We start from the raw sequence: 223,124 nt of genomic DNA on the forward strand, positions 1-223,124 counted from the left end.
GTATGCCGCGTATACGTGCATCGCTCTTTTCGCGACCTCCACACCCATACCCACGGGAAAAGATACCCGCCCCACGCTTGCGGGGATGCCCGACGACGGTGTTAGTCCCCATCTCGCAATTTCCTACACACAACTTCCACAGTTCGTTCCAACTTCCGGGACACTTATAATTGGTTTCCTGATACCGCGGTGCCGAGAGAATGAGGGAGTACGAGATGTGCAGATTACGGACGGGAAAAGAGACAAATTGCGCGCGCGTGCGCGCATACCTGCGGGGTAATGGAAGCTCGACAAGCGAGATCTTACGTGTGTCCCGACTCTGGCTAATGTAAAGCGTCTGCGAGCGCTTTTGAAGAATTTTACATCGTGAAAATGAAATGAAATTTTTTACACACAACAAGTATACTTTATGTAAATTAAGAAAACTCGTAATCTTAATTAATCTTTTATTAAGTTCTCTATTATTTTTGTTATATGTACGCAGTTGCTCCACTTGGATATCTTCTTGACTTATTTTTCCTCATGCAGTTTATTTTTACGACATTGTTTATCGATTTGCAATTTTTTTGCCTTTAGCTAGACTATCGTTAATAATTAAGTAAAGCATATAAATGTTGTCTACAACGGTAATGCTTAGATTGATTTTTGTTTTTATTTTTCAAGTATTTGTGTGTATAATAATGTCGAACAAGTCTATTTACTTGGATTTTTCACAATAACGTATATTCTACTGTGACGTTTTTTGAATCATAAATCCGGATTTTACACCAAATGCACAGCAGAGTGACAGGAAAGGAAGAAAGCGAAATCAATGATCTGGCATTGTTGATCTCCTATAATACTTTATGATTAAATATGGACGTTTCATCTAGTATAATATATCTATTTTTCAAATTTATGTGATAAATTATGTCAAAATTCGACCTTTCACATTAAAACATATTTATTAGTTTTAAAAAAATATTTTATTAATGGCGATGCGAAAAGCAACAGAATTTTATGAAATAAAATATAATTTGTAACAATCCAGTAATGAATATATAAATTCTGAATTATGAATATATAAATTCTTCTTAATAACCCGACTTCAAATAACAGACATAATTGCATAATATTGCAGGTAAAATATGATTGAATTATTATCTGGAACGTACAGCCATTATAAACGTATATGCGAATAAAAACACGTATTATGTTATACAAATTTTAATTAAAATTACTGAAAGAATTTAATAGCAATTTAATAGTATTAAATTGGCAATAACACGCGAGTTAGAAAATGCATGTGTTTATCAATTCTGGAATACTCATAATGATATTCACAGTGGCATATGACAGTCAACTATCTATATCAATATTGTAAGATCAAAATGCAGTTTGCAGAAGGAAACAATGAGTTGGGAAGCAAAAGCAATGGAAGGTGAGGTTGGTTTTTAAATCTATTTGTTTCATGAAGTATCTTCAATAATTTCTCGTGTATGTATAAGTTTCATATCTAATGTGTATAAACTTGGTTAAACAACAATCATGAATTCAGGCAAGTATATATTGGCGCTATGTGTATCACGAGCAATCGAAATAGAATACTGTAGATTATCGCATAAACTATCAAGTGACTGAAGTCACAATCGGAAACTTTGCGGTCTCGAATAGAGGTGTCGGATTAATAGTCCGAGAAACACTACGTTGCGATTGAATTCGATTGAATTGATTGCACTCACTCTAAACTGTCGCAAGAAGTAAATTGCATGTCGCACGATTGTCCTCTTCAGCCTCCTCCAAGTTTCTTCGAATTCCGCACCGTTCCCGTTGCGGTCCTCGCATATCCGTACAGTTAAGTCTCTCGATTGCCGTGGAGAACGGAATGTTCCGTCTTTCCCTTTGAGAAGACGACATTTAATCATTTCACTGGCACTAGGTAGATTGGTAAATCAATAAAGTCGCAAAGTCAATACATTGTTAGCAGTGTTTGATAGCCGTGCGAATACGACACGAAGAGAGCGTTCTGGAGCAAAATTTTGAAGCGTCATCCTGTGTTTGCGAACACTGAGTTTTCTTGAAAGTAGAGGAAGCGCATAAAATGCAGCAAAAATCTATAAGTAAAATATGTACGCGAAAGGAAAAACGCAGATTATTTATATCTTTGAAAACTCCATTAAATTTTGTTTGAAGGTGCACGAGAAAAATGATAAATAAGATAAATATTATATAGTAAAATATAATAAAATTATTAAAATTAATATTAAAATATTAAAATTAAATAATAATAATATTAAAAAATAAAATTAATATTAAAATATAATAATCAAATTTGAAAAATAATAAAAATAGTAAAATTAATATTAAGTAAAAAGAAAGAGAGATGAAAATATTTGATAATTTGTTAGCTGTTTAATATTTTATTATTTTCTTAATATTATTTTCAGATATCACGCTGTCATGATAAAGTAAAAGAATTTTTTCTCACAATCTTAGAGATATCTTTGCATGTTTTGCGAGACGTTTTACCATAATTCCCAATGTAAATTGCACGTTAATAGTCAGTGCCGCTGTTAGACGTTGATAAGACAATATAAGATTTCCATTCTCATCTCTTGCCGTCTCTCACCTTGTTTTGTCGCTCGTTTATACCCCGGCATCTATCTTTTCTAAGCCCGGTCGACATTTCCCATCAGTGCTACTTCCGGAGGAAGCCGGTGGAAGTACCTCGTCGGCGACGAAAACGACATGCACGTCACGGTGCAGTTAATCGACCACATCCTGCGATTGTCGGCAAGACAATTTTCGCTTCCACCTACGAACACAGAGCGGCACGACGAAGCCGCAATGTCGTCTCGTTTGTAATAGCGGTACGTTGCATGTAATGAGACTCGTCTCGACGTCAGTCGATAAATGACGAAAGCTAACCCATCATTTTTAAGCGAATGGCAGCGTCTCTGCATTTCAACCTTCCTTGTAAAACCAATCGTTTGTTTCAAATGACGTTTCAATCTCATTCGCAAATCTATATCAATACTCAAGCATCGAAACAATCAATGTTACGTTGCGGTTAAGAAGAGATAAAGAAAGAGATATTACATATACGAACGGGTATGACATTTCCTTTCTTGGATTCCCAAGTTAGAAAATCATATCAACTGTCCCAGTTTCGAAATATCCATATCCCTGTGTTTTTAAAAGATTTGGTCAGACTTGAGCTAAAACTTCAAGGAGAAAATAAATTTATATAGACGTATGTGTATAGAAATGTTTTCTATTCAAGTTATAATGCTCGTTTCTTTGAAATGTAATATATACGGTACATATTATATATCACACATTATATAGTAGCTATGTGAAAGAATGCGATCAATATAATATGCTTATATAGAAAAGGCGAGCAAACAAAATTTCCGCCGTTCAAGGAGGCCACTTGGAATAGTTTCTCTGATGCGCAAACATAAAATTTTGAAGTATTATAACTTGGATAGTGTATAAGTATTTCCGGAACTAAGTGTATAAGTATTTCCATCTTATTCTTTTTTTTATTTTAAAAGTTATGATGCTCCAAACTTTGATCACATTTCTTAAAGGAATTAATCGTATAAAAAAATGAAGAGCGAAAAATTGTCACTCATTTAAATATTCATATAATATAAATTTCTTATTTCTTTATTTGTTAAGTATATTAACTATTATCAATACAGATATATCTTATTAGTATTAGTAGCAGAAATAAAATCCTTTAAATATCATTTACTTTTTCCTTAGAAAGATCTTGAAATCGAAAATCTTGATCAACATTAAATCAACATTTTAAAAAATCAAAATTTTCCAATTTTCTAATATATTATTTAACAATATTATATTATTTTCGATTTTATTAGTTATCGACTTAGTTATATTACAGTAATGAACAAGAAAACAATTGATTGAACTAATAATATCTCTGTTTCGTATTGTATTAATTTCATACCATATTGTATTGATTAATATTGAATTGAGCATTCTGTTGTCACATAAACTGCGGTTCGTAAACTGAACTTCGAGCTTGCAACTGCGTTGATAACCATTGTAAGATCTATAAGCGATTCAATATCGATCGGTATGAACCATGAGGTTCCATTAGATTTGAGTATGAACCACTGGACTTTGCTGACGCACTTAATTAGGCGTTGATTAACGGATGTCCGTGGTGCCAAGGGGTAGCAGAGCCGGCAGGTGTATAGATGCAATTGGTGGGTCCAGCAACGGGAGAGATCGCAGAGATTGCTTGATCGGATTAGTATGTTCGCTAAACCGACTAGTCGCTATCGATCGACAAACGATTAATTTCCGTTTAGACGATGGTCTCAGGTGTACGAGTACTCGTTATAGATACCAAATATTCACCGTCTGTCGTTGTCCGTTTGACAGTGGACACTAAGTATCATTTATTCGACAACGCTAGCTCCCATTCGTATAACGTATATACACCTTTGCGGTTGATTTATTCCGATAATAATTTCCACATAGAATTGGCTTGAATCGATAAACAAAATTACAAAATTATATTGATAAGTTTAAGACTCAAGAATAAATTTTTTTACGACATAGAAAAGAACGACTTTAGTATTTTTGATGAAATATTAATCGAGAATATTTAACATAATAACGAAACAATGCGAAAACAAAAGAATAGCAGCTACCTGCCGCTACTGATTTCAAAGGATTAAAACGCAATCTTTCACGAAAATATTGTTCGAACGTGCCCATACGGAATTTCATAAAAATTCCGTCCTCTCCTCTTCTTTTCGGCAAAAGCTACATGTATATATGTATGGCCCGAAAATAATATCTTACTTGTACTCGACTGATCAAAAGCCGGATCTCGGTAGTGTAATCTAGAAAAAGCGTACAACTAAAGGGAACTAAAGAGAAATATGCAGCGAGAAAGAAGGATAAGTATCAAAGGGAATGATAAAATTGCTGAGACGCAGATCGGAAGTAGATCCCATGCGGATTCCAGAATTCTTTTTGAAAGGATATAAAGATCTCTGTTTGAACGGAAAGCGAATGGAATATGTATTTATACATATCGGAAATATTTAGTTCCGATATGCGCTTTATAATACTCGGTATTTAAACGCTTTTCAACCGACCGTGCATATATATAACAGTTTTTATATTAGTCAACAATGAAACGAGCTAGAGAAAAAACTGTAAGGATACATATTCATATACGAGGTAAAAGCTATTGTTTTTAAAACTCAAAGAGTTCTGATTTGTCCTAAAATATAGTGTTTTCTAAAACTTGGCAACGACGCAAACAAAACTGTCAGCTGTCGAAGAGTTGATTGCGAACGATAAGAGATTAAAAATAAAAACTGATCAAAAATTGCGAGCCTTTTTTTTTACTATGAGCGCTGCGACTGGGCTCGCAGATTGATAAACCGCTTTGATTGAAACGCGTATTTCAATCATGCGTGCGTATTACTGGAGAATCTTGTATATCTTGATATTCTGAAACGGCAGAAAAGATTTACATATAATCTCTGATAAAATGTACTCCTTTTATATCATTTATCATATGTATTACCCGATGCTAATCGTAACAGGTTAATGTTGTAGTTAAGTTTAAGCGAACTTGTTCTTCTATCGCATTATCGTAATAATCGGGCGCTTAAGTAGTTTCCATTGTTAGAGGCAACTAGTGTGGTGCTCGATCGGGACTATAGGATATTTGCATTTACGAAGCATCTCACTTAGGTACAAGTTTGCATCTCTAGTTTGTACTTGACCTGAATCGCTTACAGGCAAATAGCTCTGATTTCACGGGAGCGCAAATCGATGTATATATTATGCATAAACGATATATACATTATAGATTGTACTCTGTACATGGCATTCATCGTCTTTCAATATATTTCTATTACATCTCTGTTTTATCTCTTTCGATCGTTTGATTTTTATAATGATGTACTTGCCCTAGATTTTTACTTTATTCACAACATTACAACAGTCAAACAATTAACTTGTTCAATATGAAATTTAATTTTTATTTTTATTACGTTAATTTGATGACACAAGAATACTTCATAAAAATGTATCAGATGTTATTTTCTTTGTCATAAATTTATATACATAAAACATGGACATAATAGAATTATCGAACACGTAAATGAGATACAATGCAATATATAAATTAATAATCATTTCTCACAACATTAATTTTTACAGTGACAAGTTTTATAAAAATTTATTACATTAAATATATATTTATTTGATTTATAAATATATATAAATGAAGACACTAGAATATCTAGTAAATAAGATGTTTGCTGTGCATACAATATATCGCGCGTGTGGACCGCACGCGCATAAGAAAATTTCGACACAATCTCCTGACGCAAAATGAAGAAAAGCAAGCGCCGCCGCGCAATCTCCGTTCAGAATTTATGATTACCCTTCCCGACCGTGAGATGCTTTACGTGACCAGGATTTTCAATGGTCAGTACCTAATGGCTGTGAAACCTGCGTCCCTCGCGTCTCGTCCTTACGATTCATCGTTCGGCGCCGCACGCGGTCATAAGAGGAGAAAACGATCTTTCCACGCCCCCTTCCTTCCTTTCCCTTTCCGTGGCCGCTTTTTGCCGCGGTAAATTTGCCGAGGTTTTCCAATTTCGATATCTTCGCACTTGCATCGACGCCTTTGCCGCACGTATTCGCTCCATCCTCCCTTAACCGCGAGATCCTCGCCGAAAATATAACACGGACAAGGGTTGCGCCAATATCGTAGAATGGCGGAGGAGGTGATGGAGAGAAAGGGAGACACGAAGGGTTAAAACGAGAGAAGATAGGGAAGGGGGAGGAAACAGGACCAGGAGGGCGCGCGCGAGAAAAAAAATTCGATACACCGTGCATCGGGCTCCGCCGACTTTACCGCAACCGTGGATGGCGGGCCCGGGGACGAGCGGCTTTAAACCGCTTTAGAAGAGTTATTGCGATTCCTCCGTTACGATTTCACGCTACATTCGCCGCCACTTCCGCCGACTTACCCCTTTCTCTCGCTTTCTTTTCGCGATCGCGTTTCGTTGTCCACCTTTCGGGGTCTCATAAAATATTACAGCCTTTTAAAAAATGTACATACCTCGTGCACCTTTGCCGTTATCCGTTAATGATTTAGATTATAAGTGTGAGATAATAAATAATGTTCAGGCATTTTTTACGTATAAAATATACTTCACATCTCTCTCTCTTTTTCTGAGTATATGTCTTTCTAAGTATATAATCTTTTTGCAAGATTCTTTTGTATCAATATTTGACAATTAAACACGATGATTTCATTATAAATATTGAATTAAAGTTGCAATTTTCAGAATAACTTTGTTTTATCGTCGTTACAACGTTATGGAGTTTGAATAGTTTTCCGTGAATGTATAATCGTATTATTTTTAAGACGTTCTTATCACACAGATACGCGCGCATACTTCTTCCATTGTTCAACTCTGTTCTGAGCGGCAAAATTTCACTCGCAATCTATGAGTGTCTAATTGCCGCGAATTCCGCCAAACAATTCCGAATTCCGTTCAATTTACGATCTCTTAATTGCCGCGAGATTTACATGGTAATAGCGAATGGGGAAACGATGGATAACAATGGCGCTACGAACGAAACGAGGGTATAATGTTTAAGAGTTGGCGAAAAGCGACGCGTAATAACGGATTCGGCGAAAAACACCCGTTGGATGTACAATGGGAATACCGAGGCGGGGTGGAAGCAGGTCGTTGATTACAGCCCTAGCGTAGGGTGCTTAATAATTCGAATAATGCCAACGCCGATAAATGAACCGGATGGAAATACGAGATGACAGTGTGTGGGCGCGCGAGTCGGCGCGTCCTACGCGGCTACGCGCTGCACGGAACGGGGTAGATAGCCGGAAACTATTTCATGGCTAATGGCAGAGTTATGCACTTACGAATCATAAATTCCGTAATGGGCCGCATTTGCGGCCGGTTGCCTACCTACGTAACTCGCTACCTGGCCGCGTTCTCCGATCTGATCAACTCCGTCCTTTCCGATATCCGACATGATTAATGCGGTCGCGCGCGGCAATCTGCATACGCGCGTTACTGATGCGCATGAGCATTTAATCCTTCGGAGAGTGCTGTGAGACAATTTCGTCGTCGCGCCGAATGGAAACGACCAAGTTGGAAAATGAAAGCGTCGATTCATTCGGAAACAAAGCGAGAAAATTGCACGGATAAACCAATGTAACTTGCGTCATATGCGTGAATGAACACATCAAAGTCTCTCGCCTAATCGAATAGTCAGAAATTATTTTAAATCGCGAGAGGTTTTTTCAAATATAGAAGAAAATGATGACATTTACAAACAATTTAATGGATTAATTTAACCATTTAATCGATTAATTAAATTTAATCGATAATTAACTTAACATATTTTAATAAAAGAGATAAATATTTTTAATTGATGATTCCTGATAAAATATAACATTGAAAATATATACTATGTAAAAATATTAAAAATTTTTTTAAATACAATGGAAATTGCTGTTAATGTTGGGTCTGTTCTTTTTAGCTGCACTGCTGCACTAGTGGAAAGAGACAAACATACTTTCTTTCACTCTAACTAATTGCACTAGTGCAGCAGTGCAGCTAAAAAGAACAGGCCCATTATGTCTTTATGTTTTACTTCGAGAGATTATCAGAATTCAAGAAGAGGAAACTTCGCTTTCTATATTTTGACTAATGTATAAAACGAAAAATTGTTAACAGAAATAATCAATATATGTTTACGATATAAAAAAGCTTATAGGTAGATAAAAATGCAATTTTATCAGTTTTACTAGCCAGCTTTTCTACCAGATTACAGTTAAATCGAACAATTCTCGAAAATTTGTATCGTATCGCGTACACAGGAAGAATTGGATAGAGCCATCAAATCAATTTTATAGATTTACACAACAGTAAATCACATGTACTACATCGTATCTTTCTACTACGAAGAATGATTTATCTTTTCCTGTTTATATTGTTGCTGTGATTGCTAAAGTGTATATTTGATGTGTTTTATAAAATGATTTGTATAATTCTTTATTTCCTTTATTGTATCTAATATTTTTAACTAATTAAAAAAATTTCAAAAAGTATTTTAATAATAAAGGAACAATATAAATACATGTTATCTCAGCATAATAATTATTATTTAAACTAATTATTTTTTATCACTCTTTTTTCCGATATATATTAAATTCGTTCAATTATGTTACAATAAAGATTTTAATTAAGCAAATCATTAATGATATTAATTTTAGGCTTATTGCATGTTTTTTATAATTTTGTAATATATCAAATATGCAATATTATCAAAAGTATTAATCAAAATAAAAATATTCAATAAAAATCCTCATTTATTTTTTTCTGTTAATCCTTTTTTATTATTCTTTTTAAAAATATTATATTTTTATATATTTCTAGTATATTTTTAAATAAATATTATTTTTTTTATATTTAAATAGTAAATTATAATTATATGTCGAGAGAGAGAAAAAGAGACAATAAATTATATATTTAATATCTCAATAAAAAAATTGTTAAGCTTTTTGATATATGTCATATTTATGTATATTCACAAACATTAAATTAATAAATGCGCATATATATTTTTAGGTTGTTATATAATTATAAATATATTTTTTTTTAAACACACATATAATAAAACAGAGATAAATTTTAATATATTTTTGCAAGATCAATTATTGTGATCAATCAATTTTAAACGCAAAGCGTTAAAATTATCGTTCTACATATATAAAAGCCCGTGTACCTATATAAAAGCAGAAATTGATTCTTTGACGTTCAACAAAGGCCATTGACTATTTCAATGTTATAATAGAATACAATGTTATAATAGAATAGTGTTATAGGTTGAAAATATTTACAAAATTTATTGTGCAATTTGTAATAATGTTATACAAGCTGTTGACTAAAAATTTGTTATATAACGTCATTTATTATTTTTATGTTTAACTTATTGTGCCGTACAGAGAGAGAGAGAGAGAGAGAGAGGGAGAGAGAGAGATTTTGATTAGAAAGAAATATCACGAAGGCACAAATGTGAAGGTAAGATGAGAAAAATCTGCCTCGTAATATGTTGGTTCTACTATAATATAGCTTGACATTTTCTATGCGTTGCCGCGCGTTGGAAACAAGCATGCATTATCATTACAATTCCTCTTTTATTTATATGCTTATATACAATATATACATACATACATACGTACGTACAGTAAAAATATATAAATTTACCGTTATGCATTGGGTGCGACAACAATATTATTCACGGCATTCACACCGTTTCTTTGCAACTTTATTACGAATATTCATGTGCGAACACGTTTTGTATTATGTCACATTTTTCATATGTAGTAAACGATGTCAAGATAAAAATATACCTTCTGTTCTAACATTCAGATTCTTTTCAATTAAAAAAATAAAATTATATATAAAAATGATAACAGATATAATATCAAAATAGAGAAGAAAATAATTATAATTATAATTATGATAGGTTTTTTAATGATATTTTAGAGAATTCTGCGCAAGTTGCAGTTTTAAACTTATAAGTTTGCAAGCTTAAATTAAATTATATCATCGCACATCTTGTAGCTTAAGAAATTAGAAATCATTAGATTAATTTAAACTCTCAGCAATTATAACTATAGTAAATCAACTTACATTTATTAAGAAAAATTATGAAATCCAAAAAAGCTATACAATAAATAATAGTTAAGGTGTGTTAGTATTATTGCAATACTTTTAAAAGTTTTTGAAATATTTGTTCTGTGACATATTTTACCTCACCATCTGAAAATACTAAATCTTATTTAAAAAAAAAAATATATATATATATATATCATATTTTCTGCATAATTCTAATGCTTGAGAAGTAAACATCAAAGTAAAAAAAATTCCATTTCATAAGTACATAATCTTGTATCTTTCCTTTACGTCTTTAGAATACGATAGGTATCTCAAATAGACTAGAACTTTATCATAATAACGATAAATCTGCTTCATATCACTGATCCGTGACACGGAAAGCCCCGATTAAGAAGTAATAGATGCGAAACTATTTCCTAAGTTTCTCCGCAATCCATCTCATTACGTCCAATGACGGCGGGTATCCAATATCAGTCTCTGTGTTCATCCAAGTTTAATCGTAGCGATTACATTCGGCTTTGAATCCCCGTGCGGATATTACAGTGAATTACGAAGCAGCTGAACAGATGTACGCTTACGAAAACGTTCTATAAATATATGCAATGTCATCTTGGTAAGAATTATATACATATTTCTGGCATATGATGGTTATTTCTACTAACACGACAAAATATGCAAAATTATAAAAATTCTCAAGCATCAGATTTAGCGAATAATAATATCATAGCGTGCTGTTTAAAGCAATATATATACTAAATATAGCTAATAATAGTTGAAAAATTTATAAAAAGAAAGATTTGATTTTATTATTAATAATATATAAAGAAAAAGATTTGATATATTTTTACAACATATCAAATCTTTCTTTTTCTTGAAATACATTATATCAAATTTTTAAGGTTTATGCAAATATATTTCTTCTTGCGAGATAAAAGACGATGATAGTTTTTTTCAAAAAATGAAGCTAATAAGCAAGAAATTCTTGTGAGAAATAAATTAATGCGTATCTCATCCGAGAAGAACATCAACGGCACTTGGAGATATGTTATCGTCTCGTAACGATATGGCCAAATGGTGCTCGATCGTAATAATCTTTGCGCGATGTGCAATAACTAGATTTTACGATCCTCTTGTATTGCAACGTTCGCGTTAACTATCTCGCCAAAGTGTTAGATGGGTATGGTGGGTATGCAAAGATGGTAGCGTCAGACGCTAAGGCAAGAGAGGAAATTGCTTGTTCCACGACGGCAATCTCTGCTCTAATTTATTGACCGTCAAGTATATCCTCTATCTTATATACAAGAGAAAAAGATGCGACGCGTTAAGTTACTCAATAGCGATGAACGAGAAGCGCGAAAACAGATTGCAAAACGTAAAAGAAAAAAATATTTAATTAAAAAACTGGAAAAAACGTCGACTTTTTACAATCAAATTTGAGTAATGGCAGTAGTAGACAGGTAATTCCTAAGGGAAATAAAACTGTCATAGTTAGACATTGTGGTCTGGTACATTTTTTTCTTTTTTTTCGACGAAAATTTAATATTCGATGAATCAGCCCGCGGCCGCTATACATTCCAACGTAAAATTGCCAATATCCAAAATAATTTTCTGTAAATAAATTCTACACTGCAGAAATACGCTATATAAAGGGTGATGCAAATTTTGTGCAATTCAGATACGCAAAAAATCATTTTGTACGATGTTTTTGACACAATGGCGAGAAGTGCTATGTTCATTGCATAAATGAGAAATTATAGTTTTCCAATAATGGACTAATAGTCCAAAGATAGTCAAAAGATTAATCTATTTTTTCGTTTTATTTTATAATGTAATGAGAAAATTATCTTTTCCAATATAATCAGTGCAGATTTGCAAATTTAGTAATCAATTTAAGAAATAATAATAGCAATAAAAATAATTCAAGAGAGCCAGAAGCAGACAGTTAAAATTAGAAAACGAATCTTGAGGTCATGCAATATTAAACTAGTTTTACAAACGAATGTAATTATCGCAAAATTTTATCTATAAACGCACCGATTAATAAAAAAAAATCTTTCTTGCAGATAGATATATATGAATGCGATATTTTTCTTAATTATTGAGCCGAATGGAAAAAAAATTTCCTATTCCCTATTCCCTATTCCCTATTCCGCTGTTAACTCTCGCGTTATTCCGTTGCTCGCATACGTCACATCAAAACGTCGATATCGAAATATGGGTTGTACCAGAGCAATCAGGATCAAACGATGCTTTTGGGAAACGATGGACGAGCAAACGCTGGACCGAGCTGTATTTTGGCGACTCGCTGCCATTCGTCGACTTTTCATTTTTGCGTCGAGTGTTACTGGTACATCCGAATGTTGCCATTGAATAGGAAGAAAACAGCGTTCGTGATGCACGAATTTGGAATCTGAAATATCACTTGATTTTTCATCTTTAGTTAACAGCCTATCATCTTCATTGTTCCATTTTCCATTAAACCAATCAGGATCAGCGATATTCGAGTTAAAATTGTATTTAAGTTTTAAACATATTCACAAACGCTTTTGAAACAATCGCCAAACAGATAGTTGGAAAATTTGCATATTGAATGTGATTGAATTATAATTATTAAAGATGATTAATAGTGATTTTAGTCTTTCAATACGTATAATAAAATTTAGATATAATTTTTACGGCACGTTGACCTTGAATATTTCGCATCGTACACATATCGAATCGATCGAGACAGCAAAATTGCGATTTTATAGTCCATCAAAACTCGATCTCGCACGTCGCAGCCGTAGATTTCGAAATTCGGATTCGGTTGGCGATGGCACCAAAATCCATGCCTTGGCACATGTATGCAAACCCATTTGCCCGAAACGCAAAGTTATTGGTTTCATGCCTCTTCGATGCGCTTATCCACTTTTTCTCTTTGCTTTTTTCGTGTCTTCGTCCATTTTCTTACTTCCTCTCACCCTGTGAGATTTTTTCTCTTTTTTATTATTTTTTCCCATATTTTTACCCATCTTTCTTCTCCGTCTCTTCATCCACGTTATTCGCTGACATCGCGAATCCATTTTTGTTGCTTCACTTTTATCATCGAATCCTTCGCGCAGCCAGTTTGTCGGGCGTCAAATTCAACCCCGTCGTCGTACGCGGAAGGAAGCTCGCTTCGCTCTCGGGGAACAGCGTCGAAAAACGATTATAGCGAGATTAACAATAACGATATAACGGCGCGTCGTCGATCGATACGCGCCCGCGGAAATGGTTTTCGTCGGTTGACCTGGATTCTCCCGGTATGTGATGTTTGATGTCCGCATTGAAAATTACACAATAATAAATAAGGCCTGTTCCTTCATTTTAAAGACAGCTAATCTATGATGTTATTCTTTGCAACCGTGTCTTGCTTGTAAGCGAAAAAATATTGTATTTCGATTGATCAATTATCTTTATATTATTATAATTATCAATAAAAAAAATATATTTCATTAATGTTAAGAAACAGTATTTTAATAATTATATGCGAAATAATAAGTTTTCAATTAAATATTTATCTTTCTCTAATATAAATGTAATAACATATAACACATATAAAATTAAAAAATAATTACGCTTGCGTTCAATTGCACATTCATTTCAATTTATTTTCTCTCCTTTTTCACTTAAGAAAATCTTCCATTTAAAAATATATAATTTTTTTTTTATATTTCAGGTAAAAACTTAAATATAAAATAAAAAAGTATTATTTCTTAATAAAATAATAATAACATAAATATTTTAATTTTCAAATTTTATATAAGATAAAAGAAATTTAATATAAACATGACACTTTAAATTCGGTTTTACGTTAGAACATTATGTCCATGTAAAATTATACATAAATTAATCTAACAATCCATAATAAACGAACAGCTATTTAGCTAGTTTTAGCGAGTGACATAAGCGGATCAGCGAAAAGCTGCTGGCTTTCCATAAACGGCCTCTCGCTCTTGCTCTTTGTTGTCTCCTAAATTCTTAAAGGTACTCTCAAATCGTTCCGTAAGGTCGATCGATCGTAGCAGTCGGGTGCGAGGATTTCGTGGCCAGACAGAAATGCAACACCCCTTTTCGTATTCCCACGGAAGAAGCCATTGACCGTTCCTTCAGCCGTAAATCGTTTCTCGACCTCGATTCCCCTGTAATTACTGGTTCCTCCAGGCTCCATTATATTAAACCCCGGTGTGTCACGGTGTGTCGAGCACTGTCGAGATTCCTGGTTAGTGTTTAGTACGTTGCCGGCGAATCCTGATGTAAATTGTATTACTGGCTTGCCTGCCATCGCGCAAATGCAATACTAATGACTTTGGTGCAGATAATTAGCCGGAAGGGCGTAATATCGTAAGAAAATGAGAGCCCCGCGTAAATCTCTGTTTTCTGACTCTGTTCCTTCCAGTCGTTTACCACCGCTTCTCTGTAATGTAATCTTGGCTTTCTCGTTCCTAGAAAGGTATGTACCTTTATTTGCTCCAAGTAATTTTTATTGCAACGCATTATTTTTCATGCTCTTGCAATCTTGCAGCTTTAACGATATGTACGTATATGCTGTACAAAAGGAACACAACAATTTATTTTTTATTTTCTATTGCTTACAGAAGGAGCTTTAGAAAGTCCGATGTACGGAACCGATTCGAGTGTTCCTGATTTAATGCCGTCGGCTAATCCCAAATCGGCGACTCTCCAGCTCTGAGATCTCACGCCAGACGACGATAAAGCAAGCTACTTAATCCGCCGAGGTACCCAAGATTTATGGTTCACGGATTGGTGAAATCAGCCGGATACACCGAGAATATCCTTAAACTTAATCGGGTTGCACGAAAGCAACGTAAGATTTGAAATATATGTTTACTTTTTGCAGGGAGAAAGATAGATAAATAGATTGTCCAATCGACTGAAATCGATGCACTGAAATCGTACTGAATCGATTATCTCGTATTTTCAAGTAATAAATATAATTACGCGATTCTTCTTGTAATTTTATCGATTACAAACAATGACAACGAAGGTAATACGCCATTGAATTTTGCGCACTATTAACTTCGTTATTTATAATATAATTATTTATATTACAACTTTAAAAATAGATGTGGTATAAAATTTAACAGCAATTTAACAGCAGTTTCTTGATATCTTTACAATTAATTTTTTTTTTATTTGATTAAAGGAAGTTACGAAAATCAAATGAGATGGAATATAAAACAAGATAAATTTTTTTTTATCTTCAAATACGTATAGAATGTTGCAAATAAAATTCTTATCCTTTTAATAACAGTAAAATTTATTCCATGCGATCAATGTAAACGCGAAGAAAATGTACTTTTGAATCCTACTATCAGACTGTATCGACAATAAACGCATTTTTGAAAAAAGGACGTTACATCAATCCGAGAATATCACTGACGTTTAAATCGGACCACGTTTATCCGGGGCAAACGATATTACTTAACGCCTTAATGTACAAGCGATTTCTCCGATCGATAACGTGTTGGACGCAAAATTCTCTGAGGAAATCCCGGAGGCGACACACGTCTAACCAGCCGAAGTGACCCAGCCGCGCCGTCCACTTTTCTTCTACATTTTTACCAGCTGACGACCGTTTCTCAGCTATCCCTTCGGGAGATACAGCGCGCGGCTTCGGTTCCCGTTAAGTGTGTAACCCGCATTTCAAGGGGACGGTGCCGAGAGTGATAGATGGTGCAAAAGAACGGAAGAAAGGATATATAGAGGATAGGAAGGAAGGAAGGAATAAAGTCGGGCGAAAAGGACGCGAAGGGTGTAGCAGATGGATGACAAGACGGGAAACAAAAAGACGCGGAATGTTCGCGGCATCTCGTGCGCGAAGGCCTACCGTTCATTATTTATATCGCTTACGGGGAAACCCGAGGGGTCCAGGCAAATCGTCGAGTCAAACTGTGCCTAGAGCGGTCTGAAATACGGTCGAGATTCGGAAAAGCGGCAAACGGTTTCATTTTTCTGTCGCTTGTTTTCAACATCAGTGTCAACGTCGTGTGTGTGTATCTATGTATGTGTGTGTGTGTGTGCGCTCCGCTTCTCTACTTCGCCCTTTGATAAAAGAGAAAAAAGAAGGTACTCTTCTCTTCGCCCTTTGTTCGACTAGATTTTTACAAAAGGAGGGAAAGATGTCTCGTACTCTTGAAGCCTCGTGGTACTCTGTTCGAACATGTACTATCATTTTCGAGTATCTTTGTTGCGACAAGGAACAGCGACGACATACTGAAATAACGATTTTCAACAAGGATATATTTTCATCTAAAGTGCTTGTCGAAGATTATTCGACTATTCGATATCGATAGCAAGAATTTATCTAATTTTTTTTACATGTCCATTTTACTCGATTTGACGCATTTATCCATTTCAATTTCCAACTATCATGCTGCTGATGATTGTTAACATTATTTTTAATCTATATTAAAATTGATAAATAATTTTTTTAAAAATGAAAGTTTAATATCTGATGCAATAAAAAGTGTTGTCATCAATCAATATTTTTTTGTCACTAAAATGTTATTAAAGATATTCTCAATTGAAGATGATAATAGAAAATTATTCTACGGCGATCAAAGCTTAACGATCGATAATTTGCATGCGACACGCGTATATCAAGTTCATTAGTCTTCCGCGAAATATACAAAACCGTTTTATTTGTCTAGAAATGTCAGAATCATGACACCTCGCGCGTTCGCTCGTTAATCTCTTCTCACCTCTCCTTTCCGTTCATCTATCAAACAATCCGTTTTTCCTTTGCGTCATCGCGAGTCCGTCGCGACGATTGTCGTGGACCGAGAGTTAGCTGTCATTATCCTGCTTTTCCCGAAACTAACGGATACAATTCTACCGTTGTCAGTCCAATTTCATTCTACTGAAAAGCTCTCACGCTTGGCTGGCGTTAAGTCCGGCGCCGTATAACGTACGAAAAGGTTTTGCAATTAATCCCCGAATCTCGTTGTCGGTGGTTTCGCACAGATATACAGGCGCGCGCCCACATAAAGCGGTTTCGTCTGCTCGGGAATATCTTACGCCAGCGACAAACGGCAGAAGAGAGAGCGAGAGAGAGAAAGAGAGAGAGAGTGCGAGAGAGATAGAGAGAATCCCTGGTAATTCCAGCAGGAACGTTAGCTCCTGGATGAGGCGGGGTCGTCTCGTGTTACGTCTTCGCTTCTCCAGCACGGGGCACAGGGAGAAACGCGGATGGCTCGTGGAAAAGTGGAAAGGAATTCTGTCAGGCGCGAGGAGAGGAATTCTCATGTGACTTGTAGGTCGCGACGCCGGCTCCTTACGGGGCTATAAGGTGCGCCGTGTACACGCGCGATTCCCTTAGAGATTTTACACGCTCTTTTCTCGAGACAGTCCACACGAACGGACAGACGGACGCGTGGGTACATCGTATACGTATAAGGCGTTCCACACGCACTTGCTCGTCTCGCCCATTTATATTCGCTTTCTTTCGTTGCTGCTCTCGTGAGCACAGGAGAATTCACGTTTAGAACGTTCCGCTGTTTTTTTATAACTACCACTCTATCTCGAGACGAAACCTTGCGTTGAGATTTTTTATTATGAGGCTACGGAAATCTTGAAATTTTGATAAAATGTGAATCGTTAAACAACATAATGGTACTAATCGATAATAAAATGTTACAGCATATCTTTTAATAGATATAATCACATTTGTTTTGCACGAGAAGAATTTTTCAGATTTTTCTCTCTTATAATTTATGGCTGTCTTTTCATACTATTTAATATTAATTACAAGAAAAAATTGGTCGCACGTGATAATAAAATAGCATCAAAGAAATATTTTTCTTACGCGGAGTTTTCCAACATCCAATATGCTACCATCTTGCCATATCGATTTTAATCTTTTTAACTTAGAAGTCTTCAAGAGAGCGAGAACGTCTCATTTCTATCTAGCACAAAGGCAACCAATTATGTCCGGAACGTCTCCTAGAAGAAGATTCGCCAGGCAGGCAATTATTGGTGTGTCTACCGAAAGAAGAGCCCTCCTTCTCCTGCCAAGTACTTTCGTGCACTTCATTGGCCAATGTTCGCTTCGATTCGCAAGACAATAAGCTGTCTTTCAAGAAATGCATGCAGATAATAATATCATTGTAATGATAAATGAATTGCAGTCGGTCGGCAATAAAATAATATTTTTCTAAATTATCTTCTCGTAATATTTATATACGAAAGTACTTTTTCTTCATATCTCATGACAATATAAAATTTTAAATTAGAAAATGTCATAAAATAGGAAAAGATGGATAACTATAGTAATGTTAATAAACACAAATTATATATGTATTTAACGTTATTCATAAATTGTAAATTATAAATAACATTTCTCGAGGTTTTAATATAACAACATATGCAATGTTCAATATCACTGAGCTACTACTCGAACTTCGTCACGCTAATCCGTACGATCTGCGGGTTAATCTCGTTTAGAAACTCACCTCGACATTTTATACGATCCTTCCAGCTAGCAAAGTATAACGAGATTACGATATCCAATTACTTCAGCAGCAGCGGTAGCAGGAGCTACAAAATTTCACGTCGTTCATCGCGGCTGTAAAAGGGGTGGACGGTATACGTGAAATTGAAAAATTGCAAAGGCAACAATATGTTCCGAACAATGCAGAACAAAAAAACTATTCGACAAAGTATGACATGGTATCGATCACGTTAAAATTGTTTAAATACAACTTTGTGTTGTGTTAAACAATTTCTTGTTTATACTGTGCATGCACGTGCAATAATTTGATGGTTAAGGTAAACAAAAAATTAAAAACGCAATGCTACATAATCTTTATTTGCCAGACAAATCAAATTTTTCTCTTATAATTTAGAAACTTTCAATTATTATTAAATTTATGGATAAATTAAAAACTTTAATAATAAATAAAAGTTTTTTGTTTTTAATAAATTATATTATTCATTATATATTATTAGTATAATTTTTTGTGTGCAAAAAACACGCTGAGACTCTTCTTGTCTTTATTTATGTTATTGTATATAAAATTTTGTATTTCCTAGAAGAAATAATATCTAAGTATAAAGATATAGCTTTATTTTATTATAATATTTATTTGTTAATACATATTGGGATAGGAATTTGCAACAAAAAAGTTTTGCATATAAATTATTTATCAAATTACATATAGAAGGACATTTACTAAATATTATATACTTTATTTAAATATAAAATTATTTAAATGTGAGTAATAATTTGCAATTTGTATACTTTAATAATTTGATATTTATATTATTTGCAAAGCAGAAATTTTCTGCAATATCTGACATCTCTCATTAAATTTATATCCCTTAAATTATATTTCTTTTTTCTTTTATTATTTCTTTTTTAAGACGTAGATAAAATATAATACCTGTGTAATATAATAAATATAATAAAATAAAAATTAAAAACTGTGAAATTTATTTGTGTTGTGAAATTTTATCCGTTTTTGTTTTTGCCGCGGCTGTATTATTTTATAGCAGCTATTAATCGGTGATACCATAATAAGCGGTACATCGAGGATTGTTTGACCTATTATGGAAACCTGTATTTATGTCAGCAAGTTAGCAAGAAACAAGAAGCAAATTTATACTGTCTCCCTTCGTGGATTCTAGGCGAACAAGATTTCAAAAAAGGAACGAACAGACAGACATGAGAAAGAAGATACCGACATGTTATTTGCGCCAACAATTTTCTCTATACGGTCAATACACACGCGCGTGATACCGCAAGCGATAAAACGAAGGAAAAATGAGGACGGACGGTGGTAATATGCGTGAAGCTGGACTAAAATGGGGGCTTGATGAGAGAACTTCGCTTAGAAGTCGCGAGTACGGTCAACGAGGCGTACGGGTGACCCGAAGTAAATTTAAGTTTAAAGCTGCGAAAGTTACGGCACTTGATGAGGACATAAAGGTAAGGTGAAGAGAGGTCGAAGAAAAGGATGCAGGAGAGGACTAAAGGTCAAGTTAGGCAGAAGTTAGGGGTGGATTTCATGCGAGTTCGACGATGGCAGACCACATTTTTCTAAGTTAATTATCGGAACGAGGGCGACATAAGGGTCGAGGAAGTTTGCCCCATCAACCGGCGACTCCCAAAACTTTCGAATCAGTCCTCCGGTTTATACGGAGGATCTCATCTTTGTGGTACGATCGCGTGTATTTCCCATCGCTTCTTTTCTCCATTAAATGCTTTCCTTTGAAACGGAGAAACGAGAGAAGTTTTCCCTTTGTCAAATTATACCCGAGCACCTCTTTTCTTAACACGACTACGACACTTTAGTTCTTTCTCTCTTTCCCTGTCTTTTCACACCATACAAAAACTTTACGTAAACGCGATACAAATAGATTAAATATAAAAAAATAAAATATATATATACAAGTTTTTATCTTATGTTATATTAAAGGATATCATGAATGATTTTTTTCTTTTAAATATAAAGTTGCACTAATATTATCGCCTTTGCAGAAGTAAGTTGCATAAAAAAAACAAATAAATATATCATTTTTCATATTCTTCCTACACCATGTTAATATTGTTCTTCTTATAATTCTTTTTCGCAAAATGACAAAATCCGCAGTTTAATACATGAATTTTAATAAATGTAATTTTATATTTTCCCAACAGATATGCAATACCGCGACTGGATCGTACATGCTGACAAAATTTGAAGATACGACCTGATCTCATCTCGATCCAATTCAGCGCAGAAAAGTCTCGACTATGATCCGTAGCTTTATAAACTTTTTACAAGGATCCCCCCCTCTCTCTTTCTCTTTCTCTCTCTCCCTCCCTCCCTCCCACCCCCCTCTCTCTATCTCCTCCCCTCTCTCTCCTCCCCTCTCACCCCCTCTTCCCCATCCCCCCTCTCTCTTCCTCTTTCTCTCTCCCCCCCCTCTCTCTCTCTTTCTCTTTTCTCTCCCTTTCTCTCTCTCCTACCATACATTCGATATATGTTTTATTATCGAAACATATAACATAGTGTGCGATTCATCTCGAAGTTGTACTTTGAATCTCTTGGCAGAAAACATATCCGATAGACGTGACATCCTACAGATAAACTCGACGAGTGGGATTTTCACGAAGCAGATTTCGAGATTGCTTTGTATATTCGATAGCATGCGTCGTCTTGATAGGTTCATGTCTCTACTGCCGTGATGCTTTTCGAATGTATCCAAAGAAAAAGACGGATGTAACGTGGATGCAGCTATAACGGGCTCTCTCGCTTTGCTTGCTATTCGAAATTTTGTAGGTACATACATGTAAATATCTAGACCAACGAACGAGACTCCTTTGGATCTTGTTATTCCCTCGTCCCTTTAAATACGCTTACAATGTTGCTCACCGAATTCCACCGAGATACGAACGATGCGCCGGCATATTCAATTATCTCGACCGTCGCTGTCTACTTTGCACAATTATTTACATAATTTAAGCGATCTCGAGTTGTAATTTTCATCAGCCAGGCCATTGTCTATTTTACTATCGCGGAACGTTATTGCGATCAATCCTTGCATACCGAACAATGATAGTTCATCGGCGCTGTTATATTTGGCAATAAATTTGATAATAAATTTCGCCAGCATTTATCGGAGCAACGTAGCCATTCACAAGCTCTTCTTTAGCTGCAGTTACCGTGGTGAATTATAATGAATATAAGCATAAATAAATAAAACAACGCAATCTTTTCGATTTTACATTCTGTATTTGTAGCCTTTTTCTATTTTTCCTCATGAAACTATAGACAACGAAGAAAGATCCATAAAAGTAAGAAGACGACACGCTATGCGTCATTAAAATTCAAATATAATTTTTATTAAAATGATGAGTTTTACCTATCTGACGATCAGATTTGCAAGATTACGCGAAGAGAAAACCAATGAGCTTCATCGAACATGGAATTGCTCAGGGAATTCGTCGCTCGAATATTACGAACATTGACGACTCCCGTATTTTTCTCATTTTCCGCACATCGCAAGAACATGCATCGACATCGAAGATCTATGCAGCGCAATCGACATGCATATAAAATATGCTTCTTTATGAATATATTCGGTACTTCAGGCCTCGCATACTTCTTAAACTTCAGGAATGAAAATTTAATTTACAGAATTTAATTTAATTTAAAATTTTAATTTAATTTGCTAATTTGTTATAATATATATTTAATGTAGGAAATTATATTAAATAAATTAATATTCGTCAATAAATTTTTGCCAAGCAAACATTGAATAAAGAAAATAATTTATAGATGAATAAAAATGCAAGGGATTGTAGCATCGCGCGTGTTATGGATCGATTGCGCGCAATATTAAAAGTTTGAATAAGTGGATAAATAATTAAGAATTTTATTTTATATTTTATAGAAATAAATCTCTTAAGATTATTATAAGAATAAGCTTTTCTCTACAACGAGAATAAAATGCTCAAAAAAAATTGTTGAAAGAAAAGTCCAGAGATGGGAGTTTAAGGTCGCCACCATCGAATTTTGACAGACTACCCGGTCGTATATTTCCACGCACTTTTGAAGCCAAGCGTGAAGTCCAATTTCGCTTGCTGGTCCCATGGGAATACACATCACTGATGTACTCGGTTACCGCAGTCGCATACCTTGAAAATCACTGTTGACTGATGCCCCTGGCGTAAGAAAAAAAATCTTCGAACGAAGAAAATCAACTCAATTCCTCGTTTCTGCCTCTTGACAGATTTTCTACGGAGTTTCGCCTTCGAATGCGACGAGTAAATCCTATCGAATTTCGTGAAATGCGAAAAATGACGGGCTTTCTATCAGACAAAGGGGTCGATCTATCGATTATTGTTACACAGCTGACGGTCGTGTCGGCCGATCTTCTGTCAAGATAATCTTCTCTGTGTTGAACTCTCGGATACTTCGTAAAGCATGTGATAGTGCTGATCGTATACGTCTTCGTTTTCTTGTGTTTGATATAGCTATCTTCTTCCTTGGATCGGAAGCACGATAACTGTCGTATGTTCCTATCGTGTTGTGTTTCACAGAAGGTGTATTTCTATCTGTCATCTCCACACGAGATGGATTAAATAAAAGTATTGCTTTTATGTTCTACAAATATGTATTTAAATATTATGTATTTACATATTAAAAATATTATTTAATATATATATCTATGATATTAATATATGCGACTGTAATTTTGACGTGAAAGACATGACGTTAATTACATCTAAATTACGAGAATACTACGAAATCCTTAACACGAACTGTCTAAATCATTCGCTGGAAATGTCAGGAATAGTATGTTAGATGTCTGTACTAAGTAGAACGCTTTGTCTGATATATAACAAGAGTTTACACAGAGAATACAGACATAACTTGCGTTCCTAGGAAAGGCAGCTTTCAAGCTTAAGTCGCATATCAAGGTCTATTACATATTAATCAGAATATTGACGAGTTTAGCGACAATAGCGCAAATACACATATAAATTTGTCATATTAAACACAATCATTGTTTCAGATTAAAACCAGCAGAAATATTGCGTTAAAAAATAGATGAAATTTTACATTAAAATCATATAACTATGTGTGTGTGATATATAATATAAAAATAATAAATTGAATAAAAAATTTTATGGGGCCATAAAACGTTCCAGAAAAGTGCTCTAAAAAAGTGTTCTAGAAAATATTTCATTTCACATGGAATAAATTCATTGTTAAAAAAAATGCATAGTAAGCGAGGTAAAATTCATTACTCGAACAAAATGAAACACTTTGCGCAGACAGCTTTCGATTACTCCCGACAATCTGGTTTGATTGAAAGCAATATGATTCGTAATTACAGGGCGTAAAATTTCGTTCCCAGGCAACTAAGAATATGATAGAATCTCTTTTTTTTTTGCAGACCAAAAGAAACACGAGTTAAGTTTAATGCCGATCACGGACATTTCTCGGATTATCAGATATCGGAAACTCTTTAGGATTAGACTCGATCAAGAAGGCTGTTACCAAGTCGTCGGAGTGACTTAACTCGCAGACAAGGAGAAGTCGCCTGATGCGTTTTCGATCGTCTATCGACGCGCACGTGACGGCAATTCCATAATAATACGTCAAGCCGAGCTAATACCGAGGATATAGAACGACTTTTCGATTTTATGGTCGAGCTCCGTCGCGAAAACGATTACTTTTCCGGCCTAGATCTTCTGTCGTAACCGCTGAAGTCCCCCGTTTGTGTAGGCAAGCAGAAATGAATGGAAGCATCTTTTGAATTTCTACGAAAGCGGTCGTGCAAACTGTAAGTCATATTCCTATCTTTAATCTTCATTAATAGTCAATAATAATTTTCAAGCATCATTTTTGACGAATAATAAAAATCTTGCTATGTTCTTTAACAGCGAAATATTCTAATAAACATCGTCTTCGGAACTTTAAGCGGATTATCTGAGAGGAAAAAGAACGAGGCGAAGAGAGTTTCGCCGGTAAAATGCATCGTTCCGTTCTCGCGCAGGATAAGTACGAGAGTACAATGGTCGCTGGCAGGACCCTGATTCATGGCGACGAACTTTTTCAGCAAACAACACATCCGGGATGTAATAAACAATGGGGCCGAGGCACGTGGACTGAACAGCGCGCGCGCACACGGCTTGGGAATATTTTAGCGCTACATTGCCGCCCCGTAACTTTGCTTCGCGTATTATAGTGAAGCCAATGGTATGCGCTCCGTTCATACTCTGTATCGCCTGTTTACATCGCGATGCTGTAGCGGGAATTCTGGAGAAATGAAGCTGAAAATGTCGTGTAAACGGTGATTTATTACCGACAAATCGCTAGATGAGCGAATGTTTATATATCGTGGCGCCCTGCGTCGCATTAACAATAAATCACAGCTGTAAAATAACGGGAATAACATAATCACATTGACGTTGCAACATGATTCGCTCAATTTATCAAAAATCCGCATTTTCTAGTGATAACGCTACGTCATATCAAACGATCGAGCCGAAAAATATATGCGAAATTAAATGTGAATAAAATTATATCCCCGAGTAAAACGAGCGGATTATAAATTTACCAGCGTGCGTTCTGATAATGATTACCGAGAAAATTCTATTTCAATGTGAATGTGCTGCTGTTTATATCATAAACTAAATGTTGAATATTTTGAAAAAATAAATAATACAGTGAAAGTTTTGCGATCATTTACATTTACATAATAAATATTCAAATATATGCACACATACAAATCGCATCAATATTACTGAAGCTTTAGATAATCGAATTCATAAAAACCCATTGAAAAAGTGAAAAAAAAATTTAATTTCAATAACAGATTAAAGTTAACTTTCAATTTTTCCAAATTTCATTAACTTATAATGTTCATTATTCTATATAAGAATAATTCTTTACTATAAGAATATTTTATATATTTTAGTTATCTTGCATTAGTTTGTCTCGTTTTTTTATTATTCGACATATGTAATTAATTATATATGTAATTAATTATTTATGTGCGCAATAATTCTACAAGTGAGAGAAAACAAACAATTACTTGCTGATTAAAATAAGTAAAAGAAAGGATAGATTATATTATATAATGAGATAATATATATACATAATTAAATGCAATTACTAGCTGAATATACAGTAATTTATTATTATATCCTTATATCTCTTAAAGAAAAAAACAGAGAAAGAGAAACATGTATTAGCGACAAAGTTATTTTTTCAGTATTTATACTATTTAGAATAGAATAGAAAAAGATGAATAGAAGACTTTAAAATAGAAAGAGATTTTTTTTCTTAACGGAAATTTTCGGAATAATTATTTTACCTTCGCAGAATGAATGATAATTTTATTAGATAAGTTAAAGGACATGTCTGATCTTGATAACTTTGTGTAAAATCATACAGTACTTATTTTGAAATTGTAAGAGAAAACGTTCTTCACACATATGTTTAATATATACGTATAGAAATATTATCTATGTAATATATTTCAAAATTGTTTCACGTAATGCAAACTTTTGGTCGAAATATCAATGAATTGAATTAAGAAAACCGATTCTTAGTTAAGAGCTCGGCAGACCGCATTAACCACTTGCTTTTAGGAAGTTATAGAGTCGAGTTCATAAATCGCGACCTGACGTTTCACACGTTAGAATAGATATGTCACGTCTTCGATAATAAAACGTAAATCTAACGGAATAGAAATCAATATTTACTCAAAGAGGGTTTGAAAATCGTATGGCGCTGTGCTCAGACGTAGCTGGACCCACAAGCGAAACGTTCATTTTAAGCTAGTTCCGATTCGCACGGCTACCATCGGTACACACTAGTGCTTTCAACAGAAATTTGATTTTGTCCAAGCCTGCAGACCGCAATCTCATATAATCTCATTTAATGCTACGGCAAGGTGTTAGGTTCATTACTGACGTTTCGTGAAATTTACAACTGCAGTAAATTGAGAGAAAGAACTAGAAATTCAAAATAACTGAAATTGATTGTAGTACGACTACAAAAACATCTGTCTATCTAAAGGAGCAAAATATCTGAAGTAAAAATTCACTATTTTGTAACGTACATTTAACAATTTAATCCTTATTCTTATCATGCGAATCCTATAAAATTATAAACGATACAGACAATCAAAAAATTTTTCTTTCTTATAACAATATTTATGTATATATTTTTAACATTTTATTACATTTTATAATATTTTATTTCTATGGTCTCTCTAGATATTATCTCTACAAATAGCAATTCAGTTTAACACAAAGTCGGTTTTAATTAAAACTATTTATCATAAATGTCGTTTAACATTTAAATATTAATTTCCGTAAAATGCTGACATAAATTAACTTTTGTCATCTTGCGTGTGCAAAAATTATTATTAGTCAGTTGTCTTTTTCGACGAACAAGTAATTGAAATTAGTGATACCGAGATAATAGAAAATGAGAGATATAGCAAGAAAGAAAAAAATAACAAAAGTCCTGCGTTCTTCTGGTATTTTGCGGTAAAAGCTTATATACGAATACGGAACAAGAAGTGGCCAATAGATTTTTATTTGCATTCTAGACGGCGTATATGTGTGCATGTGTATTTTTATGTATGTGTATTTTTATGTATGTGAAAAGAGAAGATGTGCTTTTCTTGTGATAGAATTGTTTCTGCAGATGGACCTTCCCCTGTAAATTGCTCGCGGCGTTCCCGTATATCTTTTTAAAGCAATTGTATTAAAAAAGATAAAATATATAAATATGTCACCAGGAATATAAATAAATAAATTTATGAATATTATTCTATTTTATAGAGGAAAGCGCATTTCTCTCTATATTATTTACACACATTAAACTTATCTTACATTGACATATTTTCCCATCCTTATAATTATTTTTTAATGTATGATAATTCATGAGAAAAGAAAATGTTTTCTTTATTAAATATAAAAAAAATTGCATTGACAATAAAAATTGCATTGGCATATTGAAAAAAATATTTTTTATTAATAATCATAAAATTAAAATCGATAAATATTTAATATATAGCTTATGTGAAGGGTTTTTTAAAAACTTACATGCATTTTGAGGCGTAGAAATTGAATATTCCCAAAAGATTGTCATTGTGGTCTTACTTGTTGTATCGTGTTTGAACAGCGATTGTAGATTGTATTTTTCTATAAATTCAAAAATAGGAAATAATTGGTATGTATAATAATATATAGCAAGATATATTTATATATATTTATATATATAAAAGCATATGTAGAGAGAGAGAAACAATAAATATAGCGAGATAATAATGTAATACCTGCGAATAATACAGTTGTCAGATATTTTTCCGACTCTCGCGATAAAATACTTTTATTTATAGAACGATAACCTCATTTAAAATCGTAATTCGTGATTTTTATGCTCATCATACCGGATTATGATATAATTTTAATTATAGTGAGATATTAATTAGCGATCAATTTCATTTTTTAAACACTCACAATGACGATTAAATACACAAAACACACAAATATCCCGAGGCGATCGCGCGCGACGCATAATTTACTTGTGACGTTAGAACTAGTCCAATTCCGAAGTTCCGACGTGACGTCATAGCAGCCATGTTTGATTCGCCTAGAAAGAATCGCGGAATCGGATCGCAATAGCCTCTTCGACTTGACGTCAAATCAGTGATTTTTTCATTAAGTATCGTGCGCGGTTCGTTTGTAAAACGTTTGTGATACAATTTTAATATCGCGATTGAACGAAAGAAACGATATTCCTCTCTGTGCAATTAATATCGCGATCGTTACGATTATAATTACGGTATGAATTATGATACGAACTCTCGACAATCGTGCGTCTCGTCGCATCCGAGTTACGATTCTAGGTAAACGAGAATAAATATTCAATAACCTCAAATTTCGCACGCCAACTTGCACACCCTATGCGAGGGGAAATTACACAGAAGTTACACGGTGTACTATCTTTTACGATTTAACATTTGCCATTCCCCGCGAAATATCGCTCTCCCGTAAGCGCGGTCAGTCCGAATATTAAAACGCATAAATTAAAATCTATGTTTCCGCGCTCGCTATTGCAATGGCAATCCAGTAATGAAAGCAGCTTTTAACGATCTCGCGGATCTTATTGACCCCGCATTCTCCTTTACAGATTCATACTCGGGGAGCATCGGCGCATCGACCGAGGTATTAATTCTGAATTAACGAAGTCTACGTGGCAACCTTCTTGGCATTAGACGCCGCGGACCGAGGTTGCGGCCGGTGCTCTGTACCACTACACCGGAAACTCTCACGCACTCGCGGCCCTCTCGTATATGGACCAAGTTTCTGCAAAGTGTCTTCCCCGGTAAGTTTGACCAGCTTGCGAGCTTGCGAGCAGCGATAATTGGATATTAACGCAGCGAGAAAGTCGGAGTAGCTGCTGCGCGTACATCAAAGCGATTTAAAATTAAGAAGAGGCGCGCGTTATTACACACTCGACGCGCGCGTCTTTTTTTACTATGCTAATTTCGATTACCAAGATAATAACGGCGCAGTTGATTAATGTTAGAAACTGTACGCAATGTTACGGCCTCTTTTTAACGGAATAATTAATACACAGGATATATTAATACACAGTAAAAAATTGTGCGTCCATATGTTAAATTTTTTTTTGTGTTATCACGTTTTGATTAGTACTTTATTATAAAATTAACATACAACATATATGTTATTATGTTTATAACGTTGTGTTACATTTATGTCAACTTTATAACTTAACACTTTGTATATGTCTCTTAGAAATGGAATATTATTTTGAGTATTTTTAACATAATCATTTTAAACAATCAACATGTCTCAAAATCAGTTTAGCATTCTAAGAAAAGTTAAAGTAAATCTTTAAATAATCTTGAACTTTGACATACAAATATAATCAAGTTTACTAAAATCAAATGTTTCTATTACAAATAATTTAAGTTAAAATAATTACTACTATATGTTAATGTCCTCAACATTTCTTACAAATTATAACTATTGTAACTATTTTTTCATTAATTTGTATGTTTTTACACTTAAAGTCACAATAACAAAAATAAATGTAAAGTATTGTGTCAATTATTTAACATTTTTAATTTGTCAATAAGTAACATACGACAAATGAGTTATTTTAACTTAAAATTTAGAATGGACTTTCTGGGACATGTGAAAAATGTTATGATTAACATTTTATTTTTTACTGTGTTATACGCACGAGTCTTGTAGAAATTTCGATTCTCTGAAATATATCGCGAACGTCAATTTATAAATTCTTAATTTATTTTTACAAATTTTATTTTTAATAATATAATGCTTTTATTTATATTGATTTACAGATATATATTTATTTCGGAATTTACTTGGTAATCTATTATGGAAGGCCATTTATATTAAATGCGCATGCAATATATCATCTATTTGTTTCGAAAATGACAATTTATTTGAACCCAAGATTGCATAAATCGGAGCATACTCGTTAAGAATCGAATAATGTTTAAATAAATAGATAATCAGCATGAAATTCGTGCAATTATAATGATTGGATAATCGTATGCAATCTATGCTTTAACTTTAGATTTAATTTATCTTTATTATGTGATATGTATGTATTCGTATCTCTATTTCGTTTATTTCCAAATAGCTTTAATCAATAATGACATCACGTTTGAATAATTATTGACATAATATTAATATTATCCAAAGAATGTAACATAATTAATGCGGATTGCATTCGACTTTATATTGACCGGAATAATAACACGCGCTGAATAATTATTAATAATTATTCCTATAACGTAATCATTGTTTGTATCATTGTTTGTCAATCTGATAACAATATTCTGCGTAAGAAACGTACAATTGTCTGTATTTATCGAGTCGTTAGTATTACTCTTTGGAATAAACTCCTGCATTTATTGTCTGGGTTTTCAACCGTCTTCTGCTAATCGTTTTGCTAAATTGGAGCGAATGTGTGAACGTTTTCGGTAAAAGGAGCGGAATGTGGAACGGTAGACGGTTGTTGTAGAATAAATGAGAGAATGGGACGATAGAGAAAGCGCGGTGGTATATACAAAATGTTTGCAAGTTGTGGAACTAATTCGAGGAGATATTAATTGGCGTAAAGTAATTATAAGTGCTGGGAGCAGTTGCTCGGTAGTTTAAGTATAGCTTCGACAACGACGGTCTATGAGAAGTAACGGGGAAGAAGCAGTTTTCGAGGAGAAAATATACGTAAACTCCGTAATAGTACGTAATAGCGTAACACTGTTTCCCAAGAAAATAAATTATTTAATCAAATCAACGAATATAAAGATCATTTTCTTTAAGCTTGTGATCGTAGAATTTTTTCTTGTAAAATATATTGTGAATAATATATAAACTTAAAAAAGAAATGCCACATGAAATATTAAAAATTGTGTAACATGATTTTACCGGAAAATAAATTTTTAATCAAATTAAGAAGGAGTAAACTTATATTATAATTTAGAAATATCTCTCTTCTTCTCTCCATAAAGTCTGTTTATATATTAAAGAAAAAAAGAATATAATAAAGGAATGTAAAAGAATATATAGCTGGCTTAAACTTAATACAAAATTTTATTTCTTTTCAAAAGCATTGCATAATTTTAATTTTAAAAGTGCAATTGCGAAATCGTTACGTACGAATTACATTAAACGTATTACGTTGTTGCGTTTTGCACTCAAATTATCATCGACTAAAGTCGCGAAGCGCATATATACACCACGAAAATGCATTTAATAAACATTAGGTATCTGATGGCGAAACTCCTAAATACGCATAATACAATTTGCCTAGAATGCACGGTCGAACCTTTCCCGTCGTAATTGAAACACGGTACATCGACGGTGTCTCTCAAAGGCCGGCATTGGAAGTTAATAACAAACATAACAACCCTCAATGGTTCGCGAGCGGCAAACGGGGTACGAGCGCGAATGTATATGGTACTTTGAAAAAATTTCCCAGGAGAACGGGATACGTTAATATCCCTGTGAAAGCACGAGGGTTGCACGCACGCGCGCAACGAATCTCTGTAACAAGCATTAATACAATAAATTCTCAAAGCTTGCAATTTACAACGTACAGAGTTTTGAACGGTAAATCAAATATCATCCCTGGAAAGAAAGAAACAGACAGATAACGCAATTTTTGCTTGTCGTAGTAGACCGCGTTTGCAACACGCGTATTCTGTGAAATTATTTTCTCTCTTTCTCTCTCTCTCTCTCTCTCTCTCTCTCTCTCTCTCATATATATACATATATATATATATATATATATATATATATATATATATTATACACTAATATATTTCATTTCTTTAATTTTATTTTAACTTTCAAGAATTTCTCTAACAGATTAACACCGCTTTTTATATAAATGGATAATGGATTAATTCTGTCGAGAATTTTTTAAAAGTATAAAAAATATCAAAGATTAAATAACTAAAATGCAGAGATACAGATTTACAAAATAATAACAATAATTCCATATCTAATAATTTGAAGCGAGTATTGACGTAGCAGGATTTTAATTTGCATTTTAGCTAAAATATCTATAGGAATGTATTACGTTAAAGATTTTGAGACATCAAAAAATAACATCTAATTAGATGTCGTTAAGAGAAAGACAAAATCTGCAAATCTATCAAGGAGTCACAGAGGAACACAAGTACGTGATGTATCCTCGGATATCCTGCGTATCACATTTCTTTTGCGCGGCGCTTTGTCGCGCGACAAGCCTCGTTGGAATTTATTATCCAGCTCTTTGAATTATTTGCATGTGTCCCGTAATCCCGCATGTGTCGTGTAATCCCTTAAGTCACTGAAGCCCGTTGTCCTGGCGCGATCGGACATAACGGCGGCAGGACGTCGGACTTTTCGCGCTTAGCGCACATACGACGCGACGCGCGCGAGCGATCGCACGGAATTTATATTCCAGCAGCTGCCGTGGCTTGTGCACGGAGGGAAGCGGGCTTTCGTCGCTCGAAATTTCATCACGGACGCACCTGTCGCACTCTTCGCGCCGATTCGACTCGGGACGAATTAAATGAAACGGTTTAGATTGTCTTTTTCGACGTTCAACGCGAAAGCGCATTAACGATCGAAAATATATCAAAAAAAGCTGCATTTACACATGTCTTGAATTTGCTTTTTTAAAATATGCGATTATAATAAAATTTGTAACACGTTCAACAGAATAGATGGTTTTTTTCTCAACAATACGTGTTTTATTGAAATAATTTTTTCAATTGAGAAAATTGGGTTAGATTGAATTTTTAACATCTATGGTGGAAGTTTTGGAATTTGCTCTTTTATATAGAGCTAAAAACAAATTGCTAATAAGCAAAAATGATAGTAAATTATAAGCGAGGCGATGATATTTTCATCATGTGAAAAGAAAATATTGCATTTAGGAAATATAATTGTCCGCAACATCCTATAGCCTTTTCATTCAATAATTTTTTCAATCTTGTGTATTCGCGAATTTGTATGCAACTCGCACTTTCGTTTTCTGATATTTCGTCGCAAATCTGACGTACATATTTCGCTCCTAACAAATTAAATGAAACGGATCAGTTAATTTTCCAATATTCAGCACGGAAACGACTATAGATAGAAAATCTATAGATCTATAGAAATCTATAGATAGAAAATATAAAGCGAATGTAGTCCTCATCAATCTGCGTTTTCTGTTTTGCTGCGAGAATTCCATTGTATTATACATTTCTCTCTTGTTAGGGGGTATGACACGAATCCCAAATGTGTAAGTACCATGCATGTGTTATTATTGCAATGTACGCGCATAATGGCAGACCACTTGAACACATTATTGATTTCCTCCTATATAACATAATTTACCGTTTCATAACATGTTGTATAATTTCAAAATTTTATTAAGATTTTGGAGAAGTTTTAAAACACGAATTTACAATTAATGACCATATATGAAAACATAAAATAAAATCGAAAATATATCGAGAAATCTTAATTATATAGTTAATATTATATACTAGATATTTATTAAATATAAATTGAAAAATATCTACTTTGACAAATAATTGCAACTTTTATACGCTTACGAATCAAGTATTGCGGGTGTTAATTACTCTTAAATGATTAAATTAAATAATATTATGTATATCGCAATATGCATATTATATGGAGCAAGAGTGTCAAACACTTTGTGACAATTAATTCTATGTGTGTTTGTCACAATGTATTGCAAAATAAATCTATACAGACTGTTCTTCTAACTTCAAATTAATTATTAATAATTAATTGATATATTACACATTTTTGTTACTTTAATTACTCTATAATTTGTATTATATTAATATTATTACGCGTCCATAATTCAAAAGTGATTAGCAAATTTTACTGAAAAATTTAAAGCGCAAAGTGAAAGAAATTAAATATTTAAATTTCCAAACATTTTTAAAGGAATATTTAAAGGGGAAAATCATTTTTACATAAATATCATAATAATGCAAGTTATTTTAAAGTTTTTATTCTCTATTTGTATTTCACATAAATATATCGCACGAAATATGTGTCTCGATGAATAACGATCGTCGCGGTTTTATTCATTTATGAATGAATTATTTTATTTATTAGAAATCAAAATTTTTGACGATCTTTACAATTAACAATTCCCAGGAGTTGTGGTTGATTCATTTAGCATTTCGCGAGATATATTAATTTAAAATTGGATAATTATAACGATAAATATATTGGAAAAATCATAAATTACTATTTTATTATATATTTATTAATATTTATAGGCGATAATTATTTCTTTAAATATCGGATTCAATTACATTTTATGTCACGTTTCGTTCTGTTTTATTTAAGCACAATGTGCTCGTTTTTTTTCGAATTGCGAGCATGATGTAATACAAGAAGCAAAATCGAGTGAAATAAAGCAAATCCATAATATATCAATCTTTGATTTAATATCTTAAATCGCTAATAAGCAATTTGTAATTCAAGAAATATAATGTACTTCGCATTTATTTATTTTATATCGCGTTAAATATTTTGTAGCGAATTATAAGTATCACAGAGTATGTGTTTGTTTTTGCGGCGTATAGAGCGTTGTTATGTAGCCTCGACGAAGTCACCTTGTCATTTGTTCAGTGAGACTCGAGTAAGTAGGTAGCATTGAGAGCCGCTCCATATATTATTGTATTATTTCTCATAATCGCAATAATTAAAATTATATCGCGATATTATTTTCCAACAATTAAAATTTATCCGATCGCACGATTAATTAACTACATTGTAGTTGACGATTCTCTACAGCGCGACTCATACATTTCGAGAAAAAGTCGAAACGAAAATAATATTAAATATTAGAAATAACCATGCGAACAATCGGCAAGTTATATTTTTGTTGGAGTATTTTTCTTTAAATTCATTTGTGATATATTGTTTTCATATTTATATTATAATGATACGCAAAATACAATCAATCTAAAACATGGACGTTAATAATAAATAATTATTTATCAACAAATATAACATCGAAAAACCGAATAATTCAAAGTCACGAAAGACAGTAGTATATATCTTTGTTAATAATTAATTTATAATTTTCCAGAAACAAAGTATTTCACATTCATTTATTTTATATCGCGTTAAATATTTCGTAAAGATAAGGAATTATTAGAATATATTCGATATATACGGCGTACGCCTGTTGTTTACATTCCGTGGCCTTGCCGTCATTCGCTCGGCGAGACTCGAATAGATAGCATTGAGAATCGCTCCGGTCGTCGTATTATTTATAATACAATCGCAATAAGAGTATTACGATATCGCGATAATATTTTCTAATTTTAATTAGAGTTCATTACATCTACGATTAATTAATTATTGAATTAATTAGTTAAATATTGACTTTCATTTTTTATTGCGTATTGTTAAATATTGATGATTCGTACCGAGGCGATCAAAGTTAACTATCAAAGCAGATATTTCACACAATTTATACATTTCGAGAAAGAAACGAAAATCATAAGGATAGGAATTAAAAATTATCGTTATTGTTTCAGAGATATAATTATTTTTTTAATGCTTGAATTCTAATATATCTCGTATCACGAATACATTATTATAATTTGTTGTATTCTATGAAATTCAGTCAATGGAAATCTATCGTGCGAACAATAAATTCGATAAATTACATTTCTGATTGCAATTCGCGAATATTTTTTTTTTTAATTCAACTAATATACTTATTTTTATTAATATTTATATTATAATATAAAATAATAAAGTCCTAAAATGAGAATTTTAATAATTATTACTATTTATTCTCAACAGATCAACAGTGTCACAGTGGCAAATAATGTGAATCGCGAGTCGTACATAATTAATGTCGGGAGTGCCGTACAAAGTATCGCGCGACCATTATATTGTGATTAGTTCGATTGTTAAATTTTCGCGAGTGTAAGTGGAAAGAACAATAATGGACAAGGAAGGAGGATGAGATGCAGAAAAGCAGCGAGCGATGACAGAGCAACTATGAGGTGAGCACACACACACATTTTATAAATTTAATTTATTACTTATTACTTCTATTAAAAAATCTAATTTATTACTTATTTATTAATTCTATTAAAAATTCAATTTTTTATTTAAATAATCTAAATAATTTTAGTAAATCTTCTAAATATTAAAGTATTAAAAATTTTTTACACGTTTCTTTATATATAACAATATTAATATAATACAAATATATTTAAAAGAATTTTAAAATATAAAATTTAAAATATATACGTTATTTTAGATTTAAAAAAATTGGATTTTTTTATTTATCATATTATATAGATAGAAGTTTAAAGAAAATTTTTTAGAAATTCTTTTTAAATATTGTACTTGTTTAAAGGGCACGAATAAAACATTTAATAACGATAATCTCAAATATGCCTAAATGTATGCTTAATAAACATTTCTGATCGCCTTTTGTATTTTATACAAAAATATTTATTGAAGAATTTTATTTTTCATTCAAAAATTAAAAAAAGGAGAATTTTATTTTTCATTTAAAAAACGGGAATTTAATTAGACGCGTATTTATATATATTTATATATATTTTTCATATTATTCCTTTTACTTTTAATTATATACGTAGTTTTCTTACGCAGTCTTTTTAAAACAAATTTTAGTTTTACTTCCCAAGAGCTTCAAACTTTAACGAGATATTTCAAGTTTAGTTTTTAATTTTTGCCAAGAGTTTAGATTTTTGAAATGTTTGACATTGAAAAGAAGCTTCTTAGAAAATATAACAGCATAAACGAACACTTCGACGACGTGCCATTATATATGTTACCAGAACCGGATGTCACGACTTATTGTTAGTACCACAACAATAACGTCAGCGACAAACTCGGTACGATTGGTCCCGATGGTAAAAGTCGGCCAGCTTTGCACTGCGCAAACTTTATACTTAGAAGCACTGGGCAGCTCTCAGGTAGGATTTGCTGGGTCCTTTTGTGGCGTTCTCTCGCTCTCTCTCTCCTTTTCTCTCTCTTTCTGCGCAGCGTTCTTTTATTATGTAAATCTATGTCGTCGGTGGAGCACGGAACGTTCGCGGACATATAAAGGGTTTTAATATTAAGCGCCAGCGCGCGAGAGAGCGCGGACCAGCAACGGACCCGGGCGCTCTCCTTCGCGAATCCTTCGTCGTATCCTTCCTGAAGGAGACGACGGCGGATGAGAAGGATGGGGAACGCCGGTGTGGTCCATGGTACGAGATACTGCGGGAGCTCGTTGGTATGCCACCCTTCCCCTTCCCCAGCATCTTCCACGCTCCGTGCCGAACATGACGAGACTTCGTAGTAGAACGCTCGACGATACAGGATTCATACCGATCGCTTTCGCTCGACTCCTTTGCGACGAGACGCGAGTTTTCTTTTTTTTTCTCTTTTACCATCGCGACTATCCCCTCGCGACCTTTCTCTTTTCTCTCTCTCGTTCCTCTTTTACGTTTGCGCCGCGCATTCGCGCGTGCGTTCCTTATTTGTAAGATGCAGTATGCAGTTACATCCCGAGAAGAGATGCACATGTAAATTATGCTCGTCACGTAAAGAAATATTGGCTATTAATTTTCTTATTTCGACAGAATGTATAAAACATTATCTTGAAGCCATATGTATATTTGAGATGTATCATCATTACATTTCTTAATTAAAACTCAGGCTTTAGAAACGCGTTAATTTTACAGTAAACGTTTGCCGTTATTTTTTAAACCTTCGGTCAAGCTATAAAAATCTCCTTTTAATTTAGAAATCTTCAGTTTTGAATTTAACATTTAATCACGCTCTAAAAATCTCATATTGCATGTACTTTAAACAACCTGCCGATTTTTTCTGCTAGAATTTTTAAAGAAAGAATTCAAAGATTCTTTTTCATTAATAACAGTTATTCTTTATTTCAATCGTATATAATAACCATAAATTTTATTGTAATACTACACTTTCTATTTTTGGCAATTTTTATCGTCAATAAAACTATCATAGTTTTTATGGTATTTAATCCTAATTTATCGTTGTACCAAAAATATTTCTGGCAAAAGTTGCCTCCAGAAAACGTTTCTGCGAAACGTTTTTCCATTATGGTAATGATCCTCTTTATATTATGTCCATCGTGAAGAGATACAAAGCTTGCGCAAATCGTCAGAGAAACATTTTTATCCAAGATAACGTACATTCACTCGACTCTCTCCCAAGAGAGCGTATTGAGAGTAGTAGTGATTTTTTTCAGCCACAGAGCTAACTCTCTCCGGCTCTCGATATTTCGCAAGTCGATATACGTTTCGCACGGAAAAGAGCTCATAAATTTTCTCGGTTAATCCCCACAACTCTTGATGTGTTTGTCGGGTTTGCAGCTCGACACCGGGCATCGCTCATCCGCCGTTCTCGTACGCTAGTGTAACTTGGTTATTGTTGTCCATAGGAAGCGCGAACACAGGAGCATTAGAATCCGCGGGCGTTTCTCTTGCGCGTGCATCGAAAAATATACGCGATCGAGGATACTGCGATCACAAATCATGGAACATTTCCATGCTAATGCGCGATGGAATTGGCGACCGGCCAGGTTGGTCAAGCGTCGATCGTTGCTGCTCTGTTCCCCGTTGTCTTATCCGCATATATCCTCCTCTCATCTTCTTTTCTCCGCGTGATTGTGATTTCGCGCCTTATCAATCGCGAAAGTCGAAGTAAACATTTGCTTTTTTGCTCGCGAAAATAAATTTTTTTTTCAGATTTAATTTTTAGAAATCTTTCGCATTATCCCCCACGTGATTTTTGACAAAAATTCCGTTTTGCATACTTAATCGCGGATCTAATACTGTTCTTTCTTTACAAAGTTTTCGGAAAAAGCTTTGACGTTTTCGCAGAACATTCTTTAATTTTTTTGATGAATTTAGCTATAATCAAATTGCACATTTTCAATAAACAACGTAAAAAATATATCTAAAGGATTAAGGCATATACAGGGTGTTCGGAAATTCAATCGACAAATTTTCAGAGATTGTCGGGGGCACCATAAGAATCATTTTTTGCAAATAAACCTGGGGTCGGAAACGTGTCATTACATCGCTACGGCATACGGAGTGTTTGAAAGAGTCGGGACCTCGAAATATCACAAAAAATAGAAGTTTTACAAAAAATTGTTTCAAACAAAATTTGTAGGATATAAAAAGGTCTATTTACTGGCGCCATGTGTTTGACCTTGAATGGCGTCGCCAAGGTAACGACAAGGCCACCTTGAATTTTTAAAGTGGAACCCTCCACTTTTTATTGCATATTCTTGTAACCCTTCTTCAGATCTTTTCAAAACACTATAATTAAGTTAGTTTTCATTAAGTACTTTCCGAGTTATGAGACTTGAAATCATTTCTTAATTTTACACAAACCGTAAAATATCTTGTAAAATATTCATTTTTCGATTACTTTATCTTAATACTTTTATAATATTAATAATAAGTAATAATATTTATAATATTAATACTTTTAAAATATGTAATTTGCAATTAACAATTACATATTTTTTCTTCGAAACAACTATGTGTTTTCTTTACACCAATTGATTCCTCTCATTATTTTGTACATAAAAGTATTAAGGTAAGATAATCGAAAAATGAATATTTTACAAGATATTTTACGGTTTATATAAAATTAAGAAATGATTTCAAGCCTTATAACTCGGAAAGTACTTAATGAAAACTAACTTAATTATAGTGTTTCGAAAAGGTCTGAAGAAGGGCTACAAGAATATGCAATAAAAAGTGGAGGGTTCCATTTCAAAAATTCAAGGTGACCTTGTCGTGACCTTGGCGACGCCATCCAAGATCAAACACATGGCGCCAGTAAATAGAACTTTTTACACCCTACAACTTTTGTTTGAAACAATTTTTTGTAAAACTTCTATTTTTTGTGATATTTCGAGGTCCCGACTCTTTCGAACACTCCGTATGCCGCAGCGATGTAATGACACGTTTCCGACCCCAGGTTCATTTGCAAAAAATGATTCTTATGGTGCCCCGACAATCTCTTAAAATTTGTCGGTTGAATTTCCGAACACCCTGTATATCGCGAATTATCATGAATACGTTCCACACACTCGATATTTCGAATATTTCGCTTGACGTTGAGATGTGCCATCGAGTCGAATTTATCGAGTCTGTTTCGACCATCCGCCATACCACAGAAAAGATGTTGAGTCGATAAGCAATTTAACGAAAGCCGTAGAAAAGTTGGACTTGACTTAGTAGTTGAAAGCGCACACGCGTCTTTGAGAGAGAAGACGTGGGACAACGCGGGATAAGAGAGCTTTAGCCTCGTATGGACCAAATTGATTAGGAGCTTCGACATTTACGATCGTCCGATCACGAGACGTATAAGAAGTTTGAACGACTTGATCTTCGGCAAAGATGAAACGCCAACGGGATACAACGAGTATCGCGACGAAACGCGTAGGAGGGGCTCTATTTCGCTTTAGCATCGTCGCTCGATCACCGTTTCCCCGCTATAAGCATATTTCCCTCGAGTTTCGAGATATCGCTGAACTTCTTACCCTGCGGATTCAAAGGGATTGAGCAGTAATGCAAACGGCCCACCAGCGGCAGTTCCCTCGGAATTGTTTGCCGGCTACGTAGTTGCGGCTTATGTTTGCCTTTAGCCCGTGAAACTTTTTCATGAGTGTTTTCTCTTCTTTTTCATGTCGGGCAAATAACGGTCGAGAGATGCATCGCATCGTTTCTCGGCTTAACCCTCTCTCTGATGGGGAATTTCGAGTGTAGAGGGGTCACGTCGCACGAACATCATTAAATTGTTTATTGACTCTTGTGGAGTAAACTCATCTTTCTTACTCATTAAGAGTTTCAGGCGAGAAAGACAAGACGAACAAAAAATTATGATGCGTACTTTTATGCATGCATACATACATACATGTTTAAAATATCTTTCTAAAAATATTCCCCAGTTATATAAAAGTTTTTTTTTTTTAAACTGTCACATTTTTGTCTAAAATTGACTAAATGCTGTTCATACGTTGAGATGAAAATAAAGCTATCAAAATAATGGTATCAAAAAGCGGGTGTGTTTAAATCGAAATATATATTTATGGCTACAATATATATAAATATATATATGTGTGACATACGTGAAAAAGAAGAATCAATTGCTTTTTTCATCATAAAGATATTATTGTTCGATCCGTATCGGCAATATTATGTGCTGCACCATACATGTTATAAATGCACGCGCAATCGATGTTTCGCGCTGTGCAAATATTTGATCACCAAACGATATGGTTTCCGTCGAAAATATGTCGAGCACATCGTCGGGTACGTTTATTGCGTGATTCTTAATCGGTGACGTTATCGCAACTCGCGATATATTCAAAACGTATTCGTTTTTTTCGTTTCTCGCGCAATCCGTACATATATGCTAATGATACTTTCATAAACAATAGCTTTCGATTTGAATATTTTTTACATGAACGAGTATTTTACAGCGAAACGTTTTGCAAATTGCGTAGCGAAATCTTCTTCATATTCACAGTTTTATATTCCCTATATATGAGTAGCAATAATAGAGTATTACTAGAATTGCGATTTTTATACAATCGATTATTTTACAAGTTTCACCATTGCTTCTACGACGTTAATTTTCGAAATCATTGATACAATTTTCGCAGGACAATTTTTGACTAAAATCTCTGATTAAAATCTAAAATATTATTTTTTATTACACTCTGTTTTATAATAGTTTGTATATCAATAATATTGATACATGTTTGCGAGAAAATAGCGTAATTTCGAGCGCGCTCATTGTTTCTAATTTTCGAGAGACACGTTGTTTATTTAATTAGGGATACTCACATGGGGTGCGTGCGTCACGCTATGCCAATTTGATCATATCCCCGTAGCCGTGGACCATTCGAAGGTAACTGTAATGATTGTGGGATTAATTTATGACATTGTTACATGATACCAGTGGATTATTAGCGCGAACTCGATAAAATGAGTCCTAGTAGGATCAATTTCGTACTGTTGAATGCGTCTTGTGATGAATATTTTGAATCTATCAATTGAATTAATTATAATTACGAAAGAACGTGCGAGAAAAGAAGAAATGGCAATTGATAGGTCGCTTAGTTAATTAAATAGCCGACATTGGCGCTTAACCAAATATTTATAGTATCGGGAAAAAGAGAGAGAAAGAGAGAGGTTTTAGAAAAGCTTTGATGGTGATTGAACGTGAGAGGAACATTTAATTGCAGTAACGTCGAGTTTTAGAATTATTGCACCTGACGTTTAAAATAACGTTGGGAGTTACAATGCGGTTTCGTACGCGAATCATAATTCGTAACAAAATAACATGTTGCTTTGTAAAATTTATCCTATTTAGTTTAATAACACATATGCGGTATGTAAATTTCATCTGTTTAGCATAATATGACATACGTCATGTTTCATATTTACGATAGAATTACCCTATCACGTGGCGAGATGTAAACACATTACATTTAATCAGGTGCAACCTTACGTTTAATCAATAACAATCTTAGTATACAATTTTAAATAGAATATATTCATAAGTATTATTTTATAGAGAATATATTCTCGATTAAATATGTATTTGCAAATAGATATATCGTTCTCGACCCGGCATATTTTATCAAGATAGGAAATCCGCTCTTAAAATGTTTCAATGCCCCTCGGAGGGTACGTAAGCCGGGGACCGATTTGCATACTTTTCTTGTGCCCGGATTTTAAAACAATTTTGTATGTTCTTTTGCAATTCCCCAACAATGGACCGTAAAGCGCCCTTGTCGTTTAAACTTTTTACTACCGACATTTGGATAATACATCGATACGCAATGTTTTCGGAAGAGGAAAAATCCGTGCTCCTTTTTTATAACTTTATCTTAAAATATTTAAATACACATATTTAAATACACATACACATTGAAACTTTTATTGGCAAGCTTATTTGATAATATCATAAATTCGATACAGAAATGATTTATCTGTCAATAATTTGCATAATACTTATACTTCAATAACAGATTTGTAACGGTTAAAGTAAATCTCTTTTGTTTCGAGTATATTTTTCTACGCTATCTTAACATATAATAAGTCTTTTATCAATCTGTGATGGAAACTTCTTTTTATGATTTCAAGAATCACTTCCGAGTATTCGTTTCGCAAAAGTCCATCTTGACGATCTTAGCATAAACTCATGAATGGAGAAACGCGGAAAATGGAAGAATTTTATTTCCTTCAATACCAGACGGGCAGGATAACTCGTTACCTGCACCCGGCAGCACTATTACCTTGCTAAAGTTACTAGCTACTTGGACGGGGCTTAATCAAGCTGACAAGGAAAAGTAACTTGTAGAAAGAAAGGTCAAGATATGCAAATTAAGAAAGATATATGCGCATAACAAAGATGTGTAACATGTTCGTAAGAAATTTGTATGAAATGTGCTCAAAATTTGTTACATGTATATATGTATATGTATATATATATATATATATATATATATATATATATATATGTATATATATATATATATATATATATATATATATATATGTATTGCAAAATTGAAGTACAATATATATATATTACGATTCTTTTAAATATTAAGAAACGAGATAGATATGTATTGATTATTCACTTTAATCTTGAAAAATGATAAAACATCTACATACATTCCTCTTTTTCCACTTTACATAGTATAAATTAATTAGAATAAAAAATTTCTTGAAAAACATTTTCCGTATTTTATTGTTTACAATATACAATAATATAAATTTACTAATAGAGATACTAATAAATTTATTAATTCCCTTGAATGTAAGGATTTTTTGAGAAATTTACAAATTTTCACTTTATTATTCTGTATTGAAATAAATAATATTCTAATAAATTTTAATACTAAATGAGTGAAATACGATAAGTTAACAAAATTAACATTTCGTAAATTTATTACAGGAAATATAACATGATACGAAACTCTCTCTACTTGCTACTAATCTTATAGTTCTCTCTAATCAACACATATCTCTGATTTACTTGTATAGAAAATTTCACTTTGTATAATTATGCACAATGAAATAATATCATGTTATCAGAATATTTTAAATCTTTAATTGACAAATATTCTCTTTTCTATCAGTGCTATAATACGCATACATGATAAATATAATACTTTATGTAATTTTGTTTTGTAGTGACAATTAGATAAATTCAATTATGTGTATAAGCAAATTTAAAGTAAATTCTTTGCACCACAATTATTTTTTGTAGCGATTTATCAAATTAATTAATTTCTCGTTATTCGCTAAGTTGATTATCCAATCGTTCACCAATATACGCGCTTTCTCTTTTTGGTGAAGAAATCACCGAAGCGAAATACATCGGAAAAGCATACGCTTGATTGTAACCGTAATCAAGTTTAGACAATTAAATGCAATAAATGAACTAGTGAGAGATAAATGGAAAAAAGTATCGTGGCTTTTTATAAATTCTTGTGCCATTTATGCCAATGTCCTATCAAGTGATTATGTGGAACAATTGCTTAATTACTCATCAATTGTTTCATAATTGACGGCTCGACAAATTGGCTCTCACGGTACGAACAATCGGTGATAAATTAGACAACGTAGCTTCGACCGACGTTTCGAAATTTCAATATTACGATGAATACATTCATCTAATTCATATATATATGATATGTCATTTACATTGAACATTAATATTACGCCTCTCTTTGTTTTATTTTTCACTTTAAAAAGATAAACAAATATATTTCATTAATTTGCTCAAATTTTTTCATCCTTTCTCTTTTTCTCTCATTATTATAGAAAAAAGAGATATTAAATTTATGCAAAGCTACGTGCTTTTGATACATCTGTTCAAAGAATAACAATATGGCATAATTTGTTCATTTATAACGTCATCTGATGTACTTTTTCACCTTGCGCTCTTTACCTGTTATTTCATTAAAAGAGTACATTTGAGTGCATAATAATATATATAATAATTACGCCACCAGTACTATGTTCATATTTTTCTAATTGCTTTTTCTAACCCCGACATCATTATGAGTCAAATAAAATATAAGAGAGAGAGAGAGAAATGGCAGCACATTTATTGTGTAAAGCATTCGTTATTATATTCCACAGTAATACACATGGGTATACATTCGCTTTATTAGAAAAGTAAAAGCGGATTCATCATTTTATAGCAATGCTACAGTATCTGCAAGTCGCGATTAATTTAAATATGTTTTTCGCTTCTTATTTGAACAGCGTATTAAGAAATATAGACAAAAAGAGAACAATTTCTTGATTGCTTCCTCTGCAATCTATATTTGTTAAAAATAAAACATAATAAAGGAAATCGACACACACATAATATCATCATAGATAATATATATTTGTTCATTATATCACATCAATTCTCCTTGATATTAAGTCTTTCAAATAAAAATCGAAAATCATCCTTATTCAATTAGCTCGTCAATTTTTGTTCTTCGTCGTAAGACCTTTCTTAACATCGTAACATTTCATACTTTGCTTAACTATATTAAATTAATTATTCTCGTCGCGAAGCATCCAAGTATATCACTGACCGCGAATTAACAATCTCGATAATTATCTAGATCAACGATAACTTGCGTGATGAAAAATGAAAGAAAATGACATTCCGAGAAGAGGATCTTAATATTTTGCGGATTAAAGAGGAAAAAGAAATTATCCAAATGCGCTGTTTCTTTCAGCGGTGGACGTTAACAAATGAAAGAATTGTAGATTCAAAGTTTCCTCCGCGGTAAGAATTTTCCGAGGGTGACATGCATCGGAAGGGAGAAGGATCGAAAAAGGTTGAGCTTCGCGGGAGAAAGAGCGGCCGTAAAATCGAGCCCTGTGGGAGATGAGAAGACGAATGGAAGCGGGCCGGTAAGAAATCGTGTAAGAAACGCGACCTTCCCTTCATTCTCTCGCTCCATGACGCGAGAACTCGGCAATCCTTCGATCGTTGTCTATTCGGGCGACATTGCAACGTCTACATCTTGCGAGAACAATCGGAATCGAGGAGCGGGAGATTGACAGGCTTTAAATGTCAACTACGGTATTTGGAAAAGAAAATCTTTTTTTTGCGTTACACAGTACGCTGGTTCTCTCGCTCGCAAGTGACTCGCAACGAATCTGCATTGATAAACGCGAATAATAGAAATGTTTTTCTTCGGCGGTGATTTTATTAAGTGAGGGAAAAAATGTGAAAAATGAATTTTGATGAGATTCAAATATTATTGTTTGTTTGTGCAATAATAACATTATACGAATGACTGATCAAACACAAAAACACGCAATAATATATTTATATATTACAATATATAATATTACATTATATAATTTTTATATATTATAAATTGTAATAATTATATAATTATGCATAATTTTTCAAAATATACATATATAAATGAAGATTTAATTTAATTTTATAATTTTAAATACTATAATTTTTTTTTATAATTGTTATAGGTTACACGGGTTACAAATAGAAATCGATTATCAACATATCAAGCTAAAATACATCCATTTTTACAAAATGCGATATGCGTCTACGATAAATTACGTGAATATAGCCATGCAATTGATTTATTGCTCGACCTCAATTACTTGTATCGATATGGTATTTTCTCGCAATCTTCAATGTACAATGTATGTTATGCTTTTTCAAACCAATCACACGTTTTTCATATAAAATATCATTCAATCGCGCTCTTATTCATATTTTTATCAAACAAATTCCATTTTTCATAAGCTATACATTGACAGTGTCATAACATGCATTCTGCGTATCGAAGTAGTCAGCTCTGTTTGACATAATCAGGACATGTTTTTAATCAAGAAAATGTTGCTGTATTTTTTAATACATCGCAGGAAGCTAAGAATGTCTTTATATCGATCGCGACTTGCATCCCATCGTTGAAGATTGCTATCCGAAGTGGAAAATTAAAAGTCACGCGCAACACTGCATTTTTTGGCGCGCAACTAGTTGTATATTTCACTTTGATCTGTTCAGCGAGCGATACTTGTTCTTTTTTTGCTATTTCTCTAGTGAGCACTCGGTTCCATTTCGCCGATCCATCCACGGAGTCGGAATGTATTGTTTCTCGGAAAACACATACAATGTGTGTTTTTCTCTCTCTCCTAGCGAGCTATCCGTTCGACCGGCAAATTAAAACCTGCGTACTGAGAATTTTGCGGGTTTTAATGCGAATCATTTATCAGCCGCGCCGTGTCTTTTGCCCCGCGAGAATTTCCGAATTCGCCGCAACAAGCATCGGCTAGAACGTTCGTATTCGTTGGGATATACCACGTCGTTAGTCAGATCGCATCCCACGGTAATCCGACTGTTCCTGCGGTGGCGTAAAGAATTAAAAGCGCTTTACAACGTGTCGCGGACCATTAAGCCCGTACCGTTTAATTTAGTATTCGCGCGCAGACATTGCGCGAAGCGAATAAAAGCGGCGAACGATCCTCGAAGAATCGCGATGAGTTTTATCGCGGGATTATTTTAGCGGGGGTATGCTAACAGCGGGAACAAATAGCGCGGCCACAGCAACAAGTGCACAATAAGGTAATCGACTGTAGTAAGTAGAAATTACGGTCCATTACGCGCCTGCATCTCAAACGTTGCAAGAATTTTTAAGTTCGCTTCGTACGCCACGGGCGATGTACCGTGTTTAGACCAAGCGCAACTGTAACTTGCGAGCAATTTCTCCGAGGTTATCGAGCGTACAAGAGATATTTGTGCATTAATGTAAACAATACATCAATGATGCGTCCATTTATTTGTCGCGACTCTCAATCTTGAGAGTATTGATACGACACAAAATATACCAACGTTGCGCTTCTGCGTTTTGAGATATTTTCAACATTCGGGGATTTATTGCAAAAAGAGAGTAAGAGAAATTTTAAATAAATAATATGTGAAAAGAGGATTATACAAGCTAAAAATTAGTTTGATGAAAAATATGTTCCGGATTTATAAATTTGCCTGGAATTTCGAAGAGAATAAAGCGCTATGCACATTTTAAATTATTCCTCGTAATAAAGATATATCGTTTTTCAATATTAAATTATTACATTAAAAATTAACTGCTTTTCTCTGACACAAAAATGCTGAAAATTGTTCCCTCGAATTGCAATTGATAGAAGATAGATTGAATTATGATTTTAATTTTGTTCAAATCTTCATTCTCTTTATATCTGTGTAAAATCATTTTATTTAAAAACCACTGACTTTTTTTTAACTCACGAAATTGAAACTGGCGCGTACTTAAATTTTTATTTTTACAAAATTTTTAATACTGTAAATCGCAAGCTCTTGGTATCTTTTTTTCATTTTACAATCATCTGTCTAAGTGCTGCTAAAATCGATGGAATTTTTATAACGCCTTAAAAATTTACGAGTATGTAAGTACTACGTCTGTATAATCATCGCAGAAAGCAATCTGCGTCGTTCTTTGATTTTAAAAGTCCGTATCGGGTCCTGCGAAAAACGGCGTCGTTAACGGTGCCGTTCTTGAAAGGGTCCGACTACAATGGTCCGCGTAACGAAGTACTTTCTTTTCTAAACAACTCTTTTATAACGAATCAGGTGGCGCGAGTCCTGCGCGGGCTGCTTTTATCGTCGCACTAACCTCGTGAGATAAAGGCGCCATCCTTGAAGAGGCGTAAAAAGAAACGGACGTTCCGTGAACTTAATGAGATGGCTCGAGGCTCGATGGTTCCCCTTTCATCGCGGTTGAGACTAAAATTGTACGAATGGTGCGTGACTTCTTTCTCTGCTTCATAGAATAGGTAAATGCCCATCATGGCTGTTATATAATATACTCACCTAAAGTGGATCCTTATCGAACATTTAGATTCCATGTCTCTTTGCAGAAATCCTTGCAATAATAAATCAAAATTAAATTAATTAAAAGCAAAATTTTAAAAAAGTAATAAAGTTAAATAGAAAAGTAACGAATGAAACAGTTTCAATAAGTACTCGAAACAATTAGGTCAACATCTGTTTTTCTCTATCTAAATAAAAGAAGCAACTATATTTTCTTGAAAACTGTTTTAAATGTTATGTGTTCGATTACATTTATCTTTTTAAAAATATGAAAAATAAAGATACTGCATTAATGTGAATACGATCACATGTTCCAATTGTTATAGAAAGCAAACATGCCAGATATGATTGATTCTTCCGGTCAAACTTTTGCATCGGTAGATCAATTTTGCTTTTTCTACTATACATGCTCTATCTAGACTGTTTGCATCAATCAAAAAATTACTATTCACTGAACGTTAAAATATATATTTGTCGACAAAAGTCAATATTTGCTTGTAACCGGAAAAGTATGGAAGAATATATTATTGTGTGTGTGTGTGTGTGTGTGTTTATAAATTTCAAGATAAAATTATATGCATCGAATCAAAATCATCGTATCAGTCATAAAGAACAAGTAAAAAAACATTGACTGTTATTTTAAGCAAAAAATACCACTGTAAAATAAATTTTAAAAATATATAAAATATTTTCGGAATATTTTCACTGTTTTTATAAATATATATATTTATATATAAGTGACGTTTCAAATATATATAATTATATATAATATATATATAATTAATATATATATAATAATTATATATAATTATATATATATATAAATATATATAATTATATCACTTATAAGAATGTGATATAAAAAATCTTGAGTCGATAAAAATGATACAGTTTAGAATATCGAAATTACATTTACAAAGAGAGACCTAACAGTATTCAAACATATCCTGATATCGCGCATTGAGGTGAAAATCTTATCGAATTTCATCCGCAGGATCATGAACAGCGACCAGAGAAGCACTTTAGCTGAGGCAATTATGCGAAGCCCAGAGGCGTTCCTATTTGCAGCTGTATATCTCAATATTATCCGCTTCGCGATTATTAATTTCGCGTACAATGCCGAAACGATTTCACGAACGCTTGTGACCCCAAGTACAAGCTCTCGAACTGTAGAAACCGGAACTCGGGGTTGTTGTCTTCGTCTTAATAGCGCCGCAGGGTAGTTTGCAGCCAACGGAGCGTCAGTAACGGTCGACCCTTCGTTCTAAAATCTGCGTATCGGTGGGATACGACGAAACGCCACAATGATATGCCATTCTCCGTTGTACTATAACGTCCAATGTTAGATAAGAAATTAGTCCTTGGAAATCGATAATATTAACGAAAATGCTCTGATTTTGTACCCATCGAAATAACGATCGGTTTTCACAAAACCGATTCGATTAACACTTTAAATCACTATCTCTTTGCAAAATTGCAAGAAAGTGGTATCGGAAGAAAATAAGAAAATCGATTAATCGGCGTTTAAATGGAACATTTTCTCCAGAATATTTGCACTTTTGCAACATTGTAGCCTGTTGCGTCTACACATATAATCACATTCGTATTTACAGAGTGTACGTGGTGAGAACTGATAATTTAATCGAGATGCGCCAAGTTATATCCATGGTCGATTGGTGTCGTCTTTAATCCCTCCAGAGACCCAACTTTCTACACGTTTTCTCATTACCGACAACGTCGTATTTCTAGCGGGATCTCTTCTGTAAGATATTTATTTGTAACTCACGCGATCTTTCTCCTCCTCCTCCACCCACTGAAGGCCATATCTTCGAGAAAATTACTTGTCTCCCGCAGACTAAATGTCGTCGTTCAAGCGGCAAACTTTAACCGCATTATGAAATTCACTTAAAACTTTGAATAAGTTCCCCAATTGATACCTGAATGTCCGCGGTATTGATATAACGCTCGTCTTCACCCCCATATCCCGGGAATAAATACCACCGATGGCCGTTATTGATCGGCAACATAAAGTCCACTGTAGATTATTATCTCGCCGGCGCGCATCCATTTCTCCATTGTAGATTATAGATTCTCCGGTCCGTGTTCAATTTTCTCGAATGGCCATCATAAATCTCGCTTGAAAATTGAAGGCTCCCTCCTTTCTCGTCCGACTGGGCCGAAAGGGGTATATTCGCAGATTTTCGCAGTCGATTTTTTGCCGCTCGTCAGCAATTCTTGAATCTTTTTTCTGTTCGATTCGTTACCGCCGTTCTCCGCTCGCATTTCCCGTCGAATAATTACTTCGCATGCCAAATCTCCATCTCGATCATTCCTCTTCGACCCGCGTGACGGATAACATCGCGTAAATTAAAGCATCATCCGCATGCCTTCCCCCACGCATCTTCGCGCAACGCGATCCTGAAACGAAATACCAATATTGATAGCCTCACTTGCTCGCAAAAGTGCAATTCACGTCGGGGCATTTTTCGGTTTCCTTTACCGTGGAAAAAGCCCGGAGGAAGTTGTTTCGCGAAATCTACACGCTGCCACCGACAGAATTCAAGAACCCTTCTTTCTCGTAGGTTCCCGGAGAACATCGAAACACGAATAGCTTCGAAACTGTCGATTCAGGATGGCTTATCGAGGCAATTAAACTTTCCTCGCTGCGACGAGAAAAGCTTCGCGTAAATACGTATGTACACACATATGCACCTGTATTGCACACGTATATTGAGCGATTAAAGAAAGATGCATTTATTTTTGTAACACGTTGCGACTTTTTTTCTCTTGGAAAATATGCAATACAACGATTTATAATATGAAATCTTAAATAATTAAATAAGAAAAGAACGCATTTTGGGAGAAATAATAACAGAATTACAATATAATTTTTTTATTTATTAATTTAAATTTAATTTTAATTTTAATTAATTTAATATTAGCGTGTCAATTAATATTAATTTGTTAATTCAAGATTAAGAGTAATATCGCATTTAATTAATTTTTTCTAATTACTATTAATACACATCTAATTAATATTAACCCTTATAATTAATATTAACGCACATATTTTGTTCGATTCATTTGCATGAATGCGAACTGCGGGTTTCTTATCGCTCAGGGTAGTAATAATGAATGATTCAGAGAGCGGTAGATAATGTCAGATTAGAGGAAACTGCTTGGCGGTCCAGATTCGCGGACGACTGAGTCGTGTTGATTGCGAATCGATGATCGAACGCGCGTGTTGAATCAATTATAAGGCCGCGGCCACGGTGATTATTGGCCGACCGGCCGCGGGTTCATATCGGATGCGGACGAAGCTGCATATGTCACACGTGCATCACGTCCACGTCCCCAGGCCCCGGCCGGTTACATCCTCTCGACCGTCACCCTCCACTCGACGGAGGTCAAGTCGTGTTTGACAGCGACACGTTTCGAGGGTCATTACACGCCGGACGTGCGTGTTAAGCGTGCGCCGTGCCGCGCGAGACTCACTATCAAAATTCTGACGTACGGTCGGAATATCTGAATTCGTTAACCGCGCATATCACGCGGCTGTGGTCAAGATTTTGTATGCCGTTTTTAGTCATTAGACATATTCCGACTCATATTTCGCTTTCAACATTTAAATGAAAAAATCATTAGTTCTCTCAGAAACATGCACACGTGTGACTCATTTCGTGAATTTTGTACGAATAGATGATATACATGAAATTCCGTCGGCATGTATGATATACATATTGCAATATTTATATTTACAATGTTATAATGTAAGTGCGTTAATTCAGTAAAATGTAGAATAATATATTTTAAAGAAGTCATGTGTATGTATGTATCCTATTAAAATTATAATATTTTATTACAAATTCTCAAGTATTATAAAATACAATCACATCAATAATTTAAAAATATTTATTAAATAATTTAATTCTTATAATTATTAAATATTTAAATTATAACATATAATATCATGTATATAATATTATTTGCGTACGCGCAAATATAAATGCATAGCTATAACATAAATTACTATAACATTAATTCTTGTATACTATAATAATAATATTAAAAATTAAATCGAAATTGACACATAAGAGCCACAGCGCGGTAGTTGGAGCACAGGGAAGAAACAACACTTCCTTCTTTTATATTATTGGTCAAAATTAAAACTACAAAAATAAAGGGCAAATGTTTCGGATCATCTTTCGATCCTTCCTCAGCGCGATTAACAATATATTACGAATTATGACGCATTACATTATAAAAATTTTTTTCTCGACGCGCAGGTGACGCCAAACTGCATCACGCGGAGATCTAGCAAGCGCGCTGCTTCCAATAGTCTATCAAATATATTATAATTTTGCTGTGCAAAGTCGCAGCAAATCTAACAAATCGAGTAAAAATAAATAGAGAGATATTATACGTGAATTCACTTTTATGTTTAAATTAATAATCAGAAACATGACTCACACCAAATTCCGCACTTTTTTCAATTAGTAACAATATGCCGTTGTGTATCTGTCATACCGGTTTGAGATTCGATGATGAAATGTATAAGCATGTTCTCGATTGTTAGGATGTAAACATAAACTCAACCGAGGACAAACCCAGTTGACTCAATACATCGAATCGGAATATATTTATATATACGGTTATACACGATATTTATATCATATGTTTCAACTAGTTTATTTAATAAAGTACGCATTAATTATTAATTATATTTATTACATAATAAATAAATTTTATTCCATTTTATCTTAATCTTTTTATAGTTAATTTAATTTTATTTTATTTAAAATAAATGAAATGACATGATATTATCCATAAATATTTTATCCATAAATGACATGATATTAATCCATAAATATTTTATTACAGAATAAAAAAATTCTTTATATGAATTATTTCGGAATTGATCAATTATATATAAATGTTAAAATAAAATGTGATATTTTTTGAGAGAAAAAAATTATTCTCTCTCTTAATAAATTTTAGTAAATTTCGCGATGAGAAAGAGTAGCTGATGCTCAATACTTGTTTTTTTTTGGAGCATCTTTTTTCGGCAACGAAACCCTCCCATTGGGTACACCTTGACGTTGGTGGGAGGGCTCAGTACCTGGAAGATTCAGCCTGAAGGGGAAGCCAAGTACCCAAACGTGGTTAATGATTTTTTGAAACTCTATAAAGCTCGTTTTATCAATATTTTTTTTAAATAATTGTCGCACTTTTAATGTCAATAAAAAAACATTCTTATTGAGATATCGTTGGACAACGCTTAATAAGATTGTGTTGTGCTCCTGTAAACGGTTCGGCCTGGATCGATTAGAGTTCGATTGATGCCAAGTGTTTATCGATTCCGTCTTCTGTTTCAAGCTTAAATCTTGTCTGAAACTATTTTATTGAAGTGCGATCCTTGCGCAAAACAGAATATTATGTTGCGTTCGCGGAATTCGGAAGTGCAAAGTGTCGCGCGTTTAATATAAGTACGGGAGTACTATTTAGTGTCGCGCGTCCAAAGTGCGGGAGTTTCGTATAAAGTATCGTGCGTTCAAGTGCGGGAGTGCCGTTTAAAGTGTCGCGCGTGTGAATCAATGGATCTTAATGACCCTGACAACTTGAGGAAGAGGAAGGCCCATCGAGCGATGGCGTAGGTGGATAATAGCCTTGGGTGAATAATTTATTTGTACATTATCTTTTTTTTCTTTTAATTGCGTACGCGCATCTATTCCTATTTATTCAATTTATTAATTTGAAACGAAAATTACAGAAAAAATATTTTTACATTTTATAATTTTAGCTTATATTTAAAAAGTATAATCCTTTCTAGAAATTATATATAATTATTTTATTAAATATCTGCTTATATTATATTCTACGCATCAAGTTTTATATTTGTATAATAATAATTTCTTGAAATATTAATTTATTTCAACATTATTTTATTTTGTATCTTATATTTGTATGTTACAGATGAACGTAGTAATCTCAGAGTCAACTCCACTATCGCGCATCGTCCGGTGAGTGAGAAACTTTTATTTTATGATAAAAAACGCCAATTACAATACATATAAATATGTTTTAATTTTTTATTTCTATAAACTTTCATTTCTCGCAAATGTGTAAGTGTGAACAATTTTTATGTATTTGGCGTTTTTTATTTTCTTCAAAAACATTTTTCTATAATTAAATTATTTTTTTAAATTATATGTGATGCGCGGATAAATGGAATATTTCATATTTTTCTCAAGTCTTGTCGGGCGCAAACCATGTACCCTAGATCGGGATAATTATAGTTCGATCGCGAGATGCAAGCGACGCGCGCTAAACTCAATTTAGTCCAGACACAAAGGCGCGACATAGCGAGAATTTATAGCCTCGAGGAAGTTCCGCACGGATTCGTGGCCTATAGAAATTAATATTATAATAAGCTAACATAAATTCATTTCGACAAAATAATAATCAAGAGCAGTGTTTAATCGATATTTCGTAGTGTGGCGATAGTAGGTCATAGCACACCAGAGTGCGTTTGTTTATTCAACGAACGAGCTGTCGCGTTTTATGACGACGCTCTACACTCGTTTGGAAAATTGCCTATGCAATCAATAAATTTGACATGCGGCGGTTACGGCAACGCCATGAACGATTTACGGAAAAATTATACGCGACGAATAATTAGAGTGCAATCAAACGTACATTGCTCGTATATTATATCGAAGTTCTCACTGATTTTATAAAAATATTTTTTTATGCGATTGTAAAAGTGTTTCATATAATAGAGAACGTAACTTTTTTTACATTTATTTGCAGTTATTATTTCGCACTAAATTAATATACGCACGAATCAAAATCAAAATTGGAGGCAGCGTGTATCACGTAACTGTTATGAATGGCATGAAAATGGAGCGGCTATCACAATCGGCCGTAACGATACGTTCAAAAACGTGTACGCGATACATAATCTTTATATATTTCAGAGTCATCGAATATACTCACCACACGCAAGAAAATTATATTTTATTGTTAGTCGACAACGCGAAGATATAATAATGTTACTTAAATTATTTAATTTGCATATATGTCTAACAAAATCATTTTTTTTTAATTATTTCACATAAATTTTGATTTTTAAGAAAGTTATAATAAGCAAATCTAATAAATAAATGATATGGAAGATTTAGTTTAATTTAATTTTATATTATCTATTTCTAATAATTATTTAAAAATTAATATTAATTTAAGACATATTAGTAAAAAATTGATGTGTTCTATCAACCAGAAAGTAATTATAGTAATTAATATGTCCTTGCAAAGAATACGACATATCGACGAAGTCATTACTTTACTAGCTGCACTTCATTTACGAGTAAGGATACGACGTGATGACAATAGATTCGCCTCAGTGAGATATTTTCCGACTGCCTTCAGAAAAATGTGGTAAGTCAGGAGAGAATTATGCGAGCACGTGAAAGAGCAAGTCACTAGGTACGCTAAGAAGAAAGACACGAAGGAAAAGATGAAAACAGACTGAACGTTATTCAAATGGAATGTCAATCCGTTGAAACTGCACCGTCCGCGAACCAACAAAAGACATTCCTTTGGACCACGTTTGAATATATGATTCTTACTTCCTTTTTATCTCATCGTAATGTACAGCATTGCCTCTGACACCATCATCTTTTATTTGTCTATTTCATCTTTTTCGCGCTTCTTTTACCAGATTCGCTGGTGTTTTCTCGATTATTTCATGAATTACGATAACTCTGCAAAAATCAAAACAAAAATCTTATAGCGAATATGTAAACGAGATTTCCCATAAATTTTTTATAGCAATAATAATTTAACGATAAAGAGCGCATAAATGTATGCTAGTTGAATCTTTTTTAAGTTGCTTTGCGAGAGCAAAAGTAATTCAAAATTGCATGTTCAGAATATCTCAGAAATATTTTTTTAAAATAATTTTTTTAAAAGAGTTTTTATATCACTATTTAGTTAAATAGAGTTATTTTTTCTTTAACTTACTGCTAAAACAAATATTACTGATGAACTTTGGACGGATTCACTAATTACACATTGTTTTAAAAAATGCAATTTGTTCATCGTTTATTGAATTATATTCTTTTATTCTCACAATTTTATGCGGTTTATTCGTATGCAAATGTTTTATTGATTGCGCTTTCTCTTCGCAACAGCGAGATTCCGAAGATTTCTATCATTTTTCTTTCTCACGCATTTGTTTCTCGACATAAATTCATTCGATCCGAGCTGGATTCAAATGCCTAAAGTTCATGAATATTGAAGTTACTCGTTACTTTACACATTCAGCGTAAATGCGGGGGATTTTTAAATATGCATCAAAAGGATTCTTCCTCACTACTCTTTCGCAACCACGCGACGACGACGTATCGAAGACAAATCATTAATATGACATTATATCGTTAAAATATCAGACAAAATCTCGTAAATTATTTCTATTTTTTTAATGATACGATTATTTTCCGAATCACATACTAAGATGTAGAAATTATAGGGAATTTATGTAGAGACATTTTTTACGTAGAATCGTTCATATATAAAAGCGCACAGAACTCTTATCTGAGAACGTTATATTCCTGTTCGCGTACTGCATTCACGCCACGAAAAGCGCATAAACTCACCTCCTACTCCTCCTTTTCACAAATGTTTCTTATCCAGACTTATCCTGGCGAATTATCACTTTGTCATCATCCTTTCTATTTCGAGCATTTAATCGATTTGTGCAGACTTATACATATTATTTAATCTAACTGATAAAAATAATCTTTCTTGATTATTTTCTCTCTCAATTATACACAGGAAAATAAAGAATTTAGTTTGCCTCTTTTGACGAAAGAAATATCATAAAAAATTAAGAGCATTTATGGTAGCCAAGAAATTTTGCTGTCGTAAAACACAGAGATTTTGTACCGTCCTATAAAGTCATTTTCGCTGGCGGCCAGCTTGAGGGATGAATAATAATTCGTGATTAGTAACGTTCGTGGAACAGAGAAACTGCAAATGGCAGTGACGAGTTTGAAATCCTGGTTTGAAATTCTGACACGGATGAGAATTTTTAATATGACCTGGAATTGAAGAGTAGTGCAACTTTTGAATAATGCTTGGTAGGAAATCTCATGTCTTTAATGTGTACATGTCAAGAAAATAATTTATGCGTCTGTAATTTAATTAAGACTTGTCTTGCCAAAGACACATGCAAAAAATATTTTAAATTATTTCGACATAATATAAAATTGATATTTATTTATTTAAGAAGAAAATGTAGTAATTTACGATATTATTGTTACTATTATTACTATTATATATAAAAATTTTAATAGTAACAACAAATACGATTACTTAATTTAATTAATTGGCTTTAATGATACATGTTTCGTATAAGCAAATAAATTTTGAAAAATTAAAAAATATCTCAAAATTTGTGTACAGTTGAAATTTGCAAAATGTTACCAACAATTTTGATCATAATATTATTTCATATTTCGAGATATTTAACCAAGACAATTATCAGTTACCTAGAAAAATAATTCTCCATTTTATACAGAAAACAAAGTAAGATTTGATTTTTAATCGATAAAAAAGCAGTGTGCTTTCACAATTTGCATGAATATTAAGTATTTAAAAATAAGTGATTATATTATAAAATACTTGTTAAAATTGTCTGTTATATCAAGTTCCCGCTAAGTAAAGATAATCTATTAAATATCGATTTACGGGCTAATGCACACATTAATCGATAAAACAGCCGCCGTTATCGGCGCAAACGACCGTTCTATTTTTCCTAAAACCATCTTAACCGCACGACGGCCGACATCCCCTTAATCCCAATACACCCGTCGTCTCCCTCCTGGGAACGAAATCCGGACGCGTTGAAGCATACTTCGTTTATCGTCCGTGGAAACGAGATCTTCGCTTCCACGTCCCCTGGTTCTCTCGCTCGTAACGGACGTTAATCTCCCCGCTAATGTCCGCAGCTCGTACGGCGGTGCCCGCGGAAGGATCTTAATCGCGATTGTTAACTGGAGCGGTGCCGAATTTTCGCGCACTCGCCCGACGAGGCTTTCGGTAACGACGACGACGACGAGGATGACGATGCTGAAAGAGGATGGCGGATGTTCTAGGAGGGCACCAGCTCGCGCGCGCTTTCCTTTCCGTCTTACAAAAACCTCCAACTGACTATTTCTGGTCGAAAGTTTCCGGAGTGGCGCGTTGCGTCCATCTCTTGCTCGCATTATCCTCTTCTTCTTCGTCGCCACATGCCCCTTTTCTTCGTCGCCCTTGCCCAGCTAGAGCGCACATCAACGAGATGAACGACGAGACGAAGTTCGCGGTAGTGGATGGCGAAGAAGAGAAGGTACATTGGCGAGCGATGCGGGGAAGAATGGGTTTGCTCCCTGAAAACTGCACGCGGGTTAAAACGTAGAGACTTGGAAGAAGTAATAGTAACGACTCTGCGGTAGAGCCATCTCGGTTAACCTTTATATCTGTGACTTATATCGGCCCTATTTTCTATCCAAAATCTCGCGTAAATTCCGTCCTGGGACTAGCTTTATCTCTGCCCCTTCTTCACTCCGGAGCTTTTATTGTCCGCGAAACGGACGCGCATATATAACTCGGTTAGAACGATATCTTGGGCTAGAGATATTTGCGACTAAAGGCGACGGACATTTGCATGAAAGTTAAATAGTCAACTGGCTCGACTCGCTCGGTTCCGAGCTCGACGCTGACCCTTCTAAACGGACGGCAACGAGTAATGATGGTAACATTGCGTCTAGTTTAATGCACTTTTGCTATGAAAGTTATATACGCTGCTCGGACAAACAATACGTTACGTTATACATGCTTAAGTGCAGCATAGAGCACACATCCTATATGAACAATGCGAAAGCATAAAATCCTATATTCGAATGAAACGTTTGTACATCATTTATGTCTTTAAGTTTATTTTATTTTGATTTTCATCTGAGAGAGAGATTTTTAATTTTCCGCTTGTAAATTATTTAATTTAAAAACAATATCGAGAATATATTGTGTATATTTTTTTATATTATTAACAATATTTCTTGATTCTTCACGAAGCAATTAGTCAGAGATCTTCCAATTTTGAGATAAATTCTTTCATATATTCGGCATATTTGCAGATCAATCTGCGAAATGAGACGATTCAGATTTGAGAACGACGACAGTTCGTCGTCATATTGCTGGATTGGCATCGAATCCTCGACGATCCGTCACGGTCAGACGCATCGACGTATCATTCTCTTCGTTTTCATCGTACACGTATTGATTCCCATAGACGGTTGTAAAAAAAAATTTATCGGCATCGTATATAGCGTTACGAGGCCATTGTGTCACTGGATCGAGAGTTCCTCGAGCGTGCGTGTTTCTCTATTTCATACACGTACAAAGACAGGGATATTGTCGAGACAAAGATAAAGAGAAAAGATGTTCTTTATCCGACGTGCTTTTCGTTGTTTGAATGGTGAATTGAATTCAGACTGACTTCTATCTTTGAAAAACCGTGGTTTCTCACCTGGATTTCGACATCTTCCTTACTAAAAGAGAGAGAGAAAGAGAGAACGCGAAAGGTTCTGTCGCGGGAAAATAGGTTTTTCGTCGAGAGAAGAAGGCGTAGAAGAAATGAGAAGGAATCATTTCGAAAAGTCGTCGACACGCTCGGCAGAAAAAGCTCTCGTCGACTAAGTCGAAGTATACTTTACAGAATTCAAGTACACCATCCAACTTTCTCCGGCAAAGTAACGTCGCCGCGATCGGTTAATACGGTTACGCACTTGATAAATATTTTTACTCCGACTGACCCTACGCGAAGACCGTCGATCGTTGTGGTTCACGTTCGGCGAGAGCGAAGTAGGGCTCCCAAGATGACAAGACGACGACAGGGGAGGCGGATAACGAGGATGAGAGTAGGGGTGGTTTTCTTGCGCGCGGCACACGTTTTCCAATGGAGATCCCAGCTGTGTGATAAAGTTCATTTCGCTCGCCCGACCGGATGGTGACGACAGTCTCTTCCTTCTTTCTACCCCGTAGGAGATAGCGCAGACATCCAATCTCATAACGGCACGGTACGAAGACGACAACGATTATCGCGGGTGTGAAAATTGAACCGCTGCTGATGATCCAGTGGACTTTGCAACGGGATTGCTTCGAAGGTTGTGTAACATAGATAATACATGGTTCGTTGAACCTCGTTTCATTTTGGAAAATCAGAAAAAGATGGAGAACCAACGTTAACAAAATTACGTCAACAAAGAAGTTATATGTCAATTCCGACTTAACTAAGATCTTTTAAAAATTCAGCGATTAGCATTTTAATCGAGAATCTGAATACAAGAATGGAGAAAGAACTATATTATGCAGTTATGATAAATGATACGTTTATTAAAAGAATTTATTTTATTTTCACAAGCGCTGGGAAAATGTATTTCTAAATATTCCCTGCAAATGCCATACGTCATCTCTGATTTTATAGCACGAATAATCCGTAATTGGAGATACAAACGCGAGGAATTATTTTCGATTCAATTCTCGCGCAGCATGTCGGTTAAGCGATATTATTCCGATAGATCGCCGTGTATCGTGCCGGCTGCACCGAAATACGATGCGCATTCGTAAAAACGGCGCTGCACTTTCAAGTTTTACCATTCGGTCGGATTCGGTTCGGGACGAGCGTGCCAATATCTTCCGGCGAGAGCGAGAGTTGCCGTTGCTTTACCGTCTTCCGTCAGGCGCGAGATAAGGGTGCAGAAATCCGACGAGGCGTGAAAATATCGCGCACGGCGAAATCGTAAATTCGCAAAGGTATTTCAGGAGATGCGGGAAAGGGACGTACACCTGATCCGTCTATGCTTTTCGCAACGCTCGACACCTTTCGCGCCGCTCGCAAAGCAAAACTTAAACTGCCGGCGTTCCCGGGCTTCCCTTCCTTTACCACGTATTCACTCGTAAAGTAAGCACGGAGCTTTCGCAAGCCCTCTTCGTTTCTGCAACAACGTCGAGACGCGTTGCCAAATTGAATGTCGTAAATAGAGAGGCGATCGCTACGCCAGACGGCGCGTCTGAACGCGCGAGATAGCTTTGTCCGCGATATTTCCTCGATTGAGCTTCGAATGTAATGTATCTTTTCTCGATTGATGAATGTTCACGATCCCGGTTTATCTTTTTCGCAGGAAAGACGGAAACTTGTGTTTCCGATTAACAGGGTGCTTGTCATTTTATGATCAAGTCCGCTTACGTGGAAAAAAATTGATATGAAAAGCAGTGAATAGATTTTCGAATCGCTTTATAAAATTAGCATTAAATAATTATTTTGTGTCTCGAGAGGTTGTAAAAAGGAATACATATTTTTTTTATTACATTTGATTTTTAAATACTCAAGCATCTTTACAATTTTCGATGAAACAGCATCGTGCGCGGTATCAAATCATATTCATTCATTATAATAGCAGCGGAAAGATCGCGTCAACCCAAAACAGCCGCGAGACGTGCTTTACGACGATGACTGCTTCGTCTATGCGGATTACCGTATACTCTTTAGAAGAATAGAAATACAGCATCCGAGAGATTTAAGGGCAGTCCACGATCTTTGCTCGCGCAATCATTCATTCCGGAAGAAGAAACGTGAGATACTCGGGATCACGATGATTGTTTCTGGGACGATTTTCTCCGCAGTCTCATTATTTTCTACTCCGCGGTGGGTGACGTTCGGATAAAAAGGAGATTTCGAGACAACGGGAGAAGATCCATCTCGTAATCGCGAGCACGATAAATACGTGAGTTTTGAACAATCGAGTATTTCCAATATTGCATCCACCAAAAAAGATTGCAATTGTTGATTGATAAATAGAAAGATTTAGATCGGCAATCTTATTCGAAGACAGAGAAATAAGGAAACAAAAGAGATAGAGGACGATATGTTCTTTAAACAAATCGAATATATCTTTTAAAAAATCTGTATAAAATAATTAAGTTCAATTTAATATAATTTGAATGATTTTTTATTATTTGTTTGTCAGTTGCCAGTCAATGTTTTAACATTATATTCCTTCTAAGTCAAAAGCCATCGTTGTTTCGACGTTAAAGTAACTAACCATTCGTCTTACTTTGTATCGCTGTATCTGCAGTTGAGAGGAGTGGCAATATTTTTGCGACGGCCCGTAGGTTAGATGATATAATACAGCATAAATAGAATGGATCAAGGAAAGGAGAGAGATATGTGTCGCTATGCATTACGAGCCTTTTAAGAGAATCGCAGCAGGCATGAGATTTTTGTAAGCACGTGTGTGATATAAATCAGAGTTAAAACGAAAGAAAATGAGATTAAGACAAGAAACGAGAGGGTGTTACAAAAAGTAAAACGGGATGGGAAAGGTAACTGTCGGCGGAAGAGTCGGGAGGAGAGTATAAAAATGACCTCCTTCACCCCGCCCTCACTTCTCACTTATTTACGGTAGTAAAGCAGGCGCCCCTCCATAATTTTCGCGGTAATTATTATTAAGTGTCCTAGCCTCTTGCCCTTCTAAGTGATTGTAATTCATACGCAATCTCGCATTTAGCACGAAATAAAGCCAAATTAGGATGAAATGCGTATTAATCGCTACGTGTATAAGTAAAGAGAAATTCTTAATCATTTACAGTAACGGCTCATTCAAAGTAATTTATCACCTCGAATATCTCGCAACTCTCATTGCGAATACTTGAGAATGATGATAGTAATAAAAAAGCGAACTTTGCCCATAGCAATGTACACTTTATCGAATCAATTGCCTTTGCCGGAATTCCCAATCGGATTCGGCCCGTCACGAATTGACCATCGTAAATCCGCTTGTGTCATGTCGGGTTGCAATGTGCTCGAGCGAATTGCGCGAACACCGTTGGCGTTTTCTCTCGCGAACGATACCATAAAATCTTGACACGTACTCTCATAATTATTTCCTCATTACTTGACGCCAAGGGGCCTCTCGGTTCCCGCGGGTGGTGAGTCAGTTAACGTTGGCGCCAGCTAACTGGCAAACGTATTCCTCGTACGTAAGCCACGTACCTGCTACAACGTACGATGCCAACGCCCCTCGGGCGGTGGATCGCCACCATCCTTTTATCACCTCCTCACCCCTCTCCCCATCTACATCAATTCGTCGTCTTACTTTTGCTCGTTTAATCCCCTTGGCTCAGCCTGCGAGAGGTCGACGAAAACGGAACATGCCTCGAGCATGGAACCCTCCTCCTCGGCAGAGTGCAGCGTTTTATGAAGCATTTGCAGACGTGCTCAGCGTGCAAGCAACCGGGACTAACCACTAATTGTAGGCGCCGAAAGAGTTATTACGAAGAAACCGACGAGGGTCAACTTCTCGACTTTGCGATATTCAGAGCGAGTATCTGCGCGCCATCCTTTACCCTCTTTGTCGCGTTTTTTTCTGTCTGATAGGTTTTCGTGGGGTAGTTATAGAGGTAGCTGATTATCCGTATGGATCTCTGTATTAAATTGAAAATGAAAGAAAGTCTTTTTAGATCTCTTATATTGAATAAATTACATGATAACGAAAAGTAATTCTTGAGCTTATAATTAGAACGAATGTCTTATACGGAGTTAAAAGTATGAAATAAAGATAGGTAATGAACACCAATGAAGTGGAAAATCAAACAGAATATATAATATACATAAAAAAGCCTTATCAGAATGCAATCAATCGCGAATATATTTGTAGGAAATTATTAATATATATATTTGCTTGTGATAATTAATGTCTGATATATCTCTCACATTTAGTATTCATTCGTATACAATATATCATATTTATTTAATTATTTATTTAATATTACTTTTATACATTATTTCTTGCATTCGAGAAAATATTTTCGTGCTTATCTTTTTTTGCAAACTATAAGACAATAGTGTAGACCACTAATTTCGCTTTTCTGCAAATAGAACAAAAAGTTTTATGCGGTAGGAGTGTGTATACTACTACAAAACTTTTATCATAAATCTCTTCTGCCAGACAGAAAAAAAAAGCTAAAAAAATAATCGTCGGCGCACTATTTCAGTGAATCAATTTTTTTTTTTTTTCAAAAACAGATATTATATAACAAAGATAATATAACATTTTATGAGAGATTTATGTAATACAGAGGAAACAATTATAATAACAGAAAATTGTGAAAATTTAATTCTATATTACAATCTCATAAATTTTTTCATATTTTGTAATTATTTTTATAATTTTTTTTATTTTTTTATATTTTTATTCAATATTTCACCGCTATTTTATACCGGTATATTCGGTATATTTTACAATTAATTTTTTATCATCTAAAATTCTGTAAAAAGCTATTAAAAATTACAAAAAAGCACTCTTATTATTAATTTGTATTCAGTTTGAAATCATTAATATTTAATCGTTTATAATTCAAAAACTATGCGTGTATACGAAAAAGGTATTCGAAATCCATGATTAAAAGCTCTATAAAAATGAACAAGCCTCACATCTATGTATCAAAACGTCGATACGTATAACCAAAGTGACGCAAAAACACGAAATACGTTGTGAATGCTTCAATTAACTTATCAAAGTAGCTCGGTAACGGGGCGGTTCGTAAAAACCTGCAGTCACAGTCGCGTTGCTCCTTTTTCTCCGTTTTACAGCCATTCACTGTCATTCATCCCGGACCTTCTCCCTGCTTCGCGTATCCCGCTCGTCCTGTCAGGACGAGTCCGAACCGCCGCGCGTCGATTCTCGCAGCGAGGCTCGAACGATCGCGCCGCGGAACGGAAGCGCGTAACCGTGACAGAACAGAAACCACCGGAACCGCGTCAACCATCGGCCGTGCGGAGTGAAATTCGCGTTTACAAAGCGATCGTTTGTCCTGGCTCCGCGTGCACGCATGAACGGCCGAAGGCCGCGAACGGATAGACGAGTATAACGCAGTTTCGCTCAGTTCGCACGCTATCCAGGCACGACGACTATCGAACCGGGGCCGATTCGAAGCGACGCGCATCCGTAACTTCGTAATACACAAACGGAATTGCAAAACGGCAGAGAAATCCGAGCGATCGTTTGTGACAATGCATCGCGCAAAACGGGCAATTCACTGAGTACTATGAACGTGCGTAGCCGTCCTGCATCTTCACCGATATCGATATCATCGGGTTTTTAACTTTTGTGATATTTACAGAAATCTACGTGTGAACGAAAGGATACTTGATTTGTTTGATATTTTTTGTGATTCGCATTCATAACATATAGTGTAGCTCGCGGATATAAAATATTTTTACTATGGAAAATTTTATTTTTTTAATATTCTGTTTATATAAAAAGCTAAATTATATTTTTTTGTAAAAAGAGAAAGCACGCAGTTTAACGCTTAGGTGTATAATATAATAGGATTTATGTATTTTATTTTTTTTTTTACTAAAATTATCGATATAATTTTATCAAATAAATTAACTATCCGGAAAAGCCGCGATATATGTACAATGTAAGCCATAAGTAACAAGAGATACTCTTTAGAACTTTGCTGTGTTGGTTTAAACCATTCAGCCATTCAGTTATACACGATTTCTCGAAATCAACTTCTCGATCCGCATAATATGGTGCAAAATATTTTGCCAAGATATCTCTCACACACTGATAAAAAAATCGATGATAAAATTGACTATAATTGCAATTGGTAAAAAAATTATAGTTAGGATATTCATTTTTATAGTAAATTTTACAATAATACTGGTAATATAAACTATATATGCATGGTACCGAGAAACAATGAAACTTTTTACTATAGTTTATAATAATTTCAAATATCATATAAGTAAAAAATGAAAGAAAGGAATGATACATATAATTTTACTATTCATATAGTCATTGTAACATTAATAAAAGTAAATATTACTATATTATTATCTTTCGTTTAGATATTAATATAGTAGTAATAAATGAAAAAAATTATAATAACAGCTATATCTAAATAGTACGTGGAACCTGATGAATAGCACATTTAACAACATAAAACTTATTATTTGGAATGATTGTATGTGGCACATGTTTCTTCGCTTGCCGTTACGCGGCGCACTACTCTTAACTTTTCTCGTATTCAATATTTAGCATAAAATGTATACAGGGTGTCCCATTTTAACTTGGACAGTAAAATATCTCAAAAACTAAGCCCAGCAAACAAAAATGTTTCAGACAAAAGTTGTATGGTTTCGAGGGAGCCATAAGATGGTACCATTGGTTTGACCTTGAAGAGTCATTTGAAGGTCACGTGAAAGTCACTTCAATTTTTTTAAACGGAACACCCTATATATTTTTGCACATTCTTGTAGCTTATCTCGAGAGCTTTCCAAAACACTATAATTAAGTACCTTTTCGTTAAGTACTTTTTGAGTTATGAGGCTTGAAATAATTTCTTAATTTTACATAAACCGTAAAATATCTTGTAAAATATTCATTTTTCGATTATCTTACCTTAATACTTTTATGTACAAAATAATGAGAGGAATCAATTGGTGTAAAGAAAACACATAGTTGTTTTTAAGAAAAAATATGGAATTGTTAATTGCAAATTACATATTTTTTCTTCAAAATAACTATGTGTTTTCTTTACACCAATTGATTCCTCTCATTATTTTGTACGTAAAAGTATTAAGGTAAGATAATCGAAAAATGAATATTTTACAAGATATTTTACGGTTTATGTAAAATTAAGAAATTATTTCAAGCCTCATAACTCAAAAAGTACTTAACGAAAAGGTACTTAATTGTAGTGTTTTGGAAAGCTCTCGAGATAAGCTACAAGAATATGCAATGACAAATAGTAAGTTCCATTTAAGAAATTGAAGGTGACCTTTATGTGACCTTCAAATAACTCTTCAAGGTCAAACCAATGGTACCATCTTATGGCCCCTTCGAAACCATACAACTTTTGTCTTAAACATTTTTGTTTGCTGGGCTTAGCTTTTGAGATATTTTACTGTCCAAGTTAAAATGGGACACCCTGTATAAAGGACTAGTATTAAACACGTAAGATCTAAAGTATATTTTTTCCTCTTAGCAATAGTGCGAGAAAGAGGATGCTACTCACACGCAGGTTCTCGGATTGTATGCATGTGAGCATCCTCTTTCTGACATATCACTGTTTATCAGTTTTATTTCAGACAAACTGAATTTAAAATAATTTATTTAATAATCCGGATTTCTTGTTAGGATTCAGAATATTAAACAAATTATTTGAAATTATAGACGAAAAAAAACTTTTAAACGACTTGGTGCTGCGTATATTAAAAATCTGTAATATACGTAACATGTATTACAGATTTTCAGTACTGATAGTGAATTTCGGAACACTACGTATACCATAACCATATGGTTACATGAAATGGATATTATGATTTTACGAACTATATTTTCATGTTATATCAACTATATTTTTTATAGTAAAATGCACTATTATATATGCTTGGCGTCTTAAGATACTATAAATTATAGTGAAATTATGATAATTTCAACTATAATTTTTTATCAGTGCAGGTGCGATATGATAGTTATTTAAAGTCAGAGAATATTTAGGCAAGAAAATCCCTATATGCCCTAAATGAATTGATATTTACAATGGAATATTATGCGGTCGAGCTTAATCTCTAGCAAACTGAACGCATTATTTGCGGACGTGTTGCAATGTTGTCGACAGAAACGAAAAGGGAGAGCAGCTTTGTATAATGCATCATTGCTTCCAGGCATTGCGCTTGATATGCAGCAGGTAATCGTGTGATCTCATCTTCCGATGAGCTTGCCTATGCGAGCGCGTATATATACCTTTAACAATAAATTATACGGTTTATGCGGTATAGGAACACAACCACACTCTGCTCGCACAATCACACGCGTATATTATTTATAGGACGCGCGAGCGTTAAAAATATTTTACATATATGTCATGATATATTTGCGTTGCTTTAATTTATTACTTTAACAGGTACGCATCGTTGCATTTTGCAAAAAATTCGACGATAATAAATTTAAATGCCCGATGTAAAGCCATTGTTTTGAAAATTTCGAAGAGGCCTCGATACGAGTCGCCAACTTTTGTCTGTCGAAAATATTTTTAGGCACGTATAATAGTGATATTTTCTCTTATTAAAGTCTCTGTATCTTTGCTGCAAATGTCGCATAACCGATTTGTCCGCCCTTGCAAGTGCAATCGCTTTGGCGTTCGTAATTCGCGAGGAAACTCGGATGTGTGCTTGCATGGCCGGAAACTTAGCTTAGAGGAGTCGTAGGCGCTCTGGGAAATTTCGAACAGCGGGTGTAGTCGGCCACGATAAGCCACCCTTCGGGCGAGACGACCCGTTTAAGTAAAGGAACTTGGCAGACGAGGAGCCAGCGCGTTATCTACCACACGATCCGACGTAATATTACGCCGGCGCTTTCGGCTGCTTATTATTCGACATTACGCTATATACATGGAACGAAGAAGTAAAATACAGAAGCAAGACGAGGAATAAGGAGGGGGACAGCGTCGTATGGTTTCACCCTTATTCCGTGGGACGAAGCGTGAAGCTATTTCCAAGTGAAGAACTAAAATAGACTTCCAAATATGTAAACTGCAAAAAAAGCATATTGTCTTAAAAAGTAAAATTATCTCTCTTACATTTACTTATCTAGATGTAAAAGTAACAAATAAACTATAAGAATTTATGGAGAATGACAAGACAAGGAGAGACAAGCAAATTCCGCGAGTAATTCTCGAAATTTTACTCCCGACTTTATTATTAAATTCCACACGAAACGGCTTTGTTGCAAAAGTAGAGGAAGTACAGCTCCAACTGCCACAGGACTTTTAAGATCCACTCGGTAATCTGGTCGAGCAACGAAAAGTATCTCACGATACGCGAGACAAGTAGCAACGTGATAAAGGATACGTGAGACGACGATAAAAGCGTGTGAAGTCGGCGACAGGAAGAATGCGACGTATCATTAAACTCGAGGGCAAAGTCGTGCTTATCGTACTTTCGGACGCGCGCTAACAATGATCGGCGTCATCGAAAAGCTCGTTTAATTTCTCCACGACGAAGGAAATTCTAAAATGCTTTTAATATCTTACGTCATCTCCCGTTAACTATCTGTTTTTACAGCGGCATGCAATTTGGTACGTGTAAAACGACGCGTGAAAGCATGACCTACTTGAAATGACAGCCTTGCGCATCATCCCCGCACGTTACGACGTAGTATTTGATAGATGACCGGTACATTAGCAACAAATTTTTCACGGAGCTCTTGACCCGCTACGTTACCTATCATAATGTTGCGAAACGCGACGAGATCCAGGCGAGGAGATCCGGGGTCGCCCCGATGCTCTCGCGCGCAGCGCGTTGTTACAAGGGTAATAACCCGTGTCGTTTATTATCTCATTTGGTAAGCTTTCTACATTTCGACCGACGTGGCCGATTCCTTACCGAATAAAAAGAAGCCTTTACACGACTACATGGCATTAAAATGTAACGACGCCGTTACTTCCGAAGTAGCATCGTTACCTTCCCTCTAGTGTTTCAAACATTATACGTAATTGTCCGTTTCACCGTTGGTGGGAAATGAAAATGGACTTCTTTCGCGATGATGCTGTTGCGGTATAAATGAATTATTTTGGAGGAAAAAGGAAGAATCATATGATTCTTTTTGTACGTCTAATGCCGATTTTATTTAAGACGCGTTCAGACAAAAGCTCCCTCGGATATAGCAGCTTTTTCTGTGTATCCATTGTAATTAATTTATAGCGTTCTTAAATCATCTATACACAGAAAAAAAATAAGTGTCAAATCAAAACTTATATACTTAAACTAACGAGTTCATTGTTTCGTATATACACAACAATTTCTAATCTTCTTAGAATTTAATAATTTTAAATTTCAAAATTATAGTCTTATTTTAATATTGTAATTGTCACCTCAAGAATATATAATTATTTAATTCTACTTTAAAAAAGTTATAATCTTTAATTTAAAAATGTTCTATCTAACATTGTTTCTTTTCTACTCAAGAAAATTAAATCTTAAATCATAAGAATATATTTTTCTCGATTGAACTATATAAAATGGCTTCATTCAAGTAAGCAATTGTTCAAGCAATTATATTTTTCTTTAACTAACGCAATATAATCTCATTTCAAGATTTCCATGTTAAAACTAAATATATTTTTAAAACAAGAATGTCCTTTTTTTCCGTGTAACCACATAGATTAATGATAGATTAGGGGTAATTGTAAAATCAGTGAAATCAATTCTCGTAATCGACGGATCGGACACGTAAATCGACACGTTCTTTCACCGTGACGAGAGCGAGCTTTTGGCGTGACGTTCCGTTCAACGACACACAATGTTACATCAATATTCAACGGGGTGGCTTGCCTACGAGACACGATCGAAAGGGATGAGATCGGTGAAATTTCAACGGTCTGATTTCAGCGAACGGTGAAATACATTCATGAAGTAGCTTGCGAAAATATTGCGGGAGTTAATATTCCCTTTGTAGTACGAACGCACTACGATTTTGCATACTGACAATTGCAAAACGAGAGTAAACAATCGCTGCTCTTTCCTCGCACGTTCGCAACGTTTACAATGGCTTGCAATTATCGACAACAAGTCCGGCGATACTGGAAGCTCGATGGTTATGTAGGACGGACGGTCGGCAATAGAATCTCCATATGTCAACTCGTTGTGTTGTCCGGATCATTCTGAGACCAAAAGTTCAAATAAAACGTGTGTGGATCCAATTTGCAACAATATTCGCAGAGCTAAAGAGTTTGATATTGAATAAATAATCTTAAAATTGTATGCAATTGCAACTGTTAGAAAGTTTATGAATATACATGGATCTCTTAGATCAACCTAATATTTTTAATGTAACATTTTAAATATTATATAAATATTATTTCTTAAATATTATTTCTTAAATGTCATCATAATTGTTCGCTATTAATAATTGCTCACTGATTCTACTTTTTATGTAATCTTTGCAAATGAAATTATTATTTCAAATTTCTAAAACACAGTAATTTCAAAAATTGAATTATGTAGACATTCGCCATATCCAATCATACTTTAAATCACTGGTCAGCAAAGAATTCATAACGGTATATTGTTATCGATTTTATATAAATTTTAGAATTGATGTTCGATTTAATGGTACATCTCGTATAAAATTGCCTAACACGATTTTCTACTTTCCTCACTTTAACGTCAATGGCGAATACTCAAGTGATTACGGACGCCCCTGTCCGGTCGATCCTTATTTCTTTGGCGCATTCTCTTTCATTACTCCTGTTTTCCAGGGGGAATCGAACATTATATAGAGGTGAGGAAAAATGGAGGAAAAAAGAGCGCGGGCGCTCTGTCTGGGCCGAACAATGCAGCACGCGTCGTTGGTGTGAAAATGCTCGTGAACGCGCGAAAAGGACGCGAGCGAACGAACGTGGAAAACGATCGGTCCAACACTATCGCGTCCGTTTCTCCGTCGTTTTTAATGCACTCTCTCTCGCTGCACCACCGCCGTCGACGCGCCCATCACCCCCATCACCCCCATCACCACCCCCATCGCTCCCCATCGCTCCTAGCGAGAATTGTCACGTCGCGCGAGCGCTCTCGGATTTATAGATACGTTTAATATATGTTCTCGTTCATTGTGTTATTCATCGTCCGACGTAAATAACAACCGTGCGAGCCACCCGTGACAATCCGGGTTAGACAAAGCGGGAAGGGGAAAATGTGTACGAGTGCCGAGAGAGAGCGCATCTCTCTTTCCCGGTTCCTCGTTGGACCTTACAGCTCTCAACCCTCGGATATTCCGCGATTCCACGTTTCCATTCTTCCCATTTCGCCGTACGTTCGCCGGTGCGCAATCGTATTTTACCCGATGTCCGGTACTTCCGGCCGAATGAGCCCGTAGCCGCTCCCGGCGCGGCGGGTCGCCGGCATAAGTTTTTGCGTGTACGTGACGCGTACGTGACTGCAACGGGCACGAAGACGGGAAAAAGTCAGGGTCGCTTAATACCGCGAGAGATAAGCGTGAAATGCCGCCTGTGCAACCCCGGGGGCGACGGCGGTTTGCTTTTGTAACTTTTGAACGATTCTCTCGGCCCCGCGCAGCGCCGGTAATTTCCTTGATTGTGTCAGCGGGATGTAATATTTTTATATGGTTTACGACTTTACGTCGCTTTGCAATCGTGTCACATTGAAGCATAAAAGATCCTTTTGTAAAAAGACCAACAATCTTTGTGTAGCCGTAGATAAATTATAAACGAACGAAGGTATATAAACCGACGACAAAGATGTTATTGCATTTTCTTACGGAAAAGATTTATAAAGAGCTTTTTAATCGAAAAGAAATTTCGTCCACGAGATCTCATACGACATAATCTATCGGATAAAGTTCTTTTTGTTTTATTTTTATTACTTTTGTTAATAATGCAAATACACATATATATATATTTTTATCAATATGATCATTGACTTTTTATAGAGACAGAGTAATAATCATTATCATTGGCTCTTATCGGCCATATATTATTTGCAAGTTCGGATTAGTGTAGCAAATGTTATATTAGCATATTAATAGAATCGATGAGTCCTTTGTATTTACGAGGATTTTATGAAGATTTACATTTATATTTTCTAAATACACGCGCGAGATGCACATCATTGATATTAATATCTTCAACACTGACTAAAGATGTTAAAATCTTCTTCAAACTTAAACGCCTGCAGTACGAATTTCCTTTTCGGCACTAAAGACGTTGGAAGTCGAAAGGGAGTACGGAAATTGGCCACCGACCTAATCTCAGCCAAGCTTTTCAGTCAACCCGCGTTTCACGGAAAATTCGTCCCCGGGAACTCACCGACGTTCTTGTCTTTGATAGTTCGCGGCGCGCATTTCCACGTCGGCAGGCTACGACGGAAAGATCTTCTATACATATTATATATATGTATGTATGTGTGTGTGTATGTGTGTGTGTATATATATATATATATATACATATGTTCCGTATGCCAGAAAGTGTCTGCCTTGCAGTGCTTCCTAAAAGCTTCCACCTCATTCGTCCCGATGTGAGCAAACCCTTGTGTATCGAGAAGGGTGAGTTGGTAGCCAAAAATCTCGAAGAGAGCATCGGCCGCGTCGGATTTTTCTATCGGCTGCGGTTGAAGCAAAGGGAATACTTTGAAATGCTCATGGAACATTTTTGGAATAATAACGCTACGGCGCGTGTGGAATATAAAGGGTTTCGCAAACAAAGCCATGTAATAAAGATCAAGATACAGAAAGTATCTCTCAAATCGGAAGCAAATGTTATGTATTTCAAAAAAAATCAATATTCACACACAAATGTTGCATAAGAAAACCTAGATAGAGGATTGTTTTCCTGCTCCCGTTTTTCATTACTTTACTAATTGAATTATTTAATCCGAACTAGCTATAATTGGGTTAATTAAGAGAACAATCTAGCTCTAATTTTGCATCTATTCTCCTAAGTAAATGACTCATTTTATGATCTGAGCACTCAAGCATTTTTTCTCTCAGAATATTTTTGATATTTTATTTTTCAACTAACACTTTTAATTTCGTTTATTTTTCTATTACTAAAGCTAACAGAAATTAAAAGAAAATAAAGCGCGAATGTAATACTAATAGACTAAAGAAATTAAAAGTCTCAAAATTGAGAGAATCTACTGAGCGCAACATTAGAATGTGGAAAGTTTCTATTATGTTCATTAGGATTAGAATCGAATCTAAAGCATTGTTTTAATTTCATTTTTTGTCAAAAATTTCAATCACCATTTCCAAATTTTGCCAAGATGAAATTTTATAAAACTGTTGGTATATTTAATAGAAATGTTTAAAAACGAATCTATTTTCAGTTTTACCTAAAATTCAAAAATAATTAATAATAATTGTTTGCATTTATACTGTATGAATGACTAAGGCTATTATGATTAAAATTAACATTTTAGCGTGTAATAGTTTAGTTTACATTTTAACAATTTCAATGGCATTTAATTAAATGTTTATTTATGTAAGGAAATTGAGTTTATACAATAAGAGGGAAAAAGAGAGAGAGAGAAAGAGAGGAAGATGATTATTAACTTTCTAAATAAGCTACAAACATAAATATGCAAGAATAATTATTCAAAATTACTGTAATAAGTATTTTACAGAATTAAACTTTTATCGAGAAAACTTATTTAAATTTAGAAATCTCTCTCTCTCTTTCTCTCTCTCTCTCTCTCTCTCTCTCTCTCTCTCTCTCTCTCTCTCTCTCTCTCTCTCTCTCTGTCTCTTATATTATTTTATAGAATCTCAATTAATTAAAAACTCTTCAATAAAAATATAATGTCATCAATAGCTATTTTTCTCACGCAATATGTATATAATAAACAAAATGTTGTTGCTTTCCAAAACTTGAGACCGAATTTTTACGTCTTTTAAAAGGTTTTTTTTCGTAATATCGTCCATTCTTGTTGGCCCACTTTGAATTACCCTCATGAACCGAGCCAAGCTGGCGTGTTGAGTGGAAAACTCAATCTGTGCTATCGAATTTCATGAGATATTACACATAAGTCGTTTCACAATTGCGCATTGATCGCTTCTATGAACTGCGGAAAAATAAATTATTATACGAAAAAAAATATAAAAGATTACCAAAGCAATTTCTCATGAGCGCTTTTTCCTATATTTTTACTTGATAATATCCATTATATCTGTATAAGATTTTTTTATCTTTCCTATTTTTGGCATTTTTTAGTGTTTCTAATTATTTTAATTTTAATAATTTTAGATAAATTATATAGATAAATTATATAAGCACATGTTAGAAATAATATGCACTTTTATAATAATCGATTCTTGCTAGTTTATCGTGATTCTAAAAGCATTCTATTCATGAACCTCTCAAAAGTTCTCAAAGTTATTAAACAGCTATTAAAGCTATTAAAGATTATATTGTTTATCCATCGTATATTGTATATTAAGTATAATAAATTTAATGCACATTCATCAAACGCTGCGTAGCAGATTATATAGAAATCTTATGTGAATAAATATTCTTTACAAGCACTTTTCTAACAAGAAAAATTATTGAATTTCTAAACATTTGAATTAATATCTTTTCCGAAAAGCAATTTTTATTTCAATTTATCATAATTTTAATTATTATTTATCATTGATTATTTACTTGCGCGTTTACTCTCGTGCGAGGATAACGCTCCTACTAAAATATCAAAAAGTAATTTATTCACTCACGATTCGATGTATCCGTACACAATATGATTTGCAAGAATGTGTTCAGGATATTTGTATGAAAATATTATTTTCATGGAGAAATCTTGCTACAAGATATAATAATTAAGTGAATACATATACTCAAAAGTAGATGAAAGTGTTTAAAATATTAGGGTCTCTAAATTGAATATTTAAAGTCTTGTATCTATAATAATCTATATGTAAGAAAATTTAAAATGAGTAAAATGGAGAAAAACATTAAATGATATTATTTTTTATTATAAACATATAAACATAATTTTTTTTAATGAAGAATATTTCATGATAACTTTCGCTAAAAATGCAATATAAATTGTATTCGAGACGATAAAATATCAAGTCTGCCAAATTAATGATTCTTTAAAAAGAAAACCTTTCCTAAGATTAAACTTTCGTACATATATTTTGTCAAAAGTATCCAATTTCTGCATGAAATTTGTCACCGCTCTAAGTTTCGCACGAAGTGTGCGCAATCAAAGAACGCACGAGTTTTTCTTTCAAAAGACGTTTTCCGGCGGTAATCGCGACGTTCCGTGATGCAAATAATCCTTTCGCGTTCACGCCGGTAGTCTATGCGCGCCCGAGCATGTTACCGTTGAAGAGGCGCATAAAGTAAGAGGGATGGGCCGAGACTCGCACGAGGACGAGCCGAGAGAAGATCGCGAAATGTGTCTAAAGAGCGAGTCTAGTGGAAAAAAAAATGGCGCGTATAAGGTGCAGGAAGCGGAGGGTGCAAACTGTCAGATACGAGCGAGAAAAATGAAACGCGAGAGAAAGCGAGCGCGGATGGAAGGATGGAGGAAGTAGAGAAGGGTTGCATAGAGAAAGGGGTGAAGAAGTAGAGAGAGAGAAAGAGAGAGAGAGAGAGGAAGAGAGAAGTCGGAGTATAGAGAGGTTTACCGCACATTCACCAACCCTCTCTCTTTCTCTCGCAGTTATCCGAACGATCATCCTTGTCCGTTCTTTATCTCCCTCCTCTCTTTGTCTTTCTCTCTTTTCAGTTACGTTTTCTCCTCTCATCCCTTTCTTGTTCCTATTTCCATCCTTTTTTCTCCTCGTCTCCCAGGTACTTTGGACATTCGCGTTTCTTTGTCGCCCTTTGCCCGCCGATCGCTCTTTCTTCGTTTGTCGTTTCTCGTTCTCTCTCTCTCTCTCTTACATTTCCCAACGCGATGCTTTCGCTTCTTCTTCGTCTGATCCGCCTTCCCTCTAACTGCATCCATCTCCGTTCTCTCGCATCGTCACTCTCCCTCTCTTTCTTCCTCTCTTCCTCGGCTCTCGCATCTCGCTCTCGCTCTCTCCATCCCCTGTACTCAGGGTCGACTCTCTCTCCCACTCGTCGAACGCAGTACTACATCCCCCTCGGTCCCGCGTCTCCCACGCTTCCACCACTCCCACATCTCGACATGGTGTGAGCTCGCAGTCCGCCGGCGACTCTTGAATGAGAGCGACGGGTTCACAGCTCCCGAGTGTGCAGCGGGTGTCACGTTTCCGTAGACGGAAATAAACGTACGCTGCGCGTGGCATCGGTGTCACGGGACGATCTTTGTGCGTGCGTGCGTGTACGTTGCGCGACGTGTGTACGATATATCCGGCGACCGCTCGCATTCGCTCCGACTTGCTAGGGTGCAGTGCGCCTCGTCGGAATGCGAAATAAATTTCTGTGTGAGTTCTTGAATGAGAATTACCCGCAGAGTGAAGGGATAATCGGTAACGACGGGGATTTCTCGTTAAACCGAGCGCTCCAACAATATATAAATATAAAGCAACAACAGAATTTTCGCGGCTAAACCGAGCGGCGTCTGCTTCTACTGGCGCGGAATCAAAGCCGATGAATGAGAGAGGAAAAAGAGCGAGAGAGATAGATATACCACGACTTTACTCCAATTATTCGTTTAAACATTTATTTTCTCTGTTAAGCAGAAAAATTGTTCGCACATGTTTCATTATACGCATTAATAACGTTGCCGCGTATTTGTTTCCTAGAAATTGTTGAAAAACCAATCGAATACTATTGTGAATTTTTATACAAAGACGAAGCATCTCATCTCCTTTTTACTATGCATCATTAAAGTTTATGCGCGGAAGAAAGCTAAATTTCTTCTACCGTAAGTTTTAATGGAATTGGATATTGCATCGGGTCGCGCGAAGAAAGGCAAAGTTCACCACAAATGGAGATACAATAGAGTAAGATGTGACTAGATTTCACTGAGTGGAGATTACATGGAGTAGCAAGCTACTCGGCGAGTTAGCGTCGAGAATATCAAGCGTCACGTATTTTAAAGAGGGCAGATTCAAAAACCATGACAAAGTATATTAATGATTTGTGTCTCTCTCAATTGGATGCTAATTTCAAATTATACATCTGCACAAAACGTACGACTATAACATTGTCTCTGAAAATAAATTTGATACAAGGTTCGACAGAAGCAACGCAAAGTACAGATTATTCAATAAAAATTAGTTAAAAGGCTTTAAGGACCTGAGCAATGGTGAAATGTATGCAAAATAGAATAGTTATTTCAATTTAATAAATTGGTTTATTAAATTGAAATAACTGTTCTATTTTTGCATACATTTCGCCATTGCTCAGGTCCTTAAAGCCTTTTAACTAATTTTTATTGATTTTATCTAACGGACCTTTATTCTCATTATAATAACAGATTATTCAAGTAAACGGAGTTTATAAAAGACACACGAACGCGTCGTAAGACGTGTTGTTTCTATCAAAATGGCCCGATAAAACTACACGCGGCATGAAAAATTCAAAGTTTTATGAACGAACTGTGATAGTTTACGATTCGCATAACTTGCGCGCACGTCGCATTACGATCTATAATTTCGTGTCGATTGCGGGTTTACTTTAACGCGTCGGGATTTCATGGCTATTACGAGTTTCAATGCAATCGCGAATAGGCTGTGTACGGGCTGTGTACGGTTGTATACATGTTGCGCGTTAATCGACCCGATAACGTGAAAAATTAAAGCGCGAGCTCCGGGTCCTGTCACGCGATAAAGACATCCTGTATCGTTGACTCCAATTATACGGCGACTCGCGTGTGAATCGACAAGATAAACTTACGACAGTTCCTGCTACGTCTTGCTAGAGGAAGTTCTGGAATTAGAACGTCGTAAAAACTTTAATCAGTCCCGACGTTTATAAAACCTGGGTGCGCAAGATACCGTTTTAACGCTCCGACTAAAACAGTATTCAAATATTTTGCCGGTCTCATTCCCATTATAACGGTGATTTTATCGGTGCGATATCTACAGTAGCATATAAATATGCATACGCATTGTTTGCATAGTACAGCGCAACGCACGCCGGACGATCTTCGTGTATCGCTATAGGAAAAAAAATGCAGAGGCAAAAAGAGAACTTATATATGACGACAGCACGCAAAATACGACCGAGCTGTATTTTGAAACGAAGCATCGAAATGCATATCTGATCCGACTAGAAATATTTGCTATTGCAGTATTAACATATTCGGGCCGATAGTTGCCTGATTTTTGCTTTTTCGACGTACACAAAAACTTTCTTTAACATATTATAGCATACGCTACTCTAAATAAAATACTCGCGAAATAGATTTCTCATTTTAAGGGCAAGATTTTATTTTTTCTACATATCTCACACGTACCCGTTATTAAATTCAAAATTGTTTAATAATCGCAAAAGTGTTTCTCATGTTTCTTAAACAACTACGATTGCGATCAAGCTCAAATACCACAAAACAATTTCATTTTAATATCGATTTTTATGCGCATTTATATTTATTTATCGTAATTATTACATCTATCGATTTATCAAAAATAACGATTGAATATTCTCAAAATGACGGCTAGAAAAATGGAGTAGAAGGTGCGCGTGATATCTAATCTTACTGCTTCAGTTGTCACTACAAGTACAAGCATCAATATTTTGACACATTTCACCCTCATTACAGTGAAGTCCCTGTCGTTGTAAATTTACATACCTATATCATAAACATTTATGCACATTGTTTGCATTGTAAACGCACTGACGTTTATCTTTCTCGTGAAAAGCATCGCACGTCACTACGACGTAGTTGAACTTGAACCTAGGTTATTCAGTGATTAAGGACACTGCTGTTACAGTAACCTTAATCCTCTTAAACAAGATATTGACAAGACTAAATTGAAACACATCGCTTTTTACCGACATTTTTTCAAATATCCTGTATGAAGTAATATGTGGTAAATAAAATGTTATTGGCTTAGAAATATTTCCAGAAACTATTTTTTTTATTTGCAATGATACGTTTAATGATGATATTTATCGATGCTAATTAAGATTTTCTGATTACATCAACATATTCGTCAGGTATAACAAAAATATTCGATAATTGCATTCTATTAATAAGATGATATATAATATTAAATCAATGCATACAAAGTATTCTGATTATGTATCTTTTTACAATGAAAAATATTGAATGCTAATACTTCTCAATGAGAGTTTTTGCAATATTAAACTTATAAAAGTTCGATTTTACGGTATATCTTGCGAAAAGTTTAACAGTTTTTAATTTTACATGAAATTTTAAATTTATCGAAGAAATATGCGTTTTCTAGCCGTTCAAATTATGAAATTTTAATTAATATATTTAAATTCCTCCGCATCTATATGTCTGTAGTTAAACGAATGTAACTCCAGATTATTGCAAACACACAATTCCGAATATTTGAATATAAATCTCAGTTCAAATAATTCGTTAATGTTAATACAATCATAGCTGATGCGTAGTATTGATTCTGATATGCAATCGAATTTTTAATAAAATGGTATACAAACAATATATGGACTTTACAAGCCGAAAAACGAGGTTAACATTTTTTTTATGATATATCACATATTCATTACATGTAGTAAATGCACATAATTCTATGTTGGTTTTAGTAGTTATCACAGTTTCTATCATGTTCATTCATAAATGGCACGCATTTTTACGTACTACATATCTATGTATGCTTGAAGTAATTTGCCGATACTGCTCGCTGCAAGCTTTCTAAAGTTTGGCTTCAACTTTAATACCGATCCTGACATCGCATCTGCATCCGATAGTCGAGTCTAGATTAAAATCTTGATATCGATGCGCTATCTTCAGCCCATCACCTCTCGCTTGTTTCTAAATCGATCCATCCATCGGCTTTATGAAACGACGGCCGCGCGTTTCAAGAGCGAAAAATTAGTAACGGCCGTTAAACTATGCGCGATGTTCATAAATCGACGCGGTTTATCGTAAGGCGATACTATATAAGCGCACACTTTGTTCGCTCGGCGATATCTAGCTCGTAACGGCGCCTTAATGAAGTCGTAAAAGAGCGACGAAGTATGCAGGCGGGCCCTCTCGAGCACACTTTTATAGTTTCGATCAGATCGTCGATCGCCGGAAGTGCATTATTTTGTCTCGCGTTAATGTCGAGCACCAACACATTTTATTGCATATAGCCGCATTATAATATACGAAATAAATATAATTGCGCGAAATATAATATACATATTACATACACATGGAACAGATCGATACGCGTTGATAGTATTTTCGTATGGCAATTTTTCATGATAATTTTTCTCGCTTTCGCAAAATAATGAAGCGCGCATTCTAGTCTGAGATGAAACGAGAGGAAAATATAAAACAGTAATAAAGCACTCTTTGCAAAATGAAGAAGAAATCTTCATCGAAATATTTTGTGAAATTCAACGAAAACATCGTAAGAGTTTGTACACTGTTTATTAATTATTTCAACGATTTTTTTTAAATTATACAAATAATTTGTATTTTTCTCTTAAATGTTGACTACGGATAAAAAACGCACCATTACATGCATTTTTATTAAATGATAAGCCAATTAATATAACGATTTCGTTTACGAATACATCTCCATGAATCGACAAAAACTCCAAATTAAAGCGGATAGAACTCATGACGCACCATCTACGATTCTATGGGTCCATGAATAGACTCGATGCTCACGCTGAGCAATCATGTACTATAGCTCTGTTTATACAACCATCCTATTCAACCATGAATCATGCAAAGAGAGACATTCTGACGAATTTTCCCTTGCTCCTATCAATATATACATATGAATTTGGTGTAATCCGCCACAATGTAAATTCATGATGGCGAATATTCAAGCGGCGGGATCTCTCTTAGCTCTCAGTGTTATCGCTTTGATGGTTTTAACGATAATCGCAATTGAATTCGAACGAATCATTTTAATCAGAAAACTATTGCACATGTAAAAATAGATTATTATATTTTAGTCGAAATCAATGCAAAAGACGAAATCAATAAAAATTGACATTTCTCTATATTTTTAAGAAATAATTTCAAAACTAATTTGTACAAATTATTTTTGTTTATTAATATTATTTGAAAATATTTTAAAGGATATTTAAAAGCTCATCTTATATTAAAAAATATTCAAAAGATTTATTTATTTTATTGACGGCTATTGTGAGACTATCTATTAAATTTTTGTATACAAACTTTTGTCTTAGAGAAGCTAAGCTTACTTTATATAATTTCAATACACAAATTCTCAGCATACAAGATTCATGTATACTTTTATGCTTTTACGTAAATTTTTGCATCAACTTTTAATATTACATTTTGACCAAACACACACACACACATCCTCCAAATAGAAGAATACATGCGCATTCCGTCACGATTGTCTCAGAAAGATTGTATAAACGAATGGAAAGAACACGTCGACATTGATGAAAATAACTCTTCAAAGCTCTTCAGTGCGAACTTTTGTGCGCTTATATGTGTGTGCCTGATTTGCACATCGAGGCGAGGGGGCCCCTGACGAGTTTCCCCGCGCTTTGTCGGCCACGTCTGTATGCACCGCGTATAATTCGCGCCCGATGTAAATGCGCGCAGTTTGCTGCAGACAATCGCGTAACGAAGTAGCCAACACGGTGTATACGAACGAACCCGCTCTGCGGCCGCGCCGTATGATAACGCCCGACTGTTTCCGACATGGCATGGCTTCCGTAGACTGCTGAGAATCCGTGACCGAAAAGTCCAGCCCCGTGCATCGCACGAACTTCAATTAGCGACCAACGGCAATTAACAGAGTACACGAGGCTTTCCCTCTCGCTTACCGCACCGAAAATTCTCTCGTGCAACGTGGGAGATGCGGTTGTAAGGTGCCCCACGCAAATTAATGGTTTGCTCTTTTCCTTCCTTTTTTTGTTCCTTTACCTTATTCTCTTTCTCTTTCTCTCTTTATTCCTCTCAAAAGCTCGTTTTCGCGCTGGATCGTAAGCTTTTTCGTTGCCGTTTCGATGAGTACAATCCCAAGGTATAAAAAGAGGAAAAAGCAAAAGCTGTTCTCTTGTACGGTTAATATTGAATGATATGCAAGAGCAAACGCATGTTGCTATAGAAAATTTAGTATTTTACAAAAAATTTCGTCGGCGCGAAATAAAAGATAAATACACATTAATGTACAAGGTCTGATAAATGATAACTTATACATTATTATAAAAGAACCAATCCCAAAATTTTCTGCGATATATTGTCATTAAAAGAATTTTTCATGTTTTTCTTAAAATTGTTTGAAATTATTTTAAGAATAAGACTTTCTAAATTCTTATTAGTAGAAAAAAACATGTTTTCGATGCTTAATTGTTTCGAGAGGATTATAAGGATGTTTGTTTGCAAAGCAAATTGCAATTAGTAATTAATAATACGTATACAATGCGTTTAGCGATTTGTAAACCGATTATTGACCAAGTCAAAGATATTTCAAATTAATAAGTTTTTATTTCCTTCGTTCGCCATAAACATTGCTCATTCGAATTTTTCACACTTTCTTTTTATTCTTGTCTTTTACCTTTTCGCTGATAAATAACAGCATAAATGTGTCAGATAACACACATCGATATTCAACATTAATTTTATTCATAGCGCGGCTAAATGCGCAAAGATAGGATTAATCGATCGTCTTGATGCTCCGATTTCATGAATAAGACTGCTGGCGGTTAGCAAAGATACCTAGAAGGTACTTGAGGACGCTTATCACACAAACTCTCCAAACACAACAGACGTATCCGCAGTAAGTACCTGTCATAGTGGGCGTCACAACGACTGACACGTACAATGACAATCTCGTGTGACAACACACCGATATCCCTTAATCCTCGCTGACGGAGATGCACACATTCGAGGCGACACCGTAAACCGAAAGCATAAATTGAAGACCAAAGAGTGTGTTCTTGTGTTTTCGAGTGTCAAGGCGAACTTGTCCTGGGGCTTGTTAAAAATTGCTCCAGTGTCCGTTGCTGAGAGGTCAACAACAAGTGTTCTACACGATGCGACGCAACGACACGATAATTCGACGTGATCGTGCCAACTGAATGGGGTAATTGTCGACGGAGGAAACTGAAGAGTGATGGCACGTCGAGGTACGATTCATCTCGACGTGCATGTGCACGTGTGACTTGCAGTGCCAAAGTGCGAGGGAAGATCGGGATCCTTGTGACGTAGCTTAACTTGGCTTGAGTTACCAAATCGACCTCAACGTTGCGATTTGTATGCACAGGCAAGTTATTAATTTTTGAATAATAGTTCTGTTTATTCCTTGTTTATGTAGGGAACTGAAATTTCTATTTCTTGATCAAACTTATAGATATACATATAAGGATTCTGAGTTTGTGCCGAATTCAAATATCTAAATTCGAGAAAATAAAATTGAAAGACGAGAAACAATCGCAAAGATAAACAAAAGATTTACAACCAAATCTGCCAAATAATACTATGAGAAATCTGTAATTTTTTCTATCTAGATGCATAATAGATACGAATAAAATTTGCATGAGAAGACTATGCGTAATTCATGCTATAGTAATCCACTTGCGAAACTACGCAACTACGTCACGCATAAGTTTAAACTTTAGCTAGTCTTCAAGTTGATGCATGAGAAGTTATGACATTTTTCGTACAAGATCTGCGAAACTTTATAATACGTATATGTTCTAACACACGTATATATTGAACACGTAAAATTTGATTAAAACTGTATTGAAAAGTAAAGGACAAAATTGAAAAAATTAAGAAAATATGCATAACGATAACTGTAACATAAAATTCTCTACAATTCTTCTCTACAATCTCACAACATTACGTTCCGCAGTAAAGAGAATATTGAGATATACAAGAAATTTTTAATTAAAATGTTTGTTCCTCTAAAGAGAAGTGTTTACATATAGTTTTTATCCAACTTTTTATCAACTTCCATATGGTGCTTATAAGTACCGCGTAAAAATCAGCTCAGTGTAGAATGTCATAACTTTAATAATCTGTCCTACAGCGGTTTTTGACACGAGCTGCTTAAAACTTTTAGAGCAAGAACTCGAGGAATTTTTATGATATTTTTATAGTCTTTTCAGGAATGACTATTAACTCCTTCTCTATTTTAAGTGAAATATCTTACAAAATATTAACATGTGAACATATATGCTTCCTCTGGGAATTTCTGATGAAATTTAAGATCGCAGAAATTAATTCAGATTATTAAAGTATCTCAGATATGCGCGTATATGCATATATCATAAAGTGATTTGCATTTCTTATCGATTGCAATTTCTGTAATGATAAAAGAGACTCGCATTTAAATCGTACAATAGCATCTTTGTGGAGATAGATATCCAATGATGGATAAATTCATATCAACTCTGCGTTACTCTCGTTAACGTAGCAATTTAGGATTTTATTTTTCACGCTTATGCAATAAAAATTGACGCTCCAATTTCCCGTATTTTTATTAAACGTGAGATATACAAACCGATAAAACATTTCTAACTGATCTGACAATTAATCATCAATAATAATTTTAATCGCAATATATTCGCGTAAAGAATATTATACGAATATCGAATCGATTTTTAAATTTGATTTCGTAGGAACAACTGTACTCAGTTTCATTCAGTTATTTTAGAATCCAGAAAATATGCAATCTTATAATCGTTATATGTCGCCGCGTAAAATATATTGCGCATCATATGCAGTAAATTGTATATATGTCGTATGCGCGTTCACGCATTAAAACTGCTTCACCGAATAAATGTAAGTCAACGAAAAATGGCTGTGCATTACATCGTTGACGCGAAAAATATAACGCAATATTATACAACTACATATGTTTTTTCATAAAAATATACTTTAATTATGTAGCGTACCATCTATGCTTTCTTAACATGGCATTACTTTCATTTAAAAATAACATTGCTTGTAAATATTAGATATGAAAGAAATCATGATATTATATAAAATAACAATAGCTATTTATACTTTATTTATACTTTAGTAATTCCCGTCAATAGCGAAACTACGTTACACGACATGATGCAATTTTACTGTAATTAAAATCTTCCAGAGGATTTTTACGATATATATGTAAACATGATATTATCCCCCATATAATCCATAACTTTAATTAATGCGACAACTCAGAGCGTAATTACTTCGGAATGATATTTTTAGTATATATTCATATATGAATACAATCTCAGCATGTTGCATACATAACGCTTTAATACCAAAAATTTGCGCACCAGTTGCTTCTCTTTAGCAAATTGCATTTATTGGAAAAAAAAGAATATATTTCAGAATAAATAAAAAGGATAATAAAAGATGAAAAAAAAACCAATTTTTTATATTAACTGTAGATTAACGTTATTTTCTTAAAATTTTTATAGAACTGTATTTTAAAAACGCTTAGCTTTAAAGCAGTTTAAATTAATTAAAAGAAGTATAGGCGAAGTTGTATCCAATCGAAAACCTGGAAATATTCATGATAATCTTGGTATTTAAATTTTAACAATAAACAAAATTACAATCTTATTAAATATTCTAGATATTACATTAAATATTCTCGTGCCGCTGTAATTCTATAAGTCTCTTTTCCGCTGCATAATTAATTTCGAAGTGCCGCTTCAGACAACAAGTGCAATATTACAGTTTCGGAATGTACAGAATGTCTGCTTTGCGGTATCCGCGCGGTCTAACCGACACGAGAGCTGCGATCTGACGAGCAAATCCCGGCCGCAAATTCGACTTGCACTTTCACAAGGGCGGATCCGCTACTTGGACCGTAATATTTGTGGCCACCGTAGAATGCGCCTACACAACCGTTTAAAGTGCCACTCTGGCGATTGTCGACGCACGACGAACGAGAACCTTTTCGAGATCGACTCTCGTCCGATTTGTGTTTTCCCCCTTCAGCAATTCTCGTGAACAGTTCGCCGCCAAAGAATGCCATTAAAGCAATACCGTAAGCTCGCTCCTGAATACCGCAATTCAAATTGTTACGAAATTGCGTGGAAGTGATTTTCTCGAAACTGCACGCGGAAGATAATGAGAACGACTCTGTTCATTTGTTAAGCGTAATAACCGACAAGATTATTAGAATTCTGTGCAATGTAACAGTGGCAAAGCGACAGTGTTTCTGTGAATGCACCATGTTGGTCTCAAATTCCAGAATAATACATTTGTAAAATAATGATATATTGTATATTAAATTTGACATTAATACGATATTTTAATGTTTGATCTAGCTATTCACATCTCTCTCTTAAATGTGTGCGTATCGCGTGTGTCTATATTATAAAATTTATATTATATATTATATATTATAATTATAATTATATATTATATTATATATTATATATTATTTATTATATATTTTATTATATATTATATATTAATTATATATAAGTCCCTCTTTTTCGCAATGAAAGAAATATAATCTTTCATAAAAGAATGAAGATTTATGAAAGAGTCTGAGAAATAATTCAGGCGAATACTTCCAATAAATCGAGTCAAAACAACGTCGGCTGCCGGTCTGCTGTTGACACCTGCAAGGCAAATTAATTCGCGACAGCTGACTCTGTTGTCAGTTCGATTAAATGGAGCTGGGTGGAGCTGAGTGATCGTGTAACAAATTAGATCTGACTGTGCCGACTAGTTTATACTGCCTGAGACTATGCAATATCGCACATGAGAGATCTAAGTCATAAACTATTATTAGCGCAATATCAATATTGCAAATCTCATTTGATGCGTTATAGATATACATATATACATATTGAATGTACGTATCTAATTTGATACGTATATTTGTAAAATGGTTGAGTGCGATAAAAGTTGTTTTTTTCCTCTTTATTTATTTAGCGTAGGCAATCTATAGTCATGTTTTTAAAAACTTAGAGGGAAATAAAAAAGAAATGATAATCTAAATTTACAATTTTATCATTTTCCACAAATGTTTCTGCAGTTAAATAATTCGTACCAAAATAATTAGTATTTCTGTTACAGAAGATTAATTGCGTGTAAGCAGAAAACAATACTGCTACGATACTGTTTTAAGCGAAAAACGATAATCCGTGTCATTAATCAATGATGTCAACATATTAAACACACACAAACGTTTACGCGCAATATATATTCTCTCTTATAATTTTATCAAGTTTATTACGTGAAATTACACATTATATTTTCCGAGCAATCGATATCTTCTTAGCAGTCAACCTTTGTTAATAATAAAATGTCACAATTATAATTAGCATATTAATAAAAGAATTAATATCTGTATTATTAACACTACTTATGACAGAAAAGAGAACTTTTGCATCAATTATATTTATGTGACACTTTATATTTCGCATATTATCGTGCATATTACGTTACATATCTCATTTTGTCGATATAATTTAGTTATTTAAATAATCATTAAAACTAAATTTTCCATGCAATTATCGTACTATTTATATTAATTTTATTCTTTTGTTTTATTAAATCTTGCAATGAAATATATCATTAACTCATTATAAGTTTTAATTGACAGTTAATGGTAAAGAACGAGTGAATATAAATATATTTATTTACATTTCAATTAAACACAATTACTTGGGAATTCTGTCAAATATTTCTACTCAATAATACAAAGATTTATTTCAGAAAAATTCAATAAAATATATCTTGTATATTATTATAATTTATGAATCTAAAAAGCAACATATGAGGTAATATTTTTATATTAATCATAAATAAAAAAAATCGTAATTATTCTTGAGTCCGTAATTAATGTTATGCACGAATCAAATTATAAATAAACACTAATTTGCGGAAATGTAAACAAAATATTTTTTTCGCTTTTTGGTATGTGTATGGAAAAATTTCTTTTTCATGTTTGGTGGTTAATTCTAGGTTTAAGAACCTAACGATTTCATAAACTTTAACGATTTCGCGTCCATCATCGTCAGCCAAAGTATTTACTTCATGCTAGCGAGTTTGCACGGGATAAAGGAAGGAAGGAAGTGCCGAAGGAAGGAAGAAAGCTAGAAGAACGTCACGAGAGAAAAGGGCGATCCATCAAAATCAAAAGAGCGCCGCCGCAAGCGCCAAAGGTCGTTTACTTTCCCTGCTCCTTGCAGGTACTTCGTTATTTTTCGAGACGCTTCTCATCTTTTTTTTTCTCTTTGTCCTCTCGGTTTATGTCATTATTCCTATACCTATACGTAACATTAGTGAAGTGGCTAGATAAATGATGGAACAAATAACTATGGATAAGGAGGATAGTCTTTATCTTATATCCGAATGAGACATTTTAAAGATAAAGAGAGAGAGGGGGGGAGGGGGAGGGAGAAATACTGAATACGCGTTTTGAAAATTGTGAAATTTTTAAAAATGCCTAAGAAAATTGTTTTAGAAAATAGATTAATGTATATTGCAAGTGACATCTGTCAACTTTCAGTGAAACCTCGATATTGTATCAAGATTGTCGAGCTGTTTACTCCGCATTATAAAGTTTTCTTGACTGAAAACAATTCTACCATTATATATACCGTGGATAGAAGGAGGATCTTTTTAAAAACTAGGCGGAACTAACTAGATAAGACATCAACATGGCAAGTTTAATACACGATACTCTCTCACGTGCCCGACTATCTCAGATCGTATCGCAATGTCATCGCTTGATATAAATGTCGCGAATTTTCAGCAACCGAATGTCTGAATAATTGGAAATTCAATAATTCGACGGTACGTACGGTATAACTTGAGGTGACTGCCGTAAGCAGCATGCTAAGTAACACTATCGCCGCGCCAGCAACCTGATGATGATTTAGTAGCGCGGAAGGAAATACGTACGAGAGACTACGGGGCGGGGCTGCGCGCGCGGGCGCGTGAATCTATTTAAGCGACACTGAGAGAATCACGAAGTGAAGGGTGAAGAGAGGAGAGAATAATGGATGGTATACCCCTAATGTCACGTGCAGCATGCCGAAACCACGCTGTCCGCACTCTCGGCTGTGTTAATCAAATGGTGTGTGCGTGGTAATCTACGAAAAGGTAACCGCGCGATGGCCAGGAACGCCGGGATAAGAGATGCGCGAGGCATAAGGTCCTCCTCACATCGGCGGATACCTGTATGGGAATCACGCTAAAAATCACGCGCGAGCGATGCAATTTTCGCATACCTACTGCTATGGTTTGGATCGGTGCCGTGTAATTTAGCGGCCACTCTGCCGTTAATCGACGACCGATATTCCGGCCGGAGATCGATTTTCAGCGCGCGAATTATCGCTGTTGTCAACCACGCCCGGACGGGAAATCGTGTTGATGAATTCGCATTAAAATTTAACGTCAATTAGATTTGCAATAATTATGAGAGTAATTACACGCGCGACGAGCAGAGGTGTTCGTACACGTGCGCGCATGTGGAGCATTAGTCATTTGCGCGAAAAATAGATGTATAGGAAATTACACGTCTCAATTTTGTATGCATAGCGTTCTGCAACGCATAATCTCACAAAACGGTAGAATTTATTTTTCCCATTTCTTTGTCTCACGTAGATTTGTCTTTTTTATATTCTAGTCTTTTTTATATTCCTAGTCTTTTTATCCGGTAATCTAATATACATCAAGTATTGTTAAATTATTCGAGACGAAATGTTCCTATGCAAAAGATATGCACATATTTAAACTACATACACGAACGCATCATAAATGCATTAAAATGTATATTTTTTGTTATATTTATTTTTTACAATTCCTTTCATAAGAATTTTTCTAAAGGTTTCGAGATAACTGCTTATACATTTAATATGTATATTCGAGCATTAAAAATATATTTATTTTATTGCTCTAAAGAGAAAAAAATTTTTCTCATTACATCGAAGTGATTTTTACTGCAATAATAATTATTCATTTTTTTTCTATTGATCTTGATTAATCGCGCCGGACGCAATGTTTCAAGCGTTCACAAGCGCCAGTGAGTATATCGAGAGATTGCCATGTGTTTTGTAGGCTATCAGGACGGTCGATTGGCCCGAAGAAGCTTTGGAAAATTGCCAGCGAGTTTCCGAAGTCGTAAGCTTTAGCTGACCTCGGCTCGTCTATTTTACAGAGATGGATTTTTTTCTCTTAGGACCTTTGTGTCCCCGGGAAGTAGCTTTACGGTTGTATCCGCGCGCCGATGTGACAGATGCTCGTTTGTGTTTGCGCACACACGTACGATCGGCGCACGCTTGAGCTTGCATTTTACGAGCCGGCATCTCCCAGCCGGAGTGCGTGCAATGGCATCGTCAGCGTTTCTATCTTGAACAATGATAGAACCGCTGTTGAAAATTGGCTCTTAATATTAGATCGCGTACTTGTAATTTTACAATTCGTAAACTCGATAAAAGCAACGAAACGTCAACAATCAGCTGATTCTCATATTTTATAATTTGTTTTTAACCATTTACATTTCTTTATTTCAAGTGACAAGTGTGTGATTCAATAAGAGGGAATTTCTTTTATCCTTTATACACGTCATTTATTTAATTTATTTTATATTATTTCTCTCATTTCTCGAAAATAAGTCATTCGTTAAGCTGTCGACGATTGAATCGATCAAAGCGACGACAATTACAAAATATTTGAAGAGGTGGCCGAATGGAAATGTAACAGTTGCGCTTGAGATCGTAAGCCCTTTGCTGCTTTTCAGGAAATTACATTCCATTCATAACAGCTTCTACAACGCTTATCGTAAGCGGCATTTAAATAAATTTACACTGTCTATATTTCCATGAACTGAGAAACGACAGTCCGCCTCAGTGATTCTGAAGAGTGATCTGCGAGGATGCTTCAGATATAACTTTTAATTGGGATGAACATAAATTTCCATGCGCTCGTGAGCTTCATTATTAAGACCGAAACGTTTACTAGATGATATTCATCGTGTGAAATGATATAAAATGCTTCCGCGAATAATTTATTACATTACAGAACGCTATCATTTATTATAACGCTTGCCGACGTGTTAGATAACTTTATTTTACGATTAACAGGGGCATTTATTTTACATTAACAGTAGCACGGATATTTGAACGACAGTACAAAAACGCCATATTGACACATTCGTCATGATATCTCTCCTCTTCGTATGAATGTTGCATGATGCGCTAAATACGCATCGCGCTACGGGTCAGCGAGTTTAGCCTCGAATTTCTACGTCCGTCCTGTCTGCTCGAATGGCTTGTGCGATTATTTGCATAACACAATGGACATTTCGGTATTGACACTGCGTAGTTTCTATTAGCGCGGACAATATTTGAAGTTGTACAACGCCTGAGTTTTATTCGACTGATCGTCACTTTTATTCATAGACAAAGCCTAGTTTTCAGAAATGTCAAAATTTTCCGATGTCACGAAAAGCTTGGATTTTTTGAGAACCAACAGACAGATTTATATAAAAAATGTCAAATGAAAAAAAGATCTACAAGTTAACATGTCGAGAGGGATTTAAACAGAACATTTTTATTTGGATGCAAATTGACAAATTAATAGTAAACTGATAACAAAGCGGTGGATAACTATAAATTAATATATCCAATAATACAGTAGAACAAGAATTCATAATGCATATTGCAACGATATATTAAAAATAGTAATTTTATATTATGCCGTGATTTCTCTGCAATGTTTGATTAAAAGCTTATAAATAAAACTGTATTATTGTTCATTCATTGTATTCACAAGTTTTTCCTCATTACTTTTCTCCAATTATGGTGCTATCATAAAATATAATAAAATAATAAAATAAATCTGTATATATAAAATATAATAAAATCATATCAAAATCTGTATATATAAAATATAATAAAATCATATCAAAATCTGTATATATAAAATATAATAAAATCATATAATGAAATCTGTCTAAAATAATTTAATAGATAATATTACATGAACAAATTTATTAGGGAAAAATAAAGTAATACATTCTTTATTCAATTATTTATTGCACATTACACTGTCGGTCAATTAATGTCAATATCAAATCTTATTTTTGCGACAATCGGTCCGGTGATTTTATTATAAATGATATAATACCAGGATGCGCACCCCATATCCTTCAATTACAGATACAATTTTTTCATCCGCTTGATCTCTTCATTCTGATTGCTCGTATGCAATGGACATTTCCTCTTCAACGTACGTATGTCGATGCTAACTCGCAGTACCTTTCAAACTCGTCAATTTCCGGATGTACGTTTGAATAGCATGTTACTCTATCGCTCGCAAGAAAGCATGAAGCGATCGACATTCATCCTTAATGAAGACTCATTATAAAACTAGTACGAGCGCGCTTCATCGATGGAAGCTGGCACAATTACGGACATATCGTTACTCTGCACAATGTACTACATAATGCTCTTTACACGCCTAAACTAATTCCAAACTGCAATAAAAGTACATGACTTATATTAGGTGAAATGAATGCTATAAACCATTAACGTAATGATATTGTTCTTGTAATAGTAATAGTAGCAATGTTAATGACAACGAGCCAGAGCGCGGTACCTCGTATTCATTATCTTAACTTATTAAAGCAAATAATGAAAATGGTGATTGCTCAACAGGTTAAATAGAATGGTAAGGTAAAACACTATGCAATTATACACATTTTCTGCACACAAAGATATGAAATATAAAATTAATGAATGCGGAAAAATGTGCAAATTGGATGCTACTATTGGAATTTCTCGATTATCGATTTGAGTAGCTAATAAAAATAATAGATAACAGTTTAATAATTTTACATTTAATTTTACATTTTAATTTCATCACACGAATGCGGAGTTAATGAACTAATGGACGTGAATGTATAATGTACATACAGTGTCGCAACTGAAATTAGAGCATAATAATGCGTTGATGAGAACAGTTCTCTCCTTTTCTTTTTAATATCACTCTCTATTTCACAGTAATCTAAATTAATCTTCTCTATCTGAATATAAGAGAAGACAATGATGTTTTATAAAATCATATGTATGTATGTTTTATAAAATCATATCTTATAAGATCGACTTTAAATTTAAATGAGATGATACTAGGATTAGTTTCCGGGTTTGAACCACGTAAATTTTTTATCTGATTCTGACATTTTGTAAACATTTTAGTTCACTTCATTAGAGAAGAACAACCTGATACTAATGAGATAATGTGCGACTCGAAGAAAAGAAAATTTTTAAATTACATAAAACTGAAAATATACACACATACACACAACGTGCATGGCCTTATGCAGAGTGTACGTAGAAAGATGCGGGCGAATTGTTACGGAAATAAAGACGGGGTAAAAGTTTCACGTTCTTTGTGCCGGCAATATTATACATGCAGATGTGGGCCATGTTATGAAGATACGGAGAAAACATGGAGAAGTAAAGGGGATATGAGAAAATCCAATTCGTTGCTGCGCTACTACCTGCATTAAAACGAAAATCAAATAGCTCCGAGATAGGATGAAAGACTAATAGAATGATGCGGGACGCGCTATGATATCTCGGGAAATGTCATTCAAGTGTGCACTCGTTTCGCGACAATTATGTTACTCTTGTAATTGAGATGAGGTTTGTGGCGCGTGTTTATTCAGGTTGTGTGTTGACAGCGCGGATGCTAAAGATTAAAAACCTGATGCAATTAATTGCTTTTCAAAGAGACAACATTCCATTAACATTCGTCTCTAATGCAAACAAGGGTGTTTCTTTCTTTCTTTTTCGTAGATATTCGTACGTATATTTTTCTAGATATTTTCCTAGATATTTGTATGTATATTTTTTTGCATTAGTCATATACATTTAAATTATATTCAGTTAATAATATCTCGTGGTATTTCTTCTTCGAGTTTTGTGCGACTATCCATTACGTGTCATCCCGGCATTATTTCTTCATGAGCGTATTGAAATATACATACAATGCATGCTGTCTTTAATTGTTGAAATTATCAGCGTTTCAGATCGAAACAACCGCAAATATACATCCTCGGTTGTGCAGGCATCGTGTTCACACGGAATTTACATTAATGTGCGCATATGGGACAGTACATTGCACGATGCGAACGTAACACATTATTACATTACACTTCGTTACGTTGTATCTACATATCTTTTGCATGTAAACTACATCACTTAAACAATACGCGCAAAATTCGTAACACGTAGAGGAATAAATGAGATGTAATTAATTTATAATTTCTGTTCTCCTGTTTCACGTACGGTTTATTGCGCGCCAAGTCGAGAATTCAAGTCGATCCGAACGACGTTCTTACATCCATAATCTCGCCATTGAATCGGCTCAGGATTGCCGTAACCTCGGTATGTAATGCTCGATTTATCGTTTCGCGAACTGACGGCGAGGCAAAGTAGGCTAAAGGAAGCAATGGCCCGAGACGAAATCTAACCGCTCCTAGGCGCGCCTTCCGCGTAGATACTGCCTCGTCGTAATGAACATGCTCACGAATAATTACCATGATTGCTCCGGGTTGATTCTACCCTATCCGCTGCTATTCCGTGCCCTCCCCCTTCCCCTCATCGCAGTTTCTAGCGACCACTATCGCTGCCGACCATCACCGCGACCCCATCATTCTGCCCTCATGCGCACCCCTCACCTTTACAATTATCGCTCTAATTACAGCGTTTTGTTTTCCGTTGACGCTACTTTCGCCGACTGACGCAATTAACAGCAGTTAATTGAATTGCAATGACGGCAATGCGATCTGCGCGATCGACCTTCTAATTCGCGACAGACAACGATAAACACCCTGGAAAATGTCTTGTGTTCGCGTTCATTCGTTGACGATTCTCAAACGCTAGGTTCATTTAGCATTATTTAATGTAAAAATGCTGAATTTAAAAACCATAGTTCATTCGCTGCCTCTGGCAATTGGCAGTTTTGGATTTTTCATAACTCATGACGCGAAAAAATTAATATTTTTCGTTGCAGATACTTAAATCGCGATCAAAAAGATACGTGATACATTTTGAAGCTGCACTAGAGATATTATAAATTATAAAGTAGTTTATGTTTTTTGAATTATTATTTTTATATCTTTCATATGAACGTTATACATGTACATCCAACACTGGCTTAAGCTGTAATTACGTTTCATCCTAGAAGATGGAGAAGGAGAAGCTGGAGATTATTTCGATACACGGATTCGCGCCGAGATATACCCTACATAAAGCGTTTCATAGATCGGCGCGTATGGATATATATGTAAACATACGTTGATCTACACATCCGTCGCGGTGTTAGTTTTTAATTACACGTTAAGCGTTTGTATAACCGACTTTATTAGCATCTCGTGGATATTTCAATCGTCGGTCTCTCGTTCATTGAAAAAAGATTGTTTCCAGAGAATCAGCAATTTTCTTCCATATTTACATCGTTACGTTGTAGTTTCCATATATTTTTTTCTTTTTTTTTTTATCTTTCGATTCTCTCTTAGAATTTTGCCTCGCTCCCAAATTTCGCGGAATTTGATTTTGAAGGGATTAGTTTGTCTGTGATTGAAGAAAAGAGTGTAGAGATTGTTTGAATATGACTTATACGCGTAAGAGAAAAAAATTATACAAAAAATATCACGTGTCCCTTGTTGGACGACTTTTACGCATGCATGATTTGTAGACGAGAGACGAGTTCGATATTTTAATTTAAACAAACAAAATGTTTGAAGCGTGTATTACATATTGGTAGTCCCTGCGGATCGATTCTTCTATTCAGATTGCAAAAAAATCTGCAGCGTGCATGACAGAACATAATGGCCGCACTCGTTCGAAACACAAAAAGCCACTCTGAACTTTGGCCGGAAAAAGGTGTTATTCATCGTTATCTCTTCTTTACTTTTATTTTCACGTCCGCTACGCCCGATTTTTCCGTACAGTAATAATACAAATCTTTATTTTGAATTTAATATTTGTAATACAATGATATATTGAGATGTATTATTATAACGATCGTTATTCTTCGTCGTAAAATTCATCATTACGTTATATAAAATTGTGATAAAAAGTGATGCAAAACAACAAAGTATTGCAGCCACAGGCAAGTCGAAAGAATTGTACTGTAAGTTTTATTAGAAAAGTTCACGGTGTCATATTAAATTACGTAATAAGTTACATAACAATCTTTGTTTAACGCACTGATACATTTATCAATAGTATAATTGTAAAAACTACATCAAGATATTTCAAAAGTCGCATGTTTCCTTAAATAAGATCCCCTGCAGAATTTTTTCCCGACGTTCCTTTATTAAGCATACAAATAATATATTGTTACCATGATTATAAAAATGGATTATAATAAACGTTTATAAATTTAACTTTAATTTGTATCTAAGAATTCGTTTATCAAAAATCAATAATTTTTAATAATTTATAAAATCGCATAAAAAATATAGATTCTGAATTGTATAAATTTCACATTTGTAGAAATTAATAATGCCGACTTGTTTTACTCAATAAATATTGCATTGGAAGGATTTTTTATTTAGTCTTGGTGTTTCACAGGAGAAGCTTAAACGTTAAGCTTGCTCTGAATTTAAAGAGCAGGTCGTGGCCGTTTGCGGATAAAACCAGTGCTTAAACCTGATTAAGCCCTGACGGAAATGCCGAGCTGTAAGCGGATATAGTATCGCGAAAAAAAGTAGTAAGCCAACTTCGTTAAAAATGTACTAGCGAATGAAACGGCAACGAGAACGGGCTTAGCAAGGGCGATTTGAGACTAACTAGATTTAAAGCGTAATGTAACGCATTAGTTTAGGGGAACCGGCATTTTTCACCATCTTTGTATGGAAATATATTACTATGTTAATGGCTTTTCAAAACAGAAATAATATTCATTCTTAGATCAGAAAATATCAAAATCTGTATTGTACGTGTTTTGCGACATGTGATGTGTGTACGATAAAAAAAAGTACATGTATAAACAATGTTACTAGAAAATCATGCGTTTAAAACTTTATCTCTCGCGAAATATTTTTTAGAATTAATTACTATTAATTATTAAGGAAGCAATTACATTCCAATATTTTTTTAATAAAAATTTTTCATTTATCGAGGGCATATACATTAAAATTATCTCTTATTTCATTCATGATATCAATGATCGATTTGCAACGCAATATCTCATAATCGTTACACAGCCAATCGAAATTATATCACGGTGATCAAAAAAAAAAAAAAAAAAAAAAACAAGATGAGCGTGGAAAAATAGCGTAAAACGCAATCTGAAATCTGCGTATTAAATCTAGCTTTATCTTGAATCGGATCCGTGGAATAATGCCGATTCGCCCGCACACGCAATCCGATGTTACCGCGTGTCAGTCTTCTATATAAATATTGAGGTAAATTTCCAATTCCATTGTAATCGCGCGTGCAACGGAATGCGCATTCGAAACCAAAGTATTTTCATTGCGACGTTGCTCGTGTCGGCCACGAGAATCGCAATATTCTTCATGCGAGTGCATTGCCCGTTTGAGGATTAAATTTCGAACGCGCGCGTACCCCGATATGTACGATGATCGAGCGTGCAACAAGTTTTCGCTGTGTCCGCGATCGCTCGAGCGTTTTCATCGGTTCTGGCTGCAATCCCATCGCGAAGGTGGCATAAGCTCAAAGCATCGAGTTTCGCGATCGAAATCATGTGACTAAATCTTGAAATCATGTAACTAAATCTTGAAATATTTCATTTACTACGATCGCACATATGTTTGAGAAGCGTAAATATAAATATTTAATGTCTGCGTACTTTGCAACTATATTAATTATCAAAGTCTTTAATTGAGAATATAACGTAATCAAATTTAGAATCTTGAACTAAAATTAATAATTAGAAATTTGACTCAAATTGATTTAATTTTTAGAATCTTGATTAAAACGGTATTTCTGATCGAGTATATTATCGTTCTTTTTTTAACACAGAAAATAATAAATTTATTAAATCGAAATATCGATAAGACACTTTTTCTCTAATAATTGCATTCGTGAGAATTTAGATGGAAATTATCTCATTCAATTTTTTTTTTAATAAAATTATCATGTATTTTTTTTCGATAATACTGGTTAACAAGTTCCTCGCGCTTCATTAACATAGATTGGCAAGGTATGTATCGAGGAAAACGCCGGCGCGCATAGCGCGATACATCTGAGCTAGATTCAGGTTCGGTTATAAATCCCGACTTAAACGATGGTTACCGCCATTTATAAAGCGGTAGCTCGGTCGCCTCGAAGTGCCTGCTCCGTCGATTAATGGAATTCCTCGGCGACGTGCCGGGCGTTCGTGCGAATAAATTCACGGAGGGTCGTCGGGGGGAGGAGAAGTTCGGGGAAAAGCACCCGCACGCAATCCACCGCTCTTATCCTCACTATTTCTAACACATACTCGAGCGCGCGTGCACCCATACACACATACACACATACACACACACACACACACACATATGTACATATCCGATCGTTAATAGGACTTGGTGCGGAAATTGATTCGACGGGCAAGGTTGGGTCCGGGTGGCCGCGAGTCTCAAGCGGCGGATCTCGACGGATCGCGCGATAGATTCGGGGATCGAGGAAACACGGAAGCCCGTTGAGTTTAAAATTGCGAAATCCCGATGAGATGCCGGCGCGGAAGCGGCAGGGCGCATCGGCCAATTTAATACTCTAGCGAACAGAGTAACCCCCGTTACACGCGCTTCTCGAAGCGTGCCGATGTCGTTACCCTCGCGCGCGAATCCGGCAAATAAGATTGTCGAATTTGCCGAATTGATTGCCGCCGCGACGTCGTGCCTCGTGCAAATTGATTTTTACGACCCCGCCGGTCCTTAATGTCCCGAAGCGCGAGTCGCCGGAGGATCTACAGACACCGGGGTAATTTGGGTGAAAGAATACGTCGTCGCCGGAAATTGCACGATTTATGACTACTGCGAGGGTTGATTAGAGATCGGAAAAATGTAACGTCCCGCGCCGTCAAAAATACGCAAATTGTGTTATAATTTTATAACGCTCAATAATTTAATCAAAATGATTAAAGATGTTTATCTGAATAAAATAAATCTAGGAATAATCGTTTAATTAAAAGAGAAATAACTTGTTTCTATGATTGATCATCTCAGATAGACAGAGAGAAAGAAAGAGAGATGAAATACAATTTATACGATTCAATTTGAAAGATGCTTTTTAAAAACTCTCGATATAAATCTAAAATTTATTATTAATCTCGTCGCTCTTTATATTTGACCTCTCAGCTTTGGTTCACGAGATGCAGTTAATCACGATATATAAATGATTTCGCGTCTCTTGCTTTTATTGACCATGATGTCTGATATAAACCGCATGTGTACACAAGTTAAGTAATATTCTCTCTCTTATATAGAATATATCTCGTGTCGCCAGTTAGAGTGCTGGCATGCACGTACACGTGTCATATCGTGTTGTTTCTTGCGTGAAGTGTTCATAAGTGCTCGTAAAGTGTGCAGGCCGTATCGCTAGAGAGGAGGCAGCGCATATAACGCCAAATTTCTTGTTTATTTTCCGTCCGAAGTGTCTGCCTTCCAGCCGCCAATGAAAGCGGAATGTCTTGGGTTATTAAAGCCGCTTGCGACGTCGATAAAGACAATTAACCGAACGAATTAATGAAATGCCCTTTAATAATTATCCTTGTTTTCTTACGCCCCGGCTAATGGACTCTTGCGAAAAACATAGTACGTGACTCGAGTGACTTCTGCCATGTGCTTTAACCATGATGCGAACTTTGCTCCCTTTATTTACGGGCGAGGAGACATTGCAAAATGCACATCATCTAATTCGTAGCTGTATATCTTAAAAGTTTTAAGAGTATACATATATATTATAAAAAGAATAAATATATTATAAAGAAATATATTATGAAGAAATATATTATAAAGAATAAATATATTATAAAAGAATATAAAATATTCTGTCCCTCTAAAATATTTTTTAATTACTACTCTTATTCGCATGAACATATTACATGTAATGTTACTATCTTTTACGTTGATTGCCATTCACCCGCGATTGGATAGAAAGGGGAACACTGATTTAATGGAGATACGCAAACTCCATTTCGTTTCTCATGCAAAGTTTATGCGTTAACTAAAATGTAAATGAGCCTTACGAGGCTTCATAGTACAGTCAAGAGAATATCTAGGAGAACTTGTACGAGTTTCTATGCATTATAGATACGTAAAGAATATACTCAAGGTAGTAATCAAATGGAAAGACCACGCATACGCATGGAAGGAATATTTTAAAAAATACATAAGGGTTGAATAAAAGGAAGGAATTTTATATAAGGCTTTATCAAGCAAAATCTCTCTCTCTCTCTTTGTCTTATAAAGTTGTATGAAATATCTATTGTGAATTGATGAATCTATATAAAAAACAAACCGATTTACATACATCTTAATTTCCTGCGATTACAAATATACGTATATAGCTATACAAGAGACTTCCGCTAAGCGAAAAGTTATTCGTAGGATCCCGTATGAAGAAAATTCCACGTACGCTGTCTCCGACAATACCCGGTAATCGGAAACAGACATCGCTTACGCATTATGCAAATAATACGTTCAGGTCGTCCTCGCATACATTAGTCGGCACACACGTGAACGTCGCATGAATACCCATAAGAGCGCCAAACCATTACTCGGGGTGGGTCTAACGTTACGTCTCTCGTAACGGCCCGCACCTTGCGCACCCGACACGTAAGAGCATTACCGTTCGCCATCGGTAGACAAAACAAAGGGAACACGACGTTGTGCAGTGCCATGCTAACGCCGGCTGCTAACCGTTTCTATAAATACGTCGACTTTTTGCGAGCCGCGAGTTAAAAATACGCGTCGCTTCCTCCATCGGCCCTTACCTCGTCCCTTCCTCCCGCCCCGTCTCTCGAGCATTTATGGGAAACCACGAATAGCCCGTAAGTTCCCTGAAGTTCCTCTTCTATGAATATCTCCTCGGGCGAGACGGCACGAGATGGTCGCGCGCAGCGAAACGACAACGACGACGACGGAGACGATGCAACCGGAGGGCACTGCACTCCGTCATCATCGCTAACGGGCCAACCGAGTGTCACCGTTCCTCGTTTAAACAGCGCATGCCCGCCTCCACGCGCTGTTTTCTCATTAAACTGACAGGTAACGTCATATTCATCGCGCTAAAAATCTAATGCGACCAGGAAAAAATCCGAAAAATGCATCACCGCACGAATTCTTGATTTCCTTTGAGACGCTGCGTCTTCGATAAGTCGCGTCCTTTGAACTTTGAAGTTGTAGGTCACAAGCATTTTACTCCACATGCGTTTTGTAACGAGGACAGGACGAAAGATGTAGGAAGATTAGAGATTTAGGTCAAAGAGATTTGCGATCGCGCGGTCAACATATGATACATAACATATCATATATAATACGTAACATATATAATATCAATGATGATTTATTGATAACAAAAGGGATTTATTGCTCCTGCTAAAAGCTTTAAAAAATTTCAAATAATTTATACTCGCGCGAGAAATGTTGTATTATTAGATAATATAAAATCAACACGTAAAATGTTTATGCTAAATTCTTCAATGAATTACTTTTCGTTAACAAAAGTGTTTACACAAAAAATCAACTTGTACGTTATATTTTTCTGAACATTAATATATATATTTAATTATATAATCCATGAATTACCAGTGAAATTTACTGACTAGTACAGTTTTGTTTCATCTATTTGCATTTTCCTGAAATTTTCTGTAAAGAACTCTTCATTTTCAACCATTTACAATTTAAAAGCTATTAATGATAATTTCATTAGCGAAATATTAATTCCAGATTAATGGAAAAAATCTGTCATTGACATGTAATTCGATAAGAGTGGGCACTCAACATTACGACTACATATATGACGTGCATAAAAAATAAAAATGGAAAATTGTGTATACAACTTAGAAAAATCAATTTTTAAAATTGTTTCCATCCCTCAGCCGATCTATCATTCTGTGACGTTAGAGATATTCAATATTACATGGATGCAAAAAAGTGTCTCGGGCGTTATAATTATGCGTTTAAACCACTTATTTTAAAACCATATGATATCGATCATGATTAGCTTTTAAACTAGATATTACGTACGATTACGAATGCGTACATCAAGCGCGAATAAGTACAAAACAATTTTTCGATAAAATTTATCGTCTATATAACTCAATTTCTGCTATTCGGTTCTACACGCGACGAGTCCAAAACGAACATTTGCATGTATAATGGACAATTTTATCACCTGCTGTATCTGTTTGTTCATATATATTCATTCTTACATTCGCCTCGAAAGTTCTTGAATATACTAGAACTTCTTTTATAATACCCTTTTATAGTACGTATTAATCAACTCTCCCGACAATAGATTCTTATTATGAGGAAAAATACGTGTACTTATCTGCTTTGCTTTAGACCTTCACATAAGAGGATTTAACGTCGACTAGATTCGTCATATTTTATTCAGGAGAGTCCGGTTGTGATACCGCTTGTAACACTGGAGTCTTAATACTGTTCTATAGTTGCGCGTTTGCGCATACCAGACAGGTACATCTTGTATCATTAATGGAGTCTCTTTCTCAGAAACAAAGTACGTCATTTTGTACCAAATCCTTTAATCTTTAAACTTTTACAAATTTTTTAATGGTAAAAAAATAACAGGAAACTGTATTATGCTAATAAAATGCACATAAATTAGTAATAAATTCAGATTATATTATAAGTGTAATTTTATTATATGAATCAAATATTTTTCAAATATGCTGTACATTTATTAATATCTTTATTTACATTTACGTTAAATATGTTTTTATAACGTAATATAAATTATAATTATATAAATATGCAATATAAAATATAAATTAAAAAAGGCGCCCTTAAAAGGCTTAAAAAAAATTCTTCTTTTTCTATGCTCTCAAGCGAAATAAGCGTCCAAAGTGATGCACTGGCAGTGTCAGGATTATATAATGTTGACAACGTAAACACGCGTACCATCTATCGAATTTCTCACGGGTTGCAACAACCTTAAGTTGTGTACTTTCAGAAGCGTGAAATCATTTATCACAAGCGACGGAGATTAAGCTCCGTCGTTTATCGGCGCGTTAGACTGCAAAATTATCCAGACGCGCCGTTTCACAAGTGGAAGTACTTCAACCCGAGGTATAAATCAAGTATCGAAGCGCGCATGCTGAAGAATCATATAATCGGATATGATGCATCTTTTTATCGAGCGCAGTCTCTCTTAAAAAAAAAAAAAATCTGACGCTTTTAATCAAAAATGTCCGCGCGACAAGTATGGAGTTGTGGAACGACATTGAAAAGTTTGCCAGAACTCGAGACACGCATAACGAGCGGCTGCGAAACTCGCGAGGTCGAAGCCGACCCCGTTGGAAGGGACATACCTCGCGAGGCATAAGCGGATTTAAAATCCGCATAAATTTACTCGGGTACACGTTTTCGCGAGAGTTTTCAAACAAAATTCCCTCTTTCTCTCTCGGCATCTCGCTTATTTCACGAAGCACTCTGACATTACGCAAGTATACCGAGCGAAAGTTTCCAAAGAGCACGAAACCACAAAGGTTTCCGCGAATTGCGCGCAGATTTTTGACGAAGTAGTCAGGCATACGAGTCAACGAGCAGAAGGATAAGTGCAGAGAAAATAATGGCGGAAGACGTAAGAAAATAGTAGTTTGAGGGTCGCTTTGACAAGAGGGTTTCTTTGGGCGCGCACATTTTAAGATCGCATTACACAGCATGCTCTGCCGCGAAAAAATAATTCAAAGAGAATGTGCCCTACAGAAATCATTCGCATTGTAGATTGAAGTCGAGCTCGTCGTTATGGCAAATGCCTGTGAATCTGTTATGGACGATATGAGTTTTAATTTGCGGTGTAAGAGGGTGAGCAGGGACCTCCCGCAATGTCAAAAGCGGATTATCCTTTCTAAACAAGAAATCCTTCGACAGGGATTCCGTTTCTTCCCTTCATTCGACGCCTCATTCTGTTCGCATCGCAAAACGTGCTTAACGAGATTGGCAGTTCAGACATTTGAAGACAAGACGACTGCGAGTCGTCATAATAAAGTACTTGTATAATCGTATCCTTTATTATTTTTCAAACTCAATGCTCCGGAGAGAAAGTCATGTGTTTGGAAAAACTCTCGCTGAAAACTATTATACATATGATAGCTATTATTTTCTATTGGCATCAAATCTAAAAAACTGGACTTGAAAACTTCATGCCATCTCTAGCCACAAATCACAAAAAATTTTATGACACGACGCGACTGTTTCGCGTATTTTAAAAAATGCGCGAAGACGTTCTTGCGCAAAGTACATTCCGCATTAAACGCTTTTATACTTCTGCTCGTAAATTCTTTAACGCGAGGAAATATATCTCAGTAAAGCGATCAAAGTCGACACCGAAAACAATTCATTATCAGGTTTAAGGTTCGGTCGTTGAATGAAAGCTTTTCATTATAGGATGCCGCGAGTTAACACGAGAGTAATATTGACGTTGGAGCCTATAATGCGCGTGATAACGGAGGCTGACGAGCGAAACAAAGGGGGAAATGAAGGGTGCAAGAGAGGATTTAATGTATAATCACTTTGTTTTATGAATGTCGTCAATGTGTATTCGTAGTATGAGAGATGATTACTATGCTCGCGGACACACCACTGATTCTTTTGCTACCCTCTTGTTTTTATCGCAACGTCACTTTCCAAAATTGACTTTACGTCATCCATAATAATCTGTAATACATCTGTATTACCATATATCCTAATATGGATGCAATGCTGTATCAGATTCGTGCTCCCTTTGTCCGAACAGTTGAGACGGATCAGCTCTTTGTTTGCGTCGAGATCGTGATCGCTGCCTCTGTGTATGCGATATGTGAAAATCACCAGGCAAAGCTCTCGTGTGATCATTGGCCAGCATCCTTATCAATCGATATATTGCGGTGCTTTTTATTTAATGCGCCATGAAATCAAACTCTCGATATTGGATTTGATTTTAAGAAAGTTTAATTGATTAACCAGATTTATGATTAATCAGATAACGGTAAATAAAAGTATATGTAACTTTAATGAAATAATTCTAAAGTAATTATTAATCAACTACTTTATGCATGATAATACGACATAATTAAACAATTATGGAAAAGTTAAAGTTTCGAGTTGGCTAGCGTATTATTAAAAGGAAGACTTCGAAAGATTTATAGATATAAAATTTTAAAGTTTTCCTTCAATTCGCGCGTTTATTTGGCGTTAACGAAAGAGGAGACAAAGAGAATATCCCTTTCATAAAAGTAATTACGCCACGTTGAAAGTTTTAAGCAGGGCAAAGCCGATGCTACTAAACCATCGACAGTTTATTGGAATTAAATTACTGAACAGTCTTTTGAGAAGACGATGTAGAAAAAAATAGCAGGGTACAAGAGTTAGCGATTCCTGCTATACATAAGTAAAATCTATCGAGAGAGATTAATGTAATAGATAATATAAGAATAGTTTGAGAAAATTGTAGGTATTGAAAGAGAAAAAGAATTTTTTAAATTTTGGAATTAATTTTTTTTAAATGTCCGTGTACGCAATGTATCGCGAATCTCATTGCGTTTTTGGACGAATGCAATTAAATTTTGGAAACTCGCGAAATAAAAATCGAGCGTACGTGGCGGAAATTGCGTCCGGACACCGGAACGTTAATTAATCTACCGATATGGCGACTTCGCACGATTAAATACGATAATGAAGTGGCGTTTATACGTCCCCGACCGTGTTTGCTTTGCATCTTCTAGGCGCGCATAAGCAGCGTACGTGCCCGGATGAGAAACGCAAATCAAACACAATGTTGCATGCATGGGTTCTCTCTTGTATCGCTGCTTGCATTCCAGCGATCCGCAATTGCAGTCGTTTGTCAGCATCAGACTGTAATCATGAAAGGGCTCCTTTAGTTACCTCTCGTTCGATTCGTGATCAAAAGGGAATGGTCAGATGTATTTTCTCCAAGTATATTATTTTTGCGCGTGCGTTTTATCTTCACAAGCGTATTTGCAACTGGAATATTTTCACAACAAAAATATTTTACGTTTCAGAAAAAATATCTCGGATTTATAACGAAGCGTGTTGTTTATCAACATTTTCGCGTTTTTGTTTTTGTCATATTTAATATACATGTACATATACTATTTTTTTTATGCCACGTATTTGCAATTCATATACAATTTGAACATATTTTGTTCCATATTTTCTATATGTTTACATATTTTACGATAACATTGGAACTTTATATGCATGATATTATAGAAAAAAATATTTATGGATATTAGATTAAAATATAATTATACTTTTTGCGAAATGTTACACGACATATTAATTTCGTTGTCAGACAAGTTTCTCGTCTTAAGAGGAAATGAAATCTTCTCTAGTGAAACATGGGTTGACGGAGTAGACAGAAAGCGAAAACTAGAAGCAGTATGTATACAGCATTATGTCTTAAAGGTTTGACAACGCTGACGTTAAACTTTGCCATGTTGCCGTAAACGTTCATGTTGCATCTGCCATTCGCTGTTTCGCTGTCTCGTGTTTCGTTACTCAAAAGGCGGATGATTATAAAATTTCTTTGTTAAATATTGCTTTGACGACCTTATTTTCCTGCTTAATAAACAGAGAAATATCCATTAGCAAAATAAATGTTAATTTAAATGACGAAAAGACATTTCTCGAGTAAAAAGTAAAAAGAGCTATAAAGAATATCGTAATAAAATGTTCAATATAATGTTACATTTTTCACCGCAATCTGTCTGGCTGTTTACACGTCAATTACGAAGAGTCATCGATTAAGTGAACGCGACACAAGCGGCTTTCGTCCTTTACGTTTATTACTTTGTTAGGTGTTGTTAAAACTCGTATTAAGTCTCTTTCCTCGCACTCGACTACTTAAAGCTTCTCCCTTCGAGAAACGAGCGGGCACTAATTATTTCTCGTCTCTCGGCCAGTTTTATCGGATATTTCCGCGGCGGCACGACTACATACAAGCGTCGTTAACGAACTCCCTTCCATCAGATATCGCGTCTTCTATAGACGGCATATCGTTCGTACGTCGGCGAGCGTACAACCCTTCATTGACGATAAGACAGAAGAGGGGAGACAGGGGAAACGCGCAGAAACGACGAGAGGAATGACTTTCTTCGTATTTCGATGATGCAAAAACTTAATGCCCGCAAACTTCCCGCTCGTCAGCCTCCTCCGTTGCACTTTTTCCGACAATTCGACCAATCGTCGTTCTCGTTATTCCGCTCGTTCCCTCATCGTGTCTACGCGCGCGCGAGATGTATGTATGCGCGAGCGCATCCGCGGGCGTCTACGACCTCATCAATTTCAAGTCACAATGAGCTTCAAGTAATTTGCGGACGATCGCTTTGAAAGGTACCTCATCGATTTTCCCAGGAATTCGCGCGCTATCTATTGTGCATTCTCTTCGTTCCTCCTTTCTGGACAGCGGCGGCTGCATTCAATGCATAATATTTCCAATATTGATAGATGTGCGCGAGCCAGAATGCACGCTTACCTTAAGGAAGTGCCGTGTAAGCTGTTGTGTGTCGAGCTATAGCATTGAAAATCGTATAACAATCTAGATGCAACACGGCGATAATAAAATAATCTGCAATTCATAGACGGGCAATGGATGCAGCTTGCGTCTAGGAGCAAATATTTTCCTAAGAAGATTTAAAAGCAATAACTCTGAGCCACTTTACAAAGTTACATCCTCCCTTCCTCTGCCATTTTTTTATATATTAATTATACACTTATATATATATATATATATAATACATATATATATATATATATATATATATATATATATATATACAATTACATATTTGTTACATAATCAGTTAAAAATATTTCTCGAATTAAATTATTTCATGCTATATTTTCTATTAGAAATAAGGAAGATATAATTTGCAATGAAGAGAGAAATTCTTAGGAAGGTTGCCCAAATACGTTTATTATGGAAAAGTGAACGTTATTTCAGGAAACTAAAGCCGCGCACGTCTAAAGTATAATTACACGGAGAATAATATGCAGGTGCGTCATTAATTAAAACAGGCGGATAAACATTTGTGTTACGATGCACTAATTAGACTCATCCTCATGCGCATTATTTGCAGCTCTTGCGCGCCATGTAACTACGCGCTATCGCGTAGTTCATAATTTTGTAAAAAAATCAGATATCTGATTTTTACATTGCTATAAATTTCACCGGATTCTAGATATCCGGTACCACAGAATTTATCGCGACTGCTTTTAGCAGCACGCGGGCAGATATACAATGCAATACCCGCTGCAAACGGACAATGGCACGCAACTGCATTCAAGATATATGTTCATACTGTGATCCTCTTTCAGCGAATATCGCGCGCGGTCACTTGAATCTATGTTAAAAAATTTTCATAAGCGTGTTTTGTACTCGCGTTATTTCAATGCGCATAACGGTGCGTGTTCTACGGTCTACGATTATATAAAAGTACAAAAGTATCATTCAAACGCTTTATTAGACTCTTGTAAACTACAAGATTCAAACGATTTATTGCTACGTAAGCGCATAAAATCGATAGATTCTCACGGGGCTATATATATCGTATATTAGTGCACTTTACAGGAAGTTCAAAGCAGTGCGAGTTGCATTTGAAGTACCGACATATAGTCGACGTGTTATCATAATGAATCTGGTTCTAGTTTCGAATTTACAAAGAGCCTCAAATTACCGTTCTCTTCGAGTTCGCTCTTGAAATGTGTCGTTAAAGTCATTATCGCTTTCATCTCGTAGCAAATTTTGTAATCTCGAACAATCTTATAAAGCCTGGGAAAAGGACGAATAGAGAGAGGAGAATTTTCAATATCGAAAAATATATCGAAGATTAGAAAATCGCGCGAAGAAAACAACGTCCGATGAAAATTATCGTACACTGAGAAAAATTACCAACAAGATGTATCTGATAGAAGGCATTTTGGTTAAACTAAGCAGAATTTCTAATTATCATGATAAGACTCGATTTTTTATAACTAGAACGTTTAATAGATTTTACTATTTGGGATTTGGTTAATATTTTCTAGTTGGATCTATAAAACTTCTTGTTATATTAATTAAGCATGGATGCCATTTTCTTTGTAAATTTAGTATTATTACCAAGAAAATTTGGTAAATTTAACAGGAAGAAATTAATCATACTCATCTGGTAATTCCTAAAGGAATTCTGATTCGTCCCTTTTCCAACAGACATACTGATTGAATCTACCAGATTTCTAATTAATGCAACCAGATTTTTTTCTCAGTGTACGATCAGAAATCAAATTGATACTAATTAAAAGACTTGTAGGAAAAGCAGTTCCTAAGTGTGTCATCGTACCAGTTTGAGCTTTATAAATATATATATTCATCGCAATAAAAAAATTTCTATAATTTCCGAGTAAAGTCTTCTGTGTCGTGGAAAATCTTGTAACCTCGTGCGACTTTAAGAGCATCGGAATGAGCATTCACAAAATGTCCGCCCGGAACGCCGCGTTAGAAACGTCTGAATGCAATGTATGCAACGGCGCAATCTGCGCGTGCTGGTCCAGAGACGTCCATGTCCGCTCGTATAGATCACTCTGTGAGATCTCCATTTGTAGCATTCGACTATTCTCTAACGTGGCGTTCCGAGTGCCGCGCTTTACGAACACTATGTATATAAACGGGCTTAAGGCCGCGGGGTAGATTGCAGTCGATTTGGTCCATTTGAATTATTCACGGTCCGAATATTCTATACCGAATCGATAGAAAATCCATAGGATCTAGCACTTTGTCCCTTACGCATTATGCGCTCGAATTTTGTTATCTAAAATTTGCGCATATTTTATGCGAATATGTAGAATATGTAAAAAATTTTTAAAACTTTTTATTACGAACGTACATATATGTGATATGAAAATGTTTGCTTTTATGTATATTGTAATTCGAGTTTTATTTGAACGCTTCTAATTACTACAATAACACGAGTTTCAATCTTTTTATTTCGTGTATATTTTATACGGATCAAACAGAACTGAAGCGAAAAATATCGTTAAAGCTTCCGCCCTCTTTTTATCTAAAATTCTGTAAGATATTTAATAAATATAAATATAATAAATTTGCGATTATATTAATATATATTTTTTACATGTATTAAGTTTATTAAAATATTACATAATATTTATAATATTATATAATATTATAAATATTATATAATATTTTATATTATATAATATTTTATATTATATAATATTATAAATATTATATAATATTTTATATTATATAATATTATATAATATTATAAAATATATACTGTGTAATTAAAATATATATTGTATAATTATAGGAGATCACGAATTATAATATTTGAATAATCTATAATACGTGAAACGATTTTCTATGCCGTTCCTATTATCGATATATTTTACACACACGAACATGCATGACGTTATGAGAGAACACATAATTTCCCCCGAGGCTAGTCATGCATGCAGATAATACCGCAACTGCCTAAGTTATTTTCGCAATTTTCCAATGCCACACATAGTCTCTGCAATATCGAATTTTATCGACATTTTATCATGATAATATCGTATAACTTTTGAAAATAATAAAATTATTCCACCAGATGCGAAAGAGAGAGAGAGTGAAAGAGATAATTTCATTAAAATAATATAATTCAAATAAACGCATCGAATCAAAATGCTAAGTTATACGAATGTGTACGAGTAACAGACAATATTAAAGAACTACGTCAACAAATTCGTATAAAATCGCCATTCGGAATTTTTCACAATCGAGAGGAATTCATTCCGCACGCACGGAAACTCTAGCTTTACATTTTACATTCGGCTATCGTCACATAGTACAGGAACTACTGTGGGACTGGAGTTTTTTTATTGCGCGATGCAAATAAAGCAAATTTTTCAAATTACACACAGAGATAGAAATGCCTAGAAACGCTGTTGCGAATATTTTCTGTCCTCCTTTATAATCCAGGATCAGCTGCAGCATAATCCAAGCTCAAAGTTGTTTGCACCGTTGTTTAATGCCACTGTCCAATTACGTAGAAATCAAAGGAAATAAACAATGATTACATTCACGATTGAAAGCTATTAACGGGCTCGATCGCGCGTAGTGACAAATTGTTAACGAACCAAAATTCGTAAAAGAGAACTCTCGAAAAAGGTTTGATCTGCCGCTGATAATCTGGATTGCGATCGATTGTGTGCACGCTTTAAATCTCAATTCCATCGAATAAATTCCACTTTCGATATAATTCGTGAGCGAACGGGTTATCATTTTATGGGCTACACTCAATCAGTACGCATGTGGCATTATATGGAAATTATATTTTAATACATTAAATACACGAGGGATTAGAATTCGCGATCGCAAAGCGTAATTCATTTTCGGCATGCTGCACGAAAATAACGCGGACTAGCCATTACTACTATTGAATTAATGTCAAAGTTTATCAGAGATTTACTCGCTAGTCGCATTACCATTTCTGTTTCATTCTGCAGCATCATGTTCCTTCTCTCGCATTGCATGTTTCATTATGCTTTATGCGCAGGTGAATAGACGAAAATATCGTTATATATACAATATAATAAATTAAAAGAGAGAAAGAGAGGTAAAATAATAATGCTTGAATTATATCCAATGTTATAGTATGCGTACAATAGAGTGTTGCGATTTCATCAATTGTCGATCGAGCAATGGTCCATTAAATTTAAGAGAAATTTATTTCTGAAATTTCCCCTACATTCTATACGTACGTTATTATTGTTTTTATGAAAAAAGAATTTGTAACAATGCGCGCACGGTAACATTAATTTCGCGATTGGATTAAAAAAAAATTATCTTCATTATTTCAAATAACTTTTGATACATCCATGATTTTAAATCATTGAAATCAGACATAACAATGAGCGCAGATTAATTTTTATGATAAAAGCGTCTTTCCTCTCGCGATATAATTTAATTTGGACCCCTAAGAAAATAATGAAAATGGCAGGGCGAAAACGCCAAGACGCTCTGCTTATGAATTATAAATTATCGTACGCTACGCGCGAGAAAAAACTCTATAGCCGAACTTCCTGTTCGAAATTGCTATTTTGAAGCAAGGTGGGAGAGAAAAACGGCATTGCGCTTTCTGTACTAATTAACTCTATGACTTCTTCTTCCTTTACCTCGCTCTCGTTCGCATGCCCGTGCAGAAATTTAAGCCCCAATTTTCCGTCTGCGTTCGCGTGCAAAAGTAGCTGCCGGAAGGGAGAGACGATTAAGACATGGTCGAGAAATTAAACGCTGCGTCCATGCTGACGTAAAGCTTCTATACCAGGAAATTCACGAGTCTCTACGCGAGCTGCTGCGTTCGTATATTATGAAAATTAATGCGATATTGTTCGTCTGGAAACAAACGGTTAAGTTTTCCTCGCTATTTTTGTGCCGAACAAAAATTATGCAAAATTATACGATGATTAATAGTAGGATATGAGAGCTAATTAGCTTTGCATATAGTTATGGTTCATAATATATTTTTTAGAATGTTTTAATATTAAATTTATATAATAATTTATTTTATATAACACATTTATTATTTATAAAATTATTCATAATATAATAAAATTTAAAGTGTCTCAGCTTTTATTTTTCTCAAATTTAAATTTATAAAAGACCATATTACTAACAGTGTCCATATTACTGTCAATAAAAATTTACACGGTTTTTAAAATATGAAAATTATATATGTTATATTATTTTAAATTTCAATTTCAAATTCCAATGAAATTTTTAACAAATGTAATTATTACTAATATGAATTATTACTAATGTGAATTATTACTAATGTGAATAAATGAAAATTAAAATCGAAATACTAATAAAAAAATTAAAGCTTGAAAAATATACTTATTATTCCATATCCATTAAAAAGTTGATAAAAAATATTTAAAAAGATTGATTAAAAGCGAATTTTAAATTGTAACTTTTATTGAAACTATTTTTTATTAATGTAGCTAAAATTGTAGTTAAAATTGAGCAAAGGAATCAAAATATTAAATAAATTATTAATTTATTTAATAAAAATATAATTATTAATTCCATTAATTCCATTAATAATTATATTATTAATTTCATAATTAATGCAAGTTAATTATTAATGCAAGTAAATGTGTACAGTCTTTTTTTGATGTTGAGCCTAATACCATTAATAGTATTATAGATACCACTCACAAAGTGAATGTAATATTGGTTACTAACATAACTTGTTTACTTTTGTTACTTATGCTGTACACAATGTAATTCTACTACAATTAAAATCAGTAAGTAAAAGTATCATCATATCACTTTACACATACACAATTCACATATATATTTACATATTCATTAATATAATTATAATTTAAAAAAGATTAGACTTGAAAAATTAAAAATAAACAGATAAAAAGTAAAAAAATAAAAGTATTATTGTTTACATTAACAAAGAATTATTATTATTATTATTATACTAAATTAAAAATAACAAATTAAAAAATTAGTAAGAATTTGTAATAAAAGGATAAAAAATAAAAATTAAAACTATTATTATTATTTATATATTTAATCAAATATAATAATCATCATCTAATATCTTACTATGTCAGTAATATGATTTTTCACCGTATATCAAAATTATATATGTTCTATCTACACTATAATAATTATATGTAGTGATATGTTTTATATAAATATTAAGTGATATATTTTATATAAATATATAAATATATTTATATAAATATTAAGTGATATATTTTATATAAATATTAACGCACAGTTGATTTAACGATATTTATACTGACAGCATACGCGAAATATCTTTAAATATTTGAAAGAATACCGACAACATTATCCTGTCGAAACTCTGTTACCCGCGAAATATTGATTTTCGAACGCGCCATGCGCTCTGCCTCGAGATTTTCAATTTAGCGCTCCGCGAAATGGAGGAATCGATATCGGCGATCGTGCGGTGGAGTATTTTGTTAATATTTTCGTTGCAGCTCATCCACGAAGATAGAGGCCGAAATGGCGGCTTTGGACCATATTGAATCGTCTGTCATAACCGTTCACCACTTCAATACATTCCGACGTGCGACAGATATAGTATTCGCGCGATGAAAAAGAGCTTTGTGAGAGATTCGCGTGGCTTATCGCCGCGGGGAAATCTCTGCAAGCGCAGACGCGTAGGCGAGAAACTGTCGAGAAATTCACACTAAATATACGTGACAAAAATGTGGCTACGCAAGAGAGAGAAAGAGAGAGAGAGAGAGAGAGAGAGAGAGAGGTCTTCGACGCCAGACGTGTCACGGCAACGCTTTTGGAAGGGACAAGAGAGAGGAACGTGCGCCCTGGGTCCCGTCTCCGGAGGCAGATTATTCTCGGTTTGCGAGGAGACGACGGAGCTTGCCCCATTAGAACACGAATGGCGTTAAAGCGCGGTTTCATTAACGGGAAATGTTCGCGAGAGTCATTATAGCAAGCTCGCGACGGTGACAAGATTGTGAGAAATTTGAGAAGATCGTTCAACCAACATGTATATACAAATTTTCATGAATTAAAATTTAAAATTGCAAATTCTTTTAAATTCCATCTATTCTGTTATTATCATTGGCTTTTTGCAAAATTAATGAGACGAAATTTTACAAAAATATTTCAAGTAAATATTAAAAAATTTTGCTAAAATATGGAGGATTAAATTTTTATTTGTAAAAAAAATTGACTGTGACATTTCTGTAAATTTTGTAAAACTAAAAAACACCTCATCAAAATTGGATATGAATTTATTATTTAAAAAAATATTTGATCGCCGCTTCTCTATTCATAGAAGAAGAATCAATCTTTGGCAAACGTGACACTTGTAATATTTGTGCCGAATTTCTATCTGTCGTTTTGCATTTTCCAATTGACAATTCTTCGAAAGTTGCGAAATCGCTATTGGCATATTACGATACCAGCGTTTTAGCCAAGTATTGCGGAGTATTGCGCAACAGTTTTCGATGCGCGCGAAATATAAAATATAGGAAACGTCCGACATACACCGGTTATGCAATGTATCAACCTGTCCCATATATTTTCGAAATGATCGAGCAAAAGCTATTGTTACAAGAACTATCGATGGAACATGTACGCTTGTGTCATTTAAATTTTAAAACACAGTCAACTTGAGTGGAATAAACGAGTTTAATCAGTTGAGTTCTTCAGAATTCAAAGAAAAATATTATCGAGAACATAATGAATCGGCTCGCGCTAAAACCACATAAAGAATGAACAGTGGGTCAAATAAAATTATATTCTATAATTGTGTCAAATCACCTTTCGCGCTACAGTCTCCTATTTTTGCAAACGAATTTTCTAAGTTGTAAAATATTAATGGAATAAACACCAAAAAAGGACCATATTGAATTTTGCGAGGCACAGATGCCGCATTTTCCGGTCGCATAAAATCCTCAAATGATGAACACGTCAATACGGTTCCGCCACTCGAATTAATCCCCTTCTATCGCATTTTACGGAATTATCGGGAATCCCAAAAAATTATCTAGGTGCTCTGTAATTTGGAATAATAATCGCAGACTTGGAAATTCTGGTCAGATGAGAGGAAATATATTCACTGTGGCCGCATATTTAAGACTCTTTCAACTTTCTTTTCGAACTTAGCGATGTGACGGTGCAAAAACCGGTAATTGATATTGGCAGATTTAAAGTAAGATCAAAGGCAATGTTTTTTATCTTTGAAGTAATATTGATGCTCGCGTAATTGTTGCACGAGGAAACTTTCTCCTTTTCTGCATACGAACTATTAAGTGGAAAGAGTATGCAAGTTAAAAATTTCTTTTATCATGAAGTATGTAATTATTTACTGCTTTCCCCTTTTTTAAACTCTAGCTATTAGCTTTTTCCACAGCGGTCAAGAATAGAATATTTTAAAAAAGAAAATAATGGTTTGAATGACCTAAAATGGTTAAAAAATGGTTGAAAAATTGTTGAGTACTATAATTTTATTTTTGTTGCTTTAAGTGTCAAATATTTAATTATTAATCTGTTTTTTTAACTTCGGTGAAAGAGGAAAATATCAAGGAAAAAATTATTCAATTTAATAAATTAAATTTTATAACATACAAATAATTAAAGGAATCATTTCCTCGCATCTTTATGGAAAACTTTCCTATGTTACACATGCCAAGGTAATAAAATAATTTTATAATTGTTCAGTAATCACGAACTTTTTCGGGCATCACTTGTAATTTTCAATCTGTAATTCACAAAATTTGATACCTCGATATATATGTATAACTTGACGATACACCGCGAATGGTTAAACTGCTCGCGCTATTATCGCAAACAGTTTATCCAGGATCGTCGGCAACTTTAGCGTCAAGGGGCGTAATCCTGTCGTGTCCTCCAGCATCGCTCTCTGTCCCTATCGGACGGAGTCTGCGCGAGCACGTTACACTGCGGCGAGGAAACGGTGGTGCGCGATTCCCCTGGGCGCGATAATTTATTTCCTTTACAATTCCGTCAGTACAATGCGAGAACTAAAATATGACCTGACCTTTATAGTCGTGCATCCTCCGCGCGAAACACGAATCGCGTACACAAGCGCATTTAATTCATCTCGCACAATCCGACCCATCGTCCAGTGAATAGAGGTATAGTATCGATGAACGGAAGTTTTGAGGATGTTATGGTTATTTCACTCTCTCCTCTCCTCCATCCTCCCTCCTCTCTCTGTCTCCTTCAAAATGTTCTCTGAAGAGATTTATTCAGTTTACCGCTTTCGCGATGATTTACGGGAAAGGCGTAAGAGACAGAGGGAATGTCAGAGTGTGAGACGATGACGAGGCATATTGCTGCGCGCCAACTTGATCAAACTTTGCGTAAGTCACTTGCTCGTGGCCTGTTAATGCCGGTGGTGCTCCGCGCCGCTTCGTTCTTCGCAAAGCAGCGGGGGATGAAGAACAGACCCGCTGCGAAGCAACCACCGTGGCGACCGCCCGCGGAAGATCGCTGTAATAATTCAATGCACCCCCGATTGTTGGCTCGGAAGAACAAACGAGCGGAAGGCTCGAAAGTATCCTCGACTAACGTGCTTGGGATTCTGTGTGGAAAAATTGCAAGCCGCTATGAAATAAGATCGAGGGCAAGAAACGGATCCATGGACTTTTTCCACCGGTAAATTCCGATTTCCGTTCGTGGCGGAAGAGAACACGGAAATGGGAGAAAAGACGGGATGAACGGGACAGAAGGCCATCCGTGACGATCAGAACCCAGTGACGCGATGCGTGGAATACTAATCGAACCGCTCTCACCTACGCTGTGGAATTAAATTGCGTTTTTTTCGGAAGCGGGAGATGGGGAGGAGAGAAAAAGGATTGTGGGCGAGCGACGAATAAAAAATAGATCGCGGCGCTTCCTCGTGTTCATCGTGGCGGAAAGCGTCAATGGCTTCATTTGCGAGAGATGCGTTCGGGAACACTAGTCAGTTTATCGATGTGTTTTGCTCGAATCGTCAGTCGAGCTCGATTCGCGATGCTTTATTTGCCCAGCATTTGCAATTAGAGTAAAATGTCGGTGCTCTCAATGTTTTCGCCGTTTGGAATTTACAAAGATTGAAGCAGGGAAATCCATTATATTAATATCCTAAAGTATATCTTTATGTGTTTGTCGTAATTTTATTTATTTATAAAGTAAAATAATGAAAAGGCGATTTATTTATTTATTAATAATTTTAATTGAGAACGAAATGAAATATCCGAATAATATAAATATCTCGATTTAAAAGTAAAATTGAAAATCTTTATACTAAATTCGGAAATAAAATGATTAATAAAGTGATCCCTGAAAATAATTTGAATAGAAAATCTTAACATTAAAAATCGTGAGGAAAAACAACAAGATAGCTGGTAAAAAAATAATTGCAACATTCATATAGTTATAGCAGTGATGGTTATAACTGTAATATAACATCCGTAATCTCCACAGGGGGTAAATGAGATGACCATAAAGTAATGCCACATCTCGATGTTATATAATGCAAGTGGGAAAACATTGCAGCTAGCGCCAAATGCAAATATGCAAAATGTAATCTGATGAACGCAAGAGTATTTACGCATATATTATTTTCTTATCGCCTCTCTGCCCCATATTCTTTTAGAATACATCGTATCAACCTAATGTAAGCAATAAAAGCAATTAATCTCATCAGTTTAACTGTATAATTTGATATAATAATTCGATACGAACTTATTATTAGTTTATTAACAATGAATGAAATAATAACTTTCCGTTTTCTTTTTGTATTTCGGTTAATTTTGCCTCATATTAATAAGAAAGAATCATTTTGTTGAACAGAACCAAGTACTCGATCATTTGTAAATGTAAATTAAATAGAATCAATAGAATCAATATAATTCCATATATTTGAAATGCTTGAATATTTTCGTAAGGCATATAATTAATTATTCATTAACTTACGAGTTTCCAAATTGACGTGTCACGAACAATCGCCTATAAACAATGCCATTAATATATTATCAAGCACAGGAACTTTGGATTGCATTTCGTTAAATTCTCATTTAACGGGAAACAAAACAATTATCGCGATATAATTATTGAAGAGAAATGCTATTGCTGGTTTATGCCTTTTGGATTTTTGAATGCGGAGAAATTAATGTGTTTCGACGTTAGAGATTTCTAAAAACACTCGGGAGAATATTTTAAATGTTTTAAATGTTTTAAATAAAAGCACTGTCTATCGTTGCAGGCTTTATGTCGTATGCTTTGACACTTCAATCGCCATATAACCTTTTGCAATCGTGTCAGCTTGTTATATTTAGCTTAAATTTAATAGAGAGGGAGTATAGCTTTTTGAAGCAGTTTTTTCCGATGCACTTTCAAGTGAAGAATGATCATTTTTTTTCGAAAAAAAATTGTATCGACTACCGAGTACTCATATTTCGAACCACAGTCATAGCTTTGCTTAAAAAACTGGTCATTCAATACTCATATATGAATAATATTGTTATTGTTGTTTATACTCAAAATTACTTTTGCCTTTTTTCAATAATATAAAAATAAATTATATGTATGTATAAACGATCTGTATAATAAGAATTTTTTTAATATAAAAGTTTTTCTTTATTATTATTCACACACATACACACACATAATAATTTTCTTCATAAAAAAGAAACAGGCATGATAAATATGATTGTTTGTTATATGTGATTTTTTTTAGATTTTATTTATCGTTCTAATTCTTATTATTGCAAATATTTAAATTGGCAAATAAAGGTATTTATGCGATAATCGTCGCTCAATTAAGCTTGATCGATATAATTGTCCATCGCCAAATTTTCAGGTCATAGCAGTATAATTTTGTTCATAAAAGTGGGAAGACAGTTTTGAACCGTCCATTATAATTATACCCACGTTATAGTCACATTTACGATTTTAACGCTTCAACTTCTACGTGATAAACTGCAATAATGTGCAATTAACATATTGATTGACGTACAGATAAATTTATAACAAACCAGAACATTTTTCGCACAAATTAAAATTTTATTTGCAATTTTATTATACTTGTATTAAAAATAAAAGTATCAGGTTTCTCAACATGTTATATAAAACAGTAAATCCCGAGTTTTATAGTTATTCACATTAAATATTATTCATATGTATGTAAAATTTTGGTAGCAAAATACGTACCTAGGACTTAATGACTACCTGGTTTTCCAATCAGATGATATTGGATTTTCAATCCAATCAAGCGTTTAGTAAAAAAAACACTAAAAATAAATAAATTTGTATGCAGATGTATGCGTGCGTAAGTCTCTAGTATTTATAATCGAATTATAAATAAATATAAATCAAAATATTTTTTAATACATTTGTAAAGGAAGATGCAGTTATATATATTTTTGTTTCTGTATTAATTTCTCTATTCTTTTATTTGAGTAATAGTTTGTTTTATACCTATATCAATATATATTTTAAATTTAAATTATTTTATATCAGAGAGATATGCTGGGAAGAGAGTATTTTATATTAAAAAAATTGTATTTGTAATAAAAAAATTTATATTTTGTTTTATGTATAAACAAAAATTACTTTTCATATAAAGTACAGATGTCACATAGATAAATTATTTTTGTTATTTTATATTTTTATATTTTTTTATGTGAGTTCTGTGATATTTTTGTATATGAGAATAAAATCTTTTAGTCTGGAGTCAATGTGTAACACATACACATACATACAAGCGCATATATCACATATGCGCTGGTATGTGTTTTAATAAAATATTATTACGCAGACCATAAGAAGCTCTCCAAAATTCACAATTCAGCTGCTACTAATTCAATGCGCTTGCAAACACAGATCGTAAGAGGAGAAACAGAATCATATTGAATATTAACAGTGTACGTGCACTCGTAGGACATAGCAAGGAATTAACAAGGAATATTACCGAATACTACGGCTAGCTCGTTAATTAATTACATATCGTTTGAATCAATTATGTATTGCGAGATAATATTACGAACTACACGTAATCGATGCAATCACAAGCGAAACCAAAAGATAGAGGAACAAAACACGAACGTAATAAAAATGAGCCCACAATTAATAAACGACATAATTTCAATTTTATGCTTAGCCTATCGAACAAATCTTCTTGATTATAAATTATCTTGAAATGTGAAAATATAAAAATATTTTAAATACAAACTGTAATTTTTAAATATTATATAGATAACAGTTTTTTTCGACCTTTTTATAACTTTATCTCTGACAATATTTTATTGTTATGTGTGTGCATTTTACATTGTGTGCGTGTCGTTTCATTTCGTTAATACAAATTAAATTATTTCCTATATGGTATTTCAGCTTTTCTTACGATCGATCTTTACATAAATTTCAATGAGAAGCCGGGGTGGCTTGTAAATGGAGTGATTGATGTGGCCACTCCGAATAATATATTACCCGACAAATGGGCTTCCTGATCAGCCGGAGGCGAGCAATCGGGCGCGGCAATTCGTTCAATGACACTGATTCGGTGGAGGGTACGCCGTAGAGCGTGGTTTCTAAATGGTAGCGATTTTCCGATGTGTTTTAAGGAAATTACTTTTATACTCTTACACTTTATCCAAGCAAGTAAAATATATCGTTAGAATATTTTGCAAATTTTTGAATTAAAGACAACATTTTTTTACATTAATTGTAACTCTACATCGACCATTGATACGATACATAATTGTCAGCAATGTACGAGAAAAATAATATCGAGCATGCAACGCTTTCTCTTGGTTTTTTTTTAATTTTTTTCGCTTTAAAGAATCTAGAACAACGTCTATAAGCTCAAGGGCATCATTATGAATCGCAAGAACAATATACTTCGTAAAAGGTATTTTTTCATTGCTCGCCGCCGGTACGTCACTTGTGCACACGGAAACGAAAGGTCGGAAGCAAATTATATTCCCAGCTGTGTGAAAAGAGATTCATAGAGCGAGATGAAATCGTGAGGGAGTTGTAAATGTGAAAAGTGCGCTGATACAAAATATATGGAAAATATCCTAATGGACGTATAGATTATATTTCAAATCTTATAAAAAAATATATATGGAATATATATATGGAAAATATATATGGAAATCCGTATATATATGCATGTATCAAAAAGCTGTTACGTTTTCGCACGATAATCATATTCAGAATAATCTTACTCGCTCGCCAATATAATAGCCAATTTTTTTCGATGGTATAGTAAAACAGTATCAACGTCATAAATGTTTTAAAAAATAAAGCATAATATAATACTGAGAGTTTAACCTTCCCCTCATTTCAGTGAAATATATTTTCTTTAAATAAGTAATTTTATTTATTTTAGTAATATATATATATATATATATATATATATATATATATATATATATAATTTTGTCACAAATTTACTCCACAATTATACCCTTTATTATATTATCGTGTTGTCTTTATCATATTATTGTGGAATTTTGAACAACTTTTATACAAATTATTCTACGGTCTCTCAGAGAAGAAAATTCAATTGAAGCAAATTTGTTTCAAGTTTGCTTTGAAAATACACGAAAATACAGTTTCGTACGTCCGACTGTAATGTCTGTAGAATTCGAGCTACAATTCGACTAGAGCTGCATCGAGCAGGGATTGTAGACATTGTAAAAGGTGGTAAGCAATTTCGTGAAATTCCGTTCTGCCGTGATATATCGAGCGGTATCCCGGCGCACAGCGAGAAACTCTCAACAATCGATGCTACTTGTTTCGGAAAGCTTTTTGAAGCTGTAAATTCCATTAAAATAATGCGCTGAATAATATGGTCTTTATTTATGATGTTGCAACGAGAAAATGTTTGTAACATATTATATTCAACATGATATATGACGAGATTATGCAAAATAAATTTTCTCTTTGACTCAGCTAAAAAGCATTCCACACCTTATAAAATTTATATCAAATTTACACGTATAATGTGTATTTTTTCCTCCCTTTTCAATGTTGAAAAAATGTACGTTTATGTAAAAATATATTAGGGGAGTATTGTAGATATATTAGAAACATATGTTTCTGTAAATAAGACTTTATATAGAAAAAAAAATATATATATATACATATATAATATTTTTTTAATTTCTCATGATAAGAATAAAATGATATATTTCTTTTATTTTAAATGTTATAGCCTAAATATTTATAATATTACTACTATTATTTTTACATTTTGCATTCTATTATCTTCCGACATTTTAGGTATTCGGGAAGATAGCTGACGAATCAATCGCAACTTCCTTACCATTTTCTCGCTACTTTTTCTCAGTAAAATTATTGCAAACAGAAATGCAGCTCACTGGAAGTTATTTGTGGAATTTCTGAGAGCCATGTTTCAGAAAATTGAATTTTTAGAATTCTTCGCCAAGATTCAAGCAAGAGTGTAAATTACGGCAAATATCAAATGCAGAAACACTTCCTCGGCGAAGCATAAAGTGCACATGCGGTTCATCTAACGTGTATCAATTAAATATCGCCGTGAAACGTTTTTAAAACATTTGAATCGTTCTTCTCTCTTCTCTTCGCTAAATAAATTAGGAAATTTTCTTGATTTATACGCTCGTATAAATTTAAGGTTCGGGTGTCAGCCCGTTAAAATGACAGTGCCGTGTAAAAAATCAGCACTAACGACTCGTTTAGCAGTTCGTTGGTGGCAAGAAGTAGCGAAGTGAGAGAAGGGAGAACCGAAAGAGCGAGCTGTCCCATTTGTTTCCGGCGCAGCCGGCGGTGAGCCGATTTAGAGCACGAATATCCGAGCCCTATTTGTCATATTAACGAATAGAAAGTAAAAATGACGACATGTACAAATATCTTCGTTGATTGTCACGAATTTCTCCAACATCTGCTCCGTAAGAGCGCACTTGAGAAAATGTCCTTCGCGCAGAATTTGATGAAACTTTTATTATTGTAAGATAGATCTCTTAAAAATGATACACTGAATTATTATTGTATTTTATTAATTTTTTCATCTTTCGTTTATTAATTATTTACCTATTCATATCGTACATTCCCTAGTTTTTCTCGTAAAAATCGCAGATATTTTTCCGCTGTTCTAATCATAAACATGGTCAGTTTAATAAATGTCATCATGAGGCACGAACATCAGGAACCTGGCCGTTCAATTTCAACTCTAAAGATCGTAAAACGGATACGTGAACAAAAGTACGAAAATATTACATCCGTTCATGACCGTAAGTCGCTGGAACGTTAGTGACGTGACGAGGCAGTTACGAAAATTTGAAAATAGTGGTAGCACAGCGCGACGGCCAAACAGCAATAAAGTAACACGATATATGCTCGGCCGACTGCAACTTACTGCAATTGCTGACGCTAACGGAATCGTAATGAGAAACTCCGACGATCGGCGTGACCGGCGTAGCAAAGTCGTCGGTGGCGTCGTTCCGCTGCAGTTTTGGAGTTAGAAATCAGCGACGGCGGCGCAAACAGAACCTCGAGTAAATTGCGCAGCGAGCCGAAAACATACCGGCAAATTTATGCCGTTGTTGGAGGACATTTCAGATAACGCGATGACTGAGAATGCGGAAACTGCACGCGACGAATACTTACGATTACGCGGATGCGACTTGGCGATTATTTAGTCCGCGTGCGCTTCCGGCTTTGATTTCAGCTTGAGATACGAGATGTTGCATTTTTAAGAAATGCGTCGATACGAATTTCCTTATCGTCAAAAGTTCAATTAACATCCTTTAATTTCATCAATTTATCGAGGAAAATTATATTTTGTTTCTAAGAATAATATTTAAAAAAAATATACCGAGCATGTAAGTCCGAAACAAATTAAACTTTGGGAAGAAGTCGATGCGAGGGATTTTATAAATTTCGTATATTGAAAACTCGTCTTATTTATACCTTAACAAACAATGCTACATCAACTTGCCTAGTTAACATTTCTAATAAATTACCTAAAGTTAAATTATTCAAAATATTAAATTCAAAATCTTATTCAAAAATTCTATTTAGCTATTTTATTATTCAACAGTTTTCATCTTGTTTTAATTTATGGATCGCACAAATCGCATTTCCATTGAGCTACATACATATGTTTGCGTTGTTAGATTATAAGCATCGCATATATAAAACATAATTACAACAGTTTCCAAACCCAACGAGATAGCACGAGACATCGTAATTAGCGATGATATACATCACCCAATATTCAGCTTTTATGAACAAAGTTTTTGTAGCTTTCATCACAATCGTAACTGTACATTCAATGCACAAAAGAGCGTTGCGCTGATTGCAGTTATGCCAATGTATCTGCATAATTACGTGTTTGTGACTATTATTAGTATTATAGCGTCATATGTACATATCATCATAAATGCATTATAAATGAGATAATCGCACTTTGACAGTAATTTATATCAATCAAATTATTTTATTTCATCAAGCTATTCTATCAAATTATTTTTGTAGAGTAATAATAATAATATAATAATAATAATAATAATAATAATAATAACATATAATTAAGATTCGCTTCTCATTAATATGAAAAAAATTTATCAAGTTTTTTCCAGGGATCTACAAATCTTTGTATATGTATGTGTGAGTTTATATCCATAAATTCTTAAATATTAATATTTTTTATATTTTAGCAAATGCAATATCAGATAAAATCGATACTTTTATTGTAACAAATGCATTAATATTCTTAGATTAGCACGTATCTATTTTAGTGACGGTTTCTTTACCTCAGAATTCTTTTCCTCATTTCTACCGACGTGACACGATTCCGTAAATACTGAGAAAATAAGCTTTTCACTTCGAATCTATCGTCCACAATCCATATCTGATGTGAACAATAGTAAATATTGTACAAGAAACACTCTATATATAATTTTCTCTCCGTAATCCCATCTAACTTCATTCACAATAATCGGATTAAAACTCTTACACAAATATTTGTACAGCCGTGCAATTGCATGTAAATGCGAATCTACTTGCCAAATTTCTAAAAGCTCTAAGAACTCTTGACACATATATAAAAAAAAACAATTTATCCAACTTAAATTAATAATGAAGCTGCCTATAAAATCTGTCACGGTTTATAAAATTGACTGTATAAATATATAAACACGTCTAATTAAACTTTTTTAACAGTCATCAAATTTCTTTTTATCTTCAAAAATCTTTAAGAATTCTTTTAAAAAAGTACTCTGATATATAATTGAAAATTTATACCCATCAATTAAAGTTACCGAAGAACTTATTTTTAAAATAATCCATCGCGAGAAAATAGATTTTAAAGTTAATCTGTCATTATTGTGTTACAATTAAAAAGAGAAAGAAAAAGGTACAATATTTTATTTGATACAATATTATAAAGTAGTAAGATATAATGTTGTTTTAAATTTATATTGATTTGAACACGATTGATATATGGATTACACTGATTTATTGAAAAGTAGCGATGTACTTTCTTATGAATTTGCGCCTACTTCACAGCTTGATTGATCGTTCCATCGAATTGTGCGATCTAATCGATAGACGATTGAGGGAAATATACGGCCCGTTATTTGCATTCGCCTTTCATTCGCGGCGATTAAATCAAATTAAAAAGGTCCGCGCTTTAATCGAGATTACGGTCCGCAGCACAATGGTCTTTCTTTGCGCCTTGCAATGAAGGCACGAAACGTTCGTTTCGTCTTTTCCACATCGTTATCACAAACGGTAAGCGTTGGCAACGCCTTGGGAGCCGTCATTACTGCGGCGCAATGCGCTATTTCATTACCCGCACCCAAGCTATTGCGCATTGTATTTCCCACGTTATGCAGATGCACCCCTGCATTACAATGTCAACGAAAAGCCGGAGAATGTATTAACCACGAAAATTCCAGAAACGTGATTACGCAATGCGCTTTTCGCAATATCGGCGATATTCTCGTGAAATACTACGAAAACGTGTAGCCAATAGAAAAGTCGAAGGAATAAGGAGACGGATTTTTTAATATTTACCGCGTGTATCTGCCAAAATATGCATTTCGAAGAACACATTCGAAGAATTGTACGGGAATTGTGGCTCGTCTCTTTTCGAGAGAAAAAGATCTCGAATGCAACAACTTGCAATTTGAAATCTTTGACGGATGATATATGTATGATATTAGAGATGGTCATTTAGTATTCTTTAATAATTATCAATTTTCGTTTTATAAATATAATTTTATTGGCCCATTTATTCAGCCTTAATTATTCCACTTGACTTTATCAGAAATTTTATGATGATGAAGAGTAATGAGATCGTTACCACTCGTTAATTGCAGTGATCGTCGAACAGCATTTCATGCAATATAATTAAATTAAACTCACATTTAATTGAGAAGGAAAGAATTTCAATTTTATTCTCTATTTTTTACGTTAATATGAAATAACCGAATTTACAATCGATCAATAAATCATAGTGTAAGCAAAAATTTAACGAGTGTTATATAAAACGCGAGTGGTACCTTCTGCATAATACTGAAAATACGCTGTAAATTAAGTTATTCCATAATTAATCACATACAAATTTAGAAATTCGAAATTGAGAATAGAGCGAAAGAGAAAGAGATAAAGCGAGATGGAGACTGCATAATATTCTCTGTGAAGTAACTCGTTTAAAGCACTGCCGCGACAATCGTCTCTCTCGGAAAATATCCATCATTTCGCGTCTACGCGAACAACTCGGGACTATTTTCGCGCATCTCTTGCGACTTGCTCGCGCCGAGAACGAAGTGCATTCTACGCATATTGCGAACAAGCGACTTGCCGCACGCGGAACGCCTTCTGCGCGAGAATTCCAGCGGGAACGAAGACGGGAACAGCCGTCGCTGCCGAGTCATGAATTTAACATAAGAAAGTAGATAAAGAATCGCGCGAGGAGAGGAAACGTACTTGGGCGCCGAGCAAAACGGGTGCGAATTCGAAATACGCGAGACGGTCGCGACACGAGACAAGATGTACACGCGCGAATATCAGATATTTCTGCGCGAGGATATTCGCGTTTGTCGAAGAAATACGAGTTATTTTTCACGGCAGCCGCTTTCGGGAAAACTTGGACAAAGTCGGCAAGATCGTTTCGAACTTGAACGAATTCGTTTATCAGATTCACTTCGCTAAACTCGTTACGAGTCGCGAATCGTTTTCATTCGCGAAAAACTCCAATATCTTTTCTAGTTGTCCGATTCGAGCTAACGAATATCCACGATTGCTCCTACATGTCTGGTTGTACGAAAAGCAAATCGCTTTCTTTATACCAGATGATACGAACAAAGATATTTTGTTCCGATAATATGTCTAATAGATGAATTCCAAATTCTGTGATATATTCCTATGGAAACAGAAGATAGAAGGATGTAAAAATGTAGAATGTATTATATGTTATGTATACAAATTTTGTAATGACTGCTCGAAAATTAGATATACAAGTTGGGAAGATATATATTTATAAACTATAAAATATAAACTCTCAATGAAAAGGAATTCTTATCAATAATATTAATAATTTTAAAATGTCGATGTAATTTGACTATTTAATAGTGACAGCGCCGTGATGCAATTTTTGTGTTGATTTTTTTTCCAAGTAATTAGATACACATTTTCTTATATAATATAAAATAGACATATATCATCACGAATAAATAATAGAAAAACAGAGACAATATTAAAATATTAAATCCAACAATGTGTTTCGCACGGAAATGCTTGTTATTTATAACATTTGTATCATTGACAAACATTCTTTTATTAAAATTTACAACTCCATAAAATACATTGTTTTTCATGTTTGTATGTATTTATATTATTGTAAAATATTTTTCGCTTTCGATAATAAGTTTTTGCGGATTATATTCCATTACACCTGAATCATTTTTGAAAGCTACCAACAGTACGACGATTTCAATTTGGCATTACGCGCGAGATGTCGAACATAACGGCTGTATAAAAGTCCCTTGAGTGAGCTTAGCTCATGAAGGTTCTATTGATGACGTACAGCGATGACAAGCACTATGTCTATTCTTCGTACGTCGACGGGCTATAGATTCGCGAAATCATACCGACCCCCGATGACAGTCGAATAGGCGGATTATTAAGATATCGAAAAGCCTGTCTCCGATCAAGTCAAGAGAGCGTCGAGGGGATGAGGGAAACCGGAGGGATGGTGGAGGTGGCTGGGAGAGTTCAATAAATTTTCAATGCCTGGCAACTGGCGGATAGGAAGGTGAAAGAGAAGGGGAAGGAGACTGGATCGGATCTTCTGTCGACGGCGGATGGAACTGGTAACCCCGAAGAACCCAAGCAGACTCACCCCTGATTACCATCGTATTAGATTTTCGATGAGACCTTTTCCTCTCGTTCTCCTTTCTCTCCCTCCCTTCCGTCTCGCGAAAATTCTCTCCATCGCTTGGAAGAGTAATAATGAAAGCTCCTTTGCGCGCGATGTACAAGGACTTATGTCCTTCGACAGATATCGTTCACCGACAAAATATTCCATCTTCAATTTTGCTATTTCTCACCTCGGTAGCTTCGACCAGCCCTTCCGTTGGACAAATTCTTTATGTATGTCAAAAAAATGTAGAAGAACAAAAAAATATGTTATCAGTTTTAACGCGAGATACAAGAAGAATGTTATACGTGTCATAAAAATGGTGGTTATTATAATATAACATAATACTACATAATTTTAATACATAATACTACATAATTTTAATACATAATACTACATAAATGTATATTATAATAAAAATTGAAGAGTACAATGTTTCGAATAAGTAACGAATATATAAAATATGTAAAATATCGTGAATTTCTTGCACCTTGCTCTTATATATACACACTCATTCCTTTCATACACTTGGAATAAATTCCTCGCGAAGCAATAGAATAAATAAAAGCACGGTTTCGTTTCTGAAAGCATCAGAAACGATGAAGCCGTGCGACATAAAATAAGCACGGATATATGAAAGAAAGCTTATCGTATAGTGGCACGCAATTTTTCGGATTAGATCTCTCACGTATGTTGTTGAGTTGGATACCTTGCGCACCAGTAAAAATTTAAAATAAGGAACGTGAGTAGACGCTGTGAAACGTGACACGGTATGTTTAATCTGCATCTAAGGGACTCGATAGAAAGCATTTCAGTCATCTCAGGTGAACGAAAGATCTCGAAAATCTCAGGCAAAAAAACAAGTAAATATAAGACAAGATTGCTCTTATGTCAAGGATCAAACGGATTTGATTGGATGCATCGTAAGCTAAACTGACGCATATGTGGAATATATGTATATTTGCAATTTATGTTGAAATATGTATGAATTTCGATCACCTATATTATGTAAAGCGGTCATAAACATCATGAAATCTTAGATGCTTCCATCTTATGTAAAAAGGACAGGCTTGTGCAGAAACAAAGTGTTACTTAAATTAACAGTTACATGAAAAATATAATGAAAACGAAATATTACAAGGTAGTGTTGAAAAGAGGAGTCTTCCATAATACATTTCTGATGGACTTATTTCCCAAAAGAGCAAGATTTAATATTTTTATTTAAGGCACGATACGCTGGAGATAACAAGTTTTTTCATCGTCTTCTAGATTTGACGCGCAGATACTTTTTAATTTATAGCATTCAAACGTCGCCGAGGATTTATACCGCTCACAGTACCATTGCCAAGCAAGAATATAAACGGCGAGCAAAACGCCCCGGGGATCGTCAGAACATCACGTGCGAATTTGTGAAGATAACTCTTGCGCCCAACGCACGTTCATATTACATTCTCGCGTAAAACGCTCTTACAAAAGAATGCTTCGCGTAACGTTATAAAAATCTCAATCTCGCTTTTATCGCTTTTGATACATAGACAGTTCCGCTTATATATTTGGGCCGTTTCTATTAAGTTTATCGCATACGAGATTGACGAAGCAATTGAAGATTTGCGACGAACCGTAACGTATCACACAGCGATAATTCAATGCGATTAATCGCGTCCTTCCGGCACTTAAGTGTCTGAACAGAGCACGTAATTTTTTCTAGCTCCCTTAGATTGAAATAACATGTGTTATTTTCTGATTGCTAATTTATTCTATATTTATAGTCTATACACAGAAAACAAATAAGTGTCAAATCAAAACTTATACTTAAACTAAGCGTTCATTGTTTCGTATACACAACAATTTATAATCTTCTTAGAAGAATTTAATAATTTTAAATTTCAAGAATATTATAGTCTTATTTTAATATTGTAATTGTCATTTCAAGAATATATAATTATTTAATTCTACTTTAAGAAAATTATAATCTTTGATTTAAAAATGTTATTTTCTATCTAACATTGTTTCTTTTCCATTCAATACATTTAAATCTTAAATCATAAGAATATATTTTTCTTGATTAAACTATATAAAATGGCTTCATTCAAGTAAGCAATTATTCAAGCAATTATATTTTTTTTTAATTAACGCAATATAATCTCATTTCAAGATTTCCATGTTAAAACTAAATATATTTTCAAAACAAGAATGCCCTTTTTTCTGTGTATATCATTCCAACAATCTTCTGAATGTAAGATAAATATATATCTAAGCTCATCCAAGAATATAAATATAATATAAATAATGTTAGTGCGTCCAGATTAAATAAAAAAAATTTCGACAAACATAGAGATTTTTATAATATGTGCGCGCACAGACACACACGTGATTACTACGATGAAATACGGTCAAGTTGAACTGTCATATACCATACGGGAAATAGAAACTGTGGAGTAATCAAGCACGTAAGAGGACCATTTATTTGTAGCCAATGTGCGATCGTATCACCACAATGCCATTTTATCATATCCACGAGTTCAGTATATTATAAATGGCAGTTTGCGGTGCCAATGCCAGTCTCACAACCCCGCGTATGTGTCGTAAGAAAGTCTAACGGGAAGTCGACGACAGTCTGGTGTGTGTAATATAGAGGTATGCGAGTGTGCATCGGAGGGTTAATGACGCTCGTCCAACGAGTTGCAGCTCCGTTCGAAGTTTGCGCGCAACCTAACCGATGGGAGTAACGATTTCGCGAACGCGAACCCGTTACGGAGCGCAGCGTAGATTGGTACCGACATAAATGATACCGCGCGTCGTAAGCCGGAGAACCCCAGGGTTCGAACCCCGGGCAAACGTCACGTTACAGAGTAACTGTGACATAACGAAGTAGCACATTACTTCGTTTTGATGTTCATTGAATTTCAATGGAGCCCGCGCTCTCGAAACGACTGAAACTTTCCAATTCGCCCGTCTTATGTGTATGTGTGTAAGACCGTTTACTTAATGTAACGTTTCGCTTTAAAGTGTATTTACAATCTTCTTTATCTCTTTCGATAGCGTGTTATCGTATAAACGAAGAATAGATCGGCTCATAAACGAGCGCTATAAAGAAGAGGAAGCCGTGTATTATATCGCGGTGTATCCTTGACAAAGGCCAAGAACGCTTCGTTCTCGCAAGTTTGAGGGCAACGACACACGCTATACAGGGAATTCTGTATACGTCGCAATTGTGCAAGGGGTTAACTAATCTTAACAAGTGCGAAGCACAACAATTGCGCGATCAAGCCAAACACGCAAACGTGACTGCACGCAACCCTTATCTATTGCCGGATCTAAACTGGTAAGGGTATATAGATAGGAGAATGGTCTCGCGTGCGCATCCGAGTCCTTATTAATGCGCCTGTGATTGATTTACCGATCGCTCGAGATGTCAATTCGATGGTTCGGGACCATTGGGACTTCGTCACAGGCGGCGGCTGCATAGAGCTTCCGGACGGCGAGTCGTCACTGTGCCTGATGTATCCATTGTTATACGCTGACGCGACCCCTACACGTGTGTTGCAAATTGCAATACATCAGTGTGGATATACGCGACGTCGAACCTACGAGGCGTTAGAAACGCGCGGCCCGTCACTTAAGAGACGATGTAATTTCGGTATGAGCTCTCGCCGCATGACGTTCTGTAACGAAAGCGTCATTGTCCTGTAACAAATGACGTGCCCATTCAACAAGCTGAAATACGTTTTTACTTCAAACAACGGAACCTGTTGGTTTTTTCTCCATTTTTCACGTGGAATAGACATCGATTTTAACCATCGATTTTAACCATCTCTTTATTAATATCTCGCTTAAATCTATCTACTTTTATTAAAACCGTCAAGATGGAATAATGGCATAAGCTAGTGATTATTTTATTAAGCATAATAAGTTCAAGAATATATATTTGATCGATTTGAAAACTTACGGAAATAATGAGCAAATACAGAGTGAAGTTAATCGGTGCGTTAAGTTTCTGAGAATATAAAATAAAGTGGTCTTGATTGATGAAAATTGAATCGATAATATTTGTGTTTGAAAATTATCATATTAATGTTGTTATTAGATTAACAGCAGCGCAATATTAAATTACCGATAATCGTATAATACATTTTGTGTATGTAATTATTTTGCGTATGTAATTGAGATTTATACAAAATAAAGTACGCTCGTACATTTGTACGATTTATTATTTTAATACATTTTTATCTCATATCTCATATTAATGGGTAAAATTTTGATGTACAATATTTTCAATTTATGCGCGCAAGAACTTGATTTGAAGAATTTGACCTGAAGAACGAAAAAAAAATAATAAACTAGTGGAATCTAGTGGAAACTAGTGGATCGTGTTGAAATAAACCGAAAACTTTACGCAAACTAAGGGAAAAGTAAACCGCGATATACAAGCTTCGCGAGATGAAATCGGACGTGAGGCCGTTATCATCTGCAAGGTAGCTGCACACTTTCCACTCGAGTGACTATGATACGATCATATTGAATAATCCACAGTTTATCCTTTGTACAGGCTGTCACAGATTTCCCGCAATTTCTTTCATCCTTAAATTTTTGACAAATTTAAAGTAGATTTTTTGCTAATAAAGATATTAAGATAATAGGAAAAAAAATTGGCACTTTATATAAGATCTCGAGGGACTTAATTTTAAAAACGTAAATATGTAAAATGAAACTTATTCTTTGTTTATTATCGAGAATAAACTCTTTGTTTTAATGAAATATTGATATCTGTCACATAATAATTAACTTAGAGCACTTCCGTCTTAATTTAATTCAAGAAATACGAAATTTATTTATGAATATCAGTTTTCATAATTTATTTCGAGATATATGATATTTGTCATGCTTAATTAACACAACAGGAAAGTAAAAATGCACTTTGATCTTATTTTTTAACATGACTTTTTTCTACGATTGTTAACCCTTTTGTTGATAATAAGGGTTAAAAAGTAATGGATCGACGCGCGCGCGCGCGCGCAATTTAACATTAGCGAGAACTCGAAAAAGGTGAAATTATCCATCGCAGCTCTTTGTATGCAATTATCCTTTGTTCTCTTTTGAAGACCGAAGGATTCAGCGCGAATAGGGGTATTAATGTTGAAACAAGGATACTTTCATGAATAAATTCACAGCCAATATAACGATATTCACGCCTTGATCTCTCATTTTCTACTCATACAAGCGAAAACGAGTACCTGATCGTTGTTCAACGACATTATAGGCAGATGAGTAAAGCAGAAATATGACTGTATATGAAATATGACTGCATTTCGTTCAATTATGAAATGTAGTAATATCATTTTTATCGAAATTTAAATTGCTGGCGGAGGGAGTAAAATAGAATCGTGTAATATACTGTGTGTGCAACAGTTCGTAAAATAATCGTGAACAATGTTTGTAGTAATTGCATCACTTATTCATGAAATGCTCTGCTTTTGGCCATCACAAAGGCAGCCCAGCTTTTGATAATCTCTCTGTTAACCAACTTTATTAGTCTACGTTTGGCTTTCATGCCAATCATAAGTGCACTGAGAGTTTAGATGCATGGACTAACTAGCTAATTATTTTTGTAAGTATTATACGATATGTCACGGTCTTGAATATTAAGCAGAATTATTATACAACGAAATTTTATGAATTTCTGAATTTTCTCACATAAATAATATATCTGCAAAATTAATTGCAATTTTTCATTCTTTTATTAGTCCGTGTTATAATGAATTGCATCTGATAAATTTTAATAACATAATTTTACTTGCAGTTATTTCTGAAAATAAAATTAATAGCGCAAAAATATTTAACAACTTTCTAAATTGCACGGGATAATCGATAAAGAGATACAACATAATGTTTCTCTGATTTTCGAAAGTGTATTACTTTAATAATATTTCATATCTCTAAGAATTTTTCTCATTACGCGATAAGAGCTGTGATTTACGAGAGTTTTGCTTAACTTTCACTATGAATTACGATTTATCTCAACTCCATTCTACAATTGGTTTTATTTGTACGCGCGTGGTTGCCAGGAAAAAAAATTACGAGGCAATTCGGTGCGGGGTGCGGGAGCAAATTTGCGCTTTCACTACATTTGGGGGATGTAAATGAACGCCCATACCGTCCCATGGGGGGGCCAAATTTATTCGCGTCATGAAAATTATTTCACTCTCGGCGTTACTGCCCACTCGATCCATCGTCGGCACCTGTGCTGCTTCAATGGAATCACTCGGTCGCAGTAAATCGAAAGATTGCACCGGGTTCTCTATTTTACCTCGTTTATCGACGTGTCGACCCTCCTTTCTTTCCCTCACACGTACAGGCATATACGTAGACTTTTTTTTCTCTTTTTCTGCCCTTTTTCTGACTTTCTCTCTTTCATATCCTCCGGTACTTTTTTTCCAAATCTAGCTCGGTCTCGCTTCTTGCGCGGAAGAATCGATCCGCGTTTGCTCTAACGTTTATTCACGCCCAACAACTCCTTCCGTCACTTCTTGCAGATCTCTCGTTCAATTTTTCATTACGATCATGGAAAATTTTCGCGGCTGGTATCAAAATGAAGTGTTAATTCGCACAGATAAAACGGCGGGGAAGGGTGGAAACGAGCGCTCGTAGAAGTTGAGAGTAAAAGAAATTAAAGAGTCCCAGAGAGTTCGCTGGGGGCTCATAAAGTCGAATACCGGATAGAAATGGCAGAAAGCGGAACGAAAGGAAGCAGGGAATATAGCAGTAAGCGGAAAGAAAAAGAAAGGCTGAATGAAGAGAAGGATCGAGGAGAAAAGTGCAAAGAGTGAAACTGGCGGTGATGATGAACGAGCTAAAGTTAATTTCTTCGCGTTTTAATTATAACGACGTCGATAATAATATTATACGGGCTTGATATCCGACGGTGCATGAAATCCCTTCGCCGCCAGACCGACGCGGAGTTACGAGCAATGAATCGCGACCAAGTGAGACGAACACCTGGCGCGAAAGGAGGAAGGAATGTGCGCGCGCGCGCGATGTGCGGTGTGTTAATTAAAATAATATTTCCGTAACCACGTCTCGTGCGTATGACGTCATCGGCTGTATATGCATAAGTATGCCAACAGATACTTATTCAAAGACTTTCGAAAATACTAGCATATCACAAGACGTATTTGCGTTAATGTGACACGTGTGACGTATGATGGTGAAATTTTCGCTAAAAAAAGGGATTGGCAATAAACGTGCTTTCGAGAATATATGACTTCCGGTATTGTGCGATATGGAAACCAGCATCGATACACAGTAAAAAATTGTGTGTCCATATGTTAAAATTTTCTTATGTTACCACGTTTTGATTAGTACTTTAATGTAAAATTAACATACAACTTATATGTTATTATTTTTATAACGTTTTCATGTATTACATTTATGTCAACTTCGTAATTTAACTTTGTATATGTCTCTTAGAAATGGAATATTATTTTGAGTATTTTTAACATAATCATTTTAAGCAATCAACATGTCTCAAAGTCAGTTTAACATTCTAGAAAAGTTAAAGTAAATCTTGAAATAATCTTGAACTTTGACATACAAAATAATCAAATTTACTAAAATCAAAAGTTTCTATTACAAATAATTTAAGTTAAAATAATTGCTATTATATGTTAATATCTTACAACAATTCTTATGAGTTATTGTAACTATTTTTTCAAATTTTATAATTTTTAATTAATTTGTACGTTATTTTTATACTACACTTAAAGTCACAATACCAAAAATTAATGTAAAGTATTGTGTCAATTATTTAACACTTTTAGTTTGTCAATAAGTAATATACGACGAATGAGTTATTTTAACTTAAAATTTAGAGTGGACTTTCTGGGACATGTGAAAAATGTTAAAATTAACATTGTATTTTTTACTGTGTACACAGTGGGATTTCGAGGCAATCTAAATCGATATTACGCTTTTAATCGTATTATTCTGTCATATTCACCATGAGGTTTCTCTATTCTTTCGTTTGTTTTTGATAGCGACGGTTTCTCGGCAAAGTTCACTTGCTGTTGAAGTCCACCTTCCAAACGATATTTCTTTGAAAATGCTGAACGGCTTCAGCTTCTTTGGACTATGTAATACTTTAAGCCATCCGCGAGAATTCTTCGTCCTCTTGTAAAGATAAAGAATAAGACTTGAAAGAGAGCTATTCCAGGGCGAACCCGATCTACTAGGCAGCTGCGAAGAATGAAGATTGTCGAATAAACCTTTTGGTTTTCGGCCGTGATAATTGCGATTGTAATACGAGCACTATTTTAATGAGACGATCGATTGATCTTGCCCGTAATCCTGGATTATTCCTCACATAATGAGTGGATGCAATTAAGCACGAATAACATCATTTTTGTCGAGAATTTAATTATCGAATGTCTAGCGATTTTATGTTCAAAATCTGACATCGACGAATCTAATGAAAGCTATGATGGTAGAGCGATAAGGAATTCGATACATGTAGTATCTTTAATGATTTTAAAAGAGATGTATTTTTTTACCAGTTTTATCGGAAAAACTAAATTATATTATCAGAGTATCTTTCATGTATAAAATGTATATTTATAAAATGGAGCTACTACATCAATTTTCATTTACGCGTAAATTTTTTACAGTTTCATTAATGTGTAGCATTACATAACATTATAAATGCATATACGAGGACTATTAAAAAATCAACCTTCGATAGGTTTGCAAAATAAAACAAAAAAACAGCAAAAACATTTTATCATACAGAAGTTCCTTACATATATACACTACTAATAATCATTCGCATTGAGGCTCTAGCGCGGTACAATTTTTTGTACATCTTTATCAAAGTACAGTGACGTCAAATGAAATGGAATTTCAACTAATTCCTAGCACTGCTCATGAGTTCTTCGTTGCCTTCGAATTACTGCGTTCCTAGCCACGCTTTCATGCGTGTGAACAGATGAAAGTCCCTCGATGTAAGATCCAGGCTGTATGGTGGTAGAAAAATCACCTCCATTGGAATTTCTGGAGCGGTGCATTGAGAGTTCAACCATCTACCCTGAAATTCCAGTTTAATGACACCGTGCTTTGATGAAGGTATATAAAAGCTTGTGTCGCGCTACAAGTGTTTCAATTCAGGTGGCGATTATGTTGAAATGATATATATATATATATATATGGTAGGGGTAGCTTTCATGTATAATAAAATGTTTTTCTTACTTCTTGTTTCATTTTACAAGCTTAATGGCCCTCGTTATATAGTTTTATGTTTTATATATCTACTCTTTATAGTGTAATAAAGTTTAAAATATACATTTTACAAAGTATTTCTCTGCACATTATAACGTAACTCTGGCTAACACTGTAATAACGAAAAGAGCTGTGATACGTTCCATTTAACACTATCGCTATGCAGCTCTTTCGCGCGGTTGCCAAGAAAGATTCTTTCAACTCCTTGGGAAACGAGGTTTCGGAAAGTTCGCGCAAAAGCACACTTTTGAACGCGATAATCGAACGGTATGCCCGAGCGAATTTCGCTCTCGAGTGGATGTCGCAAAAATTTCCTCGATCATCTGATTCGCGTATCGCGAAATATTCGGCATCGAAAATCGCCTGAGACGATACGCTACGGCGATTCGTTCTACTCGCACGGCACTTTGCTCTCTTTCCCATTTCGGGGAAACGGATACGGGAAGATATATAACCCGAATCCATTACGGCATCCTTTAAACTCGCGAGAATTTATCACAAGCCGATAGTCATTCGGCCGTAATCTTGCTCGAGTAACTTCGCTTTGGCGAGGCTAGACACCGTCCGATCGGTAGTTAGAAGGAAGTAGCAATCTGCTACTTCCGTTCATCGATCTAGGAATCACTCTCACCTCGCTGGCGATATTCGAGCGCGAATGTATGTATGGACACGCACGTGTATCGTGATAGATTCATCCCGTAACGCGAAAGTTATCGCTGTTACGTCGGATGAAGCTTTCGGAAGCTTACACGGAATAAATCCACACGTCAGCCAGTTTTTTATGTTTCCAAAAATCCTTGATAAATTTGGCACTTCTTTGAGCAATTGTACGAAATCGTCCCAATTTGCAAATAGGTCTTTATCAGTTATGGACAAATTAATATAAATATTTTGTGTTCTATTTTATTTCTCGAATTTTTCACACTTTGCACATTTCTTTTACTCTCTTATTAAAAATAAATATTGCCAAAGGTGGTAGCAAAGCAAGATATAATAGACAATTGCAAATACTCTGTCGCAAATAGAATAAAAATAAAATTTTATACATCAGAATATATATGTACAGGATGTTTCTTAATAAGTGCGAAAAATTAGAAGATGATTCTTTGTCGAAAATTAAGGGGGGTTTTTCATATAAACATTAAAAAGTTCTAATAAAAAATTGAATAGGGGTTGCTAGTTTTATCCCCTTATAACAATACGGGAGGCAGAAAAAAATATTAATAAATAACCTTTTTACTAGTATAAAATATCCATCTAATTTCATTTCTTTAACTTGTTCCAAATTTGAAAAAAAAAAATAACCTAATTTTTGGAGGAGTGTAATTCCACAAGGAGGGATGTAGGAGTATACGTTTATATGAAAAAGCCCCCTTAATTTTCGACAAAAAATCATCTTCTAACTTTTTCGCACTTATTTAGAAACACCCTGTATAAATATAATAGTTATTTAAAATTCTCGAAATATTGATTTATTGATTTCTTGGAAGCACTGAAGGAATTCCGAACATATCTCGTAAAATGCACGGCAAGCCGATACTCGTGCTTGTTACACGCGTAAACTACGGGACGCGCATTTATACCTGCGGATGGATACGATAAAGAGAAACGACATCTCGCCGGGAATCCCGGGAAGAGTCATCGCCCCGGAATCGAGAGGGGACTCTTCAACTTTAAATCGACGCGACGGGGAGTATGTTTCCCCGCTTCCACTCCCGTTTCCCCTGCGAGTGTGTCTTCCCAGACCTTCCTCTAAGTTACTGCACGTACGACGAGGGCAGTAAATTTTCGGGAGCTATCTCGCCGAAGCGCCGCGAAACTATTCCACGTAAGGATCCCCGTCGCCGGGTTAGGCGACCGGAACGTAGGAAGGAATGCTCCCTGGAAGATCAGCGATTTCCGGAAACGAGGCCGAAAGGAGATTACGTATGTGCCAATACTCGCGGAATCCAAAGAGGACCTTGCCATCCTGCTCGTCCTCTCCTGTCCGTCCCATCCTCTCCCATCGTTCTCCTCTTTGCAGCTCAGCGAATGCCCGAGACGTAGCAGTTTCGTTGATCGAAGCTCTCGCTTCTCGCTGGAATATCTCACATTTGTTTCCGCAAGAACCGATCGTCTCTGTCCAGGAGTTACGATGTATCGCCCGAGCTCATGTGACATAACGAACATACTTGGTATTCGACGCGGTGGCAGAATCGATTCACCATCGTGCAACTACGTCCCTTAACATTGACTATATCAAACTGCATAGCGGATATCGAATGGCTTTCTGTATACCCAAAACTTATATATTTCCGATCAGAACTAGTTCTATTATTGGCGCGTAATCGTAAAGAGAAAGAGAGAAAGAGAAAGACAGAGAGATGATGGCATAAACGGATCTTATCATAAAAGATCTCGAAAAGATAAATTTTTATAAAAATTTTTATAAGTGTACAAAATTTTCTAGACAAAATGTACGAAAATTACATTTATTACAATCAGTTACCACGGTATATTTGTTCGGTGAAAATAAAATAATTTGACAAATAATTCATGGTATGTCAGATATGCTGAAAACTTCTCGGCCCTTGCTATTGGCGCTTGAAATATTCAAATCACGTTTACACTCGTCTGAGGTCCCTTAAATCGAAATATTCCAGACGAATGCCGTGTTTTCAGGTAGAAGAAACAAGCAAAACGTATTCTCGTCTCGGTTAATTCGACTGGCAGGAATCTCCCCAAAGCCAAGTTTCGTGCAATGACTTTTATTATCTTTTCCCATCAGAAAAATAGCTTAACTATCATTCATCGTTTTAGCAGATATTTTTAAGGAAAAATATTTGTAGATAGTAAATAATCGTTAATAAAGATTGTGTTAAAAGTCAACCTCGTATTGTAAATAATGTGTGAATTTATATACTGAATCATGTGCAAAATATCGTAACACATTATCGCATAATTTCGGAGCGAACAGATCAGAACTTGTTTGAAGCTACGCCTACGATGTGAATATGTAACGCCAGACATTGCCTCGGCAATGTTCGCGTCAGCTTGAAAGCCGCATCTAAACTTCTAAAGTTTGTTCCAACTATATTACTTGACGCTAATCCTAATACAAGGACTACACTAATGATTATAGTAATTTATCTTATAACTGAAATTAATATAATTAATGTAATTTACTTGTGTAATAATTATAAAAATACACGAAATTTATTTTACGAATGTATAATTAATACATATATATCAAAATAATAGTTGAAATAATTTAATTAGTGTCGTTATGTAATAATAAAAAAATGCTATAAAACATTTATGGCAATTCGACTACATAACACAACATAAAATCAGGAAAAGCAATATTACAAAATATTCTATTAAAAATAGAGCATTTTACGCGCAGAGCACTTTGCGGGATTCCATTATCTCAAAACACAAATTATTCATGAAAGGATAAGTGCTTTCGATTCTAGAGCGATCAAGTGCACCGGCAGAAGGGAAGCTCTAGAAGGAATCTTTCGCGAATGCACGATCTTCTTTTCAAGATCAAACCGCGTAAGCCTGGCTGATAATGCAAAGTTAGATAGACTCTGCCTTTCTCGAATCACGCAAATCTCAGGGCGATCGCGGTCCTAGATCTAAAGCGAATTCGTGCCCCCGTTAACTATCGAAGACGGCAAAATTGGAAGGTGGTAATCCGAACCAGGACACCTCGAATTCACTTAACCCACCAGTTTCAGAGATTCTTCGCAACCACTTCTAACGGAGATCCTCGAAGTGAAAACGTTGGAAAGAGGATAGGCGCTGCGGAAATTGGTAGCTTTTTCGATGCTAGCAAACCCGGCTTTCCTCTCGCGAAGGAACAAGGTAAACCGGTTAAAAGGCGATGCACAGAGAAGCAATATCCGCAAGCAGTCGGATTCTGTGAACGAAAGAGATCCTGCAGGGAGATCAACCATTTTAAAGAAAGTCGGTTCGTCTGACGAAATAAACGTGATGTGCGCTTCAACTAAATAGTTTTTCCATTTTAAACTGTATTCATTCGACGAGTGATTCTGACAGATATACATTCTTATATTCATCTCTTTTAATTTGTACTTGATCTAACGTTAGTTACCCGATTACTTTTAATAAGATTTATTGATAAATTCTTGTAAACGTCGATTGAAGTCTTTAATTGTTAGTGATTTATTGATCGGGATTTATTTATAAATGTGTATAAAAAAGCACGGTTTATATCTCAAAATAAAAAATAATATATTTACATTTCAAAAACACAAAAGAACTAACGTATATTTGTTTGATATTTGTTTGAGATTTATTTAAATCTAAAAAAACAGCATACAGGACGTAAAAACATATTTTCAAGATCATATTTTATCCACGCAGATAAAGAAAACGACGTTATATTAAATTTAATTGCTTTTTCTTGTAGTCAAATTTATTTCAAGATAATGTTTCAAGATAGATAAATATGCGATATATAAAGTATGTAAAACATATTGAGATACGAGCAAGTTTTCTGCTGTCATAACTAAAAGGATATTCTATGTAACATTCTTCAGGCAATGCCGTCTTATTATTCATCATGTACAAATGAAAATATACTTGAAAATATAAAAGAGTCATATTCTATTATCGACATAAATTGTATATCATTACGAACAAGAAAAGATAAAAATGAAATCATTTTAAGAAAATTTTTCTCTCTCTTTTAAGAAAATTACTTCTATTTAAATAAATTTTGCATATACCGATGCGTTCCTTTCATTATAATTAGTCATATCTTCTCGATTTTATTTGAATTTTTCGTTTTGCGAATAAAATTCTTTTTACATGTGGGCCCGATTTCAGTCATCGTACTGATTGTACATTTTCTCTGATTATTTATCACAATATATTTCAAGTTTTTATTAAATTTTATAAATTTATAAATTTTTTCCGAGTAATTCTTCATCTAAGTCTGAGAAATATTATAGTTAACAATATATTATTATGCTGTATAGAACTGCATTTAATTGATCAAAGATGAATATTACAATAAACAAGGTGCAATTAAACAGCATGAAAATTAATTAAGCGAAGGGCGGCGTTAAAAGTTAATACTGAGGAAAATTAAATCATAATTAAACTACAATGAAAACATAATTACAATTAAAGCAAGTCTAATATGACATATACATAGTAAATTTAACTGCCAGAATGATTGTGTTAGTGCCAATCAAACTTAACGAGGATTGTTATCGCATTGTCCCAACAAATGTGCCCGTCTGACCTTAATACCCCATGTAAAGCGCTATTCGTGCCTACGACAGCTTACGCACTATTACACAGATTTCTATCAATTACGATCGGATAAGCAGTTGTCACGATGTAGTCTTCCAATAAATTTACCCGGCAGATAATTTATTCCCGATATTGCTCATTAATATTATTTTTTTCGTATTTTTTCACGCGTTACTTATTACTTTTGTTCTAATTAAATACGTTGTATTTAATTTCCAATTTCGATATTAAGAAAATGAGAAATGCTTACATGTGTACATGTACACACACGCACATATTGTTACTTGACAAAAGATCTTCCAAAGAGAGTTTTGCGTGCGCAAAATCAAATCGTTTCGAACGCTCTGATAAACGAACTAAATTCACGGTACATTTAACCGCCAAATGTAATATATGACAAACAAGTTTCGCGAATGCACGTAGCGTTCCGGATAAGTTGTGTCGCACATGGGGGAAGTTACTACTGGAAGGAATAGGTAATCTTTCAAGGTGCAGTCAGGATTCTTAAGGAAGAAACATATCGCGGATACTAGTGTACTGGTTTTACATAAGATACTGCCTATCTACATATCGTATACCGTTTTGTGGTTTTATATACGGCAATTCTATAGTAGCGTATTCTTGAAATTATGCGCAGTTTACGACGGGAAACGCGATACGATAGTCGTTATAAACCGTAAAAACAGTGCCGAGTTCAGTTTTGATTGATGCTGCCTAGTGCATGCAGGAAATTAATCGCCCTCTGCCTTAAATGATTTAGAAACGGAGAGTCATAAACATTCGAATTAACATCACGCGTTATTTTATTGCATTACTTGAATATAAAATTTATTAAATAAATTAAAAAATGTGTGAATTATGTTTAGAATAAACTAAAAATAAATTTGAAATTGATTTATACAAATCAATGAAATGATTCCTTTGTTTAACGTTTATTCTAGCAGTTATGTTACATCAGTATATTACTAATGAGAGAGCAAGCCTCACAGTAATTGATCATAGTGTAACTACAGGATATCAAAGCTCTTCGTCAAGTAATTAATATGCATGCGCATACATGTTGTTGACACGACGGTGGGTCGAAAAGAGCGACTGCTAATTGAACCATGAAGTTCACAAGTCGTGTCGTATAAATGCCTGGCTAATGGGAAAGCAAGACAGCATTACCTTGTCAAAACAGTAGTTTCCAAATTACAATGTGTTGTTGTTTCTAAATCGATTTGATGTAAATCACGAAATTCAGAAGCTGTTGACTTTGTTTGATAAATGGCAGCACCGCGATGGAATGAATTATTCAAACGTTGTAAAGTAATATGAAGAATTTTTTATAGAGTCGAAATTACTACGATATATAATATCGTTTGTGGACAATATCGATCCTCTTAAAAATGTATAATTATAAAATCAAAACTTAAAATTAAAAAAGATATTTATATAATAGAAAAATTTTAGAATTAAAAATATAAATAACTATATTGTTATCGGTTTTTTATAGCGAATATAACATTTGACAAAATTTTCATAACTTAAATTTTTAACAATATTTTAAAAAATTACTTTGAAACATTTATATTTTATGTATCGTACATCCGAATATATACATATGTATCAATGCATCTATATGTTTGTTTATCAGAAATGTTCATTTCATGTCACAATACAATACAATACGATGCAAAAAGTGGTAGAGTGGCAAATAAATAATTTAACAAAAAAAATCGGGGAGACACGAAAAAGAGAGACGTTTTTAGTACGCGCGTAAACCTTTTAATTCCATTGCAGAAATTTCGTTCGGGAAAGGCGAGAAATTCTGACGAGGAAATGGACGCGCTGAAAGAGACACGTTTCGTTTTTCTTCGGGCAGAAGTGCGCGCTGACTGTTTTCATCGCGTTAAAACACGGTGCAGAAACGTTTTCGCGCTTTATTACCGTTGGTGTTGCATGAAGCGCTGAGTACGCTCCTGAGAAGTACGTATACAGCCGTGTACTTGGATCGAAACGATGTATATCTCGCGTAAAGCGCGCATTTTCTACTGAATTCTCAACTACTTTCTTCTTTTCACAAGTTATAATCTTCTACCGCGTCGACTTCACAGAGAAGCGTGCTTTGAACCTCTCATCCGATTAGACAAACGTTTTCTTCGCGCACATTCATACATCGATATCTTTTAATAAAAGCTTCGAAAGTGCCAATCGAAAGTTGCCAGTCGAACATATGGACTAAGGAAATTTTTTTCTGTTTTAATAAGTTAAGATATTTTTAGAATATAATTATAAAAATATTTACATGTGCAGAAAAGACAAATAACAATAAATATAATTAAGTTTGCATCACAATTATATTTCAGTCTTAGTAACAGTGAAACATTCATCTCCATAAATGCCGTTACGTGTCAAGTACCGTCCATCGTTGCTAAAATTGATCATCCGCTAATCCATTTGTCGCCGTGGCTTAATTCTATCAATACCAGGTGCCAATAATCCAAATCGAGGAGCTTCACGTAACCGCGATATCTTAGTTTACTAATGGCGCATCGTACACCAGATTCCGGAGGCATAGAGCATTTATGGCGATCGTGCCAGGAATGCAGCGTATGTCCTACGAACAACATATTCCCCGAGATCAGCAGAGCGAATAGAAGAACCGATATATACATATATCGGCCGCGCCAAGTTTGCCCAGTCACTCGATCGAAATACTTAAGGAGAAAGATAGCTTTGGGATTCCGATATAATGCTGAACCGGCATTTCTCTCTACGAAGATTAATGTTTAAATTGAAAACGTTTCTTGAATTCCAAGTGAATCCGCCCTTAATCGCTCGCTGCGAAATAATCGGAGTACGTTGACTCCTTCGCTCGATAGCAAACAGAGAAGGGATCCGATACGATTACCCTCCAAGTCGGAGATTCATTTACCTTGCTGTCACGATGCCTTTGCGCGTTAATGTACGTACGTTTATGTGTGCTAATGGAATTGCTGTTTGCTTATATCATTTTAACACATGTTTTATTTGCCAAGAAATTCTATGTCGATGAAACTGAAAATATATCTCCGGCAAATGAATACCTAGCTGGTAAAAGAAATAGCTACGATATTTTTCATATCTAGGTTGTATACCACTGGATTATACAAGGCTTCATTCGATCTAATTCGCACTATTTAGCTCTTTGGAGAGTTCGTTAATCATATTTCATGAAAGATCTTTTCAAGGATCTCCTCCGAGTGCTCTCCGGTAAAGCACGCACGCTTTGCTGGATTCGAATTCAAAGCCTTTGGCACGCACGTCTCGTGAAACGCTGTATGTTTTATCGCCTGATCATAAAAACGTATACGATATCATCCCTCTACGGAAGCGCAAATGTAAATGTAGATGAGAATGATGTGCCGCTATTGAGGCTTCTCGTGCTCGCGATTCTCCAGCGGGGTCAGAAGGAAGAGGCATTCGTCGATTCAGTTGAGCGTGAATGGCGCGATATCGCGGCTTGATGCTTGCGAAAAATCGATTCGGTCTAGACGTCTTTGTGATACAGATTTCTGAATCGACTATTGCCGCCGCTCGATTACGCGCAAAGAACTTTGTAGATGTTTGCCCCTCCTCATGGCATATATGTTTATCATATTTAAAGCTATGAAAAGACGCGTTTATATTATAATATTTTATAGCAAAGATACAATTGTATAATTTTCTGTTAAAAACGTTATGAAATTAAAACTTGATATTCACTGAGCGAGAAATATTATTGTACACAGGAAACACGCTTCACAAATGACAGTTCAGGAAGCATATATTTTCAGCATATCAAAATCGAACGTCATCGAGATAAGAACTTGTTAGCATGATTGACACAAACAGCATTGCCACATTTATTAATTTAATATTTTCTTGTGAAATAGATTATTTCAAATTAAAAACATACTTGTGTATGTACAAGTTTGTCATGTTATATTCGCCATCAGCAATTGTACGTGTTAGAAACTTTTTCTGCTTTAAGGCTTTTATGAATTATAAGATCCAAATTTTTTTTTATATTTTAAGTATATATTTTTGATATATATATTCTCGCATATATGTACAGAAATATATTATACAAAAGCAGTTTCAACATGATAAAGAAACTTTCTTTTCTATCGAGAAAAAATGTGTCTCACGAAACTACAAAGGGAACACAATTTTTTCTTATACTAGAGTCAAATAATTTTTATGTCCTCATGTATTCGTATGCAACTCCGTCTTAGCAAGACGTGGACTCTTTGTTATTCAAGGAAGCTATTCGCACTATTCTGAGAGCTCGGCCGTACTTTTTCGTAAACATGCTTCAACATGCGCTGCATAGTGCCTGGCAGACGAAGTTTAACTTTACCCGTGGATTTATTCAGACAAGAATCTCTCATGGCAAAGGCAGCCGTAAATATTTGTCAGTGAAATAGGAAAATTTTGACAAAGACTATAACACTTTAATTTATTACTGCATATGATTATAAAAATGAAATAATTGTAATTAATAAAAAATATAATTTTGATCAATTCAAAAAGAGAGTGAAATTCGCAATTCTTGTTTATAAAAGAAACAAGAAAAAATTACTGATGCAGTTTCCTTATAAGATAAACTAAAATATGATAATTTATGAAAATCTCTCCTATAATATGCAATGAAAATCAAATAAATTACAATATCTTAATTTGCAATTTATAAAATATTATGTTATTAAATAGTGAAATGTTAAAAATACTTTATTGAACTACGTATATTGAATATAAAATCGCAAATTCGCTTATTTCAATTTTTTTCGTAACTTTTATTTAATTTCAGGAAGCTCCTTGCAATCTGTCAGGCGGGAAACAGCATTACGGATGTGACGATACGATGACGCAAGATCCGCAACGACGGAGAGATCATTCTCGCACTGTAAATCGGTGGATCGCGAGGATGGTCCTCCAAATCCTGTTAATACAGAATTTCGTTACATTTAAAGCCGTAGCTCAAATAGCCGAGTGTCCGCCGTCAGAGACAATTCCGGGCTGTCCTTGCTATAACTTTGAAGACGGTCTCTTTCTAGAATGCGCTGGCGCTACGGAAGAAACTCTAAAAACTACATTACAAGGCGTGCTAAGTATAAGTGGTAAGTATAAACAATTAATTATAAGTATAAACAATTTTTATTGAGTAAAAACAATTTTTATTGAGTCAAAAGCATCTGATCTCGCTAAACATATTTCAAACAACAATGAAGACACATGTCGAAAATTCGCATAACATTCGCATAACATTCGTATAGCATTTCCTCTCTATCTGATTAAATAATTATAAATAACAATAAATATACTTGTATCATATAAGTTTTGAAATGTATACTTTGTAAAAGTATAAAGGAGAAAAATAGTTAAAAATATATAATTGAGATATAACTTTTTTCAATATGTATATTAATATTGCCACAAAATAACTTTTATAATATAAATTAATAATATGCGGTTAAAAATACATTTAGCAATATCCGCAAAAGTATCGATTCCATTGCACGCTATTAAATTTACTCGTCATACCTCATTTAATACCGAAGTACTTACATGAAAAGCGCACATTTTCTTACAACATTTTTATGCAGTTTTAATGTAAGACGAATAAGGGAAAGCCATTTTCTTTAACGCATCTCATAAAACTAATGAAATGTGCAATTAGTTACTGCTGCCAAACTCAAAGTTCCTGCTATAGTCTCAAATTAATGGTCGTGCCTTTTACGACCATTTCCAGGTACGGGCACGATGGTACAGTCATTGAGCGTTTACGAGCTTGACAAGAGCATCGAGGAACTGAGAGAGGACGCTTTTCCGCCCGGATCGCAAATCAGGCATCTCCAAATATCACATTCATCCTTACGCGAAATAAGCGAGGGTGCCTTTACGAATCTGAAGGATAGCCTGGAATCTTTGGCACTGGTTTCCGGCCGCTTATCTCACGTGCCTCAAAAATCATTAGCCGACTTACGAAAGCTTGCTGCTCTGGATCTCGAGACGAATTTGATACAGGATCTTTCGTCCTACTGCTTTTATGGCTTGAAGCTAATGAAATTGACTCTGAAGGGTAATCAAATATCGAAAATTTCCGAATACGCGTTTGCGGGGCTCGAAGATAGTCTCAGCGATCTGGATCTAGCGGAAAACAAGCTGAAGTTGTTTCCTATGGCTCCCATGAGAAGACTCGAGAGCTTAGCTTCACTTAGGCTGGCGTGGAACGAGATATCGGAATTACCCGACGACGGTTACAGTCTTCTTAGCTCCCTGTTGATCCTCGATCTGAGCAGTAACAATTTTGAGAAGCTAGCTGAAGATTGCTTCAGGCCCTGTCCGATCCTTCACACTTTATCTCTTTACTACAACTCCATCGAGAACATTCACAAGGACGCCTTCGTATCGTTGAAGGATCTAGAATCGATCGACTTGAGCCATAATAAAATCGTTTTCCTCGATGTGACAACATTTAAAGGAAACGAACGACTGCGCACGATCGAGCTTAGTCATAACCATATTCACTACATCGGCGGTGTGTTTGCGAGGTTACCCGAACTGAGAGAACTTTATCTGGCGGAAAACAATATTCTCGAGATCCCGGGAGATGCGTTCGCTGGCAGCGTTAGTCTCGCAGTGGTATATCTACAGCAGAATGCCATTCGAAGGATCGACGCCAAGGGTCTCACGAGTCTCACGCAGCTGGCCCAATTGCATCTGAGTAACAACTACATCGAGAAGGTACCGCGGGAATTCCTCGAACATTGCGAAAACCTCTCGTCGCTCTCTCTAGATGGTAACAAGATCCGCGAACTACAACCGGGCACCTTTGTCAAGCTGCATCAGCTGCGCGAGCTGCGGCTACAGGATAATCATATAACGGAGGTGAAGCGTGGCGTTTTCACGCCGCTTCCGGCGCTCCTCGAGCTCCATCTGCAAAACAACGCCATCACCTCTATGGAGACGGGCGCGCTAAGAACGTTGAATAGTCTCCAGCACGTTAATCTACAGGGCAATCAATTGACTATGCTCGGCGACGTCTTTCAGCTATCCGCCTCGGACTCGTCTTCCGGCGGAAGCTCTTTGGTGTCCATTCAGTTGGACAGTAACGGCCTGGCGGTGCTGCACAACGATTCTCTGCGCGGCCAAGCGTCCGTCAGAATCATGTGGCTTGGCCACAACAAGTTGACACATTTGCAAGCGCCTCTCTTCAGGGATCTCCTTTTAGTAGAGCGTCTTTATCTGACGAACAATTCTATATCTAGAATCGAGGACGGTGCTTTTCAGCCAATGCAGGCTTTGAAATTCCTCGAGCTCAGTATGAACAAGCTGAATCACGTAACGGCGAAAACGTTCTCGGAGCTGCATGAGCTCGAGGAACTATATCTACAAAATAATGGTTTGAAGCGGCTCGATCCTTACGCGTTAACGGCGCTCAAGAAGCTGAGAGTATTGGACCTGGCGAATAATTATCTCACCGTTTTGCAAGACGCGATTTTTCAAGAGGATTTGCCAATTAGGACGTTGAACTTGAAGAACTGTTCGATAACCACGATAGAGAATGGTGCCTTTCGCGGACTCAATAACTTGTTCGATCTCAATTTAGATGACAATCTTCTCACAGCATCGGCGCTTCTGCATTTGCACATCCCTGGTCTTCGAACATTGGTGGCATCCGGTAACAACTTCAGTCAGATTACGGAACACTGTTTCAACGGGTTGCCATCTCTACAAGAGCTGCTCCTGGATGATTCGCAAATAGGCCAGCTGCCGGAGACTATCTTCGTACTGAATCGAAATCTTGCGCGTTTACATTTAAATTGTAATCATCTGCGCACTCTGCCGCCAGGCATTTTTGATAGATTGCTATCGCTGCGAGAAATACGTCTGGATTATAATCGATTCCAAGACATTCCGTATTCGGCGCTGGCGAGTGCTCTTAATCTCGAAATCCTCACATTGTCCACCAACGAAATCATCAACGTCGATGTGGCCAGCTTCGCCAGTTTAAAGCATCTGAGAGAGCTGGATCTGAGCCACAATAAAATCGAAACAATGTCTGGCTTTGCGATGGCCAATTTATCACGTTTGATATCCGTGGATCTCAGTCACAATAATTTAAATGCGCTACCGGCGAATTTCTTCGCGCATTCATCTTTATTGCGAAGAGTCGATCTATCGGAAAATAAATTTCGACAAATACCCGCGGTGGCTCTCTCGGGTCAGAATCTTCCCGGTCTTGCATGGCTAAATCTTACCCGGAATCCTTTAAATAGAATCCACGATCTGCCATCGGAAGCAATGTATCCTATTCTCCAGGAAGTGCACATATCCGGCACGAATCTCAGTATAGTAACCTCACAAGACTTCGAGGCCTTTCCAGCATTGCTGCACCTTTATTTAGGGCAGAATGGCATTCTTCGAGTATCGCCAGGCGCGTTTCGAAGCCTGCCGAATCTACTTACTCTTCATCTCGGCATGAACAGTTTAGAGATCCTGCCAAAGGAGAGGCTTCAGGGTATGGAACACTTGCGCATACTCAATTTAACGCATAACCGTCTGAAAGAGCTCGAGGAGTTTCCGGAAGATCTCAAATCACTTCAAATACTGGACTTGTCCTACAATCAGATCGGCGTCGTCGGCAAAGTGACGTTCAAGAATTTAATTAGCCTGGTCGAGCTGCATCTTTACGGAAACTGGATAAACGCCATCTCCAGCGAGGCATTTAGACCCCTGAAGAAGTTACGTCTACTTGACTTGAGTAGGAATTACTTGGAAAATTTGCCACTGAACGCTTTCCGGCCACTCGAGACGCAAATAAGGAGCCTGCGGGCTGAAGGTGAGCTGCTAAGACACGTCTCTCTTTTTAGTATTTGTAATTAATTTCGCGCTTGTATGAATGCTTGCTTTTTTTTCTCGAGAAGAGCGATAAAAGCTGTTGAATTCGAACACAAGTGAACAAAGGCAAAGAGAAAAAGAAAGAGAGAGAGAGAGAGAGAGAGAGAGAGAGAGAGAGAGAATTTTCTCGTACATACGGCGACTATCGATCCGAATGAATTTACTACTACTCGAAAACCAATCATATCGCCAGTCACGTATTGCCATATTTTGAATCAATATTCAACACTAGAATAATCAAACAAGTTTACAAAACTCCATTTAGTTTTCATTTCTAATGATATTTGCAATTTAATCTCTCATGTCTTAATGTTTCTCAGAAATTTATTTAAAATATATCACAGAGAAAAAAAATATATGTTTTCTTTCACAAAATTTGCGAAAATGTAATCCCGACGATAAAATATTATATATTGTGTGCCGTTTAATTCATTTATTCATGATACTCGCAGACATATTTTATGCAAATTATTATGTATTGAATTGAAATTATAAATTTTGATTGTTGATTTAATAGTTGATGCATGAGATTTGTAATTAATTTTAATCAGTTACAGCACACGCGAGAGAATAAATGAAACTTATATTTATTATATATGAGATTTTCATTATAGATTAAATTTCCAGTGAAATAACTAGAGAGTATAAAGTTCTGCTTTATGGTTATACAATAAGAATAGCAATATATATAAAATTTCTCTTATAATAAATATAATATAAAAGAAAAGAAATTCTTCATTATATAAAAAAGTTCTTTTTGTGAATATTTTCTAACTAATATCATAAATTAATAAATAAATTATTTCATTCTCTCGAACGCGTGTATTTTTACATATTACGCGTATGTAGAAAAAAATATTATCAAATATATATAATGCAAAATATAAGATCTCTTTCACAAATTCAAATATACTTTCATTATCAAAGAATCATTATCGATTTTGTCCTATTTAATTCGATTAAGTCGAACATTCGATTAATTATCGAGCATAGTTAATGAATTATATTCATGCAGCAAGTTCGTTTTTTAATCCAATTTTAATGAATATCCAATCGCAATTAATAACGAAATGATCTAATTAACAGAGAACCCCTTACACTGTGGCTGCGAATCGCAAGAGTTGTGGGAATGGTTAAGGGATCATCAGAAATTGGTGAGTGGGGTCGGTGGTGGTCGTAGCCGCGGAAGAAATGGCGTCGGAGTCGGTGACGTCGAGGGCGGTTTGTTAAGATGCGAGCAGCCGCCTGAGCTACGGGGTCTCGTCTTCCTCGATCTTGACCCCCACGCCTTCTGTTCCGCTCCGCTGGTTTTGAAACTCGCAATTCAAGACATTCAGCCCTTCTCCGTTCTGGTATCGTGGCAGAGCAGAAATCATTCCGGCCTCCATGGATACCAAGTGGCGTACCACGCCTTGGACAATGTCGACGAGGTAAAGAAATTTTTATGAGAAAAGTCGAAATTTTACACAATGTTAAGAAAGAAAGAAAGAAAACTGAAGAAAAAACTGCAATAACAATTTAGAAATTAAACATACTCTAGTAATATTGCATATTACATATAAAATTTGATTCCGCTTATTATTTAATATATAATTTTATATTATTATTATAATATATTATTTAATATATTATTCAATATATTATTTAATATATTATTTAATATATAATATTTAATATATAATTTTTGATTAACGAGATTATTATATTATCTAAATTTTTTCCGCAGAGAATTTCAAAAATTTGTAGTTTATCCAGTTTTATTCTTTTTACATAATAATTTACAATAATTTATTTACATTTCCTAGTATTAAAAATAATGAACCAAACTTACACATATACACATATAATTAAAATCATGCTAGAAGCTAAAACTTGCTGCATTATTTCGCGAACGCCCGTTTCTTATTTATTCAAGCCCGGCAGCGGATAAAAAATCGCGCATGTTGATGACGAGATGCCCGTTTTTACCGGCGTTTCAGGTACGAGGTAAGCTGCTGGATCCAAAGGCACGCTCGGTGAGATTGACAAAGTTGGTGTCTGACACGCGCTACCTGATTTGCGTACTCGGCTTAGGCAGTTGGGGTACGCCGATCCCAGAGGACATCGGTTCCTGGCAATGGAACGCCTCGCACGATGACGTGATCGAGGGATCCTCGCTGCCCGTGATGGTGAATTCACCTACGAGCCGATGCACCGAGGTCAGAACTTTGGACGCGCCCGATTCGGTTGTGGGCGATGGTACGGTGAGCGATAGAGGCGGTCTGGCGAATATCCTCACGAGACGGCTAGGCCTGATCGTAGGCAGCTGCATGGGCTTCGTCGTCTTCGTGGTGCTAATTTCCGTACTGGGTTACATGAAGATGAAAAAGCAACGCGCGACGATCAAGCGAGATCAACCGTTGTCCTCGAATCCGCCAGAATACATGTCCTACAGGCACTTCTCCTTGCAAAGCGGCGACAGAGCGGAGAACGCATGTCCGAGCTTCATCAGCAACATCGGACCGCCGTCTCTCGGTTCGTAGCAAAAGGCGAAGGAGTCTCGTAAAGAGACCGCTCAACACGACATTGAAATGAAAACCATGTCGACTTGCACCAGTATCTATAGCTAATAATCGCGCGGGTCGAAAAGAGATGACATTTGCGTATTGTCGTCGAAAATGTGACAAGAAACGAGACGGCCGTGTGGATTGGGCCTCCGAACTATTTGCGCGTAATTAAAATATTACGTCGGAATTGTTTCGAGTAATCAAATGTGAAATCATCGATTATATAATCGTCGGTTACATCGTAGAATGGTGTGTGATGATGTCGTGATAACTTTATTCCGGCTGTCACGACGATCGATCGACGTAATTTCTTTTATTTGGTAATCTAGGTAAGACACTGATACACGCATACTGTTCGACTTTTTGTAGCGAATGATCAAATCGACGCCAATCGATAAAAATTTTTTAATCGACAGCGATATGTCAACAATGTAGAAGAATTTTTGTACTATCTCATCAAACCACACTACCGTTCTCGTGATTATCTGCTCATCATTATACCAAGAGAGAAATGCGATAAAGCAAAGTGCCAAAAAACCGTGGATACAATGCTTTCATTAACAGCGCGATTTCTACTACGAGAATATCTTCGAATGACTTAATCTTATCATATATCGGCGAGAAGCGATGGTGCGCGACTTAAACGCGTTTAAAAGCTTGTGCCAAAAAACTGTAAGACGTAAAAATTCCGAGGATTCCTCCTGCAAGAGAATCAAATGCGCGCGATAAATTAACTTGGACAAGAGATTTTTTTTCACCAAGAAGAGTATTCTTCACGAGAAGAGAAATCTTTTTTACGACGCGTATCATGAAAATCGGCTGTCAGCGGCGAGTAATTCCGCTGCTTTACCGAAAACCGAACAACGACGTATCAACCCTCTCCCTTCGAAACTTCGAATCTCTCGTACGAGAAGACTGATTTTTTAAGACGTTTGAAATTTCCTGCATAATTCCGAGACTCGTCTACTCGTATCGTACATGGCGCGAGACTTTTTTTTTGTTTGTAAATAACGCAAGACATCGCGGCATAACGGTACAGGTATGTATTCATGAAGTTCATCTTTATAGTGCTGCGTAAGCAATATTACACTTATTCGTATCGATAGTTCTAATGATCAGCACTAACGTAATTAAGGAGATACGCGATCTGCGTAAAAAGCTCACATCGTCGTCCTTAAAATATCGCGATAGAAAAGATTTTGCGAATGATTGTAATTTAGCCTCTTCGATTTTGATAATATCACGTTACGAGGCAGATTTGCGGCATTCGAACAAGCACATTCTTGAATTGTGGAAGACTAAGTGTGATTCCTGCCAAACAAAAATAAAAGAAAGAAATAATCGATTCCAAGTTGCCAAATGTTAATTGTGTATCGAATATCGTGAAAAATCGGTTTATTGTATATAGATAGAAGATATATATATACATATTAGCATTCTTTATTATAGTTTAGGCTTTCGGTTAATAAAAGTAAGGCTGTAAATCAATTTCGATTGTTGTTCATACAATTTCCTCAACTTATATTAATAAACCGACTAGTTGTAATTAATTTTTATTTCAGTGTTTTCTAATTACTACGAAACAATTAACACATCCTATAATGAAAACTTCCAGGACGCAGGGAAAACAGTGATAATAGCAAAAATAAGAATTTTATTTGTTTTATAAAAATTATCTTTAATTTCTCGCATAAACGTGTAGGAAATATAGATTGTGCGCCTATTTTGTCAATTTGAGCCAAGATTAAAAATAAAAAAGAAAGTAATGTCTTAAAAGCATTATTTTTTTCAAATTAATTAGATGCAAATCGTTATATCTATAGTGGGGATACAAATCTCCAAGGAGGAAAAGCGTGGAAGATTAAACATTCTAAATAGAAAGGCAAAGGATATAAAATGAGACAAAATAATAAATATTTATAATATAAATAATTATAAATATTTATATAATTTAGATATTAATTAGTAATAAAAATCTAAATCTTTAATGCAAAACAAATTAATTAATAATATACATAAAAGAAAAAATATAAACTTAAAGTTTTTTTTAAATTTTGACATAACATTTTTTCGATACGCGCAGTCTATATTTTCTACGTTTATGATCTCTCATACATTAATCATCTTTATTGCGCGATTACTTATTCGCTTTGTGCCAAAACTATACGCGAAGCATCTAGTTTATGATTCAGCCGCCATTCTAGTCAAATGGAATTTCCTAGCGTATCTCCGGCAATCCGTTAAGTCATCTCATACGACTAATTAATTAATTATAATAGCAGCTTATACCGGACAACTTAGAACGCGCCCGTAGTTTACGTAGATTTCGTAATTAACTTGAGTCTATCCCTAAGCGTCAATCAGTTCCGATCTGATATGTCAGAGGAGAAGCTATAGAAATTACAAGGAGATACTTGTTCTAATAATACACGCTTCAATACGCAAGTTTGCTTTACTTCTGTTTTGCAGAAATATCGTGTGACAGGTAAGTGAATTTTAAAGATTGTTATACACGCGAAAGATTTTTATCGAAAGATTTAAAAAATATACGTAGATGTATAAATATATATTTTTCCTAATATTTTATTTCCATTCCATTGTCAATTTAATCTCTTACATTCTGTAATAACTTTTAAATTTATATGTGAATAGTAACAGCTCTCTTTATTTCGACAAACGAAATATTCTCATCGTCGTAGGAAAATTATCGGAATGTATAAAAGAAATAAAAAAAGTTACATCATTTTTTCAGTAAAATTTCTACAATGTGTGTTAGATATTAGCTAAAAAATGCAAAAAAGTGCATATAGTTTTTTTAATTATTAAAATATTCAGTAAAAATATCGAATAGATAACAAATATGCAAGGAATACTAAGAATTTCAATGTTCCTTAATTAAGTATAATCGTATCGGAATTGCGTAGCAACGTCGATGCTGAATGCATTAAAATATCGCGAGAAGCTTGAAATAAGATTACTGCATTGAATAAATTTAATGAAAGTACAACAAAAAGAAGCAGAGAAAAGTCAATGCAATATGTCAAGTGTTATAGAGGCATGCTAGAGTAGTGACGATATTATGAACCCTAATTAATTCCAGGAGTTTCATCTAACTGTCGCGTGTCCATAATTTATCTCGATGTAAAACGGCAAGTATGTGCCGCGGACACGATCGCTCGGAGCTTCATTTATTTCATAATCATATTCCGTGATCTCATCAACGAAACCCAGCGCGTAAACACTTTTACACCGGCGTAAAATTTGCATAAAAATTTGTGCTGTTTTAATCTTTTTAGACTAGCATCAGTCCTTTGCAATGATAACATTTTTTCTTTATCTCTATCTTCCTCTTTTTTAAGGAAAAATATGTAAGATATGTAACAGAGTTCTAGCATAATTAAAAAAGACATGCATGATAAAGTTCCTTCTAAAAAAACAGACGGTAGAGATTATAATTAAAAAATAACAGAAATACGCAGATTTTAAAGGAAGTAGAGAGATATATCACTTTAATAATCATTTGTTATGTTGGTTTGATAGAAAGTGTATTAATTTTTTTTTAACATTGTTACTGATTTGTTTTATATATGACTTAACATCTTATGAAATATTTCATTGCAAATTCTAAATTTTACAGTAAATCGAATAAATACGTCCACCAACAACATAATTGTTATACGTTTCGCGAAGAAATAAGAAACAAATAGCGGGTTGCGACATAATTTAAAAATTCACAATAAAGCGTGTAATGGAAATAATCAAAGGGCGATTTATTAAATAACAACTAAATAATATTTTCTATTTTTTATTTTTTTATTTTTTAATGCAATAATAATAATATTGTTATAGATGCAACAGATATATTTTAAAGCTATACAAAAATGACAGTTAAACAAGTTATTATGAGACATTTACCATATAATAAGCAATGTTTTACTAAAATTACTTTTCTTTCACTAGACCCGGCATGGGCTACTTACTCTTTGCGATGTATATTAAAATATCTTCCTGCATTTTATAATAAGTACTCAGTGAAAATCGTTCTCGTTATTAATATTGTTTATCCCATTTAACATAATTTATTTCAAGCAATATCTTACAATTAATATGTCATACACAAAACCAGAAGTAAATATATATGGAGAAAATAGTAACTCTATAAATCTCTTGGAATGGCCAGAAAAATTACATAGATATAACTCCAAGAACGGATAAATAATATCTCGGAGTCTGAAAACAAATGCTCCTTCACCGATATGCGGCGCGAAAATACATTGGGCGTTAATGAACCAGAACGTCAGTTTACAACTGAACGGCAGCGGTGTTTTGCTTCGGAAGCATCTCTCCTCATGACAAACAGCTCTGCGGTCGAGGGTTCTTCTGCCTGAGCGCGGCAGAAACTCCCGCGCACATATTGTTAATCTTTCGCTGTGCAACGGCGTTGCAGTTTCCAAGTGCAACTATTAATAAGGTACGCGGTGCGCCGTTAGAACCGTGGAACTATATCGTGGTGGAGAATGGCTCGCGGAGATCCGGTACGAGCATCATGACGCAGGGTTAGTAGTTGGCATAGCCTATACCTTATACTGGGAAAACTTGACGCAGGAGCAATTGTATTAGAGCCGGTCTATACAACCCTCGCAGGAAAGCCTGCGCTCCCATATAGCCCAGCCACCCTTGCCCACGTTGCACACGTACACGAAGGTAATACACTCGAACAAGGCGGCTCATTGTAACGGGAAGACGCAGTCGTGGACTGAGAAATTATGCATGCAATGAAATCTTCCCCTCCCCCTCTCTTTCTCTCTCTCTCTCTCTCTCTCTCTTCTTCTTCCCCTGGTTTTTATCCCTTGACGCCTCCGTCCGTCTTCGATCGTATTTCTCCCCGCCACTTTTCACCTGACATAGTACACCCGGAAAATGTTTCCGTATGAGGTTCTCGTCGCAACAGTTGGCAGCTGAATGAAAGCGGATATATGATAGCGCATTACGCGACAGACATTCGAGCGTCGCGTTTCACATGTGAAACGTCAGAATGTGTCTTTTTGATAGCTCTAGGATTGAATTAAAAGCCTTCGAAGAGAATGCCATAGAACATCTTGATTAGAAATAAAAAAAAAATACATCCTTTATTTGAAATATATACATTTTTATCCTTAGTTATTTTTATTTTTTTTTCACGGGAAAAAAATGATTGATTGCGCGAGATAGCGTTTATAACGGTACAATAATTGATACAGCAGCTTCGTATAAAACTACCATTCCAGGCCGTAAAAAACATTTATCAAGTAACCAATTCACTACGACACGTAAGTGTACACCATTTTACGGTGCAATATCTAGAGAAGAGAAATAACTATCTATGGGCGCAGTCTGTTCGCGACAGCCTACACAGCGAGAGAACCATATTTATTGAGATAAACGCGACGGATTGTACAGGTTCGTAGCGCCGCATTATTGTTGGATTAGCGTATGTCTGGCGGCGTCAAAAAGCGATATCGATCGATCGAACGTCCGACCGATATCATAGTTTTGAATTCGCGCTTGCATCACGTATGGCATCGACATTAATTGTGCCAGTATTTCTCCACGTTGAGAGAGAGACAGCAAAAAATATTACGATAATTTCACGAAATTTTTTATTCGCTAACATTTTTTAACTTTTTTCATGATTAAAATATCAGGTATATAAAAATTATTTAAATTTAATCGTAATTATTTAATTACGATTGCACAAAATGATATCGATTTAGTTATCAATTTTCTCAAAATTGTACGAAAAAGTATTTAGGTTGATCGAAAACGTTGTATTCGTTTCTCGAAAATGAAAATAGGATATAATTTACGTACATCTGCGTAAATTTGCGTAAATGTAAGTACAAACTTTTAGCGTATAATTAAAGAAAACGTGTATTTGCATCGTATATATTATCGATTAACTACAATGCGTTTTGTTCGAGAGAAAATTATGGGAAACGATACAAAATTAATAAAATACTTTGTTCCTCTCATGTATATGTACACATATGTACATGTATAATGCATTGCGCAAAAAGAAGGTAATTGTAATGTATCTCTGTATACTGTCTTGCGAAGTATTCCCGCAAAAATCCCCACAATACAAGTAGCTACAAATTGCATTCTTAGAATATTCTCTACTAAGCATAAATTGAAATAGTCGGAATTTTTGCTTTGCCAATTAGTAGAACAACTTATTTTCTACATAACTTAAATCTATGTTGTTGTAAAAAATTTTTTATGATTAGAAATGTTAACATTTATATTTTTATGTAGAGTTTTCTTATGAGTATGATGGAATCCAAAAGGTGTAAAGCGAAGGAACAAGTAGAATTTCTACAATAATCAGAGACGTAAAGAAAGGTTTCACAGCACTTGCCAAGTTTCCTTTTATAGAACTTAAATGAACGTTTCTTACACTCGAATAATTTAATTAGCAACATTTTCAACTTATATTGCTTGCATGTTCCATCTTCTATATGAATGTTATATTTAAATATAAAAGTTACATTTTAAACAGTTGACCGGTAATATTATAATATATATAAATTTGTTATCGCAATGTGTAATGGAAAATAAAGAGATCGATAAAAATATTTCAAATATCGATTTTTACCATTATTATATAATATATATTTATACAATAATTAAATTACATATATATTTATACAATAATTAAATTACAAAATATATATATAGTTTTATTTAGTTTGCTTTAAGTTTAATGTTTCTTTTTAAGCACAAGAGTTTGCTTCGTATATAAAAATATAAAGATTTCACAGATTTTATTCTACGAGAAAATTCCACAACGATATATCGATCGGCGATACGTTCCCTCGATTACATTTTCTTGCCCATTCCTCTCTCACATCGGAAAATGTCTGCGCCGCGATTCTGAATGAGGAATGATCAAAAACGCTTTAAATGCCCAAGCACATGCTGTAATTTGATTTGAAATGATTTCATTCTCTTCATCCGATACCCGGGGGACGAGCAAAGTGGTCGTTGAAACGAGAAACGGGGATTAGGAGGAAGATGCTCATTGAGAGCACTCGTTTGGCGAGAAGTAACAATCTGTTCCACATAAATCTAACTTATCATCAAGAAATCGGCGCAAACATGCAATCGTGAATGCACCAAACGAATAATGCCATAAAATTATTCTATCGGAATAACGGTGCGAAAGCGAGCTATTTGAGCAGAACTTATTCTTGAAAAATGGCATGATTATAATTTTTTGAACGCGCATAATACGTATAATGTCCTTCGATCCTTTATTCTCGAATTGTATTTCTGTTACTCTTTTACATTATGCTAAATCTTTACAAGGGACGCATGTATTTATAGATCCTATAAATATATATACTATATACCTAATATTTATTACACATGTATAATATTTAAAAAATTTCAATAATGTGTATTGCAAGATATATTAATGTGTAACGCAATAATATTGATTCAATAAATAAATTTCAAACACGATATAAATATAACGTAATTAATAGAATATCTAAAATAATGGAAAAGAAGAATTATAGAAAATATTATACGAAAGGATAATATCGAAAAACTAATATGGCTGGAGAGATAAATAGCGAGTGATTAGTTGCTCAAATACATATTTTAATTTATTAGAAACTATAGCCGCGTGATCTCCAACATAGCGCGCGTGAGCACGCATTGCCAATGCAAATTAATCCGGCATATATTATTTTCATAAAATCGAATGAGCCAGCGCACCATGGCTTGTCCGATAACAGATAATTAATATTTATTCGCTATATGTCGGAAAATGAGTTCGCTTCGCGCAGCAGACGCGCGCAGCGTACGGAAGATCAAATATTTTCCGAAGTGAAATTTATGCCGACACTCAAACCACTTTGAACTCGTGCATTACCATTACGCATCGTGAATTAAATAGTCGTTGATACTTTATAGCGACAAACTTCACAGCTGAAATTTAAAGGATATATTAAAAAGGATATATATAAATTGTATATATCAGTAGGATTAAAGATAAAAATAATATTAATATATAAGTTTAGGATAATATTAATTAATAAAATTAAAATAATAAAAATTAAATAATTAAAAAAATTAAAATAATAAAAATTAAATAATTAAATTAATTAAATTAAGAGAAGGAACTAACAATATATAAATCATCTATATAATCTACATTAATTTATAAAACTACAAAAATAGGATCTTACAATCTAAATATTATATTATTCCTTTTTCTAATACATATATATTTAAAATTTCTATTTATAATTTTGATACAAATTCTCACCTAACATTTTAGTAATGACTCGTGACAATACACCGACTGTAATTTAACGTACAGCACATGCGACGGTCCCGTTTGTACAATTTACATAGGTGATTGACATTTTCGTATATGTCACAGTGACTGCATTCACCACGAAAACCAACAAAAATGAGGCGTACTACGTGGCCATTCATTACCAGTAACTCCATTATGCGGTACTAATATATCACCAGACCGGCTTATTTCGACAACGAGAGCGAAAAGGGACACCGCATTACCAGCAGTGCATATTCAAAGCGCATAATAACATTTTCGGCCATCGTAATTTCGTCGGCGAAGCTTTCAAAATCTCCATTATCACTAGCTAGTGTGAAATACAATTCATATATGCGAGTTTATCAGTTTCTTTCTCTTTGCCGATTTGTAGGCATGCATATTTACCAGACGCATGTCGACGTATCCGGTTATTATAATAATGAAATACATTTTAGCGTTACATCTCTCACATGTTTATAAAAGCATCGATTTAATAATTCCGATTCCACAATAATATTTATATATTGCACATTTGGATTTCTTGGACATTCATAAATGAAAATGCATTTTATCAAAGATAGGCATGCAAAATAAATTCAATTTATTTAATATTAACGATTTATTACCGACATTTTAATTATATTGTTAAGACATGAATAAAGCTTCTATCCAATATATCGATCTTTAAAATAAAATTGAGCAAGCGTGAAAACAAATAAAAAATTTTAAAAAATTTCATCGTTATTAAACCGAACGAAATATTCTTTATTATAATCCTATTCGTCGCTTTCGCAAGTATTTGCGATATACAACAATGAAATCATCAGCATGGAGAGCGAATAATTTCACGTGTGCATGGAGTACATTTAATCCATTTTCATAAGCGCGACACGGACATTCCAAAAATACGCATCTCTCCGTGCGATGTCAATACCGATAATTTTCGTTGAAATGCTGATTTGAATGAGAGTGATTGCGCAAAAATATATGCGTATGCGATTCGCTAGTTGATGGAAACTGAAACGGAAGATACACGAAAGAATGTCGCAAAATCATCGAAAAAAAAGCGAAAAGTTCTTTATATATATCGCCACGCGCGCGAGCGCGGAAGTCAGTCACAATATGCATATATTTTCCTCGGTGTTGTGAGGAATATATGAATTTTATCAGGAACTTTTTGTTAGACGCGTGGGCGTCGGCAGCGTACGATGCGAACTACACAGACGCTTATGAGACGCCCCCGGAGTAGTATCTAAAACTCGAATCTCTTGTCCCAGTTTTCTCCGCGGAGAAAAATGGTCGGAGCTTCGTACAATGAAGCACGATCGATTGACGGACTTTTCTTTCTCGCAACTTTTGCCTCGACAGCAGCTGCGATCGTGCTTTGACAATTTACGAGTGATATTCGTGCAACCCGTCTCCATTCTGTTTCATTTATAAAAGGGTACGTCAATGTGCCATTCAATCATTACCGTCGTAATGTTTTACGGTATGTTTTTACGTCAGTCTATATATCTACGTATGTATGTTGATATCTGTTAAAGCAAAAAAGGAGACAACATGTAGCGAAATAAATAGGTAAAAAATTAAACAAGTGTGCGATTAGAAGCATTTTTTGCACGATCTAAGTAAATGTTCTTCCCAAAGAATCTCTGAGAAGCGCGCGAAGCAATTTCGAGATACGATTATGGAGCTCAGCATTTTCCTTGAATCTCAATTCTAATTCTTAGATTTTAACTTTTAGATCCTAGAATGATAGGGATCGATTAGTATAAAATGGATATAAGATTATCCGGTGATATTATAACGAGCACCGTGGCTTCACCTCTTCTTTCCAAATCTAATCTTTTCTCCTCCAATCTTCTGGAATTCACGCATACGAAATGAAATTATAAAAATCAGCTTTATTAATTCTATTAATTGCTTTATCATTAGCTTTATTATGTCGATAATTTGTCATGATGCATATATTAAAAAATATATTCAGCGTATCTCAATAGGATAATTATCAATTAAATTTTATAGGATCAGATATAATTTCGTGATTCTTCAGGGCTGAAGAATCTTAGTTCCTGCTAAATATCTTGGCAATTATAAAATCAACACTATGCATATTAATATTATAATATTGAGTTAAAAAATAAATAAGAAAAATAAAGTCTCTTCCTCCTATCAATATATGATTTAGAAAAATTTTTTGACACTTTTATATTTAGTTTTATCTTCTTGCATTATTTTTTGGTCACACAATCAACAATACGATTTATTTATCTTCATATGAAATTGCATTCAAGCGTATATTCGCATATTTACTTACAATAACGCGTATATGGGTGTCTCCAACGTGTGGTTATCGGAAACTAAACACATTTAAACGAAACATTCGTCGATACTCTACTTTCAGCATCGCGTATACAAAACTTCGCAAATACGGGAAATTCAATGAGCCTCGAACAAACGTTTCCGGCTCCGTAACGACGTATTCGGGAAATAGACATGCATACAAAGTCGGGCATTCGGCGAAATGGCGCCGGTGGCTTTGTGCCTCGCACAAAGCGAATCTCACTGTCGTGAGATTACGTAAAACGACACATGCCTGTTTCGTTTCTTGATCGTAAATGCCTGCCGGTGCGTTTCGCCTGTGAAAATATCTCTCCAGTTTACTCCTCGAGCGCGCGTATTTCCGTTGCCGAAAAGTAACGCAACGAGAAAAGTTACAGTGAGATGTGAAGAGGGTATTTCTGCGGAGAAATATTAATCGTGATCGCCGATAACATATAACGGAAGGAAAAATAGCGCCAAATCATTTGATACACACCCGATACAGTTAAATTTGCTGATTTCAATCAATCATCGCGTAATGTTTATATAATGACTGCCATTCTCGTATTACACGATGTATCATGCTAATCTAAACAGACGCACAATACTACGCATCGGTATTGTGTAATATTTGAACAAAATCGATCATAATGCGAGAATTTGCAAATATGACTGTTTCTATTGTTATTTAGCAGGCGAACAAAATTTTGTACATCTCTATATATGTGATGCAATCATGAAATAGAAATATGTTTACGTGAATAACTAATGTATACACAGTAAAAAATTGTGCGTCCATATGTTAAATTTTCTTGTTATCACATTTTGATTAGTATTTTAATGTAAAATTAACATACAACTTGTATGTTATTATTTTTATAACATTTTCATGTGTTACATTTATATCAACTTCATAACATAACACTTTGTATATGTCTCTTAGAAATGGAATATTATTTTGAGTATTTTTAACATAATCATTTTAAACAATCAACATGTCTCAAAGTCAGTTTAACATTTTAAGAAAAGTTAAAGTAAATCTTGAAATAATCTTGAACTTTGACATACAAAATAATCAAATTTACTAAAATCAAATGTTTCTATTACAAATAATTTAAGTTAAAATAATTACTATTATATGTTAATGTCCTACAACAATTCTTATGAGTTATTGTAACTATTTTTTCAATTTTAATTTATTTTTAATTAATTTCTATGTTATTTTTACATTATACTTAAAGTCACAATAACAAAAATAAATGTAAAGTATTGTGTCAATTATTTGACATTTTTAGTTTGTCAATAAGTAACATACGACGAATGAGTTATTTTAACTTAAAATTTAGAGTGGACTTTCTGGGACACGTGAAAAATGTTATGATTAACATTTTATTTTTTACTGTGTACATATGTAACTTTCTAATTGCTTATACTATACGTAATTTTATAGAACGGCACAGGAACGCACCTATGATTTTCAGTCAAGAAATTTTATTTTATAATCTCTCAGATCCTTATCGTGCATCGAATCATTATCTCGAAATGGAAAATTGCATTTTAACGTGATCTTGCGTATATCGAATGTACGAATACTGGCAAAGGGAGAACCCTCATTACCTTAATACCTCGATATGGCGCGATAACATGGTGGCTGGAATACGCCACGCCAAAATTATAACGAGGCTCAACGGTAATGTTACTACCAAAATTGCCGACAAAATGTGATGAAACAAAGTAAATCTCGTCTTCTCATAAGGCTAACAAGTCAGACAGAACTATGACAGAGATCGCGGAGGATTATCCGACCGTTTCGGTGCGCCTGTACTTACCTTGTGTTCTCTCCTCACGCCTAGAAACTAAATGATCGAGCTTTATGGCAACATTTAAATTAATTAGACACTTGTATTTTGAATACTGTTTGAATATTCGTGTAATTAAACAGTAAAGACTCGTGTGTTCTTTGTTGGTTTATCATTTAACAAATTATAATTAAATATTTAACTATAAAATAATAGTAAAAATAGTAAAAATAGGGCAATATATCCGCAAGAAGGTAATCTATAAAAAAAGAGTAAAAAAAGAAAATTATTGCAGCAAAATACAAGATCAATAATTTTGATAATAATTATGTTCCGAAGGCTAGTTTCTCGCATAATTAATAATTCGACTAGATTAATACAAATGCAAAGATACTAGATACATACAATATTATGATAAAATTAATACAGTACACAATCATATCGTATCAAATTTATCGTTTAAATATTATTGAATATTGATAATCATCTGTTCAATTGTAACTCGACACAAATATACATTTCATTCACTCGATATGATCTTCCATATATCATCATGATGTACTCTTTATAGTCTTGCGTAGTCTTGTTAGAAACTGGAAATTATATACAGTAATATCTTAGATACGGTTAAAAAATTTCGGACAATAAAGAGAGATACGTTTCTTTGAATACGTGCCATGAAGAATAACGACATTCAAGAGGAGTTAAATTAAGGGAATTAATAAAGAGACGAAACACATGACTAACGTGGATGCGCCGAGAGTTCGTTATTTGAGAGCTGAGCTTTGTTCATAAATTTTCTGCAGCAGGTCGACAAATTACATGGGCAGACGGCCATAAGTAACGCGAGAAGTTTCAAAATTAGGTGTCTTAGATCCTCGAGTGCCGGCCAACTTCGCGAAGACTTCAAAACGAATACCTAAATGAGAACCTGACATTCGCGGCTTTTCCACGGAGCATGAAGTCTGAGTTTTCTTTCGAGACAAACTGCAGACTTTCAAACTGACGCGCGACTTGACATTTGTGTAGCTTGTGAACGAAATATTTCGTACCATAAATTCTCTACAGTGCGCAGTCCATTTGGAATACGTTATATAATATCCATATTTCAATTATATATATGCATTTTAATTTCAAAATTATGCTTTCATATTTGTAAAACTGTAGTTTGCTGAAGATTTAATATTTATTTATGAATGCCCTCGAGACTCGTGGTCGATAGCGAGCCGAGGGTAGGACGTAAGATAGCAAAAACAATGCGGTCGGTAAAGAAAGAAAAGTGTAAGAAAATGCATAAGTTTATCGCCGAACTCGACCTTTCACGGGCTTTTTTCGTAGCACAGCACCGGAAACTCCGCAACGAAAAGACCTGAGACACCGAGAGACCGAGGGCCAAATTTATATAAACGCGAGAACCAGGCCGTTATTCCAACGAAAATTTCTGGCATAAATATTTCTATCGATTCCAACATGTCTGCTCTTTTCTATCCCATTCGTCGTAAACTCGTTTCCACCTGGCTTCTACGCTAGTGCTAGGAATGTCGAAGGTCGGAGCGAGTAACTGATGGAATTTCAAAATCCGGAGCAAAACGGCAATGTATTGCCGAATGTACTGCCGAGATTCAAACAAATTGATCGACTGTGCTCGACTAGAAATATAATAAAGGCATATATTGCAAAATTTCATCGCAGGAGAGAACTGATTGTACATGAAACATTTCATGTCTCAATAATGTCTCCCTGTGACGATAGTTGTTCCAAATATAAACGTATATTATAGTCTACGTATTATATTGGTACGATATTCAACATTTTAATTGTGATAAATGCACATATTAACAAATTAAATACATTTGTAGCACTATGTGCATTATAGTTAAAATTATTGCAAATTGTATATTTCTCTGTCTCTTATTTCAATGATCAAGTTAAAACTCATCTGCCTAAAGAATAGAGAATTTTTTTACGGAAATATACAATACGGCATGAAGTATTCAGCCAAGAGTGCACGGTAATATTTCTTGTCGAAAACAGAGATGATTTTACTTTAGCAAAAATGGAGACGTAAATAGTTCCTAACTGCGAAGGACTTGGGAGAAGGAGGAATTTTGGTGTATTTAACTTCGAGGCTGTAAGATAGCACAAGTTCTTATTCTCCACATAATTGTACACAAACTTTAACAAAGATGACTGAATAAAGGGAAGAATATAGTTGGAAAAGGAGCAAAATGTAAATGTTTTCACTAAAAATCAGTGAAATATTTTTACTGATCTTCAATGAAATCTTGTCATTGCTTTAATCAATATTCATCGATTCAATTAAAAAATGTATGCGTGCGTCTAATCGATTACAAAATAAAAGATCAAAATAACAAAAAATCAAAATAATAAAAGATCAAAATAACAATATTACATATATTACAAGGCTGGCAATATAACGGTGCGGTAACATACCATTCGCGATATTCTGCAATCCCGGGAAAATTCATAACGCACCATGTCCTCGTGCATTTTAAGCAAGTCGCATACTAAACATTATTGACATACGTACCTACCTAACTAGCATGTCGCGTATTCACAGATGATAATATATTCCAATAGCTATAACTACGCTTCGCTAAACAAGCCCGTAGTAAATAAAGCCACAAGCGGTTACAAACGGCGCGACGTTTCTCCATTTCCCTTCATCGACGTTTCGCCCCCGCGCCGTTCGATAAATCCGAGCCAATTCCCGATCCCGCCAGCAGATGTGTACAAATAAGTCGGATCTCTCGATCGTCTTTCCCCGATGCGGCCTCCGTGGCCGCAAAGCGACTTAATCGGCGGACGTTAATTGGTTAAACTTTATCAGGTGGAAAAAGCCGATCGACCGACGGCGTTAATACATCGGCATCCTCGCCACATCTGCACGAACCACTACTGTCGTGTAATTTTCGCGCGCTTTTTCTCTTTTTCACCCTCGATTCTCTCCGCGCTACCCTGATTCTCCCTCGCATCTCGCGCAGGGAACCGGGAAGCAACAATTTCGTTATGTACACCGTCCTATCGCTCCTCCAATAACGGGGTTTGCCCCGCTCGGTACCGCTTTATTTTTACCCAGCACTGGCGCGATATTCTTCGCCACCGAGTAGAAACAGGCGCCGACGCATCCGGCAAATATTGGGTGCTTTACATTACAACTTCGGCAAATAAGAGCTGACGTCGACACTCTGTGGCCGCCTGAAAATTGAATATCGGATAAGAATTTTTTTTTTTTTTTTTTAGTGCGCTTTTTCCCTCCCTTCGAACTATTCGCGTAAATTGCGGCCACTTTTCACGTACGTCCTCGCCAATATTCGATTGCGCCATCGTGCATCATATTTTTTACACAACTTCTTATTATTAATTAATAAGCGTGAATTATATGAAGTGGCAAAAATTTGCGATCGATAATTATTTATGGATCAATATGCGAAAACATCCGGTAACACTTTTAAATTCCTTATTAAAGTTTATTTCTAATGTGCCTTTTGATTTTTATTATGTTAAAACGTGTGAGTTATAAAGCATTTTCGCATGAAATATTAATAGTGATGCAATATCTCTTGGGATATATGGCATTGAGATTGCTTCTCTCATACTACGCAGTTACGATTTGCAATACGATTACGTATTGCAATAGAGATATGCAGAGTGTTGTAAAAGCATTTCAAATAGGATATATCCCAGCAGAAAACTTGTTACGAATGATCGATTGCACACATACTGGTCTCTCTGGTGCAATATTTAGAATTTCAAATTTGTGGTTGCACTTATCCGTCAGACGATCTGTCAAATAAATTCGAAACATGCTACATATATCATGCATATATTTTCGTGTGTGTGCGCACGTGTGTCTGTATCACTTGTCATATTTATCACATATTATCATTAGAATTAGAAGCTATTGATTTTAAAACACTTTAATTAATTAGTTGAAGACTGGATCATGAGCAAATAAAAAAAATATTTATATAAAGAATGCTTTTATCTATCAGTGAAAACTGCAAAGAGAAGAGAAAATAAAGAGAAAAAATACAACGCGAAAAAAATATTTATAATTTATTGTTTTAATTAATTTTGAATATAAATCTGATTCACACACACATTCGTACTCTCTTAGATGTATTCATTCAGTACTTGAAGCTATCGGTTGCTACGCATAAATTACATCGGGGGATGATAGTTTAATGAATTGCGGAATACAAGGCGATAAATCATATTGATTCACGACGATATTTATCGTTATGCGCGGCATTAATCGGATTCTTCGAATCTAGAATCTGCAAGCATTCTCGAAACATGCCCTCAAGCAGCTACAACGATCGAGCTGTCTCGGGAAAGCTGTCTGCCTCTAAAACCAGACGATTAGTCAGGCTCACCTTCGAGAGGAATTAATTATCGGCAGACTGAATATAAACGCGCCTCACTCTGCCGAGAGCTCGGCGGGAACAAATAACGATTCGTCACTCGCTAATCTCGCAATGATCAATCCCATCAATCGACGCATCTCTGCCGCTCTCTTCGTGCGTTGCGTTCGCCATCCAGTTTCTTCGAGCGCGAACCTATCGAGGAGACATATCGATCCAATCCCGTATCCAGTCAGAGAAGAACTGACAGTCAACGAACGGTTAATTACTAGCGGCGAACGCTGTCGCGGTCCAGCCGAATTTATGACGCGTTCTTGTTGTGTGCGTGCGGGTGTGTTGTGTATACACGCATGCGAATCGTCGTGGGATCGCAACGCGACGAGATGAACGGCGCGAACTGGACCGAGCTTTCATCACCTGCATCTGATAGGGTTTATCGACGAGAGAAGACCGAAACCGATGCTATGCGCTATGAAACATCATCGCGAAGCAATACGCGATGCAGGAGAGAATCAATTTTCGATCCTCTCAACCAGTTTCTCATTACCGAGATTGAATTACTCAGAGAAATCGGCTCTAAGCATCGCGAAGAGAAGCACAAACTCGCTTATGGTTTCACGAATGATCAATTTTGATTTGATTATTAATCCTTTTTTGGAATTAAATACGCGTCATTTAACCTATAAAAAGTTCTCCTACAATTTTTCCGGCTATATATTATATAAATTTCGCTGAAGAAAAAACGAGAAATAAAAATCTACAGACAGAAGCATAAAATTTTACGCTTATCTTGGACAGGAACATAAAAGTATATAAAAGTAAAAATTGAATTGTCGCAAAATTTGATCCCACAGTTTTACAATAGATGAAGCGATAGAGAGATGCAAGACAAAAACAATTAGCGAGACAAAGGATTTTTTGTAAATTCAGAAAAATTTTTTATAAAACCTATACGTGAGAAGGTGGCTTTAATTGAATTCGCTAGGGAAAAGTGGACGTCAAATTTATCAAAGAATCTATAGATGAAAGCAAACGCGGCGAACCGAGGACACACGCTTTGGACATGGCTTGATTGTATATATCTTGCATATATGTATATATATATATATATATATATATATATATGTATGTATGATATTGAAGTAAATATAGTTTAGCGCTATTTTTTCATGGGAATTTCTGAAAAAATTCGCATATAAATTCTCCGCGAATTATCCGTAATACGGTAGTATACGAAATACCATTACGTGTTTTTGCAATTTAACTTGAATCATTGTTAGCTGCGATCTTTTATGTTGGTATTACTGTTTTTACATTGCTTTTTATCCATAACGCTTGTATATTCAAAGCTTCTTTTAAACCTGGATCTTAATGTAGAGACACGCTCCACGAAGATGCAGCTCGTACACACCGACGGAAAAAAGTTTCATCTTTATCACGCAGCTATCTTATTGTTAGTAATCCGCGGATCCTATTTTTCGTTTTCCCAATTCTGCTTTCTCCTGCATTTTCTAGAAACTTAGATCTAACCCGGCGAGTTTTTTCACAATTTTCATGGTCAATTTAACCGACAGACAAACGTTCGAACGGATAAAAATATGATAGAATGTAAAAATTTATCGAGTAAATTGATCGCAACCGTATTCTTGCACTTCAATCTTTTAAAACTAACGCGAGTTATCATCTCTGCACATATTTTACATCTTAATTCAATTATGCAATATGCAAAAGAAAAGATAGTAATTTTCTTCCGTGTACGTTGTCTAGAAAATACACCTTAAGCTGGATCATCTACCATCACAACCTCTCTTGCATCCTTCTAACATCTTGACTTCCGAACAGCAACATCCGTTAACCTGGCGAAAAGTTGTTTCTGTCGTCCGTCTGTGTACCTTAGCTTCCTCCTCTCTGCCAGCAGATAGTACTTAAAGTAGTCGAGAACAAACAATAGTCAAGAACCTAGATGGCAGAAATACAAGCAGAGGCAAACATTTTAATCGTTTACATTAAGAATTATTTTCGATAAGACAAGAAAGTCTTTCACTCACTCCTCGATTATTTCTCTTCGAACATTTCGGTGAAGCTATACGCAAATAAAGCCGATCGATGCTCGAACTTTACGTATTCCAACCGGCACGGTAATACATTGCATGAACTACGGTAATGCACCGAACGTAACGTTACGCGAATGCTATTAGAGTTAATCCGCGATCTTGAGGATACGCGGAATTCGCTTAGATCGACATCGTTATTAGTATTTTTAAAGTGGCCTCGCAATCTTCCAGTAACCAGTTAAGACTGTTGTTTATAGGCGGCGATAGCGAATAAACGATGAGATGGTTTCGCTTGCTCCGCGTTTCGGAGCATTATAGGTACTTATATTGCGGGACGAGCGTCTAAGAAATCGCCTTACGTACCGTGTAAGCCCGATTCTACGCCATCCTTGTGCGCATTTCCTTTACCTTAGCATACGTTCGGCGCTCTGCCGTTTGCCAAAGTAAATCGTAATTCACCTCTGAGTATCCGGCCGATATTTAAAGAACATCCGGGCGCTCGAACGTGGATCGCCAACAAGCACTGCGAAAAAGGATATTGGAAAGGACACACCTGCGCAAAGCGGTTAACGTCTCATTTGCTCTGCTATACTACCGTACTTTCTTATGGTTCGCATATTATATCCGTATGAGAACGAAAAATGAACGTAAAATCGATAGAACGAAGGAATATCTTCGGAGCTGACAATTTTTCTATCGTAATTATAAAGAAGAACGAGGTTTAGCGATGCAATCTTATTATTACTACATTATTATTATTACTTCCGAGAAAAAATGGGTATAATATGTTCAGATATAAATATGCATAATTAGATGCAAAAAGATGACGTATATAATTTTATATGATTACATATAATATCTGAAAATTGGCGCGATATGATTTTATATTTATATGATTATATTCGATCTGTTTTCTGATATATAATTAGATCTAGCTAAATATGATTACATAAAGATAAAATCATATTATGCCAAATTTCAAATATTATTATATACAGGGTGGACCATTTTAACCTTTAATGGAGAATAACTCGAAAACCAAGCCCGGGAGAGAAAAATGTTTCAGACAAAAGTTGTTTGGTTTCGAGAGGGCCATAAGATGGTATCATTGGTTTGACCTTGAAGAGTTATTTGAAGGTCACATGAAGGTCACCTTCAATTTCTTAAATGGAACCTACTATTTGTCATTGCATATTCTTGTAGCTTATCTCGAGAGCTTTCCAAAACACTATAATTAAGTACCTTTTCGTTAAGTACTTTTTGAGTTATGATGCTTGAAATAATTTCTTAATTTTACATAAACCGTAAAATATCTTGTAAAATATTCATTTTTCGATTATCTTACCTTAATACTTTTATGTACAAAATAATGAGAGGAATCAATTGGTGTAAAGAAAACACATAATTGTTTTTAAGAAAACATATGGAATTGTTAATTGCAAATTACATATTTTTTCTTCAAAACAACTATGTGTTTTCTTTACACCAGTTGATTCCTCTCATTATTTTGTACGTAAAAGTATTAAGGTAAGATAATCGAAAAATGAATATTTTACAAGATATTTTACGGTTTATGTAAAATTAAGAAATTATTTCAAGCCTCATAACTCAAAAAGTTAATTATAGTGTTTTGGAAAGCTCTCGAGATAAGCTACAAGAATATGTAATGACAAATAGTAGGTTCCATTTAAGAAATTGAAGGTGACCTTCATGTGACCTTCAAATAACTCTTCAAGGTCAAACCAATGATACCGTCTTATGGCCCCCTCGAAACCAAACAACTTTTGTCTGAAACATTTTTCTCTCCCGGACTTGGTTTTCGAGTTATTCTCCATTAAAGGTTAAAATGGTCCACCCTGTATAATCATATAATACAGCATACATTATCAGATCTCTTCATAATCGATAATATAGATTTACATCTGATAATGAGATCTAGCCAAATATGGTTATATAAATATATGATCATATTGCGCCAAATTTCGGATCAAATTTTATATGACCAATTATTATATTCATATATATTTATATATGATCTTATATAATTACATAAATCTATTTTTTCTCGGGCTGTTTTTATTAATATTGAAATAGAATAGTTTTTCTTAATTTACACAATCTTATCCGTAAGATTTTTTATAGAACATATTTCATTTAAAGGAAAATAAACTCGTAGATATTTTTAGATATTTCTTTTAGATATAAATTTCGCAAAAAAGCATCATATTTGATTTATAAATTCTCTTTCCGTCTTTTCTATTTTTATCAATCACAAGATTTTATGTTATTTCATTTATAATGCCTATTTGTATCTTTTATTTCAGAAAAATGAGTAAATAAACGCTAGATCAATTTAAACTAAAAGTAACACAGCGATTGATGCATCGGATGAGGGCAGAAGGAATCTTTGTGAAGATCGATTCTGCGTTGAAATCTGATGCATGCAACATTTTCTACAAAGTATTGCAGTAAGATCGCATCGCGCAGCATGCAAAATAGAGTATCAGTTGCTTCGGCTTTCCCATCTAAATTCTGTAGCTTCTTGGATGATGCGCGGAGAAGAAAGACAGATCACGGTATTTCAATGGCAGTGTTCTCTCAAGAAGCGCGTTGGCATGCTCTCCATCGTCACAAAGCCATTTCTCTAGGAACGTCTTTGTATTCGGAGAACACGCATCAGATTATCGGAGCAGCGTGATTGATCAAATCCTATGATTAATTAATATCAAAGTGAACGAGGATCGGAATGAAATACTGAGATACGCGCTCATTGTTCGTGAATTAAAATGTTCCTTTTATATAGCGATGTGATTATCGGATATTCAATTTTAGATACGAAATAAATGGAATAAGAAATTACGACTCTCTCATTGTCCTCGATGGAAAGTAATTGCGAGATATTTGAATGCATAATTATTGCATTATTTTCGCGAAATGAATTAAGGAACATATAATTATTAAATGCGAACGCGCGCGTGCGGCATCGTAAACAATCGGTCCATCCGGTATTTCAACGCACATAGGTACGTAGCTGGTTTGCGGAGCAAGCAATCGGAACATGCATCGGAGATGCACACGACCAAACACACTCGATGAGCAAAGCCTGTCGTACCGATGGGCACGTCAACACGCGAACACATTCCGCTGCGACGAACGCAGAGAGGAGATACACAGATATACGAAAGATTGATTATCGACAAATGCAACATAAAACGCGGCTGTTAATTGGAAAAGTAATTTGGAAGGGTCGCGATTTATTGAGCGACGCGAGCGGATTAAAGCGCAATTTATTGCGTAAGCCGCACATGGCCGACCTCATCGGTGACCTACTCTCTTGTGCCATCGAAATATATTCTTTTATTTCAGCCGTGAACGCGCAAGATCACAACGCGAGATTTTATTTCACTTCGCGCAGCCCCGTTAATGCAATTTTGTATGCGGCTAGGAAGCGATTTGACGTCGACACTCGCTTGCAGCCTCCCTTGGTTGTCCGTCGAGTCTATAATCTCTCGTGCCACGTAAAGAGGACACGTCTCTTCGTTAAAGCGGCGATTATTAACTGGCTTTTAGTTGCACAGCCGAGGTTCAATTACTGAAACGCTGGTTCAATTACGTCGGAAGCTTGCGCGGAAATTATCCTGCACCCGTGAGATCGGTTATTGCTCAAAAGACCAAACTCCAAAGTTACCTCTGAACCGAAGATGATATTAACGGTCAAAGTTCGCACCTCGATGCGCTCGCAGAACAGTGTCGACTTACCACGCGATAATATCGAGAAATTTGTGAATCGGAAGCTAACACAGTCGTGGACAAATCGCGTATTTATGGCTTATGTGTTCGAACAAACACCGAAAACATGAGATTAATATAATAATTCCTCCAAAATGGTTTATAAAATTTATCAAACATTTAGATTTCACTTTGTAAAAATTCCATCTTATACAATAGCGATACTCATTGTATATAACGTATGCCTACAATCATTTTTGTCTCAACGAAAAATAATTATTATACCATATTATGCCATATATTACAGTCATCTAATTTTTTTCTTTTATTGAAGCAAGTGTAATTATATGCAAATTAATAAAATAATAACAATTGCATAATTCCTAATTTTTCAGATTCCTAAAAAAAAGGTGATTATTTGCACGCGTATCCTTTTAAAATGTATATTAAAATCACCCATGATGATAATACTTTAAAGCGCTTACGTTCGAATTGATAGTTGTCAAATAGACACTTTACCGATCAATCGTCCATTTACGCAACATTTTTCAACCAATCGCTCTCGTTTGCATCTCGACCAAGCGCACCTGTACGTGTGCGCCGCTATATATTGCGCTGATTATCGAACGGATCGACAACCGCCGCGTCGGCCCGTTTCGAGTAGCATACGTTAATGCCAACCCCAAAACCGGCGAGCCCCTAGCCCGCAAGCCAGTCGAGAAATTACGTCGATGCAATTAAGCTAACCACCATAATCGGTTCCGAATATTCGCGCCGATGTCGGAGCGCGAGCGGACACGCACTTTGATTAGACGCGCGCTCACAGAAACGTCAAACCGTTTATCGGTCGACCGAATGCGCCGCTGTAAACGAGCAAATAACGCTTGGTATAAAATCAGCGAGAGCAAAGATTAGAATATTAAGGTCGTTGCGCTGAATTCAACGAATGTTCTCCGACTGATTAATAAATCGCTGCAGGATTACATTTAACAATCAAGAAGCAATTTGTATTTCCGGGCAGTCCGACGAGTTCCATTAGCGTCAAGAGGGGAGCACGATATGGGTCACGTAGGATGGATTGAAAAAAATACTTGAATCTTAATCTTGTCGATGCAATCTGATTCGCTGGCAATGAAACGACTTTAATTACAGTTTAAAGTTGATTGACCAAAATAAAGTTATCGCTTTTCTACGTAAAATATATCGGGATAAGATATTTTTAATTTGCGCATATATTTAATTAGGATACTTATACTCTGCATATGACATGTTATTTATACTTGAATAGTTTGTACATACAAAAAAATCGTACACAAATAACAGCAGCAAGAGAAAACAAGAATAAAATTATGTAAAATTATTAAATATTCCAAATATTTAAATATTAAATATTCGAATAAAACATATTCTTTTAAAAGTATATTATAAAATATATATACACATGTGTACAAATATAATATAGAAATAAAATATAGATAAAATAAAAAAGTTTCATAATAATGTATCAAATGTTTTATATATTTACAATCTAATGCGAGCGCGCGAGGTTCTCGCTGCAAATACATTTCACGATTTTCGCTTTGCACGACCAATTGATCGCAAATGTCGCCTGTCTCCCGTGTAATAAAAGCATTATTTTTTCAGAACTGAAAAGTATCGTTGCTGTATTACACGTAGAAAACGCGTCCCTCTGCTCTGCGACGTGAATAAAAAAGCGAGCGAACGATACACCGAGCCAACAAAGCTTCGATAAATTTGAACGTGCGTTTGCGTGGTCACATCTCGCGGATATACATATCTATCGATAATATTCGAACGTAACTATTCGAACTATTCGGTATTACACGAGGATTTCTATAAATAATGAATACTCGTAAAACCACTATTTTTCTTATTTATAATCGTGCTTTATACGAATATCATAATTTTTTTTAATATCAATTATTGAGTGCATTAAATTTTGGAAATTCATTTGAATTTATGATACTCTCTCTTGCGTTTGTACAAAAGCTAACTTTGTTAAAGCCATTGAAAAAGTTTGTTATTTAATACAGAATATAATATATGTATAGTTTAATATTTTTCTATTACATTTCGGATATTATAATTCTAAAGTGTGCATACAAATGACCATTGTCCAAAATTTTCCAATTCCAGATTCGACATCATTTGTGGCTTAAAATAAAGTTTATAAAGCGTAGATAATGAATATGCAAGTTTTCAGATGAACCGAGTTTCAACTAATTCTCATTCTTATAAAAATTTTAATTTTTATCCTTATAGAAACCACTTATTTTACCGGTTACTTTTTCTGAAATGATAATTCGGCTCATCTAGAAACTTATATTCATAATCTACACATCATAAACTTTATTTTCAGCCGAAAATGATGTCCAATCTCAAATTGAGCAAATTTTAGGCAACAGTTGTTCGCATTCTTTATGTTGAAATAATAACGAAAAAAAAGCGCAATTTTATATAGCCTATTACAAACATTTCCTTTAGCCAGATAATATATTTTCTTGACATTCATGATATCTTGGCTGGGTAGGTTAGTTCCTCTCTGGCCTTTACGTACATGGCGAAATGGCTCTCGTATTTTTTAAATAAAGCGTCCGCGATCGTTAAACTGTCGACTTATTTTTCCGCCTTAGAGCCGTCCCATTCGGTCCGCGATTACATAGTCATTGAAGAAATTGGATTCGTCCCAGCTATTTGAGAAAATACGTATCTTCATGGAAAGATTAGTCTTTGACCAATAGTTTTTTTCTGTTCTTTCGCGAACACATTAGAAATTTTTAAAAGTGTACCAATTGTTGAGTGTGCAAATTGATCCATTAACCAACTCATATTGGTAACAATCCATTCAATTGATTAAATCCGCTATCCGCAATTATGTGAATTATTAAATTGAAAAATAATAAAATGTAAATTCTGTGAAAGCAGAGATATTTTTTTATCCTTTAAATATAAGAACAATAGTCTTAAGTGAATATTAATGTTTAATTTTATTTTTACAAATCACGATATAACTCTTATAACACAAATTGTGAAAAAGGAAGATTATTTTTTTTTTTTATGGAAAAATTTCTACCCAAGCGTCGCGAAACTTCCGACGCTTTAATCGTCACGGTTCTCTCTCTCTACGATAAACTTTTCACCAGCACGTACGCGCGCGTATCTACGCGAGAGCACACGCCAAATGTCTGAATTACGAGAGCGGCGGGCGAGTGTGTGGACGCGGCGTGTGTGAGAAAAAGGTGAAAATGAAATAACGCGATTAAAATGCTCTCGCATGTCCGGCACGCGGTCGCGCAAGAGTTTTATCGCGCGCGACACACATCCCTCCATCCCCTGGTCACGGCGGAAAATTCGTGAAAGAGATCTACGGCGGCCGCGGCCGGCCGAGAATTAGGGGACGCTTTGTGGAGATGCGAGAATCATTGAGAGTAATGCTCATAAGTTACGAAGAGAGGTAAGAGGAGAGGAACGGAATGTGTCGGAGCGAATCAGGCAACGTCGGGAATGCACGCGTGCGTTTTCCGGAAGAAAAAGCGCGTATATCGCATGCATACATTGCGACGAGAGGCGACGACGTCAAGAATTAAACGCGATTCTCGCGCGGTTTAATTCAATAAGCGAGCAAAACACGCGGGTAACACGGCAAAAAAGTGACGACCGCGCCACCGGGAATTAATCTTTTCGTGTACCGGGAAATATATTTTTGTCACGACGCCCCTCGGACGGGACCAGATTTAATGTCGAAAAAGTTTCGGGCGTAATTCATACCCGACGTAGGATAGTTTGAGCCGTGCCGGATCTCCTCGGGAAATCGTTGGAAATCGCACCGTGCATGCAAGGGCGTGCAATATAGGTTTCGATAGACACACAGCTCCCCCATATACATATATCAGACAACTCCCCTACATATTCCGCGTGCTTTGTGTTCAGTGAATATCACGAATAACCTCGCGACTTTTTTCGTCGACTACCTTGATTCACAAAACATTGTAATCGAATTTGCCAGGCGAATTCGGCGTTACGCGATTCACATACGTGGCGTACACCGGAAAACTCGTTCAACTCTCGTTCGTCAATTAACAAGCCGTATGACATCGGGTTTTTCGGTACAGAAGGGAGGACTTTCTGTCAGGCCGTGATTTGTTCTTCGAGAACGAAACCGTTGCGAATTAGATTATCGGTGTTCGATCATTCCATTTCGCAACACAGCATGCCAGCTTTCTATATCTCCTACCACATATAGTGTACATACGCTACATACAAGTAAAGATACAAACGTATCTAAATTTTTAACGATTAAAAAATTATTTAAAGACAAAATTTTTCATTTTATGATAAAATATTACGAGCTAAAGCTCTACTGACGGCTAGTATATTAAGAGGCTTAGGGATGTATTTTGGACACAACAGTCAGCCTTAAGCCGCGAGCATTAAAATGCACCGCGTGCATTAAAACTGCAGCATTCGGTTAAGCTTATTGTTACCTTCGCGATCAAGCGTTTTTAACATGTCGCTTAAAAATGATCCTGCAAATTTTTAAACGATCGCGAAAGAAATATTTTTTGAGAAAGTAAAATGCTACTCACGCGTCTCATCCACGAAACAAACGAGTTTCGTATACGAGGAAGAAAAATACCCTTGTCTTCCAAAAAAGATGCATTGGAGGCGATAAACGACCCGCGCTTAACATCCCCTTTTTTAGCTCATTGATGTTTTTCGATTTTATCCCGGGCGAAACTCTGAAGCGCGAACGTAAGAAAAGACGTTAACGACGCTTTCGAAGGGTCCGAGATGTATCCATCTCACACCCATCGTCCGCGATCGTTAGTCGAACAATCGTTGCGCGGCGAGCAATGTCTGGCTCTTCCGCGGGCTGCACGCAGCTCGTAAATTAAGGGCCGGCCAGCCCGGGCGGGCTAAATTTGCGAGGAACGATCGTAAACCACACCCGCGATACCACGCCGTGTAACAAGGCCCGTGGCGATGCGTGATTAGAGTGAATCTCGGTGAATCGGGAATAAATCTGCGGCAAAGTAATTCGAGGGTGGCTGACGTTACAACCGCAGTGTATATCACAACCGTATAAGCAACGACAAATCTTAATGTTCGCCTAAGGCCGCAGTCCGATAGATAGCTTGGTATACTGGATCTTTCTAACGGAATCTCCCACACTGAGAAAAAAATCTGGTTGCATTAATTAGAAATCTGGTAGATTCAACCAGTATGTCTGTTGGAAAATGGACGAATCGGAATTCCTTTAGGAATTACCAGATGAGTATGATTAATTTCTTCCTGTTAATTTTACTAAATTTTCTTGGTAATAATACTAAACTTACAACAAAAATGGCATCACTGTATCCATATTTAATTAATATAACAAGAAGATTTATAGATCCAACTAGAAAATACTAACCAAATCCTTGCAGTAAAATATATTAAAATTTCTAATTATAAGAAATCGAGTCTTTTATCGTGAACTAGAAATTCTGCGTTTAACAAAAATGCCTTCTATCAGATACGTCTTGTGGGTACAATCAAACGATTTTCTTAGTGCACCATTACACAATACGTCTGATGTCAAAATCAAACAAAATTCTCAAATCAATAACACAATAACGCACAAATTCCATCGAAATTCCAAAATTTAATTCTGTTAAATATGAATGTGTATGCATATTTTATTTTGTTGCTCTTTAAATGTTGCGTAAAAATATAATTAAATTTCAAAGCTTTTCATTTAACGATTGAGTGTACACAATATATGTTAAAATTCATTGTACAAAAAGCAATTTTTAATTTTGAAATCTCGATAAATATCAATTTTATATAAATGGTAAGCTTAAGGGCTAAACAGAAGGCAAATTTCTCTAGTGTACGTGCCATTATACGTTGCAGAGAACGGATCGATTGGAATTCTCGGATTAATCGTGCTGTCGAACCGGTGCGCCTGGTAAGGGCGTCACCAGCAAATCTCCGAACGTCGCGAGTAAATCTGAGATAAACGATTTACAGAAAGCACTGGCCGATAAACCGTATTAATGTTACAATATAACCGATTCGTTGCTTCCCGCTGCAAGCTCAGCGAAAGATTCGCCCTATCTGGCATCGTAAAAAAAAAAAAGGAAAGCCCTCGATAATAAAAGCGAATATCTCGAATCGCTCATTCGAACGTTACTGATTTTGCTCCGGAAATTATTATTTCATATTGAAGAGAGATTGTGTTATACACTCATCCGGATATATTTTTCCGGAGGCTAAAGGACGTACGTTTCTCTGAGATGTGAATTTGATTCCGCGGAATTGTAATTGTAAAAAAAGGGGGTACAGTATAAACGGGACGTCTGTCATGAACGTAAATACGTTGTCTCCCTCGCGTCGCGCTCTTTCACTAGGAAGCCGTCCTTTTACGGTTTTCCCTGAGAAAAGATGAAATAACTTACATCCGTGAGATGACGACGAAGAATTTTTTTTTCTTCTCGCGCGCCCGAAGACATTTTACCATTAAATGCATATTTTAAATTAAACCAGGAGATATACGCGCATGCGCACAGGTGCGCTCGCCTTTATATCTACTGAAAATGTCCCTTTTAATGGAATATGAGAATCATGATAAAATTTCGCGCTACTGCATAAAGATCTTCAATTACATTGTCGAATTAAATTTGTCGGATTATTTTTTAATTTTTCTTTGAAAAATTAAGACACTCATTGAGATGAAATGTGCATAAATAGTTAATGTATATGAAAAAAAAAATCAGATTACTTTAGCTAAAAGTAACATGTATCCTAATAAATTGTACAAAAATATATACATTTTTTGCACAGCATTGTGAGAGAAATAAATCTTCTTTCACAGTATTATATTTTTTAAAACGAGATTATCGACAAGTAATATCTACTGAAAATTCGATAATTTGAAAAAACAGGAGGATTTGAAAAAAATATCAGTATAGATCTATATATATATGTGAAATATTTTCTCTCTAGATCCAAGTATCGAATGGTCACTCGTGCGCGCGCGTACATTCTGCAATATATTAATATACATTACATGTTTCAGAGTGAAACAGTTTTCTCTGTGCAGTATATCAATACATATATATGAAACAACCGCTTCTGCCATATCGATTTCGTAATACGCAACGACGAGTACGGTACTGAAATCGGTATCAGAAAGAGCAGCGAGAGAAAGAGAAACATGGAGGAACGGTATCAATTTTGTCCGCGGAGATAGAGTGTTATTCCTGTTTGTGCGCGATGTGAAACAGAACGGAATCACCTCCTCTTGGCACCGTCGCACACTTACCTCGACACTTTCGTCCATTACATGTATATCCGCTTTACCGGTAAGGAATATCAATATCTTTTACGACGTGGCACTAAAACGTTGAATCGGCGACCGTTGCAGGTACGGGACATTGTTTCGCGCGTTTTACGCTCGTAATCTACGCGACCAATTTCTCAATGTCGCGTATGCTCACCAAGTTGCAAATCCTATTTCATGCGCAGGGCAGAATTTACGGTAAGAAACACTCTTGATAGTTTTCAGTGACACATTTCTTCGGTAGCTTCTCTGGTGTTTTCAGAGTCGCGTCTTGAACTCTTTACACTCACCTCGTAATAATTAGAGAAGTTGTTTATCGCTCCTCTTCGTCGATTTAATTTAATCATGTACAAAAAACATGATATTTACTCATCGCGACATAATATTACGGGGTATTAAAGTGATATATCGGTAAACTTTAAGACATATCGGAATTTCCATAAACATGTCCTGCGGCAAAAAAACAGCCGAAAGTCGATGCACAATACCACGATAAATATGTAACTAGCAACTTGGATGGGGTCCAAGAAAAGGAAGGTGAACTACCACATTTTCCAGGGCTCATTGATCATGTGGAGCACGTATCGAGAAGCAGCGGGGTTGAATTTGGGAAGAAGGTGAACCGCCAAGATGAAAACTAGGGTCCTTCAAGAGTGAGACTCTTCGGGATGACGGTGGTGAGGACGCACAACCCAGATAAATAAAAACCCAACGGTCCTTCAGCGATGAGAACGCCACGTGTTCTAGGGCGAACCACTTCGTCCTGAGATCTCACAACGGGAGAAGGGGTAGCCGCCGCAAGACACTCCTGGTGTCACTTCGCTCCCAATACAACAGCGTTTGAAGAGTCCAACCCGATTTTCGAGGCGACCATCCGCGATTCCATTTATTTAACTACCACTCGCACAGTTCCCATTTCGTGGAAATCGTTTCCCGTTCTTATAGTACTCTTTCGCGTGTAGCAAGGACCAAATGTGTGGCAATGGGAAAATAACACTTGTATATCGTGAAACACGTGACGCGGCGGTTTAAAAAAAAAACCATGTTTCGGCGAGTAGACAAGCCGCGAAGAAGAAGAAAATGGAACGTAATGTTTTATGGATCAAAAACAAAATGAATGACATAACGATTAAATATATAGCATGATTACGCGAGAAATGTGATAATTAAAAAAAATATAGACGTAATATGAAATCCACTGTAACTTTCGCAAGAAAAAACTAACCGCTTTAGCCTCAGCTCTTAATTAATAATTCATTTAAACTGATATAAAGATGTCTCTATATCATACGTTTAAAGTAGCAAGCCGCTTGCAATTTAAATGCGACAAATACTAAAGTCACATAGATATTTGCTTATGCTTTGTGCGAAACTCAAACAAGATTTCTGCTATAGATAAACCACATGAAACCTTATAAGGACGATACTCAAGAGAGACAGGTTCTCGCGTTCCCGGCAATATCTCATAGTTAATGCATCAACAAGATACAATGCGGCATATCGTTAGATGCATCTTGATACTGTCTATTAAAGTGATGCACGGGCAGTGTTACGTAGACCGCGAGTGGTAGTACATCGTTGCACCTCGTCATAATTCCTTGCGTTGCTCGCGCAACTATTTTCTAATTACAACGGATGTGTAACAGATAGTTACGACGGAAAAAACCTTTCGTTTTAATATACCAGTCGTTTACAGTCTCAATTATGTAATATTTTTTATGCAGTTTTAAGCTCGCATCGATATGTATAAAAGTTATGTACTTCCATAGACAGACTATTTTAAAATAATCGCGTTTGCTTTAGCGATGTATTATTCCCTGATGGAGTTACTCTTTATTAATACAAAATACAATTAATTTAAATTAATTATAATTAATTAAATATATTCTTTATATATCTGATATATATAAAATATGATAAATTCTCAAACTTTACTTTTTTGAGCTATTGAACTATTTTATTCTTAAACATACAATTGCATCGTTTCGTATTACGTAACACATTTAGCATACTTCTTAATTTCAAATTCGCGATTAAATAGTTCGGATTTTCGCGGACTAACAAGTACTTGTCCATGGAAATTCGAAAAGAGAAATGCTTCGATGGTCCGTGTAGTACGAAAGGCCGCAAGGTACACGATTCATCGTTTCGTCGAAGTTGGTCCTGTTTTGTACGCGAAATTCGAACATTTCGTCAACTTTATGCGGTCTCCTACGAATGAACGAAACGATGGACTTTATGTTATATCCACCTATCATCCATGCAGATAAAACGTACTGCGATCGTCTCGTATTAATGTTAATGTCTTTACATCATGATTTAATGTAGGTTAAATATAATGAAAACACAGTAGCGAGTAAAATTCAATGCATTATACATCGAATGCCTTTGAAGTGCGTGAAACTCGCATCTCACAAAAAGCATCGCATTTGTTTTTTGATAAATGCGATGAAAACACAGTGAGAAGTACAATCGTATTTGCGTTTCCGAAGTAATCGTATATTTCGCTTTATTTATTCGTGTATTAATTATTTTCTACATAAAAAGATACCTGAGCACGTAGAGATAATCTCGTTGTTCGGTATATTCCAATTTTGTCGCACCGCAATATTTAATAACATGAAAAAGTTTTTAAATTATCGGAAAAGTCTCCATCTTTCTCTCTCTCTCTCTCTCTCTCTCTCTCTCTCTCTCTCTCTCTCTCTCTCTCATATAGAAAAATAAATTTTTCATAAATTATTAATTTATACACAGTTAAGACGGTTCGTGTTTCACGGTATAATGCTTCAACTTTGAAGTGCATTTTATGCCACGAATACATCGCATACGCTTGCAAATAAATGAGGCAAGAAAATCTAAATTAACTAAATCAGATTAGCTGACATTCCAAATGTGTGTCCTAATTCTAGACACCTATCCCAGAATCACGGGATCAAAACGTTTTGCGTCTTACGACCGGAGGCGACGCCGGATTATGAAGACGCCACGTATTTCCGTGCCACGTGTCTCTCACGTCCGCCTCCGTACATGTCTCGTGGCTTCGCTGTTGGTTGCAATTAACCTCGCCGCATCCTACCATCCGTTTCTCTAAACAGAAACTACCTTAATGCAACGATGCTTGATCTAGCGGATGCATCGTGTAACGTAAACGGATAATCTATAATTTCCCTCATAAAATGTTTACCTGCCGTCTGACATTTCGGATGACGCGTATTCGATGTGTACATAAGAAAGGCAATTGCATCTTGTTCTTAGCGAAAGATAACACTACGCTATGTGTTTCTTGATACAAATACAAGTGTATTATTTCTCTCAAATTTGTTCGTGCTGAAAATGCGAACATGTGACGTATTGCGACAAACAATATGGCACGAACGGATTTTAAAAAAATAACAATTTTATTTTTTCCAAAAGAATTTAAAACTAAAATGTCTCGTCGATATATGTGAAAATAGTAGAATTCTCGTACAATTAGTACCCAATATCAAAGTAGACCGAAGAATTTAATTTGACAAAAAAATAAATAAATAAATAAATTGTATCATACAAAGAACATGTGATTTCAGATAATATATCACATATGTTGAACGCAGAAATTCTTTTTCTTCTGACATACGTCAGGCACAGAGCCGCGGCAAATACGCCATGTTTGGAAGTGCAATAATGAAAAATTAAATATTCGTTTCCGACAGTGTAATATGTGCAAGAAACTGTAATGAAGTTGGCCCATGCTCGCTGATGGTTGCGCGTGTTTTGCAGAGATTGCACGACACCACGAGGGAGCTATTTGTCTTAGTAATGCGTGAGGGTGTCCGCGACACGACAGTGCAGAGAAGAGAGGAAGGAAGAGAGGAAGGAAGGAGGAAAGGTGAAAGAGAGAGAGAAAGAGAATACATCTCACCCTGGCAGATGAGAACCGCAAGAGTTGTCGACGGATTTGGGGGGTAGCCACGAGAGAAGAGGTTTCCGCGTCCACGTTGGAAGAGTGGAATCAACGGGATTGAGTAACTCCTTATTAACGATCGGCGCAAAGCGCAGACACTTATGATATAGAAAATTCGAAAACTCCTCTTCTTTTAGAACCTTCATCGATATTCACGGGCCGACACCTACACGTTGCTACAGATATGCTTGCACGCGCCTACATACTTGCATATACGCATACGCTTGCACGTAGATGCATATGTAAAGAGGATACGGATTCTCAGGAGCTCTGCCCAGCGGCATGTGCGAGGATGAGAGTCGCCATTAATCTACCGTAGACTCGAATCTCGGTTAGGAATCTCACGTCGTGTGAATATCAGAATAGAGATCTCCTCGGCAAATTCTAGCGAAGCGCTGTGGATTTTTGCATCTTTAATGCAAACCGCGTCCAGAATTTTGTTAGCGCAATCACCGGAACACCGTTCGTTGGGATAATAGGAGAAAACTAGTTTTAAAAAATAACTAATTATGAAAGAAAAATAGAATAAAGAGCTTTACATGTTTGTGACATTTTAGACAAAGTAAAACTCGAAAAAATTCATATATCTATAGCTTACAATTTTTACACCAATTTCTTTTCACTTAAAGCAGAAAAATTCATCATTAGATAGATTTCTAATTACACTCTCGCAGTGTCTCACCATCTGTTTTTTTTTTTAATTTTCACATTTGACACGTGAAATTCTTGAGAGTCTTAATTTCCCGGATAGCAAATTTGTTTAATCCTACATATTTAATATAAATAACGATGTAATATTATTTCTCTCGAAACATTGATAAAGTTTTCACCGAGGAACATCTTTTGAGCAATTATGTGCCTTCGATAAGGAGTTTCTACTTTCTACCTTCGCGTTTTTGACTTAGTAAATTACGGTTTGTCGAAAACTTTCACGCCAAACTTTCTCTATAGCCCGAGCGAATTGCTATTGAAACTTCGAGTTAGGCCAAAAGCTTCTTATCGACTATTTCTCTTATTGCAATGCGCACTAGGAGCGGCTTTTGCAATATTTCAGTGTCCTCTTAACTCCGCGAATCTGAAAAAGCTGCAGGGAAAAGTTGAACGTTTTTGCGCACAGGACGCAGGGCACTGTGCGGAAGTATAAATCCGAATTACTCTTTGGGGATTACGGAAGCTGTTTTCAGCATGGGTTGGAATTTGTGATGCGAAAGGCACTGAAACTTTGACAGGAAACATTATGTTTTTTTTTTTTTCACTGAGGATTTATAGTAGTATATTTACGCATTGCATCCATTGTCATTTTACAAATGCAGAATATAATGCAAATGCATTAGATTCTTAAAAAAAACACATTTTTCCCTTTTTTTAATATAATAATATTTTTCCATAACATTTTTAGTAAGCTGTTCGAAATTATTAACGGTCAAATATCAAAGTTGTAAATTTATAATAAAATATGATTATTATTATTACATTTTACTTAATATTTTACTATTATATTTCATTATTTAACTTTTATAATTATTTATTAATATAATATTGTAATTTATATAATGTCATAAAAACAATGTAACAGAAATTTCATTTAAATTTAATTATACAAATGTTTATACGTTAATATTAATGTTAATGAATATTAAGATTAAATATTATGAGACAACGCGGCATAAAATATTCTATATTCATATTTCCGATAATTTCGTTGATGGAAAAAGAATTCTTGAAACATTTCATACATGAAACTGTAAGTAATTAAATTATACATAAGAATCACACATAGCATAATATTATGTAATAAATCTATGTCGGCTTGCTTTGTCATATATGAGGTTCTCCTCCATAAACTCATCATCTGAATAACGAAATCAAAGAGATTCTGATTTTCCACGTTCACTGAATCGAAAGCCAACCGCTTTGTGACAATTTTATATCTCGAGAATCTGGGTCATACTTTAAAGGCACGTTCGTAGTGCCAACGAAGAACGGAAGAAGTACCTCGCGTCGTCGACGATGACAGATTCGCGAATTCATACGTGAGAACAAGCGTAGCACACGTGAAGTTAGGCAAGGCATATCCGATGGAATCAAGTCTTGGAGACGGAATGCAAATATGGCATTATTCTATTGGATGCACGAGGCTTTATATTTGAGGGAACTATGTGTCCTGAAATCGAAGGAATCGATAGTACTGCAGGGGTGGTGCGCGACGTGACTAACTTCCCCAGAAAATTTGCATGTTTCAACATAAATTTCGCGATGCCTTAAATATCTATACACTTGCGACAAATTGTAAGAGAAGAGCTCTTCTCCCTTTTTATTTCAAATCAGAATGTCTTCCGTAGATATATCTCCCATTCTTTATACAGATTTATATCACTCGAAACTTATTTTATTTTACTCAAATTATTGAATTAACATATATAATTTAATCTTCAATATCTCTGATAATGAAACAGTATCGAAAAATTCAAAAGACCATAAGATGCAAATCAATCATTTTTTTATATCCTTGGATAATAAAAGTGTAATTACTTACAGTTCCTCCCTTATTATTTATTTTATATTAGTTAGCTTTTACAGTTATATTTTAAAGATAGCTGTAAAACCACAATAATTGAAATAGATTTATTAAAAAAAACTTTATACTATTTTTTAATAATATATTATTTTTAATACGATATATACGATATTTTTATTTTTAATAATATATTATTTTTATTTTTCTCGAATTTGAGAATTATTTAAATTTGTTTGGTATCATACCAAGGAAAATTTGTGCCCTGTGCACGCAAATAAGTTTCAACGAAAACTTAATTCTCGTTGAACTTACGCACTACCATCCGCGTTTGGCTCTGACGGCCCGTTTTAAATTTAAGTTTTTATTTTTAATAATATATTTATTTTTAATAATATATTATTATAATAATATATAATTATATTAAATATATTATTATATTCAATATTATGTTAATATTCTATATTTAATATATTATTATATTAAATATAAAAAATAATGAATAAACAAAAATAAAACACGTGTGTTCGCTAATACCTTAAATCTATAAAATATCTATTAAACCTTAAATCTATTAAAAATATATTATATCGTATTAGTAGGTAATTTCGATTGGATTTGGTCCATAAAACACCTCTTAAATTTAATTGAGATAAAATTATCTCAATTAGACTATCCCTTACTATTAAAAACCGATTTAAAAGTTTAAATATTTAGTATTTAATGTAGTATCTATGCGCATGTCGATGGTTTAAATAATTTCTTCGCGGTTAATTGGATTAATTACCCCCGAGCACGGGGCTCTCTTATTTTCTCCGGACGTCCGCCCCTCGAACCGAAAATAAAAAAAGCGACGAAACAAGCTATGTAGAAGTGTTGGCGGAAGTCGCCGCTATCGTAGCCGGATCGGGGAACTTTCGACGGCTAATAGAAATAAAAGAAAGTTTTTTCCTCCTCTCTCTCACCAAGCATTGCAGCCCGGTTCAGGTTCGTTGCGTCTAAGAGGCTGCAATAAACGGCCAGATTTTCACCGGAACGACCAGCAACTAACGAACCAAGCGGCAGTTAGACCACATTCAACCATTAGTGCCACTCTTTTTCGATACATTATGATATCTTACGATACGATGCGAAGGAAATGGAAGGTATTAGCTTGCAAGTAACAGTAACATATTTTAAAATTGAGAAACGAGTTCCTTATTACCTTATCATTTTTTTATTCCATTTTGCATCTACTTTTTCTCTCTTTTTTAATTGAAATAGATTGAAATACAATTCATAATAGCTCAAAACTTGAAAAGTAATTACTAGGATTTTGCAACACGACGGCAAGTTTAGAGGCAATATACAGATGCTCTAAAGAAAATGTTTACCATTCCCATTACTTTCAACGAATGAACACGCGGATAATTGATATTCCAATAAATTCCATGATGTTACATTAAAATCATTCGCGCATTTAATTGCGTTGCAATTTTGTTTGATCTGTGTTTTCAATCGTACACCGAAAATAAAATTAAATTAAAAATGTTTGAATTTGTGAGCTTTTTTAAATTAATACGAATTTGAATGCAACGTAAATTTTGCAAATTAAAATCTATTTAACTCAGTAACCTTTCATAAAAAATACAAAATGCAAATAGATTACATACATCTTTAATTTCTTGGAATAAAAAATTTCTATCTAAAAGCACACGCCGGATATATAATATCTTTTATAATTTATGCAATCTTCGTTAATTTAACTCATTTGCAATTGGCAATTATTATCATTGATATTAATAATAAAATAAAAACTCGCATATATTTATTAAGCAACATATCAGATGTATATTTATGTTGTATGCAATTAACCTTTCTATATTATTATAGTGCAGGGACGTTTATTTGTTCAACGGATAAGTTTGCATCGATCGATGCTGTAAGAGACACACGGGGCTCTACTCCCTCGCGATTCGCGCTCGACTTGCAACTACTCCAAGTCGTGTTAACGACTGGCATTGTACTGCGTATTGACAAATCCCTATACGTATACATATCGCGAACTCTTGTGATTATAAAAAGCTAAGGATACACAAAACAACATAAATCGATTGTCGGTCTCGGCACAATAGAATATCTCCGACTCGATTCGGGTAGCGCCACATTTACCTCGTCGGACGGATGAAGTTGGATGAATTATAACGATCCACGACCTCTTCATTCATCCACGCCATCCCATGCCTTTCTGCTTATCTGCTTCCTCCCCCATTCCCATCCCCCGCTTTTCTCGCTCTCCATTATCATCTTTAACAAGACGTACTCAGCGAATTCGTTAATGACTGCTTGAAAATCTCCGTTATTAAAATTAGCGCGAGCTTGTATTCCTCCCTTTCGCCCCTTCGGATTATTTCATCTTCCTCGGTTCCCCTCGTCTTAATGCGTATTCGTGCTCCGAGTATTATGCCAGAATTTCGAGATATTCGACAAAATCAGCGAACATTGTCCTTTATTAAACTTAAAAACAGAAAATGCATTTATTCTATTATTTATTACCGGAAGAAATTTCTTCGTTCCGAGAGCGTGAGACAAGACCAAGCTGCGATTGGCATAAACGACTATACGAAAGCCCGGTGTTAATAATGCAGGTGATATGTATGCGGAGAAAGTACCCGTACACAAACGTATTATCCTCAGAGGAATTGCTTCACATCCGCGCACGTACGCACAAGCACGCCGCATGGACCCGTTTCAGGATAATCGCTGCCGCAACTCTTTCCGCTCAGGAAGTTATCCGTCGCACGATCGACTTTTGAGAGCGAATTTATCGGCAGACATATTTGCAGCGCGCTAGAAAGAAGTCAACTTTTGATACGGCAACCGCTCCAAAGTTCTTTAGAATTCGTTCAGCTAGTGAAGGCTTAAAGATGTAGGAAGCTTCGAACTTAATCTGCAAACTTGCTAAAGACTTTTCAATAATTCCCACGTGAGATTGAACGGCCATGTAATGCACTGCGATATTCGCCGTAAAAAAGATTCGTCAAATTTTACATGGCAAATTATAAAACGACCGTGTGTGTATTTTCTTATTGTATAATAAATCATCATTCAAAATGATTAATGTTATATGAAGCCGAAGTAATGCATAGTTTTCGTGATGTAGAATTAATTGGATTCGAAAAAATTAAATTACAAAATGACTAAGTGTATTATTTAATAAATCTAAAATGACCAATGTTATATGAAGCTAAAGTAACGTATAGTTTTTATGGTGCAAAATTCATCACCGATTCAATTTGTATTACACAAATGAAATGCTTCAGCTGACATAAATATCTTTATATTATTTGATATCATTATATGTGACGTATTAAATTTTTTGTTTATACTTTTTAAAACCAAATACGAGAAAGAAATACAATCATTTTTAATATTTGAGATTATCCAACTGATTAATAATAATTATTTGTATTTACTTTCACAATGCATGATTAATTCTCGAATCAATAGATATAAAATCCGCTTCTATTGTATTATTTTTATAATGCCACGTATTGCATAGAAGATTTATTAGCAGTGACATATCCATTGAATTGCACGTTTCGCGAGACTTTTAATTTTATCGATGTAAATTTACTTCGATATACAGATGCGCGTAGTACACACGCATAAAATATACATAGCACGCACATAGTACGAGCCAAACAATATAGAGCTGTCAGCAATATCAATATTACAAACAATAATTGCGCTTTTATCCAAACGTGAATAGTGCTTCGCCAAAGAGCGAACTCGAACTGCGAAATACGATATTCGTCTTTTATCTTGTTTTCATGGTTAGAGTTATAAAACGTCACGATGAGTGTAGCTATTCTATTGTAACATAACAATAAACTTTTATAACAAACAAATTTCAATTTCAATGATCGCGTTGATGCATAAACGTCCATATTTTCGCGAACTCACTTAAATCCAACCCGCATACGCGTTCCTTTCGTCAAAATCAGCAAAGACTTTGATAAGAATTATTTTTTACAACTTTAACTTTATTTAACGTTATTTTGCATTTTCATAAAAAATATTATTTTTGCTTGCCTGCTTAAACAGCATCTTATAGAATATTTGTTACAAAAAGAACTCTTCGTTTTTATCTTTTATACAGATTTTTATTAGTCGAAAAATAGAATACGTATACTATTATATATATAAATTGTTTTTACATTAATCTGATATCGTTTATTTTCCCTATATGTATTTCAAATCACACAATAAGCATCGTGAATTACATCATTATTAAAAATCTCATATATTCATAAGATATAAATAAACGAATTTCATTCACTCCTTGTACATAAAAGCTGTCCAATTAGCATGCAAAATATAATGATTATGACTTCAACCAACAGCCAGCAACACAATGCCGAAAATACGAAGAATATCTCCATCTCTTCGCGATAATTAATTCACGAGTAATGCATGTAGCACGCCGAGCGCGTTAAGCAACCCCCGCGGCTTCGGCGCACCACGAGCAAAACAAGCTTCATTGTTGATAGTTCCCCGCTCGCACGAGAAATATTTCCTTCGGGTGCTCCGCGAAACTCGGGTTGCATGAAGAAAAAGAGAGAGAGAGAGGAAGAAAGAGAAGCGAGAAAAAAAGATGCTGCTCCTCGATTCATTATCCGCTTTATCGAAGCGCGCTCTTTTCCCGTCGTATATAATCGCCCCCCGAGCCATCGCCGTCCGCCATCGTCGCGCGCGAGTAAATCGCGGATGACAAGCATATATATATGCGGAGACGTGCGTACACCCCCTCGCAAGAGCGATGGGCGATAGAGGAGGGTGAGAAGGGGAAATGGTTCGAACGAGGGTATGCGAGTCGGCAATAACGACGGGGCGAACGTCCGCACAATGGACCGTTTCGACTGGCGTGCGAGAGATTGCATAGCGCGCGTAGAGATGAGGGTTGTATATGTGTACGTGTGTGTGTGTATATATATATATTTGCCCGACGGAGAAGGATATATTTCGAATATATATTTGAGTTCGTGCGCTGCTATCGACGCTCCATAACTGATCGCTCGCCGATTCGGCGGTCGCTTTGTGCGCTCGCCAAATTAAGCCACTATTAAAATAATAATCTCATCCACCCTTCGCGCTCGCGGTATTCAGCCGCGCCCTCGCGAAAATCGACGCGAATGCGATCGACGTACGCGAGGTCGTTCTCGTGATTATCCATCGACGCCTGGAATTATCCCCAACGGACGCAATTATGAGCGTCGTCGCTGGAGCACGTCCCTAGACCAATTTAAGCCAGTTTCGTACGAGTTATTAATTCCACCGTGATGATTTTCAATTCTCTCTCGTGTGTAAACGGTAATATTAACTGGCTCAAAAAATTGTCAAAGTAAATAAATGACGAATTTATTAATTTGCTTAATGAATTACTTGAGCAGCTTTTTATTTTTCACAAGAAGTGAATTTAAGATACAAATGTAATCATATTCGAATATATGTAAATTTAGATAAATTAGGAACATCTTGCTTTATTTTAAAATTGAATTGCAAATGTCATTTTCTCTAGAGATGATATGAAGTAAGATATAAGATAAGACAGCGTATTTAATTCATCGAAAAAATTGAAGAATATAAATATATTTCTCATCATTAATTGATTATTTTTATGCATCATGGAAAAATTTTATTTTAGTTTTTGACTATTAAATTAACGTGATGAAACTTAAATAAAAGAAATATTTCTTAATTGATACACAATAGTTTTCAATGCTGACAGGAAAATTTAATATATAATTCAACAAAGCTATCTCTAACAATCTATCTAAGAAATACATATATCTAACAATCCTAAATAAGTGAAAAGAAATACACGTTTATAAAAAACCTACTGGACTATATCCTAACACAATTGGATGTCAGATGTTTTCTTTTCACAAGCGATTTTTACGTGTAAAATCCTCTATTTAGAAGACTGTTCTTTCACCGGCAACTGCACGTTTGTGCTAAAACACTTTGTGATCCGCCTTGCAACCCGTGTGAAACCGGCCTTATGGGACATGTCGCTGAAGGATTCTCTCGCGGAGATTAACGCCCCTTCATGTTATCGAATTGTATAACTACCACAATCGTATTGTAAGCGCGATTCAATTCTCACTTGAAAATGACATCGCTCCTCGAAGGGAACTGTTTCATATTCGACGCCAAACTCGACAATAGAAAAAAATCTAGTAGCAAGAATATGTGATTATTGCGCGATATACGTGAATATTACACCTTAGAATTTATGGCGGCTATCAAATAGTAAATCGATAATAAGATCCTTCCCGATAACTATTTCGATCATTGTTCTTGCCTTAGTAGGGCGGGTCAAATGGAATTTATGGAGTGCATGGGTATAAACAGGGACAGAAGACTTCGAATTAACTCTTCCTTGCGCGCACTACAAACTCGCGTAGCTGTAATAATGGTTTTTATATTGGATTTTAAAACATGAATGAGACCATACATTGGAAAACTTCATAAAATTATTTCTATTAAATCGTATTTATATACAACAAATACGTTTATTAAACAATCAGAATATTTAATAAACAACTACATTTTCCTCCATTTGAAATCACTAAGATGTAAATTACATCTCATGCGACTACCTCTGAATTAAGCGTGCAGAAAATATATACCGTATACAAAAAAAAAATGTACCGTATTATATGATAACGTGAAAGGTCTCAGGAGGTTAATGATATAAGTTGTTTTGACATTAGTCCAGATAAATCCCACAACGGAGCGCGAAAAAGAATGCATTAGCCTGCTTAATACACGCGTGCAACGAACCATTACTCACCCTCTCATCCATTTGGGGATACTATATTCCGCTGTCACTAATAAATCTTTATGAGGATTTGTAGCAGATAAAAGACAAATGATGCAGCGGCATTATGTAGGTCAGGATTATCAGCCAGTGCGAAAATCGATACGTGCGTTTGTCATTTTTCCACGGCGTCGTAATCTGCAAGTGAAATATGATAAAATATTAGTTGTGCCGGACACTCGTTTCTCTTCTTTCTGTTTTCGCGAGAATAGATTACCAGAGCTACGCAGTGTACGATAACGAAGCTACGTAACGGGATAGCGAAAATAAAAAGTGTAATAACGAGTAGTCAGCAAATTTTTCAATCTAAATTCATACCTAAATCAAGGCTAGTAACACAAACTTATACATCGAGTTCAGCTTCAACAGATGGCATACATGCATGATACGAATGAATTAAATGCAAACATTGCATGAATAAGATAATACTCATTGTAGTTATATAAAAAAAAATGTATGTTTAACGTATGTAAACATAATTTTTATTATTATACTGAATAAACTTTATGTAATTCTAAAATGTTTATAAAATTTGCTTTTAAAACAAACAGGATAATATCGTATCGCATAATTTAAATTTATTATGAAAAGTATTGTATACAAGAAAAAAATTTATAAAATCGTACGAACGATGTTACATAAAATGCAATTTATTTTTTAAAACAAAAGTCAAATATAAAAATCGTTTCATAATCAACTATCACCTATAAAAATTGAAGTATTTTTTATCTCTAGTTTTATATATATATATGAACATTCACGTATCGTTAAAAAACTATGCAATTTAATTTGCGTAATTTAATAATGCAATACATTGGAAATAAATATAACAACATTTTGAAAGCTTACATTCTTTTTCTCAGCAATTGATTTTTCACGGTTTAGTTTCTCTCCATCGAATATATTGGAGATTTTTATTAGAATTTAAAAAAAATATTTATGAGATTTAAAAAAGTATGAAAAGTATTTCATTAACTGTAACATTTATCTATTTACATTGTAAAACTTCCCGAAAGATTTTCCTATATCATTAAAAACAACGGAGATATATTGAGTCACGTTAAATGGGATATCCCGTGTAATAAATAGTAATAACAATAATTGTAAAAACTCTGGAATTATAATTAACAAGTAAAAAAATATCAAACATTAACTCTTTTAATTATAAGCAATTAAATCAGAAATAATTATCTCATAAAAAATAACATTACATATTTCAAATAAATATAAATTTTACTGAAATTTATATAAGCTTAAACCGTAAAATAGCTTTGTACGAATAATCTCAATTTTAATCATATTTATCATACATTAATCAGTATAATTAATAATATATTTAATATAATATTCTCTCTTAAGCAATGCAATGGCACCAGCATTAATCTATACTATTTACATTGTTTAAATATAATATTGATTTTGACTGTTAATTAATATGTATATTAGTGACTAATGTAAATTATATTTAACATGGATAATATCATATCAGCTTTGTAATCGTCCTTTCTAAATTGAACCAATACTTTGCAACATATCTTAAGTAATTTATTATAAATATTTAACTCTTAATATGTTACACGGTTACCTAACACAAAATATTTTGCTGAAACAATAGCATTTTTAGACCGAAAAAATTCAGCAAACAAACTAATGCATCGTATTTTTTAGCCTCTTTGCAATGACGTCGACATGGCAGCCACTCTACTACGGAGTTGTAAAAACTTCGGTTGGAAACATAATTACCTGACACAGACATATGTTACATTATACAGAGCAAACGCGAACGAAAAAGTAACCCGAAAAATTTCTATGAATAATCTCGACATTTTTCGTGTACAAACCAGTGATTACTCTAGGGATACTTTTGCATACCAAGTCTACAAAATTGTGTAAATATTAAGACAAAATAAAAATACTACAATGTATCTTGATGCATGTTTATGTTTTCTAAAATCGATTTTATTTTATTATAAAAGCGATTTATTTATGCTCTGATTGAATGTTTATTGCATTCGGACTGCATGTACTTCTTTTTTATAAAGATAATATTTATGATTATTTATGATATTATTTAAGATATTAATTATTTTCTTACATAACTGTCATTATCACTAATATTACGATCTACGTAATTATATTATGTTCTTTTTTACAAGTACATCTCGCGGAATAATGCCGCATCTTCACGGCCAATCTGCATTAAAGCCTACGTCAAACGGGGAGGAATCGAGCAAAAACAGGCTTTTTTAAGAGCTTCCCCATTTTCCTGCCTTCTTTCCTCTCTAAAGATAATAGACGCATCCGAGAATAAAACACATTGTTCCAAGTACGCTGCATTGTTTCTCGACCAACATCTTCGATCACGCTAGCAAAGTGTACTCTTCGCTTTCGGCGATACTCCGTTATATGGCCCGCGTTCTACGTGCATACGACCGAGGTTACGGCCTCCTCGTCCTGTTTCTGCATTGTTACACTTTGATACAGCGCCCTGGTTTTCCGGTGATACGCGTATATACGTCGTGTTACGTCGACGAATCGTGACAAATGAATTCATTCCGGAGGTACTCCTGTTTTCAGGTTCCCCTATCACATTCCTCGCTGATATCAAAATCAGGTGCACAATGGCGAATTGTAAGACGAAGAAGAAATTTGGTGCTCGTTGCATATAACGAAAATTTAATTAAATTTGTTATTAATCATGAAAATATGAAGAATAATTTTCAATCATAAGCAATAACCAAATTTAAAAAAGTGAAAAAATTGATAGAAATTCAAGTCATCTTATCTACGTTTGTTGTTTCATTCTATTTCTCATAAGCGATCTTTAAAAATTCTTCTAAAATTCTTGAATTCTCGTTAATATCTTCAAATTAGATGTATTATAATATTATTAGTTTATTCATAGCAATTATCATGCGCACGCTGTATGTATAACTGGATTTATATATTTAAATTTACATAATCTTCTCTTTTCCTCTTTCTCTTCTTCAAGATTGTAAATAGCTATGCGCTATCGCGGAATATTTAAGAAATCTTTAAAGTTATACGCGGAAAATCTTGAGAAAACTTTCGAAATCACTAAGACAATAATGATCAGATATACCGCGAGCCGTTTCGCGAACCGTATTCATGCAATCTGAACTATACATAATTATGATAAGCTCTGACGAGTATCGATTTTCCAATAAAGTAAAAGGACCAACAAAAACCTGTCGATGGAACGCGTAGAACAAGAAAGATCACCATGCCTCGTGCTTTGTTCTAAAACATAGTTATAACTTTACAGTGATTGGTTTAACTTTACTAGCTAGCGCCGTGTTGACGTTGCCATTAGCTCTGGGCGGTTTACGCTTCGCAGATTTGCGAGAATTTATGTGTTCCAATTACTATTTTCATATTATCGCGCTTTTGTGCTTTTGCAAAGCCAATTATGCGTTTATCGTTTATCATTAAATATATACGTGATTTTCGTCTCGTGTTTCTCTTACACCGAATTTGCAAAATATTGCATTTAGTAGCTAATTATATTGTTTTCGTACAGTTTTGCATATAATTTTATTGATTTGTCAATGTCAGTTTCAATTGTCTATAACAGTATCTGCAAGTTAGATGTTGCATAGACTTTTAAATAGAATTAAGGCAAATTCATCTCGTTTGAGATAGCATGGTCTTTTAGTTTCCCTTGGATAAATTCTCTTGATCCGATTCAATCTTAAACGAATTATTGAAATTACTTTTCCCTTTCATCTCAGAAAAATATAACTTTTGCATATAAGTTATTTTATATATATTATGTTATAAATTGTTGACTGTTTTTAATTTATCTCATTGCAAATAGAAAGGTACATACATTTCTGTACATTCTATAGGTTTTATGAATATGTTATAAATCGCTTCAAATATCGTCTGCAATTATAAACATTTAAATGGATTGAAAAAAAAACTTCTCCTATGAATCTTCATATACATATACATACGAAAAGTATTATATTTATAATGATCAGACTATACAGGGTGTTCAAAAAGTCCCGGACCGGTTGAATATTTCATAAACTATGCACTTTAGAAAGAAATGTTTCAGACAAAAGTTGTATGGCTTGAAGGGGGCCATAAGATGGCGTCATTGGTTTGACCTTGAAAAGTCGTTTGAAGGTCACGTGAAGGTCACCTTCAATTTCTTAAATGAAACTCCCTATTTTTTGTTACTTATTCTTGTAGCTTATCTCGAGAGCTTTCCAAAACACTATAATAAAGTATTTCTTCATTGAGTACTTTTCGAGTTATGAGGCTTGAAATAATTTCTTAATTTTACATAAACCATAAAAAATATCTAGTAAAATATTCATTTTTCGATTATCTTACCTTAATACTTTTATGTACAAAATAATGAGAGGAATCAATTGGTGTAAAGAAAATACATAGTTATTTTTAAGAAAAAATATGTAATTGTTAATTGCAAATTACATATTTTTTCTTCGAAACAACTATGTTTTCTCTTTACACCAATTGATTCCTCTCATTATTTTGTACATAAAAGTATTAAGGTAAGATAATCGAAAAATGAATATTTTACTAGATATTTTATGGTTTATGTAAAATTAAGAAATTATTTCAAGCCTCATAACTCGAAAAGTACTCAATGAAGAAATACTTTATTATAGTATTTTGGAAAGCTTTCGAGATAAGCTACAAGAATAAGTAACAAAAAATAGGGAGTTCCATTTAAGAAATTGAAGGTGACCTTCACGTGACCTTCAAACGACTTTTCAAGGTCAAACCAATGACGCCATCTTATGGCCCCCTTCAAGCCATACAACTTTTGTCTGAAACATTTCTTTCTAAAGTGCATAGTTTATGAAATATTCAACCGGCCCGGGACTTTTTGAACACCCTGTATGTACAGAAATATAGTATAAAATGCACTATGAAATATATAATATAAAATATAGTGCATATGTGTGAAATTATAGATACAAATAATATATAAAAATATGTAAGATTATATGTAAAAAAATTGCGGTTGCACATGTTTCTCTAAATCCTATTAATTGAATATTGATTGAGTATTAATTGAGTATTGATTGAATAAAAAAAATATCAATTATATTAATAATTTATTTAGCTCAACATTTTAAAGAAGTAGAGTATAAACAAAGTACATATACATAAGCGCGGTAATACTAGGTCGAAAGAATATTTTCCAATATTCGCAAAATGCTTTGCTTATGATTTTATTCAATGCAATAATTTAAAATCCAAAGAAAGAAGATTGTTTGAAACTCATCGACAATTCTCGGTGCTTAGAAAGAATCCTAAGAGATTAAGATTTTTCAAAACACCGTAAATCAATCGTCCGCGAGCCAGAGACTAGCTCGAATTTGATTTGCACGCGTAAGTACGCGAATATAATCAGCGCCGGTCGCTTTCTCTCTCTTTCTCCCTCTAAGCTCGTTTCTATCTGGTATATATACGTGCATTCTGACCAGTACGTATTACTGAATTTCATTTCTTCTTCGTTCCGGAGCTGCAGCGAGCGTTTCGGAAGATATACGGCGTCCGGCCGCGCGCTTAATCCACGTCCAGCGGCCGACGGAGGTAAATGTCTTCATCGATTAAGTTATCGTTTACCGTGCCACGCAACCGAAAGCAAACCCCGTATTTCTCGCGAGTGAGAATCCCGCGTTCGAGAGGAAGACCCACTTCTCGTGAATCGTGTTCACCGAAAAACCACCTCCGAACGTTGCCCTAGATAATCCTGCGGATGCGCTGACCGAAGAATTACGAGAGTCTGCCGCGCGGATCTTCAGCATCACCACCAATCACGATAAGTAGTCGCGAATGATATATCCAAAGTTGAGCGCGTCCCCGGGCGATATTTCACGAAAGAGTTTTCACCCCCATCGAGCCTCGAGCCATCCTCCCCTCCCTCTCTCTTCTTACTTATCCCGCGAAAGTCTTTGACATTATCGAGATTTCGAAGGCACCTGGAACGCGCTGCAATTTTGTTCCATCTCTTTTTCTCTCTTCTTCCTCCGGATCACCTTGTTCTCGCTCCGTCCTCTTATCCGCGCCGTTGTTTGCCCTCCTTGTTTGCAATCCGCTCTTTCTCATGCTTCCCTCTCACCCTTCATTTCGCGTTCGTTCAGAATACCGCGATGTGGCGAGAAATAGAAAGGAAAGGAGGCAAGGGGAAGGCGAATGGGAAAGCCTCTGGAGTCGGGTAATTTAACAGAGGCCAGATGAGATAAGATAGCCTTGCGGTTAGGTTGGTGCTCTTGCGGTTCACCCTACAACTCGGCTGCGACGCTGAACGAGCCTCCATTCCGTCGTGTAAACACGTCCCGCACGATGCACCCGCATGAGACTTTCAAGAAAATGCCCGGATCCAACGCGAAGAAAGCTCGCAAGTTTCGTGACGCTTCAATAAGTATTTTTACGAAATGAAAGTGTCATCGGGATTCAGTTGAAATGATCATGACAATTGATCGTAAGCTGCACGTGCTTCAATATTTCGTATTTCTGTCTCCCTCTCTGTTTCTCTCTTTCTTTCTCTTGCGCTTTCATTCGTTTACTTTTCTGAGCTAATTTATTATCAGAGAAAAAGAAAATTTCTATAAAATTTCTATATAATATGATGATATTTATATAATATGATTTAATATGGTTTTTTATATAAAAAAATGTATATAAAAAAATTATCTGTCTTATTAAAGATACCTTTATCCGCAAAAAATATGGAAGTAATTACATTCGCAGTGATACACAAATAAATGTTGTTTTCAAAACACCTTAACAGCATCGCTTTCAAAGCGACAAACACGAATATTCACGTCCACGATTTTTTAACACGCCACAGAAAAATTAAAAATAAAAATACAGAGATGTGCATTTCGCGAATAAACAGGCTGGAGCGTGTCAAATCACAGATCTTTTAAAAACACCGAAGAAAAATATTTTTAACAAAAATAGAGCGAGAAATACGAGAAAGGAATGAAAAGTTACGTTATGGCAAGCCGCTTGACGCATGTATTTTTCGGAAATGTACAGATTACTAAAATATCTTTCCACATTAATATATAAAGAATATTTTTTATATACTATTATTATTATATGATTATTAATTTTTTCGTATTTTTACGTCAAGAACAAAATATCATATTCTCTAAAAAGAGAGAGAGAGATATACATAGAGAAACATATAGAATTAAAAAAGTTTGAAGATTTGAAACTTATACAAAAGTCAAAATTCTTGAATTAAATTCATGTCCAATTACGATTACTTATAATAAGTATGTATCTGAGATTCAATTCTCTTAATTAATATTAAATATGTAATGTCACTAATTCTATTTCTTTCTATGTCTTTATTATTTGTAGCAAAAGCACGATTCTTCTTCTCTGTTACAAATTTAATATTGAAATTGTGAATAAGAAAACGTAATTGTGCGTCTACGATCCGAGAGCCTAAATATCCACGATTCATTTAATATCTCGAGTCGTTTATCGTTCAAATCATCGCATAACTTCACTATGTTCTGTGAAATCACCAGTTTTATTGACAGCGGTCTGAATTAGGGTGGTCGCTGACTGCGGAGAAATGGTCCGCAGCAATGAACCTTTCACAGATTGCCTTTGAAAAAGAGCATCGTTTCGTCATAAAGAAACTCGAAATGGGGGTGTATACCGTGTATATATATGTATAAAATATATCTACGGGAATTGTGTGAGCGTAAAATTACTCCGAAAGTAAACGAGCAATGATAAAATAGGAGCAAAGTGTCAGACAAAGATATAAGTTGGTAAGGTAGAGTGAATCGTACTCAGGAGACAGAAAATTTATACCGAGGTACAAGTGAATACGATCGATATGCAGTGAAACTTGTTACGTCGTGAAAGATAATAAAATTGCACGATAAAAAATACACTCGATTACGAGTGCGGAAAAATAAATTCACGATTGTATTTCGTGTACATAATGTAATTTTTATCGGCGCAATCTTTAATCGTGCTCAGATCTTTGCTCGCAACATCTTCCTGCGGAAATGTTCTATCTGCGCTACTCATGGTATAGTGCGCTCAAATATATTTCATCTATTAGGCTAACTTTATGCTTTGCTCGAGACGCATGCTTGAATGCGCAAATTTCTCGCACGAATCTTCAATGTAGTCGGTTTAGTTGACCCAATTTTCGTTACCATGTAGTTAATACGACGTATTTCCAACTCCGAATTCTCCGTTGAATGATGCTTTAGAAGTGCAAACATTCAAAATGAAAGTCATATCCCGGCATAAAGTATTACGCGATTTGTACTTGACATACTACCGGTTGAAATTTCAACAACCTTTTTACCAACATGGAATACGAATAACTTATCAATTCATAAATTCAATAGAAATGAAAAAATATTTCATTACTATTATGTATTCAAAAAAAATTTTCATTATGTCGGATATATCTTTGAGCTCTCGCGAACGATGAATTATGCAATGCGGCGTATTTTAACAAACATTTATTTCAGCCGAACGAGTGTTTTATGTAAATTCGTACGTGATTATTAATTAACGCATGATTTTCAATATAATTTGTACAAATGCGCTTGCTGAAATATTCATTATGACTATCTGACGAATATAATATATCCATCATATTGTTACGCATACAATTTACTAATGCTATTAAAAAATGGACAAGAAAATATTCTATTAAATTTTATTTTCAATTTATCAATCTAGGATTTTCCAGTAAACTTTTTATACTTGTCAAGAATAGTAAAAATTTTCATTTATCGTATTTTTTATAGAATATGCTTTCAACTTCAAATAAATATAAAAGAAGTCTTCAATATTTCCTATATTAAGCCGTCAACGCGCCACAATTTCCGCAAATACAAGCTGTTAATAAATAAATCCTTTTTATTAACAAGCAACGAAATGTTTATAAATTCAAATATGGCAAATGAATAAACGTAACACAAGTAAATTTAAAACGGCATCGGTAAAATTTTACCAATAATTTTATATATTATCAAATCAGAAGCTTATAGAGTATTATAAATTTGTGGAATTATACATTGTACTTTTTTATATTTTTTTTTAAATCATGCAGGTATAAAATATCCGCACTGCCTATTCTTAATACTCTTTCATCTAAATTGTCAAGCTGATATATAATTTATCAAAACGTTTCCGACAATTTTAGCCCGTCAGGTATTAATCACGCGACTCTTCGAAGGGTTCAATGTATGCGACATCAGGCATTAATTCGACACTTAACGTTCGGCAGTTCGAATCCTAAAGATCTCGGATCTTGCAAAGCGCACGTAGCAACTCTGGCTCGAATCCCGCATATAATTTCCGTAGGGCGAGTTAGGGAGCAGAAAAGCGTCTACAGGAAGAACGATGGATGTATGCCTGTAAGTAGTATTTGTGAAATATGGTCCCGACGGAAGCGTTTTTATTCCTACACTTTATATATACCGGAGATCGCCAAAATTTTGACATTTTTATTCGCAACGTCTTTATCAAGCAACGGATGTAGAGGTCTGTAGAATTTTACGAGTCACCATAAGATATCGAAAAATAAATCTGGCGGGGGGTTTAGGATCGCATTTGATTATAAATCTCTTACATTCATGTGCAGCTTATTTGTAGCTCGACATAAATTACTAGCACAATTATATTTTCTAATGATTACAATCAACCGCTCTCCAAGATTTATATTTTAATTTTCTGAAATATATTATATTATTTATCGGAAAAACATAGAAAATATTATTAAATTAATTATAAGTGATTATTAATAATAAATTATTATTAATATACATATAAAATTTGATTTTTATAGTACATTTTTACATAAGTTATTTCAAATAATTTTTTTTCCTTAAAATTGAGAAATTGAATAAAATTTTGCAACAGTTGAGCTGACAAAAAATGACGTGATATTACTTCAATAATAGTTTCTCACGTAAAATGTCGATTGAAACGTCGCTATTTTGTACCTAACTGTCGTCGAATATCGTTACGAAAAATGCTTGGAAGAGAGAGACATCACGTTCTACTTATTAATGAACTTAGAATTTCAAAAAAATCGAACCATGTTCTGTTAGGTCGTCGACTATAGAAAAAAAATATTAAAATGTCGTTAAAAAGATTAAATATCGATTTTTTCCCGATATTTTCAATGCTGTTGTACCGCAAGCATCCTATAAATGTACGCTATTGTACACGTTAATGTCACATGTCACGCGGATCCAAGTCGAGAAATCAAAGGTCACGTCGTGATTCTACGCTAACGCGACTTAATCATCATCAAAGCCCGCTTTAGCTGTACCAACTTCTGGGTCTGCTTGTAACGAGACTTGTAACTTGTTCACCCCCGTAAGTACAATCTGTGCTACACTCCCACGTACCGGGAGTACCCGTTCGCGTCCACGCCAGGAGTCACCTATCCGTTTAATCGATGTTTAACGATTCGAGTTCGAGAAACTCGTCGACGAACTTACGGCATGGCGGTTCGAACGAACTTCCACCATAGAAGGACCGTTTCGAAGTATTTCAGATGGTTCAGATTTCGACTGTATGCAAGCGACCCATCTCAATATTGCATTGCACTTTCGAATTCTCAAATCGTGATACGCTAAAAAAATAAAAACCGATAATGAAATATGATAACATACAATTCTTTGTCTTTTCGTGGAGCAAAGATGATAATTTCTGCATATGAAATAATCGAATTACAATATTTCAATATAAAAGTGCGACATTTAATAATATTTACAAAATTAACAAAATTAATTTATATATTATGATAAAGAAAAAAGGTAAGCAGGAACAATCAAATTACTTTTTGAAAGGAATTCAATTTAAAGAGTTACAAAAGATATTTTAACTTTTCTCTTTCTCACTCTTTCTCTCTTTTCCTCTTCTTCTCTTTGTGTGTATGACTTTTCAATTGTTTATAATTTGGAAATAATTAAAAATTACAAATTTTAATACGAAATCATTATTTTTCTCGTAACGAAAATTCGTGTAATTTTTAATTATTTCCAAATTATAAAGTTATTTATAAATGAAATTTTAAAAAATTCAAATAGTCAAACACATATATAAAGAAATATTCTACATTTAGTTACAAAATGAACCTTAGAGGTAATTAAAAGTATATAGAAATTTTAAAATATTAAAATATTATGAACGGAGATGACACATAAAGCACTTTAATGAAAATCTCTACAACGATGTTATTATCGTCCTACATTCTGCGCTGTAATTCCAGCTAGTAATAATTGCTGAGTACGTGAGCGGTCAATTTGCTACGTCTGTTTAATCCAATATCAAATCCGCGGAAACTCCGAAAACGGTAATTATATCTCGTAATTCGAAGCGCTATATCCGTAAAACAAAATAATTGAGAGCTAATTGCCAGGGTATTAGAAATGTTTTTTTTTTTCTTCAATTGATATCAGAGTTGTTTTTATTCTTTGAAAAAGAGGTTACAGTTTTCTGTTGTCTGTTTTACATAAAAAAATACTTAGCACTGATTAATTAACTTTGCCGTTAAATGAAAAATAAAAATAGTTAAAAATTTTTTTCCCAATAGATTGCTGATAGAATAATACATATTTGGAGCTAATCTAATCTTATCTAACCGTACTGCATCGGAGAAAAGAAATCTCGGGTCAGACAAGCGAGAAAATTACGTTCCATCTGCGAAAACATCGAACGAGAAACCGCGATTTTAAATTGAACGAATCGCAATGGCTCTCGCGCAAACAATCGATAAGTAATCAACGCGTACCGGTCTTCTTTTCTACCTTCTTTCAGTCCTCATTTCCTACCTAATGTTGTAACTTTATATTGACGCAAATAAAAAGCCGGAAGTAACTGGATTTATTATCCGCGAAGTGTATACTGGAAGTTGCTAAGTGCATCCGCGTTCGTAAGATAATATTGTACTCGAGTGTTGTACGTGGTAACGTCGTTTTCTTCCTTTGAAATAGGACAAATTTCTATCCTGAATAAAGAATAATGACATAATATATATATAAAACAAAAATACATACGTATAATCAAAAATGTATAGATAGTGTTTCTAACAACGGTTTCTAGTAACAGTTTTTTATGAACATAGGAAATAAAAAAGATAAAAAGTAAATAATTAAAAAAATATATAATAATTCTTAGCTATTTTATTTAAATTTATTTATTTATTAATTATTATTATATATAAGATTTACTTGATTTTAAATAAATAAATGAATGACGTTACAATTTATATTAACGTAATTTTTAAAAATGACTCATTAACCTATTTTTTTATTATTTTCTGTTATTAAAAAGAAACAACTATACACAAGATTATAAAGACATTAAAGAAACGATAAGATAGAAAAAAGTTCTCTCTCCGATCTCTTATAAAATATCTTCGCTGACGCCAAACTGACCGCATAGTAGTTGAAAGTTAAAGCAGACAGAGAAGATTAGGAAACTTCTCTCCCATACAAGTTATTTTATAACAATCTTATACCGATTTATGAGTTAGGCCGTCAGCTGTCAGATCCAAGAAATATTGCACCTTCAAAATGAAACTGGCGCAACTAAAAATACTCAGACGTCGGAAAAATTGATAAAATATTTCTCTCTTCTCTGAATTATAAAATGACAAATTGTAGTGTGAATGATTTGGCTAATTAATGTCTTGATTGATTAATACTTTCGAAAGCATGATTAATTACTTTCTTTCGTGGATATCCTTATTCACCTTTTTCTTTTTTTAGTAGAATAAGTGATTATTCGAGGATGCGAAATGAGCATACTTGACTGAACAAAAACGTATACGCGAATCGCTTCCCTGTAGAGTGTTCGTTGATCCACAGATTCGTCTCGCGAAAAGGAAAGAGGTCCTCTTCAATGAAATATTGCCGGTGACTAGAGGCGTTTAAGGGAGCGAGCAAACGAATTTACGGTTCGCCGCTAAATCCCATGAAGAATACGTCTGCTCGTGGGAAAGTCGAGGCTGATGGTACACGTTAAGGTGTGTTTCGCAAGAGCGAAGCGATGAGTCCGCATATCGTCTCGGCTTCAAGTTCCATTTCGTAAAATATTTCTATCTTACGTCATGGCGCGGGTGAATGTTACAACGACGACGTGCTCATCCCAATAAAACGTTACGAAAATTGTACGCAGAGTATATGTGTAACGGGTTCCACTTCCATTTTCGCAGTTCTCGCAAACGAGGAATGTCAGCGCACTTATTCGCGTACTATGAAATTTTGTGCGCGATGCGTTCCATAGCGCTCGGTTACGCTTTGCTGATTTTACACTTCGTTAGAATTTCCCACATCGTCACTTTCGTCGTCGGTTTCACTACTTAATGGCATACGTGTCTTTATTTCGGACGTAAAACGAAATTATTTCCGAAAAAGAACAATTTAAAATCTTCCGCGGTCCTGAAATAACTGCATTGTAATGTTAGAAGGAAAAAAGTAACATAACTCTTTATGAAAGTTTCAGTTTTACAGATTCACCATATTCAATTTTATTACAATATTCGAAACCGCATCATATTTCTACGCTAAAAAAAAATGAAAAAGAAAAAAACATAAATGCACGGAGAAACGGACGAAATTACATATAAATAGTTGCAAAAATCATTCCTTAAATTAATCATCTTGCGTAATACAATTTGCTAGAATAAAGACCTCTTCAAAAGTTTTTCTTGTTGCAAAAGCGCAATAAATATTTTTTTTAGAATTATATATATTTAAAATCTCTCATATGAATTTATCTCCTCCGCATAAAAGGAAAAGGAAAGAAATTCGAATCAAAACGACATGGAGATATAAGTGAACCAACATTTCATAAAATCCTATTTATTTCATAAACGGAATCTAGCTAATTAAACTGGCGGTACGTTGTGTGTAACAACAAGATATCCAACTTAATTAACTCGTAATTTTACCAAAAAGAATTTTTACAAAGAACACACGAAATTGCCACAGGAGCCGGAGATAGTCAGCTGTGAGTCACAACATCTCCGAGCGTAAATTAAAGTATATTTGTACTCTCTTTTCGTTCTCTCATAATTTTAATATTGGTGGTCAAAATAGTTGCAAGAAACCGTGATAATTAAGTGATACAGATAAAATTTCAATATTTATGTATAAGAAATACGGTATTTGTTTTGAGTGAATCCGCTTATTGGTTATTTAAATCTGCGGAAGATAATACAAAATTTTCTTCGAATATCCAGTTTGCTTGCTTATTGTCCGTTATAAATATTCTAATCGACAAATCTATAAAAATATGCCGATAAATTTCGTTATTTTGTTTCAATCATTTTTATATATCTCAATATTTTGTTTTACACTTGATTTATTATCGTATTTTGAACTATGGATTCTTTTTCGAAGTGTTTTCAACACATTTATTCAATTCTTCGATACTGTACAGCATCTCAAATTGTTAGTTTAAAAAGTATTGTTAATTTTTCATATCGATATACAATACAAATTCTTGCATTCAAAAAACTTTATAATTTCTAAGGAATTTTCAGAATCTCGTTACCGTACAACGTCAGCTTTCCTCATAAGCCTGATATTTTAAACCGTGATTCCGAATTGCGGTTTCTTCCTGAAAGCGACAGCCGCAGCTTTTTGTCGGTCTTACCACTTGGCAGTGTTCTCATGCGCACATAACGGACGGGGTTGAGCTTGCATTTTACGTCCACGGATACAATTTAAATCGCGGTAATTTAAAGCGGAATGCTACATTAATTCTATGTAATTATCGAGACATAATTTTTACTACGAAAATGAGAAAAATCCGTCTATTTTATTATTGCACTAAAATATTTCCAAATTTACAAGTGAAAAATATATTTAACAGCTGCTGACAATTTAATTAAAAGAGATCTGGCACAGCATTTAAAATTGATCAAACTTCTTATTGAATCAAAATTAATAGAACAAACTTCTTTAGTAGATAGATAAAAAGTACAATATAAATATAAAAATTTCATTAATTTATAAGTTATTAATTTATAATCTATGAACTTGATATAATTTATTTGATGTATAAAACAGTGACATTTAACTTGTATCTTTCAACGATTTCTCTATGCTTTAGAAAAAGAGAGAGAAAAATAAGAGATATTATTTTATATGTACATTTTTATATGATCATTTATTAAGGCAAAATAAGATTTATATAAAGTAATTTTTAAATTCAAATCTTTAAATAAATATCATTTGCACAAAAAAATAACAATATATTTAGTTGCGTAAAGTTCACGATTCTTGAATGAATACTTGATATTTAAATAAGTTATTATAACACATTTTAAAAGCTAATCTCAAAACTGTTTCGCAAATATATTGCATTCATCTTAATCTATTCTTGATGATTACACTGTCGCTATTTTAAATTATTCGCACAATTATTTATTAAACGCGTACCTAACTCTGCATTAGCAACAATGGAGAGAAAATAGCAAATAAAGCATTGAACGGAGCTAAGTGCAGAGCAGCTGTTTTGTAAGTCTTTCTTGGGACATTATAGCGTTAGCTACGTAAATTGCTTTCCATAAACGATACATAATGGAAAGTGTCGAGGTAACTACGTGGTTGGCTAGTTTTAATCAGTAAAATAATTGCAAAAAAATTCTATAAAAAATATATTGAAAGAATATAAAAATTTTATATAAAGAATATGATGAAAATATCAACTTAACTAAATAGGCACAGTGCACATAAATCATTAAATTATATTACTTGAATTCTGTCTGTTTAAATTTAAAAAAAAATAGATATTAAAATATATATTTTTTTATAACTATTACTTTTAGCATAATAACATCGACTGTCCTCATAGTTTAATAAAATTTATCTCAAATGAAAAAGAGAGAAAAAGGTACTAAAAATAAGATATATTTCTTTTAAATCTACATTTTTCATTAAAATAACTTTTTAATTGCATTTGAGATTATGATTTTATTTTATATCTTTTTTCTCTATATACGACATATAATGTTTAAAATTAAACTGAGGTGACTGAACGTCACGCTATCGAATTATCTCTGCATGCAAGAAATATCGATTATTATTATGTGAAGATAAAATTGAAATTTTCGCACATATACGGAAAATAATGACGTATTATCTTGACGAGATATTTAAGGATATCCTCTTTTATTATAAAAAAAGAATCGATGGCGTGTAAGCATATGTCTTTATAAGTAACGATAGATGCGCCGTCGTTTTAGATAATTTCAGATTCAATATCTTCCCTCGAATAAGCAAAGGGATCGATGAGTCGAGAGAGAACATTTTAATTTCACGAGAATCATATTCACGACTCAAACCGAATTGGAACGAATCTCGACGTAATGGTCGATAGGTGAGTGCGATAGAGAAAAACTGCGGTGGAAAAATGCGGATCCGACGCCGGATGGGAGGCTACAATTCCATTTGTTCCATTTCAAAGTGAAATAGCTTATAATGTCGAAATAAAACGTTCTTCCGAATCTCCCCGGTCGCGGTACTTCAGGAGCATCTGAAGTCGCAGTAAGAGCCGGAACAGGAAGATATTCCACACGGAAGATGGGATATGGAAATCCCCGGTAATCGTTGGCCTAGTTCTCTATGATAATCCGATCTAGAATCACGTACTCTCTCACATTTTTTATCCGAGAATAAGAAGGTATCTGTCTTGTGTGGGAGAGTAATAATATATGCATATTAAACGAACACACTTTTGCCCGATTCATAAAGGAGAATTATCTTCTATAATAGAAGAATTTTCTTCCCCGTTATATTATGTCTTAAATTTCGCAAAAATGTTAGACGCGAAAAAAGAAAGATAGTAGAGTGCTAAGTTGTGAATAGTAGATTTTATAACAATTGAGTGCATAAATTCTCCGAAACTCTCGCAAGCTCTATTCTACGATATATCCTATCATTCGTGGGATTAAGATTAAGCATCTGAAGCATCTTAAGTAGTTTTACATTTCCTTTTTTATTATTATTACCCATCTTGGTAATAACAAAGTTAAATGATACTTGGTTTCTCTTACCACCGCGCATTTTATCGCATCGATGCTCGCATAAAGGGTATCGGCGTGGACTTAAATGCCACTCTGAAAGAGAATAGCAGAATGCGTCGCGACGCTAGCAAAAGACGCGACAAGCGTAATGAAATTTCCCGGCAAACGAGCGGCGCCAAACTCTACGCAGTAACGTCGTTGTTAACGCTCTCTCCTTTCGAACTTTCCGCATTTGTTAGCACGGCCCGCGTGCGCGGAAGTGATTCACAGTGTCTCATCTACCGGTATAAAGAGACGCCGCGAACTTTCCCGCGCTCCTCTTACCAACCACCTCTTATTGTCCCATGGTATCTCCTCCAGCACAGATTTAAAGCGGAAGAGGAGGAGGGAGGAGGGAGAGGGAGGGGTGGTCCGGCAGGCCGCATCCGGAAGTAGTCTCGCCGTTTACGATTCCCTGGACTGCGTTAAAGCCGAGCGAAAGTTGAATGAGAAGGAAACGTCCCCCGATAAAGAGTCCAAGTTTCAGCGGGACGAGATGCGATTCGTGAGACTTTTCCCCGATCGACTCCGAGTCGGGAAACGGGAGTGGAAGGATTGCCGAACAAGAGGGATAACGATCCCCTACGAAAACGTGACGTTAATTGGAAAAGCGAATTCGATCGATCGCGCCACCAACACGATGACCGATCAGCAATTGCTGTAGAAGAGACGATCACTTAATCTGTTTTTAACTCGGTTAAGAATAATTTTCTATTTCTGAATTGACGGATAAAAAAGCGACACTTTTCCGATGCTTCCTATCGTTAAAGCTGATTATGATAAATAATTTAATAGATTTATTAACCTCATTTCGAGGTAAGATTGAGCACTAGAATCTTACAATATCCAGTGTTATATTCAGTAATATCCAGTATTAAATATAATATCTCAAATGTACAACATAATTTCATTATACATATATATTTGCGATAAATTTTTAAATTTTTAATGAAAATGATATCACAAAAAACTAATTTTCTGAAAAAGTAGAATAAAAATATACCGGATACGTTTATTGTATCCAGGGTTTGAAACACGATTTTTTGCTGGCTAGCAATTTTTTATGAAAGAGTGGAAGTACGCTGCCATAGGAAAATTTCATCAGTGAAAAAGAGAATATGGGTGTGCGTTTCTACTCAAAAATATTTTACCGAAGGAGAAAGAGACTGAAAAGGAAAGTGAGCGTGATGCGTAACGGTGAAGGGAAGGAGGAGGGATGTATTTCTTTTTGGGCGAACATCCTCGTGTCCATCCTCGTTCCATAGAGAAACCATGCCCCTCGGTACGAGCCAGCCCCGAGTAGCAGCGTAAAGCTACCTCTAAGCCAGTTTCTCGTGTTTCACAATCTCGAGCGAAACAATTGAGTGCATTTCGCGCCGTCCCCGAGAGAAAAGGCTAGTGGGCATCAGACAGATAGAAACGTACAGGTCCCGCAAATCCACCGAGGGGATGGGAGCGCTCCCGTTCAAAGCGTACACAGAATGACGATGCTTTCTCTACGTTTGAATAGAATTGACTATAAGCGCGACCCTCTTCTTCTCTGCATCTTTGCGAATGTGACCCGAATGCGATTGGACAGTTCTTAAATCATCTAATCGACGATGACCGATCTGTTGGCCCGAAATCGATGGCGAAGCTCTTTCCAAATCCCGAGAGAATACATAGAAATGCGTACTCTCAATTTACCCTCATATTCAAATATTCAGAAGAAATCCACGAGAGATACGATACGATCTATCCGTGGGTCTTTCTTGTAAACTTTACGTAACATTGTGGTATGAAATAAATATTTTATGATAATTTTCGTCGAATTTCATTATTTTTTTAATGTATATATTACCAAACAGCTGTTATCAAATTATTTGCAAATCTGTGATTATATTTTATCGTATCAAATTCTTCGTGTGCAGGATATTTTCTTTGTATATTCAACAATGCTTATTTCCATTCCAATGAAATTCTCAATTTTTTAAATTATCGATTTCATTCAATCTGTGTTATATAACCACATATAATTTTTATATTAGTATTGCATAACTGTCGAAAAATCAGCAAAATATTTTGTCCGTGTCACAACCATCGATGTCCGAGACGTAGATTAAAAACGACCACCCTCCCACGCGATGCTCGCTGAGAAGCAAAGTCGGAACAGAAGCACCCAACATTAATCGAGAAGAAATGTAAACCGAAAGTTCTGCCAGTAATCATCGGAGTTGCTTCGCTGGACGACTGTGGAGGCTGCGTCCCGCGCTCGTTATTTCAAGATGTTGCCTTCGAGCCGTTCTCAGCCGTCGGTGGAATCCCGGCCAGACGGTCAAACGGTTTCGCCCGCGCTACCGTCGTGTGCCACTGAACGTGAAATATCCGCGCAGACGGAAGTTATAAATCACTCGGCAGAGCGGCACCGACCCAGAAACAGAAACGGTAAGGGGATTCCGTTGCCCATTCCGACTCGAGGTCGCGACGTAATTTCATTTTATCTAGCAGTCGGCTATCTAACCGAAATTCTTCCGCTGCCTATCGGTGCACACACGCACACAAACACACATACGCGGTGTACGCTATTGTACTAGGGGTTGTTTCGCCGGTGTTCACACACGTTCACAGATAGCGCGGGAGGGTGAAACAACTACCCTGGCTATTTCGTCGTCTTCTTCTTCGTTCTCTTATTCGCTTCGCTGCGTTCCTCAAGTGTACATACGTATAAAACAAGCGAGATGAAATGCGGGGGTGGATACGCGATGTATCTTGGGGGGAACCTCGCGACGAGGGGAAGCTGATGTCGAACAGAGTGATATACGATACATGTAACACGTGGAGAAGAAAGAAAAAAAAACGTTCGTATATATACGCGAATGCGCACGATGATATCTTGTGGCTTTGAATTTGAATATTAATTTAATAGCGACAAACATGATTGACAGCTTTAAAAAAATCTTTCCTTGTACTTTCGTAAATATAAAATATGTATAATATGTTCAATTGTTATTATCTGTGAAAATACAAGTTCAACCATGTGCATAACGATGTACTAATAGAACATAATGCGAATAAACGAATTATTAATGCGCATAGTAGAGCATACAATTCTGAGAACAAAAAGCAATGGTATTAAAAGCAATTCCGCGCGAATAAAGAGGCGTTGTGAACGCTTTGTGTCCAAGTATAGTCAGAGATAATCTATTTGCAAGCCGATTTAAACGTAGTAAAATGCTTTATAAGATGCGCATAATTCTGAAAATATCTTTGGGATGACTGTCAGTTATCTTGATTCACGATAAAAATAGATAAAACGAATCCAACGAAAATCTCAAAGATAAATGCATATACAAAAAATTACAACACTAGTGCCATTAAGGTTTTCTCGGAGCACCGCGGGTCTTCGTAATCTTCTCTTTTCTGAAAATTGCAGCAAAATCAGAAGACAAAGTAGAAAGAAAATAAAGGAATCGCGTAGTTATCTTTGAAACGGTGTGTTTCCTTTATTTATTCTATTAGTTGAAAAGAAAAGCCACTAACATTATTGATTCATTAAACTAATAAGTTTTATTGATAGAATAAAACTATAATTAGAAATGTCTTGTTAAAATATTAAAATATCCAATTTCATTTGATATCATTTGAATATTGATTTTATCATATAATTCTTACGCGTGTAAATATTAAAGAAACGTATTTTTAAAATTTTGCAAAATTATTTCAATCGATTAATGTCAATTCAAATTAATATAATTAATCATTACAAATATAAATAATAAAATTTCAACGTTGTTTAACTAACAAAAATAATGATTATTACTTTTCATATCTAAATTTGGAGAGAAGGGACTTGATATTTTCACTTATTACATATAAAAGATTCTTTTTTACATGTGTAAAAAATAGTGAAACAAATAAGCAACAATAATGGACAGTAAACAAGTAACATTTTTGCATTTTTAAGTATTTTAAATATCTTAGACCATATGTCTCGAGTAAAAAAGAATCGTATTTCTTGTACTATGATCTTGTACAAAGTTGTGCAATAAAAAAACCGTGTGAACCTTGAAAAATCTCAACGGGAATGTTTTGAAACTTATGGCAGCTTCAAGCTGATGTTGCTTTTGCAGTTTGGCACCAAACGTTAAAAGTTTTAACATTCACACTTAACGTGGTCGGTGCAGATAGTTTTGCAACCCCGAGATAAGAGCGTGTTAAAAGTTCCGACTGTCTTACCACTGCCAAGGGAAGTCAATCATCGCTACACTGCTAACATCTATTTCGATAAATGATGCCACATTTTTTCCTTATTTTTTTCAATCTTCAATGTAAGCAGCAGTTAATGCCAATTAATTCTGTCGATTTAACAAATAATTAATTCTATCAATATGTAAAAGATATTAGTAGAATATCCTTTGGTTTAAAGAACGCGTTTAACAATTTGAACAAACTTAACAATGCGCTACGTACAAATAAATTTCAGATCGCTCAAGAAATGTTTCTTATCCCCTATTTAGAATTAAAATTGGTTGTCATATTCAAAATAATAAATTCGTTAACACCAGGGTTGGGAAGTAACGCGTTACTTGTAACGCCGTTATAGTTACTTTTTTTTGGTAACGGACTGGTAACGGCGTTACATTTTTTTTTCTGTAACTGTAACGATAACGTAGTTACATTTTTTTAATAACGATAACGAATTTAACAGTTACTTTTACCGTTACTTTTCATATTTTGAAAATACTTATGACATTGTATTTCTGTCATATTCAATTTTTAGTCATCGACCGACATTCATATGAAATTCGATAATATTTCGGATGAAATTTATTGCTCTGAGAGGTGTCTGTGAAGCTGACACGACAATCTACGAATTTCAAAAAAATACTAAGAGTTCTGATAGCACTTTTCATAGTTCTACAGTTCCTGATAAAAATTAAAGAGTTCCGCATTCCTTATATTGAAAAGTCGAAATCGAAAAAATGTCGTGCTAACTTTGCGAATCTAGCACGACACTCTTCCCTCTAAAGAAACCAAAATGCGTTGAATATTATTATTTTTAGCAAGAGTTTCCAATAATTCTGCTATAGTTCAGCCTATATATGCAATTTCAAACCGATATTTCAATAATTAATAATTTTTTATGAATTTTTAATGTCCTCGACCAGCACGACACTTAGTAAAAATGTGTCGTGTTGATGATTTTCCGTAGTTTTAACGGCAATTCTGGACAGTTCTATAAAAATTCTATTCTTTAGAAACATTTTTCAAGCAGAGATTTTTTAAATAATTATTTATAAAATAGTAAACGGTCGGAATGGTCT

At 34.9% G+C, this 223,124-nt stretch overlaps 1 protein-coding gene and 2 long non-coding RNA genes across 13 annotated transcripts; 2 read left to right on the plus strand and 1 right to left on the minus strand.

Moving 5' to 3' along the window:
* Nucleotides 1–1,437: 1,437 nt before the first annotated feature.
* LOC145970341 (uncharacterized) lies at nucleotides 1,438–28,793 on the minus strand. 2 transcript variants are annotated; one of them, XR_014438403.1, is made up of 7 exons: nucleotides 28,533–28,793; nucleotides 28,300–28,398; nucleotides 3,089–3,203; nucleotides 2,908–3,004; nucleotides 2,609–2,794; nucleotides 1,956–2,093; nucleotides 1,438–1,879 (listed from the first exon to the last, which is right to left on the minus strand). It is a non-coding gene; the product is annotated as an uncharacterized LOC145970341 (long non-coding RNA). The 2 variants fall into 2 exon arrangements; XR_014438402.1 differs by having other exon boundaries at nucleotides 2,609–3,004.
* Nucleotides 28,794–28,886: 93 nt separating this feature from the next.
* Nucleotides 28,887–44,268, plus strand: LOC145970344 (uncharacterized). Of its 2 annotated transcripts, none has more exons than XR_014438404.1 (4): nucleotides 28,887–29,105; nucleotides 29,390–29,584; nucleotides 36,598–36,803; nucleotides 43,968–44,268. It is a non-coding gene; the product is annotated as an uncharacterized LOC145970344 (long non-coding RNA). The 2 variants fall into 2 exon arrangements; XR_014438405.1 differs by having other exon boundaries at nucleotides 29,104–29,193.
* A 10,524-nt stretch (nucleotides 44,269–54,792) lies between these two features.
* LOC145970077 (uncharacterized) lies at nucleotides 54,793–158,937 on the plus strand. 9 transcript variants are annotated; one of them, XM_083096585.1, is made up of 7 exons: nucleotides 54,793–55,372; nucleotides 55,675–55,721; nucleotides 57,016–57,138; nucleotides 150,810–151,119; nucleotides 151,752–154,844; nucleotides 155,990–156,333; nucleotides 156,883–158,937. In XM_083096585.1, exons 4-7 carry the CDS (start codon nucleotides 150,864–150,866, stop codon nucleotides 157,423–157,425), a joined length of 4,236 nt encoding a protein of 1,411 aa, XP_082952711.1. In that variant the 5' UTR covers nucleotides 54,793–55,372; nucleotides 55,675–55,721; nucleotides 57,016–57,138; nucleotides 150,810–150,863; the 3' UTR covers nucleotides 157,426–158,937. The 9 variants fall into 9 exon arrangements, with proteins under 9 accessions (XP_082952711.1, XP_082952705.1, XP_082952690.1 ...); XM_083096579.1 differs by lacking the exon at nucleotides 57,016–57,138; XM_083096564.1 differs by lacking the exons at nucleotides 54,793–55,372; nucleotides 55,675–55,721; nucleotides 57,016–57,138 and adding exons at nucleotides 78,489–78,764; nucleotides 85,085–85,644 and having other exon boundaries at nucleotides 150,814–151,119.
* The last annotated feature ends 64,187 nt before the right edge of the window (nucleotides 158,938–223,124 follow it).

Source organism: Camponotus vicinus, unplaced genomic scaffold (assembly GCF_025532165.1).
Source record: "Camponotus vicinus isolate PSW18456_S1 unplaced genomic scaffold, iyCamVici1.0 SCAF_1, whole genome shotgun sequence".
NCBI lineage: Eukaryota > Metazoa > Arthropoda > Insecta > Hymenoptera > Formicidae > Camponotus > Camponotus vicinus.

What these genes read in the sequence shown, in the direction of transcription:
- LOC145970077 (XM_083096585.1), top strand. Translation starts at nt 150,864, where the DNA reads ATGACGCAAGATCCGCAACGACGGAGAGATCATTCTCGCACTGTAAAT. An exon ending in AGGCGTGCTAAGTATAAGTG is followed by an intron (nt 151,120 to 151,751) that starts GTAAGTATAAAC and finishes GACCATTTCCAG; the next exon opens with GTACGGGCACGATGGTACAG. An exon ending in CCTTGGACAATGTCGACGAG is followed by an intron (nt 156,334 to 156,882) that starts GTAAAGAAATTT and finishes CCGGCGTTTCAG; the next exon opens with GTACGAGGTAAGCTGCTGGA.